At 44.2% G+C, this 287,282-nt stretch overlaps 8 protein-coding genes, 1 long non-coding RNA gene and 2 pseudogenes across 37 annotated transcripts in view; 4 read left to right on the top strand and 7 right to left on the bottom strand.

Moving 5' to 3' along the window:
• The window catches only part of ZFP37 (ZFP37 zinc finger protein), a 15,391-nt gene extending 10,478 nt beyond the window's left edge, over nt 1-4,913 (bottom strand). Inside the window, exons 1-3 of the mRNA XM_012113073.4 lie at nt 4,749-4,913; nt 631-757; nt 187-321 (exon numbers count right to left, since the gene is read on the bottom strand). Coding sequence (XP_011968463.3) covers nt 187-321; nt 631-757; nt 4,749-4,880 — 394 coding nt within the window. The 5' untranslated portion in view covers nt 4,881-4,913. The remainder of the gene's footprint in view (nt 1-186; nt 322-630; nt 758-4,748) is intronic.
• Nucleotides 4,914-38,981: 34,068 nt separating this feature from the next.
• LOC121818587 (uncharacterized) lies at nt 38,982-46,584 on the bottom strand. Its single transcript, XR_006058560.2, has 3 exons — nt 46,315-46,584; nt 45,479-45,500; nt 38,982-40,126 (listed from the first exon to the last, which is right to left on the bottom strand). It is a non-coding gene; the product is annotated as an uncharacterized LOC121818587 (long non-coding RNA).
• A 40,935-nt stretch (nt 46,585-87,519) lies between these two features.
• SLC31A2 (solute carrier family 31 member 2) lies at nt 87,520-95,862 on the top strand. Of its 2 annotated transcripts, none has more exons than XM_004004003.6 (4): nt 87,520-87,578; nt 91,446-91,512; nt 93,579-93,768; nt 94,826-95,862. In XM_004004003.6, the coding sequence occupies exons 1-4, from the start codon at nt 87,573-87,575 to the stop codon at nt 94,992-94,994; spliced, it is 432 nt and encodes a 143-aa protein (XP_004004052.1). In that variant the 5' UTR covers nt 87,520-87,572; the 3' UTR covers nt 94,995-95,862. The 2 variants fall into 2 exon arrangements, with proteins under 2 accessions (XP_004004052.1, XP_011968346.1); XM_012112956.5 differs by having other exon boundaries at nt 87,520-88,722.
• A 1,992-nt stretch (nt 95,863-97,854) lies between these two features.
• On the bottom strand, nt 97,855-159,938 carry FKBP15 (FKBP prolyl isomerase family member 15). Of its 15 annotated transcripts, none has more exons than XM_012112964.5 (28): nt 159,863-159,938; nt 149,857-149,972; nt 142,590-142,674; nt 141,748-141,817; nt 137,405-137,479; nt 136,931-137,029; nt 134,912-135,061; nt 133,606-133,674; nt 131,441-131,587; nt 128,641-128,783; nt 128,024-128,081; nt 124,896-125,003; nt 122,604-122,706; nt 121,993-122,099; nt 120,402-120,516; nt 118,595-118,704; nt 117,795-117,902; nt 117,278-117,372; nt 116,345-116,447; nt 110,396-110,567; nt 108,324-108,460; nt 106,524-106,679; nt 105,287-105,442; nt 104,207-104,329; nt 103,070-103,177; nt 102,136-102,779; nt 100,992-101,088; nt 97,855-98,496 (listed from the first exon to the last, which is right to left on the bottom strand). In XM_012112964.5, the coding sequence occupies exons 1-28, from the start codon at nt 159,913-159,915 to the stop codon at nt 98,419-98,421; spliced, it is 3,585 nt and encodes a 1,194-aa protein (XP_011968354.3). In that variant the 5' UTR covers nt 159,916-159,938; the 3' UTR covers nt 97,855-98,418. The 15 variants fall into 15 exon arrangements, with proteins under 15 accessions (XP_011968354.3, XP_004004050.3, XP_011968370.3 ...); XM_004004001.6 differs by having other exon boundaries at nt 105,287-105,439; XM_012112980.5 differs by having other exon boundaries at nt 105,287-105,424.
• Nucleotides 159,939-160,261: 323 nt separating this feature from the next.
• On the top strand, nt 160,262-195,115 carry SLC31A1 (solute carrier family 31 member 1). 2 transcript variants are annotated; one of them, XM_004004000.4, is made up of 5 exons: nt 160,262-160,351; nt 188,133-188,290; nt 189,305-189,377; nt 190,547-190,715; nt 191,823-195,115. In XM_004004000.4, exons 2-5 carry the CDS (start codon nt 188,183-188,185, stop codon nt 192,022-192,024), a joined length of 552 nt encoding a protein of 183 aa, XP_004004049.1. In that variant the 5' UTR covers nt 160,262-160,351; nt 188,133-188,182; the 3' UTR covers nt 192,025-195,115. The 2 variants fall into 2 exon arrangements, with proteins under 2 accessions (XP_004004049.1, XP_060264889.1); XM_060408906.1 differs by having other exon boundaries at nt 160,262-161,924.
• A 1,396-nt stretch (nt 195,116-196,511) lies between these two features.
• Nucleotides 196,512-210,045, bottom strand: CDC26 (cell division cycle 26). The gene is made up of 4 exons (XM_027964107.2): nt 209,856-210,045; nt 202,475-202,584; nt 201,894-202,015; nt 196,512-196,938 (listed from the first exon to the last, which is right to left on the bottom strand). The coding sequence occupies exons 3-4, from the start codon at nt 201,972-201,974 to the stop codon at nt 196,762-196,764; spliced, it is 258 nt and encodes an 85-aa protein (XP_027819908.1). The 5' UTR covers nt 201,975-202,015; nt 202,475-202,584; nt 209,856-210,045; the 3' UTR covers nt 196,512-196,761.
• Nucleotides 210,046-210,114: 69 nt separating this feature from the next.
• Nucleotides 210,115-231,114, top strand: PRPF4 (pre-mRNA processing factor 4). 3 transcript variants are annotated; one of them, XM_004003997.6, is made up of 14 exons: nt 210,115-210,225; nt 210,971-211,148; nt 213,010-213,196; nt 219,441-219,528; nt 219,953-220,032; nt 220,203-220,296; nt 220,805-220,899; nt 222,302-222,360; nt 222,801-222,924; nt 225,260-225,349; nt 227,806-227,928; nt 228,039-228,146; nt 228,236-228,354; nt 229,218-231,114. In XM_004003997.6, exons 1-14 carry the CDS (start codon nt 210,199-210,201, stop codon nt 229,409-229,411), a joined length of 1,566 nt encoding a protein of 521 aa, XP_004004046.1. In that variant the 5' UTR covers nt 210,115-210,198; the 3' UTR covers nt 229,412-231,114. The 3 variants fall into 3 exon arrangements, with proteins under 3 accessions (XP_004004046.1, XP_011968319.1, XP_011968310.1); XM_012112929.5 differs by having other exon boundaries at nt 210,968-211,148; XM_012112920.5 differs by having other exon boundaries at nt 210,115-210,231.
• A 1,136-nt stretch (nt 231,115-232,250) lies between these two features.
• Nucleotides 232,251-232,989, top strand: LOC106990923 (small ribosomal subunit protein eS19-like; annotated as a pseudogene).
• A 1,834-nt stretch (nt 232,990-234,823) lies between these two features.
• On the bottom strand, nt 234,824-242,637 carry RNF183 (ring finger protein 183). Of its 3 annotated transcripts, XM_027964105.2 has the most exons (3): nt 242,575-242,637; nt 240,836-241,005; nt 234,824-235,863 (listed from the first exon to the last, which is right to left on the bottom strand). In XM_027964105.2, the coding sequence occupies exons 2-3, from the start codon at nt 240,881-240,883 to the stop codon at nt 235,261-235,263; spliced, it is 651 nt and encodes a 216-aa protein (XP_027819906.1). In that variant the 5' UTR covers nt 240,884-241,005; nt 242,575-242,637; the 3' UTR covers nt 234,824-235,260. The 3 variants fall into 3 exon arrangements, with proteins under 3 accessions (XP_027819906.1, XP_011968278.3, XP_027819907.1); XM_012112888.4 differs by lacking the exon at nt 240,836-241,005; XM_027964106.3 differs by lacking the exons at nt 240,836-241,005; nt 242,575-242,637 and adding an exon at nt 237,551-237,736.
• A 4,756-nt stretch (nt 242,638-247,393) lies between these two features.
• Nucleotides 247,394-251,493, bottom strand: LOC101120145 (cyclin-dependent kinase 4-like; annotated as a pseudogene).
• A 5,372-nt stretch (nt 251,494-256,865) lies between these two features.
• Nucleotides 256,866-286,988, bottom strand: WDR31 (WD repeat domain 31). Of its 9 annotated transcripts, XM_060408891.1 has the most exons (12): nt 286,876-286,988; nt 281,425-281,539; nt 278,685-278,739; nt 276,322-276,465; nt 275,836-275,968; nt 272,506-272,580; nt 271,419-271,563; nt 271,215-271,315; nt 270,004-270,071; nt 268,912-269,053; nt 267,390-267,552; nt 256,866-262,892 (listed from the first exon to the last, which is right to left on the bottom strand). In XM_060408891.1, exons 4-12 carry the CDS (start codon nt 276,435-276,437, stop codon nt 262,732-262,734), a joined length of 1,104 nt encoding a protein of 367 aa, XP_060264874.1. In that variant the 5' UTR covers nt 276,438-276,465; nt 278,685-278,739; nt 281,425-281,539; nt 286,876-286,988; the 3' UTR covers nt 256,866-262,731. The 9 variants fall into 9 exon arrangements, with proteins under 9 accessions (XP_060264874.1, XP_060264872.1, XP_060264873.1 ...); XM_060408889.1 differs by lacking the exon at nt 278,685-278,739; XM_060408890.1 differs by lacking the exon at nt 278,685-278,739 and having other exon boundaries at nt 275,836-275,965.
• Nucleotides 286,989-287,282: the final 294 nt, after the last annotated feature.

Raw genomic sequence — 287,282 nt, 5'->3', positions numbered from 1 at the left:
AAGATATATATATATATATATATATGATAACTGAATCGCTTTGCTGTACACCTGAAACTAACACAGCATGGTAAATCAACTACCCTTCAGTAGAAAGAAAAGATATATAAATATTTAACAGTAAACAATAAAAGTGTGGGAGAAAGCAAGAATTCCAAAGTTATCATCAAGGAACTAGGAACTTACTTCCATTGGCTCCTATTTCCTTGGTTCTTGCTATTTCACTTGAGCCAGCTTGTTTGGGTCTTTTCCCCTTCCCTAGCCATGGCTCTTCTCCTTTTTCCAACTTGGATATCATGTCTGGTTTGAGAGCCTGATACCCTACTCATGAGAAGAGACAGAAATTGAGCGTTAGAACAACAAATATCCCAGAAATCAATCCCTAACATCTGAGTTTCAGAGCTTGTAAAGCATAAAAGAATATGTGGCTTCAGAAATTTCACAGTGCAATGCCCACATACCCCATCTGAGAAGATCCTCCATTTTCAAGGCAGGAGCACACGTATTCTGCCTAGTACCCAAAGGGATTACAACTTTTTGATTCATAAAAATTGAGGATAAACTTTCAAGGGCATCGGAGAGAAGGCATCACAGTAAGTATATTTTGAATTACAAAGAAACTGTCCTTACCCATTGAGGCTAGGTTGCTGTAATTCTCCAGCATCACATCCTTGTACAGGCTTTTCTGAGCAGGATCTAGTTGCTCCCATTCCTTCCTGGTAAAGGCCATAGTCACATCATTGAATGTTACCGATCCCTGTAAAATAGCACATTACTAGTTCAGTCTAATGTTATCCACAGCAGTGAGAGATTTGGACAAGATAATAATTACTTTTTCTTACCTTGTCCATTCACTGTTTGTCATAAAGTTATTTTTTTACTCACTTTTGTTTTTGAGAGGCAAAAATCACATTAAGAAATGGCCCTATAATGGAATGAATGTTTGTGTCCCTCCAATTCATGATTGAAACCTTGCCCTCCAATGTGATGATATTAGGAGACAGGGCCTTTGGGAGAAAATTAGAATTAGATGAGGTTATCAGAGTGGGGTTTTCATGAGTGGGAATAGTGCCCTTATAAGAGTTATGAAAGAGCGTGCTTCCTCTCTCTGCTCTTTCTGCCAAGTAAGGATCTAATGAGAAGTCTGAAACCTGAAGGAGGGCTGTCACCAGATTCCAAAGTGCTCTCAGACATGTAGCCTCCAGAACTGTCAGAAATCAACTTCCGCTGTTTATAAGCCATTCAGTCTAAGGTACTTTGAAAAATACCATATGACTATCAATGAGAAAGACAATTACAACAAGCAAACATGTTAGAATCAGTCTTCATCTTTATAACTAAACACTACAGATATAGAGTTCTGAGGTAGAAGAACTGAGACCCTCAGTTTTTATGAGCAGTCAAAAAATCAATTCTGTTTGGAAGCAAAAGTAAGATATTTAGGTAATGTAAGGATTTGGAAAGTATATTACCGATGCACTTTAAAAATAAAGAGAAGAAGGGAGGGAGAAATCGGGAATGTGGTAGGAAGAGGAGAGAGAGGAGAAGAGGAATAATTTTTAAAAGAAGGAAAATTGGATCAGAATAATTTTGAGATTGGGAAAGACTTAATAATATCCAAGAGAGAACTGTGAATAATAAAACCAGTAAAATGTCTCGTTACATCCAAGTCACTTGATAAACTTTCTTGTGCAATTGTTATAAAAATATCCTTGGACTTCCCTGGTGGTCCCGTGGTAAAGAATCTGCCTGCCAATGCAGGGGACACAGGATTGATCCCTGATCCAGTAAGATTCATGCCACAGGACAACTAAGCCCATGTGCTCCAACTACCAAGCCCACACTCTGGAGTCAGAGAGCCACAACTGCTGAAACTCACATGCCCTAGAGCCCACGTTGCTCAAAAAGAAAAGCCACCTCAGTGAGAAGCCCATGCACTGAAACGAGAGAGTAGCCCCTGATCACTGCAACTAGAGAAAGCCTTCAAGCAGCCATGAAGACCCAGTGCAGCCAAAATAAATTAATTTTAAAAATTTTAATCCCTAAAATCAAGAGGTATGATGTAAGAAAAAGAAGCAGGCATACGATTGGTTGTGGGTGGGGAGAAGCAATTAAATAAAGCATGTTAAAGTTCTCCTCTTGTTAGGTAGCTACTGTAGAATTTTGAAGCTAATAAATATGTATTCAAACATGTCTGTTTGACATTTAAAGATCATCCCCACTGCCCTAAACCGCCAATCAATTATCTGCGTATGTCACCAATCTCTGAGCTCACAAACTTGCAGTCACTGATTCCCATAACTCCTGTCACTAATTCTTACTGGTTTCCCAATCACTGAGCCAGCATGGTGCTTCCTAATTCCAAAAGGACTGATCCCAGCAAGCCTTCCAATTACTAACAGCAACAGATCTCTGCAGTAACTTGCCCTCATAAACACTCTGTTCACATACTGCCACGGGTTCCTCAACTATTGATGCCAGTGGAACATATTAATCTCCACCTAAGATATGACAGCCAAATGCTATCAATCCCCATCATTGACACCAACAGAACCGTCACACAGCCTTTACAGAAACCCTAACCACTGCCAATAAACTCCACTACACACACCCTTTTCAGCTATTTCTTCACCTGCTTGCTTTGTAAAATTTAATGTTTATTTATTTGTCTGCATCAGGTCTTAGCTGCAGCATGCGGGATCTAGTTCCCTGACCAGGATTGAACCCGGGCCCCTCTGCATTGGAAGCATGGAGTTATAGCCAGTGGACGACCAGGGAAGTCCCATCGCCTGCTTGTTTCAACCAAAACCTACTTGTCACCTGAGGATTCTGCTCCCTTACAGTATTCCCCAATAGAAGTTGTTTCCCCACCTCCACCCCAATCTTAGAGCCTTAAGATGAAGCAAATTACACTTTCAACTGCTTTTCATTCATCCTTCTAAACCCTATCTTGTTTAGAGTATCACCAGGCTTTAACCCATTAACATTCTGGTTCAGTGATTCACTAGAAGGACTCACAGGACTCAGTATATAGCTGTACTCATAGCTATGATTTAGAACAACAAAGAATTCAAAGCAAAATAAGCTAAGGAAAAAGGGGTATGATGTAAAGCACAGAGGAAGACAGAAACAAATTTCTAAGAGTCCTCTCCCAGTAGGGGGCTTCCCTGGTGACCCAGACAGGAAAGAATTTGCCTGCAACGCAGGAGACCTGGGTTCGATCCCTGGGTCAGGAAGATCCCCTGGAGGAGGAAATGGCAAGCCACTCCAGTATTCTTGCCTGGAGAATCCCCATGGACAGAGGAGCCTGGCAGGCTAAAGTGCATAGTGTCACAAAGAGTTGGACAGGACTGAAGTGACTTAGTATGCCTTTCTACTGTGTCATTCTCACTGACACACAGAGTTGTCTCAATATCATTCATCTGAGGAAAATCCTCTCTCAATCCCATGCCCCATCCAATATCCATTTCTTTGCTCCCCTTATCAGCAAAACTCTTAAAGCTTTTTGTCTATACTTGCTGTCTCTACTTCATTACCTCCCATTCTTTAACTCTCCCACCAGATTTTACCCCTGTCATTCCACTCTAAGAGCTCTAATCAATCAAAATAACCATGGAACTACAACTTGCCAAAGTCAAATTCTCTGTAGTCATACTCTGGGGACCGAGCACTCCCACTGATGCTTCTTTGACAACACATTTACAGAGTTTTCCTCCTACCTCAGTGGTTACCTCCTACCGCCTACCTCATTCTTCTTCTCCTCCTCCCCTCTCCCTCTCCTCCGCCTTCTTCTCCTCCACCAGAACTCAAAGCATCAGACTGACCCAGAACTCTTTGAGTTTTTGCCCTCTTTTCTCCCCTGTCATCTCTTCCTAGATGATTTCATTCAATCTTGTGACTTTAAATACCATCTTTATGTTGATCCCTTTCAAATAAGGATTCTTCAGTCTAAGTCTCTCCTGAGTTCTAGATTTATATATCTAACAATTACTCAACATCTCTACTTGAATATGTATGTAATGGGCTTCTTGCCACTGTTCAAACAGAACTATGGCTTATCTACCCTGGCTCTCCTTTAAGTCATCAAATCAGGTCTTCTCCAACACAACCCTTTCTCAGGAAATGCAATCTACCAGTTCCAAAAAGCCTAGGTGTAAATTTTGATTCTTCTTTTCCCTCTTGCTCCATATCATCAGTAAGTCCTGCTGGCTCATCTCCAGGCATATTCTAATTCTGACTTTTCATTTCACCTGTAAACCCCAATCATCACCTCTTACCTTTAACTCCTGCAATAACTACTAACTCACCTGCCTGCACCTCTGCGCACAGAGGGGAACAATTCCATCTCTAACAACCACAGACACTGTAATTGCTGACTCCCGTAGACATTCCCATTTGCGACCCCCACAGTCCTCCCCCATCTCTGATACACCCCGAAGCCCTTATTTCTTATCCCCGCGGCCTTCCAAACTCTGACTTTCCGGTGACTGCCGCAGGCCCCTCCCCGCCACCACTGTCACCGCAGATCCCTCAAACGATTCCCTTAAACTGCATAGACAGCCCTCTAGCACTATCCCTTAGCTCCCTGAGGATGCTAAAATCATCCTCCCGCCCGTGCAAAAGGCCCTTCAACATCGACTCCAATTCCCAAATCACCTATTTCACAGACTACAGTAACCCTCCAGCCACTGATGCCCGATTAAACCACAGCTGACCACCAGACCACCCCGCCCCATCATCGCGCTCACCGCAGCGCTGCCCCCGGGCCCCGACACAGCCATCTCCGGAAAGCACCCGGCCTCTTCGGCTGTCCCTGCACTCCTCCTCCGGTCCACGGTCGCTGGCTTTGTCGGGAACTGGGCGCAGGCGGTGGCCGACATGGCGACCACCCGGAGCGCGGCCTCGGCCGGTCCGGCAGCTGCGATGGCGGCGCCCTTGGGTATGGGCCATGGGCGCGGCCATGTTGGCTGAGGCGCTGCCGTACAGCGGAGACAACGCTGTCGGGGAGGGGTCGGAGGTCGGAGGTCCGCTGCCGGGCTTGCTTAGCTCCTCTGGCGGTGGTGAGATGCGAGCGGGCAGAAACCGGGCTCGCAGAGTGCTACTTGCAAAGTGCTTCACTGTGCGTGACACCCTACTCCTGGTACTTAGAGGTTTCAGTTCTTGAGGACAGAATTTGGAGTTGCCTTTCCCAGTCAGTGCAGCCAGCTGCGGGGAAACAAGGAATTGCCGACTATCGCGGACTCCAGAGAGCTGGGATAATGAGAGAAACTGGAGGGAGAAAAAGGAAATGCCCAATCGGGCAGATGCCATAGATGTTTTATAGAGAGAGAACGCTAATCTTGGAAATAGATTTCATTTATGATATGAGAGCAATGGGAAAAACTGACGCACCAAATTAAGTGAACACATCGCTGCTCAGTGAGAGCCAGAGTTCGATGGTGATGCTTCAGTCCTATATTGTAATGAAGCAATTGGAGTAGAAATATTCTCTCATTGTGCCATTTCATGTACAAACGTCACTCATTTAACAATTATGTGCTGAGCTTTTATAATGTATGCAGATTGGATTGCTTGGGTTTGCTAGATAATGAGAAAACAGTGGAGATTCAGACACAGCCTTTATTCACCCTCTTATGGAATTTACAATGGGGCAGGGGGCTGGTAAAATTATCCAAATATTTTATTCTTTTTTCCAGAGTCAAACATAGCCTGTTTTGCACCTTCCAGTTATATGTGCTTTAAAAAAAAAGAAAATCCAACCAAGTAAATTAGAATATCTAATTGACTTTATTAAGAGATTCATTATTGGGACAGCATTTCATTTAGCAAACAGAAACACCATCTGAGGAGCTGTGAAGAATGGAGTATTTTTAAAGGTATAAAAGTGCTGGGACAGGGGAGTTAGGATTATTTCAAACGAAGTCACTCTCCTTTGAGGCAAAGAAGGGGATGTCTCCAGTCCCAGCAATGCCTTCCTAGCCTTCTGACATCAACTTAAGAGCAAATTATGTTATAAATATTGTGATGCCTAGAATTCTAGCATGGGTCCCATATCTCTGCTCCTTAGTGTTATACCTTTGTGAGAACCCCTAACTTTCAGTGCAGGAGGAACCTATGGTTGCATAGAATATTACTCCCGTGATTAGATCCCAAATCAGTTAACTTTAAGTTGATATAAATGGAGATAATCGGAGGGAATAATACTCGATGATTAGATCCCAAATCAGTTGACTTTTCAATTCAGTTGTTCAGTTGTGTCCAACTCTTTGTGACTCCATGGACTGCGGCACACCAGGCTTCTCTGTCTATCATCAACTTCCAGATCTTGCTCAAACTCGTGTTCATTGAGTTGGTGATACCATCCAACATTTTAGCCTCTGTCTTCTACTCCTGCCTTCAATCTTTCCCAGCATCAAGGTCTTTTCCAATGAGTCAGTTCTTCACATCAGGTGGCCAAAGTATTGGAGTTTCAGCTTCAGCATCAGTCCTTTCAACGAATATTGAAAGAGAACCCCATGAACAGTTGACAAAAAATGGAGATAATTGTGGTAGGCCTAATTTAATCATCTGAAACTTTAAAAGTGGCTGGACCTTTCTAGCAGTCAGAAATTTCAAATATGAGAAGGTCTGTGGATGGAGCTACATAGTAAAGACCTGAAAGCCACATCTGAGAACTGAGAGTGGTTTTTGGTCTACCACTAGCACAACACTAGGAAAAGGCAACCCACTCCAGTATTCTTACCTGGAAAACTCCATGGACAGAGGAGCCTGGTGGGCTACAGTCCATAAGTTCACAAAGAGTCAGACATGACTGAGCACAACAATAACTAGCAAGGAGTTGTTACTCCTACGACTGCAGAGTAAATGGTTTCTACCAGAAACCTGAGGGAGCCTGGAAGCATGTATCTCTCTAGTGGACCCTGAGATCAGGACACAATCACCCAACACCTGAATTTCAACTTTGTGTGCCCTTGATGGGAACCCAGCCATACCATGCTCAGACTTCTGACTTGCTGAAACTCAGATAGTAAATTTGTGTTGTTTTAATCCAGTACAGTTAGTGATAATTTGGTCTGCAGCAGTAGAAAACTAAAGATTCAGCAAAAATTGAAGGATAAATAGTAATTGAAATTCCTCTTCATCTACTGGAAACACAGCCCCTCCCTCTGTGTCCCAGATAGAGCATCTTTGAGCCTCACCATCTGAGTATGGCAATTGCTGCCCCTCAGCTGGTAAAGAATCCACCTGCAATGCAGGAGACCTGGGTTCGATCCCTTGGTTGGGAAGATCCCCTGGAGAAAGAAAAGGCTACCCACTCCAGTATTCTGGCCTGGAGAATTCCATAGACTGTATAGTTGGTGGGGTTACAAAGAGTCGGACATGATTGAGCGACTTTCACTCCTCAGATAAAGTCCTGACTTTGTCCCTAGAGCACAATCCTAAGAAGTCCACTAATTATGTTTAAAAAAAAAAAGCTTTCTGCTTTCTATCTCCTCCCAGCTAGTTTTAAAAGGAGTCAGGCAGGCCAGTTTCTCCAGGCTTTGCTTGAACATTAGTGTTTCCTCACAAATCCAAACAAATTCCAACATATCTCTAAACAAAAGGCTGTTCTCAACTGTAGCAACTCTCCAAGCCCTTGATTCTGAATAATTGTCTAATTATCCTCATAGAGCCCTTGCAAGGAGGCAATATTCAGAGACAGAACTGGGTGGAAAAGTATAGGCAAGGCAGAGTATGGATATTCTCTGCACTGAAGAGAAGGAAGGGAAGCAAAGAAGAAAGGAGAGAAATGAAGAATGAAGGAGTTTGGTAAGAATAGATCATGGAATGGGGACCAGGAACATTTCAATTTACTCAAGAAGTTCCATCCTTTCTCTACATGGAAGAGTCAGTCAGTTTCCTAGTTCAGGATAAACAGTAAAAGAGTGAATTGGCGGGGGGTTGGGGGGTGGGGGGTGGGTGCGTGGGGAGGGGGCTATGTTAGTGGCATGCTGGATTTTAGTTCCCCAACCAGGGATTGAGTGCATGTGCCCCACAGTAGAAGCAGAGTCTTATCCACTGGACCACCAGGGAAGTCCAAAAGAGTTAATGTTAAATGTAAATCAACTTTGTAAATATTATAAGTATGTGGATTAAATACTTACACATGAGTTTTGGTACATGTTTAGACACTTTCAACTGAGTATGGTAATTGCCAAATCAAAGAAACCCCAGGAAATTGTCTCTGAATGCATTCTCTTTAAAGTGAATAAAGGGAATATGAAAAGGAAGGCAAATGAAAGATTCCAGACCCTACAAGAACACCTGCAAGGACACTCATAAATACACAGACAAAGGATTGTAATATTAAATTATTTATTGCAGTACATGTAGAACATTGTAATCCATAAGTAAAAATGTAAGTTTAATATCCACATCAAAAATCTACAAACTGCATCATATAACCCAGATAGCTCATTTGATACAGAGTTGTTCAAGGTAGATTTCTAAGCATAACCTTGAAGAAACCCAACCTCTGGTAAAACCCAAAAAAGACAATTGTTCTTTGGAGTGGAACCTACCCCTAGGAATCTACCTATTTCTACATCTATACATCATCTTCACATCTATCTCTACATCCGTCTCCACTTCAATCTCGACATCTAGCTGCCTATAAGTCTTCCTCCTCCTCTGCGTCCTCCTTCCCCTCTCTGTGTCCCTCTCTCTTTCTCATTTCATTTTTTCAAATAACACAGGAAAATATGGAGGGATGAAAAGTCACAAATCACATCACTAGGGGATGCATTCAGAACCACGGGATTAAGGAAGCGTTGTCCTCTGAAGGCACATCCTGAGACTGACTTCTAGACACTGTGACACAGCTCCCTGAGCTGGGGCGCAGAAGGAGCTGAAATTGTTCGCTGAACACCTTTCCCGAGACAGGAGGATTTCTGTCCTCTGTGGGGGAAATTTTTCGCCTCGGGGTACAAAATGCCTCCCCAGGGCCTTGCATTGCTTGAGGAATGGCGGGGAGAGCCCCTAAGGTCCAGGCAGCCAGGGCGGGGAGACCTGCGGGCCCGGAGGTCGGTGGTGCCCGGCGAGCAGGGAATCGAGCGCCGTCAGCGCCCAGTGCAGGGCGGCGCCCGCGTGCGTCAGCTGCCACGTGAGCCAGGCGCGCTGCGAGGCCGTGGGCTCCGTGCGGTCGGTGGCCACCGGGAGGAAGGCGCCCCCCGGGGCCCGCAACTCATCCAGGACCACTTCAAGGGCTCCCATCTGGTTGGAGAGCTTGGACGTGAGCGCCTCCAGGGGCGTAGCAGCTTCAGGAGAGTGGGTTCTGCGCGGGCGCTTGGGCGAGGCGGGCCTGGACTCCGGGTTGTACTGGCAGCGTCTCTGGCCCCGGGCCCACATTGGCGATCGGAACCGGGCCCCCCTGTCCTGGAGACGCCCAGAAGTATGGGCAGAACCTAGGAGGGGGACAGAACAGGAGAGGTTCCTGTGATGTGCGCTGCCCCTGAAACTTCTCATCAAATGCACCACCGCCCCTTGCCTGTCCCAACACCTCCACCTCAGGCCTAACACCGCACCATACCTGACTCTGTTGGCCTCTTCCAACATCTGCTGGCAACCCGGGCCAAGTCCTGGGCACCTTCCTCTCAGCCTGTTCCCACTTCATGGGCCTCGCACCAGGGTCAGAGGCTTTCTCTGCCCTCTGGGGGTTCAGTTTGCCCCTCAGGGCCTTTGCCCACATCCCCACCTCTACCAAGCCCAGCCCAGAAACTTACCTGCTCTGTGGTAAAGTCCTGGTCTGCAGGAGTTTGGATGCTCCTTAGATCTCCACTGGGCTGGGGGTGGTCGTCCCCTCACCTTCTCTTCTCCATGGCCGTTTCCCTTGTGACTCTCAGGGGAGCCATCCCGGCTTCTGCATCGCTTGTGCCTGGTGACCTCTGTGGGTGAAGAGGAGGACAGGAGTGAGAGTGTTCCCTGACCTACCTCTGGAATCTGGGGAGAGTGGATTAGAGAAGGTTCCAAGTCCCACTGCTCCTCCACCTCCATGCCATCCCCTCCCCCAAACTCTGGTTTCCTCCAGCCCCCCTCTCCCTCCATGAACATCTCACCTGGACAGAGTAGTTTTTGAGCTGCCTAGCAGACTTGCCCCAGGAAGCCCTCTCTCAAGTTCAGACCTCAAGTATGGCATAGCTGGTAGAGGCCTGCATCACGGAGGATCGGGACTTCACCCTGGGTTTCTCTCCCCCCTTTCAAAAGTGTCAGGGTCACATCTGGGACCTGTTCCTCTGTCCCACAGCCCAATCTCTACTGTCTCCCAAATTCTCTCCAGGATCACTCCAAACAGATGCCTGCAGAAAAGAATCTGGCATCTTACCTGCTTTGCCCTGAGAGCCCTCTTGTGTCTCCATGCTTCGTTTTTCTCTTTGCCTTTCTGAGGGATGTCGATCTCCTCCCTTCTCTTTTACAGACAGGTTTTCCTTGGAGGAAATCCCTCCATTTCCCCTGTGGGAGACACCTTGTTTCTGCTGGCCAGGCCTTCTGCCACTTGCAGCCCCTTCCATTGTGTCCATGTCTGCCATCTCAGCACACGTCTGGATGCCTCAGAAGTGGACCAGGGAATGACCAGGTGAGCAGAGGGTGTGGCCTTGTCTAGCTTCCGGACAGCCCCCTGGGGAGTCACAGATTGGTCCTCAGGAGGATCACACCCCCAAGGGCATTTGCATGATGAGGTTAGCACTCTTTGCTATATCCCACTGACTTTCTTGGTCTGAGAACATTGTAACTGTTAATTTCAGAGCATTTCAATTCTCCACTATATATTAACATCCGAGAAGGACAATTTTTTTTCCGAGGACAATTTTTTAAAAATTTAAGTTTTTTTGATGAGGACAAGTTTTAGTCTGTATTGAATTTGTTAAAATGTTGCTTCTTTTCTGTTTTTGTTTTTGTTTTTGTTTTGGCTGTAAGGCAAATGGGAACTTAGCTCCCCATCAGGGATCCAATGTGCACTCCCTTCATTGGAAGGTGAAGTCTTAACCACTGGACTGCAGGGAGACCCATGAAAGGGCAATTTTGTCTTATTTGTTTCATGCTGTTTTTTATCTATTTGTTTTCAACAGTTTTTTGTATCTGTATGTCTGTGAGCATGGGTCACTCTATGCCAGGGGTCAGCAAGGTGTTGATATAAAAGACTGCTGCTGCTAAGTCACTTCAGTCGTGTCTGACCCTGTGCGACCCCATAAATGGCAGCCCACCAGGCTCCCCCGTCCCTGGGATTCTCCAGGCAAGAACGCTGGAGTGGGTTGCCATTTCCTTCTCCAATGCATGAAAGTGAAAAGTGAAAGGGAAGTTGCTCAGTCATGTCTGACTCTTCTCGACCCCATGGACTGCAGCCTACCAGCCTACCTCCGTTCATGGGACTTTCCAGGCAAGAGTACTGGAATGGGGTGCCATTGCCTCCTCTGATATATAAAGGACTAGAAAACCTTTATGGTTTGTTTTACTTGCATTCCCTTTGGCCCCTACTCAGGTATGCTGTCCTGACACAAATGCCACCAGAGACTACAGCTGAAAAAGCATATTTAAGCTCCAAATTATTAAAACAACCACAACAACATAGGTAGGACCTCTGCTCTCAGCATCATATCAAGTTTTGAATTTAAATTTTTCTTCTTTTTCTCACTCTTGTTTCTTCTTTTGTCTGGATATGGACATATTTTTCAACTGGGATCAGAAGGTACAAAAAGACATAATAGGTGAGTGACAAAAATAACCTAGGACACACCTTTGAGAGCACTGGTTCATGAATAATTTGAAGCATGTGATGGATATATTCACTGTCTCTAATTGCAAACAGTGTTCTTGTAGGTGGAATAATTTCTGTGAATGAGCAGGAGGCAGCATATGGAGGGGACCGCACTGTCTTTTGCACATAGCTACTCTTCTATAAAAACAGCCTCCGCCAGGTCTATGGGACCTCTAGGTCAGATTGTTGTTGCTGATGGCTGATAAAACCAGCAGAAGCCAATCAGAATCTATTCTTAATAGACTCAAGGTACCCAGACCTCAGAGTGAAGAGCTGAGTCATGTTAATGAGAATGTTCACTCTGCTATACAGCTGAAACTAACAACATTATTCATCAACTATACTCCAGTGTAAAATAAAAAGTTTAAAAAAAGAAAAGAATCTTCCGTGGCTTCTGGGGCTTACAGAGTCCTTACCTGTTCTCAGGCTTCATTAATTGAGATGTAGTACACCATTTTAACACTAGTTTTTTGGGCACAAATAATATAGAGTGTCACATATGCCTGGAAAGTGTACATGTTATGAGGGTGGGAATTAATTCCAAGTGCTCAAGTGCATGGAAGGCCCTGATCTCCAATCATTCTGGGGTCACTGTGAGGTTGTTTAGATTTCATCTTTGAAAATAAATCCTTCATCTGTAATCATGCTGATTGACCTGGTGCATGTAGACTTCCTGAAGTTTTCAAATCCAGTGTATCTCCCCAAATAGGTTCACACGGGGGAGTCTGTATTCTTTATAATTTTGCTCAAAATATAAAATTTCCTGTACACCAAAGCCTTGCCATCAGTGGGCAGGGGATTTCGATCTCTAGAGACCTTAGATAAAGCTAGTATAATGCTTAAGGGCTGATCTACACTCAGGAAAGGTGCTATCCTGTGGCCTGAATGTTGTGATTTATGGTAAGAAAGATGTATTTGGTATTTCTCCTGGTTGCTGGCACAGCTACTGAAGCCACTGGAATTTCTTAAGCGTGAAAGTGATAAATGGGCTTTGTTATGTTAATGAGGTGACCTTTGGAGAGCATCCCAGGGACAAAGAGTCAGGGCTGCTGATCTTATTAAAACTCCAGGTTAGAGGGAGGAGAGAGGAGCTGGAGGTTGGACCCATCACCAGTGTCTAATGAGTTAATCTCATCTCTGTAATGAAGCCTCTGTAAAAACCCAAAAGGACTGGTTTGAAAAGCTTCCAGGTTGGTGAAGAGGTGGGGATTCGCGGAGGACAGGGAAGCTCATGCCCTTTCCCTTCACCTTGCTTGAGGCACATCTTCCATCTAGCTGTCCCTGAGTTACAGCCTCTTATTATAAAATGATAATCTAATCAATAAAAGGTTTCTCTGAGTTCTGTAAGCAAATTCATTGAACCCAAGAAGGGTCCTCAGAACCTCTGCACTCTAGTGGGTCCACCAGAAGCACAGCTGAGAACCTGGAGCTGTGACTGCATCTAAAGTGGGGGAGGGGCTGTCTTGTAACACGGAGCTCTGAACCTGTGGAATCTGAAGTTTTCTCTGAGGACAATGCGTCAGGATTGTGAGACACCAAACTGGTGTCAGAAATAGGTTGGTGGTGTGGGGATAACACACTCTCACACTGGAACTTTTACTACAATCTTACCACCCTTACGTGGCTACTGTCTCTGCCAACTGCGCATGGGGCACTTGCATTCATAGGACCCCTCTGGGTTCAGACCTGGCAAGAGGTCAGGTAGTGTAAGCTTCAGGGAATCCAGAACAATAGCAAGTATAGCCAATATGGATGACTTCTCTTTATTTACCATGAATTTATGCTTCTCAAAGGAAGATAATTGGATTATTTTCCCATCACTCATTCTGGAATCTCCTGTCCTCCAATGTTTGATTTACTTGGTATCCACAGCTTTGGGCCTCTTTGCCGTTACTAGCAGCCCCTTTCCTTCAGCTCAACCACCCGTCACGAGCAGCAGAAGCTCTTTCCGAAGAAAATAGTTTTGATCACTTTCTCTAAGGCAGTTATGTTGGAACATCAGCCTTTTTTTTTTTTTTAAATTGTCCCTACTCAGAGCATTTCTAAGTAGAAAAAAGACCATCTAGTGTGTGCTAATGTGAAGATAGCAAAGTTTTATCCTGGCCACTACATTTCCTGTTGAGAGGCTCCCTGACCAGATATCTTGGACCATGTGAGATGAGTAACCTCAAGGAGAATACACCTTTGCCTTTCTTGTGAGATGAGTAACCTCAAGGAGAATACAACTTTGCCTTTCTTAAGTTTTTTGGGGGGTGCCACGCTGCTTGCATATGAGATCTCATTTCCTAGATCAGGACCCCATGCAGTGTAAGCCTAGAGTCCTAACTACTGGAATGCCAGAGAATTCCCACATTTCTCTTTCAAATTCTACCAAGTATTGGGTTGACCAAAAAGTTCCTTTGGCTTTGAAAAAAAAAAAAAAAGACACTTTTTTCATTTTTGTCAAGAACTTTATTGAACATGATATTTGCTGTTTTGTTCCGCTACCTTCTGTCATTTTTCAGGTAACTTCATAATTTCATTTTCCCAAAGCATTTTATCTTTCTGAGCAAAGAACTATTCTGGGTGCCCTTTACAGTCTTCCAGGGAATTGAAGTTTTTTCCAATAAGAGAATTTTGTAATGACCTAAATAAATGTAAATCCAAATGTGCAATGTCTGGTGAATATGGCCAATGAATCAGAACTTCCAAGCCAAGGTATAACAGTTTTTGCCCAGTCATCAAAGCAACATGCAATCTTGCATTATCCTAATGGATGATTGGCCTTCCCAGCTGGCTCAGTAGTAAACAATCCACCTGCCAATATAGGAGATGGGAGTTGGATCACTGGATTGGGAAGATCCCATTGGAGAAGGAAATGACAACCCACTACAGTATTCTTATTTGGGAAATCCCATGGACAGAGGAGCCTGGCAGCTTCAGTCCCTGGGGCTCAAAGAGTTGGGCATGATTGAGCGACTAAAACAATAATGGAAGATTATGCATTTTCTGTTGACTAATTCCAGCCAGTTTTCACTGAGGTACTGTTTTCAGTTGGGCTAATTGGAAGCAGTGTTTGTTGGAATTAATGGTTTGCTTTTCTGAAAGGAACATATAATAGAGGACTTCTTCCAATGCCACCGTACACATAACATCTCCTTCTTTGGATGAGACCAACTTTCGTATTGTTGTCAGTGTCTCATTTCACTGGCCCCACAGTCTCGTCCATTCCACATTATTGTACAATAACCACTTTTCTTTCTCCATCACAATTTTGTTTAAAATCAGAATATTTTCATTACGTCTCAGTAGAGAATCACATGTGGGAATGATTAAGAAGGCTTTTTTCACCTAACTTATGTGGAACCCCAAAATCAAAGCAATTAATATAACCCAGCTGGTGCAAATTATTTTCAACACTTGATTGGATATTTTGAGAAGATATTAAGAGGTGGCAAGAATGCACAGAAGAACTGCACAAAAAAGATCTTCATGACCCAGTTAATCACGATGGTCTGATCATTCACCTAGAGCCAGACATCCTGGAATGTGAAGTCGTCACTACAAACAAAGCTAGTGGAGGTGAATTCCAGTTGCGCTATTTCAAATCCTAAAAGATGATGCTGTGAAAGTGCTGCACTCAATATGTCAGTGGCCACAGGACTGGAAAAGGTCAGTTTTCATTCCAATCCCAAAGAAAGGCAATGCCAAAGAATGCTCAAACTACTGCACAATTGCACTCATCTCACATGAGTCCGAAATGCAGTACTTCGATGCAATCTCAAAAACGACAGAATGATCTCTGTTCGTCTCCAAGGCAAACCATTCATTATCACAGTTATCCAAGTCTATGCCCCAACCAGTAATGCTTAAGAAGCTGAAGTTGAACGGTTTTATGAAGACCTACAAGACCTTTTAGAACTAACACCCCCAAAAGATGTCCTTTTCATTATAGGGGACTGGAATGCAAAAGTAGAAAGTCAAGAAACACCTGGAGTAACAGGCAAATTTGGCTTTAGAATGTGGAATGAAGCAGGGCAAAGACTAATAGGGTTTGCCAAGAAAATGCACTAGTCATAGCAAACACCCTCTTCCAACAACACAAAAGAAGACTCTACACATGGACATCACCAGATGGTCAACACCGAAATCAGACTGATTATAGTCTATGCAGCCAAAGATGGAGAAGCTCTATACAGCCAACAAAAACAAGACCGGGAGCTGACTGTGACTCAGATCATGAACTCCTTATTGCCAAATTCAGACTCAAATTGAAGAAAGTAGGGAAAACCACTAGACCATTTAGGTATGACCTAAATCAAATCCCTTATGATTCTACAGTGGAAGTGAGAAATAGATTTAAGGGCCTAGTTCTGATAGATAGAGTGCCTGATGAACTATGGAATGAGGTTCGTGACATTGTACAGGAGACAGGGATCAAGACCATCCCCATGGAAAAGAACTGCAAAAAAGCAAAATGGCTGTCTGGGAGGCCTTACAAATAGCTGTGAAAAGAAGAGAGGTGAAAATCAAAGGAAAAAAGAAAAGATATAAGCATCTGAATGCAGAGTTCCAGAGAATAGCAAGAAGAGATAAGAAAGCCTTCTTCAGCGATCAATGCAAAGAAATAGAAGAAAACAACAGAATGGGAAAGACTAGAGATCTCTTCAAGAAAATTAGAGATACCAAGGGAACATTTCATGCAAAGATGGGCTCGATGAAGGACAGAAATGGTCTGGACCTAACAGAAGCAGAAGATATTAAGAAGAGGTGGCAAGAATACACGGAAGAACAGTGCAAAAAAGATCTTCACGACCCAGATAATCATGATGATGTGATCACTAATCTAGAGCCAGACATCTTGGAATGTGAAGTCAAGTGGGCCTTAGAAAGCATCACTATGAACAAAGCTAGTGGAGGTGATGGAATTCCAGTGGAGCTCTTTCAAATCCTGAAAGATGATGCTGTGAAAGTGCTGCACTCAATATGCCAGCAAGTTTGGAAAACTCAGCAGTGGCCACAGGACTGGAAAAGGTCAGTTTTCATTCCAATCCCAAAGAAAGGCAATGCCAAAGAATGCTCAAACTACCGCACAATTGCACTCATCTCACATGCTAGTAAAGTAATGCTCAAAATTCTCCAAGCCAGACTTCAGCAATACATGAACCGTGAACTCCCTGGTGTTCAAGCTGGTTTTCGAAAAGGCAGAGGAACCAGAGATCAAATTGCCAACATCCACTGGATCATGGAAAAGCAAGAGAGTTCCAGAAAACATCTATTTCTGCTTTACTGACTATGCCAAAGGCTTTGACTGTGTGGATCACAATAAACTGTGGAAAATTCTGAAAGAGATGGGAGTACCAGACCACCTAACCTGCCTCTTGAGAAATCTGTATGCAGGTCAGGAAGCAACAGTTTGAACTGCACATGAAACAATGGACTGGTTCCAAATAGGAAAAGGAGTGCATCAAGGCTGTATATTGTCACCCTGCTTATTTAACTTCTATGCAGAGTACATCATGAGAAACGCTGGACTGGAAAAAGCACAAGCTGGAAGGAATCAAGATTGCCAGGAGAAATATCAATAACCTCAGATATACGGATGACACCACCCTTATGGCAGAAAGTGAAGAGGAGCTAAAAAGCCTCTTGATGAAAGTGAAAGAGGAGAGCGAAAAAGTTGGCCTAAAGCTCAACATTCAGAAAACAAAGATCATGGCATCCAGTCCCATCACTTCATGGGAAATAGATGGGGAAACAGTGGAAACAGTGTCAGACTTTATCTTTTTGGGCTCCAGAATCACTGCAGATGGTGACTGCAGCCAGGAAATTAAAAGACCCTTACTCCTTGGAAGAAAATTTATGACCAACCTAGATAGTATATTCAAAAGCAAAGACATTACTTTGCCAACAAAGGTCCGTCTAGTCAAGGCTATGGTTTTTCCTGTGGTCATGTATGGAAGTGAGAGTTGGACTGTGAAGAAGGCTGAGCGCCAAAGAATTGATGCTTTTGAACAGTGATGTTGGAGAAGACTCTTGGGAGTCCCTTGGACTGCAAGAAAATCCAACTAGTCCATCCTAAAGGAGATCAGTCCTAGGTGTTCATTGTAAGCACTGATGTTGAAGCTGAAACTCCAATACTATGGCCACTTGATGAGAAAAGCTGACTCATTGGAAAAGACTCATGCTGGGAAAAATTGAGGGCCGGAGAAGAAGAAGACAACAGAGGATGAGATGGTTGGATGGCATCACTGACTCAATGGACATGAGTTTGGGTGGGCTCCAGGAGTTGGTATTGGACAGGGAGGGCTGGCGTGCTACAGCTCATGGGGTCAAAAGTGTCGGACACAACTGGCGACTAACTGAACTGAACTGTGTCTGCTCTCTCCCGAATGGCATAACTTGATTGTCCTCAGTTAATGTCTCCATTTGATTGCTATCAACTTCAACAGGTCTACTGGATCATGGACCATCGTCCAGTGAGAAAACCCCAGCAGTAAAGTTTTAAAACCCCTATTGACACTTTTGATCAGTCACAGAACCTTCTCCATAAACTGCACAAATCTTTTTTATGCATTTCAGTTGCTTTTTTATCTCTTGAAATAATAAAGCATACTATACCAAAAACTCTCTTTTCTTGCATCTTTGATATTAAAATGCCTACACAAATATTCACCAATTTTGATGTTTTGTTTAATGCACAGTGATATAAGCGCTGTAATATACAACAAAATTGTTTTGAATAAAGTTAAAAACAGCTAGGTCCTGCAAGAGCCATCTTACAGGAAAAAAAAAGAAAAAATGAAAGAAGCTTTTGGCCAACTCAATATGTGAGTGGTTTACAAATTGTGGCCCCAGGACAAGGGCTATCACCCACTTCAGAACTTGTTAAAAATGCAAGTATTAGGCTTCAGTCCAAACTTACGGGGTCAGAACACTGAAGGTAGGGCAGTGCAATCTGTGTTCCACATGCCCCAACCCCACCCCACCATGTGATTCTGATTCAGGTTCCAATGTGAGAAGCACTGAAAGAGAATATTCAGATCAAGAGGGGAGAAAGATTTCATTCATTTAAAACTAGTAATCAGCATCGTAAGGGAGCAGTCTGGGTCAGGTACTTTTACCATATCTCCCTCTCAGTTCAATTCAGTCATTCAGTCGTGTCTGACTCTTTGCGACCCCATGGACTGCAGCATGCCAGGCTTCCCTGTTAATTTCAACATGAAATAATTTGGGGATGTTCATGCAAATAATGGTTTTAGGGGGAAAAAAACAATTTTCTTGCTTGTACACATTTTATCCTGTTATCTTATTTAAGGTGTGAATTCAGAAATTAAGCACAAAGGAGGGAACTGCAGAATGCTCCATCATCGATGTCCTTGAAATATTATGACAGTCAGTTCCGGGGGGTGCTCCTCACAAAGAGAGAGGCAGTGGAACTTCCCTCAGCAGAGCCGGGGGGTCCCGAGGAGAGGTGAGCCTGCTGTCCACCAACCCAGCCCCTCCGCAAGAGAAATAATCAGATGCGACAGGGATTCGTCTAAGCAGTTCCGCTTTATTGCCACCAACTCTTGGTTTATATAGGCAAGCAAGGGGGTTTTGCAAGGGACTTTCTATAGTTGCACCAATCACGTTAAAGGTCAAATCGTAATATGCCATAGTTGCACCAATCATGTTAAAGGTCAAATCGTCTTGTGCCTTCATTATGACAGGAGTCTATGGTGATCACGTGCTGTCCACGTGCACGGAAATCAAGAGAGCCAATCAAAAACTTTAACATAGACCACGCCCCTGTCTCTTCCGGCAGGCGCCATCTTAGTTTCCCACCACAAAGCTAACCCATCTTTCTTAAGGTTTCCCATTTAGGGCCCCATAGTCAGTATTTTCTAATTCCTTCAGATTTTTAAGTAATAGTAATTTGAAATTTTTAAAATTAAGACTTTCCTTAGTACAGCTTAAGGTTCAGAGAAAAAATCAGGGAAAGCACAGAGATCTCCCAGATGCCTCCTCTCCCCCTCATGCGGGCACCCCTCCCTCTCTAGTGTCTATAGTCCGCACCAGAGCGGTACCTGTGTTACAGCTGAGCAGACTGCACTGACACGTCACGATCAGGAGTTCATTCTTGGTGTTGGACTTTTTGCAGATTTGGAAATTTTAATTTTTTGAAAACATTAATATTCGTAAAATATCTTTTTTTTTTCAGTTGAAGTGTTGATTTAAAATCTGTTAATTACTGCTGTACAGCAAAGTGATTCTGTTATACATGTATTTATATTTTTTCACTTTCTTTTCCATTATGGTTTATCAAAGGATATTGAATATAGTCCCCTTGCTTACAATAGGACCTTGTTTATCCATTCTCTACATAATAGTTTGTATCTGCAGATCCCAAACTCACAGTCAACCCCACCCCCACACACAACAGCCCCCTTTGGCAACTGCCAGTCTTCCCTACGTCCATGCTTCTGTTTTATATGCTCATTTGTGTCAGATTTTACATTGCATACGTGAGTGACATTGTATGGTGTTTGTCTTCCTACCTACTTCACTTAGTGTGATGATCTGTAGTTACGCCAACATTGCTGCAAATGGCATTATTGCTCTATTTTATGGCGGAGTAATATTCCACTCTGTGCCTTTGCCCCATCCTCCTTATCCACTCATCGGCTGATGGATATTTGTTCCCGTGTCTTGTGCACTGTGAGAAGTGCTGCTGTGAACGTTAATGGTGCATGTGTGTTTCTGAATTATAGTTTTGTCTGGATACATCCCCAGAAATGGGAATGCTGGATCATACGGTAATTCCATTTTTAGTTTTCCGAGAAAATCCATACAGTTGGCTACAGTGGCTATGCCGATGTAAACACCCCCTAACAGTGTAGGCGCATTCTCTTTTCTCCACACCTGGGCCTGTGTTTCTTGCTTGTGACCTTTTGACTGATGGCCACTCTGAGCAGCATGAGTTGGAATGTCACTGTACTTTGGATTTGCATCTCTTTAATGGAGATGTTGAGCACCTTTTCATGGACCTATTAGCCATCCATATTTCTTCTTTGGAGAAATGTCTCTTCAGGTTGTCTGCCCATTTTTCCATTGTTTGTTGTTGTGTCTAGACCTTAATATTATATACTACTTTGTGACGGTAAATGACATATCTTTATAATAATTTAAAGACAAATATAGTTTTTAAAATGTTTTATTCCAAATTACCTTTTAAACATTTTAATTAGTATATAACTTTTACTGTGTATAGTATTTTACAACCATAGTACATGTGTGTATGATAACTGAATATCATAGGTAGCTTTTCCAATTTTTCCAAAGGGGTAACAGCAAAGGAGGATTCCAGGTTCACGTAGCATCTGGTATGCAGTACAGACACTGCCCTCTAGGACTTCACTCAAGTTCAGCCCCAACCATATGTAGATGCAAGGCTTCTGGAAAGAGGACATGTAACCCCAGATGGCCACACTGCCTGCTCTCTTTCATCAAACGGAGAAAAAACAATGGTCCCTCACTGGCCCAAGCTCAAAACTGCCACTGCCACTCAGTAGCAGTGGCCTTAAGACAGTCCCTTCCCTGCTCACAGCCTCATACCTGCCAAGGATCCAAACCACCCAAAGAGGAGAGAGCTCAAAAGTGCGTGTGAACCACCCCCAGGACTGCTGCAGGTCGCTGCCGGATTTCAGCGCCTCTCCTGCACTGAACAGGCCTGGTGTCCAGGCTGCCAGGCTACGTTCCCCAGCAGAGTTAGTAGGTGAAGAAATTGGCACTGCGGTGGGGTCCCTGTTGGACCCTCACCCGCCTTGTCCCAAGTCATCGCCCTGAGTTCTCTCCATTCCTCCTCTGTAGTGTGGGAACCACCATCACATTGGTCTCAGAGGGTTAATGTGAGGGGAAAATGACAGTACAAGAAAGGCATAAAACTGTGCCTCTGGGGATAACCAGTGCTGCTAGAGGTCAAGAGAGGTCACCTGCGGAGGCTCAGAGAGCTGGGCCTAGTGACAAGTGGCTGCAGGGAACACCAAGGAGGCAACCAGGGTTGGGGAAAACCAGTCTGTGACACGGCTGGTGGCTTCCAAGTGTGTTCAGTGTGAACATCTGTCACCCTGTGCTCTGAAGACAGTGGCACTGGGTCCCTGGATTGCATTTTCCAAAGGTGTGTTTTGTTACTATCGTCATGGGAATAGGAAAATTCTGAAAGTTATTCAACCTCCACAGAGGAAAGGGGAACCACCTAATATTGGACTTCCAGTGGGCTCAGGAGAAACTGCACGAGGTGTGTGTGGGGCGCATACTTATACTGAAAGATGGCAGGTGGGAAAGAGGAAACCACAGAGAAGGCAGATGAGCCAAGAGGCCAGGAGGGGTGGGGGCTGACAGGCGAGATGGCGGCAGAGTGGCCTTCCCGTCAGGGTCCCTCTGCCCCCTCCGCTCAGTCAATAACCGCCTGTGCCTGTGCCACAGCTCTGAGAGGAGGTCCTGGGCCCGCTCAGGGACACACATTCTCTAAGCCTCACGCCTGAGCAGAGGTGAGCCTCAGACAAGGTGGGGCTGTGTGCAGTCCTCTGCCTTCAACCACACTGGGGTACAGGGTTCTTCTCTTCATTTTTCTGTGGGGTGGGGCTCTTCCTGTCTCATTACTCAATTCAACAACAGCTACGTTTTCTGACACGTGGGAAATATCCACAGCCTGAGTGAGTGATGGGATCTGGGCAGGACCCAAAATTCAGCGGCGCTTGTTTTCCTTCTCTTGTTGCCTCTATTTCAAACCAACACTGGAGTCAGCGGGAATTCTCAGGAAGCATTAGATCCTGACTCCAGGGGAACAGGCTGGGTCCCCGGGCACAACAGTGGCGATGGGGGCTACCTTCCAAATGCCCCGCGTCCCGAAGCCTCCTGACAGAGCCCCTGCTCCTGCCTTCAGCACTGGACCTAGGCCAGAGCTTCCCTACCTGGAGAGACCCCGAGAGACCCCAGGGCAGCACAGGATCAGCCTTCTCTGAGCAAAGCTGATCCTTCTCCGTGACTCAGGCGTCCCCCTTCCCATCTAGACACGGTGTTCTGGAGCAGGCTGGCCTTGACACCAATGGGAGAAACACTGGGAAGGGGCTGGGAAGCCAGGCTTGGGGGAGGGATGAAGGGGGTCATGGAGACAGAGATGGGGGACCTGGGTCTCTGCTGGGTGAGCTGTCCGTGCCATTAGCAAGGACGCACCTGGCAGCTCCCGTCTCCTGCAGGCAACTGCACCAGCCTTCTCTCGAGGGTCGCTATCTGGTGACTTACAGCAGATCTCTGCTCTGAGAGTGTCAGAGCAACCGCGGAAGCAGACATTCCACTCTGGGGAGGCAGGGGGAGTGGGCTCCGTGTGTGTCCCCTTGCACCCACAGCATCCTCACTTGCTCTACCATCCAGCTCCCTGCCCACCCGCCCCCTCACTGAGTCATCACCTCCACCAGGGGAGCAGCTCTGCCCAGATCCAGCCTTCCCACTGAGGCCACGCTGATCGAGGACCACCTGTCACCCCACACCTGCCTGTTCCCTTCCACCCCAGACCACAGCCAGATTCTGAAATGGAGACTGCGTTAACATCCACTTGATCTCTGGGGCCTCTCTCCTCACCTGACCCCACACTCTCTGTGGGTCCACGTTCTCGCAAACATGTCCCCATCTCAGTTATTCCAACACTTAAATGGGTCACATGGACAGGACAGGGACCCTCATATTGCTCCAGGCTCCCAGAGGTACCTATGTGTGGGGAGGACAGCAAACAGGACAAGAATCTGTCACAAATTCGAGAGAGAGAGACACCTCAGGAGACCCTCAGCAGGAGTGGATCAAAGAAGAGAAGCAGGACTCGGCACTCCCGCCTCAGGAGGAAGAGAGCCTGGTGAAGGACAGGGGATGAGAAGAGGGTCCTGGGAACAACACCCCCCTGCCTGACTGCAGACTGACTGAAGGGCACCTTCCAAATACCTGAGCTCTTGTCCAGGGGCTTCTCAGCTGGAGTTTGGGGGGTGGGGTGGGATCCAGAAGATGCACATCATGGAGCCAAGAATGTGTCTGACTCTGTGCAGAGCCAGACCCACCAGAATCAGAGGTGTTTCCAAGACAAGGTGGGTGTTAAAACCTGAGGAACAAGTTAATCATGGATCGGATGCTAAAGTACAAAACTGGGGTAGCTTGTGGAGCTAATGCAATGAGAAAAGTCTTCTCAAGGATGTACTCACAGCCCAGGGCAGAACCAATAAACAAAGATCTTGTGATTACGGGGCTCCCTCCTTCCCTAAACAGGGCAGGACCTCAAATCCACATCTGCAGACTAGAGCAGCCTCAAGGTCACGATCCCCAAGTCTGCACAAGGAAGGTTAAGACAAGGACATGAATGGTGAGAACCGTGAGGCTCCGGGGTCAACACCTGTGTTGGAGGGAACCGCCTTCTGCTCCCCATGGCCTCCTGCCTCCCAGAGAAGAGGCTCTGGGACCAGACTCAGAGTCAGCAGAGACCCCTGGGCCCAGCCCTGGTTCTACTATAGGTTCTGTCCAAGGGTAAAGTAAATACAAACTGAAATTCTTTTTTAGGCTCTTCATCCACTGAGAAGAGGGAAAGATCAAAAAGAGCCATGGTCCAAACCAAGACAGGTCAGGCTGTGTGCAAAAATCACACTCTTAGGAATCAGAGCTGCCTCCATGAGCAAAGGGCCGTGGCCACCAAGCCCCTGGCCACTCCAGCTTTGCCTCCTGGATCTGGGGGAGGTTTCAATCACCAGCACAGAATCTTCCTTACCCACCCCTCATTCCTCCAGAGGCCGAGTCTCCAGAATACCATCTGCTCCATTTAGAGGGCTGGGCCAGGTATCCTTTGAAGAGGAGTGTCCCCATGACCATGAGCAGGGAGGTGAAGAAGTATTTGTTTCTCCAAATATGCCTGTGCTGTGCCCTGCCTGGGCTCAGGTTGGGGCTAGAGGTTTAGGGTATCGGGCTGGGGGCTCAGAGCCTGGAAGGGGCCTCTTCAGCCTTCCTGAGAATCTACTTTGGGTCCTCACACTGGATCGTGGGGGTGGTGACAGGGGCCCTTCACACCGCCCGTTTCTAGGCCTCCTCACTGCACCTGCTCGGAGGTCCAGTGACTGTAAATTTCACTGGTTCTTATTAAATGTATGGAAGGATTCATGAAAATGTTACATAACATATTGGAAGCTTCTACTGGTGAGAAGTATCAGACTCCACCCAAGACATAGATAAACCAGACTTTGTCCTGTTCCCTCAGCACCTGCAATTCACACGGCTAGGGGTCAAGGTCCTGTGAGGACGTCACAGCAGGCCCTCCTCCACCCTCGGGCCACAAGCACAGAAGGGACGAGACCCCCAGCTCTGGTCTGGGCAGTGGGACCACACAGGGAAGCGGCTGAGGGGACAGGCAGCCCGTTTAAGGTTCCCAAACCTCCCTTCCTCTCAGAGCTCCAGAGAGGCGTCTGGGAAGCCTGGGGTGTCTGGCACAGGTGCTGACTACTGTGAAGTGAGTGTGGGCTGACTGCCTGAGCTCCACACCCTAGGGTGTCGGGGTCCAGTCTCCGCAGGATCCAGGGTACCTGAAGGGAAAACGGCGTCAGCGGATGGTTTAGAGATAAGGAAAGAATATTGTAGATAAGAAAATAGAGGAGAGAAAGAGGCTGATATTTTTTGGTTTACACAGAAAACCAATAAAACTCTGAGACAAGAAGATTGTTCTATTTACGGAGGCCACAGGTGTCCTCCTGATCTCCTGAGGGAGTGAAGACGCAGAACGTCTTCCCATTCAGGTCTTAGAAACCCAGGCAGAAAAGTGAACGCTGGGAGCCTCCATGTTCCAAGGGATTAGCCTGAAAAGAAGAGGGAGGGAGAGGGAGAGGGAGAGAGAGAGAGAGAATGATTAACGTGGGGTGACCAAGCTTCTTCGAGCGAGGCCCATTGTTTTTATTTTCAAAAGGGTCTTTTATACCTTTACTTTTACATAGAGGGAAATGAAAGATGTAAAGTCATACAGAGTCAGCCCAAACATTACATCTGTTTTGTCTTTATCAAAACCAGGATTTTTTCTGCAAACCTTTCCCATAGACAATGTTGTGTACATTATCTTCTGGCCTTGGAGGCCTGTGGACATTTTATGACCCTCTTTTGATAAAGGCTGCTCAACCAGAAAACTTATTTTCCCTTGAAATGTTTTTTCTCTGTATTTTTAATCTATGTCAGCCTCAGAAAATGTTAAACAGAGTTACATTTCTCACCGAGCAAAGGTGCAGTGAGTTATTAAAAAAAAAAAAAAAACCGATTAGCTCAAAAGTCTGATGTGGTTAATTTTAAGACTACACTTGTTTTTCTTACATTCCAACTATGTTAACTAATACACTCCCAGGTACACAGTGGATAAGAGATATGGGAACTTAACAACAAACAGTGGCCCAATAATAAAATCCTACACCAACACGACTCTAATAACTTTTAACTCTTTAAAAGGCTCTATGTTTTAGGCTTTCCGTGCCTCTCACAGTTGAGAGGCTACAAATAATCACATGCGTAGCTACAAGAGTCTAGATAGACCTGCCAAACAAGCTAAAATGCTAACAAAAGGGGTTTGATTTAAAATCTTCCTCTCATGTCCAAGAGACTTGTTAGCTATAGCCCTAGGTTGATTTTCTCCAGAAAAAGGTGGTCAGGGATAGCCCCCTGATAATGTCAGAAAAGTTGGTAAAAGTCATAAAATAATGAAACAGACAGATTCTGGTTTTGGGGTAGATATTTTAAAAAGCCTAGAGAGCCCGTTAAGTCCTGAAGCCTTGCTTAACAGTTCTCTTCCACATGACCTTGTCATGAGTGGGATCTCCCGTGGTGGTTCCCGACACTAGGGTGCAGCTGGAGGGGGCCAGCAGAAAGCCCTGCTCCTCTTCCTCTCCCTACAAGGGGGCATAGCCTCTTTTTAGCAAAACGGAGAGGGGAGATAAGCAGTACACTAACAGTTTCACAAAGATCTCAACCTGACCCCAAGCAGGTCAAGTGACCTTCCAGCCACAAGTGGGGACTTCCCTCAGAGCTGGGGACACAACACTAGACCTGTGCTCGGGGCTCGTCTCCCAGCCATCCCCGCCCCACAAGGCTGTCTGCAACAGGAACAAGATCCAGAGAAGCTTAGATGCATCGCTGGATCCTGGGCTAACGGCTCAGGTCCTAGAATCAAGCCAGGGTCTGAGGAAGTTATCTGCCTCATCTGTGGCTTATCTTGACCTTGACGATGAAGTCTCCCCACTGAGAGCCTACCTTCAGGGAGGGACTCCTGCCCCACATCATCTTCACACTGGCTGGATGGCCTGATCACAGGTCCAAAGGACCCCAAGCTGTCAGTGGTGAAGACGTTCCCCTTGTAGTCCCACCGCACTTGGGAAAATGAGGTGGAGAGAGAGCAAGGTTTTAGGTGGCCAAGTCCCCTGCTGATGAGAGACAAGGACACGGAGGACAGGGCTCCATCCTGGCCAGGTGCCCCTGGTTCCTTCCTCGGAGCATCAAGTCAGTGCTTGCAGGGAGGTCTTCAGGCTGGAGGATCCCATGCCCTCCCTAACACTGCTCTTCGTGACATCCTGCGGGAGCCTGTCCTTGCTGCCAACGACTGGCCTTCAGGGTGGGGGCGCCCCTGTGGTTTTCCATCTGGACACAGCCTGGAGAGAACTTCAGGGACAGGCACAGCTCACGTTCCAGGTGGGCCTGCCCTCTGTAACAAGGGCAGCTCCTCTGGCCTCGGTCTGGACCACTGCTCAGCCCAGATGAGGGACTCACCACCATCCCAGCGAAGCTTCTGACACCAGCACATCCTTGTTGTCTGCTAAGCGCCATGGAAGGGCCATGTAAGCTTCGCTGAGAGACAAGAGTCACGAGAGTGAGTCACTAAGAGGAGGGGCAAACGTCCTGGGAGTCCCCAAGAAATCAGCAGAGAAATGGACCTCGGGGTGGCCAGAGAGCTCTTTATGCCCCAAGCTGGGTGCAGTGTTATGTTGACCTAAGTAGTTGGGATAATACAGCATTATCCTAGTAATTACATATGATAACTGCGAGCAGTAATTACATCATTTTGCACATTTTGAAGAAATTTTGAGGGATTGAAGAAGTTTGCAAATTACTGGTGAAATCTGAATTTGCTAATTAACCAAAGTGGTCCTCATCTCTACAACCCAGGTGTAAGGACAGAGAAGCTGTGTGTGTGTGGAGGAGGGGGAGCAGGCCTTCAGGGTCAGGCACGTGGACATCTCCCAAAAGACGTCTCTTGGAGACGGGACCATCTGGAGGACTGAAGGAGCAGCAGCAGGGCCCTGGTTCATGTGGGAAAGTCAGTGCCTGGCCCAGAATGAGGAATTTCCAGCACCTGGGGATGTTTCGGGGACCAGCTGGAAGGCCCCGTATTTGGGTATATTGCTCCCATTGTGGATAGGTGCTCCCTTTCTCTGGGTTTTTGTTGGCATTTCTCTCAAGAAACAATACTGAACATGGAAATACCGCACGGTGTGTGATGATTTCCAGCCTCCAAAGGTCTCAGTCAATCCATACTTTTTAAAAACGCTTTGCGCTATCTTGCGCTATACTGTTGTGTGAGGAAGTTCGGGAGTGAGAATGGGAGGGTCTACGCTCCGGATTTGAAGACTGAAGAGATCTCCGCCATGGCGGAGTTCCCCCTGGGCGGTCGGGGACCCAGGGAAAGGTCACCTTTTAACTATTTCCTCAGCCCCCGGGGTGTCACACAGTGGGAACAGCGAAAAACTAAGCTGGCTTTTCACACTGGGAATCTCAGAATGTCGGAGAACCTGAGCTTGAGTTTCCCTCAACTGTTGAGGCGCCGGTTGATCCCAAGGAGAGTCGGGCGCCGTCTGCTGGCCGTTGGTGAAACGGCAAATGAAGCCGTGCCTCGCGGTTAAGGGATTGGCCGCGCTCTCCTCTGTGCATTCCTGAAATGAAGGATATTTGCAAGGATTGGTTCTCTGCTGATGGCCAGGGGGATGCTTTGACCCAGCCAGGCTTATTCTCCATCATCACGAGAAGAGTAAAGCAAAATGGAGAGGGTATCTTGAAAAAAATATGCTTGTCATCAAATGGCTGTTTTGTTTTTAAGACTCATGGGCTTCATTTATAATTTTCTTGTAGAGACATGGAAAACTATAATGTATCTTTACATGAACTACCTTTCTTTCAAATCACCTATATCTGCTATATATGTTGGCATTATTCTTTTATTATTATTGACATGGTTATTTAAGTATATTGACAGTCACCCAAATGGCATTTATGCGCTGGATGCCAAGAAAACACCGACAGATGAGGTATTCTCTCTCCTCACAGGTGTCTGTGGAGTCGAGGGGAGCTGTTCTAAGGATTCATCAGATCAGGTCATCGAAGGTAATGATATCCCTGGCAGTGAAGAGAGAGAATATAGCCATACTTAATGGATCAGTAAGAGTGAATGGGTTAGTAGGCAAACAGGGTAGACCCAGCAACACTCATGATGCAGCTTCTTTAGCTTCCGGTACCTGGATTATTATATATCATTTTGGCAGTTCATATGGAAACGCAGCCCAAAGGCCACACCTTGAATGAATTCATAAAAACAAGAAGCAGTCCCATCACCTATTAGCTTTAAAAATAGTAATAGATTTGTTTAGATACACTTCACAAAGCATACAAGTAATAGTTTTAAAGTGTACAACTCAATGATTGGCATATCCACAAGCTGTACAATCTTCACAGCTATCTGATTTCAAGCCATACTCATCACCCCCCTCCCCAAAAAACTGACACTTCTCATTCTTCCGTTTAGCAACTAACAACCACTACTATAAATTCTATTTCAGGATTTGCTTACCACATACATTTACTATGCCGCTGCTGCTGCTGGTTGCCTCAGTCGTGTCCGACTCTGTGCGACCCCATAGACGGCAGCCCACCAGGCTCCCCTGTCCCTGGGATTCTCCAGGCAAGAACACTGGAGTGGGTTGCCATTTCCTTCTCCAATGCATGAAAGTGAAAAGTGAAAGTGAAGTCGCTCAGTCGTGTTCGACTGTTAGCGACCCCATGGACTGCAGCCCACCAGGCTCCTCCGTCCATGGGATTTTCCAGGCAAGAGTACTGGAGTGGGGTGCCATTGCCTTCTCCGACATTTACTATAGATGTGATCTCCGACATTTACTATAGATGTGATCAAAGGCTGGTCGCAGAAACGAGCCGGAACAGTCGGAGGCGAGCTTCCCTTTGCCACCAGCAAAGAAGCAGGTCTCAACAATCTACTTGATTCCACTAGACCACCCCGAGAGGATGCGCGCACAGCTTCGTCCACCACTCAGTAACGGCCAGCAGAGGGCGTCTCAACTGACGCAGTAAACACCCGCAGCCAGGGTCCCTGCGCCGAGGCACCGCTTCCGGGGTGAGAAAACCATCCCTAGTATGTCGCTGCACCAGTTGTGCGACGCTCTGTGGGCTGCAGAAATAGTGAGTAAAAAGTGTCCTTTCCTTGGTCCTGACCATCAGGGGAACTTAACTGAGTGTGTTCAGTAGCTAACTTGTTTCGGACTCTTTGCAGCCTCATGGGGCTGTAGCCTGCTAGGCTCCTCTGTCCATGGGGTTTCCTAAGCAAGAATACTGGAGTGAGTTGCTGCTAACTACTCCAGGGGATCTTCCCCACCCAGGGATCGAACCCGAGTCTCTTGCATCTCCTGCATTGGCAGGCAGGTTCTTTACCTCTAGCATCACCTGGGAAGCTGTGGCTACCATCTCCTCAATTTTCTGCACAGAAGCTCCCGTTACAACTTACTCTCAATTTCCTCATACAACATTTAGGGAGATTTATTTTTATAAAATAAAATTTATTTATTGAGACCTTTGGAGGCTGGAAACCATCACACTGTGCGGTACTTCCATGTTCAGTATTATTTCTTGAGAAAAATGACAACAAAAAACCCATGGAAAGAGAAAACTTATCTATAATGAGGGAAAATACACAAATATGGGGCCTTCCAGCTGGTCCCTGAAACATTCCCAGTGCTATAAATTCCTCATTCTGGGCCAGGCACTGATTTCCCTACATGAACCAGGGCCCTCCTCCTTCAGTCAGCAGACGCACCTCACTCCCAGAGGTGTCATTTGGGAGGTGACCATGTGTCAGACCCTGAGGGCCTCCTCCTCCCCATCCGCACAGCCCCTCTGTCCTTGAACCTGGGTTGCAGAGATGAGGATCACTTGGGTAAATTAGTACTAAGGCCAGCTGTTGTTAAACAGACTCAGATACTCCAAAGTAGTTGCAAACATCTTCAATCCCTCAAAATTTCTTCAAAATATGCAAAATGATGTAATTACTGCTCGCAGTTATCAATGTAATTACTAGGATATTGCTGTATTATCCCAGTAACTAACTTAGGTCAACATACACTGCACCCAGTTTGGGGCATAAAGGGCTCTCTGGCTACCCCGAGGTTCATTTCTCTGCTGATTTCTTGGGAACTCTCAGGATGTTTGCCCCTCCTCTTAGTGACTCACTCTCGTGACTCTTGTCTCTCAGCAATGCTTACATGGCCCTTCCATGGCGGTTAGCAGACAACAAGGATGTGCTGGTGTCAGAAGCTTCGCTGGGATGGTGGTGAGTCCCTCATCTGGGCTGAGCAGTGGTCCAGACCGAGGCCAGAGGAGCTGCCCTTGTTACAGAGGGCGGGCCCACCTGGAACGCGAGCTGTGCCTGTCCCTGAAGGTCTCTCCAGGCTGTGTCCAGATGGAAAACCACAGGGGCGCCCCCACCCTGAAGGCCAGTCGTTGGCAGCAAGGACAGGCTCCCGCAGGATGTCACGAAGAGCAGTGTTAGGGAGGGCACGGGATCCTCCAGCCTGAAGACCTCCCTGCAAGCACTGACTTGATGCTCCGAGGAAGGAACCAGGGGCACCTGGTCAGGATGGAGCCCTGTCCTCCGTGTCCTTGTCTCTCACCAGCGGGGGATTTGGCCACCTAAAACTCTGCTCTCTCTCCACCTCATTTTCCCAAGTGCGGTGGGACTACAAGGGGAACGTCTTCACCACTGACAGCTTGGGGTCCTTTGGACCTATGATCAGGCCATCCAGCCAGTGTGAAGATGGTGTGGGGCAGGAGTCCCTCCCTGAAGATACACTCTCAGTGGGGAGACCTCATTGTCAAGGTCAAGATAAGCCACAGATGAGGCAGATACTTCCTCAGACCCTGGCTTGATTCTAGGACCTGAGCCGTTAGCCCAGGATCCAGCGACGCATCTAAGCTTCTCTGGATCTTGTTCCTGTTGCAGACAGCCTTGTGGGGCGGGGATGGCTGGGAGACGAGCCCCGAGCACAGGTCTAGTGTTGTGTCCCCAGCTCTGAGGGAAGTCCCCACTTGTGGCTGGAAGGTCACCTGATCTGCTTGGGGGCAGGTTGAGATCTTTGTGAAGCTGTCAGTGTACCGCTTATCTCCCCTCTCCGTTTTGCTAAAAAGAGGCTCCTGCCCCCTTGTAGGGAGAGGAAGAGGAGCAGGGCTTTCTGCTGGCCCCCTCCAGCTGCACCCTAGGGTGTGGAGCTCACGCAGGCAGCCCATGATCACTTCAAAGTAGTCAGCCCCTGTGCCAGGCACCCCAGGCTTCCCAGATGCCCCTCTGGAGCTCTGAGAGGAAGGGAGGTTTGGGAACCTTAAACGGGCTGCCTGTCCCCTCAGCCGCTTCCCTGTGTGCTCACACTGCCCAGACCGGAGCTGGGGGTCTCGTCCCTTCTGTGCTGGTGGCCCGAGGGTGGAGGAGGGCCCGCTGTGACGTCCTCACAGGACCTTGACCCCTAGCCGTGTGAATTGCAGGTGCTGAGGGAACAGGACAAAGTCTGGTTTATCTATGTCTTTGGGTAGAGTCTGATACTTCTCACCAGTAGAAGCTTCCAATGTTATGTAACATTTTCATGAATCCTTCCATACATTTAATAAGAACCAGTGAAATTTACAGTCACTGGACCTCCGAGCAGGTGCAGTGAGGAGGCCTAGAAACGGGCGGTGTGAAGGGCCCCTGTCACTACCCCCACGATCCAGTGTGAGGACCCAAAGTAGATTCTCAGGAAGGCTGAAGAGGCCCCTTCCAGGCTCTGAGCCCCCAGCCCCAATACCCTAAACCTCTAGCCCCAACCTGAGCCCAGGCAGGGCACAGCACAGGCATATTCGGAGAAACAAATACTTCCTCACCTCCCTGTTCATGGTCATGGGGACACTCCTCTTCAAAGGATAACTGGCCCAGCCCTCTAAATGGAGCAGATGGTATTCTGGAGGCTCGGCCTCTGGAGGAATGAGGGGTGGGGGGAGGAAGATTCCATGCTGGTGATTGAAACCTCCCCCAGATCCAGGAGGCAAAGCTGGAGTGGCCAGGGGCTTGGTGGCCGCGGCCCTTTGCTCATGGAGGCAGCTGATTCCTAAGAGTGTGATTTTTGCACACAGCCTGACCTGTCTTGGTTTGGACCATGGCTCTTTTTGATCTTTCCCTCTTCTCAGTGGATGAAGAGCCTAAAAAAGAATTTCAGTTTGTATTTACTTTACCCTTGGACAGAACCTGTAGTAGAACCAGGGCTGGGCCCAGGGGTCTCTGCTGACTCTGAGTCTGGTCCCAGAACCTCTTCTCTGGGAGGCAGGAGGCCATGGGGAGCAGAAGGCGGTTCCCTCCAACACAGGTGTTGACCCCGGAGCCTCACGGTTCTCACCATTCATGTCCTTGTCTTAACCTTCCTTGTGCAGATTTGGGGATCGTGACCTTGAGGCTGCTCTAGTCTGCAGATGTGGATTTGAGGTCCTGTCCTGTTTAGGGAAGGAGGGAGCCTCGTAATCACAAGATCTTTGTTTATTGGTTCTGCCCTGGGCTTGAGTACATCCTTGAGAAGACTTTTCTCATTGCATTAGCTCCACAAGCTACCCCAGTTTTGTACTTTAGCATCCGATCCATGATTAACTTGTTCCTCAGGTTTTAACACCCACCTTGTCTTGGAAACACCTCTGATTCTGGTGGGCCTGGCTCTGCACAGAGTCAGACACATTCTTGGCTCCATGATGTGCATCTTCTGGATCCCACCCCACCCCCCAAATTCCAGCTGAGAAGCCCCTGGACAAGAGCTCAAGTATTTGGAAGGTGCCCTTCAGTCAGTCCGGAGTCAGGCAGGGGCGTGTTGTTCCCAGGACCCTCTTCTCATCCCCTGTCCTGCACCAGGCTCTCTTCCTCCTGAGGCGGGAGTGCTGAGTCCTGCTTCTCTTCTTTGATCCACTCCTGCTGAGGGTCTCCTGGGGTCTCTCTCTCTCAAATTTGTGATAGATTCTTGTCCTGTTTGCTGTCCTCCCCACACATAGGCACCTCTGGGAGCCTGGAGCAATATGAGGGTCCCTGTCCTGTCCATGTGACCCATTTAAGTGTTGGAATAACTGAGATGGGGACATGTTTGTGAGAACGTGGACCCACAGAGAGTGTGGGGTCAGGTGAGGAGAGAGGCCCCAGAGATCAAGTGGATGTTAACGCAGTCTCCATTTCAGAATCTGGCTGTGGTCTGGGGTGGAAGGGAACAGGCAGGTGTGGGGTGACAGGTGGTCCTCGATCAGCGTGGCCTCAGTGGGAAGGCTGGATCTGGGCAGAGCTGCTCCCCTGGTGGAGGTGATGACTCAGTGAGGGGGCGGGTGGGCAGGGAGCTGGATGGTAGAGCAAGTGAGGATGCTGTGGGTGCAAGGGGACACACACGGAGCCCACTCCCCCTGCCTCCCCAGAGTGGAATGTCTGCTTCCGCGGTTGCTCTGACACTCTCAGAGCAGAGATCTGCTGTAAGTCACCAGACAGCGACCCTCGAGAGAAGGCTGGTGCAGTTGCCTGCAGGAGACGGGAGCTGCCAGGTGCGTCCTTGCTAATGGCATGGACAGCTCACCCAGCAGGGACCCAGGTCCCCCATCTCTGTCTCCATGACCCCCTTCATCCCTCCCCCAAGCCTGGCTTCCCAGCCCCTTCCCAGTGTTTCTCCCATTGGTGTCAAGGCCAGCCTGCTCCAGAACACCGTGGTCTAGACGGGAAGGGGGACGCCTGAGTCACGGAGAAGGATCAGCTTTGCTCAGAGAAGGCTGATCCTGTGCTGCCCTGGGGTCTCTCGGGGTCTCTCCAGGTAGGGAAGCTCTGGCCTAGGTCCAGTGCTGAAGGCAGGAGCAGGGGCTCTGTCAGGAGGCTTCGGGACGCGGGGCATTTGGAAGGTAGCCCCCATCCCCACTGTTGTGCCCAGGGACCCAGCCTGTTCCCCTGGAGTCAGGATCTAATGCTTCCTGAGAATTCCCACTGACTCCAGTGTTGGTTTGAAATAGAGGCAACAAGAGAAGGAAAACAAGCGCCGCTGAATTTTGGGTCCTGCCCAGATCCCACCACTCACTCAGGCTGTGGATATTTCCCACGTGTCAGAAAAGGTAGCTGTTGTTGAATTGAGTAATGAGACAGGAAGAGCCCCACCCCACAGAAAAATGAAGAGAAGAACCCTGCACCCCAGTGTGGTTGAAGGCAGAGGACTGCACACAGCCCCGCCTTGTCTGAGGCTCACCTCTGCTCAGGCGTGAGGCTTAGAGAATGTGTCCCTGAGCGGGCCCAGGACCTCCTCTCAGAGCTGTGGGACGGGCACAGGCGGTTATTGACTTGAGCGGAGGGGGCAGAGGGACCCTGATGGGAAGGCTACTCTGCCGCCATCTCGCCTGTCAGCCCCCACCCCTCCTGGCCTCTTGGCTCATCTGCCTGCTCTGTGGTTTCCTCTTTCCCACCTGCCATCTTTCACTATAAGTATGCGCCCCACACACACCTCGTGCAGTTTCTCCTGAGCCCACTGGAAGTCCAATATTAGGTGGTTCCCCTTTCCTCTATGGAGGTTGAATAACTTTCAGAATTTTTCCTATTCCCATGACGATAGTAACAAAACACACCTTTGGAAAATGCAATCCAGGGACCCAGTGCCACTGTCTTCAGAGCACAGGGTGACAGATGTTCACACTGAACACACTTGGAAGCCACCAGCCGTGTCACAGACTGGTTTTCCCCAACCCTGGTTGCCTCCTTGGTGTTCCCTGCAGCCACTTGTCACTAGGCCCAGCTCTCTGAGCCTCCGCAGGTGACCTCTCTTGACCTCTAGCAGCACTGGTTATCCCCAGAGGCACAGTTTTATGCCTTTCTTGTGTTGTCATTTTCCCTTCACATTAACCCTCTAAGACCAATGTGATGGTGGTTCCCACACTACAGAGGAGGATAGGAGAGAACTCAGGGCGATGACTTGGGACAAGGTGGGTGAGGGTCCAACAGGGACCCCACCACAGTGCCAATTTCTTCACCTACTAACTCTGCTGGGGAACGTAGCCTGGCAGCCTGGACACCAGGCCTGTTCAGTGCAGGAGAGGCGCTGAAATCCGGCAGCGACCTGCAGCAGTCCTGGGGGTGGTTCACACACACTTTTGAGCTCTCTCCTCTCTGGGTGGTTTGGATTCTTGGCAGGTATGAGGCTCTGAGCAAGGAAGGGAGTTGCCTAAGCCCACTGCGGCCAGGTGGCACAGTCAGATTTGAGTCCAGGCCAGGTCAGCGACCATTGTTTTCTTTTCCATTTGATGAAGGAAAGCAGGAAATGTGGCCAGGTTGGGTTACATGAGTCTCATCACCTCCTTCCGGAAGTGTTGCATCTGTACGTGGTTGGGATGAATTTGAATGAAGTCACAGAGGAAGCTGTGTCTCTCTGCATATTAGATGCTCTCTGAACCCTGTAATCCTTCACCTTTGCTTATCCCTTTTGGAGGAAATGGAAAGGTTACCTGTGATATGTTTATTATTATTTGAATTACTATATACATATGCACTACAGTTGTAAAATACTATGTATATTAGTTATATGCTAATAAAAATGTTAAGGTGATCTGCAATAAAACACTTAAATTTTTGTTTTGTCTTTAAATTTTTATAAACATATGTCATTTACCCTCAAAATATTTTGATTAAAGATTAAGGTCCACATACAACCCAACAACCACAAAAAATAAACAACCCAGTGGATAAACGGGCCAAAGATGTAAAGAGGCATTTCTCCAAAGAAGAAATACGGATGGCCAATAGGCACCTGAAAAGACGCTCAACATTGCTGATTATTAGAGAAATGCAAATCCAAAGTAAAATGATGTACCACCTCATGTTAGTCAGAATGGCTATCAGTAAAAAGTCTACAAATAAGAAATGCTGGAGAAGGTATGGAGAAAAGAGGAGCTTCCTGTACCGTTGGTGGGAATGTAAGTTGGTGCAGCCACTATGGAGAACGGTACAGAGTTTCCTCAGAAAAACAAAAAGAGAATTACCAGCTGACTCAGCATTCCCACTTCTGGGTATATGTCTAGAAAAAATGATAATTCAAAAAGATACACGCACCCCTATGTTCATGGCGACACTACTCACAGTAGCCGAGACATGAGGACAATCTACATTCCATCAACAGATTAATGGATGAAGAAGAAGTGGTACACATAAACAATGGAATATTACTCAGGCATAAAAAGAACAAAATGCCATTTGCAGCAACATGTATTCAACTAGAGACTATGTTACTAAGTGAAGTAAGTCAGAAAGACAAACACCATATGCTATGACTTATATGTGGAATCTAAAATATGGCACAAACGAATCGATATATGAATCAGAAGCAGAATCATGGACATAGACAAGGCTAGAGGCTGCCCAGGAAGAGAGAGTGTGGGGAGGGGATGGAATGGGAGCTTGGGATCAGCAGAAGCTAAATACTACACAGAGAATGAATAAACCGCAAGGTCCTACTGTATGGTACAGGGAACTATATTTAATATCCTGTGATAAACCAAAATGGAGAACATGATAAAGATTGTATATGTATGTATAACCTGAAACACACACTTTGGAACTCTCTCCTTTCTGGTTCTCTGGAACCTTGTCAGGTATGAGGCTCTGAGCAGGGAAGGGGGTTGCCTGAGCCCACTGTGGCCAGGTGGCACAGTCAGATTTGAGTCCAGGCCAGGTCAGCGACTGTACAGCAGTAATTAATACAACATGGTATATCAACTACGCTTCAATTGAAATCAATTGAAAAATGTACTTCATTAAAAAAAAAAAATAGATCCAAACACACAGGATGTACAGCACAAGTGTGAACTCACGATCATGATGTGTGAGTTCAGGTCCTTCACTTGTAACACCGGTACCTCTTTGGTGGGGACACAGGGGAGGCTGTGCCCGTGTGGGGAGGAGGCATCTGGGAAATCTCTGTGCTTTTCCTCATTTTTGCTCTGAATATTAAACTGCACTAAGCAAAGTCTTAATTTTAAAAATATCGAATTACTATTACTTAAAAACCTGGAAGGACTAGAAAATATTGACTGGCATATTTCAGTGACACTGATGATGGAGTGCTCTTCAGTTCCCTTCCTTATGTTTAATTTCTGAAATCACACCTGAAATGAGATAGTTATGATAAAATGTGTACAGACAAGAAAATATTTTTTTCCACCTAAAACCATTATGGGCACAAATATACAAAATTATTTTATGTTGAAATTAAAAGGAAAAATAATAAATAACCTGATCCAGACCACTCTCTTAGGATGTGTTGGACAAAGAAAAGTGATGCTGATTACTGGTTTTAAATGAGTGACATCTTTCTCACCCCTCTATCTGCATATTCTCTTTCAGTGCTTCTCATATGGAAACCTGCATCAGAATCACATGGTGGGTTGGGGGGGGGGCGGGCATGTGGAATACAGACTGCACTGCCTCACCTCCAGTGTTCTGACCCAGTAAGCCTGGATTGAACCCTAATACTTATATTTTAAACAAGCTCTGAAATGAGTGATGCTCCTTGTCCTGGGACCACAATTTGTGAACCACTCACCTACTGAGTAGGCCAAAAGCTTTCTTCTTTTTTTTTTTTTTTCCCTGTAAGATGGATCTTGCAGGGCCTAGTTCTCTTTCACTTTATTCAAAGCAATTTTGTTAGATTGTATTGTGACAGTGCTCATATCACCATGCATTAAAAAAAATATATATATATATATATATATATCAAAATTGGTGACTTTTTGTGTAACCATTTTAATATTGAAGATGCAAGAAAAAACAGCAGTTTTCAGCATAGTATGCTTTATTATCTTAAGAAAGGTAAAGCAACTGAAATGCAAAAAAAAAAAAAAAAGATTTGTGCAGTATATGGAGAAGGTGCAGTGACTGATCACATGTATCAAAAGTAGTTTTCAAATTTTGTGCTGGGATTTCTCACTGACAATGATCCATGGTCTGGTAGACCTGTTGAAGTTGACAGCAATCAGATGGAGACATTAATTGAAGACAATCAACTTATGTCTTCAGGAACAGCAGACACACTCAAAATGTCCAAATCAAGTGTTGAAAATAATTTGTCACCTTGGTTATTTTAATCAATTTGATGTTTGGGTTTCACATAAGTTAGATAAAGTCTTCTTGACCATTTCCACAAGGGATTCTCTATTGAGATGTAAAAAAGAATGCTCTGCTTTTAAATAAAATTGTGTTGGACAAAGAAAAGTCAATATTGTACAATAATGTGGAACGGAAGAGATTGTGGGGCCAGCAAAACAAAACACCACCAACCACACAAAATGTCGGTCTCCATCCAGAGAAGGAGATGTTAGGTATGTGGTGGGATTCAAAGGACATCCTCTATTCTAAGTTTCTTTCAGAAAACCAAACCATTAATTCCAGCAACTACCGCTTCCAATTAGTTGAACTGAAAACATCACTCAATGAAAATCGGCTAGAATTAGTCAACAAAACACATAATCTTCCATCAGGATAACTCAAGACTGCATGTTTCTTTGATGACTAGGCAAAAACTGTTACAGCTTGGCTTGGAAGTTCTGATTCATCAGCCGTATCATCAGACATTGCACATTTGGGTTTACATTTATTTCAGTCATTACAAAATTCTCTTATTGGAAAAAACTTCAATTCCCTGGAATACTGTAAAGAGCGCTGGGAATAGTTCTTTGCTCAGAAAGATAAAAAGGTTTTGGAAAATGAAATTATGAAATTATCTGGAAAATGACAGAAGGTAATGGAACAAAACAGCAAATGCCTTATTCAATAAGTTTAGTTCAGTCCCTCAGTCATGTCCGACACTTTGCAACCCCATGGACTACAGCATGCCAGGCCTCCCTGTACATTACCAAATCCTGGAGTTTATTCAGACTCATGTCCATTGAGTCGGTGAGGCCATCCAGCCATCTCATCCTCTGTCGACCCCTTCTCCTCCTGCATTCAATCTTTCCCAGCTTCAGGGTCTAAAACTAAAAAAGGAGAAGAAAAGGTGCATTCCCGGTGAGGTTACTCATCTCACGTGGTCCTAAGATATCTGGTCATAAGGGAGCCTCCCAACAGGAATTGTCGTGGCCAGGATACAACTTTCCCATCTTCACATTAGCATAGATTAAATGGTCTGTTTTCTACCTAGAAATGCTCTGAGTGGGGATGATTTTTTTAAAAAATAAATAAATAATATTCAATGTTCCAACATAACTGCCTTAGAGAAAGTGATCAAAACATTTTCTTCTGAAAGGTTTGTGCTGCTTATGATGGGTGGCTGAGCTGAAGGAAAGGGGCTATGAGTAACGGCAAAGGGGCCCAAAGCTGCGGATACCAAGTAAATCAAATGTCGGAAGACAGGCGATTCCAGAATGAGTGATGGGAAAATAATCCAATTATCTTCCTTTGAGAAGCATAAATTCATGGTAAATAAAGAGAAGTCATCCATATTGGCTATACTTGCTATTGTTCTGGATTCCCTGAAGCTTACACTACCTGACCTCTTGCCAGGTCTGAACCCAGAGGGGTCCTATGAATGCAAGTGCCCCATGCGCAGTTGGCAGAGACAGTAGCCACGTAAGGGTGGTAAGATTCCAGTACAAGTTCCAATGTTACAGTGTGTTATCCCCACACCACCAACCTATTTCTGACACCAGTTTGGTGTCTCACAATCCTGACACTTTGTCCTCAGAGAAAACTTCAGATTCCACAGGTTCAGGGCTCCGTGTTATAAGACAGCCCCTCCCCCACTTCAGATGCAGTCAGAGGCCAGGTTCTCAGCTGTGCTTCTGGTGGACCCACTAGAGTGCAGAGGTTCCGAGGACCCTTCTTGGGTTCAATGAATTTGCTTACAGAACTCAGAGAAACCTTTTATTGATTAGGTTATCATTTTATAATAAGAGGCTGGAACTCAGGGACAGCTAGATGGAAGATGTGCCTCAAGCAAGGTAAGGGGAAAGGGCATGAGCTTTCCTGTCCTCCGCGAATCCCCACCTCTTCACCAACCTGGAAGCTTTCCAAACCAGCCTTTTGGATGTTTACAGAGGCTTCATTACAGAGACGAGATTAACTCATTGGACACTGGTGATGGGTTCAACCTCCAGCTCCTCTCTCCTCTCTCTCCTGGGGTTCTGATAAGGTCAGGAGGCCCCTACTAGCCCCTGGTCACTGGGATGCTCTCCAAAGGTCACCTCATTAACATAACAAAGCCCATTTATCACTTTCAGGCTTAAGAAATTCCAGTGGCTTTAGTAGCTGTGCCAGCAACCAGGAGAAATATCAAATACATCTTTCTTACTATAAATCACAACATTCAGGTCACAGGATAGCACCTTTCCTGAATGCAGATTAGATCTCAACCATTGTACTGGTTTATCTACAGTCTCTAGAGATCTAAATCCCCTGGCCACTGAAGGCAAGGCTTTGGGGTACAGGAAATGTATATATTTTGAGCAAAATTATAAAGAATGCAGGCTCCTCCATGTGAACTCGTTTGGGGAGATACACTGGATTTGAAACCTTCAGGAAGTCTACATGCACCAGGCCAATCAGCACAATGACACTTGAAGGATTTGTTTTCAGAGACGAGACCTAAACAATCCCAATAGTGACTCCAGGAAGATGGAAGATCAGGGCCTTCCATGCACTTGAGCACTTGGAATTAATTCCCACCCTCATACCATGTACACTTTCCAGGAATATGTGACACTCTATATCAATTCGTGCCCAGAGATCACTAGTGTGAAAATGGTGTGCTACATCTCAGAAACCAAGGATCAGTCAATGAAGCCTGAGAACGGGTAAGGACTCTGTAAGGCCCAGAAGCCACAGAATATTCTTTTCTTTTTTTAACTTTTTGTTTTATATTGGAGTCAAGGCTATGGTTTTTCCAGTAGTCACGTATGGATGTGAGAGTTGGACTGTGAAGGCTGAGTGCCGAAGAATTGATGCTTTTGAACTGTGGTGTTGGAGAAGACTCTTGAGAGTCCCTTGGACTGCAAGGAGATCCAACCAGTCCATTCTGAAGGAGATCAGCCCTGGAATTTCTTTGGAAGGAATGATGCTAAAGCTGAAACTCCAGTACTTTGGCCACCTCATGTGAAGAGTTGACTCATTGGAAAAGACTTTGATGCTGGGAGGGATTGGGGTCAGGAGAAGAAGGGGACGACCCAGGATGAGATGGCTGGATGGCATCACAGACTCGATGGACGTGAGTCTGAGTGACCTCCAGGAGTTGGTGATGGACAGGCAGGCCTGGCATGCTGCGATTCATGGGGGTTGCAAAGAGTCAGACACGAATGAGCAACTGAACTGAACTGAATAGCTGATGAATAATGTTATTAGGTTCAGGTATAGAGCAGAGTGAACATTCTCATGAATGTGACTCAGCTCTTCACTCTGAGGTCTGGGTACCTAGAGTCTAATAAGAATAGATTCGGATTGGCTTGTGCTGGTTTTCTCTGCCATCAGAAGTAACAACCTGAACTAGAGGTCCCATAGACCTGGCAGAGGCTGTTTTTATAGGAGTTCAGTTCAGTTCAGTCGCTCAGTAGTGTCTGACTCTTTGCGACCCCATGAATCGCAGCATGCCAGGCCTCCCTGTCCATCACCAACTCCCAGAGTTCACTCAGACTTACGTCCATCGAGTCCGTGATGCCATCCAGCCATCTCATCCTGGGTCGTCCCCTTCTCCTCCTGCCCCCAATCCCTCCCAGCATCAGAGTCTTTTCCAATGAGTCAACTCTTCGCATGAGGTTCCCAAAGTACTGGAGTTTCAGCTTTAGCATCATTCCTTCCAAAGAAAGCTCAGGGCTGATCTCCTTCAGAATGGACTGGTTGGATCTCCTTGCAGTCCAAGGGACTCTCAAGAGTCTTCTCCAACACCACAGTTCAAAGCATCAATTCTTTCACTCTCAGCTTTCTTCACAGTCCAACTCTCACATCCATACATGACCACTGGAAAAACCAAAGCCTTGACTAAATGAACTTTTGTTGGCAAAGTAATGTCTCTGCTTTTCAATATGCAATCTAGGTTGGTCATCACTTTTCTTCCAAGGAGTAAGCGTCTTTTAATTTCCTGGCTGCAGTCGCCATCTGCAGGGATTTTGAAGCCCCCCAAAATAAAGTCTGACACTGTTTGCACTGTTTACCCGTCTACTTCCCATGGAGTGATGGGACCAGATGCCATGATCTTCGTTTTCTGAATGTTGAGCTTTAAGCCAACATTTTCACTCTCCTCTTTCACTTTCATCAAGAGGCTTTTAGTTCCTCTTCACTTTCTGCCATAAGGGTGGTGTCATCTGCATATTTGAGGTTATTGATACTATCCCAGCAATCTTGATTCCAGCTTATGCTTCTTCCAGTCCAGCGTTTCTCATGATGTACTCTGCATAGAAGTTAAATAAGCAGGGTGACAGTATACAGCCTTGATGTACTCATTTTCCTATTTGGAACCAGCTTGTTGTTCCATGTCCAGTTCTAACTGTTGCTTCCTGACCTGCATACAGATTTCTCAAGAGGCAGGATAGGTGGTCTAGTATTCCCATCTCTTTCAGAATTTTCCACAGTTGTTTATTGTGATCCACACAGTCAAAGGCTTTGGCATAGTCAATAAAGCAGAAATAGATGTGTTTCTGGAACTCTCTTGCTTTTTCCATGATCCAGCGGATGTTGGCAATTTGATCTCTGGTGCCTCTGCCTTTTCTAAAACCACCTTGAACATCAGGAAGTTCACGGTTCACTTATTGCTGAAGTCTGGCTTTGAGAATTTTGAGCATTACTTTACTAGCATGTGAGATGAGTGCAATTGTGCGGTAGTTTGAGCATTCTTTGGCATTGCCTTTCTTTGGGATAGGAATGAAACCTGACCTTTTCCAGTCCTGTGGCCACTGCTGAGTTTTCCAAATTTACTGACATATTGAGTGCAGCACTTTCACAGCATCATCTTCCAGGATTTGAAATAGCTCAACTGGAATTCCATCACCTCCACTAGCTATGTGCAAAAGATAATGCGGTCCCCTCCATATACTCCCTCCTGCTCATTCACAGAAATTATTCCACCTACAAGTACACTGTTTCCAATTAGAGACAGTGAATATATCCATTCACTTCAGTCACTCAATCGTATCCGACTCTTTGCAACCCCCTGGACTATGGAGCACGCCTGGGTTCCCTGTCCACCGCCAACTCCAGGAACTTACTCAAACTCATTTCCATCGAGTCGGTGAGGCCATCCAACCGTCTTATCCTCTGTCATACCCCTTTTCTCCTGCCTTCAATTTTCCCAGCATCAGGATCTTTTCAAATGAGTCAGATTTTCCCATCGGGAGGCCAAAGTATTGGAGTTTCAGCTTCAGCTTCAGTCCTTCCAATGAATATTCAGGACTGATTACCTTTAGGACTGACTGGTTGGATCTCCTTGCTGTCCAAGGGACTCTCAACAATCTTCTCCAACGCCACAGTTCAAAACCATTGATTCGTTGACACTCTGCTTTCCTTACAGTCCAACTCTCACATCCATACATGACAATGCAAAAACCATAGCTTTGAGTATATGGACTCTGTTAGCAAAGTAATGCCTCTGCTTTTTAATTAGCTGTCTAGGCGTGTCGTTGCTTTTCTTCCAAGGAGCAAGTTTCTTTTAATTTCAAGGCTGCAGTCATCAACTGCAGTGGTTTTGGAGCCCAAGAAAATAAAGTCTGTAACTGTTTCCCTTGTTTCCCCATCTATTTGCCATGAAGTGATGGGGCAAATGCCATGATCTTAGTTTTTCGAATGCTGAGTTTTAAGCCAGCTTTTGCATTCTCCTCTTTCAGTTTCATCAAGAGGCTCTTCAGTTCTTCACTTTCTGCCATAAGGGGGATGTCACATGCATATATGAGGTTACTGATATTTCTACCAGCAATCTAGGTCCTAGATTGTGCTTCATCCAGCCTGGAATTTCTCACGATGTACTCTGCACAGAAGTTAAATAAGGGTGACAATATACATCCCTGATGTGTTTCTTTCCCATTTGGAACTAGTCCGTGATCCATGTTCAGTTCTAACTGCTGCTTTTTGACCTGCATACAGATTTCTCAGGAGGCAGGTAAGGTGGTCCGGTATTCCCATCTTTTGAAGAATTTCCCACAGTTTGTTGGGTAGGGCCACCCAAGATGGTTGTGGCATGCTGGAGAGTTCTGACAGAACATGGTCTGCTGCAGAAGGGAGTGGCAAACCACCTCAGAATTTTTGCCTTGAGAACCTTATGAGCAGTGTGAATATATCCATCCCTTGCTTCAAATTATTCATGGACCAGTGCCCTCAAAGTTGTGTCCCAGGTTATTTTTGTCACTCACCTATTCTGTCTTTTTGTACCTTCTGATCCCAGTTGAACAATAGGTCCATATCCAGACAAAAGAAGAAACAGGAGTGAGAAAAAGAAGAAAAATTAAATAAACTCAGTATGATGTGGACAGCAGAGGTCATGCCTTAAAAAAAAGAAACAAAAAACGGTAATTTGGAGCTTAAATATGATCTTTCAGCCATAGAGTCTCTGGTGGCCTTCGTGTCAGGACAGTCTACCTGAGTAGCAGCCAAAGAGAGAACAAGGAAAACAAACTGCAAAGGTTTTCTAGTCCTTTAGACCAACACCTTGCTGACCCCTGGCATAGAGTGACCCATGCTGACAGACATACAGACACACAACTAGGAAAACAAATAGAGAAAAAGCAGCATGAAACAAACAAAGGGGAAAACCTGACCTTTTACTGGACCTCCCTGGCAGTCCAGAGGTTAAGCCTTTTCCTTCCAGTGCAGGGAGTGCAGGTTCGATCCCTGGTGGGGACCTAACATACCACTTGTGGTGGCTAAACAACCAAATTATTAAAATTTAAAAAAAAAAAACAGTAGTTATATTTTAGCAAATTCAAAAAGCCTTTAAAACTTTTCCTCATCAAAAACTTTAAAATTTTTTTTAAATTGTCCTCCTCTGATATTAACACTTAGCAGAGAATCAAAATGCTCTGAAATTAACAGTTACAATGTCCTGAGGACCTAGAAAGTCAGTGGGATGTAGCAAAGAGTGCTAACCTCATCATGCAAATGCCCTTGGGGGTGTGATCCTCCTGAGGACCAATCTGTGACTCCCCAGGGGGCTGTCCGGAAGCTAGACAAGGCCACACCCTCTGCTCACCTGATCATTCCCTGGTCCACTTCTGAGGCATCCAGACGTGTGCTGCAGATGCAGACATGGCCACAGTGGAAGGGGCTGCAAGTGGCAGAAGGCCTGGCCAGCAGAAACAAGGTGTCTCCCACAGGGGAAATGGAGGGATTTCCTCCAAGGAAAACCTGTCTGTAAAAGAGAAGGGAGGAGATCGACATCCCTCAGAAAGGCAAAGAGAAAAACGAAGCATGGAGACACAAGAGGGCTCTCAGAGCAAAGCAGGTAAGATGCCAGATTCTTTTTTGCAGACTCTGTTTCAAGTGATCCTGGAAAGAATTTGGGAGACAAAGGAGATTGGGCTGTGGGACAGAAAGAGGGGAGAGAAACCTAGGGTGAAGTCCCGATCCTCAGTGAGGCAGGCCTCTACCAGCTATGCCATCCTTGAGGTCTGAACTTGAGAGAGGGCTTCCTGGGGCAAGCCTGCCAGGCAGCCTAGAAACTACTCTGAGATGTTCATGGAGGGAGAGGGGGGCTGGAGGAAACCAGAGTTTGGGGGAGGGGATGGCACGGAGGTGGAGGAGCTGTGGGACTTGGAACCTTCTCTAATCCACTCTCCCCAGATTCCAGAGGTAGGTCAGGGAACACTCACTCCTGTCCTCCTGTCCACCCACAGAGGTCACCAGGCACAAGCGATGCAGAAGCCGGGATGGCTCCCCTGAGAGTCACAAGGGAAACAGCCACGGAGAAGAGAAGATGAGGGGACAACCACCCCCAGCCCAGTGGAGATCTAAGGAGCATCCAAACTCCTGCAGACCAGGACTTTACCACAGAGCAGGTAGGTTTCTGGGCTGGGCTTGGTAGAGGTGGGGATGTGGGCAAAGGCCCTGAGGGGCAAACTGAACCCCCAGAGGGCAGAGAAAGCCTCTGACCCTGGTGCGAGGCCCATGAAGTGGGAACAGGCTGAGAGGAAGGTGCCCAGGACTTGGCCTGGGTTGCCAGCAGATGTTGAAAGAGCCCAGCAGAGTCAGGTATGGTGCGGTGTCAGGCCTGGGGTGGAGGTGTTGGGACAGGCAAGGGGCGGTGGTGCATTTGATGAGAAGTTTCAGGGGCAGCGCACATCACAGGAACCTCTCCTGTTCTGTCTCCCTCCTAGGTTCTGCCCATACTTCCGGGCGTCTCCAGGACAGGGGGACCCGGTTCCGATCGCCAATGTGGGCCCGGGGCCAGAGACGCTGCCAGTACAACCCGGAGTCTAGGCCCGCCTCGCCCAAGCGCCCTCGAAGAACCCACTCTCCTGAAGCCGCCACGGCCCTGGAGGCGCTCACGTCCAAGCTCTCCAACCAGATGGGAGCCCTTGAAGTGGTCCTGGATGAGTTGCGGGCCCCGGGGGGCGCCTTCCTCCCGGTGGCCACCGACCGCACGGAGCCCACGGCCTCGCAGCGCGCCTGGCTCACGTGGCAGCTGACGCACGCGGGCGCCGCCCTGCACTGGGCGCTGACGGCGCTCGATTCCCTGCTCGCCGGGCACCACCGACCTCCGGGCCAGCAGGTCTCCCCGCCTTGGCCGCCTGGGCCTTAGGGGAGCACCTCACCTTTCTCCACCACTTGTCTGGTCTTCCAAGGCTCCGAGACAGCATCTCAGTATCCGGAGGCGGAGAACTTCCTCCACAAAAGACAGAAACCCACCTGTATGGGGGACGGTGTTCCTCAGGAACTAGACCTCATCCCCTGCTGCACCCCAGCTCAGGGAGATGTGTTCCTGTGTCCAGAAGTCAGCCTGCTAGGATGTGCATTCAGAGGACAACGCTTCTTTAATCCTAAGGCTCAGACTGCAAACCTTAGTGATGTGATTTGAGCCCTTTCATCCCTCCGTATTTCCTCTTTTACTTGAAAAATGAAATGAGAGACAGGTGGATGGGTGGTGGTGGAGAAAGGAAGATAGATGAGATGTAGAGATAGAGATGGATTCCTAGGGGTGGGTTCCACTCTACCGAACAATTGTCTTTTGGGGGTTTTTCTAGAGATTGGGTTTTTTGAGGTTATGGTTAGAAACCTACCTTGAGCAAATCTTTATATCAAATGAGAAATCGGGATTGTATGATGAACTTTGTAGATTTCTGGTGTTGAAATTAAAACTACATTTTTATTTATTATAAAACATTGTGTTGTCCGTGGACTGCAATAAATTTTTAAATATTGCAATCTTTTGTCAGTGTGATTTGTGAGTGTGCTCACAAGTGTATGTATTGAATGGATAGACAAAATGTCTACTGTATACCACACTAAAGTATATTCAATACTGTGATAGACCACAATGGAAGAGAACATTTAAAAAATATACATATATATATAAAGCGTAAATCAGTTACACTTCAATTGAAAACAGATATTTTAATAAAAACATGAAAGTTCAAACACAGAGGATGTACAACAGAAGCGTGAACTCGGGATCCTGATACATCAGTACAAGTCTTCCAGCTGTGACACAGGACCTCTTTGGCGTGAACAAGGGAGGCTGTGCCCGTGTGGGGAGGAAGCATCTGGGAAATCTCTGTGCTTTCCCTCCTTTTTGCTCTGAACCTTAAACTGAACTAAGGAAAGTCTTAATTGTAAAAATATCCAATTACTATTTTAAAAATTGAAAAAATCAGAAAATATTGACTGTAATAATATTTCAGTGACAGGATGATGGAGCATTCTCCAGTTCCCTTCTTTGGGTTTAGTTCCTGAATCACACCTGAAATAAGATATAGTTAGGATTAAATGTGTAAATATAAGAAAACTGCTTCCCCTCTAAGCCCAGTATTGGCATAAACTCAAAAAAAATTATCTAATGTTGAAATTAAAAGAGAAAAAAATAGTCAAATGACCTCATCCAGAATGCTCTTAGGATGCTGATATTTTGGTTGTAACCGTTTATCAACTCTCACCTTACCCTGGTTTATTCCTTTTCTTTTGATATTTTATGCATTTCTGGATATTTTATATATCCAGAATGTTGGTTCCTATCGGTGTATTCAGCAAGTATTTATGCAGACATGTTGAGTTTGAACTTGAAGGGGCTTTAAGCCTGTCTAGTCTAAGAACCTAAACATTCATATGTAGTAAATGAGGCTCAGAGCTGTTCAATGATTTATCTAAGGTAATAGGTGGTAAATAAAGATTATTGAGCTAGAGCTTGATGCCAGTAAAGCTCTGGTCACCATACCAAATTGCCTCAAACCCTGGAGCAGGATTTCTCAACATCAGCACTAGGTTGGGGGCTAAATTGGCCAGATAATTCCGAGGCTGTATGGGGACACTGTACTGTGCACTATAGAATGTTTAGCAGCATTTCTGGCCTCTGTCCTCTAGAAGCCAGTAATTGATGCCCCCACCCCTTAGTTGTGACAACTAAAAAATATCTCTAGACATTGCCAAGTGTCCCCTGGGGGACAAAGTTGCACCTAGTTGCTCTTAGCAGGAGCTAACACACTTCCTAGGCTTTTGAGAGGAGGGCTGAGTTTCCTCTGCAGAAGTTTAGAGTTGGATCCTGGCACTCCTCTCAGACAGGTGGAGGATGTGAATAAACATCCACTCCCCCATTCTACCTCTACAGGGCCAGGAGTGTGGATACTGAGAACCTCAATCCCATCATATGGTTCTGAGTCAGCCCTTCTTCCACAAGGCTCACAGAAAGGCTGAACTGGCAGGCTGGAAATGGGCAGGGAGGAGGTGGTGTCTGCACACTTGTTGCAGCCCAGGCTTCTGCTGAGACGGAGGCAGCAGTTCAGACGCCAGAAGGATGATGTAGGCAGAGTGTGCAGCGGGTGTTCCCAAGATTGTGAAGCGCTGGTAAAATCAGCACCACAGACAGCTCTCAGCGCAGACAGCTTTCCGGCACTAGATTGACCCAAAGAAGGTCGTGGTATTTTGGATCTGAATATCCTTTCCCTGCTGATCAATATACATTTTACTAAAGTAACCCTCATCATTACACTATGAGATTGCTACTATGATCCTAATGAGCAACTGAGCCTGCGAGCAGCAATTACTGAGCGTGTGTGCTGCAGCTACTGAGCCCACACATCTAGAGCCTGTGCTCTCCAACAAGAGAAGCCACCACAATGAAAAATTTGTGCACCAAAATGAAGAGCAGCCCCCACTCACTGCAACTAGAGGAAGCCTGCACAAAGCAATGAAAACCCAGAGCAACCGGAAAGTTAAAAAAATTAAAAATTTTTAAATCCATTTTAAGCAGAACAGCAAGAAGAGAATTCTCTAATTCCTGATTCTGAACTCTTTTCTATAGTCTTCAAGAATGAAACCAGAGTGATGACTCTGGCAAATGTGGAAAACAAAGGTTAATGACTCATTATTTACCAAGTTGTTCACACCACTGTTAGGACAACAAATGAAAAAGGAATAAAGAAAGTCACTACACAATGTTAACAGATGAAAAGTATTGAAGTTTCAATGTTTTAAAGATTGGAGAAGAAAACCCTTAAGGAGGAAAGAAATAGCAGAATTTATCCTCAAGCATCTTAATAACAAGGTAGGAATTTCAAACTCTGGAAAGGATCTGATCAGTCTCTGGGATTGGACACTGCTCTCCTAAACCTGTCAAGCATCACTTCAGTCTAATGGGAGCCACAAAGGGTATTGAGATCCCAGAAGGAAAGAACTGTAAGTGCACTATTTAGAAGAGGAAGATGTAAAACTGTCTGTGGATCTCTTTCCACACAGATGTCCTGTGTCTGAGGCAGTCAGTCAATGTGGATCTTCCTTGTTTGTTCCTATACAAGAAGCTCTTTTATAAGAAAGACCAGGAAGATGTCCCTTCCAGAAACGGCACTTTCAAGTTAATATAATTTGGAGATTACCACAATAGTTTTTGTAATTTGACAAGGATTGGCCACCCTAGCTGTGCCGAGAGGGAAAGATTCAGCACACAGCACAGGAACATTTTTAATTCTCTCTCTTAAAAACCATCTTTTCATGATACTCCTTTGCATCACCATGAGTGAGGAAACATTTCACTCTGTTGAGAGTCAAGGAGACAGAAGTAGCCAACATCTCCCAGGAAAAGGTACTACCAGAGGAATGAGCCTAGTAAGTACTAAGTTGCACATATCTGGGCCTTAGAGCGACACTGTTGCTCACTGGGCAGTCCTTATGTGGTACCTAGGACACTGTGTGACTTGGGAAGTATCACCTGGGAAGGTACAGGAAAGTCTAACCAGGCGGCAAGGTGATGTCTCCCCATGAGCTCACCAAGGCTTAGGGCTTCACTCTTTGCCAGGCTGTGAACTCATGTAGGTAGGGAGGCATGAATGACTTGTTTGCTGCTGACTCTTATGCACAGCTCTGTGCTTGGCACATAGGTACACTCCATAGATGCTTTTTTAATAGGTTAAATATTTAATGGAATCTTTTAGGTAGGCATTCACATGATACTACACTGCATCAACAGGAAGAGGAAATTCTGTTTCTGGAATAGCTAATATGCTATGATAACGGAATCTGGCCTTTTTTAAATCAACAAATGAGTCTTAAAACTGAGTGAAACTCTAACTAGGAAATTCAACTAATTTCTGCAGGAGCACAATTATTGCACTTCTCATCAAAGTGCTTTCTTTGGTCCCTTATTTTAGTTTGGTTTTTTTTTTTTTTAATGATGTAACAGTTTGAAGGTCTACCCGCCCCCACCCCGGGAAAATAGACTGATTGAAACTTGGGACCTGAATACAATGTTATAACTAAACTGCGAAGTAAAACGTAGTAAAAGAATATACTTTTATAACTTCACCTAATACTCCAAAGAATAGCTCTTAAGAGTAAGGGAACACCACTTAAACCACAAATGGTCTAGCTCAGTTCACCAACCACCACCAAACAACATAGTGAGTGAAGTTGCTCAGTCATGTCCGACTCTCTGTGACCCCATGGACTGTAGCCCACCAGGCTCCTCTGTCCATGGAATTTTCTAGGCAAGAGTACTGGAGTGGGGTGCAATTTCCTTCTACAGGAGATCAAGGAACATAGGTAAGTACTATAAAGGACTCACTCAACTCAACAAATCCACCCGCCACCTTCTATAATTCACTTAGTTTTTATACCTCTTAAACGCAAATGTTTCTGGAAGATGAAATAATAAAATGCAATAATTAAAATAATGTCCCATGAGGTTCCCTCACCTCTTTTTAGCTCCTTGTTATGGTCCCCACTAGGAGCCTGTGATTTACTAGTAACTGCAACATTCTGGACAACCATTAGATGATAAACACTGTATCAGATTCATAAGTTATCATAGGGCCATCTCAGAATGAAGTTCACAAATATAAATTCCTAAAATGCAACAGGGTTTAGAGAACTGCAGCTCAGGAGTAAAACTGACAGTGCACCGATGACCCCAGATGGCTTCAGGCACTGACCTTCCCCCAAAACGACCTTCCTCTGGCTGGATGGCATCCCCGACTGAGTTTGAGCAAACTCGGGGAGAACTGAAGGACAGGGAAGCCTGGCGAGCTGCAGTCCATGGGGTCGCAAGGAGTCAGACACGTCTGAGCGACTGAACAACAAACGGTTCTAAGATCAGTACAGTATCTTAACTCACACTGTAGACAAAAAAACACAACCGTGGCTTTATCTACCCTTCTTCTGAGAATCTGGAGAAAAGTTTCTCTTCAAAAGCAATAATAAACCAAAAAAATTCAGTTTTTTGAATTTCCAAATTCAATCAACCGGCTAACTTGCAACAAGCCCAGGTTAATTGCAGAGCTTGGAAACAACCCCCTGTCACTTGCCTGTCAACTTCACGGGGCAAAGGCAATAGGCAATCCCCGACTCTCCTGAGAGGTCGGGGGCCCCATCCAGGCAGGCTAAGCGCAGAGTCAGCTTCGCCCCAACCTGTCGGTGATGGTAGACTGTGTGCCATTCACTAGATCCCCCAGCGAGAGGTCTTCCTTTTATCTAACTTGCATTTACAGAAACCCTTCCAGCCCCAGTGCTCCAGGATTAGGCTCGATTCCGTAAGGGACACAAGAGTCCAACTCAAAACTCCATTCAGTGATCTGGAACGTCCGACTGGAAGGAGTCAAGGAAAGGAGATGTGGGTGGGAGCGAAGCAAGTTATCTCCCAAAGCAAACTGCGTGTGTCCGCCAGAATGCGCGTCCTAGACGTGGAGAACAGTCCTCGGGAAAACACAAGAGAAAACTTCATCACGGAGCGAAGTCCGCGAGCCGCGGGAAAGGGCGCCGGCGAGTCCCTCCGGGACCGGGGCGTCGGCTGGAGGCGGTGTGCCACCTCCTCCTCCGGGGTCTCAGGGGTCTGCAGGTCCCCGCCGCCAGACCCGGCCCGCTGGGCCCCGCTCTCCATCTAGCGCTGCCGGCCTCTCGTCGCCGCAGCTTCGGCCGAGTCTCCACGGCCTCGCGCCAAGCGCGCGCGGCTCCATGGCCTGGGGCGGGGGCGTCCCTTCCCGTCCTCCTGGCCGCCGTGGCCGGGCTTCGGGCACCGGGACGAGCGCGAGTGCCCGGGCCGGAGGTCCCGCAGCCGGAGGCGACAGGAGGCTGTTTTCTCAGCGCCGCGCGCGGCCCTCATCTCTCGGCGGCGCGGACTCCTCCGCGGTCTGCCAGGCGGTGGCGGTGGCGGCGGCTTCTCCAGACTCGCCGGTAGGCGGCGGTCCCCGCGAGACCGCAGGGAGACGCTGGCAGTGTGCGGGGTCCTGGCGCCAGCGCGCGCAGCAGACGGAGGAAGCCGCCGCGGTGCGGGCCTGGGGACCGTCTCCTAGATAGATGCTTTTTAAAATATATGAACAGATCATGCGAATCTAAAGTCGTGTTTTAGAAATGAGAGACATTTTTATTCATAAAACGGAAAGAAGGTTCAACTTAAATCCTGATCTTACTTTGTCTTATTTTCGTAGGGGATATTCTTGTACCTCAGAGGTGGCTCACACACTCCTCAAATTAAATTCCCTCAAGGTATCGGGGTTAGACAAGATGAGCACCGTGGTTATCCTGATCACTGGGCTTGCTTAACTGGTTTCCGGCGAATGCACCTGTGAAAGTGTTAGTCCCTCAGTCGTGTCTGACTGCGACCCCATGGACTGTAGCTCGCCACGTTCCTCTGTCCATGGAATTCTCCAGGCAAGAATACTGCAGTGGGTAGCCATTCCCTTCTTCAGGTGATCTTCCCAACCCAGGGATAGAACCCAGGTCTTCCGTATTGCAGGCAGATTGTTCACCGTTTGAGCTACCGATAATGCACCAGAGGGATGCTTGTGTGTGTGTGTGTGTTTTGTTTTTAAGTTTATTTATTTATGGCTGTGCACAGGCTTAGAAGTTCAGAGGCATATGGAATCATTCTAGATCAGGGCTTGCACCCTTGTCTCCTGCATTGGCAGGCAGATTCTTAACCACTGAGCCGCCAGGGAAGCCCCATCTTATTTTTTATTTGTCGGGGAAGGTTCTTAGTTGCGGTATGCAGGATCTTCCTTCAGTGGCAGCATGTGCATATTTAGTTGTGGCAGGTGGGATCTTAAGTTTCCTTACCCATCCTGGGCCCCCCAAATTAGGAGCATGGAGTCTTAGCCACTGGACCACCCAGGAAATCCCCAGAGGAGTGGTCTGATGGGAGGGAAAGTTCCTGGCCTGGGAGTCAGGAAACCCGTTTGCCAGGTGGCAGGCCCAGCTCCAGGATATAGGATCTGCCAGCCTTTCCCAAAAAAGATGTCCTTTTCATTACAGGGAACTGGAGTGCAAAAGTAGGAAGTCAAGAAACACCTGGAGTAACCAGCAAATTTGGCCTTGGAGTACAGAATGAAGCAGGGCAAAGGCTAATAGAGTTTTTCCAAGAGAACGCACTGGTCATAGCAAACACCCTCTTCCAACAACACAAGAGAAACTACACAAGGACATCAGCAGATGGTCAACACCGAAATCAGACTGATTAGATTCTTTGCAGACAAAGATGGAGAAGCTCTATAGAGCCAGCAAAAACAAGACCAGGAGCTGACTGTGGCTCAGATCATGAACTCCTTATTGCCAAATTCAGACTGAAATTGAAGAAAGTAGAGAAAACCACTAGGCCATTCAAGTTGACCTAAATCAAATCCCTTAAGATTATACAGTGGAAGTGAAAAATAGATTCAAGGGATTAGAACTGATATACTGAATACCTGAATACCTATGGACGGAGGTTCGTGACATTGTATAGGAGCCAGGGATCAAGACCATCTCCAAGAAAAATAAATACAAAAAGGCAAAATGGCTGTCTGAGGAAGACTTACAAATAGCTGTGTATAGAAGAGAAGCAAAAAGAAAGGGAGAAAAGGAAAATTTTACCCTCTGAATGCAGAGTTCCAAAGAATAATGAGAGCTAAGAAAGCCTTCCTCAGTGATCAGTGCAAAGAAATAGAGGAAAACAATAGAATGGGAAAGACTAGAGATCTCTTCAAGAAAATTAGAGACACCAAAGGAACATTTCATGTAAAGGTGGGTACAATATAGCACAGAAACGGTATGGACCTAACAGAAGCAGAAGATATTAAGAAGAGGTGGCAAGAATACACAGAAGAACTATACAAAAAAGATCTTCACGACCCAGATAATCACAATGGTGTGATCACTCACCTAGAGCCAGATATCCTGGAATGTGAAGTCAAGTGGGCCTTAGGAAGCATCACTATGAACAAAGCTAGTGGAGGTGATGGAATTCCAGTGGAGTTATTTCAAATCATAAAAGGTGATGCTGTGAAAGTGCTGCACTCAATATGCCAGCAAATTTGGAAAACTCAGCAGTGCCCACAGGACTGGAAAAGGTCAGTTTTCGCTCCAGTCCCAAAGAAAGGCAATGCCAAAGAATGCTCAAACTACCACACAATTGGATCCATCTCACATGTAGCAAAGTAATGCTCAAAATCCTCCAAGCCAGGTTTCAACAGTACATGAACCGTGAACTTCCAGATGTTCAAGCTGGATTTAGAAAAGGCAGAGGAGCCAGAGATCAAATTGCCAACATCCGACAGGCCCATCAAAAAAGCAAGAGAGTTCCAGAAAAACATCTATTTCTGCTTTATTGACTATGCCAAAGCCTTTGACTATGTGGATCACAATAAACTGTGGAAAATTCTGAAAGAGATGGGAATACTAGACCACCTGACCTGCCTCTTGAGAAATCTGTATGCAGGTCAGGAAGCAACAGTTAGAACTGGACATGGAACAACAGACTGGTTCCAAATAGGAAAAGGAGTACATCAAGGCTGTATACTGTCACCCTGATTATTCAACTTATATGCAGAGTACATCATGAGAAATGCTGGGCTGGATGAAGCACAAGCTGGAATCAAGATTGCTGGGAGAAATACCAATAACCTCAGATATGCAGATGACACGACCCTTATGGCAGAAAGTGAAGAAGAACTAAAGAGCCTCTTGATGAAAGTGAGAGAGGAGAGTGAAAAAGCTGTCTTAAAACTCAACATTCAGAAAACAAAGATCATAGCATCTGGTCCCATCACTTCACGGCAAATAGATGAGGAAACAGTAGAAACTGTGGCAGGCTTTATTTTGAGGGGCTCACAAATCACTGCAGATGGTGACTGCAGCCATGAAATTAAAAGACACTTGCTCCTTGGAAGAAAAGTCATGACCAACCTAGACAGCAAGATTAAAAAGCAGAGACATTACTTTGCCAACAAAGGTCCATCTAATTAAAGCTATGGTTTTTCCAGTAGTTATGTATGGATGTGACAGTTGGACTATAAAGAAAGCTGAGCACTGAAATTGATGCTTTTGAACTGTGGTGTTGAAGACGACTCTTGAGAGTCCCTCGGACTGCAACGAGATCCAACCAGTCCATCCTAAAGGAAATCAGTCCTGAATATTCATTGGAAGGACTGATGCTAAAGCTGAAACTCCAATACTTTGGCCACCTGATGCGAAGAACATTTGAAAAGACCCTGATGCTGGGAAAGATTGAAGGCGGGAGGAGAAGGGGATGACAGAGGATAAGATGGTTGGATGGCATCACCATCTCAATGGACATGAGTTTGAGTAGACTCTGGGAGTTGGTGATGGACAGGGAGGCCTGATGTGCTGCAGTCCATGGGGTCGCAAAGAGTCAGACACGACTGAGCGACTGAACTGAACTGAACTGAGCCCTTTCCAGCTCTCACTCCCCAGAATACCCATCCCCCTTCAGGAGTTCACAGGAAGTAACATCTGGGTATTAGGGCCACTCACAACCCCTTTTCCATGTACTTGGGAGACAATTGCTGGAAGAGGAAGCTGCCAAATTGGGCACTTTCAGGATCTGCCTCAGTGTCTTTTTGAACTCGAATGTTCCAGATTCAGCAGCAGCAAGATTCTGACTGAGACAAGTCACTTCTTGGTATGTCTCGACGGAAGGAAGAACTGACTCAGCTTCAGAGTCAGACAGGGAAGGCCAGCTGCAGCACCGGTAGAAAGGAGAGCTGGCCTCTCAGATTTGCAGTTGAAATAGCACTGAGCAGATGTTAGAAGACCTGGAGACTGGTCAGTAAGCACTGAGACCTGGACAAGCTGTTTAATATTTCCAGACTGTCAGCTTTGGGAGGGTCTGTGAGATAACCTATATATAAAAAAATATGTTCCTACATAGCAAGGAAACCATCACTGAAGTGAAAAGGCAGGCTATTCTAAAGGAAAAGGAGCCAATATCTGCCAATCCTATATCTTATAAAGGATTAATATCCAAAATATATAAGGAACTCCTATAACTCAATAGCAAAAATCCAAATAACCTGATTTTTTTTAATGGGCAAAAGATATGAATACACATTTCTACAAAGAAGACATAAATCACCAACAAATGAAAAGTGCTCAACTAATCATCAGGGAAGTGCAAATCAAAACCACAATGAGCTGTCATCTCACACTTGTTAAGATGGTTATAAAATTTTTTTAAAAGAGTAAGTGTTGGTGAAGTTCTGAGAAAAGGGAATTCTTATATACTGTTAATGAGAATGTAAATCAGTACAGCCATTATGGAAAGGAATATGGAAATTCCTCAGAAAATTAAAGCTAGAGCTATCGTATGATCCAGGGGCTTCCCTGTGGTCCAGTGGTTAAGCATCTGCACTTCCGCAGTCCCACTCCTGGACATGTATCCAAAGAAATTGAAATCAGGATCTTGAAGAGATAACCGCATTCTTATGTTTATTGTGGCAATATTCATAATAGCCAAGAAAAAAAGAACTTGTGTACATCAATAGGTGAATCAATAAAGAAAGTGTGGTATTTACATACAATGGAATATTATTTACCTTTAAAAGAAAAGGAAATACTGCCATTTGTAATGTCATGGGTGAACCTGGAGGACATTATGCTAAGTGATATAAATCAGACACAGAAGGACAAATACCACATGATATCATTTATATGAGGAATCTAAAATAATCAAATACACTAAAGCAGGGAGTAGAATGGTGGTTGCCAGGGGTTATGGGCAGAGAGAAACAGGAAGGTGTTGGTCAGAGAATACAAACTGCAGCTATACGCAATGAATAAGTCTTAGAGATCTGCTGTACAGTTAGTTAGCAGCACTGTATTGTGCCCTTAAATTCTTGCTAGAAGGGTAGATCTTAAGTTATCTTATGCCTATACCACAGAAAGTAATAATGAAGAGGACAGGAGGAAACTTCTGGAGATGATGGATATGTTTGTGGCATCAATTGTGACAATGGTTTTACAGCTGTATCAGTTCAGTTCAGTTCAGTTCAGTCGCTCAGTCGTGTCCGACTCTTTGCGACTCCATGAATCGCAGCATGCCAGGCCTCCCTGTCCATCACCAACTCCCGGAGTTCACTCAGACTCACGTCCATCGAGTCAGTGATGCCATCCAGCCATCTCATCCTTGTCGTCCCCTTCTCCTCCTGCCCCCAATCCTTCCCAGCATCAGAGTCTTTTCCAATGAGTCAGCTCTTCACATGAGGTGCCCAAAGTACTGGAGTTTCAGCTTTAGCATCATTCCCTCCAAAGAAATCCCAGGGCTGATCTCCTTCAGAATGGACTGGTTGGATCTCCTTGCAGTCCAAGGGACTCTCAAGAGTCTTCTCCAACACCACAGTTCAAAAGCATCAATTCTTTGACGCTCAGCCTTCTTCATAGTCCAACTCTCACATCCATACATGACCACTGGAAAAACCATAGCCTTGACTAGATGGACCTTAGTCGGCAAAGTAATGTCTCTGCTTTTGAATATACTATCTAGGTTGGTCATAACTTTTCTTCCAAGGAGTAAGCATCTTTTAATTTCATGGCTGCAGTCACCATCTGCAGTGATTCTGGAGCCCAAAAAAATCAAGTCTGACACTGTTTCCACTGTTTCCCATCTATTTCCCATGAAGTGATGGGAACGGATGCCATGATCTTCATTTTCTGAATGTTGAGCTTTAAGCCAACTTTTTCGCTCTCCTCTTTCACTTTCATCAAGAGGCTTTTAGTTCCTCTTCACTTTCTGCCATAAGGGTGGTGTCATTATCCCCAAATTCATCAAGTTGTATACATTAAATATGATCAGCTTTGTGTATGTCAGTCTTACCTCCATTGGTGGTCTTTTTAAGCATGTCTCTTTACTAAACAGTTGTCAAATGTTAAATACTTATATATTATCTTGCCATGAAGCCTATTTTCCCAGTAAGTTCTACCAAGAACTTCATCCGTCCAAAGTGATTCTTTCCACAACCCCCTGAGATAATTTATCCCCTTTACTCAGAATACTTTAATGCAAGAATTGTTACCATTTTCTTTCTTGTGAGTCTGATGAACTATGGATTCTCTCTCTAGAGAAATTCCTATATATACGTACATACACACACACACACACACACCCTTTTGCATATAATTTCTGTGGCTTTTGGAAATTCAGAGGTCCATGGATTGGGGTTTTAAAAATCCAGAAAAGGGATGTTTGAGTCCTAAAGCATCTCAGAAGCCAGGATTATGATCCCTTTTTATAGTAACCAAGCCAATCTAGATAGTGTCAGTATCTTACTGTTTCTCAAGTGCTGCTCTATCTCCAGGGAATCTTTAGATCGGATCCACCAAAGTTGACTGACCTGGCAGAGGGCGTGCCTTCAAATATCTTTCCTTCACCCTCCTTCTCCTCCAACCTGCCTGGCTGGCCTTGGCTCACTGCACTCTAGGGGGCAGTGGAAACCTTCTGGTGGTAAATCAGGACTGGGTTCCAGCGCAGTTCTGCCTCCACTGCTCCTGGGTCCTTGCCAGGTCTGCTTCCTAGATCCCTAGCCAGCACTTCCCGCTTCCTCTGCTGTACCCCTGCCCTGGGCCCACCTGCAAGCCCACACCTAGAGAATCACCTTTGGGACTTCCCTGCCAGTGCAGTGTTTTAGAGTTTGCTTGCCAATGCAAGGGACATGGGTTGGATCCCTGGTCTGAGAAGATTCCACATGTCTCAGGTCACCTGGGCCCGCCCGCCACAGCTACTGCATCTGTGCTCTAGAGCCAGTGCCCTGCAACAGGGGAAGCCAGCTCAATGAAAAGCTCAGGCACCACAGCTAGAGAGTAGCCCCGCTCTGCGCAACTAGAGAAAGCCTGAGCAAAGCACCAAAGCTTCAGTTCAGTTCCGTTCAGTCGCTAAGTCATGTCCGACTCTTTGTGACCCCATGAACTGCAGCACACCAGGCCTCCCTGTCCATCACCAACTCCCGGAGTCCACCCAAACCCATGTCCATCGAGTCGGTGATGCCATCCAACCATCTCATCCTCTGTCGTCCCCTTCTCCTCCTGCCCTCAATCTTCCCCAACATCAGGGTCTTTTCCAATGAGTCAGCTCTTCGCATCAGATGGCCAAAGTATTGGAGTTTCAGAGCAGCCAAAAATAAATTCTAAAAAACAGTTAATTAAACGAGAGTGTCACACTTGAGAGAATTGACTGCCTTCTAACAGTGAACCCAACTTGATCAGGGGCTTCCAGCAAACCCAAGAAACTCAGAGAAGGGTCACAGTGCAGGCGGTAGGAACTCACATTGAACTTTCTTTCACAGAAGGTGGCAGCTGTTCTACATGATCCCTAAGTGGGAGAGGAATGGAAGTGCCCCCACACCCGGCCTTCTAAAAGTTGGGAGCCAGAGTATCGCCCACACTGTGGTATCTTTTTGGAGATTCAGATCTCATGCTAGATCAGTATCTGAAAGGTAAGAGTCTTATAAGAAGCTTAGAAAGAGAGTGTTCCCAGTAGATCAGAGTGAAGACACAGTAAGAGATTATGTATATGTCAACCCTTCTATTCAATGCACAGTGTTGGTGCTGCCTCTAAAATGGGTAGGAATTCCCAGATTCATGACCTGAACTGTTTCAGCATGAAAATAATGAAATTCCCACAGACTGCTCTGTCTTAGGGTGTAACTATGTAAACTCCATTTGTAGGCACACTCTTCTTAGTTGCCAAATACATTTGTAATGAGCTTCTGTACTCCTCTCTCAGAGAGCAAAGAAAATATTAAAGCTTGTTTGCAAAGCTTGCACAAGAAAGAGCCTAGCAGCTAACATTCCAGAGATGTCATGGTTAGCTAGAATTTCCTATCAGATTATTTAGCTTCAGGCTTTGTTCCAAATGATTTTTCTTAAGAAATGAATCACAGGTGTATATTTTCCCTTTTCCTAAGAAAGTTCTGATAACATTGGCGTGGATATCTGAACTCCTTTGTAAAATTCTGCACAAGCTTCCCCCAGGACCTTGTGTGACGTGGAAGCCTGATATGACTGGAGGGCATCTGGCTTCAGCTAGCATCTCTACCCACCACCTGGCACTGCTGAACGGCCTGGATGGCCCAGGCCCTGTGAGAGCTCACCTACTGTGTTCAGAGAATTCTGTGCCTGAGCTAAGCTGAATTTCTTTGAAATGGGTCTTCTGAAGGTCAGGGACAGGGATGGGAAGGCGAAAAATGAAAGTGAAGTCACTCAGTTGTGTCCAACTCTTTGGGACCCCATGCACTGTAGCCTACCACTCTCCTCCATCCATGGGATTTTCCAGACAAGAGTACTGGAGTGGGGTGCCATTTCCCTCTCCAGAGAATCTTCCCAACCCAGGGATCAATCCAGGGTCTCCCGCGTTGTAGGCAGGTGCCTTACAGTCTGAGCCACCAGGGAAGGCAAGGATAAGGGCAATAAGTCACCTTGCTTTCCCCTTACCTCTGTGTCTGAGACTTTTTTCAGTTCAGTTCAGCTGCTCAGTCATGTCCAACTCTTTGCAACCCCATGGACTGCAACACACCAGGCCTCCCTGTCCATCACCAGCTCTCAGAGTTTACTCAGACTCATGTCCATTGAGACGGTGATGCCATTCAACCATCTCATCCTCTGTCATCCCCTTCTCCTGCCTTCAATCTTTCCCAGCATCAGAGTCTTTTCAAATGAGTCAGGTCTTTGCATCAGGTGGCCAAAGTATTGGAGTTTCAGCTTCAGCATCAGTCCTCCCAATGAATATTCAGGACTGATTTCCTTTAGGATGGACTGGTTGGATCTCCTTGTAGTCCAAGGGACTCTCAAGAGTCTTCTCCAACACCACAGTTCAAAAGCATCAATTCTTCAGCGCTCAGCTTTCTTTATAGTCCAACTCTCACATCCATACCTGACTACTGGAAAAACCATAGCTTTGACTAGATGGACCTTTGTTGGCAAAGTAATGTCTCTGCTTTTTAATTTTGCTGTCTAGGTTGGTCATGACTTTTCTTCCAAGGAGCAAGTGTCTTTTAATTTCATGGCTGAAGTCACCATCTGCAGTGATTTGTGAGCCCCTCAAAATAAAGCCTGTCACGGTTTCCACTGTTTCCCCATCTATTTGCCATGAAGTGATGGGACCAGATGCCATGATCTTCGCTTTCTGAATGTTGAGTTTTAAGACAGCTTTTTCACTCTCTTCTTTCACTTTCATCAAGAGGCTCTTTAGGTCTTCTTTGCTTTCTGCCATAAGGATGGTGTCATCTGCATATCTGAGGTTAATGATACTATCCCGGCAATCTTGATTCCAGCTTGTGCTTCATCCAGCCCAGCATTTCTCATGATGTACTCTGCATATAAGTTGAATAATCAGGGTGACAGTATACAGCCTTGATGTACTCCTTTTCCTATTTGGAACCAGTCTGTCGTTCCCTGTCCAGTTCTAACTGTTGCTTCCTGGCCTGCATACAGATTTCTCAAGAGGCAGGTCAGGTGCTCTCGTATTCCCACCTCTTGAAGAATTTTCCACAGTTTATTGTGATCCACACAGTCAAAGGCTTTGGCACAGTCAATAGAGCAGAAATAGATGTTTTTCTGGAACTCTCTTACTTTTATGATGATCCGACGGATGTTGGCAATTTGATCTCTGGTTCCTCTGCTTTTTCTAAAACCAGCTTGAACGTCTTGAAGTTCACAGTTCATGTACTGTTGAAACCTGGCTTGGAGGATTTTGAGCATTACTTTGCTACATGTGAGATGAGTGCAATTGCGCGGTAGTTTGACCATTTTTTGGCGTTGCCTTTCTTTGGGACTGGAGTGAAAACTGACCTTTTCCAGTCCTGTGGGCACTGCTGAGTTTTCCAAATTTGCTAGCATATTGGAAAAGACTCTGATGCTGGAAGGGATTGGGGGCAGGAGGAGAAGGGAATAACAGAGGATGAGATGGCCGGATGGCATCACCAACTCAATGGACGTCAGTTTGAGTGAACCCCGGGAGTTGGTGATGGACAGGGAGGCCTGGCGTGCTGCAATTCATGGGGTGGCAAAGAGTCGGACACGACTGAGTGACTGAACTGAACTGACTGAGTGCAGCACTTTCACAGCATCACCTTTTATGATTTGAAATAGCTCCATTGGAATTCCATCACTTCCACTAGCTTTGTTCGTCGTGATGCTTCCTAAGGCCCACTTGACTTCACATTCCAGGTTGTCTGGCTCTAGGTGAGTGATCACAGCATCATGATTATCTGGGTCATGAAGATCTTTTTTGTATAGTTCTGTGTATTCTTGCCACCTCTTCTTTAATATCTTCTGCTTCTGTTAGGTCCATACCATTTCTGTCCTTTACTGTATACATCTTTACATGAAATGTTCCTTCGGTATCTCTAATTTCCTTGAAGAGATCTCTAGTCTTTCCCGTTCTATTGTTTTCCTCTGTTTCTTTTCTCAAGTGCTGAGCAAAATGGATAACAGCGCCACCCAGTGGCGCATCCTCATTAAAGCAGCATCGCTTCTCTCAAGAGGCAGTTATCTAGCATGGCAGCCACTGGCCACACGTGACTATGAATTACCTGAAATGTGGCTAGACAGGAAGCACACCCAGGCATAGAGTGGGGCTCAGGGAGTGATGCGACTTTCTTTTCTGCTTTTGAGCACCCTGATGCTTCAGGAAGAACTGACCCAGCGTCAGTGAGCCAGGGCTGCAATTCCAGCTCTTCCCTTGCTCTGTAAGGAAAAACACTACCCTTGCTGGCATCAGTTTTCTTGTCTGTGGAATGGAAAGTATTTAATAAGCTGATCTCAAGGTCCTTTTGGTGCAAGGGACTTTCCTGAGATGCAGTGGTTAAGACTACACGCTTCCACTGCAGGGATCACGGGTTCAATCCCTGGTCAGGGAACTAAAATCCTGTGTGCCCTGCAGTGCTGCCATAAATAAATCAATAGCCCTATCAGGGCAAAATATCACATAACCCCTATTGTCTCTTCTGAGTTCTCCTGACCAAGTGAATGGGGAACCTGCAAAGAAGCAGCTGGCTTCCTGCTCATCGTGGGTTCCCACCGCTTCCTAGGGGCTCAGGGGCCCCGAGGAGATAGCAGAGACAGACGCTCAGCATCTCAGCACAGTTCTCTCTTCACAGCATGCAGTCACAGCAGCCCTGCTGGGAAGACTAGCCAGGCGGTTTCGGTTCTCCCCCTTCTACAGATGAGAAAATATTTGAAGGGCTACTTGACTCATCCAGAATCAGACACAGGCTCACAGGATATTGATGCTGGAAAAGACATCCAAGATTAAAGGAAAGTAGTCCACAGTCTCATTTTACTGATAAGGAAACTGAGGCCCAGGATCATGTGACCTGGCAGTAGCCTTGATTAGTGACCACAATGGAAGCCTCAGGTTCCAAGGCTCCTAGTCCTTCCTCATCTGTAAAGTAATACTAGTGCCCAGCCCATAAGATGGTTATGAACATGTAGCTCTCAGAGGTAAGTTCCCAGTAAATATAGCTGGCATGTGACATTGCTTGCGTTCATCTTTCATCTCCACTTGGGATATCTTGTCTTCTTGGGGTCTTTGGCTAGAACTATCTCAAAGAGACTTTCTATAAAATAGTCACCCTTAGGTTATATTTTCAGTGGTGGACCGAGAATGAGTCGCGTGATAAGATCAGTGAAGGACAAAATTGTTGAAGACATATTGTGTGGAGGGTGGGGTGGTGGCTGTGATTTGGGGAACAATTCTCCTGCAGGTGTAAAGGAATAAAGAGACTGGCAGTCCTCTACTGGAGAGATGAACACAGCGGAGAGAGATATCCGGGTCCAGTTGGAAGCTCACAAAGAGTTATTGTCACTGTATATCTGACTTTGCCCAAAGTCCCCAGAAAGCAAAGCAGCCAAGTCCTCGCGGCAATGGATGTGAGTCATCAGAGCACAAAACGAGCTCTGTGTGTGTTCCTGCTTCTCTCCACATGGTATTATCTCACACTGCATGGCACTTTACAGTTTATCAAGGTGAGACTTGGGTACATTTTATCTTTGCTCCTGCTCACAGCATCCCTAAGCAGGGGGCAGAGAATGTCTGTCTTTGTTTCACAAGGCTTACCTCTCATTTGACAAGGTGACACTGAGATGCAGAGATGGTTGTGCAGCTTTGTGTGAGGTCACACAGCTAGGACACGGCTTAACCAACACCCAGCTAAACAGGGTCTGCGTATATCTTTAGTTCTATCCAAGTATTTACTCCAAAGTTCTGCACTGACTGAGTGATTTTAGTGTTTTCCATTGCTCTGTTCAAACCATAAATGCTCTCAGAAACTTCATACAGTTCTGTGAGGTCATACTCTTTCTTTGTTCTTTTTTCTGAGCCCTGAATACACTGCCTAGAGTACCAATTAAAGGAACACAAAGCATTCATGCTCCAGGAAATTCCCAGGCCCTAAGATGACGATATGACATTTTAAGTGGTCACATTTCTGAAAAATATTTTTTTCTAACCCTTACAGAGGACTCTGGGTACCAAAGAAAATAGCCTGCCACGGCAATTCCACTTGTAGGTATTTACCCAAGACAAATCATTAGCCTACAAAATCCCTTGTACATGAAGAATTCATGTTCACCTCAAATATATATTGATATTTGATATATATATTTCCTAGAGGTAATATATCCACACAGTGAATACTACCTCGGCTATGAAAAGCATGAACTACAAACAACATCATGGATGGACTCAGAGACATTAGGCTTACCCAAAGGAGCCGCATACAAAAGAGTATATACTGTATGATTCTATTTAGCTGACATTCTAGAACAGACCAACTAAACTACAGTGATAAAAATCAGAGCAATTTTTGTAAAGGGCAAGGAGTGGGAAGAATTAACTAGAAAGGGTACAGAGTAACTTTTTAGAATGTTGAGAAAGTTTATATCTTCTTTGTAGGGATGGTTTTATAGGTATATGTATTTGTCAAAACTCATTCAGGTGTACATTATACCTCATTGAGTAAATTAATAACACCTTATTAAATTATGTGTTATTTCTGAAAGTCAAAATTGAGGAAAGACTGAGAGTTGTTTTAGGAAAATATGTTTTCCCCATAACTCTACTTACACATTTTGTTTTGTATATATGATTCTGTGGGTCAATGGTTTTATATCTGTTGATTACATGGTCACTTCGGGGAAATTTTCAGAAATGATCCTTGGCTTTTTACTAGTCAGTCAACCCAGCATTAATTGAGCACTGCAGTTCAGTTCAGTTCAGTCGCTCAGTTGTGTCCAACTCTTTGCGACCCCATGGACTGCAGCATGCCACGCTTCCCTGTCCATCACCAAGTCCCAGAGCTTGCTCAGACTTCATGTCCATCAAGTCAGTGATGCCATCCAACCATCTCATCCTCTGTCATCCCTTTCTCCTCCTGCCCTCAATCTTTCCCAGCATCAGGGTCTTTGCCAATGAGTCATCTCTTTGCATCAGGTGGCCAAAGTATTGGAGTTTCAGCTTCAGCATCAGTCCTTCCAGTGAATGTTCAGGATTGATTTCCTTTAGGATGGACTGGCTGGATCTCCTTGTAGTCCAAGGGACTCTCAAGAGTCTTCTCCAACACCACAGTTCAAAAGCATCAATTCTTTGGTGCTCAGCACTCTTTATTGTCCAAGTCTCACATCCATACATGACTACTGGAAAAACCATAGCTTTGACTAGATGGAACTTTGTTGGCAAAGTAATGTCTCTGCTTTTTCATATGCTGTCTAGGTTGGTCATGACTTTTCTTCCAAGGAGCAGCGTCTTTTAATTTCATTGCTGCAGCCACCATCTGCAGTGATTTGGAAGCCCCCCAAAATAAAGCCTGTCACGGTTTCCATTGTTTCCCCCACTTATTTGCCATGAAGTGATGGACTGGATGTCAACTGAGCACTTATCATACGCCTAAAAACTTCTAAGTAGTGGATTGGAAATACAGAAGTAGGTAAGATGCAAGCCCATCCTGAAGGAGTCCACAAAGGCCTGTAGGAAGTAAGTTAGAGATCTCTAAGGTAAGAATAAGGAAAAAGCATCAAAAAATGTTCAGAAAAAAAGGGTATCCACAAGACAGTATCATGTCCTTATTATGAGGCAGGAAAACTGAGCCCTGAAAAGGGATTTGACAGACTGGGAGGGGGAAAGCATTCAACTGGAGGGAACAGCTTCTTTTACTCAACCAGTGTTTAATCCTCATTTATTGAGCACCTTAATATGCCTCCTAAGGAAGGCAAGTTTGATTTTGCCCAAGAGGGAACTTCAGAAATCAGACTGCTTGGGGTCTTCCCTTTAACAGCTGTGCGCCCAGAGCAAGCTGCTTGGCCTCTCTGAAAAGACAGAGGCCGTCACGGATCCACATCATGGGTTATTGTGCTGGTTAGAAAAGGTAACCCATGGGACGTGATCAGCGTAGAATCGGGCACAGGAAGTGTACTGTAACTGTTCGTTTCCATTATTGCTATTGCCATCCTTAATATGGGGCTTCCCAGGTGGCTCAGTGGTAAAGAATCCGCCTGTAATGAAGGAGACATGGGTTTGATCCCTGGGTCAGGATGATCCCCTAGAAAAGGAAATGGCAGCCCACTCCAGTATTTCCTGGGAAATCCCATGGACAGAGGAGACTGGCGGGCTGTAGTCAGTGGGGTGGCAAAAGAGTCCGACATGACTTAGCGACTTAATAACAACAACAACATGCTCAATATATGCCGGAAACTTGGGTAGGTCCTGGAAATACTGAAGAAAACTCCACATATGCATCAGTCAGCTCGGGCCGTTGTAACAGAATACACCAGGCTGGGTTTTTTACACAACAGATTTTTTTTATTTCTCAAAATTCTGGAAGCTGAGAAGTCCGAGATCAAGCCAGCAGATCTGGTTCCTGGTGAGAATCTGCTTCCAAGTTTGTGGACAGCTGCCTTCTAGCTGTGTCCTCACATGGCACAGACAGAGAAAGAGCACTGTAAGTCTCTGTCTTCGTATCATTACATTAACCCCATCGTAGGGATCGTACCCCTCAAAATTTCATCTAAACCTGATTATCTCCCAAGGGCCCCACCTCCAAAAGCCATCATGTTGAGGGCTAAGGCTTCAACATATGAATGGAGATCGGGGGACAGAAGCAGTCCATTGGGTTCTAGTGGGGGGAGCCAGAACAAGTTTACTGATCATTAAAATACTGTGTGCTAACCACTTGGAAGAAAAGAAAAGTTAGAGATTCTGTGTTATAGATTATCTTTATCCCTTCAGAGGCCCAAGGAGGGAAACGATTTCCTAGTTCCTAACACAATAGCATGGTTTGGACTCAGGCTTCCTGAGTCTCAGTTCAGAGGGGACATCCCCTGCTGTTGATCTCTCTGAAAGAAAAAAAAACATATCCTTGCTCCTTCAAATTCCCTAGAGCTCTGATTATAGTTGTCTGGAAACAGAAATCTCTCTGGGACTGCAGAGACAGGCCAGGTGACCTCATTACCTGGTTCTTGCGCTCCATCCATTTATACAGAAGCAACTCTAGGCTGCTTTCTGGAAGGTAAAAACCCCGTCTCCCCCTTTGCAAAGCAGGCCAGGGCCTGCAGATGGAGACTGTCTATCGAGGAGGGGTTTCAGGGCATGAAGAAATAAGAGGAAGCTTTCAGATGCTGCTCTGAGAGTAGGAACCCAGACAGACTGACCTTGGGTCTAGAAAGGCACATTGCAATCAACCCTGGCTCTGGCTGGAAGCAGTGCCAGCCCTGGGGCTTGCCACATCAGGGACCAAGGACGTGGTTTGCCCATCAACCCTGCAGCATTCATGTCCCAGACTTACTTCCTGGGGGCTTTTTCATGACCAACACTGGGAATTCACCCCCTTCATTTCTCCCCCATCCTTTTAAGTTGCCTATATATTCACAAACACACACACCATTTCAACATTTACCCACATTCTCAACTCAGACAAACTCAGACTCACCGATCACTCTCAGAAATACAGCATCATACATCTACCCAATACATATGCACACTTACACAAGTGCTTAACCACATGTACTCTGACAGATATACACACACTCTCCATACACACATCACATCCTCATCCACATACACATGGCCCCTCACCCACAGTGCTCTGCTGACCTCTCCCTGCCAATCACTCATGACTTCTCAGAGGGGACATTCAGATGTGTTTGGGAAAACTGCCTGGACATCTGGGTACTCACAGCAGAAAATCTTCCTGAACTGTAAACTTCCATGTGATTGGTTCTTTGTTTTGCAATACCAAACAGTACTAGGTGTCTACTGAGTCAACCAGGACCAGCTGCTTATCATATGGTTCTTCCAATTGCATCTGAGTCACTGTTGTGGTATGACATCACGGCTAACTTCAACCTGATGGAAACACTTTGGGGCCCTTCAGTCTTCCTGTAGGAGGCAAGCGTGCAAGGCCTGGGAGCCCTTGGCAGCTAGAATGGTGTCACAGAGGTGTCAAAGAGTCTGTTAAGACAAGCCCAGGGTCCCTGTGAAGTCAGGCAGAAAGCCTGTACCCAAGAAGTCTTACAGGCAACCCTGGCTTCAAGAAAGAACATGTCTATGTAGAAAACCCACTCCCATTGAGGCCAAAGCCAACCATTCTTTTCTTTCTCATCTGTTTATAGTCCTGTGGCTCACTCGAGTTTGGCTAAAGGCCCTTCTAAACAAGCAGAAAAGTCATAAATATTGATGCTCCCTTTGATAGGCTGAATAATGGCCCTAAAAATTATCCAGGTCATACTGGTGAAACCTGTAAATGTTACCTTATATAGAAAAAGATAATTTTGCACATATGATTAAGGATCTTGAGATGGGGAGGTTATCCTGGATTATCTGCATAGATCCTAATTGTAGTCAAGAGGAGGGAGGCAGAAGGAGACAGAGGAGAGAGAAGGCAGTGTGAGATTTGATGATGCTACGCTGAGGGCTATGGAGATGGAGGAAGGTGACTTCAAGCCCAGGAATGCAAGGAATACAGTTATAGGAGCAGGAAAGACAAGGAAGTGAGTCTGACCTAGAGCCTCTGGGAAGAGCAACACCTTGATTTCATCTCAGGGAAATTGATTTCAGTCTTCTGACTTCCAGAACCGAAAGAGAATAAAGGTGTTATTTTAAGATACTCACTTGGTGGTCTTTTGTTCCTACAGCCATAGAAAATGAAAGTACCCACCATGGAAGACTGGCTGGTCCATGCCCTCCTTCATCCTGCAGGCTTCAGAAGTAGAGATGATGGATGGGAAGGCCAGAGGCACTGAAGTGCACGCTGTATTCCATGGGGCTTTCTACTGGAACATGGGGGCACAGAGGCCTGGGGGATGTAGCATGGGAAGTGCTCCAGCAAAGAGAAAGAACACCAGTGCAGCCTGAACACCAGTTTCCTGAGAACTAGGAAACAGGTCACAGGGACCCCAGGGAGCTGCCCTCTGGGTGCTCACTAACCCAAGATGAGTAGGGTCATGTTTAGGAGTGAAGAAAACCTTAAGGTCCCGGCAGTGACAGAGCCAGTGTCGAGAGATGTCTCAGACAGGGAAGAACTTGGGCTCTGACCATCATTCTGAGGAAGAATGGGGCCCAGAACCACAGCTCTAAGCCTCCAGAATGGGCCATCGCCAGCACTGACAGTCATGCACAGCTGCCCACATGTGACTCCTCCCAGAATATTCCCTACTGCTGGCCTGCGAGTCCCTGCTGAGGCAGGCTTCTGCAGGGCCTGGGAGCCCACATCACAACCTCATTACAGCTGCTGGCTGGTGACACCTCATGTGTGCTCAGAGCCAATGTCACTCGCCCTGTGGGCTCTTCTGAACAACTCTGTTGCTTTTCCTCCCAGATCATCGTGAATCTTTCCCTCATTTATTTCATTTTTAAAATCTTTTATTAACTCTATGAACTGCCTCAAAGCCCCTGTGTGGAGGAAGGACATGTTAGTAAATAAACAAATGGTCAATTAAAAAACAAAACCAGGGACTTCCCTGGGGGTTCAGTGGTTAAGACTTTGCTCCCAATGCAGGGGGCACAGGTTCGATCCCTGGTCAGGGAACTAAGATCCTGCATGCCATGCGGGGAGGCCAAAAAAAAAAAAAAAAACAGACAAAAACCAAAACAACCAACAAAGACCTTCAGGAAATATTAAGGACATTCTACATCCCTGGCCTTACCTCACCTCCATAAAATGAACCCAAGGGATGAAGCAGAAATCAACAGTGTTATAAGTGTTCCAGTTTTTATTAATGCTTAACAGATTACCCCTCAACTTAAAGTAGAACAATTGTATCATTCTGGGTAAGATCTTGTGTGACAGGAATTTAGAAAGGGCTTGGATGGACAGTTCTTGCTTGGAATCTCTCCCAAGCTTTCACTGAGATGTCCACTGAGGCTGATGTCATCTGAAAGCTCAACCCAGCTGGACCTCAAATCTGGCTTCTTTCACCTGATGCTGTTTGACAGTCGGGAGGTGAAGTAGGCTGTCAAATGGAGCACTTATCCATAGCTTCTCCATATGGCTTGGAGTTCCTTATAAAATGGTGGCCTCAGGCAACTCAGATTTTTTTTAATGCTTGGCAGTTCAGAGTCCTGAAAGACACCTAGCGTACAAAGTGGAAACTTCATAGTATTTTTTTTTAATGACTCTATTGAGATATAATTTAATACCATAGAATTCATCCTTTTAAAGTATGCAATTTTAGAATAGTCATCAGTTCAGTTCAGTTCATTCGTTCAGTCGTGTCCGACTCTTTGTGACCCCATGAATCGCAGCACGCCAGGCCTCCCTGTCCATCACCAACTCCCGGAGTTCACTCAGACTCACGTCCATTGAGTCTGTGATGCCATCCAGCCATCTCATCCTCGGTCGTCCTCTTCTCCTCCTACCCCCAATCCCTCCCAGCATCAGAGTCTTTTCCAATGAGTCAGCTCTTTGCATGAGGTGGCCCAAGTACTGGAGTTTCAGCTTTAGCATCAGCCCTTCCAAAGTGCAGGCGGCGGCGGCGCTGGCACACTAAGAGCCAGCGCGGTCGGAGCTACCCCACATCCGAGGTCAGGGGCAGCAGCCTACAGTGCCAGGCTGCGACAGTGCAGGAATGGCCGAGAGGAGAAACCCCCGCGTCCGAGGCCAGGGGCAGCGCCCGAGGCCAAGGGTGGCGGCAGGAATGAGCAACCCCAAGCCGGAGGCCAGGGCGGCGACCGGGAGGAGCAACCCCACGTCCAAGGAGTGGTGGCTGTGCGGGCGCAGGAGGGCCTAAAGGAGCCATCCCACGTTGGTCAGTAAGGGCGGCGGGAGGAGATACCCCTCATCCAAGGTAAGGAGCAGCCACTGTGCTTTGGTGGAGCAGCCGTGAAGAGATACCCCACGCCAAGGTAAGAGAAACCCAAGTAAGATGGTAGGTGTTGCAAGAGGGCATCAGAGGGCAGACACACTGAAACCATACTCACAGAAATCTAGTCAATCTAATCACACTAGGACCACAGCCTTATCTAACTCAGTGAAACTAAGCCATACCCGCGGGGCAACCCAAGACAGGCGGGTCATGGTGGAGAGGTCTGACAGAATGTGGTCCACTGGAGAAGGGAATTTTCCATGGGGATGGTCTTGATCCCTGTCTCGTGTACAGTGACATGAACCTCATTCCATAGTTCATCAGGCACTCTATCTATCAGATCTAGACCCTTAAATCTATTTCTCACTTCCACTGTATAATCATAGGGATTTGATTTAGGTCATACCTAAATGGTCTAATGGTTTTCCCTACTTTTTTTAATTTGAGTCTGAATTTGGCAATAAGGAGTTCATGAACTGAGCCACAGTCAGCTCCTAGTCTTGTTTTTGTTGACTGTATAGAGCTTCTCCATCTTTGGCTGCAAAGAATATAATCAGTCTGATTTCAGTGTTGACCATCTGGTGATGTCCATGTGTAGAGTCTTCTCTTGTGTTGTTGGAAGAGGGTGTTTGCTATGACCAGTGCATTTTCTTGGCAAAACTCTATTAGTCTTTGCCCTGCTTCATTCCGCATTCGGAGGCCAAATTTGCCTGTTCCTCCAGGTGTTTCTTGACTTCCATTTCTTGACTTATGCATTCCAGGCTCCTATAATGAAAAGGACATCTTTTTGGGGTGTTAGTTCTAAAAGGTTCTATAGGTCTTCATAAAGCCGTTCAACTTCAGCTTCTTCAGCGTTACTGGTTGGGGCATAGACTTGGATAACTGTGATATGGAATGGTTTGCCTTGGAGACGAACAGAGATCATTCTGTAGTTTTTGAGATTGCATCCAAGTACTGCATTTCGGATTCTTTTGTTGACCGTGATGGCTACTCCATTTCTTCTGAGGGATTCCTGCCCGCAGTAGTAGATATAATGGTCATCTGAGTTAAATTCACCCATTCCAGTCCATTTTAGTTCACTAATTCCTAGAATGTCGATGTTCACTCTTGCCATCTCTTGTTTGACCACTTCCAATTTGTCTTGATTCGTGGACCTGACATTCCAGGTTCCTATGCAATATTGCTCTTTACAACATCGGATCTTGCTTCTATCACCAGTCACATCCAAAACTGGGTATTGTTTTTGCTTTGGCTATATCCCTTCATTCTTTCTGGAGTTATTTCTCCGCTGATCTCCAGTAGCGTACTGGGCACCTAATGACCTAGGGAGTTCCTCTTTTGGTATCCTATCATTTTGCCTTTTCATACTGTTCATGGGGTTCTCAAGGCAAGAATACTGAAGTGGCTTGCCATTCCCTTCTCCAGTGGACCACATTCTGTCAGACCTCTCCACCATGACCTGCCTGTCTTGGGTTGCCCCGCAGGCATGGCTTTGTTTCATTGAGTTAGACAAGGCTGTGGTCCTAGTGTGATTAGATTGACTAGATTTCTGTGAGTATGGTTTCAGTGTGTCTGCCCTCTGATGCCCTCTTGCAACACCTACCATCTTACTTGGGTTTCTCTTACCTTGGCGTGGGGTATCTCTTCACGGCTGCTCCACCAAAGCACAGTGGCTGCTCCTTACCTTGGATGAGGGGTATCTCCTTACTGCCACCGTTCCTGACCTTCAACGTGGGATAGCTCCTCTAGGCCCTCCTGTGCCTGCACAGCCACTGCTGCTCCTCGGGTTGCTCCTTCCGGCCAGCGGCCCTGGCCTCGGGCTCGGGGTGGATCCTCAGGGTCACTGCCCCTGGCCTCGGGCGCCTGGTGGCTTCTCCCGGCTGCCCCTGACCTCGGACAAGGGGTGTCTCCTCCCGGCCGCTGCTGGCCTCCGACGGGGGTAGCTCCTCCTGGCCACTGCCCTGACCTCGGACGCGGGGTAGCTCCTCTTGGCCGCTGTCTGGCTGTCTGGGGAGGCCTTACAAATAGCTGTGAAAAGAAGAGAGGCGAAAAGCAAAGGAAAAAAGGAAAGATATAAGCATCTGAATGCAGAGTTCCAAAGAATAGCAGGAAGAGATAAGAAAGCCTTCTCCAGCGATCAGTGCAAAGAAATAGAGGAAAAGAACAGAATGGGAAAGACTAGAGATCTCTTCAAGAAAATTAGAGATACCAAGGGAACATTTCATGCAAAGATGGGCTCGATAAAGAACAGAAATGGTCTGGACCTAACAGAAGCAGAAGATATTAAGAAGAGGTGGCAAGAATACATGGAAGAACTGTGCAAAAAAGATCTTCATGACCCAGATAATCATGATGATGTGATCACTCATCTAGAGCCAGACATCTTGGAATGTGAAGTCAAGTGGGCCTTAGAAAGCATCACTGCGAACAAAGCTGGTGGAGGTGATGGAATTCCAGTGGAGCTGTTCCAAATACTGAACGATGATGCTGTGAAAGTGCTGCACTCAATATGCCAGCAAATTTGGAAAACTTAGCAGTGGCCACAGGACTGGAAAAGGTCAGTTTTGATTCCAATCCCAAAGAAAGGCAATGCCAAAGAATGCTCAAACTACCACACAATTGCACTCATCTCACAGGCTAGTAAAGTAATGCTCAAAATTCTCCAAGCCAGGCTTCAGCAGTACATGAACCGTGAACTCCCTGATGCTCAAGTTGGTTTTAGAAAAGGGAGAGGAACCAGAGATCAAATTGCCAACATCCACTGGATCATGGAAAAAGCAAGAGAGTTCCAAAAAAACATCTATTTCTGCTTTATTGACTATGCCAAAGCCTTTGACTGTGTGGATCACAATAAACTATGGAAAATTCTGAAAGAGATGGGAATACCAGACCACCTAACCTGCCTCTTGAGAAATCTGTATGCTGGTCAGGAAGCAACAGTTAGAACTGAACATGGAACAACAGACTGGTTCCAAATAGGAAAATGAGTACATCAAGGCTGTATATTGTCACCCTGCTTATTTAACTTCTATGCAGAGTACATCATGAGAAATACTGGACTGGAAGAAACACAAGCTGGAATCAAGATTGCCAGGAGAAATATCAATAACCTCAGATATGCAGATGACACCATCCTTATGGCAGAAAGTGAAGAGGAGCTAAAAAGCCTCTTGATGAAAGTGAAAGAGGAGAGTGAAAAAGTTGGCTTAAAGCTCAACATTCAGAAAATGAAGATCATGGCATCTGGTCCCATCACTTCATGGGAAATAGATGGGGAAACAGTGGAAACAGTGTCAGACTTGATTTTTTTTGGGCTCCAAAATCACTGCAGATGGTGACTGCAGCCATGAAATTAAAAGATGCTTACTCCTTGGAAGAAAAGTTATGACCAACCTAGATAGTATATTCAAAAGCAGAGACATTACTTTGTCAACTAAGGTCCGTCTAGTCAAGGCTATGGTTTTTCCAGTGGTCATGTATGGATGTGAGAGTTGGACTGTGAAGAAGGCTGAGCGCCGAAGATTTGATGCGTTTGAACTGTGGTGTTGGAGAAGACTCTTGAGAGTCCCTTGGACTGCAAGGAGATCCAACCAGTCCATTCTGAAGGAGATCAGCCCTGGGATTTCTTTGGAAGCTCAGTTCAGTTCAGTTCAGTTGCTCAGTCATGTCCGACTCTTTGCGACCCCATGAATCGCAGCACGCCAGGCCTCCCTGTTCATCACCATCTCCCGGAGTTCACTCAGACTCACGTCCATCGAGTCTGTGATGCCATCCAGCCATCTCATCCTGGGTCGTCCCCTTCTCCTCCTGCCCCCAATCCCTCCCAGCATCAGAGTCTTTTCCAATGAGTTAACTCTTCACATGAGGTGGCCAAAGTACTGGAGTTTCAGCTTTAGCATCATTCCTTCCAAAGTTTGAGAGGATGAAGGCACAGTGCACCTCTCGCAAGGGTCTTGGAAGCCTGGGCAGGCGAGTGAGCACGACGGGTTTCTACGCTCCAGAGAATTAGCTGGAGAGAGAGAGAAAGAAAAAGAAGAAAGACACAGGGACCCAAGCTCTGATGGCGCAAAGGTGTTTTATTCAACATAGTGTGGGTATATATACTGTCTTACAAGGTAGCTTTGTTCAGCAAAGATAAAGATCGAAAGTCCAGACTTACAAATTATCAAGGAAACATAAGGCAATCCATATCAAAGAGAGAGGGTTGTAAATAATCATTGTTACTCTATGGTTCATAAAAAGGAAGATGGTCATAAATAGTTACTTCTCACCGTATGGAAAAACCAACGATGGAAGTGCATGCATTCCTCTGCCCTGGGAGCGGTTTGTCACTCCTTTTAATTCCTGAATATTCAAGAATTAATAAGGAACAGAGGATTCACGACAGATCCAAAACAGCACACAGGAAGCCTCCTGTTAAATGCTTTCTGACAATTCCCCCTATTTTATTATATTTGTGAAAAAGGTCCTGACCAATTGAGTTTGTTTAGTATTGACCAACCTTATAGAAAGGCAACGATAAACAACAAATATAATTACCAAGACAATCACCAAAGTTACAGTTCCGGACCCGAAGCTGTGGGTAATACTTTGAAACCACCCTTGTGGGTCTAGCCCAGATAATTCATCAGCTAGTTGTTCAGCTAAAGTTTCCAAATTAGTGGAAGAGGGCAGACCTTTAGAAAATGTTTCAAAGATTTCCTTTTGCAGTAATTGTACCTTCAGAGAGGCATTATCATGTATGTTTTGTAAATGAAATTTCATTTGTCCCCAGTTGTAGGCACTATGATTGAGATGAACAGGAGTAACACAAAATTGAGTAGAATTCCAATCACATTTTAGTATCACTTGTTTTTGCAAATCTATTAATTGATCTCCGACCCATGTGACGGCTGTTTTTAGTTCCTTTATTTCCTCTTGAATATCCTCATCTACCTGAGCCTGAGTAGCTCATATATTATGAGCATCTTCAGTCCAATTTTGGATAAAATTATGTGTTTGAACCAAGGTATGTAGAGCAGCACTGGCGACAACAGCAGTGATGCAAATAGCTATTAACCCCAAAATGCCAAGGATCAGCCATCCAACGAATCGTTTAGATCATTGGAGCAGTTTAGTAAGTAGTCTGGAAGCAAGTCCAGCCATGAGACCTTCTTCCCAGGGTCGTTGGAGATTTACTGGAAACCACAAATTACGGTGAGATCGAAGAATCAAAAGGGAATCATTTCTTAAAGAAATAGAGGAGTTACAACAAGTATATAGTTTGCAATTAATACAAGTTACAGAATGTAAAGTCTTATTAAATTGTAAACTTCCTATGGCTATAACAAAAGGGAGTGAGACACAGGCCTGTATATATGATTGATTATAGTGAAAAAATAGTTACTGTAACTATGACTGGTCCCTGTGAAATGTCCGGTCCAAGTCCCAAGTTCTTCGGTGCTCGCAGCAAGCTTCCAAATGTCCCATTGTTCAGGCCCACTCTGTTTATAGAGGACAATCCTAGGACGAGGTGGGGCTGATCAACCGTCAAGCCGCCCAGGAAGTCCTTTATCATGGTAATGCTCCATCATAGTGTCTTTAATTTTCCATGACACTTGAATAGCATAGTCACACACAGTGCTGTTAACATCATCTGAGCAGTTAGATAACCACTTACCATGGGGTCCCCAATCGACAATCGTATGATTAGCCACAAACATTAATTTTCCTGATTTGGCTTGACATTTGTCCCAACGAACAGGAGTATATGTAAAGTTCTTATGAGTAAACCCTTTGCATGATGTTCTTTGTTCTTTCCCTAACTCTTTCCCTACAGTCTCAGTAGTATAAATATGGTTCATAGACAAAGAAAGGGCAGTACATAATCCAAGCAACGTCCAAAAATCCTTTTGGGGAGGCAGGGTGAAAGCCCAAGTTTGTCGGCTAACGTTTATGCATAATTCTGCTGGGCCCAGGCACAAAGGAAGGACTTCACAACCTAGAGAAATGTTAATTAGTTTTCCTTCTTCTTCAGGGTGTGAGGGCCCTTTAATGCTCCAGGGAGAAGGCATATGTATAGAGTCATTAGTTGAAACGATTGGTCCTCTCTCCGTCCATTCGACCACCTGTAGTAGATGGGGGTTGGTATGTAAGCCCAGGAAGCATGATTAGTTAGAATGGGGACAGGCCAGGAGACTGAGCATTGCCAGGAGAATGTATTCAGGGCTCCGAGGCATTCCCTGTTGAGGGACCAAATTTTCAGCTCGATTAGTAAGAGTTTTTATTTGTCCCCAAGTGGGGAGACCATAGGGGTGATGCCGCTGACAGCAGTGCTTCCTGGAGATCTTCAGAGCCACCATGGCCCACACTGGAATCTCTTCCTTCTGGGGTCCTTGTTGTCCCGTCTCCATTTTGAAGGCCAAGGCCTGCCTTGGGTCGAGTCTTCCGAGGAGGAAGCCATGTGAGTTTGCTGGATCCATCTGGGGAAATACAAGCATCCCCCTTTCCCTGCAAGATTAGTTTCCCAGATTTCCATTGTTTCGTTAACCCGTCTTGGTACCAAATGGGCAGAGGAAGAGAAGTGCCCTTCAATTCCTTGAAATGCTTTTCTGCTCTTGTTAAGATATCTCCCTGTGGTAAGTTTAAAAATTTTAAAACAAATAAAGCTGTATTAACAATAGTTATAGGTTTAGAAAATATCTTTTGTTGGAATCTAGTAAAGTTTGCTTTCGATAAGGAAGACAGCAGTGTACCTTGTGTATTCCCCCTTTTTAAATTTTTTTATTTGCAACTTTAGTGTGTGATGTGCTTGTTTGACTATGCCTTGTGCCTGTGGATTATAAGGAGTACCTGCAATATGTTTAATAGAAAAAAACTAAAATATGTTTAGTGTCTAGAAATATAGGCAGGGCCATTGTCTGTTTTTATAGAACTAGGAGTTCCAGTTACAGCAAAACAGGCTAATAAATGAGTTATAACATGTTGTGTAGCTTCACCGTGAAGAGGTGTGGCCCAAATAAAAGAAGAATTAGTGTTCATACAGACACCCAAGAAAGAAAATGGAGAAAGTTCAGGGCAATGAGTTACATCCATTTGTCATAGTTCATTAGGTTGCAAACTGCGAGGATTAATACCTTGGGCGATGGGTCAAAGATGTAGGGTCTACAAGTAGATCAATTACTAATAATTTCTTTAGCCTGGCAGTGTGGGATTTTCCATAGCTGGTGTAGGGAGCCGGCATTGTTATGGAACAGAGCATGCTGTTCCTCCGGAATAGCAAAGGAAACCAGTTTATCAGCTTACTCATTACCACGAGTAAAAGCTATTTGGAAATCGGTAGAAGTTTGTAATGCGTTCTCAATTTGAGATTTATTGATAGGTATTACAATTTTATGAGGATCAGAGCCAATTAGAGTTTTAGTCCTATTTCTTCCATTGATAATGATTAGAGCAATTAAATCAAGGTAGGGTGTAAGTGACTTTATTCCCCTAAAACGGGTATAGATCCATTCTACTGGGTGTTCTTGTCGGGCAAGAGGTCCTGTGGGAGAATGAAGAGAGGGGAGTATAAATAATTCTAGAGGTAAATCTAGTTTGATGGGAGTAAGAAATTGTTTTTGTAATTTATTTTCACTAAATAGAGTTCTCATGCCTCTTGAGATAGTGAACGAGGGCTATTTAAATCAGGATCTCCTTTTAAAGTATTAAATAGGTTGTTCAGTTGATAATTAGTAATGCCTAAAGAAAGTCTAATCCAGTTTATATCACCTAAGAGCTTTTTTGACTATGCCAAAGCCTTTGACTGTGTGGATCACAATCAACTGTGGAAAATTCTGAAAGAGATGGGAATACCAGACCACCTGACCTGCCTCTTGAGAAATCTATATGCAGGTCAGGAAGCAACAGTTAGAACTGGACATGGAACAATGGACTGGTTCCAAATTGGGAAAGGAGTATGTCAAGGCCGTATATTGTCACCCTGCTTATTTAACTTCTATGCAGAGTACATCGTGAGGAACGCTGGGCTGGAAGAAGCACAAGCTGGAATCACGATTGCCGGGAGAAATATCATTAACCTCAAATATGCAGATGACACCACCCTTATGGCAGAAAGTGAAGAGGAACTGAAAAGCCTCTTGATGAAAGTGAAAGAGGAGACTGAAAAAGTTGGCTTAAAGCTCAACATTCAGAAAACTAAGATCATGGCATCTGGTCCCATCACTTCATGGGAAATAGATGGGAAACAGTCAAAACAGTGTCAGACTTTATTTTGGGGGCTCCAAAATCACTGCAGATGGTGATTGCAGCCATGAAATTAAAAGATGCTTACTCCTTGGAAGGAAAGTTATCACCAACCTAGATAGCATATTCAAAAGCAGAGACATTACTTTGTCAACAAAGGTCGGTCTAGTCAAGGCTATGATTTTTCAGTGGTCATGTATGGATGTGAGAGTTGGACTGTGAAGAAAGCTGAGCACAAAGAACTGATGCTTTTGAACTGTGATATTAGAGAAGACTCTTGAGAGTCCCTTGGACTGCGAGGAGATCCAACTAGTCCCTTCTAAAGATCAGTCCTGGGTGTTCAGTGGAAGAACTGATGCTAAAGCTGAAACTCCAGTACTTTGGCCACCTCATGCGAAGAGTTGACTCATTGGAAAAGACTCTGATGCTGGGAGGGATTGGGGGCAGGGAGAAGGGGACAACAGAGGATGAGATGGCTGGGTGGCATCATTGACTATAGGGACATGGGTTTGGGTGAACTCCGGGAGTTGGTGATGGACAAGGAGGCCTGGTGTGCTGTATTAACAATAGTTAATCCATGGGGTCACAAAGAGTCAGACACAACTGAGCAAGTGAACTGAACTGAACTGAACTGAAACAGACTGGTTCCAAATTGGGAAAGGAGTACATCAAGGCTGTATATTGTCACCTTGCTTATTTAATTTATATGCAGAGTACATCATGCGATATGCCAGGCTGGATGAAGCACAAGCTGGAATCAAGATGGCCAGGAGAAATAGTGATAACCTCAGATATGCAGATGACACCACTCTTATGGCAGAAAGCGAAGAAGAACTAAAAAAACCTCTTTATGAAAGTGAAAAAGGAGAGTTAAAAAGCTGGCTTAAAACTCAACATTCAAAAAACGAAGATCATGGCATCCAGTCCCATCACTTCATGGGAAATAGATGGGAAACAGTGGAAACAGTGATAGACTTTATTTTCTTGGGCTCCCAAATCACTGCAGATGGTGACTGCAGCCATGAAATTAAAAGACGCTTACTCCTTGGAAGAAAAGTCATGACCAACCTTGACAGAAAATTAAAAAACAGAGACATTACTTTGCCAACAAAGGTCCATCTAGTCAAAGCTATGGTTTTACCAGTAATCACGTATGGATGTGAGAGTTGGACTATAAAGAAAGCTGAATGCCGAAGAATTGATACTTTTGAACTGTGGTGTTGGAGAAGACTCTTGAGAGTCCCTTGGATTGCAAACCAGTCCATCCTAAAGGAGATCAGTCCTGAGTGCTCATTGGAAGGACTGATGCTGAAGGTGAAACTCCAATACTTTGGCCATCTGATGCGAAGAACTGACCCATTGGAAAGGACCCTGATGCTGGGAAAGCTTGAAGGCAGGAGGAGAAGAGGATGACAGAGGATGAGATGGTTGGATTGCATCACTGACTTGTTGGCCATGAAGTCTGAGCAAGCTCTGGGAGTTGGTGATGGACAGGGAAACCTGGCGTGCTGCAGTCCATGGGGTTGCAAAGAGTTGGACACGACTGAACGACTGAACTGAACTGAAACAGGTTGTGTGTTTTTTGGTATGATTGGTAGGTACTCTCTCCACCCCTGCTCTGTGAGTTTGGGAGGAAGGGCCATGCTTGGGTTGGCTACCATTATTATGGGCTGCAAGGCCTCATGACTTCGCAGCTGCGCTTTTCCAGAGCTGGGGCATGGCCCTCTGTCTTGTCTGTCACTGTTCCTCCCCTGGTGACCCAGAGGCCCCTCGCTCCAAGCTCCCTCTTCTGGGCTGGGGTATTCTGTGGGTTGGGGGAGGGTATCCCTGATTTTTCCTGTGCTTCTTCACAAATTATTTCCTAACTGCTCCCACAAACCTCCCCAAACCTGCCACAGTCTCATGGGAAATAAAACCATCACATCCAGAGGCTGCCTTGGTTTCTACCACTTCCTTCTTCTGAAGCAATGAAGCACATGCCTGCTGGGGTGTGCTGATTCATTCAACGAATGCTAGCAGACAGTGCATGTTGTAACATGAGCTCTTGTAGGGACTGGGAGTGCCTTCTTGAATAAAAACACAGAAATCCCTGTTCTTGAGGTTCCATTTGAGTGCAGAGAAAGGAACACTAGATAACCAAATTAAACAGGATACTTACTACCCAGTGACCCGTGCCATGGAAAAACAGTAAAGCAGAGTAAGTTGGGGGGTGGGTGGCAATGGTTGGTGAGGGATACAAAAGATTGCAGTTTTAAATCAGTGGTCAGAGCAGACCTCACTAAGAGAGCGACATTTGGGAAAGAAAAGGGAAACTGCAGGGAGAAAAGCATACATTAAAAACCACCTTGGGGAACTTTCCTGGTGGTCCAGTAGTTAAGAATCCATGTTACAAATGCAGGGTCATGGGTTTGATCCCTCTTTGGGGAACCTTGTCCAGTGGGGCAAAAACATTTTAGTGGTTCTTTGTCATAGAATAAATTCCTGACTTTATTATTATTATTTACTTAGTCAGCTGTGCCAGGTCTTAATCATGGCATGCTGGCTCTAGTTCCCTGACCAAGGATGGAACCTGAGCCCCCTGAACTAGGAACTCAGCATCTTAACATTGGACCACCAGGGAAGTCCCAAAGTCCTGGCTTTAAACATGGACTTCAGGTTGTTGGTGGCCTGGCTCCTGCTTCCCCCAACCTCATCAACCTCCAGTGTGCATACTCCCCCTACGCTGCACAGCCCAGATGCATAATGTTGTGTTATGTATTATGTATGTATTATACATTATGCTACTCATAGCATATATATATATATATATATATATATATATATATATGTATGTATGTATGTATATAATAGCAGAGGTTTGTGGAAGAACAAGGAAAGTTAGCTGAATGGAGCTACATGGCAAAAATCCTAGCCATAAAGTATTCAACCCCAACCTCAAGCTCCCTTATAACTGTAGATCATTAGTATACAAAGGAGCGGTTAGAGGTCCTCCATTTCAGAAAGGCCCAGAGAGGGATAGCAGTGCCCATGGGGTCACACAGACTTATCTGCACATCAAAGCCAGATATTCTGCAGAAGTAATATTTTGTAGACTTTCCATGAGATATCAAGTTCCTCCACCGAACCTCAACAGGAGAAACGACTGGCTGAATTTTCCCTCCACCAACTGAGCAGGCATGAGCTGAGCACCCAGTTTAAAGGGGCCCTGGCTGATCTCTGTGATAACTGAGGCAGCATCGTCTTTTCTGACTGGGGATTCTGTCCTGTCCTGGGGCTGTAGGTGTGCGCTGGAAAGACAAGGGCAGATTCTCTGCTGTTTCTCAGGAGAAGGGGAGCCTACTAGTACAGAATCCGGAAAGAATCTCTTGCCATGGACTGAGGCTTGGCTATCTACGGTGTTACCATTATGAACTGGGATTCTGTTCTCTGTCTGGGCGCCGGAGGAGGGACGTCTTTGGGAGATCAGGAAGTAAAAGGGCACTTTAGAACTTGAGGACTGTTATACTCATAACACAAATGAGGAAGTGAGAACTAAGTGTGAAGTTCATCAGATTGTAACAAAGCCAACAAAAATAGTCAAATGAATAAAGCTGTGTTGAAAATCCTTTGATGGAAGGTGGGGGAGTGCATGGGAGCCTGCTAGTGTGAAGGTTAAGTCCTCTTATTTCTGTTGCCCAGGTGAGACCCAGAGAGGTGAGAAATTACACCCAAATCACCAAGCTCCAGAGGCCCGGATGCTTCAAGAACATCTCTTCTCCCCATTGCTTCCTCCATGGGGCCTGGCACATCCCTGACAGCCGAGGCCATCCCCCTGCGACCTTCACAGTGCTGGCCCCATGCTTTTCCCTGAGGCTGCCCAACCCAGTTTCCCTTAACACTTACTGTCTTTCAGACTGAGGCCCTTAGAAGCTGTGTGGCCCTGCGCAAGTGGCTTGGCCTCTGAAGTGGCTTCCTCTCATAGTGTTGTCGAACCCAAGTTCATGCACCCGGTGCACAGTAAAACCAAACAAACCAAAACGTCAGAGTTTGGAGCAGAGAAAGGTTTATTGCAGGGCTGAGCATGAAGAACAGGGCGGGTAATGCTCAAAATGGCTCAAATTCTCTAACGAGTTTCAGGGAAGCATTAAAAAAAAATTATTTGTCTGCACTGCATCTTAGTTACGGCATGCAGGGTCTTCCACATGTCATGTGGGATCTTTCCTCTCTAGTTGTGAAACACGGGTTGTAGAACACAGGCTTAGTAGCTACGGCGTTCTGCTTTAGTTGCTCCATAGCATGTGGGATCTTAGTTCCCCAACCAGGTGAACCCATGTCCCCTGCATTGCAAGGCAGATTCTTAACCACTGGACCACCAGTGAAGTCCCTCTGGGGAAGCATTCTTAAAGACAAGGTGAGGGAGAGGAGTTGCAGGGTGTGTGATCAGCTTGTGCACAATTCTCTGACTGGTTGATGGTGAGGTAACAGGGGGGTGTCACAGGGGTCAACAATATTAACCCTCAGGCTCCAGCAGGTCCGGGGGTTACACACTCACGGTCATCTAATGTTAACTTCTTCTATTTGGTGGGTTTTAGCATCTGTAAAACAACTCAGGAAATTTGCATCAGATACTGTTATCTAGATACTTCAGGAAGGAACGTAAGATTCTGTGACTGCCATACGGCCAATTTTTTTTTAAGTTCTTACCAGTTTCTCCTGGTTCAGTACCCAATTTTTGTCACTACATGCTCACCCTTTCAGTCACTAATTCTTGAGTCAGGTTTTTGTGGCTCAGGAGAGACTTAGGAGATGAAGTTTTCTATAAAGATGAAGCAGGCAGAGGAGGTAGGGAGGGTCTGTCCCAGGAAGGAACCACAGGATCCTGTTCAGTTACAACAGAACGGAAATATTTGCTGCTAAGGATGACAATGGCTACCATTTTTTGAGCAAGCTCTGACTGCCAGGTTCTCTGATGAGGATTTAACATGCAAGACTTCACTTGACACGCTTCTATTATTCTTTCCATTTTACCCACCAGGAAACGAAGGCTCAGAAATGTAAAGCCATTTCCTGGAGGTCCTGCAGCCAGTTCTTGTTGGCTCAGGATTTGAAATGAAGTCATATTCCAGGTTCAAGGTCTGCTAGTGCTGCCTCTGGTAAGGTTTCTCTAAGAAGCCACTTGCCTCCTAGAAGGACTGGCAAAGGGTTGCTGCTGCGGCTGCTAAGTTGCTTCAGTCGTGTCCGACTCTGCAACCCCATAGACGGCAGCCCACCAGGCTCCCCCGTCCCTGGGATTCTCCAGGCAAGAACACTGGAGTGGGTTGCCATTTCCTTCTCCAATGCATGAAAGTGAAAAGTGAAAGTGAAGTCGCTACTAAATATATTTTAAATTAAATACTGTTAAAAATCCCTCATCTCCTATAAAACTCTCCCCACCCCAAGCAGGATGGATGAAATGGACAGAGAATACAGAAAAACAGCTACACCAATAAAAAGAAAGTTTACCATCCTAGTTATTAAAGAAATACAAATTAAAATTACAACCGTGTATTGCTTTTCATTTCAGATTGAGGGGAAAAAACAAAACAAAAACAAGAAAAAGAAGAAGGATGGTTACATGAAAAGCTTGGGGCATAATTTCATTAATTTACTTCTAACTTCTTATCACGTCCAGAAGATGGACTTAACAGGTGCTAAGCTGTTTATTATAACAAGCAATAAATCCTTTTATGATAATGGAAAGACAAATCAAGTGCAAAACAGGAAGGGGCCCAAAGGGAAGGCAGAAGGGACCCCGCTGTGCTGTGCTGGTGGCTCTGGCCCAGAGGCCTGCTCCGCTCCCTTCTTGGAGCTCGGCAGGTCTGGCCGGTGGGTGCGCCCGAGGATGCGGGGAGCACTGTGGGGACCACAAGTCCCAGGCGCCCGCGCGCGCGCCTCGCCCGGGCCACGTGACCGCGCAGCCCCGGTCGCGATCGCGGCGGCTGTTCGAGCTCCGAGCCCCAGTCCCGAGCGAGCAGACGCGGCCCCGGCGCCCGGCCGCCCAGCACGCTCACCATGGCGGTGAGTCCGGGCGCCTCCTGGAGGAGCGGCTGCGGGGTGGGCGCTGGGACCTTGGAGCAGGCGACCCCGGGCATCCCGCGGTGCCCCTGGCAGGGGGCCGGTGAGGGGCTGTGCTGGCAGCGGTGTCACCATCGGGAGCGGGAGAGCTGGCCGGGGCTTTGGGGTTTTTATTTGTTCCTCCTGCTGGGAGTCAGTCCGGCTTGACTAGCAGTCAGCGGATGAGGGTCGGGGTACGCTGGGTGAAGACAGCCGGGCGGGGGTTCCCCCTGCTCTGGGCGCGGTGACTTGGGGGAGATTGCGGGGCGGCGCCCATGAGGAGTGAATTCTCGGAGCACTTCAGCCGGCTGCGGGGCTCGCCTACACACACCCCCGGGCGGTTCCCTGCCTTCGCAAGTTCGTGATCAGATTTTTTCGGAGAAAAAAACAGAGCTTGCCACTTCCCATCCTCTTACACTTGGGTTGGAAATAGCGTTTCAGATAAACTAGTTTTCTTGGTAGAGTTCACCTGGGCTGGAGAGAATCGACAGCTTGCAAACTCTTCGGTCTATGAATAAATCGTTTACACAGTTTTCTTCCTCCAGGAAGAATGTCATAGAGTTGAAGAGTCAGGAAGCCAGCGCAGGTCATTTAGTGAAAAGCACACACCCAACTCCCGACGGCCCTCTGAAAGGGGAAACAGATGGAAAGGGTTTATATGCAAAGTTCCCCAGCCAGGCAGTGCTAGGACTGGGACCTTAATCTGCCCCTAAACTCTTTGGCTTATCAATGAGGGCGCTTTTCTGGAAGTGCTTGTTGTTGTTGTTGTTTAGTTGCTATGTAGACTCTTTTGCGAGGCAATGGACGGCAGTTTTCCAGGTTCCTCTGTCCCTGGGATTCTCAAAGTGTGAGTAACTCCAAATGAGAAAATAAAGAAGAAACAAGTCCCGTGATTGCTTTTTCCCCGTAGCCCCTCCCCACAGGGTGGGGCCCTGAACCAGACACACATAATTTAGCTACTGGAGGCCCTGGTTTATCCAAAGCTGTGAAACTGGATGAGAGGCCCGCCCCTTGAGTGTCTGACCACAGGGCCCTTTGACTGGAAACTGCAGCTCCAAGTCAGGGTGTGCTGATTTGAATCTTTTTCACGGGTGAAAAGGCAATAGAGGTGAGTCTTTGTCCCTCCTTCGGGCCCCTCACTCCCCAGTGGGGTGGACGCTCTGTGTGGACACTTGCAGCTTGGAAAACCTGCACTGTCCATCTGTCCTGACTGCTTCCTGCTTCAGAAGATGTCCTAGCCACCTGCCTCCCTGGCTGGGTTAGGTGTCTTCCAGGGATCTTCCGTCCCCAGTACCCCCAGATGCCCCACTCCCCAGGCCTCCCCCTTGCTGAACACATAAACCTCTTTGGACTATTTGTTCACTCCCTCTCCCCTAACAAACAGTTGCTCCTTGGGGGCCAAGGACTTGTCTCATTTGTCTCCAGCACCTGCACCCCTAGCACAGCCTTTGGGGGTGTTCCGATCTACTGCGAAAATTGTTTGGGGTCCCTGAGATAGCTGACCCAAGCCTAAGGATGACAGAAAGAACCCAGTTTTGGAACCTCTCTGATTAATTAGCCACAGGGGACATTCCAGTCATGCCAGCTGCTTTATCAAATGAAGTTGGAGTAGGGGTCAAGGCTTCATACCTCACTCTAGCTGCAGAGACGGTGCTGCAGGCTTCTGAAATTCCCTAAGTGCAATTCCAGTATAAATGCAGTTTCACAGGATTACTTGTACCTGTTTGTTTTTGCCTATCAATTTTTTGTGAACATTTTGCCACCTCAATGGATACTCTTTTTGAAATCGTGACATAGGGTATCTCTGGGTAGTAGGACTCAAAATAATTTTTTACTTTCTTTTTGGTACTGTTTCAGCTTTTTCCATTAAGCAAGTATCACTTTCATATTAGGGAGATAAAAAGCTATCTTTATTTTTAAATTATCTAACATGATTTTTTAAAGACTTTCTAGGTTTCAGTTTTCATCTTACGAGGTTTTGGACAAATCCTTTCCCCTTTTGGAACTCCTTTTACCCATCTGCAAATGAGAAGTGGTTAGAAAGGGACTAGAATTGGACCAGATCAGTGTTTTTCACATTGAATTTCAGCAGAGCTCAGATCTCTCTCCCCTCTTCACCAAAAGCCCTGTGTTTTATATTGTGGAGTTACAAGGAACATTTTGTCAGTGTTCTGTGGGGGGGAAAAAGGTGAAAACCAGGGGACTAAAAATTCTCTGGGAAAATGTTCTGGAGATATAATAGCATGGTGACTAGTTAATAATACTGTACTGTAGATTTGAAGGTTGCTAAGAGTAGACCTTTAAAGTTCTTATCACAAGAAAGAAACATTGTAATTGTCATGATGGATGTTAACTAGACTTCTTGTGGTGACCATTTTGCAATATACACATATATGGAATCGTGTTGTACACCTGAAATGAATACATTATTTGTCAATTATGTCTCAATTTTAAAAACTTTCTGGACACTTGTCACTCTGGCATTTGGAGATTCTAATATTTGGCCATTGTCTTTGAAAGTGAAGTCTTCCACCAGCTGATCCCAACTCAGCCAGGATCTACTTGGCTATAGCTGGGCACTGATAGTGCTTCTGCTGGTTGAGGTCTCACCGGGTGACAGGAGGGAAACATCCCTTCTTTGAGAGTGTGAGCTGACTGATTTCTCTGGCTTTAATCTTGCCAATCATTAAGCCTGATGCAGGCATTTAGAATCCCATTCAGTTCCCATCTTGTCCTCTTCTCTTGGTCACTGAGAGGCAGCATAGACAGATGGGGCTTTGGCATCTAACTCGACTCGGGTTTGAATCCCAGTTCTGCCAGCTTATTAATACTAGCTTTGTGACCTTCAGCAAATTACTTTTCAGAGCCCAGTTCCCTGTTTTCTTTCTTATACGATGGACCTAATTGGCCCTGCCACACAGAAGATTGTGGTGAAGTGAGATATTATATGCAAAGCTCTTGATGCCACCCAGAACACAGGGTGGACCAGCTGCTCTTCGAGAAGAGCCTTCAGACAGGTGCTGCGTGCTCTTTGCTTCTACCTTCATTCTTTCCATAAGACTGTCAGCTCATCAAGGGCAGACATTAACCTCTCTCCATAATGCTGGGCGTGGGATTAGGCTCAGCAACTGTTTAGTGAATTTTGGGTGAACAGGTGTGCAGTACACACTGAAGACAGCTGACCCTGGGCTCATCCATGATAAACACTGCTGGAACAGAATGGCTGGGGCCCTGGGGGTAAGAAGAGGCAGTCAGTCCTCAGCTTAGCACGTCCTCATTGCCTTTCAAGGGCACAAAGGAGTCATCTCTGCATGACTGAAAGCACTGTGACTGGTTGGTCCAGTGAGGATGGGCACCCTCAAGCACCTTACATGTACCGGGTACTGTGCTGTGCTCAGTAGCTCAGTCATGTCTGACTCTTTGCATCCCTATGGACTGTAGCCCACCAGGCTCTTCTATTCGTGGGGATTCTCCAAGCAGGAATACTGGAGTGGGTTGCAATGCCCTCCTCCAGGGGATCTTCCCAACCCAGGGATCGAACCCAGGCCTCCCGCGTTGCAGGCAGATTCTTTACCATCTGAGTCACCAGGGAAGCCCCTACCTGGAACAGGCCAGCTCAATTCTAGCTCTACTGCTCACCCACTGTGGGACCCTGGGCAGTTCCCTGCCCTGTCTGGCTTCAGTTGGCTCTGATGGCTTCTAATTGCCTTTCCAGCACTTAAATCCAGTGACCTTGTTTTCCTGGGTCTTTAGAAGAGGTTGCTGGAGAGCAATCGGGAACATGATTTCCGCTGCCCTAAGCCCCCTCTGATGCAGTTCCTTCTCTTTCAGATGCATTTCATCTTCTCAGATGAGGTAGTGCTTCTCTTTGATTTCTGGAGCGTCCACAGTCCTACAGGTAAGAATTGGGAAGCCCAGACTTGTAGACTGAGTAACCTGGGCAGTGGGAACCCAGGTTCTCATTATTGTTATGCTCTGTGGACATTTTCGGGAGCCTGACTCTTCTTCCATAAATATTGAGCGGTAACTTTGCATTTGTCATTCCATTTGGAATCTCTGCCCTTCAGACTGCAAAGAGCTCTTTGTGAGGCCCAGAGAGAGGCACGAGGGTGCAGCTTCCCCCTCCATTACAGGGGAAGGAACTGACACCCAGAGAGGGTGACACCCAGAGAAGGGGAAAGACTTGTCCAGGGACACATAGATCAGGCCCTCTTGTTGCCTCCTAGCACCTCCTTCATACAGGGTTCACTGTCTAGCGTCAGCTCAGAAGCCCGGAGTAGCTGCTGCAGCCTTTGACCTCAAATGAGACATAAATTTGAAAGAGACGAGTATTCCTTTGACTTGAAAAGGCGGAGTTGGGCACTAATTCATGATGGAGTTGTGTTTCCACTTAAGCACTTACATGTTAAAAATAGACTGCCGAGACCAGAGCTTTCACTGCAGGGATCCAGTTGTCTCTGTGAAGAGTCCACGTCTCCCATCTGCCCATTTTCTCTGATCTTCTCTCTCTCTCCAGCTCTTTATACTTTCTCCCCCTATACCTGTTAGACCTGACTCATATTTGTTTTCTTCAGTCTTTCACCATTTTTAATTTCTGGGCTTATAATCTCTGCTGGCAACCTATGGATGGAAATTGCTGTGATCACAATATATCTGCCTACAACCTGGGGATAGACTATGAAAGGCATTGTAACATAATAGAAGGAACAAAGAAACAGAGCAGGATGCATTGTTTCCTAGTTGAGTAGCTTTCTTTAGTTACCAAGTCTGTTATTACCTCTGTTAAGAGAAATAATACATGTTTCTCAAAAAGTTACTTTGAAATAGGACATGTGATTTTGTTAACTCTAGCTTGGTAGGCAGATTATAAAATAAAAGTGATAAGAGGACTGTTCTTAGATCAGCAATGATAGTGGCAAAGGCAAAGATTATGAATAATCCAATTCTATAGAGCTCAGCTCCATTTAAAACAATGTCATTTAATGGCAGAAGACAACAAAATTCTGTAAAGCAACTATCCTTCAATTAAAAAATAAATTAATTTAAATAAATAAATAAAAATAAAACAATTTAAAAATCACTGTGTTTTGGAAGTGTCAATTCTTAGTTCTTAATTTATTCATTCAATAAATTGTGTTGAGTACCATCAAAAAATAAAATAAAAGGAATAAAAATAGACTGGAAGAAGCCCAAACGCCCATCACTACAGGTATTGATCAAAATTGATGCTGGTTGATAGCTAGGACCTCAGCAGGGGTTGTTGGCTGAGGTCTTTGTGGCAAGGTGGCTGGGTTCCCAGAGTGAGTGTCCCAAGAGAAAAAGGTAGGGGAAAAAAGGGAGACAGCAAGAACAAGGTAAAAAAAAAAAAGCCTAGTTTTTAAGACCTAGCTTTGGAAGTCAGAGAGCATCATTTCCACCTTTATTGGCTGAGGCAGTCCCAGAGGTCTTCTGGGACAAGGGGAGGGAACACAGATGCCACCCCTTGATGGCAGGAATGCTGCCACTGTAACAGGAGCATATGGGGTGGGATAGAGCGAGGCAGCCATCTCTGCAGAATCTAATCTTTGACAGACATTATGAAGCCACAGAAATAAGGTGGCCCTCCATGAACTAAAGGGAACCCATGCACCGTGTTCAGAGGACGCAGTGCTGCCTGCTGGGGTGCAGGTGGGGCGGTGTGCCGGGGGGCATGCTCCCCGCCACTCCCCCACCGGCTTTGCCAGGTGGCTTTTCCTGCTGAGCCCAAAACTACACTCCAGCAGGCCACTCCCATCAACAATGGGCTGGAAGGGGAAAGAGACAGGAGTTATGAGCCCAGCAAGAGTGGGGAAGAAGATGGGAGGGGAAGGGGGGAGGAATGGATTCAGAGGGAGGGTTGGGGGAGGTGCCAAGTCCCCAGAGAAGCTGCCAGAAGGGGAGCAGTGTTTGCCCGGCTGGGGTCTGTAACTCAGTCTCCTTCAACAGGCATGGCCCTTTCCGTGTTGGTCATCCTGCTTCTGGCTGTGTTGTATGAAAGCATCAAGGTTGGCAAAGCCAGGCTGCTCTACCAGGCCCTGATGAACCTGTCCATCCCCACAAGCCAGCAGCTTATCGAAGAGACAGACCAGGATTCTTCAAGTTCAGACTCCCTGCCTGTCAGCAGAAGCCCTCTCAGGTAACAGACGTGGGGTCGGGGGCAACGGGCAGAGTGCTCACACTCACCTTGAGAGGTAGGCTGGACCTGCAGGACACTTAGCCCCACTTCATCCAAGGGAAACTGAGGCTCAGGGACAGACCGGAACTTGCCCAAGCGCTTCCAGTTAGTTGGCAGTGACGTGGACTACAGCCAGGTCTCCTGATACCCAGGCTGGGGCTCTCTGAACAGCCACGTGGGAGGCTCCAATCTTTCTGACTCCGGTGCAAGCCTCAGTCCAGCAACAAGGGTGTCTATTCAGCCCACCCCCAAACCACAGCAGGTTTTCTTAGATCACTAAGGCTTCCAAACCCAAGATGGTACCTGCAGCTCTTCTATACAAATGATAAAAATTTGTTGTCAGCAGCATACCAGCTTGGTAGAGGGCAACCTCTTGCTCCTTCCTTCCCTCCCCATTCTGATAGCCTCTGGGGATTCCCATTCTGTCCTCTCTACAGCACTGGCTGTGCTAACTGTGTCTGTCTGCTCCTTAGGTGGGGGCCTTGAACAGTCACAAACCCGCTGCAAGGGAGGTGTTTTCGTACTGGTCTTACTAATATATGTTTTACTGATGAGGACATTTCAGTTCAGAGAGGTTAAGACGCTTATGCTGAGCCACAGTTAGCACGTGGCAGAGCTAGAAATTAGTCTGTTACCAGGGTCCATGCTTCTTCCATTGTAATACTTCCATTCACAGCTCACAGTTGATTCAGGGGGGAAAATGTCTGCCTTACTGATGATTTTGTATTATCCTTTGTCAGATGTGATTGATCACATATCTCATTTTCCCTTTTTGCCCTGGATACCAGGAAGCTCAGAGCTCAGTGTGGTAGAGAAAGGATTATCCCAAACTCCTTGCACAAGTCCCGCTCTGTCACTGGTTTCTGACATGTCTCTTTAAAAATAAATCTCTCCTGGGTTAAGCGTATGGATTATAAAGAAGCTAGTCTTGTACCGCGGTTGCTCTTTCCACTCCCTGACACCAACTCCTAGCTTCCAGCTCTCTGCCGGCATTAACTGGGCGTTCCTGTTCATCTAGGTGGTTTTTGTGTCACTTCGGCCAGTCTCTGCTCCATGTCGCTCAGGTGGTCGTGGGCTACTTCATGATGCTGGCGGTTATGTCCTACAACACCTGGATTTTCTTCGGCGTGGTCCTGGGCTCCGGTGTGGGCTACTACCTGGCCTACCCACTTCTCAACATGACTTAGCTGGTTGAGGGTGAGGGCTCTGGGGGCTGGAAGGACCTGGGGCACCTCGTTCCAGACCTTGAACCCCATGTCTCCTGTTTCTTCTGCTGGCTGTTCTCAAGGCATTGCCGGCTCCTGGAAACTTTCAGCTGAAGCCAGCACTTGCTCCCTGGAGTTCTGAGGCCATTGCCGCTCCTCAGCCAGGCTGCAGAGGGCCCTGGCGAAGTCTTTCTGTGCCTTTAAGAAGGCTGCTGTGACAGGAGGTGGGGTGGAGACCAGAACCTGGGGGCAGATTTCATAACCATGGCAGCATTTGCTGGGATCCCTTTCTCTCTCCTGGGGCGAGAGTAAGTGACAGCTGACTAAAGGCAAAGAAGCAGGATCTTACCAGGGCTGTGACCTACCCTCCAAATACAGTGAGCTCCTCCCATGGGATGGCACTGCCATGGGAAGATGATAGTTAAATGGATTAGGAGTCGGGGAGGGGAGCTCTTTGTGGCCCTAATTTTATCCTGATCCTCCTCCTAATGCAAAACCAAGAATTCACTGAGTAATATTCAATCATGATGTTTTCTATTTATTACTTACTGCTCACCCATAGTGATCTGGTGGGGAAACATGATTCATTCAAATACTGAGTAAGCCACAGGGCGTATTGACTGAAGATGAAATAAGCCATCAAGCCAATGAGTAGAGTTAGGTGGGGGCTCTTCAGATATTGAACCTTTTCGCTTGGAAGAAAAGGAAAGAATAGACCTAGGGAGAGAAAATCACTGCTGTCTACTGTAATGTCTATACTCAAGTACCTCATGGGCTAGAGGAAAGATGCTCTGAAGCTTTGAGAATTAAAAAAGAAATTATTTTAATAAATATATATTTTTAAATAGTCTGTGGGTGTCTTCTGTTTCTCCTCATTCAAATAGCAAGCTCCCGGAACCCTGAGAGAGAACTGCAGGAGCTGAGTAGGGCTGCCCAGGGCCTGAGTCTGTCTGTCTCCCATGAAGACAACTCTGTGCTCTGCAAACCCAGCACCGAAACGCTGTTCCCTCAGCAGACACCCTCAGTGCCAGCCTAGTCAATAAGCCATTCTTCTGTTCATGTAACAAATAATGATTAGAAAAAGAACTGTCACATGGACTACAAACGCCTGTCGGCACTGTTATTAGCACCTTCTCTCCCTGAGGGCAGAAGCAAAAATATATCAAAGCCCCTTTTAAAAGTTACGATAAGAAAAGAGCTGAAACAAAGTATAGTATGTGAAGCCTTCAGTACTGATCCGTGTATTCTCCCCACATAAGCAGGGAGATGGAAAGCTGCTCAGCGTCACAACTGGTATTAAGATTTGTAGTCTTGTAGTTGGACGGTCAGGCATCCACTTCCACGTCCAGCTAAGACCCCTCCCCTGCCCTGAGGCACTGCTGAGATCATCTCTGTAGGTGATCAGCAGCCTCTTTTGATAGTCTCTTTAAATACAGTTGAGGCTTTCACAGCATGGAGGGCTTTTTAAAAAATCTACTGTCTAGAGAAATGGATTATATGGCCAGGTTAAAGTAGGCATTTCAACGGTCTTCAAAGTCAAGTCACAAAAGGTGGTATTTTCTCTACTCAAATTTTTGTTTTTAACAAACACCTATATAATACTTACTATCTACCAGACAGGCAGTGTTCTAAGCACTTTAGAGTATTAACTCATTTAATTCCCACAATAAAGTAGAAAGTATTTCTGCCCTTGTCTCAGAGATGAGGAAGCTAGGCAGCTACAAACAGTCACCCAGCTAATAAGTGGTCAGGCTCCCTGGCCTAGAGTCTGCTCATCAGCTCAGATGAGGGCTATGGCTGAGGCAGTAACTGGCTTTGGCCACACGGCATCCAGTGGAACAAGGGTGTGAATGCAGACAGTGGAGGCTGAGAAGTCTGTGCTGTGTGGATTTCACCCTAACAGGACGGAAATTGTTTCAGGGGACCTGGGGTGGGGCTCAGGAACCTGTATTTCTGACATACAACACTGCCGTCCTCCCTCAACCCAGGACAAATGCTGCTCAGCTGGCCGAGAGCCCCAGCTTCAGAATCCTACGGCCAGGATTTGCATCCCTGTTCTGTCGCTTACTAGCTATGTAAGGTTGGACGGGTGACTTTACCTCTCTAAGCCTCAGTCTCCTCTATTAAAGGATAAATATCTTCTGTGAGGGCCGCTGGAGATGAGACAGTCTGGGTAAAGTGCCCCACAACAGCGCATAGTTGTTAAACAGTAGAGTTTAGTAAATGGTAGTTCTTATGCCTCCCAGGCCCACAGATGGAAGACAGGCTCAAAGCTATCATCAGAAAGGATACGTCTGATTGGCAGGTGAGATGGAGTGGAATCTGGGTTCTTATAAACATTTAAAATCAGGGAACATTTTTATTAAAGTCATTCTACTTTTTAAAGACTGCTTACATGGTCTTTGGAAAATGCTGAAATAAGTAAAATGACCATGAATATTTTCTCACTACTGTTTCCTGCATTAGCCCTGGGCCTGAAATCAGAGGAAATGGAAGCTGCTCTTCAACTGAAGACTCAGGCTCTCAGGTGCCATCCATGATGGACAACAACACAGGGACCCGCCCCATCTTCTCTGCCTGGCTTCCTAGGGTGTAGGACCCACAGGAGTCAGTGGATGACAGGACTGGTCCTAACCCTGCTGCCCTGAGCCCAAGAGTGGCTGGGATGCTGGGATAGTGCTTGGAAAGCCTAACAGTTCCAGGGTTAAGTACCAAAGGAAGCATGTCACAGTGCTTTCACACATGTTAACCAACCCAGATCTGTTACAACCCCTACCCTCACATTCCCAGAGGGTACAGACTGCTCTCGGAACCAGATTTGATTTCACCCCAAAAGCTTGAGTCAGGTTTCATTGCAGACATTTATTTCTGTTTTGTTAATTTCAAATATTCATTGACCTCTTATATCAGATTTAAGGCAGAGAAAAGATACACGTCCCAGGACTGCAGGCAAGGCTGGTAACTGGGCTTAGATGGGGTACTTTACCCTCTACCAGTTCTGCCAGGGAGACCTCACCACAGAAAGTATAGTATGTGATGCCTTGGGACACAGGGAGCACTGAGAGGCAGGTCAGTCTGGGAGTTCAGAGAACAGAAGGCGTGGGAGAGGGCAGGACTCACAGGGCCTTGCTGGAGGGGAGCCCCCCAGCCCTTTCTTCATGGAGTACTCTAAGGCAGGACCAGGGTGGGCTGCTGCCAACCCCAGGGTTCCGAAGACAGGGTCCCACGCTGCTTCACCTGGTCAGGCAGGGGCTCGGAGGTGGGTCAGCTCAGGCATCGGAACTACTGTCCTCAGCGTGCTCACCTTCACCTCACCCCGTGGCTCATCTAAAGCCAGCGCTGGCTGTGCAAAATTGTGCCTAGGGAAGGGTTGGTAGAGAAACCTTTGCACCGGTTTCCTGGGTCTTCATCCCAGCCAGTCAATGTCATCATCATCGTCATCATCTCCAAAAAGGGGTGTTGGGGGCGGGCGTCCCTTCATGCTCTGACAAGACAGGAAAGAGTAGTCAGTCCTCCCTTGTCCCTGCATCAGATGGACTTCCCGCCTGTGCAAGATGAAGCTACCAGCATCTTTCCCGGCTCCAGGTGGGAAAGGAGACTGCTGGTGAGGGTTTAACTGAAGGGACGAACCCTGAGGCCAACAAACCCCAGGCTTCCAGAAAAGCTGAGACAAGCAGTCAGAGAAGGGCGGCAATCTTTCAACACGGAGACAAGAAGACCAACTTTGTTTGGCTCGTTTCGTCATTTATTTGAGAAACACATGTATTGATTGGACAGGTTTTCTCGCATGTGGTAACTTACACATTTCATGTGGGAAAAGGAAGGGGGAGCAGGATAAGGAAACAGAGAAGCAGAACCGCCCTCAGGGCAGAGGACACAGGAAGAAGGAAGCTGGGAAGAGTACAGTCACATCTGAAAAAACGCCTTTGTGGCCTGCAGTAGCCTGCCTGGCTCTGGACGTGGGCCCACCATTCGAGAGAGAGTAGAATTTAAAGTCTTGGCCACCCTACCAAGTAGAGAATCCCAAGATGAAGAAAACCCAGGAACATAGGTTCATATCCCTGGTCTCACTGGCCCTCCGTCCCTCCCATCAGGCAGGAGAATAAGGGGGATTAACGAGCCAGAAGAAATTCTACCCCCTTTTCGTGACTTGAGCCTCTGGCCTTTTCCCTCTAGACTGGCAGGGAAAATCCTATGGGTTGCTGGGACTGACGCTGAAGATAGGTACTCCTGAGTGTTCTCTACTAAGTAAGGTACCTTCTGCTCTGGTGAACTACTCTGGCCCAGGATCGGACTTCCCAGGGCCAGCCAAAGGAAGGCGGTGTGATATGATTGGAAGTCCCTGGGCTAATGCCATCTCCACCCCCAACCAACAGACCTCGAACCTCTCCCTGGGCATCCGTGAAGTGATCTCTAAACTCTGACGGTATGGGACCTTAAAATGTGGCTCACTGCCTCTGTTTTGTTCCAGCTGAGGTTCTGGTGTGCATCTGCCAGCTATGTGACCCTGGACCACCTATTTAATGTTCCAGAGCCGTGGCCTTCTTTCTACAAAATGGAATAAAAGTGCCTACACTTCACTGAACTGGCAGAAGATTAAATGTCTATAGTTTTCAGAGTACCCAAAAAATAGACATTAACTTGATGATATTAGTATTAACACCAATAATGTTCTGCTAAAGTAAAAAAACTCCATCCATATATAGGACAGTCACTTGAGATATTCAATTGGCTTTTTGTTCATATTCAGAACTCTCAAATGAAAATGTAATTCTTGGGAAGAAAGGCCAGTGGGAGGAACCAGTGCGCTTTCCCGGGAAACACAAGCAAGAGAGAAAGAGTTTTTGTACATAGGAGCCAGATCCCAGCTCTGCCACAGCTGTTTTCCCAAGGTCTTGGCAAAAAGCAGAATCCATTTTGGTGGATACAAAAGGGGAGAAAATCTGCCCACATTCACCTCATATTTCTGTTCCTGGGATGGACAGCCTGACTCTGATCTGTGTTCGCCACCCACATTTTACCCTAGTGAAATTATCACAACAGTCAAACGTCCTAGAGAGCCAAGAATGCTTGTAACTTAGCACAACGGGGACCACGAATGCAAGAAACGGGGTTCTGATCCAGGCTTAGTCAGCAGATCACCTTTCTGGCCTAACTTTGGAGTTCTGTAAAGTGAGGCTACCCTATCAGTTGTTGCTGCTGTTGGTTTACTTACTAAGTTGTGTCTGACTCTTTGGGGCCCCATTGACTGTGGCCTGCCGGGGATTTCCCAGGCAAAATTACTGGAGTGGGTTGCCATTTCCTACTCCAGAGGAATCTTCCCAACCCCCGGATCGAACCTGTGTACCCTGTGTCTCCTGGACTGGCAGGTGGATTCTTTGTCACTGAGCCACCAGGGAAGCCCTACACTCTCAGCACTTAACCCATTCTCTGCCCAGGGATATTGTGATAACAAAACAAGGCAGCAGGTGGAGAGCAGGCTGATGAAGCAGAAAATGCTTAGAAATAGGTGGTCTGAGTAGGAGTCTGGGGTTTGAGTCCTAGCTGTACCATTAACTCACTCGGTGGCTTTAGGTAAATCATCCTTCTGAACCTCAGTCTGTCTATGAATACAGACGACAGACAAGAAGACCTTCAAAGTCCTTTCCAGTTCTAAAATAAAACACCTTAGCCGCATTGAGGTCTGGAAACCTGAGGCTTTAGCATTCTAATACGGGACTAAGCAGCCCAACTTTCTTCAAGTAGAAATTACTGCTGCATGAATGGAGACCATGGTCCTTTTTCAAGAATAGAGTGGTATGTGCCCATCCCCACCAGGCTTACAGAGCCGCTCCCTCCCAGCCCCAAGCCTGCTCGCACAGGGCCCTGAACACAGAGCCCGGGGGTGGGCCACCAGCAGACCCCCTTCCTCTTCTCACAGCCAGCGGGGAGGGGCCCCCAGGCGGCGTGGGGACTTGGCAGGGCCTGGGAGTTCCTTACCACTTCGTCTTCATCCTCCTCCTCAGCCTGTGCATTGGGCTTTGGAACTTTCAGAGCTGCCCCTTTAAACAGTTCATCCTCTTCATCCTCAGAGAGGCTGAAAGCAAAATCAGGAAAATCAAGTCATAGGAAAATGTTCCTGCCCCAGGCCACAGTGCCCACAGGGCACTGGGCTAAATATCCAACAGCTGCGGTGACTGCCCAGGAATCCCCCGCTTTTCCACACTCACCCCCAACACTCTTGACTCCCTCCATAACCCACAGCCAGAGCAATCTTTTAAAGCCAGTAAATCAGTCACATCACTCCTGTGCTTAAATCCCCTTAAAAGCTGCTCACTGCACTTAAAGTCCAAACTGCTAACAGTGACAACAAAATCTCACATCCCTTGGCTCCTACTGAGTTCTCCAACCTCGGCATACACCACTGTTCTCCCACCCACTGTGCCTTCTTCCTGGACTGCGTCGCGCCCCTCCTACCGCAGGGCCTTGCGTGTGCTGGCCTTGCTTTCTGCAAACGCTCCTGCCCACTCTTGGCAGAGAAGGCTCCTATCCATCCTTCAGGTCTCAGTTTACATGTCACCTTCTCGGAATCCTTCCCTAGTCACCCGACTGAAAGTAGAATAAGTCCCCCTTTATTCTCTATTATAACCCTGATTCTTTTTTTTTTTTAGAAAGCATTTATCATGCATTTATAACATACAGTTGACTCCTGAAGAATACAGGTTTGACCCATGCAGGCCCAGTGATATGTAGACTTTTCTCAATAAACACAATTTGCACTTGGGTGAGTATGGGGGTGTTCAGTCGCTAAGTCGTGTCCGACTTCTTGAGTCTGGAGATGAGCCAATTGTAAAGTTACACACACAGGGTCAGCACCCTTAACTCCTGTGTTGTTCAAGATCAACTGTATAAGCATTTGTTTGTCTTCCCTAATAGACTGTAAGCTCTTCAAGTCAAAAACCAACTCCACCTTGCCTCCCACACTCCCACAGAGCCTACTGCACGGCCGGCACCGAGTAAATACGTGAATGAATGAGTGATTCAGCCAGCCAGCCAGTCTCTGAGGATGAATCACTCATCCTGGAAAAACTGGAGACAACCTCCACAGGCAGCCGCCTGCTCCTGAAGCTGCTCAGGGACACACCTGGGATGCTGAGAACAGTGTTCAGATGCAGGTGCTGCTCCTGAGGCTGCCGGGGCTGCCTCTGGGCTGCACGGTTCCTGGGAGGGAGCAGCCGAGCTTGTGGCATCCCTGTCTTCCTGGAGCTCTGGAGGCTGAGGCTCTCCTCCTAGACGTTCAGGTCCCACAGCCAGTGGGTCCACCTTCTCAGGGTCTGAGGTCGGGGACAGTCTCATGGAGCTTTCTTCCTCCCTGACACGGGCATCTCCCAATGCTTCCTCGCCCTCAGAGTCCACAGCTACGGGGCCTGGAGGCCTGGGGGGAACTGAAGTTGGGGGTCCCAGAGCTCTTCGTGAGGGGAGGCAAGCCAGTTCGGGAGGGACCGAATGTTCTTTTATCTCTAAGCTCGCCTCTGTTTCTGAGGGCTCCCCTTCCCTTCTCTGTGCGTCATCCTGGGGGGTGGGACGGCCCTGAGGAGACGGCGGGGCATCTTCCTGGACCACCCGCTCTGACAGCACTGCAGGGGGCTCCCGCCTCTCCCCGTCCAGGGGTGCCTGAGACTGTCCTGAAGGGCTCCGAGGTTGCGCCTCGACCTCTTCCTCTTCCTCTTCATTGCTGCTCTCTCCTTTCTCTTGCTCGTGTTGGTTTAACAGCTGAAGGGTCACCATCTGTTCAAAAGCCAAGAAGGAGGAGAGGATCACTGACCAGAAACGGAGGCACTCCCAGTTCTTCAGTCTCTATTAACACAATTAGTCGTTGAATTCAAGTAACTCTGCTGTTCTGTTCTTTTTCAGTACAAATGCCTTTGTTTCTTCCTCTCAAAAGAGGCTGCCCATATCTGTACAGACATCCTAGTTACTGATCAACAATCTTGAATAATTTTTCACTCAGGATCCTTTGGACGGCACTTAAGCAATGAGATACCCATCTCAATAACACAAATGACAGCCGGCTGTACCTTGATGGTGTTCATGATGGTCCCCAGAATAGCCCTGCCTTTGTAAGACTCCTCCAGCTCAAACTCTCCCCGCAAGGAGTGAAACACCTGGTTCATAATCTTCTTGACCTGCACGACCACGTGAGGAGAGAGAAACAAGATCAAAATGTATGCTGCCAAAGTCAAGCGACTAAGGGATGCATGTAAATTCCAGAGAGGGGCTTCTCTCCGGCGGTTCAGTAGCTAAGACTGGGCTCCCCCCAACACAGAGGGCTCAAGTTCCCTTCCCAGTCAGGGAACGAGATACCACATGCCACAAAAAAGACTCAGCACGGCCAAATAAATTGGATGTTAAATAAATAAATTCCAGAGAGAGGTCTGGAAGGCTTAAATGAAGCCCTCTTAGGACTCTGCAGTGGGACATAGCTGGTCAGGAACTGAGACACCGAAGGCTGACACTGTGGAGGGGACAATGTTGAATAATCAGCAGCACTTGGCAGAAGGGCTATAGGGAGGACGGGTAAGCGGTGGCTTGTGTGCTTAAGACTCTCAAAGACGGCTCACCGACGCCACCCTCCCACTGAGGCCACCCCTGGAGCTGCCACAGGCTACGAGGATTAGTGGCCAGAAGACTCTGGCACGCTCCCCACTCCTCTCCTGTGACTTAGAAACATTTCCCTTATCTGTCAAGACCTCAGCATGGGGCTCTTTGGGTTTGCCACCAAAGAGACAGGTTCCAATGGGTTAACTCTGATTTAAGTCAGATGGTCGGAGAAGGCGATGGCACCCCACTCCAGTACTCTTGCCTGGAAAATCCCATGGATGGAGGAGCGTGGTAGGCTGTGGTCCATGGGGTCACTAAGAGTCGGACACGACCAATTCACTTTCATGCACTGGAGAAGGAAATGGCAACCCACTCCAGTGTTCTTGCCTGGAGAATCCCAGGGACGGCGGAGCCTGGTGGGCTGCCGTCTGTGGGGTCGCACAGAGTCAGACACGACTGCAGCGACTTAGCAGCAGCAGCAAGTCAGATGGTGGTGGATCGGAAAACAAGCTAACGACACAACACACTGATGACAAAAATCCTTTCTGAAGGCCTGCTATGCATACGCGACCGCCCTATAGGACACAGTTCACTTCTCTGAAACGCTAGCTCACCTTTTCTGAGGGGTCAGCAGCAGTGGCTTCGACCCCAGACGTCTGGGCCTTGCTCTCTAGGTCTTTGATGTGCTGTGCATTTTGCTCTCTCAGGGATGCGACTTGGGCCTGGAGGGCTGAACACTGCAAAAACAAACAGGCTGTGGCTGTGGCCTGGGAACCTGGACTTCCAGGTGAAGGTCAGGAAGCCCAGGAGGAGGAGAAGCATCCAAAGCTTTAAGTGTCAACCTCACGTCGGCCTGCTGACATCCACACTCCTCCACCCACACCCCAGGCCTGCTGACCCAGAGCACTCTACTTCCTCATCGCTCAGTCCCAACTCACCGCTCCATCTCCTCTTTCCCAACAAGGTCACTTGCCTTGTTCCTAATTAGGTCAAGAATATGATGAAAAACGGGAGGAAGGGTCTGATGACCCTAGTCACACAGACATATGAACGGTCGCCACCAAGACTGCCTTCCTCATCTCTGAGTGGAAGATTTTCAACTGGATACTTTAACTGACCTCCAGATATGAGGACTTCCATACGTGGTGCTGAGCCATCCCTCCTTCTCTCTCTCGTTTTATGCCAGATGATCCCACCACACCTGTGCTCCAGCCCATCTCAGGGCCTTTGTCCAGCACACCTGTGGCCTTCCCCACCTCATCAAAGCTCCTTGTCCCTCTTGCCTCTGCTCCCCTGGGCATTTCCTCTTCTGGGCCTCACAGCATTTAATGCTTCTCTTTGTTTCTCGGTTCTCCCTTTCTTGATTGTGAGACTCCTGAGGAGTGTTCTTTGTAAGCCTTTTCCCTAACAGAGTGCCTGGAACACAACTGGCACTCAATAAGTATTTGCTTAATAAATGAAGGATCAAATTATAATGGAAAACACAGTCCAGAACATGAATGCTGCTTTTTCTTTTTCTAGGTCACTGACCTGTCATCCCAAATGAGTACGTGAAATATGACTGATCAACCAAAGAGCTGAACCAGTATGATTCTGTTTTCAAAAGTGATTAACATCTTTCAGGTACAAAAGGAGCTACAAGACTTGAACAACCTGTTTGCCCAGGCTGCTTAAGTCCAAGGGAAAACACTCACCTTCTCCTCCAGCTGGAGCAGCTGCTGCTGACTGGCGTCTCTCTGTGTACACACCTCCTGGTACTGCTGCAGGTGTTCATTCTTGGCAGACGCCAACAGCTGCTCACACTTGGCTTCCCACTGGGTCTGCAGCTCAGCCTGTACTAGAGACAGCTGCTAAGAGAAAGTAATCACTGTATCCTGGGGGGTCTAACTACATCTTGGGAAACCCCATCTTTAACAAGGCAAAAAAGTTAAGAGCCCAGATTTAGCAGAGAAACAACCATCTGGAAGACTTTGGTTGTCAGGACTCCAAAAGGTACTACAACCAGATCAAGGGAGACTGTCTACAGACAGGTCCCCAAGGCCATAATATGATCACACTTTTCAGGAGCTGGACCCTTAGACCTTTTTAAACAGAAGAAATTTATTTCCCTCCAAAATTCCACAGATGATCAAATGGAGGACACCAATTCACTCTAACTAAAGAACATACAACATATAAACATGAATGCAGAAAATTACAAAAAGAAAAGTGGAAAGTGGAAAGTGGAGTCGCTCAGTCGTGTCCGACTCTTTGCGACCCATGGACTGTAGCCCACCAAGCTCCTCTGTCCATGGGATTCTCCAGGCAAGAATACTGGAGTGGGTTGCCATTTCCTTCTCCAGGGGATCTGCCCGACCCAGAGATCGAACCGAGGTCTCCCACATTGTAGGCAGACGCTTTAACCTCTGCACCACCAGGGAAAGGCTGCTGTCAAATGACTAGAGATTAGCTGTGTCCTGCCATTGCCCTGGAGAAGGCCATGGCACCCCACTCCAGTCCTCTTGCCTGGAAAATCCCATGGACGGAGGAGCCTGGTGGGCTGCAGTCCATGGGGTCACACAGAGTTGGACACGACTGAAGCGACTTAGCAGCAGCAGCAGCCACTGCCCTTGATTTCCCTGCCTCATTACCTAAATAAGTCCCTTCTTTTCTCGGACGATGCCTGGAGGATGGTGTCTGGTGGGTGAGGACTTTGGCCTTGTCATGTTTGGAAAACTTTTTGCCTTCATGTTTTACTTATAATAAGATTTCCACTAAGCTTTAAAACAGACAGAAGATTCTCCATTTGATTCCTGGCTCTTCTTCCACCTTTGTCCAAAGTTAGAGAGCATCAACTATGAGAAATGTCATCTGAAAGGATCAAGAAACTAGAAGCTTTTCTGAGTCCTTCGTGCCTCCCTTTTTTTCCGAAGTGCTTCAGTTTCCCATTACCTGCTCTGCAGCTGCTTGGTCGGTGGACACCCGAGCCTTCTTCAAGAGCTGTCGAAGTTTGTCCAATTCTTCCTGGTGTGATTTGCGAATTTCGTCTATCTCCTCCTCAGCCTGGCAGCGCTCTTGAGCTGACTTCTTTTTCCTTTCTGAGAGGTTCTTAGGAACAAGAGAACCGTCATCAGTTCTAGTTGTTTGAGGAAAATAAATGGAGATGGTGATAGTGGTGGCAGTTACTAACATCACTGGGTCCTTACTTCGTTAATGGTAACAATTCATGTTTTCATTTAGTTTCCCCAATATATTTAACATTCTCGACTACTGGCAGGAAAAAAAAACCAAAACTGCAACAAGAAGAAGGTAAACTAGAAGAGCTTTATCTACCACTGTATTAAGAGATGAGGAACATCTTAACAGTGGTAGGTGTACAGAGAAATAAGATACTTTCATAATCTGCTGGTAAGAAAGTCACAGTTCTGTGACAGGACCTTCAAAATACATACACACCCAGAAACTGCACAAATTAGACTTTATTTTAAGGAAGCAGTAGATCATAAAGATTATGTGTTACAAGGATGGTCACTGTAGGAGTATCGAGAACAATGGGAAATGGAAACAGCCCTCACAATCAGAAAGAACTTTTTTTAAAAAACCTGATAAAATTATGGAAGAAACAAAGTGCAGACCAAGATTGATCCTCTAAAAGGGCACTAGGCAAAAGGGCTTTACTAGAGAGTTTTATTAAAAGCACAGAAACAGGACACTCTTTTCAAATCTAAACTGTACCAAAATATAGAAAAAGATAGAAATGTTCCCAATTTGTTCAATGGGGCTAGTATTATCCTAGTGTTAAAATTTATAAAAGAACAAAAGATACCATTAAATAAGGTTAAAAAACATCAAACTAGAAAAATATTTGTAACATCTATGACTGACAAAGGATTAGCACTTTAATAGTGTTTATAACAGAGGGAATACAAATAGGTGTTAAATATATGAAATCTTTACTACTAACAAAAATACTCCTAAAGACAAGCTAAGCATATTTCACCTATCATGAAAGACTGTAAAAATTTATACAGGCAGAGTTGGAAGAATAATGGAGAAATAGGCTTACCTACACAGTGCTGGAAATGTAAGCTAACATACTTTTCAGGATAATCTGGCGATTTTTATTTTAAAAATTTAACTGTTGAGAATTTTCTCTGATGCAGCAATTCAAATTCAAGCAATCCATTTTATCGAAATGCGCAAATGAATTTGCAAAAAAAGTTATATAGTACAAAGATATCCATGAAAGCAATGTTTGAAACAGTGAAAAGTCAGAAACAGAAATATCCATCAACAGGTGAATAGTTAAATATAATTACGGTATAGCCTTGCAGCAGCCTACTATGTAGTAGTTACAAAGAATGAGAAAGCACTCATTCTTATTAGTATAATGGCCACAATACAATCTTTAAGGTATTAAACATGATCACATTATTATTAAAAATGTTATCAGTGTACACATGTATATACATATACTTTATACATACACATATGCATGCTACGTGCATGTATATATTATACACACAGAGAACAATCTGGAAGAATAATCATACATTTTTTTATAGTTCTTGCCTCTAGTGCAGAGAAGAGGAAAACATAAATTTCATTTTTTATTTTATATTTTTCTGTATTATTTGTATGTTACAGTGAGCACATGCTACAGTACTTTTCAAAAGGAAAATAATAATGTTTGTGAAACAGCCCACTCTGGCCACCTGGGTACAAAAGAGAAACTTCAGATGGAGAGCATACCTTTTCCAGAGACTCCTTCTCAGTTCGCAAGTCAGTCAGCTCCTCCTCCAGGGAGGCCACCCTAAGTTCCAGCTGTCTCCGGCTTTGCTTTTCACTCTTGAATTTGGACTGCACTTGCTGGGAGGTTTCTTGGAGCTCTGAGATATGACAGCACAAAGGCTTGGCTGTAGAACCAGAGCTGCCGTGGGCCGTATGGCATCCTGACAGCTCCTTCAAAACTGCGTTCTCTCATCTTCCAGCCCTCCCACACGAGCCTCTTCCACTCACTTCTTCCAACATCACCTCATTGACCAGCAACAGGCTTATCAAGCCATGAACTGACTCACTGACTTCCACACCCATCCATATTTATCTCTGTACCTACAGGTCACCTCCGACACACACAAAATGGAAGAGAAGTGTACCAAGCAGTCAGAGACCACCCCCGGCATGTATCAGTCCTTCAATTCCATGTCAGTCATCATCTCAACACACTGGACTCAACACATTGACATCTTTGTTTAGTAGTGGCCCAGGCCCTTTCTCAGTGCCTGGTAAGATATTCTCAACTTTCGTGGTAGCTGGGACATTCTATCAATAGTCTGTTTTCTAAACATTCCTTCTCAAATAAAGCTATTTGGAATATTTCTTTAAAATGTAATCTATCAAACAACAAGGTCCTACTGTATGGCACAGAGGGATACCTGTGCCATAGGGGTAATATCCCTATGATAAACCATAATGGAAAAGATTTAAAAGAGAGAATATATACATATATGTATAACTGAATCCCTCTGCTGTATAGTAGTAATTAACACAATACTGTAAATCATTGTAGATCAACTATACTTCAATAAGAAGATAGTAACAATTTTTAAAATGTAATGCATCAAAATTCATTTTCTTGGAAAACTTTTGAGACCTTTATGGTACCGTTAAGGTAACTGTCACAGGGCACCGTGAAAACAGGAAAGAAGGTATCAGTATGACATTCGAATCTAAGATTTTCCTTCACGTTTGCTCAAGTGATGCTCTAAGAAGGAAAGGACTTATCTTCAAGGTATCACTTCACCAACTGACATCAGCGTTTTTTAGCTCTCTTTCGGGGCAACTGAATTTTGTTTCTTCCTAAAACTGTTGCTGTTCTTGCCATACCCAGCCTACTGGTCCCATCTGTGCCTTCTACATGTATTTTTACACAAGGTGGTGGATGAATCAACATGCCAGTCTTCACAAATCTGCTATTCACCATGTCTCGAGCAGCACCTTTGTGCCAGGCACTGAACTAGTACTAAGGGAAGGACTTCACAAGGATGAGCAAAGCATCATATTTGCCCTTCAGAGGCTTGCATTATAGAAGGGAAAACAGACACACAAGTAGTGCTGATCAAAGGCTAACTCTGAAAATGGTCATAATAATGCACTCAGAGATGCAAGATTTTAAAGGAGATCAAACATTCTAGGGGCAAAAAAAAGGGTGAAGTTTCTGAAAGAGGCAGTTTTTGGAGAGAACTGGAGGTAAATCTTGGTGATGGTGGGCACACCACAAGTCCGGAGAACAGTATTGATAAAAAGCAAGACAAATACAGGATGTGCTGAAGCAGCAGGCTGGCTAGTGTGCCCAGAGCTACGATGAATTAAGCAACATAACAGGAAATAAGCCAAGGTGGAGGGGCCTTGAGTGCCAGGCTGAAAGACTGCAATCCATCCTCTAGGAAAGAGGCAACCAATGCAGGAAGCACCTTCTTCTCAAGCCTCTACCGAGTCTCAAGTCAGAGGAACCCCTCAGCTAGATTAGTCACAAGTTAGATTCTCTTTTCAGGGCCTATGAGGCCAATCCTAAGTACCAAAGATACTGAACACTTGACCAAACAAAGCAGAACTGTGGCCACTTAGTGGCCACTAAATGGAAGGTCAGTTCTCTTGTCATTTATGTCAAACAATCATGTAGGTTTATACTGTTTCACCTTAATTTTTGGCTTCATCCTTCATAACCTTCATGAGCCTTCTGGCCAATGGACCGAGAGGAAGGAAATAGTGTAATTCCTTACGCTTACTTGGTCACAGTCCCAGCCCCCTCCACAAGGGCATACCCGAGAGCTCTGCCTGCAGCTGGGCGAGCTGACCCCTGAGGAGGTCTGTCTCCTTCACGCTCTCTGTGAGCTGGACCTGCAGCTCTGTTTCTTTCTTTTGGTGGGCCGTCATTTTCAGGTGCAGATGAGAGACCTGTGCGGTGGCAGCAGCTAGCTCCTCCGTCACCTTGGCCTGAAAAGCGACAAAGTACGACATCACTTTAAACATGCCGATGCCCAACCTCACATACGCTGTGCTGGCTGAACTGGTAGGAAGAGAGCTAAGGCCACCTTCAACCTGCACTGAATCAAAATCAAGCCCTCAAATGTGCAAGGTTTCTGACCCGGGAATTACCTTGTAAAAATAGTATTCTTGCCATTTTCTAGTTTTCCTATAAAGGACAATCTTTTTTAAAAAAAAAGAAGAAGAAGAAAAGAGTATTTTAAATTTTAAATTGAATGCTTTCAATGGCAATGCACTTCTCAGTCTATAACTTCTCCTGAGCACTGCGGTACTAATGGTACTATAAAGATCAGTCATGTCAGAGTAACTGTGTTGGGGGTTTTTGGAAGAAGAGTGGTAATAAAAGAAAGGAACACTCCAACTTCTTTGGCTGCTCAATGCATTTTAAACAGTGCTCCTCCTGGCCAAACAGGAGCTAAATATTCTCAAGTTACATTCGATGAAACCAAAATGACACCCTGGAAAAATCGTCTACTATGTTTTGTGTATTAAGGGTGATGATGGAAACGAAAGGATGGTCAGTGAAAATGAATGGTAAACAAACGACAAATACCACATTCATTTCACCTGAGCTGACGAGCTCCTGTAAAAACAGGACAGGAAAGGCAGTGCGTGACGGCTCCGAAGGTCGTGACTTCCGGACAGCAGGGTGTATCTGGGCTTGGACCATCTTTCCATACTGTATCACTACCACCATTCCTCCTCCCTAGACCACTGTACTTCACATGCATTTCTACGGCTGTCTATTTTCTTGGTATCACTTGTCCCTTCTTAGGGCTGTCACTGTGCCCACCTCACTTTTAAACTTTATTCCAAAGCCTTAATCAGTTTTCTAGCTTACATTTAAAATCCGAAATTTTGGCTCTCTTAAAGGTAGAGGAAATAAAAAAAATTGTACACAAAATAACAAGAAATAGGTTATGAATGAGCATCTGAGTGTCCACGGGCAAAGGCTCTCTCTCTGGCCAAACTTCAAGTCAGGGCCTCAGAGTGCTCAGCCTTGGTCTCCCCACCCAGTCTTTGGCCTGACCAGCCCAGTTTTAGCAAGAATCCTGCTATGTAAGGTTAGAGAGAATCTCTACCCCTGATATCTGATCACAGCTCTTTATCCCAATCTTTACTATTTAAGTCCTTGGCCTGTTGTTAGCAAGAATCCCCCTTCCTATGATTCTCCTCTTAGTAATTTTCCATCCACTGACCCTCTCACTCTGCTCCTTGACTGTAAATTCCCTACTTGCTCTCTTGCCCTTCTTGTGTTTAGAGTTGAGCTCAATCTTTCGTACCTATTGCAACAGTCTTGATTTCTGGCTGCGCCTTGTGACTTGTGGGATTTCAGTTTCCCAACCAGAGACTGAACCCAGGCCACAGCAGTAAAAGCCCAGAATCCTAACCCCGAGGCCACCACAGAACTCTCATCTATACCGACAGTCTTGAACAAAAGTCTCCCTTACGGCTTTAGTAAGCATCAGAATAAATTTTTTAACAACATCCTTCAGAGTGAGCTCTAAGATACTTATTTTTGCTGTTCAGCAGCCTTACGTTTTCATCTGTTAAACACAGAGGACAAGGGCAGCTTGAATTTCCAGACAGAAGAGGGTTTTCATCTGCCACAAGTAGAATAGAAGTTTTACTCACTGTCCTATCCCAAGTGGCCTGGTAGAAACTGAACTAACACAATGCTCAGAGAGCTCCGTATTCACTATAGCTCCAGAGTTCACTAATATCAGCGTGAAGACCATTCACATAGCACCTCGGAGCAGCTAAGACCACGGGAGGGGACAAATTCCAGAGGAGAGGCAGTGCTCACGCTCACCAAGAACAAGCAGAATCGAAGATCACTCAAAAGCTCTTACCAAAGGCCCTAACAGAGAAAGGCCTCTTACAAGCAAGAAAAGTAATACTCTCTCCCAAACACACACATAGCGAAAACCGTGAAGGGATGAATGATATGTACAAAAATTATCTTTGAGTGTGGGGCTTCCCAGATGGCTCAGTGGTAAAGAATCCACCTGCCAATGCAGGAGATGCAGGAGACGTGGGTTTGATCCCTGGGTCAGGAAGACCCCTTGGGAATAGGAGATGGCAACAGATTCCTGTCTTCTTGCCTGGAAAATCCCATGGACTGTGGAGCCTGGCAGGCTATAGTCCATGGGGTTGTGAAGAGTCTTAGCACAAGGGCATCTTTGAGTGGGAGGACCATTAATGAAGTTATGTTTTATGCTCGCTTATCTGTATTTCCTGGAAGAAACAGATGCAATGTTTGTAATCAGAAAGAAATGCGTGAATCTATATAAATTTATATATGTATGTGCATCTGTGTGCACATGTGTGTGGGTATGTAAATTATGATTGTTTTAAGTAAGGGTCTGCAATATCAAGTGAGAAAGGAAAATATCAAAAACCTACACAGTGGATAGGACAGCTCCCTGGTTCGCACCTGGGATCAAATTCCACTGTTGACATGGAGAGCTGGGAAAAGAAAGCCATGACAAGAAAGAACCAAGAATTCAGAAAAACAAGGGAAAAAGCATTCAGGTTGGAGGAGGAACATGGTACTGAAGAAAGATGGCCATCTGGCAAAAGGAAAAGGACACAGCTGGCTGCGGGTGAGGCCCCAGGCAAGACTTTTACTCTACCTGGGCCTCAGCTTACTCTTCTGGAAAAGAATAGCAAACCAGATGAATGTAACTTCTCTCCAGTTTTAACCATTATTCCATGGTTTTTTTGGTGGAAATATTAATACTGCCGTAGAGAAAAATAATTTCATTTACCAAATATTCATTGAGTATATAACCATAGGTTTCTGAACTGTGCCTGCAGGCACAGAAGTACCTCCAAGCATGAAAGGACCTTGATTATTTCCATTTAAGAGGAGAGATATCACAGGGAAGACAAGTAAGAAATGGATCAAAAGAAAAATGGGAGCGTCAAGGCTTGGTAAGTTTCACTGGAATAAAGGAGACCAAGTGAAGCATGTATATGGCACCTGACTCATCAAGAATATCAAGGCTATCTCCTGCCATTCGGCCCAGGAGATGTCTTCAAACAGATCTGTGTAAAGCCTGGTGCCTAGGACCGAGGAGGTGATTGACAGGTGAAGAGGGTGGCAGAGGATGAGATGGTTAGATAGCATCACTGACTCAGTGGACAGGCATTTGAGCAAATTCCAGGAGATAGTAAAGGACAGGGAAGCCTGGTATTCCAGTCCACAGGGCCACAAAGAGTCAGACATGACTTAGCGACCGAACAACAACAACAGGTAGTACTGTTTTTGTTATTATCACTACCATTTTGGCTATTATAAGTAGAGCACTGACCAGGTTCATGCATTGTACCAGACAGTTTTGGAGTTTATCAATAAACATTTGGGTGGATTAGTTCGCTAATTTGGGGGATTGGCAAGTTATCACCTGCAGGTCAAACTGGCTTGCTGTCTATGTTTGTGAATAAAGTTTGACTGGAATACATACACACACTCACACATACCACTGATACTCAGCATGGGAGCCACATAGTAAGCTTGCTAAAAACCAAGGCGTGGCAGCTGCCACCTCCACAGTGGCAAAAGAAATCACTGATAAGAGCAGGGCCTCCTACCTGGCTCTGTCTCAGAATCAAGGGGAGCTTTTAAAAAGTTCAGATTCAGAGCTCAACTGGAAATGTTGGATTAGAATCTCAAGGTGAAGCTTACACATGTATAGTTTTGGTCAAGCTCCCTAAGTGAATCTGAGGCAGCCAAACCAGTATTTGGGAACCACTGATCTAGAACAAGTTATGTAATCAACTGTAGACCTGAATAATAGTTAACAGCCACAACAAATAAGATATGTGGCTGCCTTGTTAGGAAAGAGAAAGCAAACAAACGTAGATGAAAGAGAAATAGTAAAAAAGTAGACTTCATGGGGAGTGGGGATCCAGGCTTTGGTACTCAGCCACGACAAACAAAGGGCGGTGTCAAGGAGCAGTGGGAAAGATTCAGGGTCAAGACTGGACTCAGCAAAACACGGCTTATCTGAGGATAAGGTGTCCACTTTTAAATTATTATTATTACTACTTGACTGGATACTAGCTAAGAAAACATAAAGAATAACAGCAATGAGACCCAAGAAAGGTCTTGTCATTATCAGAATGTGAAAAAGTGTGTAAAGTTATAAAGTACATCCTACTTAACTTTTTGTGTTTTTAAAAAATATTCAAATACAAAATATAAGCTACCACCCTGCTTATTTAACTTCTATGCAGAGTACATCATGAGAAACCCTGGACTGGAAGAAACACAAGCTGGAATCAAGATTGCTGGGAGAAATATCAATAACCTCAGATATGCAGATGACACCACCCTTATGGCAGAAAGTGAAGAGGAACTGAAAAGCCTCTTGATGGAAGTGAAAGAGGAGAGTGAAAAAGTTGGCTTAAAGCTCAACATTCAGAAAACGAAGATCATGGCATCCGGTCCCATCACTTCATGGGAAATAGATGGGGAAACAGTGGAAACAGTGTCAGACTTTATTTTTGTGGGCTCCAAAATCACTGCAGATGGTGACTGCAGCCATGAAATTAAAAGACGCTTACTCCTTGGAAGGAAAGTTATGACCAACCTAGATAGCATATTCAAAAGCAGAGACATTACTTTGCCGACTAAGGTCCATCTAGTCAAGGCTATGGTTTTTCCTGTAGTCATGTATGGATGTGAGAGTTGGACTATGAAGAAGGCTGAGCGCCAAAGAATTGATGCTTTTGAACTGTGGTGTTGGAGAAGACTCTTGAGAGTCCCTTGGACTGCAAGGAGATCCAACCAGTCCATTCTGAAGGAGATCAACCCTGGGATTTCTTTGGAGGGAATGATGCTAAAGCTGAAGCTCCAGTACTTTGGCCACCTCATGTGAAGAGCTGACTCACTGGAAAAGACTCTGATGCTGGGAGGGATTGGGGGCAGGAGGAGAAGGGGACGACAGAGGATGAGATGGCTGGATGGCATCACGGACTCGATGGACGTTGAGTCTGAGTGAACTCTGGGAGATGGTGATGGACAGGGAGGCCTGGCGTGCTGCAATTCATGGGGTCGCAAAGAGTCGGACGTGACTGAGCGACTGAACTGAACTGAACTGAAACCTCTGAAAAAAACAGCAGATGAAGGGTTGCAATCTCCCAGCTGATGAGGGAGAGGCCAAACAGAAAGGAATTCATTCCAGATAAACAGTGTCACTGAAGCAAAGATAGGAGGAATGGGGCTTCCAAACCAGTCCTCCTCAACGCAAGACCCTCAGCAGTCTTCCTTACAGCTACTTCAGAAACAGGTCAAAATACATAATTCTGAGCTGACTGAAGTTAAACAGCAGTACTTTAAGATGCTCTGGCAGACACAGATGAAGAATTGCTTACTTAAACCATCTCAAACTTCACAATAAATATGTGTTACGTGGCGTAACAGAAACTGTTGCTGAGTTTTTCAGCATAATAGGATTCCTTTCTAATAAACTGTGTGAATCCTCATCTTAACCAAATTACTAAGATCAGTGATTGCTTCTAAGTCAACTAACTGTAACATATTTAAAAAACAGAAATCTGGATGGTGGATATATTAAAAATCTGCTGGGAGATTTCTAGTTCTCTTCCCAACAATGGCAAAAATTCTGCTCAAAAGCAGACTGGTAAGTACGTATAGAGGACACACTCCTTGCCTCTACACATCCTGACTTGGGCTTCTCTCTCCCCAGTTTCTTTACCTTCTCTTGCTCAGCATGCAAAACTCTTGCCTGTGTGTTTTCTGTGGCAGTCTGAAGAGAGTTGTTCCTCTTCTCCATCATCAGGTTACTCTGCTCAACATACCTGTGAAATAAGGAGGGAAAAGAAAACATGGATCGGGCGCTCCACGCAGAGCAGGCACAACCCAGTGTGCAGCTGAGCGCTGCTCTGCTCCTGCATCAGCAGCAATCCCAAAGCAGTTTCTTTTCCTAAGATCTGCAGTAATCAAGTTTGGAGGCAGGAACCTGGGCCCAGGGCTGAACTGCTTTGAATGTGTAGAATAAAGAGGAGAGGAATTCGATCTGGTGTAGTGAGGGGAAATGAGAGAAGAGATAGGAATATGAAGGCTGCAAGGAAGGAGGAGAAGAAAACCAATTCCCTTTCCTCCTCCATGTGGGAGATAAGGGACACTGAACAAGAGAAATATGGGAAAACGGTATTTCTAAAATGAAATGCTACATGCTGTGACATGTTCCCCTGACCACTCCTCCAAAATTCTTTTTCAGAAGGATCTAGAAAAATTACACAGTGTTTGGGTTTATGTGGAAATCTGTGAAGTTCTGGTTGATAAAACAGTCAGTCCACACAGAAGACAGAAGAGCTGACAATGAGTTTTCTAGGCATTAACACTGCTTTTACAGATGAGGAAACTAGAGCCAGAAGGAATAAACAGAATGCCCAAAGCCACAGAACAAATGAGGAGCAGAGCGTGGACTCAAACCCAGATCTGTGTTCTGTCGCAAGCTCCTGAAATCCCTCTCCATCACCAAGAAGTCATCCATGCGACGGGCAGGAAGCACAAAAGAGTGGAAACATACATAACCCCCCTGAACAAACATGTTCACTGAACTCAGGCATTTACAAGCTAAACGCTTTTCTCTTCATCCTAGCCAGTGCCCCATACCTGTCATTACCTCTGATTTCGTTCAATTAGTTCACTAATCTTGTCATTCTGTTCTTCTATCCGACTGCTCTTTTCAAGGATCTCTTGCTTCAACTTTTCATTTTCCTAAATTCAAAAATATGTGATGTGTAAAACTGAAGTTTTTAAGAGAAAAGCATCAGATAAAAGGGAATCAACTTGAACTGGTGGGTGATACTGTTAAAAAAATCTAGAACTTCTGTCCAGATAAATATAAATACTTACAACAACATATCAAATTCTACTTGATGGATACAAATCACTAAACATATAAATGGCTATAAAGTGAAGTGAATTTTTGGTATATGGTCAAAAAAGAAATGCTTCCTTCTGATTACAGAGTGATAAGTCACTTGGACTAGATTAAGCCACAACGGATTTTCCCAGAATTTCCCAATTCCATGGGCGTCAGTATTTATTACACGCTCTTATTCCTGGAGTGGAGGTTTTAAAGGAAGTACATCTCCGGACAGAGCACAGGAAGATCTCCAGGCTGAGACCACTCTCACCTGAATAATCCGTTGTATGTTGCTCATAATCATGCTTGTTTCCATGGTCACTGACATGCTGGGAATGAGCAGGGAATTGCCAGCACTATGCTTCTGTAACTCTTCAACCTATAAAATGAGTACCAGAAAAGTCTTTAAAATTTCATTAAAATTAATGAATTAAATGAATTAATTTCATTAAAATTAATTTTCATTTTAATGAAATTTTTGCAAGGAGAAATACAATGTATCCAAGATCTGACCACTGAGAGGGTTAATAAGTTTCTGAGACAATCTCTAATGGAAGCAGGAGTTTTCTTCTGCTAACTGCATCCCTAAATAAAACAACTCTTTTGGGAAATAACTACTAACCACTATCAATATGGGGCTTCACAGGTGGCTCAGTGGTAAACAATTTGCCTGTGATGAAGGAGACGCAGGTTCAGTCCCTGGGTGGAGAAGATCTCTTGGAGAAGGGAATGGCAACCCACGCCAGTATTCTTGCCCGGAGAATCCCAAGGACAGAAGAGCCTGGCAGGTTACAGTTCATAGGGTCACAAAGAGTTGGACACAACTGAGTGACTGAGCACGCACTATGAATACAGAAACCAAGAAAGAGTGTGCCTATCGTGCTGGTGGCTCCCTTTTCGCACTCCCTCTTTACACCCCCACTTTATTTTCTTTGGATGCACCATGCACGGCTTTCCAGATCTTAGTTCCCCAACAAGGGACTGAATCAGTGAAAGCAACGATTCCTAACCGCTGGACCACCAGGGAATTCACTTTATGCCCCCACTTTCAAAATGAGATGGCTCCATTACCTTAGTCATTAGATGGTCCATTTTATCGGCCACTTTGCTGACTGCCATCCGAATTTCAGTGTTATGTTGCCGGGCTTCAGTCATGAGAAATGAAGCCATGTCACCTGATCCTAAATAGACAAAAGCCAAGAAGAAACTTATGAAACTGTAACAGAGGATACTGAATGAGGAAAAGCCAACAGCTCTATCAGCAGAGGAAAGAAAGAAATGAACATTTCCAAAGACTAGGAAAGGCTGGCGGTGAGTCACACTGTCAGGAAAAGATGGAGCAGCAGTAAAGGTCAAAGGGCTCCAAAGCTAACAATAACCACGATGCGCTTCTGCGGCATGCAACCAGCGGTACAGTCTGCTTCCAGGGCACACGTGGGGGCATGAGCAGCTCAGGTTGCTTCTCCATTCACCCAACTGCATGCAGGGCATCGGACCAGGTACCAGGGATACAGCAATGAGTGAAACATGGTTCCTGCCCTTGATAAGCTCAGTCTGGTGAGGAGACTCACAAGTGAACAGATCACTATAACAGACTGTTGTAAGTGCAAACAATGAACCATGTACCAGGTTACAAGGTACAAAAAGGAGCACAGAGAACAGCAACATTAACTTTTTAGTGACACATATACATTTACATCTCTGGAAGGAGAGGAGGGAGGGATGGTAACAGGGAAGGCTTCTCAGAAGAGATTACAGATTTAGTAGTTTCCCAGATGGAGAAGAGCAGGGCTTCCAGACCAAGGATGCACACAGGAAACTCTTAACCACTCCCAGACCTTACATTTCGTTGGGGATATACTTGCTTCTTTCTACCCCTGTCCTAACACTCATAGTGATCACTGTGCAAAACACAAGCTGTAGAACAAGAAGGCAGGGTACCATCCCAGCTGCATACACTTATTTTGCTTCGTATTTATACAAGGCAACCATACTGTACATGTATACAAGATACCTGAAGAGTTACTCCAGTGACTGCTTCCTAAGGTCAAGGGGGTTTAAAGATGGAAGACAGTAAAGTTTCATTTCATACTCTTTTGTGTTGACTTTTTATAAAAGTATATTCTTTTCACAACTTTAAAACTGTAACAAAGTAGCTTTCATATGAGATATTAAACAGTCATGCTTTCTCCCAATTTCCTCTGATATTTTCCTCTCTACTAAGAACTCTACAAAGCAACTCTGAGAGAGGAATTTAAAGGGCTGGCAGGAAAAAAATGCAAGAAACAAAACACCAGTCAGAAGGGCTTTGAGGAGGATACTGGAAATGTTCTAAAGTTGGATCATGGTGATGTCTGCACAACTGTGTAAACAAAGTCATTGAATTGTACACTTATAACCAGTGAACTGGGGAGATGGATGACAAGACACGGAGGAGTCGGTGGATGCGGGGTACTTTTCTCTCCATCGATTCATTAGGGATACATCTTCAGATATAGAGGGTCTCACAGAGCACCAGCTGACGGCAGACAGGAGTCCCTGGCCACCACCAAAGGAACATATGGATCCACATAAAACTCGCAAAGGTCAAGGTTTCAGAGAGTGCCTGCTCCAGGAACCTCCTTCCAGAGTGATGGCCAGGCATGACCCAACTTCCAGTCTACCCATAATGGACATGTAGCATGCACAAGAAATCAATCTTTATTACATTTTTAAAAAGAAAGGAAAAAAACTAGTGAACTCCATGGTATGTAAGTCATATCTCAACTAAGCTGCTTAAAAAAGAAAAGACAAAAAGGGCAGAGATCTACTGGAGTCAAAATGACAAAGGATGGGAGACGGGGAAGCCCAGCAAGAGCAGAAGATGAGAAATGCCTACCTTGAAAATGAGGAGGCTGCGAGAGTGGTGCAGGGTACAAGGGCCGAACGGGCTGCAGCTGGGAAGCAACAGCTGGTGCCTGGGGGTAAGCGTAGGCCTGCACACCTGCATAGGGCTGAGAAGAGGCCAAATTACAGCCGGTTTACAAAACATTCACCTCTCTTTTCTGCTTAGTTTGCCTTTGATGGAATAAGGTAGGTAAACTGGATGGAGACTCAAACATATTGAAGCTGGCGATGGATAGACCAGGGTTTGGTATTGGACAGTAACTGCAGTAGGAGAGGAATGATGTAGTTCAGTGATGCCAGTCACTAATGCCCTACGGGCATCTCAGGTTACTCCCCAGTCCTCTTGTGATGATTTAATTCAGTAGGAATTCATCCCTCAGCCATTGGGCCAATAGATGGTTTGAGACATTGTCAAACTAAGCAAACTCTACTTGGTTTCATTAAAGTAAAAAAAGAGGCGTTCTGATTCTAAACTAAATCCACTAGTTTTCAAAGGATGCCTCTGCCTAGCTAGATTCTGATGTTTATCTGTATGACCAAGTGCTCTCATTTTCCTCTGAGCCTCTGTTACCTCAATAATTAAATGAAAATAACAATACCACTTCTTATGGTTGTTGTATGGGCTAAATGAAGTGATAGATAGCTAAAGTTCCTAACTCCCTGGTAAGTAAGTGCCAGAAGACAATTAATGTTCAATAAATAGCAGCTGTCATTTTAATAATGATGGTTATTCTTCCTTGAATTAAGGAAATCCAGCTCATTTCCAGGGACAGGTATAACTACCCATCCATTACTAAAAAAGAATCTTAGTATATAAGATGTAACTCTCCATTAGGTCCATTCATGAGTGAGAGAGGGCAAGCTAGGACTTTCCTCATTTCTGATGCACCCTTACTAATGAGGCATTGCCTGACCACCATTGCTCTGACCCCCTCCCCCTCACCCCCCTGCATCCAACATGAAGAATCTCCAAAGAAGTGAGAGTCTTTTATCATGGGGAGTTAAGTCTTATCCATCAAATGTGTTGGGCAAAAGAAAGAGTCTACTGTCCTGGCAAACTGTCAGCAGAAGCACACAGGCTGTTGCCACTGCTTCCTATGAAAACAGAAAAAAAAACCCACCCTACTTTTAAGAGCTCACCTCTGGAGGATAACTGAACAATTTGAGTTCAGCTGTATTTGTATACAGCCTCCCCCACTGCCCCTCCACCACAACCATTCTACTGAGTGTAGAGCAGAATCTTAGCCTATCAGCTCTTTGATAGAGAAGAACACAAAGACTTGAATATATGTCTCTAAATTAGACATGTGTGAAAAGGAAGGGAAACAAACATCAGTTGGGCTTTCACTATGTGTCAGGCCTTGTACCAGGTGTTTTGCTGGTTCTCACATCTAATCTTGACAACCTGTAAGGCAGGTAATCCTTTGCTTGTTTACACATGAAAAAGTGGTGGTTCAGGAAGGGGAACAATTTAAAGCTCTGAGGGGAACTGCTGCTGTACAAATTGAGCAAAAAGAGAAAAAGAGACTGAACAGAACAATAATAAATGAGAGCATATAACTGACATGGTCAAAAAATGTTACCTGAAAGGACTGGGCATTTCCAGATACAGCTGAGTGGGAATCAAGAGATGCAACTTGCATCAAAGCAGCAGATGGTGTTTGGAGACCAGAAACAGATGGCTGAGGTGCTAAGATAGAGCAAAAAGTTTTCACTGTTAAACCTACTACCCACTTCTTGGTACAAGTCCAGACTATCACCTTACATACCATCACCCTTCACACTTGACCACTTGTCTCACCTAATTCTCCTAAAACCAGACCTCCTGGATCTCAGCAAGTAGGATCTAAACCTACTGAGCTAGTGAAAGGAAACTGGGTGTTTTCGGGCGCACGAGATTCAGACCTATGACCCCATCAGCTGACAGGAAGTGCAGAATTACACACAGGGAGATGGCTCATCAGCTGAGTGCCAGTCTCCAAAACTGAGAATGCGACACAGCAGAAGACACAGCAGGCAGACCAAACACATCTCAGGTCTGACCATGCCCTTAGCCAGGGACAGTCTGGGAAGTTTTATACTCTAGTCCAGTTCTCAGTACTAAAACAATACAGCCTAACATTTTAGAGTACAGTGATGATAATTTTGGTACCAACTCAATTTAAGGCCACAGAGCCTCAGTGGGATTCCTTACCTTGTGAGGTCATCTGTGGGAGCACCGGATGGGCTGGCTGAAGAGAGGGCTGGACGGATGGGGTCACCAAAGGCTGCCCAGCTCCTCGAGGACCATTCACATCCTACAACAGGCACGAGCATTTTGGTTATTACATCTATGGGTCCTTAGCTGAAGACTGAGACCGACTGTCCACCCTAAACCTGCTTACAACCAGTGTTTTAGACCAAAAAAAAAAAACAAAAGAGGCAGGAAAGGTAAGCAGAAAGGCATGAATTTAAGGCATGGGCTCTGGGAGGAAGGCACTCTATTATGTACCAGAGCAGGATCTCTCTCCCTGTAAGTTATCTCAAATACTTATAGTTAAATTTCCAGTGTACATTGATGATGTTATTTTATCTGAAGCAGCTAGAGAGACTGCTCTCCATAATGACTCATTTTCCAAACCAGCAGCTACCTTAAGACTGACCTAGTCTGCTTCCACAGAATTAGGGCCTCTCACAAGGAACCCCAGGGAGTAATGCAGCCTTTCTCTTCTGCCAAATAACCTCTACAGACCTCAAGGTACTCACAGAAAATCACACACAGTAGGATTCACTGTGTCTCATTACCAGGCTATTTTTGACAATATAGTTTTAGAGTATTTTCCCATCATTCTTTTTCTTCATAAAAGCAAAGCGATGCTGGTCCTATTGTAATTCTAAATAAAGTTAACATTGCACGGAGCATGGCTTCAATCACCAGTCAAGGAACTAAGATCCTGTATGGCACACAAAGTGGCCGAAAAAAAAAAAGAATGTCTAAACAAACTTAATGTATAGACATCTTCCTGATTCACATGAGGAAACAAGAAACTTGAGGCACAATATACAGTGACTGTGAGTGACTGTGACCTGCTAAGCTACAGTAGTTCAAGGGCTGAAATCTCTTCGACATTCTTTTACTTTAGAACTTCCTCTTAATCTCCTGAAATTCTCAGAAATGTATTATGTGTTTCTGGAAAAGCACCCCAGGTTTACATGATTACACAAATCAACCTAAACGTCTAACAACAGAATGAAAGGAATTATGATAAATCAATATAACAGAGCACTGGGTTATCTTTAAAGGTGATAAAGCTTTGCTTTATTTCTTTTTCTTATATTATTGATACTAACATAAATGTTCACGATATAATATTAAGTTCAAAAATCTGATTATAAAATGACACAAAAAGAATGCCCTTTTTGTTAAATATGTCTTCTTTTTAATTTAAATTACCCTATAATAAGTAAGTAGCACTTACAAATTTTAATGAGAATATTATCTTACCCAAATTTCATTTCTAGAACCCAGATAAAAATCAATTCTATAACAGGTCCCAGAAATCTTATCTTTGTTAAAACGTTAAATCTGCACACAGCTTTTCCATGAAGAAATAAAATAAAAATATGAAAAAATAAAACTGTTCATGAATTTTTTTCTTAAGATCATCACCTTTGCTTTGCTGTACATCAATGTCAAAGAATCCTAAAAATTAATCACTGTTAAGTGTTTCAATTCAGTTGAGAAAGCATTATTTTATTCAATAAGGAATTAACCAGTGGTTAAAGAACTTAATTGGAATTGTTACTTCTTGTCATTCACCAAATTCCAGATGGACTAAATATGAAATAACAGATCTAAATATATAATAATAAATACTTTAAAGACACATGTAATGTTTACAATATCTGAAAGTGAGAAAGCTTTCTAAGCATATTGTCAAAAGTAAAAAACAAAGGGAAAAATTTGATAGATAAAATTTTTAAACTTGAAAAATTAACATTTCCCAAGAGAATCTAAGCAATTCAATCAACAAATATGACTTGAACATTCTTTATGGGTTGAGCATCATGAGGTCTAAAAGGTTTGATTTTTACTAACAATAGAGATTTCAGTAGAAAACTAAAGTAACCGCTTAAAACCGCCCAGTTCTTGTGACAGATTTACAGAATTGCTTCCATTTCTCAGGGGAAGTGCTAATTATAGGAGAAACACATGTACCAATACCAACCTATATCATTTTGACTATAAGCTCTCTCAATAACAATTCTGGTTAGAGGCAGGAAAAGCAATAATTTCAATTAAAAGAACAGAGAGGGACCTCCCTGATGGTCCAGTGGCTAAGACTCTGCACTCCCAGTGCAAGGGGCCAGGGTTCAATCCCTGGTCAGGGTACGTCCCACATGCTGCAGACCCAGGGTAGTCAAATAAATAAGTATTTAAAAGAAAAAAAAAAAGGAAGACACCAACATCTGCACTATTCATTCTAAGACAGCCAGTGGGACATACTTCAATTTCTGAATCATTAGAATCCAGCTGTGGTGGAAGAATGGGCAGCATGGGCTGGCCCATTTTAGCCATCCGAGAGATCAACTTGGCCTTGACTGTATCAGGATTCTAAAAGGAAAGGAAAGACAAAAATCACTGTAATCAAGGTTCATTACCTTTAGTCAACTCTATGTCTTTGACTCTTATGTCAAATCTTTCAGTAAGTCCCCCTGTCACATCTATTGAAAGCACTTTTTCTATAAAATGAAAATTAAAGATTTCTTTCCTAGAAGCATACATGGGTCACAATTAATGATAGTAGAAAAAATAATTCCCTACATGTTGGAATGGACAAAGTGGTTCCATCTGTATTCCTTCATTTCAATCAAGTCTCCTTACCAGGCCTAAGTATTCTCACTTTACAGATGAAAAACTCAAGTACAGATTAAGGGAGGGAGGCATTTTAGATAATACCTTCTCAAAAGCCCAAGAGCAACTCAGTAGGTAAACATTCAGAAGAGATTTAGGGAGAGAGGTAAACAGGAACTCTGTGTTCTAAATTCAGGTTCATTTAACACTGACTTGGCACTGATGACATACTAGTCCCTGAGCTGGATGCCTCTGTATTCATTAACTGGTTCAAAGTGCAGTTTTCAGAGCAGTTTCTCTTGAGACCCCATGGACTGCAGCAAGTCAGGCTCCCCTGTCCTTCACCATCTCCCAGAGCTTGCTCAAGCTACTGTATACATAAGACATTAAACTTGCTTACAGGGATGGACAACACTTCATATAATTTGTAAACAAATATATACTGAGAGTGTGTGCTCATCTTTTTTTAACAGTGGAGGCATATCAGCTAAAAACGTTAGATCCCTCAAAAGAGGACTAATTATATAAACCAATATCCACACAATGGAACACTGGGATCTAGAGATAAAAGAGAATGAGGAAGTTTTCCACGCACTAACATGGAAAGACACTGTTAGTATAAAAAGGTAGATAATACATATGCTATTTTTTGTGAAAGGGAGGAAATAAAATATACATTCCTACTTGCTTGCATTTGCATAAAGAAACACTGAAGGAAAACATAAGAAACTAATAAAAGCATTTACCCAAGGTGCAGGGCAGGGGTGGGTGGGCCGTGAAATGAAACAAGGGTACATGAGGGAAGGGTTAGGAATGAAGTCTTCTCAATGTATATCCTGTTATATTGTTTTGCTAACTGTGCCCTATGAATGTAATTATATATTCAAAGCAAAAGAAAAAAACTTGGGAAATTCCCTGGCAGTCTAGGTTGGGTTTTGTCTTCCAAAGAAGGGGGTACAAGTTTGATCCCTGGTAGAGGAGCTAACACCCCACATGCCTCGCAGGTAAAAAACCAAAACATGAAAAACAGAAATATTGTAACATATTCAATAAAGACTTTAAAAATGGTCCATATAAAAAAATTTTTTAATAAAAACTTCAATGTAAAAAGATGGTTTAAGTTTTATGTCATATGAACCTTGTCTCAATTAAAAAAACAAAATTGCAAAAAAAGAAAGGAAAAAAAAAACCATTGTAGACCACTAACTTACCAAAAGTTACCGAAGTTTAGAAATAATTGATAAAAGTAGCTGTGTCTAGAGAGTACAAAAGAACTAATACTGAACAATTTTGTCGGCATTCAAAGATCTGAGATTTTACACTGTTTTCCCATTTTCTTGATTCCTTGGCCTAACCTTCTGGGTTTAGATCACTTTTTATACATATCAGATCAATTATTTGCTTAATTAATTCCTACTTTGGATTGGATATAAACAAGTAACCTAGAGTTGGAGGGAAATTAATCATCCATTTCAGTCCACACAGTTATCCTAATGTGGCAGGTGAAAGCTATAAAGCTTTAGAACTTGAAGCACCTCAGCTATCATCCCATCCACATGCAGCAAACAGATGCCTTCATGGAGCAGGCAGGGCAGCCTCCAACACAGTATACATCCTCCCAAAGGTCTTCAAATCCAAAGTTTATTATAACAACATGCTAGTCTCCTTATCTCAAAGTTTGGGAAACACAGAAGCCCAGCAACCTGCTCAAAGCCAACTGCTACTGCTGCTAAGTCGCTTCAGTTGTGTCTGACTCTGTGTGACCCCACAGACAGCAGCCCACCAGGCTCCCCCGCCCCTGGGATTCTCCAGGCAAGAACACTGGAGTGGGTTGCCATTTCCTTCTCCAATGCATGAAAGTGAAAAGTAAAAGTGAAGTTGCTCAGTCATGTCCGACTCTTCGCAACCCCATGGACTGCAGCCCACCAAGCTCCTCCGTCCATGGGATTTTCCAGGCAAGAGTACTAGAGTGGGGTGCCACTGCCTTCTCCGCAAAGCCAACTAGCTGGGGAATTAGTGTAGAATTCCTCTGAGAAAATGAAAGTATAAAGACATGTAGTGTTAGCAGTAATTATGATAACAAGAAGCAATGGTAACTGAGCTCTTACAATATTCCAGACACAATACTAGAAACTCCACAGGCATTACTCCATTTAAACCTCATGGGCTTCCGCACTGGCTCAGCAGATAAAGAACCCAGCTGCAATGCAGGAGCTGCAGGTTCAATCCCTGCACTGAAGATCCCCTGGAGAAGGAAATGGCAACCTGCTCCATTATTCTTTCCTGAAAAATCTCATAGACAGAGGAGCCTAGTCCAAAGGGTCGCAAAGAGTCAGATATAACTGAGCACACGCACGCACACACACATACACACGTACACACATAATTAAACCTCATAAAAATCTTGAGAGATTACTAAAGACATGTTTTATGTAGGCTCTGAGCTTAGGGCTTTATAAACATATCACAAAAACATATCACAAAGAGGGGCTGTGAGAATTATTTCCATTTTAATAAGGAAGAAACTGAAGATCAGGGAAGTTAGATAATTTTCTCAAGGTCACATGTTTATAAGAATAAAGATTTGAATCCAGGTCTATGCAGAAGCCCAAGCTAATTTAAACTGACTCCCAAGTAAAGGACAGTGAATCAAGTAACCACTGATTTCTACCCTAAATCAACGTTTCTCTCTCTTTTTTTTTTCTCTAACCTACCACACCCAAGGCACATGAAACCTTGCTAGCAAACTGAGGTTAAGGAGATAATACATATATACTCACTGTATTTACTGTAAGCTGTTCACTAAGGGAGTTAGATTTGGAACGAAGAGCTGACTCCCTGAAAGCAAATAAGACATATCCTGAGATAAAAACAAAATCTATAATCACAAGTCCAGATTATACTGGATAAACACTGTTTTTTAAGATGTTTGATAATTTAACAGCTGTAAAATAGAATTTCAACTGTTCTGTAGTTCACATAATTTCTGAAAGCTACTGAAGATAAACAATTTTCCATTCAAACAGAGAAATTTACATTTTTTCCTTAGAGATAAGTGTTTATGGCTTTTGCCCAATCTTTCTCCAAAGTTTAGCAGATATCCTTTTATATCTGAATTAGTGCTTTTATAGACTATGAATATTAATCCTTTGTTAGAAAATCTGAAGCAATTATGTTTCCCATTTCCTTTATCCCATTATCCCCCCTCAATTATTTAAAATTATTTCAGTTTTCAACTAGTGCGTTGGTCCAGAAGTTCATTCAGGTTCTTCTAGACGATGCAATGGACAAACCTGAACAAACTTTTTGGCCAACTTAATATATCCCTATTTCTGAACTACCCTAAGAATCATGTTTATGGACAATAAAAGAGCTTGATGCAACTGCAGTGTCTCACCCTAATTTGAAAGGCACCGATGCGGAGGGTGACACAACAGGGTCCGCAGAGATGCTGTCAGCAGCAGGGATGGGAGAAGGGGCTGCAGAGCCCCGGGAGCCAACACTGTGCCCATCAGAGCCAGGATCTCGAGCGAATTTGACCTAGGGAAAGACCAACCACAGGGTGAGTAGGCCAACAGGCCACAAAAACAGCCCTCTTCCCCCTCCATTCTCCTTCCATCTTACTTATTCTTCATCATACAAAGTCATTACCTGCTCATGGTAGGCAAAAGAGAAAATGGAGACAAGCCAAAAGAAAAAAAAAAAAAGATAATTATTGGCAATTCAACTATTAAGGATTTCAGATGTAATATTTCACATTTATATTATGTGTATGTGTTTTACAAAAATGGGGCCATATTGCTTCACTCACTCACTGATTAACGTATTAATATTTCAATGTTAACTAAATTATTAATCAACAACATTCTTTTTAACTTCTAACTTGAAAGGTCATACCCTTAACTGCTATCAACTACAGGAAAAAGTTTCCAAAGGACTTTGGGGACAGAAGTCATAAATATCTATGTTATCACAAAATATATTTCATCATTTCCTACTTGGTGGACATTCAGTTTATTTCTAATTTCTTCCATACAAACAATACTTCTATGAATAGTTTTATCTCTGTATCTTTGCACATAATCTTTTCCAAAATACAAATTCCCAACAGTTAAATTGCTGGGTAAAAGTTATACTTACTTTTAAAACTTTTGATATATACCATTAAATTTCACACCATAAAGGGTGAACTGCTTTTATACTCCATATGTATGCTCAGTTGCTCAGACATGTCTGACTCTTTGGACTGTAACCCACCAGACTCCTCCATCCATGGAATCTTCCAGGCAGGAATACTGGAGCGGGTGGCTATTTCCTACTCCGGAGGATCTTCCTGACCCCCGGGGATCAAACCCAAGTCTCCTGCCCCTCCTACATTGGCAGGCTGATTCTTTACTACTGCACCCCTGGGAAGCCCTTCTACTCCAAAGTGAAGTGAAGTGAAGTCACTCAGTTATGTCCGACTCTCTGCGACCCCATGGACTGTAGCCTACCAGGCTCCTCTGTCCATGGGATTTTCCAGGCAATAGTACTGGAGTGGGGTGACATTTCCTTCTCCAGCGGATCTTCCCGACCCAGGGATGGAACCCAGGTCTCCCGCATTGTAGACAGACGCTTTACCGTCTGAGCCACCAGGGAAGTCCATTTCTCAAAACTCTTGTCCCACTGGGTAGTGCCATTCTCTATCACCCTCGTCAGCTTTGTTGTTGTTGTTCCGCCATGTCTCACGGCTTGCAGGATCTCAGTTCTCCAATCAGAGGCTGAACCCAGGCCATGGCAGTGAAAGCCCAGAATCCTAACCACTAGGCCACCAGAGAACTCCCCCAGCCTTGTCAGTTTAGCAAACGATTTGTAATTCTTTGATTATTGGTAAAATAGGGTATTTCTTTCTTATGTTTACAAAAAAGTCTTAATGGATTCAAATTGATTTGTTATCTATCACAGCCATGATGTCCTCAAAGGAAATGGAGACAGAACATAAAAGCTGTGAAAAAGGCAGCTGGAAGCATGTCAGTCAAAGAGGGCTGAAATGCCCGCCAGAGATAAGGGTAGGAAGCGTCACTGAGAAACAATGCAGGAATACGCCACGATGAAGATGGCCATACCACCTACTTGCATTGTATTCTGTAGTTTACAGTCCCAAACACTATCACATTTGGACCTAATAATCACCGTGTAAAGCAAACAGAGTCTTTTTGGGGGTGAGGGGGCAAGGGGTTGGAGGGGGAACATTAATGAACCACAGTTGCTATAAACTTTATTTGGGCTTCCCTGATATCTCAGACAGTAAAGAATTTGCCTACAATGCAAGAGACTTGGGTTTGATCCCTGGGTTGGGAAGATCCCCTGGAGAAGGGAATGGTTACCCACTCCAATATTCTTGCTTGGAGAATTCCATGGTCAGAGGAGCCTGGCAAGCTATAGTCCAGGGGTAGCAAAGAGTTGGGACACGACTGAGTGACTAACATAGAAATTATTTGTAATAAAATCTTTAAATAGTACAAAAGGGTAGAATGTAAAAGTTTCTGAACTCCATTTCCATTCTCCAGAGGAAAAATCACTACATTTCTTTAAATGCCTCCAGAAATTTCATATGAATATGTGGGCATATATATATATATATTTATTTGTATATGATACATACACACACAAGATCATTCTACCCATACTGTTCTGCAACTTGTATCTTTCACTTAAAAACAGATTTTCGATATTCTTTAAGAAATACACAGATGTCCACCCCCTGAAAAACCATAATTCAATCAGTCTCATAACGACGCACACTTAAGCTGTTTCTAGTTCTCCACTATCACAACCAATGTGGCAAAAACCTACGCCTCTGTCTCTAGCTATCTATCTACACACAGGTATACATGCACACTTATGTAAACATACTGACAGGGTAAACTTGTAGCCACAGGATTACTAAATCAAAAAGTATGAACACTGGGTAAGAATCACTATTTTACAGAAAAAATAAAAAGAGAAGTGACTATAAATACAGAGCCAAGAAGGACATAAACTTTGGCCTTTAGATTCCAAAGCTGTTGTTCCTTCCAACTATACCATTTCTACTTAAAAGAAAAAAAAAGGGAGCGAGCGAGATCTTCAGAATCTTTTCCAACACATTTATTTATTCATTTTACCTAACTAGCAAAGAGGACTCATCAAACACAGTACAGCACAATTTCACTCACCCGCCTAATCTCCACCTCGAACACCAGGATCGAGTCTGTTGAGGGAGTCCATCCTATTACCCCTTCAGAGCCAGAAGCGCAGGCTGGGGGGATGATAAGCAACCGCTTCCCTCCTTTCCTCATGCCCACCATTCCATCCTCCCAGCTCTTTAGGAATCAGAGAAGAGGAAAAGTTCATCAGATACAAACCTTCTCATAAGACAAAGCATAGTAGAGGATCATCAGTTTATGCTCCCCGCTCCCACACACCAGTTATAAGAACATCTAGAATACTTCTTCTCAGCTGACTTGTCAAAGCCAGTACATCCAGGGCTAAATGAAATATCTCAGATGATGAGAGAAACTGGGAGGAACAGAACGGCATTAAAAGAAAAAGAAAAGCTATCATTTATTAAACACACTTTTTTCTAAGTACTTTGGTAAGTGCTTTACTTCCACTATGTTGTTTAATTCCTAAAATAACTTCATAAGGTTAGTAGCAATAGCCCCATTTTACAGAAGAGAAAACTGAGGCTTAAGGAGGTAAGGTAACTAGCCCAAGATCAGTTAGTACATTGTTAAGTCAAGATTCAACACTAGATCAGCCTAGCGTTAAGTGTCATGCCCCAACTACTATCATCTCCAGGAAAAAGTTTCCAAAGGATTCTGGGAAAAGGAGTCATTAACAAAGCTATGGAGAAAAACACTCTGCCACACGGATGAATGAGTACTTAACAATGCATCAGTATGTCCTGACACAAGGATACCTCGCATGTGTAAAACATTCTCTTTTTAAAAAAAACTTCTAAAAAAAGAAAAACAAAAAGAACTTCTCATTTTATATTGGAGTATAGGCGATTAACAGTGCTGTGAGGGACTTCCCTGGTGATCCAGTGGTTGAGACTCCACGTTCCCAACGCAGATTCAATCCCTCATCAGGGAGCTAGATCCTGCATGTGGCAATTAAGATCTGGCACAGCCACATTAATTTTTTTTTAAAAGAAAAAGAAACAAAAAACAGTGTTGTGATAGGTTCGGGCAGACAGCAAAGGGACTCAGCCATACAAATACAGGCACCCATTCTCCCTCACTCCCCTCCCATCCAGGTTGCCAGGTAACACTGAGCGGCCGAGCAGGGCCCGGCCTGCATGACCTCTGAGTTCTCCGGACTTGACCTGAACTGACTGAAACAAAGGAGAAGCAGCAAGGAAACCACCTGAGGCAAGGTTAAAGAGCCCAGAGAGGCTCATCAAGACTGGGACATGAGACCTAAGACCCTGCACACACCCGAATCAGGTCAGCAACCCCACCCTTTTGAAACAGTGCAGAAGAAGGAATGAAGATTGTTACTGCCTTGATCCTTATTTTATACCCTGACTATATAACCTCTCCCTACTCACCAGGGAGGGGGGCACAGGTTCTTGAGGAGCTAGCCTACTGTACTCCCCCTTTCCCTGGCAAAGTAACAAAGCCACTCTTTTTTTCTTCTCTATAACTCTGTCTCCATATTTCTGTTTGGCACTAGTGCACAGCCAGCCAAGATCCTGGCAACAGTGCCCTGTGCTATATAGGACTTTGTTGGTTATCCATTTTAAACATGAGAGTGTACATGTTGATCCCAAATTCCCTGTCTCTTTTCCTCCCATTCATCACCCCTGGCAACTATAAATTTGTTCTCTAAGTCTGTGAGTCTGTTTCTGTTTTGTAAAATAATCTTTACTTTATAAAATACATCCACAGTTGCTAGAGAAGAAATTCACAATGTGAACCCAGGTCCTTGGACTCCAATCCCAAAGTCTCTCCTGCTATGTTGCAGTTGCTTCCCAGCATGATTCGAAGCATCCCAGACAGATCAGAATCACTCATTAATGATACACCTCTAGAAGAAACAATTTAATTTCTTTCCCAAGGAGGCAAAAGGAAGAATTTAATAGTTCCCTCAGAACTACAGAATGAAAAATGAAAGGCAGGAACCACAAAAAAAGAAATGTACCCTTCTCCAATATATTGTCTCACAGGGAAAAGGCTCTCAAATCCAGATAACGTAGCACATTTTTCTGTATTTTATAATGAAGCCTTTCAAGAGTCTCAGAAAATAAACCTAGCTTAGAAATTTCATAAAATTCAGTCTAAATTAAGCACACTGCAACTGATAAACTCTTACAAGAACACAGTTAAGCCTTTACCTTGATGACTTTTCCTGACCCCAATTTCAGACGAAGAAGCTTATCTTTGTTAGCAGTGGAATCAAAAACCTGAAAGTTGATCAAAATAAATGTCAGCCAACTTCACAAATAATAATAATCATTATGATGTTCAACTTAACACAGAATAGCACAGTACTTCTGAAACAGGTAATGTCAAATATACTGGAAAAATATTCTGACCTGAAAAAAAGGGACCACATCATGGCTAAAAGTGTTATCACACTGAGTATCTCCAAGGCAAGGAATTTCCAGGTTTAGAAAAAAATAAACTTCTACCACCACATATTTAAAATGATCTTAATCCAGAAAGAATTTTCAAATAAATTATCTCATTTGATGCGAACAATCATCTGGCCAAGAAAGTAGATAGAGCCCTACTAACTAAGCTCAACTCATGGGGGAAAAAAAAAATTAAGAGCTTAAATGATTTGACAAAGTCAAGTCAGGATAAAATTGGGACTTGAATCCACATTTTGGACTCATAATCTAAAACTCCTTTTATCAAACCATACTACTTTTGAGGGCTTAATAATATAAAAACACAACAAAGCCCAATCTATTCACACTAGTATAAGAAAAACAGAGAAACAACTGTGAAGAAAGTCTAAAAAGTTTAAGGCCTAATCCCATAAGAATCTATTCAAATTTAAAATTGGTACAGGAGGACAAGATGTACACATGAACAATTACCAAAAATAACACTGGTGCAAACTAGTTTCCACTTGCTCTAAGGAAGAGACACAGTGGCACCGAGCAGATTTTATACACTAGCATTTCATGGCTATGCCTCAAAAGCGGGGGTAGAAGTCAAACCAAGGCTCCTAAAAGATTTCTATTTGCTAACAGCAGCAAATAGACTCTTGAGAGTCCCTTGGACTGCAAGGAGATCCAACCAGTCCATTCTGAAGGAGATCAACCCTGGGATTTCTTTGGAGGGAATGATGCTGAAGCTGAAACTCCAGTACTTTGGCCACCTCATGAGAAGAGTTGACTCATTGGAAAAGACTCTGATGCTGAGAGGGATTGGGGGCAGGAGGAGAAGGGGACGACCAAGGATGAGATGGCTGGATGGCATCATGGACTCGATGGACGTGAGTCTGAGTGAACTCCGGGAGATGGTGATGAACAGGGAGGCCTGGCGTGCTGCGATTCATGGGGTCACAAAGAGTCGGACACGACTGAGCGACTGAACTGAACAGCAGCAATTCACAGTAATATACTGTACATCTGAATAGCTCTCATGCTATTTAAATTACAAAAGAACTTGCAAGGTACTTTTTCTTACCTGGCCCAGAACGTGATTCTGAAAGAGCCAGCTGGTATAGGCCACTTCTAAAGAATCTCCAACTTCTACAGCAGGGCCTTCCACTACAATAAGGTCCTGTGACAGCACTGAATCCAGGGAAGAGGTGCTGTTGCACTTGGCAATGCAAACCTGCGAGGTGAAATCGAAGCAGCATGAACCTAGTTTAAGCTCAGTTAAGGACTCACTCAGTTACTACTAATTGCTCTTTTCCAAACAGTGGCACCCACTTACAAAACAAATTACATGTTTAGAAGCAAACCATCCAGAAGTCAGTAATCTTGCCAGCAATCAAAGTGCTTAAGAGTATGGCTTTGGAGTCTGACTGTCTGAGTACAGATCTGGGCACTGCCACTTATTAACCTGTGACCTCAGCCAAATAACATAACTCCTATGAACCTTATTTCAGAGTTTTTTTTTTTTTTGTAGGGTGGGATAAAGGCTTTGCATATTTCCTAGGGTTAGACTGAACCTAACTGAACCCTAGGTTAGACTGAACAAGGAGAGTACTTGGCACAATGCCTGGCAAATAACAGAAAGTACACAATAAACATTTGCTATCATTACTATACTAATTTACTGCTTCAGTGTTTGGGAGCCTATGAAAGATAAGGGAGCATCTAAAAAAATGTCAAAGACTATTTGAAGAAACAAAATAAAGGCCCTTTACAAAACTATGATGTATTCCTAGAATTCATCTCTACCACCTACAGATGTACCCATATTATGTTAGCTCAGATACTAGATAAAGAAGTCAAACATATTTTTATGAATAATTTTTCTATAGTCAATGTTTGAACATATATACGTTAGAAACTTGCTACTCATTTTCTTTAAAAAAAAGTTTCATTATTGCAATCAAACAAATGCTAGCTAAAACAATGAGAAGTCATTTTTTTATCAAGTAAATAAGAGTAAGAAGGAAAAAAAAACTATAATAATTCTAAATGTTGGCTAAGGGGCTTCCATGGTGGTCCAGTAGCTAAGAATCCGCCGTGCAGCGTAGGGGACACTGGTTTGATCCCTGCTCCAGGAAGATCCCACATGCCCAGGGGCAACTGAGCCTGTGTGCCACAACTACTGAGACCAAGCTGTGGAGCCTGTGAGTTGCAAACACTGAGCCTTCGCACCAGAACTTCTGAAGCCTCAGCACCCCAGAACCTGTGCTCTCCAACTAGAGAGCAGCCCCTTCTTGTTGCAACTGGAGAAAGTCCAAGCATAGTAACGACGACTCAGCACAGTCAAAAATAAATAAATGTTGGCAAAGGTATAGTGAGAGAACTGATATGGATGTAAAATAGTACAATTTATACAGAATCTAAAAATATATGAACTCTTTGATTCCATCTTTCACTTCTTCCAGCCTAAGGAAATAATCAGAGACCAATGCAAGAGACATGGGTTCAGCCCCTGGGTTGGGAACATTTCCTGGAGCAGGAAGTGGCAACACACTCCAGTGTTCTTTCCTGGAAAATTCCATAGACAGAGAAGCCTGATGGGCTACAGTCCACAGGATCGCAGAGTCGGACATGACTGAGCTACTGAATACACATGCACGCTGAAAGGACTGTAACTACATATGCACCTTATACATAAGGAAAAAAAAGAAATGTCACATGATAACAGTGATTACTTTGGGTAGTAAGATTATGAATGCTTTAAAATACTTTTCTAAATTTTCTATAATGACAATGAAATAACTTTTAAAAAATTCTTTTAAAATAATGTCTTAAAAAAGATAGTTGTATTTATTCCTTAAGATAATTTATGAGACGTGTTTAAAGGTATGTTTATATTTAGCCTTTTCTTTCTCCTTTCAAGCAATAAGTATTCTTATTATTTCCCTAAAATACAATAAGTTCAAGGGATGAATTTAGTGGGGTTTTTAAATGCTTGTAACTAACGATATAGCAAGTCATGAGTTTTCCATATATTTTCTTAAAATCAAGGGAAATCCAGACTAGTGCTTGGCTCTTCACAGAAAGAATACAATAATCTTGCCTGTTTATTGAATTCCACGGCAGCCTTCTCTGACTCAAACATGATGGACCAGTTTTGCCTCTGGTCATCATAAAAGGTACTGTAGTTATTGGGCCGAACCTGGAGAAAGGAGAAATGTTGAGATAACCCAACAGCAGACAGCACAGTGGATACATGTGACTGCCTAAGCTCACGGAGAAGGGCCTTGCCTCAGGTGGACCCAAGGAGAGTTACCAGGGAACTTACTTCTTCCCTCCTATCCTCTACCAATCACCCCTTAGTCCACAGAAGGAAGTCAAGAGACCTTCCCGAGAGGTTCTGTTAAGACATTCACTCTGGGGAATTTCCTGACAAGCACAGCCAAAAAAAAAAAGATACCTACCCTAGAGTCCAGAGTGAAGACAGTAGATCTAATTCCCACCAGGTATGCACAGACCCATCTTTCCTATAAACCAGTCCCAAAGGAGCTACTGGTTCCAATAGGGAAAGCCTTACCATCAGCTCAAAGTTCAGATGAATCCTGGCAACAGTTACTGGCTGTTGCTGACTGATGTAAAGAAGAATCTTATACTGCACTCAAGCATAGACGGGCAGAAAAAAAAGAGAGAGAAGTTAAAGAACAATACAAAGATGTCAGGGGTCATGCTTCATGCAGGTATAAAACTCAAACCTCAGTTAACCCATTAAAGTTTAGAGTTTATCTTCTCACCATCTACTTTAATCTCTCCTCATTTCGACCCTACTCTTTTAACTGTAATTAGCAATGTCTTTATTTTGTTGGTGTTTTTATTTGAATGAGGGGTGACTAAAGAGATAGGCAAATGGCCCACAAGTACATAAAAAAGGTGTTCAACATCATTAGGCATTAAGGAAATACAAATTAAAACCACAATAAGGTACCAGCTCACACCTATTAGAATTGCTATTATAGAAAAAGGGAAAAAACAAAGTGTTAGCAGGGTAGTGGAGAAACTTGGAACCCTCATATATCACTTATGGAAATGTAAAATGGTATACATGCTGTAGAGAGAGTTCAGCAGTTCCTCGAAAAGCTAAACAAGGAATTACCATTCAGTTCAGTTCAGTTCAGTTCCTCAGTTGTATCCGACTCTTTGCGATCCCATGAACCACAGCATGCCAGACCTCCCTGTGCATCACCAACTCCCGGGGTCTACCCAAACCCATGTCCATCGAGTCGGTGATACCATCTATCTCATCCTCTGTGGTCCCTTTCTCCTCCTGCCCTCAATCTTTCCCAGCATCAGGGTCTTTTCAAATGAGTCAGCTCTTCACATCAGGTGGCCAAAGTATTAGAGTTTCAGCTTCAACATCAGTCCTTCCAAGGAACACCCAGGACTGATCTCCTTTAGGATGGACTGGTTGGATCTCCTTGTAGTCCAAGGGACTCTCAAGAGTCTTCTCCGAAACCACAGTTCAAAAGCATCAATTCTTTGGCATGCAGCTTTCTTTATAGTCCAACTCTCACATCCATACATGACTACTGGAAAAACCATAGCCTTGACTAGATGGAACTCTGTTGACAAAGTAATGTCTCCGCTTTTTAATATGGATCTAGGTTGGTCATAACTTTCCTTCCAAGAAGTAAGTGTCTTTTAATTTCATGGCCATATGACACAGCAATTTCCCTCCTAGTATAAATGCAAAAGAACTGAAAAGAGGGACTCAAACATACACTTGTACATCAATGTTCACTGCACTGTTATTTACAGTAGTCAAAAGGTGGAAACAACTAAGTGTCCAGCAGATAATGAATGGATAAACATTAAAAATGTGCCATATATATATATATATATATATATATACACACACATACAATAAGATATTATTCAGCCATAAAAATAACCAATTTCTGATACATGCTACAACATGGATGAATCTTGAAAACATTTTGCTAAGTGAAATAAGCCAGACAAATATTTTATCATTCCACTTATATGAAATACCTAGAGTAGGCAAACTCATGATAGTGTGGGACAGGGAAGCCTGGCATGCTGCAGTCCATGGGGTCAAAAAGAGTCAGATACGACTTAGGGACTGAACAACACAGAAAGTAGATTAGGGGTTACCAGGGAATAAGGGAAAGGGGATGGGGAGTTATTGCTTAAAGATTACAGGTTTTGTTTGGGGCGATGAAAAAAGTGGAAAGAGTGATGATGGTTGCTCAATACTGTGAACGCAATATATGCAACTGAATTATATAGCTAAAAATGATTAAAATGGTAAATTTTATGTCTCATACATATTTACAACACACATACACAGAAATTAAAATTCAATCCTAGAAGGGAGGGAGAGACTGACTACAGAAGCTCATATATAATCATGTAGTAGAAAGGACTTCCCTTATACTATGTGAGGCAGATATAGCAGGGACTGATCACCTCATGCCAATCCAATTATAGACTGAGCTGCTCAGGGAAGGATCACAGGTATATGAAGAGCTGGCTCACTTCCGGGCTGTCCCTATTCCTGAGCACTAACTACGGAGGCTTTTGATTGAGAGCCTGGATGGCCTCTGACTCTTTGGTCCTGAAGTTTTCTGCCCATCAGAGATTCTGAGCTGAGATTCTTTAGTCTCTTCCCCATGAAGTTCAAAATCTAGGACATGTATTGAGAGGAAGGTTGTTGCTTCCCAACCGTAAGTTGGACTTTATCTCCTATGAGCCAAAGGTAATCTTTCCCTCTGCTTTTCTGGCATAGTCCATGGACTTCCACACCACACCCCAGTTCATCAAATGTCCCGTGGGGAAAAACCATCTTGTGTTTGGAGCGCCTTCAGTTTTTGCCAATGTCTTTTTTCCCCGGTGGTCTCTGCTTGGGACACACTTGATGGTTAGTCTACTCCTAAGTATCAGCAAAGATCTCAAGGCAAGGAAACGCTCAGCTCATTGGCTCTTTCCTCTCAGAATTTTAATTCATCTACTCCTCATCATTTCCATAGCTCCCTAATACAATTTTTTCACTTTGTCTTTTTATACTGTTGCCTGCTACAACATAAGACATTCTATCTGGAAGTGAAGGGTGGTGAGGTCCCCGTGTGCCTGTGCTAAGTCACTTTAGTCATGTCCAACTCTGTGCGACCCTATGGACTGGGCAGCCCATCAGGCTCCTCTGTCCATGGTATTCTCTAGGCAAGGACACTGGAGTGAGTTGCCATGCTCTCCTCCAGGGGATCTTCCCAAGCCAGGGATGGGACTCACATCTTTTAAGTCTCCTGTGTCAGCAGGTAGGTTCTCTACTACTAGTGTCACCTGGGAAGCTCACAGTCCCAATACCAGATTTTTAAAATCCAAATGGCAATCTCTAATGAATTAACAAAGTTAGATAATAATCAACAATGGCTGGTAACAGGGACTTCTCTGGTGGTCCAGTGGTTAAGGCTGTACGCTCCCACTGCGGTCGGTGCAGGTTTGATCCCTGGTCAGGGGGCCAAGATCCCACACGCCTCCTAGTGGGTCCAAAAAAAAACCAACAACAATGGCTGCTAACATGACAAAATGAGAGACAATCAGACATTATATATCTCCCAATGGGAGAATGAGAGATTTAAGGAACACAGTAACAAACTGCAATGCATGGACCCTATTAGGTTGAAAGTAACTGTTAAAAAGAAAAAAACAGATAATCAGGGAAATCTGAATACTAACTGGTAGTGTGCATGAGATCAAAGAATTATTGTGGATTTTGTTTAGGAGCAATAATGGTTATGTTTTTAAAATCTTTATCTTGCAGACATATGTACTAAAATATTTCCAGCTAAAACTGTATGCTGGAGATTTATCCAAAATGATCTGAGCAGGAGAACAGGAAGACAGGTTGGAGTTGAGATGAAAAAGATTAATAACTGTCAGACTTCAGTAATGGACATGTGGGTGTCTGATATTCTAGTCCCACTGTTTTCACACGTGTTTTGTATATTTCCAAAATTAAGCTTTTTGTTTTTCATATACATGAGTGTTGTCTATTACTTCAGCTACCCTGAACAGGTAATCTTCTCTCTCAGCGACTCAGAATTTCTGAGGTATGTGGACTGCATGTTATCTGGACCTCTGAAATTCTATTGTTTGCTATGTGTATTTTAACAATCTTCAAAACCTTCTGGAGAAGAATTTGAAGCTAGATACAATCTACCCTGGCCACCTGATGCAAAGAACTGACTCCTCGGAAAAGACCCTGATGCTGGGAAAGATTGAAGTCGGGAGGAGAAGGGGACGACAGAGGATGAGATGGTTGGATCACCGACTCAATGGACATGAGTTTGGGTACGCTCTGGGAGTTCGTGATAGAGAGGTAGGCCTGGCGTGCTACAGTCCATGGGGTCACAAACTGACAAGACTGAGCGACTGAACTGAATTGAATTGAACATAATCTACACAAGGAAATCAGTCTCTGGGCTTCTAATCACATCTTTTTGACTCAAATCAGTATTTTGCTGTGTGATAAACTGTCCAACTCACCAAAAAGATATACACACACACACACAAAAAAAAGATAAACAGTGGTCATACTCTAAGCGTTGCTCATTACCTAACAAAAGAATGTCCTTGGTAAATGAATGACTCTAAGATTCTACAAATTCTTAAGCTAGATCCATATCACAAAGGTCAAACTTAAGGAATTTGAGTGGTTGAATTTGTTTTAATGCACAACAGTAAGCAAAACGTGACTATAAATATCATTATACACCTAACATTAAAAATTCATATTAAGTACAATCATTCTAATCCTCTGATATATAAGCCAAGTCCCCATAAAAACCAGTTCATTGGTATGATTTGGGACACCTGAATATACATGAGACAAGGGGGCATGCTCACCTCTCTGGTTGTGTGATTTCCCAGGACTGCAGCACCAAATTTGCCCTGCTTTACATATTGACCATTTGTGCTACAGAAGAAAGAAAAACAGGTATTAACATTTCCTTCAAATCAGTAGATCCAGCTTTCAGACATTATATATCTCCCAAAGGGAGAATGAAAGAGATTTAAGAAACATAGTAACCAACTGTAATGCGTGGACTTTATTAGATGAAAGGTAAAGGTAAGGTAAAGGTAAGGTAAAGGTAAGGTAAAGGTAAAGTCGCTCAGTCGTGTCCGACTCTTTGCAACCCCATGGGCTGTAGCCTACCAGGCTCCTCTGTCCATGGGATTTTCCAGGCAACAGTCCTGGAGTGGATTGCCATTTCCTTCTCCAGGGGATCTTCCCGACCCAGGGATCGAACCCGGGTCTCCCACATTGTAGACAGACGCTTTACCGTCTAAGCCACCAGGGAAGTCAAGTAACTGTTAAAAAGAACTATAGAAGTGGGGAATCTAGTCATTCAGCCTCTAGAAAGGGCAGACAACAGTTTATAATTTAAACCTCTGACACAACTTCTTTACTCTTTAAACATCTACTGTTCATGATCTTTCTCTGAACTTTTAAAAAGGCTGCTGCTGAGGGTATAAGCACTTCCTAGAGAGAGTACACAAGGTAATGGCTCTTCAAAATTTTGTGTACAGAACTGCCCAACTGAAACATTAAAAGCATTACTAATACTTTGTCTACGGCAGGACTGAGTAGCCATTTTGCAATGAAGAGAGAGGCCTATTGTGAAAAGACAGGAGCTTATCCCGCAGCCCCAAGCAACTTCAGAAAGCGGTCCTTCTCAGCTACTTACTAACGATAGGCATGGACTGCTGTGGCAACCAACACTGTGGAAGTGCCTGTCGTGGTGGGCGCTGTTTTTGGTGTCCCCTGATTCCCTGATGAAGAGATGAAGGAGAAAACAACAGTTGTCATTCATTTCTTGCTTGAAACTGATTTTTAACCATTAAAGCAGCTTCAAAATTCTTCTTTAACCTTATAGTTGATGTCACAATGCTTTTACAACCTTTGTCCTCATCTGATCCACAAAAGGGCCCCTGTGGTTATGGCTGGGGATGAAGAGATTGAGCCTCTAGGCCCCAAGTACCTTACATGGTGACAGTAGCAAGCCTAGGACTAGCGCTCAGGATTCTGGCTCCATTCCAAACAAACCCTTGGGCTGGACAAGCAGCACTGTCTAGAAAGCAAGATTATGTTCCATTACTTTCTTTTCTCCTTTCAATATGTTGACAGTGATAATTAGTAAAAATGAAGTTGTTTCCCCTTCCTTTACCTTCAGAGTTGAAAATTTTTGATACTGAGATTATATTCATAACTTTACTTTCGCAGTAGTAAAGCAACACTAACATTTAACTTAGTACATTTAGAGTAAATCATATATGCACACCCACCAAAGGAACGCACTGATGGAACAGTGAGAACACAGGCATGGACATAGCAGCTAAGAACTTATTTTCAAAAGACTCCTCATTTGATTCTTTTCGTTGTTGTTTAAAAAAAAGACAACAGGCCCAAAATGGAATCACTGAGCTTAAGCTCCAATCCACTAAACAGAGATTCAACGTAATCACAGTTTTGGCGCTTCAAGAAATGGAATCTTAAACCAATCAGGAATGATCTGATCAGTTCAGTACAGTTCAGTTGCTCAGTCGTGTCCGACTCTCTGCGACCCCATGAATTGCAGCACGCCAGGCCTCCATGTCCATCACCATCTCCCGGAGTTCACTCAGACTCACATCCATCAAGTCCGTGATGCCATTCAGCTATCTCATTCTCGGTCGTCCCTTTCTCCTCCTGCCCCCAATCTCTTCTAGCATCAGAGTCTTTTCCAATGAGTCAACTCTTCTCATGAGGTGTCCAGAGTACTGGAGCTTCAGCTTTAGCATCATTCCTTCCAAAGAAATTCCAGGGTTGATCTCCTTCAGAATGGACTGGCTGGATCTCCTTGCAGTCCAAGGGACTCTCAAGAGTCTTCTCCAACACCACAGTTCAAAAGCATCAATTCTTCGGCACTCAGCCTTCTTCACAGTCCAACTCTCACATCCATACATGACCACAGGAAAAACCATAGCCTTGACTAGGCGGACCTTAGTCAGCAAAGTAATGTCTCTGCTTTTGAATATACTATCTAGGTTGGTCATAACTTTCCTTCCAAGGAGTAAGCATCTTTTAATTTCATGGCTGCAGTCACCATCTGCAGTGATTTTGGAGCCCCCCACCAAAATAAAGTCTGACACTGTTTCTACTGTGTCCCCATCTATTTCCCATGAAGTGATGGGACCAGATGCCATGATCTCCATTTTCTGAATGTTGAGCTTCAAGCCAACTTTTTCAGTCTCCTCTTTCACCTTCATCAAGAGGCTTTTTAGCTCCTCTTCACTTTCTGCCATAAGGGTGGTGTCATCTGCATATCTGAGGTTATTGATATTTCTCCCAGCAATCTTGATTCCAGCTTGTGTTTCTTCCAGTCCAGCGTTTCTCATGATGTATTCTGCATAGAAGTTAAATAAGCAGGGTGACAATATACAGCCTTGACGGACTCCTTTTCCTATGTGGAACCAGTCTGTTGTTCCATGTCCAGTTCTAACTGTTGCTTCCTGACCTGCATACAGATTTCTCAAGAGGCAGGTCAGGTGGTCTGTATTCCCATTTCTTTCAGAATTTTCCATAGTTTATTGTGATCTACACAGTCAAAGGCTTTGGCATAGTCAATAAAGCAGAAATAGAGGTTTTTCCATGATCCAGCGGATGTTGGCAATTTGATCTCTGGTTCCTCTGCCTTTTCTAAAACCAGCTTGAACATCAGGGAGTTCACGGTTCACGTATTGCTGAAGTCTGTCTTGGAGAATTTTGAGCATTACTTTACTAGCTCAAGTGAGATGAGTGCAATTGTGCGGTAGTTTGAGCATTCTTTGGCATTGCCTTTCTTTGGGATTGGAATGAAAACTGACCTTTTCCAGTCCTGTGGCCACTGCTGAGTTTTCCAAACTTGCTGGCATATTGAGTGCAGCACTTTCACAGCATCATCTTTCAGGATTTGAAACAGCTCTACTGGAATGCCATCACCTCCACTAGCTTTGTTCATAGTGATGCTTTCTAAGGCCCACTTGACTTCACATTCCAAGATGTCTGGCTCTAGATTAGTGATCACACCATCATGCTTATCTGGGTTGTGAAGATCTTTTTTGTACAGTTCTTCCGTGTATTCTTGCCACCTCTTCTTAATATTTTCTGCTTCTGTTAGGTCCAGACCATTTCTGTCCTTTATCGAGCCCATCTTTGCATGAAATGTTCCCTTTTTGTCTCTGATTTTCTTGAAGAGATCTCTAGTCTTTCCCATTCTGTTGTTTTCCTCTATTTCTTTGCATTGATCACTGAAGAAGGCTTTCGTATCTCTTCTTGCTATTCTTTGGAACTCTGCGTTCAGATGCTTATATCTTTCCTTTTCTCCTTTGCTTTTCACTTCTCTTCTTTTCACAGCTATTTGTAAGGCCTCCTCAGACAGCCATTTTGCTTTTTTGCATTTCTTTTCCATGGGGATGGTCTTGATCCCTGACTCCTATACAATGTCACGAACCTCATTCCATAGTTCATCAGGCCCTCTATCTATCAGATCTAGACCCTTAAATCTATTTCTCACTTCTACTGTATAATCATAAGAGATTTTATTTAGGTCATACCTGAATGGTCTAGTGGTTTTCCGTACTTTCTTCAATTTGAGTCTGAATTTGGCAATAAGGAGTTCATGATCTGAGCCACAGTCAGCTCCTGGTCTTGTTTTTGCTGACTGTATAGAGCTTCTCCATCTTTGGCTGCAAAGAATATAATCAATCTGATTTTGGTGTTGACCATCTGGTGATGTCCATGTGTAGAGTCTTCTCTTGTGTTGTTGGAAGAGGGTGTTTGCTATGACCAGTGCATTTTCTTGGCAAAACTCTATTAGTCTTTGTCCTGCTTCATTCGGCATTCCAAGGCCAAATTTGCCTGTTACTCCAGGTGTTTCTTGACTTCCTACTTTTGCATTCCAGTCCCCTATAATGAAAAGGACATCTCTTTTTGGTGTTAGTTCTAAAAGATCTTGTAGGTCTTCATAAAACCGTTCAACTTCAGTTTCTTCAGCGTTACCCAGGGATCGAACCCGGGCCTCCTGCATTGCAGGCAGACGCTTTACCATCTCATGCCACTCAATTCATGAACTGCTGAATATAGCCAATAAGATCTTTAAAATTTAATCAGCTGAATTTTATTAACAGTATTGACATATTTTTATATGTTTATAAAAGTTTATATAGAGTACATGTATACTGTAGAAAACCTGGTAAATTCAGAAACACAGAAAGAAAATAAAAACAATCTATAATCTCACCATTGAAAAATAAACATCAATAGTATGATGTATTTATTCCTAGCCCTGTTTCTATATACATAAACTTGTCAGCTTTTTCATCTTTTCTAAAAAACATTAATGATATGACTTGGCAATTTCCTTTTCTCACTTAGTATACACATTTCCTTATACTCTTCAAAAGAATCTCCAAAACAAATACCACTAGCAGTATGAATATGCCAGCTTTGCATCCTTGCCAACAAGAGGAGATGAGCTTTCTCAATCTTTATCAATGGGATGGGGGGCATTTAGGGAAAGGGGAATGCCATCTCACGGTTGTTTTCATTACCATTTATTGATTACAGGGAAGCAGAAATTCAACATTTTATATAGATTTGTATTGGCCGTTTATTTTGTTTGATTTTGATGTATTGCCTATTTTAGATTGTTGGCTTATTTTCCTAGTCTGTGGTGTTCTTATTCTCCTTATTATTTTGTAAAAACTGACAACAGTACTTTCCAGTTGTATGTATGTGACGCTATAGAATATAAAACTTCTCTCCGGAGAAGTAGTAAATGACCAAGAAAAAGAGAAACTCAGGTCGCAGTTAACACTGAGAAAAAAAATTACTGTCTCCTCAAGGCTCTCATCTCCCTACCTATCATCCTGAAAATGCAAGGCTGTTCATGGAGTTGCTAGAGGGATAAGCAAGTCAGATGTCACAATCATGGGATCTTCTCATTGGCTAAGCATTTCTTCATCTCTGAAATCAGGATTGTACAGATTGTTTAATTCCCTGCTCATAAGGACTGCTTTTAATATGTGATTTGAAATCTTTTTCTCCAGCAAAGTTTTTCACTTTCCTTTGAAAATATTTTATCTCTTAAATTTTTTAGTTTAAAAATGTCCTCTTACCAGCCTCCTATTTCCCTTAAGGCGTAACCTGTTGTGTGTACTCAAACTGTGTTCCTTCTAGTTTAGCCTTCATTTCCGAAATAATTTTTCTGATATCTCTAATTCTTGCCTGAGTCCTGTCACCTACTTCCGGGATTTTAAAATTCTCATTTATGTTCCCATTTCATGTCTTTATGTTATTTTCTTAATGGTAATAGGTGGCTGCAGTTGAAACATTCTCACAGAATAGAGCTCATGTTATAGAGATATTATTCTGCTCCTTGCTCTTGTAATAACTGCATGGAGCTTGATACTTTTCTATTGTTTATTTTTATGTGAAATTTGCTTTTCCGAACTTTTAGACAAAAGAGTGGTTCAAGGTGGCTTTCCTAACTTCATGGAACTCACTCCTCTGCTGTGAGGATTCAAAAAAGCAGGGGGGCTTCTGCCTGCTTCCTGATTCTGTTCTAGCCCTACTTTTATCTGAATCTTCTCTCCTTTGCTTGCTCTTTTTTTTAAATGTATTTATTTGGCTGTACTGGGTCCTAGCTGCTGCACTTGGACTCTTCAGTTGCGGCTTGTGGGATCTAGTTCCCTGCCCAAGGATCTAACCCAGGCCCTCGGCATGAGAGCACCAGGTCTTAGCCACTGGACCACCAGGGAAGTCCCTAACCTTCACTTCTAAAACCCTTAACCTCCTCAATTTTAATTCCACTCCCAGCAGGTTCCTCTTGGGGTGGGGACCTCTCTGAGAAGGTCATCATAGAGGGTGAGTCTCAAAAGTTCATAGAAGCAAGAATGCTCCAGTTCTTCTAGTCCCCATCATCAACCCCTTTACTCAGCCAATTAAAACAGGCAAAATGCCTTGCAGTTCCAGCTTGACCTGCCGTATTTCTCATGAACATCTGTTGGCTACTTTGGGGTTCTCTCACTCTCAGAGGCAGATATTATTCCATTGCTTCCTGGTTTTCTCCCATGCAAATGTTGACACCATGCAAACTGGGTCCACACCTGCTTATACTTGGGAGGTTCATGAAGATCTCTTTTCAATTGGTTTTATTGTAAGCATTATCTATAAGTTTGTCTATTTTATCTAGTTTCTCTGTTTCTATAGGTCTCTGAAGAGACTGAAGAGCTATGCTGCAGCCACCTCCTTCTCTACAATGACTTGCTACATAAATGCTCCTTGAACAGAGAGCATCTCCTGCATTACTAGTTTTTATTTGTGAATGCCTACATAAGACAATATAGTTAATTTTTCATTTTAAATACCTCTATAATTTCCCCTTTAAAAGCATAACAAATTCATAGTTGTTGTTTTCTAATTTAAAAAAACCAAGTTACTTCACTGGGTAGGGACTGAGGGTATTTGTTTTTATCCACATCCATTAACTCAATCACCATAAACTGAGTCACAAGCACACTGCTAATGAAAAGATGTGCCAGAGGAAATGTAAAAAGCACAGCCTACTAGAAATCTGGCCAGATTATGGCTTGGAGAATAGGACCCATAATTCACGACAAAGCTGTCAAAAGTGACAGGTAAGACTTGGAGCAGGGGTCTGCAAACACTGTATGTAAAGGGCCAAACAGTGAATATTTTGGACTACAAGCCACACAGTATTTGCTGCAAGGATTCAACTCTAAATATCCTAACAGCACCCTCAGTGTCAGCACTGTGCCTAGCACATAAAAGACACTCAATACTTCCCTCTTTCATCCAACAAAAATTTAATATAACGTCTCTTACCACTTGTTCTGCTCTGGGCTATTCCTTTCATTTACTCATTCACTTGTCTGTTTTGGCCACACTGGGCCTTCATTGCTATACCTGGGCTTTTTCTAGTTGCGGTGAGTGGGGACTGCTCTCTAGCTGCGGCGTGCGGGCTCCTCACAGGCACCTTGCGGTGGCTTCTCTTGTTGCGGAGCACGGGCTGCAGGCACGCAGGCTTCAGCGGCTGCAGCACACAGGCTCAGTAGCTGCGGTGCGGGGGCTTAGTTGCTCTGCCACATGTGGGATCTTCCCAGACCTGGGATCGAACTTGTGTTCCTCACATTGGCAAGCGCACTCTTATTCATCACTGGACCACCAGGGACGTTCCTGGGCTGTGTCTATCAGTCCCTCACTCCTCTTCAGACTCTTACACAAATACAGCAAAGTGCAGAGGAGGGCAGAAAAGTTTTGGAGTAAGTCAGATCAGAGTTCAAATTTCAATTCTGTCACTTACTGGTTTTGACCTTAACTATGCCCCCAAACCTCTCTGAGCCTCTAAAATGGTGGCAGTCTCACCTATTTCACAGAATTGTTAAATCAGACAATCCAGGTAAAGCACCTGAGACCAGACATGTGGCAGGCATTTAAAAAATATTAGACTCTTCTTCTCTCTTTTTATTCAACAAATGTTCATTCCTTATTTCTTGTGTTCATCATGATGAAAGGTACAGGTGATACAGCATTGAGCATCACTGTCTAGTTGGGAAAAATTCACTGTTAGCATATATCTAACCTATCCAGGTGAAGGATGTGAAAGGCAGCTAGCTCTTCCTTCTTGTCAAAACACTGGACAGTGCCTACTTAGAGTGCCTTGGGCAGAGTTTTGGAGAGTGGTTTCCACCTGGAGCAGAAGGGCTTACCTGTGACCTTCCTCCATCAGATTCCAAACATGAGCATACTACCTAGCCACCAAAAAGAATCTGAGAGCTCAGAGCAGTCTGTGCCTCACTGGTGGTGAGCCTGGCCAAGCTGATCAAGGATGGGTGACCTGGCATGACACTTTTGGAAGGCTGTTTAATGTTCCAACTAGCCTGTCGGAGGTCAATCCTAACCTCTTAACTTACCGGTTGGTGCTGTTCCCTGGCCTTTCTTGGGTTGCTTTGGAGCTGTGTACTGGAAGAACTCATTTCCATGGCCAGCAGCTGCCTGATCCAGTCCAAAAAGAGAGGCCAATCTGGTACTGTTGCAGAAAATGAAAACGACCTTTCATTTGACACATTTCAAACCTGGGATTATTACAAATGCTGCTCATGCTCCACCCTTGAACAAATCCCTCCTCGACTATATATCCCACCACTCGATATCAGAAGCAGCAGCTAAGTATCTTTGAAATCAAGATTGTATTTCTGATCTGGGCAGCACCAAACGGCCTTGCCCCTCCACAGGACTCTGGTCAAGGCGTCTCTCTTTTCTGGGCCTCCGTTTCTTCATCTGTAAATTAAGGGGATTAGCCCAGGTGTCCTCTTCAAACTGTACATTCTTACCTTTAGCAAGTCATAGTTTCCTAGTTTTTACTAGTTTATTACACTGAAGTAAAGTTATATTACAGGGAATTCCTGGTGGTACAGTGGTTAGGGCTCTGAGCTTTCAAAATAAAAAAAGAAAGAAAAATAATATTGTCACCTTTAAAAAAAAACTGTATTATAAGCTTACTCCATCAAACATAATCCCATCTAGGATTCCATCCTTCATGGCAGAATGATTCTTTTATGATGAATCTTATGCCCCAGCTATTCCACTGAAACTGCTCTTACTAAAGTCACCAACAATCTCTTTGTTAATGAACAGTTTGTTTATCTTTATCTTATTTGGCTTTCATCCTGCCTTTTTACACTGTCAACTAATTTGTTCTTCTTTAAACAAACTCTTCTTTTGACTTCTGTGGGGATATCTGCAAGGGTGGGAAGAGGGGCTGACCCAAATAAGAGGTCAACAAATGTTAATGGGATCCCTCTCTTATTGTCTTTCCATCTCTCTGGCTCATTTAACTCCTTGTTCTCTTCTACCACTGTCCAACCTTTAAGCATCCATGCTCCAAGATTCATTCTCTCCTTTGGCAATCTAATTTATTTACCTTGATATCAGTGCTATCCAAATGCTGATGATGCTCAAATCAGTATTTCTAGCACAAAATTTCTTCTGAATGCCAGACAACACAGATATTCCACAGGGAAGACAAATGCAACATGTCCAAACCAAAGCTTGTATTTTCCAATGTCCACTGCCCCATAAAACCTGTATTTACTCTTGTGCTTCTTCTCCCTGAATGACATTTTGTGTCAGGGTCCTTAAGACCACCTTCAGGCTCAGTGATTTGCTAGAAGGACTTGCTGGGCTTAACACATAGTTATAGCATAATATATATAATATTATACTCAGGGCTAGGATCTATTAAAACAAAAGGATACACAGCAAAATGAGCAAAGGGAAAAGGTGCACTGGAGCAAAGTCCAAAGGAAACCAGGAACAAACTTCCAAGAGTCCTCTCCCAGTGGAGTGATACAGGACATGTTAAATTCCTCCACCAATAAGTTGTAATAACGTCTGAGTGTGGCCTGTCAGGAAAGGTCACTAGACACTCAGTGCCCAAGGTTTTTTATTGTGGGCCAGTCACACACAAGGTGCTTCCTTGTGGCTCAGCGAAAAAGAATCTGCCTGCTAACACAAGAGACAGAGGTTTGATCCCTAGGTTGGGAAGATGCCCTGGAGAAGGAAATGGCAACCCATTCCAGTATTCTTGTCTGGGAAATTCCAAGGCCAGAGGAGCCTGGTGGGCTACAGTCCATGGGGTTGTAAAGGCTGGACACAACTTAGCGACTAGAGAGCAACAGTCACATAGAAACCTTCTAACATGTACCAAAATTCTTGACTCTCAGTGTTGGCAATTATGGATAAAGCTGCTAGAAACATTAAAAAAAAAAAAAATCTAGACTCCCAGAAGACAGTTCAGTTCAGTTCAGTTCAGTAGCTCAGTCATGTCTGACTCTTTGCGACCCCATGAATCACAGCACGACAGGCCTCCCTGTCCATCACCAACTCTCAGAGTCTACCCAAACCCATATCCATCAAGTCGGTGATGCCATCCAGCCATCTCATCCTCTGTCGTCCCCTTCTCCTCCTGCCCCCAATCCTTCCCAGCATTAGGGTCTTTTCCAATGAGTCAACTCTTCGCATGAGGTGGCCAAAGTACTGGAGTTTCAGCTTCAACATCAGTCCTTCCAATGAACACCCAGGACTGATTGCCTTTAGGATGAACTGGTTGGATCTTCTTGCAGTCCAAGGGACGCTCAAGAAGAAAAACAAGGTTCAGTATAATCCATATCATTTGCACAAACAGTTGAGGCAGAGTAAGCTGCTCTTATCATTTGTGGAAAGCTTTATATCACTGTGGCAAACTGTGGCTGTCAATCAAGTTCCCATCTGCCAGCAAAGGGTCAACCTTGTAAGCAGGACTTTCTAAGGATAACAGTCTCAGGTTCAAATGTAGGCTACTGTTATACAGTGGAACTTTTAATTTCTCATATAAGGCACAATCTTTCTAATCTCCAGTCTTTGGATATGCTATTCTCTCTGTCTGAAACATTCTTCCCCTAGAAGCTGCTCCTTAATCTCAAAGACAAGGTTAGCTGATCTTCCTACAGGCTCCCAGAGAACTCTGTACTTCATTCATTCAAGAAATACGCACCATACCCTATGTTAAGTGCTACATATACACCAGTGAGCAAAACTGGGTTCTGTTTTCAAGCAACTTGTATACTGTAACAAGGGAATTAGATACACACTATATAACTGTAACCTATAACATGAGATATATAGCAAGTGGCTGTTATATGGAGTATAACATACAGATCATGTTAACACACTATGGAGTAAACATAGAGATTAATAAAAGTTATTCAGCTGTTTATCATCTAACATGGTAATCGATTATTGATTATGATCACTACTTGACTGTATGGGTTTCCTAGGTGGCTCAGTGGTAAAGAATCCTCCTGCATTGCAGGAGAAGGAAATGGCTACCCACTCCAGTATTCTTGCCTGGGAAATTCCAGGGACAGAGAAGCCTGGTGGGCTATAGTCCTTGGGGTTGCAAAAGAGTCCAACATAACTTAGTGACTAAACTATATTTTCCCTATGGTCTGGTATGTAACAGGCTCAATAAGTGACTCAAAGTCTTATTTAGCTGAGCTCCACTTCTCCAAAGCCATCTTTAGTTTAGATAAAGTAAATATTGACGCTTCCCAACAACTTTTTTTGGCTATTTCCCATAGATAATTTTAATGTATAATACATACTAGATTTTACAAAATAAATTTAATATGATATTAATACCTTGTTTTCTCAAGGTAGTGAGTATACTGTGAGTTTCCTGTAAATAGGGCCAGCAATGCCTACTTTAATGGACTAAGAGGTTTCAATGAGATTACAAACATAGACAGCAGTGCTGGCCTACTCCACATTAAGATCTCAACAAATGCTAATGAAATTTCAAGAAGACCAAGAGATCTCCTTTTACCTAGGGCAATCAGAGCAGGTTCCCTAAAAGAATTTTAAGATCCTAGGAGAGTTGAGCAATGCCTTTAACTCTGCGAAAAATTTGCAAAGCTTAAAACCTTGTTAAGATTAACAGATTATGCACAAATCGTGAATGTCCTTGTTAGCTTCAGTAAACTATGAGTACTGACTTTACTGTTTTAATTTTGCAGATTTTTTTTTCAACAGAAAGACAAGAGTATTATAGGTAAACTATGCTCCATAGATGCCCTAAAGGCCAGCCAACTGATGACTGCAGGTCAATCCAAAAGTCAGGTTAACCCAATTATCTTTCAGATTAAAGCCATTTTCTATTAATTTTTAAAATGAACTCTACACAGACAAGGGGCACAGGTTTTTTTTCTAAATTATTACATTTTCTACTTCTAAAGTGTTCTCAAATGTACATTGACATCGACATTGAAGTTGCTCAGTCGTATCCGACTCTTTGCTACCCCATGGACTGTAGCCCAGGCTCCTCCGTCCATGGAATTTTCCAGGCAAGAGTACTGGAGTGGGTTGCCATTTCCTTCTCCAGGAGATCTTCCCAACCCAGGGATTGAACCCGGGTCTCCCGCATTGTAGGCAGACGCTGTACCGTCTGAGCCACCAGGGAAGTCCCAAATGTACATATCCCCCTAATTACTTCAGCAAGAGTGAGTTTGCTAACTCTGGACTTCAGTCTCTAAGTTTATAATTCATAGGAAAAGTCATTACAGCATTAGTCACATTTAAAAAGTAAATGCCAATGCATTTAGGTATCAAAGTCCTTATCTAACCTTAGTTTTATATTCCTTTTCTTTTCTCATTCAAAAACAGAAATATACACATTTAGGATATATCAATATATTTTAACAAATGGGGATTCTTTTTATTGTTAAAGTACTTCTTTTCCAAACTGTTGTATCAAACATTTACTTCTATTATAATAAGAAGGCATATGGGTAGTCAGGCATATGAAACCTGCTTGCCTGATTTCAAATGCAGGTTCTTCTACTTTTTAGCTGTTTGACCATGAACAAGCTACCTCTCTGAGCATTATTTGCAAAATGAGATTAATAGTAAAAACTGCCTCAGAGAGTAGTAGAGAGAAATTAAATATGATATTGCATATGTCGTACTTAGTATAGTACCTGGCACAGAGTAAGTACACAATATGTTTTATACACAGGTGTACACATCCTATTACCTTAAAAATGTCAGTTCAACTCAGAGACCCCTAGAAGGAAGAAAACATGCTTGATCAATGAACAAGCTGATCAGGAACTATGAACTGATATCAGCATAAATACAAAGCTACAAGACGGGGAGAAGTCTCAAAGATCACTGAGAACAACCCCATTATTTAATAGACTGGGGTGTGGAGAGCCAAGGATGGGAAGTGAGTGACTTCAAAGTCACATTCCTAACTGGGGGCAGAAACAACTTCAGAATCGAGGCATTTCCGTATCTTTTATAGAACTTAAAAATGCTTTCTGATGATCAGTTCTAAATTTCCTTTTTCTACTTCTACAATGGGGATTTATAATTACTATGCTAATCAGACTTGTCTACATATAACTTTTACGTAATCTAAAACACAAGTATATATTACTGGCTCCCTAAAAATGCTTTTCGATTATTATTACTGGACTGTTGCATTCCATTACTAAACTGGAAGTTTTCCAGTGGCAGCAACTGTGCCTTATTCCTATCTTTGTCAGCTGAAGCCAAGTACCATACACCTGGTAGACATTCACATATTTCTTCATTTCAGTCTCAAAGTGGAGAAAGGGCCAAGACCCCCCAAAAAAGCATCCTGATTATTACTTTATTACTTCTAGCTTAACCATGGACCAAGAGGACTGAAAAACTGGAACACAAATTATTAATCATCTAGACAGCCATCCTAGGCACCAATACTCCCACTTCTTTTAGGCTTGACTATCTTAAATAGAATCAAGGAAGTCACGCATTTAAGTCATGCATGCATGCGCTAGTTGCTCAGTCATGTCTGACTCTTTGCAACCTCACGGACTGCAGCCCGCCAGGCTTCTCTGCCCATGGGATTCTCCAAACAAGAATACTGGAGTGGATTGCCATTCCCTTCTCCAGAGGGTCTTCCCTACCCAGGGACCGAACCCTGATCTCCTTCATTGCAGGTAGATTCTTTACCCTTTGAACTATAGGGAAGTCAAGATACTATCAACTACAACCTGGCTCTAGCAAAGAGTATTCTGCCAGAAACAACAAGGGCATTTGCCGCTGCCTCTGCGGAGATTGAACCCTGTGCTGCTGCAGCTATTGACCTTTAACAGCTCCTGAGGGAGTTCAGGGTGGACTGAGGCACTCTGTGCCCCAGGATATCTGGTGGGACAGGTCTTCAGAGAGTAGGGTATTTTCAGGAACTGATTTCATGATCCCATGAAATGGGATTGTGCGGATCACAATAAACTGTGGAAAATTCTGAAAGAGATGGGAATACAGACCACCTGACCTGCCTCTTGAGAAACCTATATGCAGGTCAGGAAGCAACAGTTAGAACTGGACATGGAACAATGGACAGGTTCCAAATAGGAAAAGGAGTACGTCAAGGCTGTATATTGTCACCCTGCTTATTTAACTTCTATGCAGAGTACATCATGAGAAACGCTGGACTGGAAGAAGCACAAGCTGGAATCAAGATTGCCAGGAGAAATATCAATAACCTCAGATATGCAGATGACACCACCCTTATGGCAGAAAGTGAAGAGGAACTGAAAAGCCTCTTGATGAAAGTGAAAGTGGAGAGTGAAAAAGTTGGCTTAAAGCTCAACATTCAGAAAACAAAGATCATGGCATCTGGTCCCATCACATCATGGGAAATAGATGGGGAAACAATGGAAACAGTGTCAGATTTTATTTTGGGGGGCTCCAAAATCACTGTAGATGGTGACTGCAGCCATGAAATTAAAAGACCCTTACTCCTTAGAAGAAAAGTTATGACCAGCCTAGACAGCATATTGAAAAGCGGAGATATTACTTTGCCAACAAAGGTCCATCTAGTCAAGGCTATGGTTTTTTCAGTAGTCATGTATGGATGTGAGTTGGGACTGTGAAGAAAGCTGAGCCCAGAAGAACTGATGCTTTTGAACTGTGGTGTTGGAGAAGACTCTTGAGAGTCCCTTGAACTGCAAGGAGATCCAACCAGTCCATTCTGAAGGAGATCAGCCCTGGGATTTCTTTGGAGGGAATGATTCTGAAGCTAAAACTCCAGTACGTTGGCCACCTCATGCAAAGAGTTGACTCACTGGAAAAAACTTTGATGCTGGGAGGTATTGGGGGCAGGAAGAGAAGGGGACGACCGAGGATGAGATGGCTGGATGGCATCACGGACTCGATGGACGTGAGTCTGAGTGAACTCCGGGAGTTGGTGATGGACAGGGAGGCCTGGCGTGCTGCGATTCATGGGGTCGCAAAGAGCCGGACACGACTGAGCGACTGAACTGAACTGAAGGGCATACTAGTTGACTATCAACCTGTGCTTTCCAACTGATGTAGATCCTACTTCAGAGCCATCCCCTGGCCCAAACTAGAAACTTTCCAAGGACACTGCAATTGCGAATACATCCTGCCCCACTTGGAGTAATGCTTTGGGGTAATACAGAACCTTAGGAAGAAAGTCATTTGGCTTTCTAAGGTAGACACTGATAGTTGAGCTTTGTTCAGCTGGAACCCTGGGGGGGCATAGCTGAGGTCAGCATTGTAGGGTGACCAACAGGTCTAATTCTGCACAGAATACAAATTAAATGGATCTGGTCTTAGTTCCTGGTGGTTTAATTAATCATAATGGCTGACTCAATGATATATTCACAGGAAAATTTGCCAGAAGTCAGACAGTGTAGAAATGAGGGGTGGATATTCTTGGGAAGGTAGTCTTCAATAGCATACCTATATATCTTGTAACAGTTTATATCCTGGACCATCTTTTCACACATGTTCATGTGGCAAGACTGAGCAACTGAACTGAACTGAACTGATTTCATGATCCCAATCTTATCATCTCTTCATATCTAGAAAAGCACTAAATCCCTTCATGATGACATCAGATCCTTTCAACTATCAGAAAACCTCTTGTAAAGTAAGCTTGATTGCATTGAACTCCCCCTTCACCAAAATCTTATATGTTGACCTTCCCTGAGTGCCTCTTTTGAGCAGTCTCTCAGAGCTATCTGAGGTGCTGCCTCTCAGGCTGCAGTCCTCATTTTGCCCCAAACAAAACTTAACTCGCAGCTCTCATGTTGTGCATCTTTTTCAGTGGAGAATACTTACAAATTATAAGTAATATACAAGAGGGACTGAAAAGCAGCTGCAGTGCTCACTGTCATGTGTTCTACTTCCTTACAGGGAACCAGAATAGGAACAGCTGAATCAGGAAATGCTGGTGAAACCTTCTGTATTCTCAACCTTAAACTCAAAAGTTCTCTGTATATCCTTGTTTCGAAGCCTTTTCTCATTCAATTAGCTGTTGCCTGTGTTTAGGGGTGGAGTCTCATGCCTACAACTAGCTTCTCAAGACCTTGAAAAGCCTGGACAGGAAAGCAGCATCGCTGAGCCACCAAGAACTTATCTCAGGCCAGGAATGTGGGGAAGAGCACATGACTGTTATTATCTATTCAGGAATTTTCAGTCAGCAGCGTTTGTTGCACCAAAGTTGGAAGCCCAAAACTCTACTTAATATTCTAATTTAATAACCTATATGGGAAAAGAATCTGGACAACACTGCCAATCAACTATACTCCAATATAAAATAAAAATTAAACTTCCCTCCAACACTTCCACCTAGTGAAGAATGTGAATCTAAAGCACACTTCGTAAACTTTCAAAAGGTACAGCCATTTGAAAAACAGGTTGTTAAGAAAAAAACATTCACCCAAATGGCTGACTACACAGTCAACAGCAACAGGCTGGATGTGTGGAAATATTAGTGAATGCTTTGGGTGCAGTAGGAAAAAAAGGAACCAAAGATTGCTTAACTCTAAAATAACTGAGCAACCAAAAGAACTCAAGATGAAACTAAGTGGATGCAGGCCATCCAAAGTGAGGGCAGGGGTGGAACAGGGCAGTGAGGATGAAAAGAGAACTTAGAATGGCTAATATAGAACTAGTCTCTGTGTAAGTCAAAAGATCCTATTTAAGAGCAAAACAGAGCCAGCGCCATTTTAAGTCAATTGAACTCTCCACCAGGACTAGAAGCAATCTGAGAGCACACAGAGCAGCTTAATCATCTCTGTAACCTCTAAGCATTTAGTAGAATAAGGATCGTAGGATTGTATACTGGTGTTTTCCTCATTCCTGGGTACCTTCTTAAATGGTTAAACAGATATTCAAAGAATGTGAAAGTCTCTCAGTCCCTGCGCCAACTCAATATATCCATTGGCTCAGACGGTAAAGCGTCTGTCTACAATGTGAGAGACCTGGGTTCGATCCCTGGGTTGGGAAGATTCCTTCGAGAAGGAAATGGCAACCCACTCCAGTACTCTTGCCTTGAAAATCCCATGGATGGAGGAGCTTGGTGCAGACTACTATCCATGGGGTCGCAAAGAGTCGGGCACGACTGAGCGATTTCACTTTCTTTCTATACAGTCCATGGAATCCTCTAGGCCAGAAGTAGTTAAACAGATGTTCAAAGAAAGGCTCTGCAAACATCAGAATTTGGCAGTTCACAAGTCTGAAGGCAGTCAAGCTGTCTACTGACACATTACAAGAGAAAAGGTCAAAATGATTACTGGAAGAGACAAGGCCCTGACTCTTGAAAACCTGTGTGTGTCTGTGTGTGTGTGTGTGTACATATATACATAGACTGGGAACAGGGGACAGCAATTGCAGTTTCTTACATGGGCTCTAAGCTTTCGAGAGCAATTTCACAGTTATCATTCACTCAGCAGGCACCTTCTAGAGCAGTCACTATGTGCCAGGTACTGTGCTGAGGACTGGACAGCAGGAACAGCCTGAACAGTCCGTGTCCTATTAGGGCTTATAATCTAGTAGGTTCGGTGTGCAAAGATAAACGTAAACACACCTAGTTGTGGGGATAAGAAAGAGAAAGCAGTTTATTCTGCCTGGGGCTGTGGGAGAAGGGAAAGCACCGAAAAGGTGACATCCGAGCTAGGCCTTGAAGGATGGTGAAGCTGACCCACCAGGGCCAATTCTGATGGGTCAACGTCTTGTCCACGGAGCAGAGAAAGCCTCATCTCGGCACTGGTGGACTCATAAAAATTCTTAGGTATTTTTATCAACAATCATACCCATTTCACAGCAGGAGAAACTGTGACCCAGAAAACAAAAGTTCCAATCCTGTGGTCATACTGCGCTTCAGGGGAGATGTCAGGTCCAGAATCCGGGTGGACAGACTCAGCACAGTTTCAGTTCTGTCCAGATTCCGGGACCTGAACAGCACCGGAATGTGGCAAGGGTCTCGGGACCCGGAAGTTGGGAAGAGGTCTGAAAAGAGAGACCCCTCCGACCGATCTGCCAGGCTCTCAGCCACGCCCTCTTGCCCTACGCTTCTGCACTCACCCGCCGCTAGGCGAGAGGAAGTCGGTATCGTCTTCGTCTCCAGCACCGAACATCGCGCCGCCTTTCGCCCCGCTTCGGGGAGGAAGTCGGAGCGTTTCCAGAGACTTTCAACGCCGACGCCGTAAAATGCCGCGGCGGCGTGCTGCTTTCCGGCAAGGCGAACTCTCTCATGGTTATTGGGCCAGGAGGAGACTAGGCTGTGGAGAAGGTGGAGCAAAGGCAAATGAGAGGGCCTGGCGGGCGAGGCCTGATGAGTGACGTAAGCTTCTTCTGCCCTCAGAGGCGGTGAGAACGGCAGGCGCTCAGAAACTCTGGGCGGCGATTGGCCAGCGAGTCAGGGGGCGGGGTAGGGGCGGGAATCGACGCTTCGGTGGCGGTCTCGGACACGTCGCGAGGGTCAGAAGTGGAGGGGCTTCTGAAGAGTCTTGGAGGTGTGACGGATTAAGGATCTGAGAGAGAGGCACCGGTGGCGGGACTCGATCTGGAAAGGTAAGGCCTCTTCTGCTCCTCTCGCAACCCGGGCACGAGCACAGTCCTTTCTTCTCCGGGACAGGGACCTCCACGCCACTCTGCTCCGCGAAAGGAGAAAGGGCCCGGGACCGGAGGTCTGGAGACCCGAGCTTTCGGCCCAGCCCCCACTGGGACATAACTGGAGTGACCTTGGGTCAGGGTGTTGCGTGCCTCCGTTTCCCTGCCTATACAACGAGTCTGATCCCCCTGCTGCCTGTTCCCTGTGGCCGCCCTCGCTATTTGTTCAACGAGCTGTTTGTCCAGTGCTTCAGTGTGCTGGCTGGTCAAGAAGCTTTAAGACCTCAGAGGTCATCCAATTCAATCCCAGTCTCCTCGTAATCCCAGACTTCACAAATATGGAAAGACAGGAACTCAGCACTTGGATGACTAGTCCGAGGTCACACAGAGTAAAGGGCTGACTGAGGCTGGATCCCTGGTTTCTTGATTAGGGACTTAGCAAGCTGCCTTGGTCAACAAGAATGTTATCAACCCTTAAGTACTGTGTACTCTCACAGAGTGGGCACACCTCTGGAGAGAAGTTCCTTCCCTAGTGTCCACCTACGCAGGAGAGCTGGGAGCGGGTGATGGAGAGGAGGAAATTTCAGAAGCTGAAGATCCCTGGCCCCAACCTTGGCCTGGATTTGCTTAATCTTGTCACAAATCTAAGTCAACATCATTTGTTGTCGACTTCTCTCCAGTTTGCACCCTCTCTAACTGATACAAGCATTTCTTTGGTTAACCTGGTGGGTTTTTTTTTTTTGGAACAATTTCTGGGTAGGCCTAACTTAGCCGAAGGAGGTGTGGATAAGCAGAATATGTCCCACCTTAGCTTCTTTACACAGATCTCAATCATATTAGGACAACACGTGTCCCTTACCTGAAAGTTTTAATCTGTTAACATGAATACGGAGTGAAGTGGTTGGTAACTCCTTCCCAGAGTTTTAATGCCTCTTAGCACTTAGCTTGTTCTGCTTTTATTCTAGTTTGTGTGCCTCTATTAAATGGTAAACTCAAGGACGGTGACAGTTTTATTCCTCCTGGTGTCTCCTGTGTCACGGAGCACTGTGCCCTCTTGCCTGTAATGGGTTCTCGTTTACTCGTTTGTTAGACTGAGTAGTGCAATTCAGCCTTGTTTCCTTATTCCTTAATTTACCCTCTTAGCATGTTTTTTCCCCATGTGACCCAGAGAGCCCAGCAATGGCTCTTGCCTTGTCTAAGTAGCTTCCAGAAAGATAAAAGTGCTGTACTAGCTGTGAACTGTCTGGGTAGCTTAGTCTCTTTTTTTCAGTCGAAGATGACTTTAATGTTGTTTAAAGCTCTAGGGGAGGGGGAAAAGGAGGAACGGGATAGCTAGAAATATTATATGTAGGTCTAATTTTTGTTCGTAAAGTATTCCTCTGTTAAACGGAGGGATAGGACTGTTGTCTGCTTCCTGTGTTTATTTTACAGATTAAGATGGTTAAAGCCTCGAAGGCTGACAGTGTTAAAGCAATGATGCAACTGGAGGCTAAGCACTGGAACTGGAATCCTTTGTGGTAGCTGTCTTTTGAATGTGAGCTTGGCTACTCTGGGTGCAGGGGAAGAATAATCTATATAAGTAACAGCTCTTTCCACTCCCTCTGCCTAGGACTGGTTATTGTCATTCCATCACTGCAGCATCTGAATAGTGCTTTTTACAAATGTTAAAGGGGACCAATGAGCACTTATCTTGTGTTCTTGAGTTGGGAGTGTTTTCTCAGTAAAGCATTTTTTTTTAAACCTTTTAATTTTGTATTGGGATATGGCTGATTAACAATGTCGTGATAGTTTTAGGTGAACATCAGATATCCAGGGTGTTTAAGTTACCTTTCTAGATAGGCAGGAATCCTAACTAAAATCTGGATCACGGATCAGCCTTCTTAGTGACGAGACACCCCAAATACGCATGCCCAGTTTGCCCTTGTAGGACACAGCTGCTGGTTCTGATTGGCACTGGGAGAAAGGAGAAGACAGTGGTGAGCCTTCCTCAGTCTTCCAGGCTTTTTTTTTTTTTTTTTAGATTTATTTACTTTTTAAAAATATTTGGTTGTCCTGTGTCTTCATTGCTGCACATGGGCTTTCTCTAGTTGCAGAGAGCAGGGGCTTCTCGTGTTTTGAGCATGGACTCTAGGTGTGTGGGCTTCAGTAGCTGGGGCTCATGGGCTCTACGGTGCAGGCTCAGTAGGCACATGGGCTTAGTTTCTCCGTGGCATGTGGGATCCTCCCAGACTAGGGATCGAACCCATGTCCCCTGCATTGGCAGGCAGATTCTTAACCACTAGACCACCAGGGAAGCCCAGTCTTCCAGGCTTTGGACTGCAGGATTGAGTGCACCTAAAAAAGCCACTGTCTTCCTGAAGTAGAGTAGTGGACTAGGAATCAGTAAACTTGAATTCCTGTCCCGGCCCTCCTAACTCTCTCTGAGCTTGGGCCAGGCTCCCTAAAATCTACCAGACATCTATTAAATAGTACTGCTGGGGATACGAAGGTAAATAGGCACTACCTTGTCTCAAGTTTGAATAAAGCATTTTTGTTTGTTTTGCTTAAGTATATAGCTTTTAGACATATTTGTGAAATGTATTGACCCCCCTGAAGATTAATCAGAAAGCATGAATTTTAACAGTTCCTTTAGGATTATCAACAATTTTGCTACAGAGATGACAGTGTTTATATGCAGGTACTATATAATTCTATATAGTATATTAATCTGTTCTGGTGAATGATTTTAAAACTAATAGTTTAAAATTATAAGCAAGTTAGATCTTAAGTGTGGTGTTTGGATTATGAACTGAATGTAGGTTTGGGATTGGAATTCCAGGTGGAAGTGAGGAGGCCAAGGTTTTCCAAGTTTAAGATGAGTTGCACTCTTCAGTTCGGTTCAGTGGCTCAGTCGTGTTCGACTCTTTGTGACCCCATGAATCGCAGCACGCCAGGCCTCCCTATCCATCACCAACTCCCGGAGTTCACTCAGACTCACGTCCATCAAGTCAGTGATGCCATCCAGCCATCTCATCCTCTGTTGTCCCCTTTTCCTCCTGCCCCCAATCCCTCCCAGCATCAGAGTCTTTTCCAATGAGTCGACTCTTCACATGAGGTGGCCAAAGTACTGGAGTTTCAGCCTCAGAATCATTCCCTCCAAAGAACACCCAGGGCTGATCTCCTTCAGAATGGACTGGTTGGATCTCCTTGCAGTCCAAGGGACTCTCAAGAGTCTTCTCCAACACCACAGTTCAAAAGCATCAATTCTTCTGGGCTCAGCTTTCTTCACAGTCCAACTCTCACATCCATACATGACCACTCTTAACTGATACAATTAGGGCTAGTAATTGGCTAGCTGAAAAACAAGTAAATTAAAGCAGAGAATGATACAGATATTAGTTACCCGTAGACCTTAAGCATATTATATTTTAACTTAAAACATAAACATCTTTTGCCACTTTTTTAATAGAAGTCTTTTCTTGGAATGTGGGTCTCGGGGATCTGCAAACTACAGTGTAAGGGCAAAATCTCGTCTTGGCCTGCTGCTTGTTTCTGTAATAAAGTTTTATTGGAACCCAGCCATGCTCACTTGTTTGAAAGTGAAAGTGAAGTCACTCAGTTGTGTGCGACTCTTTGTGACCCCATGGACTGTAGCCTATCAGGCTCCTCAGTCAGTGGAATTTTCCAGGCAAGAGTACTAGAGTGGGTTGCCATTTCCCCTGCTCATCTTTACCTAATCTTGCCTTAGCATTCAGCTCGGTTTTCATAGACAACTTCTTGAGAGTCTGTATAGCATAGGAGTTAACTTCTTAAGCTCTGGAGCCAAATTGTTTTGCCACTTATGAGTTGCGTAGGCCTTGGGTACATTGTTCAATGTACCTCCTTTGTAAAATAGAGATAATTAATAGTATCTAGTCCTAGGGTTCTTGTGACATTATCTGAGGTCATTCACCTAAAGCACTTAGAGCAATGTCTGGCAGGTAGTAAGTACTCAGTAATAGCTGCTGCTGTTGTTTTCCTCTTCTCCTTTTTACTTCATTGCTTTACCTAATATTTTATTAAATTATATATTTAGAATAATAAACACAATTTCGGTACATGGGCTTGTGGATAAACACAACTGATACCCTCAATCAACACATAGTTTCTCTTAGACAGCTAGTGTTGCTCCCTTGATACTGGAGACTGGCCTAGCTAATGTGTCATTAGTTAAACTGATTAAGAGAGTTCTGTGCAATAGTTTGCTGAGAGTTTAGGACGATAGTATATATAGGGAAGTAGTGGATTAAAATAGAAAATGAGACCAGGACCATATTTGTCGAATAGAGTGAAAGCCAAGCTTGTACTTAGCCCAGTAGGAAATGGAATTTTTTATTCTAAATGACATGGGTCATATTTTTAAAAATGCAAATGGTTTAAGATGTGGAGTTGATGTGAGAACTGAGTGCAATATGGTATGGTAAACATTACTTAGGGCACTAGTATTCATCTGTTAAAAATCTCAATCCAGTTCTTTGGATTATAATCTCAATTTTGAATTGAGAAAAATAAATGTTCTAGACTGAATGTGAATAAAATTAAATGACTTCTCTAAAGGTAACAATGTGTACCGTGCCCCTAAGAATCTGTTTCTTAAGCCCTGTTCCTCTCCTTGTTCCCGTTTGCCTCTGCTGTTGATTCTTTTTGCCCTCCTCACCAGACATGCTGCAAAAGAGAAAAAGATGACTTGGTTGTCACTGAAAAAGCAAGTGTTTATAGCGACAAGATGACTTCAACTAGTGGAATGTCAGATAAGTCAGTAACCAGGCAGCACCCAGATAACTCTGCCATTTAAAGTTGGCAAGCCAGGCATGGTTGGAAAGGGAGGGAAGAGAAGGCAGGTTGCTGACTGATGCCTTCACTTCCACATGCAGATTTTAGCATAATAAAGCCATCGAAAAAAATCTTTTCTGTAGTTTGTAACTAAGTATGAGAAGTCAGCAAGGGTCTGACTCTTAATCCTATTAAAACAACCAGTTTGTGCCAAGAGAAATCTTAGAGAAGGCACTGGGAAGGAAGTGCTTTTGAAGTTTCCATTGCTTTGAGTAATATCATTTCATGATTTAGGTAACATCCCCAAGCAGAGGAGGGGCCCATCCTTAGGAATACAAAGCCCTGCAGAGAAGGAAAGGGTTGAGAAGGGTCCACCCTACCTCTTTTCCTTTGCACAAAGGACCTGGGTTTTTGTATACAACCTGCTTTTGTAGGCTGAGGACATTGTGCAGTGCAGCATAATGAGATGGAAACCTGCATGACAAAAGTAAATAAGAGAAATGATTTGGGGGGCAACACGCGAAGAGAGCAAAACTGTAGCAACCAGTAAAATGTTAGCAGAGCCTTTTTTTTTTTCAGCCAGATTGAGTCTTTCCTTAAATAGGTAGTAGAGTTATTATAGAACGATACAGAGTTTTTAATGTAATTTTGAGCAGTTTAGAGCATCTAGAATGTATTTGTTCAGTTCATGAAATGAAAGAAGAGGAATGCTGCTATGTCCCCACAGGTGCCCATTCCTCTCTCCTACCTTTTCCAATGGCTTTTTATCAGATCCCATCACCTTGTGCATCACCTATATCTTAGTACATCTCCTACTGTATTTTAATTATTTGTATGTATCCCTTGTATGAAGGCTGAGCACCGAAGAATTGATGCTTTTGAACTGTGGTGTTGGAGAAGACTCTTAGCATCAGAGTCTTTTCCATTGAGTCAACTCTTCGCATGAGGTGGCCAAAGTACAGCCAGTTCATCACACTATCTTCACTCAATAGGTGCACAATAAATTTGAATGAATGAAGACACTGAGTTTCTCTGGTCAGACAGGTAATAAGCCCCAAGAGTCAGATATTGAACCCAGGTCTTCTGATTCCTAGAACCCCTGTCCTCTGCATTAGCAGGCAAATTCTTAACCACCAGGGAAGTCCCAAGTCTGTATGTTTTCAGTGACATGAAAGTGAGCCCCGTGTGTGACTTGGATATCTCCTTTCAGAGATAAATTTTGTCCTCTAATGAGAAAGCAGGCTATCAGTAATAAAATCTCATATTTACGATACCTTAGAATTAGGAGGTATTCTGACTTATTGATCCTTACAAACCTGTGAGATGGGTAGGGTGGGTATTTGTATATCCATTTTGCAATAGAGGATCTAGTGCATGTTGAGTTCAGGTGATTTGCTTAATATACTGATACATGGCAAACTAGTGTCTACAGCTGAGAGCCTCTGCTGCCTAATCCAGGGCTGTCCCCACTGTTCTCACACTTCTCATAAAACACTGAGATCTTAACATAAATCATACTTAAGCATTCACCGTTAGCATGGTGTAAATGCATCAAGACTACAAATGGGTCCTATAAGAGGAGTTTGAAAGGGTGCATCTCCTGAGTGCTTTATTTCAGGATGTAGCTTAAAGTGAAAGTGAAGTCGCTCAGTCGTATCCAACTCTTTGCGACCCCGTGGACTGTAGCCCACCAGGCTCCTTCTCCATGGGATTCTCCAGGCAAGAATACTGGAGTGGGTTGCCATTTCCTTCTCCAAGGATGTAACTTAGCCAACAACAAAAGGTATCAGAGAAGTGGAGTATAGTAACTGGGAGATCCACTCCCCATTGGACTTAGGCCCTTCTACCATTGCATAACTAAAAGACCTTTTCAGTTTGTTTGTTTGACATATCAAATTTGAGCTGTCCTATTCGGACCAGGCAAATAAAAGCTTTTCTAAAGGCTTTTGTGAAGAATGTAGTTGTATACTTGATCTTCTTTGTAGAGAAAGGTGAGAGTGGGCAAGAGAAATAAGAGCTTCTGTATTATTTGTCACTAAAACAGGATATGTAAAGCTCAGAAACCCCTCCTCCTGCTGCTGCTTCCCGGCAGACTGTCTGGAGAAATCACGGGGGTTGGGGAAAGTAGCTAGCCCAGTGTTACAGAAGCTGGATCCAGAAGCAGGTGACTAAAGAGTATATTAGCATCATTGGGCCTTTCTTGACTGTCCAGTGGTAAAGACTCCAGGCTTCCATACTTCTACACTTCCACTGCAGGGGGTACAGGTTCAATCCCTGGTTGGGGAATAAGATCCTGCATGCCCTGTGGCCCCCAGAGTTAGTTCAGTTCAGTTCAGTTGTCCAGTTATGTCTGACTCTTTGCGACCCCATGGACTGCAGCATGGCAGGCTTTCCTGTCCATCACCAACTCCCAGAGCTTGCTCAAACTCATGTCCACTGAATCGGTGATGCCATCCAACCATCTCATCCTCTGTCATCCCCTTCTCCTCCTGCCTTAAGTCTTTCCAGAGTTAGTATAGGTGTTTACAAACAATATGCATATACTCTTCCCTTTAAAAAATTTTTACAAATGATAGTATACAGCATCCCATCTTTTTTCATCTCATAATATACCCTGGAGGTCATTCTCTATCAATATGTAAGAGCTTCTTCATTGTTTATGGCTACAGAGCAGTCCATTCTATGGAAATAATTTACTTCATCAGTGCCCTGTCAATGAATGTTTAGCTTGTTTTTTCAATATTTTTTGCTGTGAAGAACAGCCCTGCAACAAATAATTTTGTTCATATAACATTTCACGTATGTGTCAGATTATCTGTAGAATAGATATTTAGAAGTGAAATTGTAAATAATCAGTGAGAGAGATGAGAAAGTATCATTTCCTTAAAAATATCTTGATTTAAGTAAAGGGCCAAGTATAAGCAGTCTCATCAAAATGATGTTGAACTGAGAACTTGCCAAAAGTCACATCACAATACTTTTTCTAGTGTTATTCAGTGAAGTATTACTCAGGGTATTATTACATTGTAAAGGGAATGTTATAAACTAAGGACAAAAGGGGACTGTCTCCTAGCTACTTTTACAAGTATTTGCCATGTAGAAGACTAGCTGTTTTTTACAGTCCATGTATGGACTGAAAGTGAAAAAAAAGATAAGGGAACCTAATATTTGTCTGTTTATATGTGCTTTTTTTAATGGCTTCCCAGGTGTTTTTTCTCTTTTTTTGCTGATTGTGGGATGAGTTATAACTTTGTAAAATGGGTGATACCATAAGAATCTCTAGCCTTTTAGAGGAGCTGCTACTGCTACTGCTGCTAAGTCGCTTCAGTTGTGTCCAACTCTGTGCGACCCCGTAGACGGCAGCCCATCAGGCTCCGCTGTCCCTGGGATTTTCCAGACAAGAATAGTGGAGTGGGTTGCCATTTCCTTCTCCAATGCATGAAAGTGAAAAGTGAAAGTGAAGTTGCTCAGTCATGCCCGACTCTTAGCGACCCCATGGACTGCAGCCTACCAGGCTCCTCCGTCCATGGGATTTTCCAGGGAAGAGTACTGGAGTGGGGTGCCATTGCCTTCCCCGTTAGAGGAGCTAGAGACCTCAAAGCAGACCAAAATTAAATCATCCCCTCCTACCTTCTTGACCAAACCCACTCACCTTCTTCCCTCCCTTCCACACTTCCATCCTTCTTTCTCTAGGTGTCTTAAGCCGTTTGCAAAATCTGCTCTGTAAATAGCAGGTTTCAGCTAGAGCCTCCAGCCTCTTGTTAAATTTCCTATAACCCCTGGGGCAGGAGGAGAAGGGGACAACGGAGGATCAGATGGTTGGATGGCATCACTGACTCGATGGACATGAGTTTGAGCAAGCTCCAGGAGTTGGTGATGGACAGGGAAGCCTGGCGTCCTGCAGTCCATGGGGTCAGGAAGAGTCAGACAGCTGAACCACTGAACTGAACTGAGACGGTACTTAGTAAATACTTCCTGACTGAAGTTTGGGTAGATGTCAATTTGGCTTCAACTTTGCTGCCCTCTCAAGGTGACATCTTCATTTTACCTGCACAGTGTGACACACCCTCCAGCCCACTGGTATGCATGCTTGATATGATTCAGCAAGAGACAAAAGACGAAGTAAATTATCTTGGAGAGGAGTTTGTGTTTGTGTCTGTGTATGTTTAAGGAAAGGTACACACACACATCAGGCTTCCCTGCTGGCTCAGACAGTACAGAATCTGCCTGCAATGCAGGAGACCTGGGTTTGATTCCTGGGTGGGGAAGATCCCCTAGAGAAGGGAATGGCAACCCACTCCGGTGTTCTTGCCTGGGAAATCCCATGGATAGAGCCCGGCAGGCTACAGTCCATGGGGTCACAAAGAGTCCGGCAACTAACTTAGACTTAGCAACTAACACACACACACAGTCCTTCTGGCCGCGGGTGCCATTGTTTGTGCTGCAGTTAAAAAATTGGAGCCTTATTTATTAAGCTACACACAAGTGGTAATTATGGATTTAGACTTGAGAAAGTGAAAGTGTTAGTCGCTTAGTCATGTCCGACTCTTTGTAACCTCATGGACTGTAGCCTGCCAGGTTCCTCTTGTCCATGGAATTCTCCAGGCAAGAATACTGGAGTAGTTAGCCATTCCCTTCTCTAGGGGATCTTTCCCACCCACAGATGGAACCTGAGTTTCCTGCATCGCAGGCAGATTCTTTCCCATCTAAGCCACCAGGAAAGCCTGATTTAGACATACTCAGTAGGAATAACCTACTTATTTTGAGTCTTCAACTCAAAATAAACATGTATTTTTTGATTCCCACAGATCTCATCTTATGTGTATATAATCATAAACATGAATATTAGATGAACACAAACTCTGTCAACTTCTGATTTTAGAATAAAGAGACTTGTCTATGGGCCATGGTTTAAGTACTCATAAATTCTCTGTGGCATAGCTCTGATAATCTCTGTGGAATAGAAGATGACTAGGCTTACTTTTGGACTCCTGTAGTAAGGTGAGAGGAGTATAGGGCCCAACATGTAAGTACCAGATAGGTCCCATCTTTTCAAATATAAGCTTTTTTTAATGCCAGATTCCCAGGGGAAATTACTGCTAGGGAGTGCCAATGAGATGCCTCACTAGATTTCTTTCTGCCTGTTATTTGGACAACTTGTAAAACGCCCACAAACTTTCTAGAAACTAACCATGAAAAGAGTTTCGTTTATTATGGCTTCAAAAATACACGAGGTGTATGGTGCTGTGTTATAGCTTAGAATTAAGGGGTAGAGTTAACTTACCTCTTACATATTCTTAAGAAACTTAGAATGTAGAAAATATAAGATGGGCCAAAACATCTTACATTTCAAGGTTGCACTTTGAACAATTTTTTTCCCTTCTCGAAATGCTAATGAAATGTCTTTAGAAATATAAAAACAGGAGAAGGTAATTGTTGTCATGATTTACAATAAATATTTGATCTTCATCCCATTTCTGGCTCAGAGCTAAAACCCTTGGAATTTCCTAAATGACTAGAGTTGGGTTTCCCTGGTAGTGCTAGTGGTAAAGAACCTATCTGCCAGTTCAGGAGATAAGAGACGGATTCGATCCCAGAATCGGGAAGATCCCCTGGAGAAGGAAATGGCAAGCCACTCCAGTATTCTTGCCTAGAGAATTCCATGGACAGAGGATCCTGGCGGGCTACAGTCCTTGGGGTTTCAGAGTCAGACACAGGAGAAGCGACTTAAGCACCCATAAGCCACTCAAGCAAATTTTATAGAACTCAAGGAGAAGAGATTGTGGGAGCCTCTGACTTATATCCAGTGGATCATAAACACAGGCTTGCAGTTGACATCTGAAGTGAAGGGCAGTCTTGTGGGACTTTCTAATCTGCATAATCTGATGCTATCTCTGAAAAGACAGAATTGAGTTGAATTGTAGGACACCCCACTAGAGTTAAAGAATTGCTTGGCAGCAGGGAAACCACCCATTAAAATATCTTTTATCATTAGAAAATAGAGATTAAAGAAATCTGAAACTTAGAGACATTTCAAAGACTATAAATGCAGATTGGAATCAAATTGAAGCAAATTACTGACCACCTGATTCAACATGGGTGAAGAACATCCTTCCCTGTGAAGTGCAGTGGATAGGGTTCACTGGCACACACTAAACACTCCCAAAATGAGAACAACAAAGATTAGAAAGAAAAATTAGCTATGGAGTAGCTATGCATGTGTGCTCAGTCGCGTCTGACTCTTGTGACCCAGTGGACCATAGCCCACCAGGCTTCTCTGTCCAGGGGATTTCTCAGGCAAGAATACTTGAGTGGGAAATGGACAAAGGACAAATCAAAAGATTGGAGGGGATTATACCTATGCTAAGTTTAGAAAGAACAGTAGATTGAGAAGTAACAGTAATGACTGTTGATCGAGGGCTTACACGGAAACTGAGTATCCTGCTGCCTCAGTGAGCTCTTCATAACAATCCCTATGAGGTAGGCTACTCCTATTATTTGATTTTAGAGCGGAGGCCAGAGGTATTGAGTAATTCACCCAAGGGCCCACAACCAGCAGGTACAGTTTTACCAGTTAGAGATTGAGTATCACTTCCTTGCATACTTGGAGAGCCGCCATAAAACAGAAAAAGAAAATATCTCTTCTGCCCACAACTTCCTCCTCATGTTTTTTGTTGTTTATTTTTAGTGGTCTATTCAGGATCTCAAGCTGAACTCCCATTTTCAGATAAGCAGGAGCTGATGGTTAGGGACAGGCCCTGGAGTGCTCAGCTGGGAGCCAATCTTAATTTCATTAATCACGTTGGGAACTATTCCCACAGTGTGTGAAAGAAACTGCTGTCAAATTCCAAAAATGAGCCATTTTGTATTAAATTTAGTGTTAGCCCAGAAAGTTCTTTGATTATTAGGTGGTTCAGTTCAGTTCAGTTGCTCAGTCGTGTCTGAGTCTTTGTGACCCCAGGTACTACAGCACGCCAGGCTTCCCTGTCCATCGCCAACTACCAGAGCTTGCTCAAACTCCGGTCCATTGAGTCGGTGATGCCATCCAACCATCTCATCCTCTGTCGTCCCCTTCTCCTCCTGCCTTCAATCTTTCCCAGCAATCAGGGTCTTTTCCAGTAAGTCAGTTCTTCTTACCAAGTTGCCAAAGTATTGGAGCTTCAGCTTCAGCATCAGTCCTTCCAATGAATATTCAGGATTGATTTCCTTTAGGATGGACTGATTGGATCTCCTTGCAGTCCAAGGGACTCTCAAGACTCTTCTCCAACACCACAGTTCAAAAGCATCAGTTCTTCAGTGCTCAGCCTTCTTTATGGTCCAACTCTCACATCCATATATGACTACTGGAAAAACCATAGCTTTGACTAGACGGACCATTGTCGGCAAAGTAATGTCTCTGCTTTTTAATGTACTATCTAGGTTAGTCATAACTTTTCTTCCAAGGAGCAAGCGACTCTTAATTTCATGGCTGCAGTCACCATCTGCAGTGATTTTGGAGCCCGAGAAAATAAAGTCTGTCATTGTTTCCCTTGTTTTCTCATCTATTTGCCATGAAGTAATGAGATTGGATGCCATGGATTGGAATGAAAACTGACCTTTTCCAGTCCTGTGACCACTGCTGAGTTTTTAAAATTTGCTGGCATATTGCGTGCAGCACTTTATCAGCACCATATTAGGTGATCCTATGTGTAAATTTTAAGTGATGCTGGACTACCTTTGTGCCCTTTTGGGATATCACAGTAAAGAAATGCTTTATTTTAGTTCCTGGTTGAGGCTTAACTTTCTTTCTTTTTAGCTCCCTCGTTTAAATATATTGGGTTGGCAAAAAAGTTCGTTCAGGTTTTTGTAACATGTTATGGAAAAACCCAAACAGACTTTCTGGCCAATCCAGTACAGTCCTTAGGTTCTGTGCACTGTATCTATGTCGTCTTGTGCTTGTGCTTATTCCCTTAGTTGTGTTTATAACCCCATGGACTGCAGCCCACCAGACTTCTCTGCCCGTGGAATTTTCCAGGCAAGCATACTGGAGTGGGTTGTCATTTTCTTCTTCAGGGGATCTTCCCGACCCAGGGCTGGAACCCGCGTCTCTTGCGTCTCCTGCATTGGCACCTGGGAAGCCCTTATCTATGTTGTTTGTCTTTATAATTCAGAATTTTGGTTCTCAAATTTCAGAATACATAAGAATTGCTATATACTTGGATATATACCTAAATTCTGAGGCCCCATTCCCTGAGAGGAGATTTGGGAGTCTAGAGTGGAGTCTGTAATTTTCATTTTTAGCCAAACTTCTTGAATAATTCTGATTCAGGCCGTCCTTAGACCACACTTTGAGAAACTCGTGAGTTAGGAGGGTAGTAATTAACATTTATTATTTTCTATGTATGTTATTAGTGTGTCAGTCACTTTCATATGTATCTTTATATTTGGTGTTCAAAAAACAGTGAGATTTTATTATCCCAGACTTATGTATATTATTTCCACAAAACTTTAGTAAACCTGTTCTTAGCTCCAAAGATGGCATGGCTTTGTGATAGTCAGTGTCTGACTCCAAGAACCAGGAGGGCTCTTGCTCTTGGTACTTTTGCTTCAGCAAGTTATCTCAGAATTTCTGCTCTTTTCTTTCAAGCTATAATAATTATAAAGGCACAGGTGGGCTATAATCCATACATTGCCTGAGAATACCTCAGATTGTTGAATCAGTGGTTGGGAGTGATGACTCTGTGACAACATTCACCATTTGAAAGTTCACACAGCGGCATAATAATCAGAAGTGTTCTGGTATTTTAAAGGAGTAGAATAAATGGTGACTTTTTATTGGTGACATTGTTATGAGTTAGCTATTTCAAAGTTCTGTTTTTGACACTGAAAATATATAGGAGAACGGCATTTGGGACTTTTGTTAATTTCAGTGGGATGCTGAAATATGGCCTGGAGCTCAGGCTATATGGAAATCCATTTACTTAGAGCCACACAGAGACAAAGCAACCTAGAATACTGCAGTTAAGCGTTTTAACACAAGGCACAACTACTCTGGAGGTGGATAACAAGTAGATTTAGCTCCTCCTCAACAGCTTAATGGACTTGCCTGGTGACTCAGGCGGTAAACAATCTGTCTACAATGCAGGAGAACAGTGAAGTTGCTCAGTCGTGTCCGACTCATTGTGATCCCATGGACTGTAGCCTACCAGGCTCCTCTGTCCATGGAATTTTCCAGGCAAGAGTACTGGAGTGGGTTGCCATTTCCTTCTCCAGAGGGTCTTCCCAACCCAGGGATCGAACCCAGGTCTCCCACATTGCAGGCAGACATTTTACCGTCTGAGCTACTAGGGAAGCCTAGTAGCAGGAGACCCAGGTTCAGTTCCTGAGTCAGGAAGATTTCCTGGAGAAGGGCATGGCTACCCACTCCTGTAATCTCACCTGAAGAATTCCTTTAATGCGCTTTACAGACTTGCCCAGGCCCTTGGATAATTTCATGTTGGTTTACCCTGAGTATAGGGAGTATTCATCTCTTTCTCCTGATAAAAATAGGTCTGTGTTTCTTTCCAAGCTCCCTAAAAACTACAACTTTGTTTCCTATCTCAATCTGCCAGGATTGCCTCCAGAAAGTAAATAGCTACCTTTGTTTTTTGTTTGTTTTGTTTCCTTTTGACTAGGGGGGGCGGGGTTCCTCCTTTACTAGCCAGGGATTGAACTCATGCCCCCTGCAGTGAAAGCATAAAGTCTTAAGCATTGGACAACCAGGGAGGTCCATAACACCTCTATGTTGAGAGACAAGGACAGAAGAGTTGGGTGAAAGTCCAGTGATATGAGTAATAAAATGATCACTGGACTTGAGGTCAGAATCTGGATTCTAATTGCTGACTGCCACCTGACCTTGACTAGTCAGTTAACCTCTTGTACCTCTATTTTCCAGCTATAAAAGTAAGTAGCCGTTCTTGTTTAATCCAGTCCTATCTTTCGCATGCAGTTAGGTCTAGCAACATACTACATTGTGCTTGCTCAGCAGGAAAACCTGAGAACGTGCTGGAAAGAAAGTTTACTATTGATTGGACCCAGACTCAGAAGCATTCAGTCAACAAGTATTTATTGAATACCAAGGTAAATGGTATATTAGACTCCACCTAGTCTAAAGTAGGCCTTACTATGCATGCCATGAACAGGATGTGAGTAGCTTTCTTCAGCCTCGTTATTGAGCACTCATAGAACATAACCCACAAAGTAATAATCATGCTTTTATGTATGTTACACGGTCTTTTCCTCTCAGTATTTCTTACCATTCATTATCTTATTTTAATGATACAAAAGCCCTGAAAAGGAACAAGACAGATTTTATCTCATTCCCCTGACTTTCAGATGAGATGCCTAAACTCAGAGATCAAAAATGGTTCTCAGAGACTACCCAAGTGGTGCAATGGTTACGACTCTGTGTTTCCAAAGCAAGGGCTGTAAGTTCTATCCCTGGCTGGGGAACTAAGATTCCGACATGTCATGAAGTATGACCAAAAAAAAAAAGTGGTTCTCGAAGAAGTAGGATGATTCTGCCCCAAGGGGATATTTGGCAAAATCTGGAGATATTTTTGGGTTGTCACAGCTGGGATAGTGCTTCTGTCACTTAGTAAAGGCTTGGAATACTTAAACTTCCTACTGTGCACAGGACAGCTCAAAAAGAATTGTTCAGCCCCAAATGTCGCTGAGATCAAAATTGAGAAACTGACATTGGCGTTTTACTTCCAAAGAATACAGAGTGATGGAGTTGGATGAAGCAGAAATCCAGGTCTTGAACTCAGTCTAGTATATTCTCCACTGCCCTTAGCATTAAAAACTGGAGTCACATAAATTCTGGATTTATTGCTAGTGTCTTGTGGAGTGAAAAGTGGGATTTGTCAAATATCATGGCTGAAGATTTCCATGTTTAGTATAGATTGTATAACCCAATAACAGTCCACTAGGCACGTGCTGTCCAGGGAGCTTAGTCTACCTTCGTCATATTTTTCACCTTACTGAGAACCTACCAAATCTGAGTAAGTTACCCAAATGCTATTGAAATCTGAATGCAGCCCCTTTAACAGGCTCTGCATAGTACCGACTGCCTATCGAAAGACTCATGAGACTTTTATAGGAAATGTCACCAAGCTACTCAGAGAGAAAGTAGCAGAGCCAAGATTTGAATCTTACCTGACTCATGCTGTTAACAATATTCTGTAAGCTTAACTCCCTCCTACAGAAGTGGACCTGCTCTTACAACCCAAGGTCGTCCTTGTAGAGTATTCTTCAGTTTTTGCCCCTCAAACCATTAAATAAGCCAGAAATTAGAAGGTTCGTCTAATCCTTTGGAAGTTTTAACAGATGTCTTTTTGGATTTGGGGAAATTAAAGGATTATGGCCCATGGCTCTGTAAGGAATTTGTTATTTTCCATCTGTGAACGCCTCACAGGAAGCTAGAGCAGAAAATATTATTAGGTAAGAACAAATAAAGGCCAGTTATTCTACACAGCAAAGTATTCTATTAAAATATAAATCTGGTCACATCCCTCCCCTGCTTATTACCCTAAATAGCTTCCAGCTGCCCCTGGAGTAAAGTTTAGTCTGCTCTAAATGACCTGTAAGGCCTTCTTCACTGTACCCCTTTTTCCTGTCTTCAGCCTCACAGGCTTCTCTTCCTTGTACTCACTATGTTCTATTCATACGGACCTTGAATGACCTTGATTCTTTTCTTGCCTCAGGGGTGCTATTCTCTGCCCATCTACCCATCTCCAGTAATTTTCAGTCTGCCTGAATGTTACCTTAAGAGGGCTTCTCTGTTCTCGCTTCTGCCTACCCCTGCTTCGTCTAAGTTAGCTTACTGTTCCTACCACAGTACCATGTGTATTTCCAACTATATACTTAAACACATTTACTTATTTACATACTTGAGTTTCCTCCTCTAGGGTAAGTTTTGCAAAAGGAAGAATCTTGTCTTTTGCACCTGGATCCTTGTAAGTAGATATAAAACCTACATGGGTTTTATAAGAATTAAATACATTTTGAGTGAATGAATATTTTGTCCAGTGTTCTTCCAGGTGCAGTAAGGAGGTATGAATTAGTAACTTGCCCTCTAAGAACTTTGCTGTGTGTATATGGTGTTTTTTATCTTGTATTTTAAGAACTGTAAGTCAAATGTTCCATAAGAGAAGACTGCTAGCGATATCCAATAAAAAGCAATTTCTTCTGTCAGGAATTCAAGGAAAACCTCATAGATATTTTAACTTTATCCTACCTCTGGCTTCGCTTGTGGTCCCCATGGACTGTATCTGTAAAGAATCCACCTGCAATGCGGGAGGCCAGAGTTTGATCCCTGGGTTGGGAAGATCCCTTGGAGAAGGGAAAGGATACCCACTCCAGTATTCTGGCCTGGAGAATTCCATGGGCTGTATAGTCCATAGGGTACAAAGAGTCAGACACGACTAAGCGATTTTTACTTCACTTCACTTACTTCTGACACATTTTAAGTGTACTGTAAATGTTGAATAATTAACGATAGGATTTTCACATATTCAGAAGATGGGACGGGGACTGCTGAGCCAAAAAAGCGTACAGCTATCAAAGTACTAAATTTATTTAGGAAGAGTGAATGGATGACTTTCACTGGAATATCTGAATGTGAAGAGGATTAGATTGGTAACAGAGACATAAGTAAATGCCAGTGAAAGTGAAAGCCACTCAGTTGTGTCTGACTCTTTGGGTCCCCATGGACTGTATCGTCTATGGGATTCTCCAGGCCAGAATACTGGAGTGGGTAGCCTTTCCCTTCTCCAAGGGATCTTCCCAACCCAGAGACTGAACCCAGGTCTCCGCATTGCAGGTGGATTCTTTACCAGCTGAACCACAAGGGAAGCCCAGGAATACTGGAGTGGGTAGCCTATCCCTTCTCTAGCGTTTCTTTCCAACCCAGGAATCGAACCGGGGTCTCCTGCGTTGCAGGTGGATTCTTTACCAACTGAGTTATCTGGGAAGCCCCAAATGCCAGGTAGTGGACATAAAATAAATGATGAGCAGGGTGAGGTGAAGAAAGATACTTCTGTGTTTCTTTGCAGACAGGTTAGTTCATGGGAGTAAAACCTAAAATGCAAATCACGGTTTGAGAAATACATGCAAATAGTATCTGGATACTGGTTTCACTGGAACTACTGGTTCTATTATCAACACCATCACCAAAAAACAGCAAAATGCAGCTCCTCTGAAACATCTCCTGTGCTTGGTTTGACTGGAAAGAGTGTTTGCATCCTTATATTTCTGGAATGGAAACATCCTGAGGGGTGCTAAAACAGTTGTTACAGAATTTGGTTGTTACTGAATAGCTGTATCTGATGACTTCTAAAAGCCTTCCAGGCTTTTTTTTTGTGGGGAGGGGCATGCTGTGTGGCACAAGGATCTTAGTTCTCCAACCGGGGGTTGAACCCATGTCCCCTACAGTGGAGCAGGGGAAGCATGGAGTCTTAACTGCTGGACCACCGTGGAAGTCCTAAAGCCCTTCCAATTCTTAGTGAGGTTTCTGTGACCCACAAATTGAGAGGCAGGGCACTAGGTTTTATTTTGAGGTGGTCTGCCGATAGATGGAGAGATGGCTCGTTCATCTCTTTCTAGGTCTGCTTGTTGAAGCCAGACTTCTCTCCTTAGCTGAGTCAGGAGGCTAAGCATCCACGGGGAGTTTGTTAAATGTCTGCAGTTGATGAAGATGAGGACTTGGAGAAACACTCCATTCAACTGTTTCTCTTACATCTTCTCAACAGTGTTCTATCAGGTGATGACTAAAACAGACAGATTGAAAGAGCATTAAAACAAACAAAAAAATGGGGATATTTGAGACCTAGTCTCAGTTGGAGTCATGAGGAAAGGCACATTGTGCTATGAATGGTCTGAGGTTTTAGAACTAGACCTTGCAAGAGGTGGCAGATGTGTTGCATTTAGAGATGATAAGGATGGGCCTTGCAGACTAGAGAAACAATGTCAGAGAAGACACCAGACAGCAAAGTGTGGTAAGAGTAGAAACTGGGCTGATTAGACTTGTTCGGCTGAAACACAAAGTACCTGTAGGCCGAAAGGTAGGTTGAGGCCTTTATTTTAAAGATCTATGATCTTAGAACAAGGAGGTTACCAGACAGTGGAGAGGTTGGTAGGCAGTGGAATGCTGGGGACAGATAAGTAGAGCCATGCTTTAGGTAGATTGATTTGTCATTGATGTATCACATAGGATGAACAGAGAGTAGAAGTACCATGAGAAAAAACCCATGTTTGTAAGAGAGTGATTGTGAAAACCAGAGGCAGCCTGAGTGAATCTTCTTACTTATTTGGATTAGGAAAAATGATCCAAATTTGACACTGAATAAATAGTAAGGCAGATTTAACAGAGAATAATCCCTGGCCTAGGAGTGAGGATACATAAGTTCTTGCCAGGGTACTTCCACAACTTTCTAGAATAACGTTGAACAGGTTGCTTAAACTTTCCATGTCTTGGGCTTCCCTGGTGGCTGAGCAGTAAAGAGTCTGTCTGCCAATACAGGAGAAGCAGGAGGAGAAGCAGGTTTGATCCCTGGGTCAGGAAGATTCCATTCCCCTGGAGAAGGAAATGGCAGCTCACTCCAGTATTCTTGCCTGGGAAATCCCATGAACAGAGGAGCCTGGCAGGCTACAGTCCGTAGGGGTTGCAAAGAGTTAGACACGACTAAGTGACTAATACTTCCACTTTTCACTTTCTGTGCCTTGGTTCCTCTGAAACAAGAAGAGATACTGTGAGGATTTGTTGTTGTTCAGTCAGTCAGTAAGTTGTGTCCGAATCTTTGTGACCCTGTGGACTGCAGCATGCCAGGCTTCCCTGTCCCTCACTATCTCCTGGGGTTTGCTTCAGCATCAGTCTTTCCAGTGAATATTCAGGGTTGATTTCCTATAGGATTGACTGGTTTGATCTCCTTGCTGTCCAAGAGTCTCTCAAGAGTCTTCTCTAATACCACAGTTCGAAAGCATCAATTCTTTGGCACTCAGCCTTCTTTAGGGTCCAACTCTCACACCTGTCCACGACCACTGGAAAAACCATAGCTTTGGCTATATGGACCTTTGTTGGCAAAGTAATGTCTCTGCTTTTTAATGTGCTGTCTAGTTTTGTCATAGCTTTCCCTCCAAGGAACAAGCATCTTTTAATTTTGTGCCTGCAGTCATCATCTGCAGTGATTTTGGAGCCCGGGAAAATAAAATCTGCCACAGTTCGCATTTTTTCCCCATATATTTGCCATGAAGTGATGGGACTGGATGCCATGATCTTAGCTCTTTGAATGTTGAGTTTTAAGCCAGCTTTTTCACTCTCCCCTTTCATTTATCAAGCGGTTCTAGTTCCTCTTTACTTTCTGCCATTAAGGTGGTATCATCTGCATTGGGTATTTTAAAAATTAAGTTTGTCCTTAGCATGCTTTCTCTTCAAAATGATAAGCCTCTGTTATTATATAGCTGTATAATTTGTCTTGTAATCAGTTCCTCCAGGACAAACAGGCTTCTCATCTCCTTTGCTCAGCCTGAGCAGATTAACCATTGTTGAGTGGAGATGTAGAAAGATAAAGTTTATGATAGAAGGGGGTGACCTTGAATCCCCTGGAAGCAAAGCCTTTCTTGTCTTATTCTGATTAGAATCAAATCATGGGTTTGCTTTCTGTCTTTTCCATAGATAGTTAGAATGAGATTCACAGGGCAGCTCCTGAGTGGTCATTCTTAGCCAAGAATTTCAGTATAAAAATCCACTGCCACTAATTCATAGCTCTTTTGTTCTTCTAAAAACTTTCAGTCCATGTAGCCTTTCTTGTTTGCCTAGATCACTGTGTGTGTGCTTAGTCGCTCCGTTGTGTCTGACTATTTGCAACCCCAAGGACTGTAGCCTGCCTCTGTTCATGGGGATTCTCCAGGTGAGAACACTAGAGTGGGTTGCCATGCCCTCCTCCAGGGGATCTTTCCAACCCAGGGATTGAACCCAGGTCTCCCGTATTGCAGGACAATTCTTTACCACCTGAACCACCAGGGAACTGGCCACTCATAAATGGAGGCCCGTTAAGTTTTAAGCGTAACCATTTGAAGTAGTTTTTGCCTTTGTCTCTGGCCACTGGTTACTATTGATGCATCCGATTAGTCTGATGCATGAGTGGTACAGCCACATAGACTCTGCTATCGCTTAAGTGTGTAGAGTGTAGTTTGGTTTCTTTCCACAAAAAGTGCTTTCAAGGAATCCTGCAACAGACTTATCTTTGCTATTGTTACTTCTTATGTTCCCTTAAGATCGTTATTACTGAGACCTTGTTCAAGGGTGTGCATGGTAGCCAGACTTAGATCGCAAAATGGCTTAGGCCTAAAATGGCTTCTCTTATATCTAAAGGCTAAACCTGCTTCTTGTCCTCAGGGGCCTCCTATGCTGCAGCGAAGAGCCAGTTTTGTCTCTACGATGGATCTGTTTCCTTGACTTTAACTTTTGTTTTGTGTTGCTTTTGTTATTATGTTGTTAGTTACTCGGTTGTGTCCGACTCTTTGCAACCCCAAGGACTGTAGCTGTCAGTGGGATTCTCCAGGCAAGAATATTGGGATGGGTTGCCATGCCCTTCTCCAGGGGATCTTCCTGACCCAGGGATCGAACCCTGGTCTCCTACACTACAGGTGGATTCTCTGAGCCACCAGGGAAGCCCCTGTATTATGATAGTACATAATGACCTGCCTTGGGGAAGACTGCACCTCTGCTAGAAAAGACTGATACATCACCTCTGGAGGATGGCCATTCCAGGAGATATTTGCAAGATAATGGTCTTTACTTCCTCAACTCCTACCTGTCTCTGTCCTATAAGGAACCTGGCATCCAGACCCAGACAAGATGGTTATTTTGAGACATTAGTCTACTATCTTTGTCAGCCAGCTTTCCCAATAGAATTGTATTCCTTGCCTCAATCTTCTGGTTAATTGGCCTGTCCAGCAGTGAGCAGACCGAGCTTGGACTCAGTAACACCTACACTATCTGTTTACAGTAGAGCTCACTTTGGAATTACCAACAAAGGCACAAACTTAGAAGAGAAAATGGTAGCTTTAGGTTTTGCTTGTTTTTGGTACTCTGCCTCACAGCATATGGGATCTTAGTTTCCTGGCCAGGGATCACATCTGTGTCCCCTCCATTGGAAGCTAAAGTCTTAACCACTGAACTGCCAGGGAAGTCCTGGTAGCCTTAGTTTTATTGAAATTTTTTTAAAGGATAAAATCTAGGTTTTCTTTCCTTTTCACTTTTTTTTTTTTTTTTTTTCAGTGGTAAGGACTTCCCTGGTGGCTTAAATTGTAAAGACTCTGCTTACAATTCAGGAGACCCAGGTTCAATCCCTGGGTGGGAAAGTTGCCCTGGAGAAGGAAATGGCAACCCACTCCACTATTCTTGGGTTTTCCTGGCGGCTCAGATGGTAAAGAATCCGCCTGCAATGCAGGAAACCTGGGTTCAGTCCCTGAGTTGGGAAGATCCCTGGAGGAGGGCATGGCAACCCACTCCACTATTCTTGCCTAGAGAATCCCATAGACAGAGGAGCCTGGCGGGCTTTAGTCCATAGGGTTTGCAAAGAGTCAGACATGACTGAGCGACTAACACAGTGTTGGTGGTGGGGTTTTAGAAATTATTCTCTGGCGTTCTGTCTTTATGTGAAGTTGCTCAGTCATGCCTGACTCTTTGTGACCCCATGGACAGTGAGTGGCCTGCACCAAGCTCCTCCATCCATGGGATTTTCCAGGCAAGAGTATTGGAGTGGGTTGCCATTTCCTTCTCCAGGGAATCTTCCCGACCCAGGGATCGAACCCAGGTCTCCTGCATTGTAGACAGACGCTTTACCATCTGAGCCACCAGGGAAGCTACAATTATAGCACGTGCCCTATCCCCTCCCATCACCTGCCAAATTTAAGCTGGGCAGAACTCTGTGATTTTAAGGTCTTTACCATTTCCTTTTTCTTATTGGCCTGACTTATTTTCTAACTGCCTCTACTGTCTCATTTTCCTAAACTGTTATTTAATACACTGATATGGCAGAACTCTGGGAGTCAAAAATTTTTGCCAGTTCTGGCTAGAACCTGTATATAAACTTAAGATTTACTCACGCCTAATACTCTTTGTAAATGAAATTAGTTTAAGTATCCTTATGATTAACTGCACTCCAAGAAGGATACAGGCCAAGGAAAGAGAGTTAAAATATCCAAAGCATGGTGTGGTTATATTCAAACAGTTATGACCACATTTCTGTCAATCAAGTTGGAGTAAAAATGTGAGGCCAGGGCCTAGAGTATGAGTGAAACATCATAGCCACCAAGGGAAAGGGCCTTCCCCATTTATATTCATCAAATTGTATTTCCCTTCCCTAGAAACCACTACATTTTTTTTCTAAACAACTTCAGTATATTGGCCTGAAATGTCAGGCTATAGAGAGGCACCAAGGCCTGTTTTGTTACTGCATTATATCAAGGTCTCTCCTTTATTGCTACATTCCTTTGCCACTTCCTGCAAACAGCATAAGTGCAGCAGGATCCATAAAAGATCGTGTTAGTTACTCAGTCGTGTCCAACCCTTTGCGACTCCACGGACTATAGCCCACCAGGCTCCTTTGTCCATGGAATTCTCCAAGCAAGAATACTGGAGTGGGGAGCCTTTTCCTTCTCCAGGGGATCTTCCCAACCCAGGGTTCCAACCCAGATCTCCTGTATTACAGGCAGATTGTTTATCATCTGAGCCATGTATAGGAAAATTTCAAAGTTCACCTATAGAGGCACTTGAAACAAACCCAGAGTCATTCCTCAGAATATCTGCTGACTCCATACAGGTCATGAAAAGGCAGGATTAGTCCAATTAAACTTGTTGCTTAATCACATGAACGTAGTCCATATGCAGGAACCCTTGTTTACGGTAGTACATTGTCTTTGATGTTGAATTTCCCCTGTCTATGCTTGCCAAAAGCTTGTATCATCAATCATAACTATTGACTCCAGAAAGCAGAAGAGTGACTAGATAGAGTTCCCTTTGTTAAATGTTTTTACAAATCTAAAAAAGAACATGACCCTAATCATTTTAAGAATAAAAGCTTTCTTCCTTATCATGAAAGTCAGGAAAGACTGGTAGCAGTCTCCAAAAGAATTATCTGAGGCTCCAGATTACATCCGACTGAGCTGGAGGAGAGGGACCATATGGCAGATATGTGACCACTTCTGTGTAGTCTTTTGTGGGATCTAATCGTAGTCCCTATGGGCTATTGTTTCTCATTCACCATTGTGAAACACCAGGAAAATAAAAGAGGATTTAAAGTTTAAGGTCAGTGCTAAGACTCAGAATGGGCATCAGAATTTAACCTGCTCGCTAGTTCCCTATCTTTTGTCTATAAATTGATATATATTTTGCTAGAGATGCTAGATTTTGCAAAAAATATTCTGGCCCTCTAAGCTGTACAATGCATGTGTTTGGGAGAAGTGTTGGCAGGAACAGAGGAAGCTTCTTTTTGATGATTCTCAAAAGTAGACTGAGAAGGAATTAGATCCTTGAATCCAAGGAAGTTTTGAAACCTATTTTTATAAAGACGGCACCATACATATTAAATGGGGAAAAGGGGAAGGTAGGAAATGCAAAGCTATGTGGGATTCAGTGGTGGTGTTGTTCCGTCATGTCTGACTCTTTGTGATGCCATGGACTGCAGCACACCAGGCTTCCCTGTCCTTCACCATCTCCCAGAGCTTACTCATATTCATGTCCATCGTCGGTGATGCCGTCCAACCATTTGTCCTCTGTCATCCCCATCTCCTCCTGCCTTCAGTCTTTCCCAGCATCAGGTTATTCAGTTTAGGATGTGTCATTCATTCTAATAGTATTCCAACCAATACAAGCAAGTTAGCATATAGCCAACCTCAAGTACGCAGCTGAGCATGAATGTTCCCTGGAAACTGAATAGTGTAAAGCCTTCCAAAGAAATAAGCTTCTCACCTATTTTTATATGAACTAAGTTTCATAGAAATTCATACTTGATTTTTTTCTCTTGCCAAATCCTAGACCGCTTCTGTTCTATTTTCTTAAAGAGCAAAGAAGTTCTCTATGCTAGACAAGAGAGCTTTTATGAACCATCCACATGTGTTGATAGTCATTTTGTGGCCTCGGGAGAGAGGATAGGCAGAAAGGGTTTGAAAGTGGTCTTAGCTAGAATACTCTGCAAGAGAGAAGCTAACAGAAAGCTGACTTTTACCTAGGATTCTACTATAAGAAATCCACTGTGGGCTTTCCTGGTAGCTCAGCGGTGAAGAGTCCACTTGCTAATGCAGGAGACGGGGATTCGGGGAAGATCTCACAGGCCATGGAGCATCGAAGCCCTTGAGCTGCAACTCCTGAAGCCCATGTGCCCTGGAGCCTGTGCTCCACAATGAGATGCCTGAGCAGCAGCGCTGGAGAACAGCCCCTTCTCTCCACAGCTAGAGAAAAGCCTGCACAGGGACAAACCCCCAGCGCAGCCAAAAATAAATAAATAAATTAAATTATTTAAAAAACAAAACAAAACAAGAAATCCATTGTGAGAGTTTGCTGGTTGTTCAGTAGTTAGGATTCAGTGCTTCCACCGTTGGAGGCCTGGGTTCAATCCCTGGTCGGGGAATTAAGATCCTGTGAGTCACATGATGAGGTCAAAAAAATAAAGTTAAAAGAAAAGAAAAGAAATTAATTGTCTATTGACAGTGGAAGGAAATAGATTCGGTTCCTGCTCTGTTCTCTAGTATATTTCAGTGTGAAATATATCCTACAAGGTGATACTTCAAAACAGGTGCATAACTTGAAAGATGTTCTTAAGATTTGGACATATAGAATACTGATACATCTGAAGAGATTTGATTAAGTACTTTCATTAAATAGATGTCTCTGATTGGCAATGAGATGCCTGGACAATTAGGGACCCATGGGTCTTCAAAAGAAACATAGTGAAAGGAAGAATATGTAAAAGTTCGTGAGGAAAATCAAGGGCACAAATCTTAATTAGTTTCTGATGCTATCGTGTTCTTACTTTTTAAATTGTCCTTCACATTTCATCTTATGCCCCAAACTCAGTTATGACTGTTCCGTTTCCCCTTCTAACTTTAGCCTTGAAGTGCCACGAGGAAGGAGTCTGTCTGCTTGATCTCTGTATGTCCCTCAGTCGCTGACGCCAGAAGGCGCACCACAAGCATTCGCGTATTCTCTCTTGTTGATTATTTTTGTGTGTATTCTTTTTTTTTTTAACCATTCACTATAAATAAACCTTTGTGGACAAAAATCTTACTATGTGTCTCTTTGTACCTCTGATCTGGTCCCCTTATGGCAATGGTATTACCACCACCAGCTTGTCGAGTTCTCTCATGATGAAGCAATACAGTATCTGGCATGAAAGTTATTTAAATTCATAGTTGAATTTTGATTATCTGTAACGGATGCTTTGCCATTTCCTTTGCTGGAACCTATTTTTTCAGCTTGCTATCATAGAGTCATGGGATAGAAGTTGAAGAGGGGGAAATAAATGGTGGAGTATTTGTGCTTCTGTATCTCAAGTGCGCCTCTCTTCAGCCTCTTGGTAGTCCTGCCATATTCCATCTCTTTCGTTCACAGCGCTAATCACCACCTGAAACTGTTCTGTTTACTGTTTCTCCATCCTGCGCTTTGTTTGTCTTATTCACTGTTGAATTATTAGCACTTAGCTCAGAGTTTGGCAAAAGCTGGATAAATATTTATTGATTGGATTAATAAAAGAGGCACACAGGCTGATGAACATGAACACCTACTTGGGATTTCTAAAGAACTCTTTCCTCTACAAATTGGCATTGAGGGACACATAAAGAGAATCCCACCACCTCCCCCTCTACTCTCTTCACCTTCCCATTCCCCACCCCAGCTACCAGAATTTTTGCTCTTTGAATAACATCTTGGATGGACTTCTGCAATAAAACCATTAAGGGGTAGTAAACATAGACACAAGACTGAACGTGCAGTTGTCTAGACCTAATTTAATAGAGAATATCTAATTTATACCTTTTTTCCCCCCCATGTTCCCCAGTCTAATGTCCTGCTGATATTGATAGTATATCAAATTCTGAACACAGTGCTTGCCTAGGGCAGCAGTAGACCTTTCCTTCTAATTTAAATTAGCTGAAGCCTGGTAGTCCCTATGTGAGAGTGTATTCGTAATATCCTGACTGAACACAGGCCATCCAATTAGGTGAATTATCTTAAAACTCTTGCTTTTTATCTACTGACATTTGTGATCAGAAAGGCTGTTAAATTTCATCCATGGCATCACTTTTATGCAAATTATTACAAATTATTTCCTGCCACCCAAAGAAGCTACTTTTCTTCTCCTTATCTCATATTTAAGTTTGAACATACACTGAATGTATCTAGAAGAGCATTGATTCTTCAGAATAAGAGTTTGGTTTCTGATATTGTATAGCTGATTCACTTTGTATTGTATTGTATGGTAGAAACTAACATGACATTGTAAATCAACTATACTTCAATAAAAATGATTTTTTTTAAAAAGAGAGGTTTCTGAAACCCTATGTACAAATCCCTTCTGCCAGAGGACATCCCCTGTTGGTGCACTTACTCCTCTCTGTGTCTGTAGATAATTAAAAAATAATTCTGAGTAAAATGTTAGGGGAGCATATATTTATTGGCTGAAATCCCACGTAGACTAAGTATTTATCAAGAAACAAGATTTGGGGAATTCCCTGTCAGTCCAGAGACTGGGACTCTGTGCTCCCAGGGCAGGGGACACAGGTTCCATCCCTGGTCAGGGAACTAAGATTCCACGTGCCACACAGTGTGGCCAAAGGAGAAAAACAGACAAGCTGAAACATTGTGAAGATTTTTTTTTTTTTAAATCAAGATTTTGTGTTTTTAATTATTGTATATAATTCTTTTTCTTTAAAGAATCTTCTGCTGACTCAACTTTTCCTGGGAAAATAGGCCGTTCCCACCACATGGGGATGAACATGGATATGAGTGGTGGAGACAACAGCACCATGCCACCTCACCATCACCCGACCACGTCATCGGACCACTCCCACGACCACATGATGATGATGATGGTCAGTGCCAACGCGAAGGCAGCCCGGGCCCTCCCCCACCCCTGGGTCATAGAAATGATCAGATCTTAGGACTGCAAGAGGACCGTGTTTGTCGTTGTTGTTCAGTCACTAGGTTGTGTCCAACTCTTTGCAGCCCCATGGACTGTAGCACGCCAGGCTTCCCTGTCCTTCGTTATCTCCCAGAGCTTGCTCAAACTCACATCCATTGAGTTGGTGATGCCATCCAACCCTCTCACCCTGTGTGTCCCCTTCTCCTGCCCTCAATCTTTCCCAACATCAGGGTCATTTTCAATGAGTCAGCTGTTCGCATCAGATAGCCAAAGTATTGGAGCTTCAGTTTTAGCATCAGTCCTTCCAATGAATATTCAGGGTTGATTTCCTTTAGGACTGACTGGCTTGACCTCCATGCGGTCCAAGGGACTCTCAAGAGTCTTCTCCAATACTACAGTTCAAAAGCATCAATTGCCTGGTGCTCAGCCTTCTTTATGGTCCAGCTCTTACATCCATACATGACTACTGGAAAGACCATAGCTTTGACTGTATGGACCTTTGTCGGCAAAGTGATGTCTCTGCTTTTTAATACACTGTCTTGGTTTGTGATAGCATTTTTTTTCAAGGTTAAAGATCAATTTACTGATGAGGAAAAACTAAGGCAGACCTAGAGAAGTCAAGTGATTTGCCCAAGATTATGTGGCAGGTTAATTTCATGGCTATACCAGAATCAATATGGTTCTTTCTTCAGTATATCTTCCTTTCAAAATTGACCCTGGATTAATTTCTTTATGCTTTGTGTAGACGAGAAAAAAGACAGAAGTTGACAGTGAGGGCAAAGGAGAGTACATGCAGAGAAGTGCCTATATTAGTGATACGAAAATGAGGAGAAAGCTTTCCACTTCAATGAATGCCTCTTATTACCCAGAACTGCTGCTTACAAGTGTTCTAAGCTTCTTGACCTGAGATTCTCATGTAGAAACTTCGATTGTTTCTAACTAACATGTTTTGGTTTCCTGGCAGCCTATGACCTTCTACTTTGGCTTTAAGAACGTGGAACTATTGTTTTCCAGTTTGGTGATCAATACGGCTGGAGGTGAGTAAGCCATCAGGTGGTGTTTGAAGGTGACACTCAAATGAGAGTCAGTGACAAAGAATCTGGAAACCCAGCACCTCTTCCTGCCAGAGTTACTGAGTCGTGAGGGTTGCGATTATAACCATCTGGTTCCCTATTTCCTACCTGGAAGATAAGGATACACAGTGACTATTAGGTCCTACTGTAAACCTCTCTTAAATAACATGTGTATGTTTTAGAGTTTCTGAAACATAATTTAGATACAGGTCAAGAGTCTTTTGCAGACCATTGTCTTTCACCCTTTTCCAGAGTGTTTCCTTGTTTGATTGGTCTCAGACGTAAGACTACAGTCAAGTTCGAATGGCATAAGAAGCATTTTATATATACATACCACCAAATAACCCTAGCTTCAAAACTATTAATCGAGTACAGTCTCTTTGGACCCACAAAATCGATTGTTTTGGGAAGAAGGGAAGCATTTAATTCAGGTAGTATGTTAAATCAGTTTTGAAAACATGCATATTATTATCAACAATTCACAGTGTGAAAGACAGAATTGAAATGCCCATTCAAAAAATAGAGTCACATGCTTTAGAAGGGCAGGCAGGGCACAGTACAGCATGTGGGATCCCAGTCAAGGCTGGAGCCTATGCCCCTACACTGAGAGGTCAGAGTCTTAACAATAAGCGTTTTATTTCTCTTTCACGTATTTTACATTGTGTGTCTCTGTGTGTGAAACTAATTTAATCACATCAAGCAGCCAGACCAAAAGGTTATTGTTGTTCCAATTATTTTTTTGTTATATTAATCAGAAAAGGAGTATATTCTTTAGTAGAGACTGTAGTTTTCACTAACACCATCTTAGTCCGTCTCTTCCACCCATGGGAGTGAAGAGGTAACAATATAACATATTCTGGAATTAACAGTAGAGAGTAGCAGTTTTTTGGAATTCCCTGGCAGTCCAGTGATTAGGAAATGGCACTTTGACTGCCCAGGGCCTGGGTTCAGTCCCTGGTCAGAGAACTAAGATTCTGCAAGCTGAGCAGCAAGGCCCATTCCCATCCACCTCCACCCCGTCAAAAAAAAAAAAAAAGAGCAGTTTTTCTACGTTTTCTTTCATGCTTGGAGAGCACACCAGCTAAGCATTTTGCATGTTTGACATTACTGCCATCTTTTCCTTTCCTACTTAGAAATGGCTGGAGCCTTCGTGGCAGTGTTTTTACTAGCCATGTTCTATGAAGGACTCAAGATAGCCCGAGAGGGCCTCCTGCGCAAGTCCCAAGTCAGCATTCGGTACAATTCCATGCCCGTCCCAGGACCAAATGGAACCATCCTTATGGAGACACACAAAACTGTCGGGTAAGGAGATTGAACAGATCCAAGTGGAAGTTCTGTAGAGCTGAACTAGCCAAATAGCAAAGTGGCTATTTTATGAGCAACAGCCCTTTTCTTGAGTTAATGATTCCATATCACCTTGATCAGCACTCTGTGGAGGCTTGGGGTTGTGAGTCATTAGGTCGAAAGAGGAATGATATTAACTCTTCTTAGAGTTCATTCTGAATTCTAAGTGCTGGTCACTTTGGAAAAAGGAAAGGAATCATTTTAACATATTAGTCAAATAATAATAAACAAGTTAAAGAAAGAAGTTTCAGGTAAGGGTACACAAGAATGGCAGAACCCTGTTGATTCCTTTCTATAGAAAGTGGTACCTGCCCACCTCTGGTCTCATTTTGTTATAACACTATGCAAAGGTCTGTATTTCACTTAAAGTATTTGGATGACTTGGTTTTCCCCACAGACTGGCAAGTGCTTTTTAAAATTCCGTTATAATAGAAACGTAGATCTTAAAGCTAAATTGGAATTCAAGGAATCCTATAGACCAATGTCTTACTCTCAAGTAAGCACAATATTATTTATTCCAGTAGTACCCATGATTGAGGGCCAACCAGATTGCGACTCATCTAAGCTGACAGAACTAGTGAGTGACAGAGGAGATAAACCGCCAGGTCTCCTGATCCCTAATTAAGAACTGTCTACTATACCACCCCACCGTCAATTCTGTTTCCAAGTCTTTAAGAGTATGAGCTTTGCGAAGGTGGAAGGCCTGAAAATGTTCGCAGCAATAAGTGTGGGAGGGTGTGGGTCACCCCTTTCAGGCTCCGCCGTGGGGGTGAGTCACACTGCAGCCGCCCTCTGCCCTCCTCCTGAAGAGCTTGACTCCCGCTGCCATAGAACCATATCTGGCTGATGTCTATTAACCTCATAGCCCTATCATTTTTCATTCCAAGGACCAATAAACAAAACTTGCGTAGACACAAGTACCCTGGAGTTGCCAAGGTGACTGAGAGAGGGCAGCTCAAGCTGAGCTCATGACTACAACTGTTCCCTTTCTTGCCCCTGAAGCGCGTGCCGAGCTGCCTGAGCACTCCTGGGGCCCTAACTCTTGTGTCCCTGTTTACTCTCCAGGCAGCAGATGCTGAGCTTCCCGCACCTCCTGCAAACAGTGCTGCACATCATCCAAGTGGTCATCAGCTACTTCCTCATGCTCATCTTCATGACCTACAACGGGTACCTCTGCATCGCTGTAGCAGCTGGGGCTGGCACAGGGTACTTCCTCTTCAGCTGGAAGAAGGCGGTGGTAGTGGACATCACAGAGCATTGCCATTAACGTCTCAGTCCATGGTGTGGCCTTATCGATTGCAGTGGAAAGCAGTTCAAGACTGGAAGACAGGATGCCACCTTCTCTTCTTGCTCCTTATCTCCTTACAACACACATACACCTGCTCAACAGAGGTTTAGCTTACAGTCTCTGAGCTAAAGTGGTAACTTCCTTCCCCCCACACTTCTTTCCCTAATGAGCTGAGTTTCCCGTTTCTCTTGAGGTGAAGCCACTCAGGAGAAGTCCTCTCCTCCCTCATTATCTTAGATCCGAGTTATATGTTCTTATCTAATCCGGGTAGCTTTCTGTTCAATGGCTCGATCGCCTGCTTCCTTTTTTTCAGTCTTGTGTTCTTTTTTTTCTTTTAAACAGACAGTTTGTGAATTTGATGGGTTTTTCCTGGGTCAGTGATGGAAATGGGTTAACTTTAGCCAGGATTGATGGCAGGCAAGGGAAAGTCTTGCCCAGCTAAACCCAGAACCCAAACATGTTTTAGTCTTTGGACTCAATGAGTGGAAGATAGGTTATGCCTTCCCTAGATGAGACGTGTTGCACTGAAATCTTTGTAGGGTCAGAGATGGTTTGAGACTGTATAAATACAGGCCCAGAACTTGCAGGACAGTGCATTCCTGGGTGGCTGACTAATCAACTTATGTTCCCACTCAACATTTTAATTAGAATGAACTTGTTAATCAAGAAAAAAAGGTGACAATCAGTTTGAGAAAATAGATATTTTAAAATGAAACCATTGACATTTTTACTTTGACTTGGTACCTTAGTATGTCACAGCTGAATGAAGCAAGCGTTTAAACATTTTCTTCTGTTACTGTTTTCATGTGTCTGCCTCTAAACCAGTGATTTTCAAACTTTAGCATGCATCAGAAAATCACCTAGCGAGCTTGTTAAAAACCCAGTTGTTGGGCCTCGACCCAGAGCTCCTAAATCAGTATTTTTAACAAATTCCCAAGTGATGCTCCTGCTGATGATCAGGGGACCATACTTTGAGCATCTCTGCTTTAAACTAAGGGAGTATCACCTAGTGGGTGAGTTACCTGGCACCGGGCACGGGAATTTGATTTGCTATCAGTAGGTGGTGTGTCTGGGCTTAACTCATGTACTAAATGCTGCTGGTCAATACTTAATCATTCCACAAACATTTATTCAGCCCTGGCTGTGTCTGTGTGCCCAGGCCCACATGCACAGAAGGGCTGGAGCCAAAGTAAACTTTTCTTAGCATGTATGAAATCACTAGTCCTTATTTTTAAAGATCTGTAGTTTCTTGGAAGTAGCCTGAAGGTTGAGAAAGACCTTTGATCTGCAATGTAAATCAGCCAGTCTTGGGTTAGAAGGGCAAAAGCCCAGCCATCTCTCTGAGAGGCTTAGGTTGTGGTTGGCTGATGGGCAGATTTTCCTCAGCCCTGACATCCAAAGGCATACCAGGCAGATCCTCATTCTCTGCATGACCATCTTTGTTACTCGGGGTGCGGAGAGCTTAATTAGATCACAAGTGGCCAAAAATTGCTTTCCTCAGTAAAGAATCGTATTGGATTTTTATTCTCGTTAGTCTACGCTGCAGTCTTGTTCCCAGTCCAGCCTACCTCTGTATAGTGACTCTTGTGCTGGTCTGTTAAATCCTGCCCTCCTTGGTGCTAGACTCCTTTTGTGCCTCAGGGCAGGAGAGAGAAAACACAGCTATCCTGTTGGCCTCTGTTGTGGTTTTGAAGTTTGTACTTACTCTGTTGATGCCAGTTAAATATTGGAGGGCGACAAATGCGTACTTGCATGGCTTTGAACCAAGAGAGGCTTATGAGCTTACCGGATCGAGGTTAAAACCTAAGAACCAACACTTAGAATTTTATGTTTTTCTCTCATTCCAACCCCTTGTAGTGCTGATACTTAGTATAAGCAAAGGGAATGACAGGTACTGATAAAAATCCAACATTAAGGTACAAATAGCCTGTATTGTCTCAGAAGCCAATGAATAATAAAACCCTGAGAAATAAAATAAGAATCAATGTTTAGTAGTAACCCTGGTACTCTCTAGACATCGTCATGATCTGCTATGAAGTAACCTTATCAGGTTATTTTCAAGATGTGAAAAATCAAAGCCAGTTAAGACAAAATGCTGCGAATTTCCAACTCTCAGAGAGAAGCAATTTGGGATGTGTCTTTGGGTATTCAAGATAGAGTCTCATGAGAAACCTGAATTCTGTGATCTTGAGCTAGGTTGCCAAAGGAAGAAACTAGTGAAGGGGGAGGGGGGGAAGTAAACCTTAAATTCTGTCTTTCTTGAGTTCTTGGACTGTGTTAATGTTGATAATCTTATTGATTTTCATATCTGTACCCCTGTTCATTTAGAATTTTAGTGCCTGACTTTGTTCCTTTTGGATGCAAATTGCTCGTTTCCTCCTGTTCACAACAAGTGGAAGCTGTATCGCCCTGTCTTTGGCCCCTTACTGTCTTTCAGTCTTTTATCCTATACATCTAGTCTATTAATCTCCCTAGCCCTCCCAATGCACTGGACAATGCTGTGCAGTGGGTTTAGATATTGATACCAACTGGAAGCTGTAAAACTCATTCGAGACCCTAAGCACACTTTGAGGAGCAATTGTCCTGTTGGAATTTCTATGAGGCTGGGTAAAGGGCTACCTGGTACTATCCACTAAGTTACAAAATCTTAGGTACCGTCTCCAACCTATGCCAGAGGAACATTCAGCCCCTAACTGCCCACAGACAGAGGCCTCTGTCCACCAGGGAGTCAGTAGTTTCTTCACTGCTTCTATGGTAGGGTTGTCTGAAATTCCCTTTTAGGCTGTGGGGCACTGGTTTCGGGTTCCCTGTAGAAGCTGGAAGGGGAGGTGGTAGGGAGTATACTTTCATGTCATTTACTGTTGGTCCTGCCCTCTCCAGCTGCTTCCTTGAGAAGATACATCTAAAGATACAAAGTCTGCATTTGATATAATGCCTTAATCACTGGGTCTACAATTAATGTTGACTGTTTTAGATTGTAAGCTCCTGGAGGGCAGTATTGCTGTCGTAGGAATATTTTAACAGTGTCATGTGCAAAAGAACAAATAAATATTTTGATTTTGTGATTCTATGTGTGTCTTCCACCCAGAGTGATGTCAGAATCAGTGGTCTCTTCATTGTCCACATGGACTCCAGCCATTATCATCAGTTTTTAAGATGTCCGTCTTTCAGGTGGCGTGACCCAGTTATAGTTTCATCTCACTGTCCTCCTCCTACTTTAAACAACAGGCTTTGTACACGCCAGAAGAGTTCACATGACCTTTTGCACAGGAGACAGTCTTAATGAAGATGCAATATCTCAGTACGCTGAAGATTTTATCATATCATAATCGTTTCCCTTTTTGCTGACAGAACATCCTCTTGAGTGTGGCTATTAGGAGGGAAGAAGAAACTCAGAAGCCTCAATGTTTTTGTGCTTCTGTGCCCACTCATGCTGGGAAGCCACAGTGACTGGTTGAGGCAGTCTTGTATGATTTTTTTTCTCTCACTCTTTGATCCTGGCCTTTGTAGCATTCAAAATAATTGAACTCAGTTTTCCCTATCTGGAGCCACTATTGCTGTGTTTTCAAGATAAAAGAATGGAAAATCCCAGCTGAAAGTGGAAGAATAAAACTATTGTAAGAATGGTAGGGAAGACGTGAAACTATATATCCTCTTCTCTTCCTGCCCCCCACATTGTGATTACCCAGACTTAAACTACCCCAGAAAGGCTGGGTAAAATCCTGCTAGTGGGTCTCTACAGAACTGCTGATTCCAGAGGTTCTTTTCTACTATAGTTGGCAGTTCCCAGTAGTTGAATTAAACAGTGAAAACAACAGGACATAATTCTAGTCTCTGAGCTTCCTCTCAGATTGACTCGTTAGGAAAGCTCTCAGGCAGTTTGGGAAAGAAGGAAAACTGGGATGGTTGGAATGCTAACACTCCACTGCCTATCCTCTCAAACTAGTTACAAAGCCATTCTATAAAGATTCTGGAAATCCATAGCTGAATCAGGTTTATACAAAATCGTGAGATTCTAATCTCCACAAGGGCAGGGATCTCGATTTGTTCACTGCTGTTACTAAGTGCCTAGAATGGTACCTGGCACATAGGAGGCACTCAAAAAATACTTGTCGAGTAAATGAATTAAGTGAAAATCAGTTACAGGGATCAACTGGATGTGTCCTGTGTTAGTTGTGTAGTTGCTAAGTTGTGTCCAACTCTTTGCGATCCCATGGACTGTATCCCACCAGGCACCTCTGTCCATGGTATTGCCCAGGCAAGAATACTGGAGTAGGTTGCCATTCTTCAGGGGATCTTCCTGACCCAGGCATCAGACTCTCGTCTCCTGCGATGGCAGGGGGATTCCTTTTACCTCTGAGCCACCTGGGAAAGCCCATTCTGTGCATAGGGTCTTTTAATTAAGATGAGAAGAATGATGTAGCAATTTAATGGTGCTATTATATTTCATTAAGGATGTCACACACTTTCCCAAAAATATATTTATTTTTAAAAACAAAAATCAGACAAGTTTTATCGAGTCAAATTTTCCAGAGACAAACCAGAGTTTGAATTTCAGAGTGAAAGTTAAGCATCCATAATCTCATGCAGAAGTATTTCTCTGCAGGAGGTAAAATATTCTGCCTGACTTCGAGCACTCCATTCTCTAAATCTTGTTTGTGTTTCTACCATCATTGTACTCCATTCCAGGGCTCTGGCACACAAGAAAATCCACCTCTAAAACTCAAAATTTCCAAATTGAGATGAACGATTGTTGGGCTTTGGTTGGGGTTTATAACCAATTCGATCATTAATCATTTGTTCCCGGCTCTTGGGATCACCGCTGAGTCCAATGGCACCTTCTCCATCACTGCCTCCTACAATGTCCACATCTTCCTTTTGTTTCTTACGTGTCTGAAAGTTTAAATGTTTTCATGTTAAGGCAATATTCTATTCATTAACAAACATTTATTTAGCACCTACAAAGTTTTAGGCATTAGGGAAAAGGATAGGGTTTGGGATTACACAACAATAAGCTGAAATCCTAGGTTTAGATGGTTAGGGGTCCGAGAGGATATAAGAGGATGCAGTGATAAAAGATGTAAGCCCTACCTTCCAGGATATCACAGTCTAAAAGGGAAATAGACAATTAAAATAGAAGATGAATCAGGGCTATGACAGAGCAAAGTCCACACAATAGATGGAAATCAACGTGACTGGTAAAACAATAACCACCAGAAATTAACAGATGACACCATGAGATTAAATGTAACACGAGAATAGAAAGTTTGTGCTATCTTATCATGAGGTCTGTCTGACTTGGGGAATTCATTTTTGTTTTCAGATAAAAGGTTTGGCTCCAGCCACAAGTTACTACAGAATTCACAGTCAATGTTTGATCACTTTCAAAGAGAGAAACTAACATCCTACAACTACCCTACCTGAGAGTTCCTTATTAGAAGAACAGCTCCCCTACACCAATCCCAATCCCTGGAATCACTGCTATTCTTCAGCACTTACTGCTATTCTTCACCACTGCTGAACTGGGAGCCTTTAAATGCCAGCATCAAAGTATATAGTGCATCAGTGAGGTATTACTTTATATATATATAAATACATAATGACCTTCCTGAGTTACTCTCTAGGTTATACTACCTACATAACATTAGAAAAGCTCTCCCTAAACACCTTTGTCAAGACAAGTTCTAAAAGACACAGGATGATATCATTTTATAAGCTGTGAGAAATTCAGAATATCCAACTAAAATGAAATCATTGAAAAGGCTTCCAACTGTGAACAACTGCTGACTATTTCAAAATCCAGAGTCAGCAAAATGTAATTAAACTAATTTTAGTAACAAGTAAAATACCAGGTTTTCTGTCCATTTTAGCACAGAACAAAAACTATTCCTCCCTCCAAAGTTGCTCTAAAACAAGTGAAACCCACTAAATAACTGTCTGTAGTAAAAAGATTAAAAACAAGAACAAAAATATCAGGGCATAAATTTACATCTAGGAATAAATCTGACCAAGGAGGTAAAAAGACCTGTACACTTAAAAATGAGACATTGTTGAAAGAAACTGAAGACACAAAGAAATGAAAAGGTATTCTATGCTCATGGATAGGACAGTTAAAATGTCTATACTCCCTAAAGCAATCTACAGATTCAATGCAATCCCCATCAAAATCCCAACAACATTTTTCACAGAAATAGAACAAAAATTCCTAAAATTTGTATAGGACCACAGAAGACCCCAAGGAGCCAAAGCAATCTTGAAAAAAAAGAACAAGGCTGGAGGTATCACATTCCCTGATTTCAAATTACACTACAAAGCCACAGTAATCAAAACAGCATGCTATTGGCAGAAAACAAGACACAGATCAATGGAACAGAACTAAGAGCCTAGAAATAAACCTTCACATATGCAGATAACTGATTTACAACAAAGTAGCAAAGAACATCAGAGAAGGCATGGCACCCCACTCCAGTACTCTTGCCTGGAAAATCCCATGGACGGAGAAGCCTGGTGGGCTGCAGTCCATGGGGTCTCAAAGAGTCGGACACAACTGAGCAACTTCACTTTCACTTTTCACTCTCATGCATTGGAGAAGGAAATGGCACCCCACTCCAGTGTTCTTGCCTGGAGAATCCCAGGGACAGAAGAGCCTGGTGAGCTGCCATCTCTGGGGTCGCACAGAGTCGGACATGACTGAAGTGACTTAGCAACAAACATACAATGGAGAAAGGACCGTCTCTTAAATAAATGCTGCTGAGAAAATTGAACAGCCAATGCAAAAGAATGAAGCTAAACCACTATTTTGCACCATGCTGCTGCTGCTGCTAAGTCGCTTCAGTCATGTCCAACTCTGTGCGACCCCATAGACGGCAGCCAACCAGGCTCCTCCGTCCATGGGATTCTCCAGGCAAGAGTACTGGAGTGGGGTGCCACTGCCTTCTACACAAAAATTAACTCAAAATGGATTAAAGACTTTATTATAAGACATCCTCAAACAATAAAACTCCTAGAAGAAAACATAGGTGGTATGCCTTCCTCAGGCAAGGGAAACAAAAGAAAAATAAATGGGACTCTATCAAACTATAAGTCTTTGGCACAGAAAAAGAAACCATCAACAAAATCAGAAGACAGGGTGCTAAACGGGAGAAAACAGCTGCAAATAATTTATCTGATAAGGGATTAATACCCCAGATATATAAAACTCTCATACAACTCAACAACAAAAAAACAGATGACCCAAGAATCTGAATAGACATTTTTCCAAAGACAGACAGATGACTAACAGGTATAAGAAAAGATGTTCAACATCACTAATTACTGCTGCTGCTGCTAAGTCACTTCAGTTGTGTCTGACTCTGTGTAACCCCATAGACGGAAGCCCACCAGGCTCCCCCATCCCCAGGATTCTCCAGGCAAGAACACTGGAGTGGGTTGCCATTTCCTTCTCCAATGCATGAAAGGGAAGTTGCTCAGTCGTGTCCGATTCTTAGCGACCCCATGGACTGCAGCCTACCACGCTCCTCCATCCATGGGATTTTCCAGGCAAGAGTACTGGAGTGGGGTGCCATCACTAATTACTAGAGAAATGCAAATCAAAACGACAATGCGATATCATCTCATGCTCATTAGAATGGCCATTATCAAAAAGAGAAGAAATAACAGGTGTTAGAGAGGACGTGGAGAAAAGGAAACCACACACTGTGAGAATGTAAACTGGTACAGCCAGTAAGCAAAACAGAATGGAGACTTCTCACAAAGTTAAGAGTAGAACTCCCATATGATCCAGCAATTCCACTCCTGGGTATATATCCAAAGAAAATGAAAACACTATTTCAAAAAGATGAGTTCACCACCATGCTCATCACAGCGTCATTCACAATAGCCAACATATGGAAACAACCTCAGTGCCTCATGACAGATGAATGGATAACGCAGATGTGGTGTATCTGTATCTACATCTATCTAGATACACCATGAAACACTACTCAGTCATAAGAATTAACTCAATTAAAAAAAAAGTAACTCAATGGGGAGCTGACTCTGCAAGCTCAAATTTCAGTATGAGACTAACACTGAAGTTTACAACTGAAGTTTAAACCATAAGGGACTTTCAGGGAAAGAGTGCACAGTGTTTATTGACACTGAAATTAAAGATAACTCGTCAGGAGAAGATAAGGTGGAGAGATGACCAAGGACCAGATCAAAAGGGCCTTTTATGTCATCCTAAGGAATTTGTACTTTATTCCAAAAGCCAGTAAGGAATTTAAGTCTTACTGATTGACATCTAATACCGTGTGGTAAGGCTATGCTTAAAAAATACACATTGAACTCCTACTAGATGCTAGGAACTCAACAGTGGAGAAGACAGGCATGATTTTTACAATCAACGTTCCTAATGTAAGTGATTTTACAATAAACAAATCATTGTAAATTATAATAAGTGCTATGAAATAAAAGAATAAAGTGTTCTGAGAGATCCTAATGAGATGGAGAGAGCATGGGTAGGAATGAAACACCGAAGCTGGACAGGGTCAGAAGAGGCCTCTCAGACTGAGGAGGTCACATTCAAACTGAGACATGAGGAAAGAGGAAAGACTCCAGGCAGGGGAAAATAACAAGTGCAAAGGCCATGAGTTATAAACAGTTTGGCATGTTCAAGGACATAAAGGAAACCAATGTGCCTAGGGTGCAGAGGGCAAGGCAAGAGTGGCAGATGAGACCTGAGAGGGGCCAGAACATACAAACACTTGGAGGCATGACAAGGAACTGAGGCTTTATTCCAGGTTCAGGAAACCACTGAGGACTTTCAAGCATGAGAATAACATGAGCTGAAATTTTTTAAAGATCACTTTATATAGATACCTAATGGAGAAAGGATTGAAAATACAATAATGAATGCAGAGAGACAACTTGGATGCTACTCGAATTGTGCAGTGAGATAATGGTTATTGGAACAGGGTTCTAACAGTGGAGATAAAAAAGGTATGGGTAGATACTAGAAATATTCTGGAGGTAGAACCAAAGGATTTATGGAAAAATTGAATATAAAAGGTGAGGGAAAGGGAGAACTTAAGACTGACTCTCAGGATTATGGCAAGAGCAACTATATAGATACTGACATAGAGTATACTGAGGTGAAAATGGTTCGAGGAAGATATCAAGAGTTTTTTGTTTTAACATATTAAGTGTAGTACACTGAATAATGACCTCCAAAGCTGCTGCTGCTGCTGCTGCTGCTCTGCTGCTAAGTCACTTCAGTCGTGTCCCACTCTGTGCAACCCCATAGGCGGCAGGATCCTGTAATCGTTGCCTTGTATGTGAAAACGGTCTTTGTAGATGTGATTCAGTTAAGGGTGCTGCAATGGGGACATTTCCCTGGAATATGTGGGTGGGCCCTTAATGCCAATGCATGTATCTTGTAAGAGAGGGCACAGGGAGACGTGACAGGCAGAGAAGACAACGTGATTACAGACAGAGACACCGGACTGATGTGGCCACAAGTCAAGGAATGCCAGCAGCCACCAGAAGCTGCAACAGTCAAGGAACAGAACCATCGCCCACGGTCTCTGGAGGGAGCATAGTCCTGGTGACATCTTGATTTTGGATCAGTGATAATGGTTTCAGATTGCTTGCCTGCAGAACTGTGAAAGCCTAAATTTCTGTTGTTTGAAACCACCAAGTTTGTGGAAATTCATTACGGCAGACACAGGAAGCTAAAACATTATGTTTAAGATGCCTGTAAAGCATCCAAATAGAGATTTCAAACAAGCTGTTGGTGTGAGAATCTGGAGTTCAAAAGTTAAGGGTTACTGTTTTAAATATTCCTAAGGGTTTGAAAGTTGTACTCTTACCTCCAGGTCCTTTCGAATGCTCTCAAACTCCTCAATATCATCAAGTTTCAGCTCCAGGCGGGTTGGTTTTCGTCGCAGCATAATGAAATCAACACTAAAGGGCAGATCCAGTAAACTCTTAGCTGTTAAAAATGGTAGAGAGGAGAAAAAATTGTAAGGCATAAATCCCAGCTACAAACGTAAGATCAGTCTGTAAGCATGCACACAAAAACAAATGGTGATACAAAAGACTCATCTGGAATCACACACTGGCTTCTAAGTCCTGAGGGATATAATTATCACGTTTTTATTACATGACGCAGATCCACAACTCTGTAATTACAAAAATCTCTTTCTTCCAGAATTTAAAATAGCCAGCTGCCTATAAAAGGATTCTAGGCATCAATCACTTTAATCTCATGGCCATTCCCAGAGAAATATTCCAGCTAAGAGAATAAAGCTAACATATCACAATTTTAATTCAGTATAGTTAGTAGGAAATAGATTTGACCAACACTATCTGGGAATTGTGAGAGACTTATGATCACTCCTGAATGCTAAAATCAGTTTGCGAAATCATATGAAAACTCCTTCTAACTCACCAGTTCACAGGGTTATCCTCAAGGTCTAAATAGGTCTTCAATGGATGGGTTATTCATTCAACCAACAATTCCTGTGCTCCAGCTACTGAGTTAAAAGGCATAGTCACAGTCTGTGGGGAAAACAAACATAAATAGAAAACCGCAATATACTGTAGTAAGAACTTTGATGAGGGTAATGTAATGGCATCACATAGGCACCCAACCCAGTGGGGTGAACAGGGATGTGGAGGAGATGATGTCTAAGTTGATTTTTGAAGGACAGGCAGAAAAGGGGGATTAAAGGCATCCCAGGCAGAGAGAATAAATATACACAGAGGCTCAAGAGAACACTCTGGAATCTGAAAACCCAAGGTAATGTTTATGCTACAAAAAAAAAAAAAAAAGCTTTTTTTTTCCTTTTAGAAGAAAATAAAACTCCTCAATTGAGTTTAAAACCTGTTGATGGCATCATCTTTATATCCTCATGGTATTCAGTAGAGATCATCTATAATAACCATTAGTAAATGCTTTGTTGAATAAACTGAGAGATCCAAACCAAAAAGAAAGTGGAATGAACTTTTCTTGAGCACTGTGCCACACTCTTCTTTTTACATTCTCAGGTTTACTTTAGCACAGACATTCCATGATGCTGGCAAAATTACGCCTATTTTGCAATGGCACCCCACTCCAGTACTCTTGCCTGGAAAATCCCAAGGGCAGAGGAGCCTGGTAGGCTGCAGTCCATGGAGTCACTAAGATTCGGACAGGACTGAGCAACGTCACTTTCACTTTTTACTTTCATGCACTGGAGAAGGAAATGGCAACCCACTCCAGTGTTTTTGCCTGGAGAATCCCAGGGACGGGGGAGCCTGGTGGGCTGCCGCCTATGGGGTCGCACAGAGTCGGACACGACTGAAGTGACTTAGCAGCAGCAGCAGCTCAGATAAAGTCTTAGCTGCTCAGTTTGATTAATAAAAGTCAGCTTCCTGGGAAATTCCCTGACAGTCCAGTGGTTAGGACTCTGGGTGTCCACTGCAGTGGGCACCAGTTTGATCCCTGGTTGGGGAACTAAGATCCACACGCCTCAAGAAGGAACAAAAAAAAAGTCACCCTCCTATAAAAACTGTACATAGGCCACAGGGAGAGGATTACATGAGAATCATGTAAGTGAAAGCTCCTTTAAAATATGCATAGGCCCCTCTCGCCTTCTGAGATGGCCCACACTCTGTAGAGTGTGTTTCTCTCTAAATAAATTCACTTCTTACCAAGCAAAAAACACACAAACAAAAACCAAAAATATATGTACAGATATAAATTATTAATACATGTATCTAGGATATAGACAGGACTTTGAAATACACCAAGGAAGAAACGTCTCCTCCTCCCACGAAGGTTGGGACAGACACAAGTAATATCCCTTATCAATATAAAACACTGGCATATCACATTTCAAATTGCTTTGTACTAAATCAGATATTATCTTGATTCCAATGTAGAAAAAAAGTACAGGAGGCCAAAGTTCCAAGGGTGGAGAACGCTTAAAAGAAAAAAAGAACTGAGACACATTCTAACCTTTCTGCAAACTGTAAAAAGCTCACCACTAGGGAGCAGTATAGAGTAACATATAAAAGTGCCTGCTCTGGAGATGAGCATGGCCTTGCCCACCAGAACAAGACCCAGTTTGCCCCACAGCCAGTTCTTCGCATCAGGAAGCTTGCACAAACCTTTTATCCTCATCCATCAGAGGACAGAAAGAATGAAAACCACAATCACAGGGAACTAACCAAACTGACCGCATGGACCACAACCTTGCCTAACTCAATGACTCTACGAGCCATGTGCTGTAGGGCCACCCAAGACAGACGGGCCATGGTGGAGAGTTCTGACAACACGTGGTCCACTGCAGAAGGGAATGGCAAGCCACTTCAGCACTATTGCCTTGAGAACCCCATGAACACTATGAAAAGGCAAAAAGATACGACACTGAAAGATGAACTGCCCAGGTTGGTAGGTGTCCAGTTCTCCAGAAGGAATGAAGAGGCTGACCCAAAGCAGAAATAACATGCAGTTGTGAATGTGTCTGGTGATGAAAGTAAAGTTTGATGCTGTAAAGAAGAATACTGCATAGGAACCTGGAATGTTAGGTCCATCAGTCAGCTCAGTTCAGTTGCTCAGTCATGTCTGACTCTGTGACCCCATGGACGCCAGCACACCAGCCTTCCATCCATCACCAACTCCCACAGCTTGCTCAAACTCATGTTCATTGAGTCAGCAATGCCATCCAACCATCTTATCCTCTGTCATCCCCTTCTCCTGCTGCATTCAATCCTTCCCAGCATCAGAGTCTTTTCTAAGGAGTCAGTTCTTCGCATCAGTGGTCAAAGTACTGGAGCATCAGCCCTTTCAATGAATATTCAAGACTGATTTCCTTGAGGATTGACTGGTTTGATCTTGAAGTCCAGGGTCCATGAATCAAGGTAAATTGGAAGTGGTCTAACAGGGCATGGCAAGAGTGAGCACTGACATTTTAGGAATCAGTGAACTGAAATGGACTGGAATGGGCGAATTTAACTCAGATGACCACTATATTACTATGGGGAAAAATCCCTTAGAAGAAGAAAATGGAGTAGCCCTCACAGTCAACAAGAGTCCAAAATGCAGTACTTGGGTGCAATCGCAAAAATGACAGAATGATCTCTGTTCATTTCTAAGGCAAACCATTCAATATCACAGTAATCCAAATCCATGTCCCAACCACTAATGCTGAAGAAGCTGAAGCTTAATGGTTCTGTGAAGACCTACATGACCTTCTAGAACTAACACCAAAAAAAGATGTCCTTTATATCACAGGGGACTGGGATGCAAAAGTAGGAAGTCAAGAGATAACTGGAGTAACAGGCAAGTTTGGTCTGGGAGCACAAAATGAAACAGGACAAAGCCTAACAGAGTTTTGCCAAGAGAACACCCTGGTCATAGCAAACACCCTCTTCCAACAACACAAGAGAAGATTCTACACATGGACATCACCAGATGGTCAATACCGAAATCAGATTAATTATATTCTTTGTAGCTGAAGATGGAGAAGCTCTATGCTGCTGCTGCTGCTAAGTCGCTTCAGTTGCGTCTGACTCTGTGCGACCCCATAGACAGCAGCCCACCAGGCTCCCCTGTCCCTGGGATTCTCCAGGCAAGAACCCTGGAGTGGGTTGCCATTTCCTTCTCCAATTCATGAAAGTAAAAAGTGAAAGTGACTGCAGCCTACCAGGCTCCTCCATCCATGGGGTTTTCCAGGCAAGAGTACTGGAGTGGGGTGCCATTGGCTTCTCTGGAGAAGCTCTACAGAGTCAGTAAAAACAAGGCTGGGAGTTGACTACGGCTTAGATCATGAACTCCTTATTGCCAAATTCAAATTTAAATTGAAGAACAAAGAGAAAACCACTAGGCCATTCAGGTATCACCTAAATCAAATCCCTTACAATTATAGAGTGGAATGACAAATAGATTCAAGGGATTAGATCTAATAGACAGAGTGCCTAAAGAACAATGGATAGAGGTTTGTAACATTGTATAGGAGGCAGTGATCAAAAGAAAAATAATTGCAAAAAGGCAAAATGGTTATCTGAGGAGGCCTTACAAATAGTTAAGAAAAAAAGCGGCTGTGAAAACTGTGGAAATGAAAGGCAAAAGAGAAAAGGAAAGATACACCCATTTGAATGCAGAGTTCCAGAGAACAGCAAGGAGAGATAAGAAAGCCTTTTTAAGTCAACAAGGTAAAGAAATAGAGGAAAACAATAGAATGGGAAAGACTAGAGATCTCTTCAAGAAAATTAGAGATACCAAGGGAACATTTCATGCAAAAATAGGCACAATAAAGGACAGAAACAGTATGGACCTAACAGAAGCAGAAGATATTAAGAAGAGGTGGCGAGAATACATAGAAAAACTATACAAAAAAGATCTCAATGACCCAGATAACCACAGTGGTGTGATCACTCACCTAGAGCCAGACATCCCGGAATGTGAAGTCAAGTGGGCCTTAGGAAGCATCACTACGAACAAAGCTAGTGGAAGTGATGGAATTCTAGCTGAGCTATTTCAAATCCTAAAAGATGATGCTGTAAAGTGCTGCACTCAATATGCGAGCAAATTTGGAAACTCAGCAGTGGCCACAGGACTGGAAAAGGTCAGTTTTCATTCCAATACCAAAGAAGAGCAATGCCAAAGAATGTTCAAACTACCACACAATTGTATTCATTTCACATGCTAGCCAGAGTAATGCTCAAAATCCTTTAAGCTAGGATTCAACAGTATGTAAACTGAGAACTTTCAGATGCACAAGCTGAATTTATATACAAGCAGAGGAACCAGGGATCAAACTGCCAACATGCCTTGCATCATAGAAAAAGTTAGAGAATTCCAGAAAAATATCTACTTCTGCTTCATTGACTACACTAAAGCCTTTGACAACAAACTGTGGAAAATTCTGAAAGAGATGGGAATACCACACCACCTTACCTCCTCCTGAAAAACCCATATGCGGGTCAAGAAGCAACAGTTAGAATTGGACATGGAACAACAGACTGGTTCAAAACTGGGAAAGGAGTACGTCAAGGCTGTATATTATCACCCTGATTATTTAACTTCTATGCAGAGTACGTCATGCGAAATGCCGGGCTGGATGAAGCACAAGCTGGAATCAATGCAGGGAGAAATATCAATAACCTAAGATATGCAGATGACACTTACAGCAGAAAGTGAAGAGGAATTAAAGAGTCTTAATGAAGGTGACAGAGGAGAGTGAAAAGTTTGGCTTAAAACGCAACATTCAAAAAATTAAGATCATGGTATCTGGTCCCATCACTTCATGGCAAATAGATGGGGAAACAACGGAAACAATGACAGACTATTTTGGGCTCCAAAATCACTGTGGATGGTGACTGCAGCCAGAAATTAAAAGACACTTGCTTCTTAGAAGAAAAGCAATGACAAACTTAGATAGCATATTAAAAACCACACACATTACTTTGCCTATAAAAGTTCATATAGTCAAAGTTATAGTTTTTCCAGTAGTCATATACAATGTGGGAGCTGGACAATAAAAAAAGGCTGATCACTAAAGAATTGATGCCTTCAAACTGTGGTGCTGGAGAAGACTCTTGAGAGCCCCTTGGACAGCAAGGAGATCAAACCAGTCAATCCTAGAGGAAATCAACCCTGAATATTCATTGTAAGGACTGATGCTGAAGCTGAAGTTTCAATACTTTGGGCACCTGATGCAAAGAGCCGACTCATTAGAAAAGGCCCTGATGCTGGGAAAGATTGAAGGCAGGAGAGGGGGATGACAGAGGATGACATGATTGGACAGCATCATCAATTCAATGTACAGGAGTTTGACCAAACTCCAGGAGATGGTGAAGGACAGGGAAGCCTGGCATGCTGCTGTCCATAGGCTCGCAAAGAGTCCAACATGACTGAGCAACTGAACAACAATTGGAGGCAGAGATTCTAATTCCATCCCCACTCATCTTGGACAACTGGCTTCACCTTTCACTAGATCTTGGTTTCCTTTGGTCTGTGTCTATTGTTATATGGATTGAATGTCACATTGCAGCGTAAATTCCTGTAATGAAACCTGGCGTTTAGCAAACACTCAGTCAGTTCAGTTCAGTTGCTCAGTTGTGTCTGACTCTTTGTGACCCCATGGACTGCAACATGCCAGGCTTCCCTGTCCATCACCAACTCCTGGAGCTTACTCAAACTCATGTCCATTGAGTCAGTGATGCCATCCAACCATCTCATCCTCTGTTGTCCCCTTTTCCTCCTGCCTTCAATCTTTCCCTGCATCGAGGTCTTTTCAAGTGAGTCAGTTCTTTGCATCAGGTGGCTAAAGTATTGGAGTTTCAGCTGTGGCATCAGTCCTTCAATGAATATTCAGGACTGATTTCCTTTAGGATGGACTGGCTGGATCTCCTTGCTGTCCAAGGGACTCTCAAGAGTCTTCTCCAACACTGCAGTTCAAAAGCATCAATTCTTCAGCGCTCAGCTTTCTTTATAGTCCAACTCTCACATCCATACATGACTACTGGAAAAACCAAAGCTCTGACTAGATGGACCTTTGTTGGCAAAGTAATGTCTCTGCTTTTTGATATGCTGTCTAGGTTTGTCATTGCTTTTCTTCTAAGGAGCAAGCGTCTTTTAATTTCATGGCTGTAGTCATCATCTGCAGTGATTTCGGAGCCCCTCAAAATAAAGTCTGTTACTGTTTCCATTGTTTCCCCATCTATTTGCCATGAAGTGATGGGGCCAGATGCTATGATCTTAGTTTTCTGAATGTGGAGTTTTAAGCCAAGTTTTTCACTCTCCTTTTTCACTTTCATCAAGAGGCTCTTTAAGTCTTCTTCACTTTCTGCCATAAGGGTGGTGTCATCTGCATATCTGAGGTGATTGATATTTCTCCCGGCAATCTTGATTCCAACTTGTGCTTCATCCAGCCTGGCATTTTGCATGATGTACTCTGCATCTAATAAGTTAAATAAGCAGAGTGACAATATATTGCCTTTACTATGCCTTTCCTGATTTGGAACCAGTCTGTTGTTCCATGTCCAGTTCTAACTATTGCTTCTTGACTTGCATACAGATTTCTCAGGAGGCAGGTCAGGTGGTCTAGTATTCCCATCTCTTTCAGAATTTTTCACAGTAAATAGGCATTATTATCGGAAAGAGGCCTAGGGGAGAGGAGGGGGCTCTTTCCAGCTCTGGAAACATCAATATTTTGAGCATCTCCACCCCCTACAAGGAGAAGGAAATGGCAATCCACTCCGGTACCCTTGCCTGGAAAATCCCATGGATGGAGAACCCATGGGGTTGCAAAGAGTTGGACACGACTGAGCGACTTCACTTTCACTTTCACGCCCTACAAGGGGGCAAGAATCTTGTCTTGTCCGCCTCTGATGCCCCAGCACCCAGGGCAGCAGAGTCGTGCAAGTTGCTTGCTTGCAGTTTACCTGACGCCTCACATTCATCATCTCTCTCGGAATAAGACAGAAAGACCTGCTGAAGACAGCAAAAGCGGGGCGTGGCTCCTCCGCCTGGTCTTTATTTCACTTCGGCGCTAGAGGGCTCTTTGAACTTATTGTTTCACCACTGCCCAAATTCACCGAAAACCTACCCAGCCCAGAAGAAACTGCCAAGAGAACTTCCTGACAGTGGAGGAGAACAGCACTCCCGCCGCAGCTCCTGGGCTGCACTCAAGGGTCCAGGGCGAGAGTTTCCATGGCAACATAGGCCTTGGCGCCAGGAGGACTTAGAGCCCCTGGCCGGGCCGGGAGCCGATAGTAGGCCCCGGAATCCCTCGATTCGCTCCCTGAGTTCAGTTCGCAGCCGCGCGATTCCCCGCACCTACCTCTTTTCAGGCCTGTTCAGTCCCTTTCCGGAACCTCGGCGCCCACCCCGAATCATCCGCTAAGCCAACTGGACTACACTTCCCACACTGCCTCTGAGTTTCTCTCTTCGCAGAACCTTGGCCTCCGCGTGCTTCTCTCTGAGGCTCTACAGATCACATCTCTCAACTCGCCCAGACTCCCTCCTACTACGATTCCCATAATGCTCCACGCCTCCCAGGATGCTGCGTCGGACCTAGGACCACTTCCGGTTGGTGACGTAGTTCCGCTTTGCTGGGCGCGCGGTGGACGGTCTGAAACGTAGAGCGCGGCTTTCGCTGAGGCTTCGCGTCCCCGGAGCCCAGCATGGCTTCCTCACGACCCTCCTCCACGGTACAGGTCTCATTCTGGCAGGGAGCGCTGAGGGGGTGGGGGGGTCCCTGCGAAACAGGGCCATTAGGGAACGGGCTACGGCGGTGGAGGGCCGAGGAGGAAGGCTTCGGTGTTTTCCTAATTCTTGGGTGCTTCCATCTGTTTTAGCTCGTTTTCACCTCTCACTCCAGCCCCGAAATGTAAATATCTCTTCCGTCTGGTTCAGAAACGGAGCTCTGAAAGGGAGTAGAGTCTTGGCCAAGATTTATGACACTTTCAGAACTCTTAATTGTAACGAGGCCTCCTAACTTATCTACTGCTTCATATCCGAAACGTTTGAAATGTATGAACAGTAGCTTTCTAACTTGGCCCCCGTACCATCGCGTTGGTTATTTCAGTTATCCTTGATACCCCTGTGATGAGCAGTAATTGTGGAAATTTCATAAAAGCCAAGAAGAGATTTCACCTGCTGCAGCCGTATGAAATACACATATTCAAGAGAAAACCTTTGACAGAAAAATCAGCACGAGAAATTGACTAGTTTTATCCATCTCTTCCTATCTACAAAACTTAAGTGATTAAGAGACTGGAACCACTCTTTCCCTCCACCCCCAGATTAAGGAAGACACATTTTAACTGGTGTCTGGTTTGTCCTTTGTGTGGGGAAGAAATAGGTTTGAAGCTCTAAATAAGCTTCATTCTGCTGCGAAACCTATTAGGCTGCTAAGATTAAGCTTTAGGTTAACCTAGGTCTTTGTTTTAGCAGGCAACCAAAACTAAGGCACCAGATGACTTAGTGGCTCCTGTTGTGAAGAAACCACACATCTATTATGGAAGTTTGGAAGAGAAGGAGAGGGAGCGTCTGGCCAAAGGAGAATCTGGGCTTTTGGGAAAAGAAGGACTCAAAGCAGGAATTGAAGCAGGAAACATTAACATAACCTCTGGTAAGATTCAAATTGTGAGTTCATCTTTACCTTTGGTGCTCAAATTTTCTGTAATGATTACCTTCTTCATCTTAAATATCACTAGTTTATGTCAAGAAACTACAACTAATAAGCTTGCACCTATCAAAGTCCATATTCTCCACCTACCTGACTTGGTCTTATCATCCAAAGAACCTTTTTCTTAAAACCTTTTATACAGTTTTCCTTCAGTAAACTGTTAGTAATTTTACTAGGAATTTATTTATTCAGTGTGTATTTGAATTCAGAGTGATTTCCTTTGTCTTCTGGAGATCTAGTGTAGTTCTGGCGTTAGCTTGGAGCTACTGTGTTTCCTAATATTCTCCTCTTTTTAGTTTTTCAACTGTTTTTCACCCAAAATGAAATTATCTCTTCTAAATTTTAAAGTGATAGCCATCTTTATTTTGAAAGCAATTAAACAATAAAGAAACATATGAAGTAGAAAAACCTGTAATCTGTATTAATTGGAGCTATGTCATTTCAAGAACTTAATAAAGCTATAAAAATACACTTTTTTTTCCCATAAATGAAATCACGATAAACCAATTGTTTTGTAAGCTGCGTTTGTCATTGTGATACTGTTAAATGGGCTTTCCTGATGGCTCAGTGGGTAAAGAATTCACCTGCAGTGCAAGACACAGGAGACAAGGTGGCTTTGATCACTGGGTGGGGAAGATCCCCTGGAAGAGGAAATGGCAACCTACTGCAGTATTTCTTGCATGGAAAACCCCATGGACAGAGGGGTCTGGTGGGCTACAGTCTACCAGCTCTCAAAGAGTTGGAAACAAGTAAGCCAGTAAGTATGCACACACTGTTGAGGGTATTTTTTCATGCCAGTAACTAGTAGTCTACTATATTTTAAAAATAAAATCATTCATGTTTGTCATAAGAAATTCAGAAAGTATGGAAGGGTATAAAAAGACTTCTGTGCAGATAGGACTTCTGTTGTTTCTCATCGACCCTCCCACACATTTTCTTTTCTATACGTGTGCACTTTTCATGAGTTTTAAACCTTTTATGTTATTTTAAACATGACTGCATCACCCTTGTACTTCTCACTTCTCATCCAAATGCTTGTTTTTTATGTGAGTTTTAAAACTAGCTACTAGATTATCCAAAAAGCCTTGTAGTTAAGGCTTTATCATTTTCATGGTAATTATTTCCAGTTCACTGTTAGATTTGTTAGTGTTCCTATACTGAGACTATTTCAGAGAGTAGCTTTGGCAACTGTTGAAATAATGTTTCTATTTTGCCATGGATAGAAAGCCTAGATAACTTGTTAAAAGTGCTCCATATTCTCATTGTCTCATGAAGGCTGTGTGTTTATGTAAGTGTAAGTTGCCAAATGAAACAAGATGACTTGAACCAGTTTCTGGCCTTTAAAACCTCATTTAGTTTTCTGTGTTTGGCATACTTTAATAAACTGAGAAACTAAAGTTTCTAACAGATTAGTTAACTGTCCCTAGAGGCATGCAGCGGAGAAGGCAATGGCACCCCTCTCCAGTACTCTTGCCTGGAAAATCCCACGGACGGAGGAGCGTGGTAGGCTGCAGTCCATGGGGTCACTAAGAGTCGGACACAACTGAGCGACTTCACTTTCACTTTTCACTGTCATGCATTGGAGAAGGAAATGGCAATCCACTCCAGTGTTCTTGCCTGGAGAATCCCAGGGATGGGGTAGCCTGGCGGGCTGCCGTCTATGGGGTTGCACAGAGTTGGACACGACTGAAGCAACTTAGCAGCAGCAGCAGAGGCGTGCAAACTCCAGTTGTAAGAACTTATTTCTCTCTCCTTAATTAAAGAAGATTGGTGATTATGCTGATATTGCCTGTTCTGTTTATAGGAGAAGTGTTTGAAATTGAAGAGCACATCAGTGAGAGACAGGCTGAAGTGTTAGCAGAGTTTGAGAGAAGGAAGCGAGCCCGGCAAATCAACGTTTCCACAGATGACTCAGAGGTCAAAGCTTGCCTTAGAGCTTTGGGGGAACCCATCACACTTTTTGGAGAAGGTCCTGCTGAAAGAAGAGAAAGGTACCCTTTCTAAGTACTTACTCTTTTTTAATCACAGGATTATAGTTCCAGATTTTAGTTGTTGTTGTTCAGTCACTAAGTCATGTCCGACTCTTTGTGACCCCATGAACTTCCCTGTCCTTCACTGTCTCCCGGAGCTTGCTCAGGCTCATGTCCATTGAGTCAGTGACGCCATCCAACTGTCTCATCCTGTCGTCCTCTTCTCCTCCTGCCCTCAGTCTTTTCTAGCATCAGGGTCTTTTCCAGTGAGTTGGCTCTTCGCATCAGGTGGCCAAAGTATTGGAGCTTCAGTTTCAGCATCAGTCCTTCCAATGAATTTTGGAGGATTGATTTCCTTTAGGATGGACTGGTTTGATCTTGCTGTCCAAGGGACTCAAGAGTCTTCTCCGACCCCACAGTTCAAAAGCATTGATTTTTCGGTACTCTGCCTTCTTTACGGTCCACATCCATACATGACTGCTGGAGAAACCATAACCTTGACTATTTGGAACTTTTTCAGCCAAGTGATGTCTCTGCTTTTTAATGCACTGTCTAGGTTTGTCATAGCTGTTCTTCCAAGGAGCAAGTGTCTTTTAATTTCATGACTGCAGTCACCATCCACATTGATTTTGAAGCCCAAGAAAATGAAATCTGACACTTTGCACTTTTTCCCTATCTATTTGCTATGAAGTGATTCAACCAGATGCCATGATGTTCATTTTTTGAATGCTGAATTTAAGCCAGCTTTTTTCACTCTCCTCTTTTCACTTTCATCAAGAGGCTCTTTAGTTCCTCTTCACTTTCTGCCATTATTTAGTTGATACTTGTAGCTAATTCTTTAATAGAATGTCTCACATAATGTTAACAGAATATCTTATTAAGTTGTGTGAATATGGTTTAGTCCATAATCTAAGTCTTAGGCCAGTTTATTCTCCAGTACTAATTTTTCTTTATAAACTGTGAAGGTGTTAACATGTTCCTTCCCCTTCCTCTCCTTAATGTGTCGTTTTCAGTTGGGTAAAATTTGTCACTGGACTCTGAAAATTTAAACAGCAAACGCGTTTTTTGTCATTAACATAAAACATGATGGTAAGTGTTTTTTGGACATTATTGAAAAGAGGTATTTTCCTCAGATAATGCTACTCTTGTGATTCTGAAGTTCCAAAACTGTCAGTGACAGGCTAGTCGTGTGCAGTTATGAGGATGTGACCTGCCTGCCTCTTCAGGACTTGGGGCTCAACTATTCCTCACTTACTACATTTACCCTCTTAAGGCCCTTGCCACTCTTCAGCCCAGTGCAAACTGATGGACCACTACCACGTTGAAATGGCTATTCATTAAGGTCATCAGCTCATTACTAAGAATAGCCCCAGTACACTGCCACCTATTCCATCCTTCACAAGCTCCCTTTCCTTGGCTCCCATAAAACCCAGTCCTCCTGGTTTTCCTCCTGTTTCTTTAGCTAATTCTTCTAAGCCTCATTTTCCCCCTGCGTAACCTTTATAAACCGCTGTTGTTTGTCCTTGTCCTACACCAGCCGTGAGGGATCAGGTCCATTCCCAGGGCATGGTGTATGTGGAGTTTATATGGACTCCCATGACATGGAGTCTGATGACTCCCAGGTCTCTGTAGCCTGGCTATTCGATAGTCTCAAATTTGACATCTCTAAGTTCTTGTTGTTCAGTCACCAAGTCGTGTCCTACTCTTTGCAACCCCAGGGACTACAGCATGCCAGGCCTCCCTGTACCTCACCATCTCCTGGAGTTTGCCCAAGTTCATGTCCGTTGAATTGATGATGTCATCCAACCGTCTCATCCTCTGTTGCCCTCTTCTCCTGCTATCTTCAGTCTTTGCCAGCATCAGGGCCTCTTCCAGTTAGTTGGCTGTTTTCATCAGGTGGCCAGAGTATGGAGCTTCAGCTTCAACATCAGTCCTTCCAGTGAAAATATTCAGGGTTAATTTCCTTTGGGATTGACTGGTTTGATCTCCTTGCTGTCCAAGGGACTCTCAAGAGCCTTCTCCAGCAGTTCGAAAGCATCAGTTCTTCAGAACTCTGTCTTCTTGATGGTCCAGTTCTGACATGCGTACATGACTACTGGAAACACCATAGCTGTGACTGTACAGACCTTTTTCAGCTAAGTGGTGTCTCTGCTTTTTAATATACTGTCTGGGTTTATCATTGCTTTCCTTCCAGAAAGCAGTCATCTTTAATTTCATGGCTGCAGTCACCATCCGCAGTGATTTTCTTCATCCCAGGAAGAGGAAATTTGTCTCTGCTTCCACCTTTTCCTCTTCTGTTTGCCATGACGTGTTAAGACCAGAGGCCATCTAATTAGATTTTTTAATATTGAGTTTCAAGCTGACTTTTTCACTCTCTCTTTCACCCTCATCAAGGAGCTCTTTAGTTCCTCCTTGCTTTCTGCCGTTAGAGTGGTATCATCTGTCTATCTGAGGCTGTTGATATTTCTCCCAGCTTGTGAGTCATCCAGCCTGGCATTTCCATGATGTACTCTACGTATAAGTTAAATAAGCAGAGTGACGGTATACAGCCTTGTCATACTGCTTTCTTAATTTTGAACCAGCCGTTTATTCCATATAAGATTCTAACTTGTTTTCTTGACTCGCATTTAGGTTTCTCAGGTGACAGGTAAGATGGTCTGGTATTCACATCTCTTATTTAAGAGTTTTTCACAGTTATGATCCACACAGTCAAAGGCTTTTGCATAGTCAGTGCAACAGAGGTAGATGTTTTTCTGGAATTCCTTTGCTTTCTCTATGATCAGTGAATGTTGGCGATTTGGTCTCTGGTTCCTCTGCCTTTTCTAAACCCAGCTTGTACATCTGGAAGTTTGCATTCAAGTATTGCTGAAGCCTAGCTTAAAGGATTTTGAGCATAACCTTACTAGCATGGGAAGTGAGCGCAGTTGTCTGGTAGTTTAAATGTTCTTTAGTACTGTCCTTCTTAGGAATTAGGATGAAGATTGACCTTTTTCAGTTCTGTGGCCACTGCTGAGTTTTCCCAAATTTGCTGAGATACTGAATGCAGCACTTTAATAGCATCGTCTTTTAGGCTTTGAAATAGCTCAGCTGGAATTCCATCACCTCCACTAGCTTTATTGGTAGCAGTGCTTCTGAAGGCCCTCACGATGTTTGGCTCTAGGTGAGTGACCACACCATCATGGCTATCCAGATCATTAAGATCTTTGCTGTACAGTTCTTCTGTGTATTCTTGCCATCTCTTCCTGATCTCTTCTGCTTCTATTAGGTCTTTACTGTTTCTGTCCATTATTGTGCCCGTCTTTGCATGAAATGTTCTTTTGCTATCTCCAGTTTTCTTGAAGAGATCTCTAGTCTTTCCTGTTCTGTTTTCCTCTGTTTCTTCGCATTGTTCTTTGACGAAGGCCTTCTCTCTCCTTGCTAGTCTCTGGAACTCTGCATTCAGTTGGGTATACCGTTCCCCTTCTCCCTTGCTTTTCTCTTCTCTTCTTTCCTCAGCTATTTGTAAGACTTTGTCAGACAACCACTTTGCCTTATTGTGTTTCTTTTCCTTTGGCATGGTTTTAGTCAGTGCCTCCTCATGTCCGGTATTACGAACCTCTGTCCATAGTTCTTCAGACAGTCTGTTCACCAGATAGAATCCCTTGAATCTCTTTCTTACCTCCACTGTATGATCGTGGAGGATTTGATTTAGGTCGTATCTGAATGGCCTAGTGGTTTTCCGTGCTTTCTTTAGTTTAAGCCTGAATTTTGCTATAAGGAGCTGATGATGTGAGCCACAGTTAGCTTCAGGTCTTGTTTTTGCTGAGTGGATAGAGCTTCTCCATTTACGACTGCAAAGAATAAAATCAATCTGGCATTTGGTGATGTCCACATGTAAAGTTGTCTCTTGTGTTGTTGGAAAAAGGTGTTTACTATGACCAGTGTGTTCTCTTGGTAGAATTCTGTTAGCCTTTGTCCTGCTTCATTTTGTACTCCAAGGCCAAACTTGCCTGTTACTCCAAGTATCTTTTGACTTGCTCCTTTTTGCATTCCAATCCCCTGAGCGTAACAGAACATCTTTTTTTGGTGTTAGTTCTAGAAGATCTTATAGGTCTTCATAGAACCAGTTAGCTTCAACTTCTTCAGCATCAGTGGTTGGGGCTTAAACTTGGATTATTGTGATGTTGAATGGTTTGCCTTGGAAACGAACTGAGATCATTCTGTCATTTTTCAGATTGCACTCAAGTGCTGCATTTCAGACTCTTATTGACTATGATGGCTACTCCATTTCTTCTAAGGGATTCTTGCCCACTGTAGTAGATTTAATGGTCATCTGAATTAAATTTGCCCATTCCTGTCCATTTTAGTTCACTGATTCCTTAAAGATGTCGATGTTTATTCTTGCCATCTCCTGCTTGACCACTTCCAATTTACCTTTACTCATGGACCTACGTTGAATGAAATTAAAAGACACTCCTTGGAAGAAAAGTTACGACCAACCTAAACAGCATATTAAAAAGCAGAGATATTACTTTGCCAACAAAGGTCCATCTAGTCAAAGCTATGGTTTTCCCAGTAGTCATGTATGGATGTGAGAGTTGGTCTTTAAAGAAAGCTGAGTGCCAAAGAGTTGATGCTTTTGAACTGTGGTGTTGGAGAAGAGTCTTGAGAATCCATTGGACTGCAAGGAGATCCAACCAGTCCATCCTAAAGGAAATCAGTCCTGAATATTCATTGTAAAGACTGATGCTGAAGCTGAAACTCCAGTCCTTTGGCCACCTGATGCGAAGAGCTGACTCATTTGAAAAGACCCTGATGCTGGGAAAGATTGAAGGCAGAAGAAGGGGTTGACAGAGGATGAGATGGCTGGATGGCATCACTGACTTGACGGATGTGAGTCAGAGTAAACTCTGGGAGTTGGTGATGGACAGGGAGGCCTGGTGTGCTGCAGTCTCTGCAGTCACGACTGAGCAACTGAACTGAAGTGAGCTGACATTGAACTCATCTATTTTCCATTCTTTTCCTATTCTTGCAAATAACACAACCATTCACACAGTTTTCAGTTAAAAACCTGCGTCACCTTCTCTGTAACCCATCAGCAAAATCTTGTTTATTCTGCTTCTGAAATATACCTCCAGCATGTCCTCTTTTCTCTCCCTCCACTAGTTTCACATTTAGACTATTGTAGTAACCCCAGATTTGCTGTATTAATTGTTTGCTTAAAATCCTACAGTGTCTCTTACTAAACTTAGAGTAGAAAACTCCTAATACGCTCTTCATCCTTACCTTGTACCCTTCTTCCCGTTTACTAGACTTAGCCATAATGATCCTCCTAGGATACTCAAGCTTTATTTTCTGTCTTTTGACTTAATTTTCCTTTTTTTGTTCCCCTCTCTTGCCTTTTGTGTTGTGATTTAGTCGCTAAGTTGTGTCTGACTCTTGCGACCCTATGGAATGTAGCTTGCCAGGCTCCTGTGTCCACGGATTTTCTAGGCAAGAATACTGAAACTCTTGCCTTTTAGAGCTTTTTTAATTCTTTGGGTTTTAGCATAAATACCACCTCCTTAAAGAAGCTCTTCCTAACCTCTGGTCCCTGGTAAAGTGAGCCCCGACATCATGCCCTGTCACGGTGTGTTACTTTGTTAATAGCCTCGCAAAGGATATACTTTGTTTGTTGTCTGTGTCCCTTAGGTGCCTGTCTGGAGTCTCTGCTGCCACCGTCTTATTGAGTCCATTAGGACTCAAGTGGGAGGATACCACAGTATACTGAGTTCCCTCCTTTGTTCTTCCCTCTTTTTCCTCCATGCTTTTCCAGGAGTCTTTCTCAAATGTGAACCCTGCTCTCCCTGGCATTAGGAGCACATTGTGGCCTGGCCCCTACTGAGATTCGCAGCCATTTTTCTCACTCAGCCTTTCCCAGTACCCCATGCTCCAGCCATACTGAACTGTTGGTTCCAGGCTCAACATGCTTGCCTCTAGACCTTCACATTCGTGGAACCCTCTGCCTTAGCTGTCCTTTCCGAACATTCTTGACCTATTGACCTGATTGATTGAGGGCTCAGTTTAGAGACCATCTTCTCCACAAGGCCTTCCCTGATTCCCTCCAAGTCTAGGTGGTTTACTCATGATTCCCCTTAGCACCCTGTGAAGTCAAGGGTGTTTCTTAGTCATTTTCTATACTTAGCGCGTCGAGTATCCAACACACTGTGGCGCTGAGTGAAGTAAGGTGAAAGTCCTACTTTACCTTATCTCAACTCTATTTAAATTCTGTTTTACTTTGTTACAGGTTAAGAAATATCCTTTCAGTGGTCGGTACTGATGCCTTAAAAAAGACCAAAAAAGATGATGAGAAATCAAAGAAGTCCAAAGAAGAGGTAAAATACGTCCTTGGCTTCATAGTGTCAACACGCGGGAGGCAAGGGGCTAGTTCTCTCGTCTTCTGTTTTCAGAGCTGAGCTTTGCCTCGGATGAGGCGCAGAGCAGGGGTTGGAGACTGCTGTTCAGGAATAGTTGTTGGCAGTTGTTTGTGGTTCCTTTGTAGATACAGACGGAGGTAAGCGAGTTTCCCATTTTGGGAAAGAAGCACAGCATTCCTGGTTTCCCTTTTAAAAAGGAACCAGAAATCATCCAATAAGAACTCATAGAAAGAAACATAGCAGTAAGCGCATATACCTGATTTCATCATATTATTCTGAACTAATTCACCTTTTTCCTGGGCAGTTACAATAGGGAATTGATAGCTATGAAAGAGGCAGGGATGCCTCAGACTTGACATTTCTGCTCTTATTTAACTTTCAGTATCAGCAGACTTGGTACCATGAAGGACCAAACAGCCTGAAGGTTGCTAGACTGTGGATTGCTAATTACTCACTGCCCAGGTAAGGAGAAATTTGAGAAGGAGGAAGAAGCATGCTTCTTGTTTCCTCTCAGGGACTGAGGATCTGCTTTATAATGACTGTGGTTGTTAGTTGAAATTGAGTGGTACAGAGACTTCTGTGGACCCTTGTTTCCAGCCAGTTTGCCCAGGGTAATGTTTTCTGTGTTACAGGGCAATGAAACGCTTAGAAGAGGCCCGTCTTCATAAAGAGATTCCTGAGACAACTAGAACCTCCCAGATGCAAGAGCTGCACAAATCTCTCCGGGTAAGACGCTCCCCATGATTGCCTGATGTTTTAAAGATTTCTTGCAGTGTTTATTAAATGTTCTACCTTGGCCCACCTCTAACAAATAAAAGGCAGCCGTACATCTTTGCTTGCACTGTTGCTGCTTGAGAGGATTGGTCCGTTAAGGTGCCAGGGAACCTGCTGTACTTTGTACGAGGCAGGCGCCTGTGGTTCTGTGCTGTACTTCTCCCTTTTAATATGTTAGACTGTGCTTTAAGGCTTGCCATGGCTTTCTGGTTTATATTTAGTGGACAGAGACGCTGTCGACACAGTCTGTAGATGACAGCATGAGGGAGTTCCAGATAAGCCTTGACTCGGTTCGTTCATTCATTTGTAGAAGTGTCTTCTGACAAAAGAGGAGGGGTGGGGAATCTTAGGGTGGGTTAAAACTGAAAAGGTTTTTGTTGTTGTTGTTGTTGTGGTGGTGGAAAAGCCAAGAAAGTCTTGGGTTAGCATTTAATGATTGCTTGTTTGTCTTTTCTTTAAGTCTTTGAATAATTTCTGCAGTCAGATTGGGGATGACCGGCCTATCTCCTACTGTCACTTTAGTCCCAATTCCAAAATGCTGGCCACAGCTTGTTGGTAAGTCCCCATCTTACAGTGGTTTGTTTTCTTTTCCCTGAATGGGGTTCTGGGGGGAAAGTCAACATTTGTTTTCGAAGGCCATTGCTTGGCTTCCCTGGTGGCTCGGCTGGTAAAGAATCCGCCTGCATTGTGGGAAACCTGTGTTCAATCCCTGGGTTGGGAAGATCTCCTGGAGAAGGGAAAGGCTACCCACTCCGGTATTGTGGCCTTGAGAATTCATGGACTGTATAGTCCATGGGGTCGCAAAGAGTCAGATGTGACTGAGCTACTTTCAAAAAAAAGGTGAAAAATAAATAGAAGGCCATTGCCATCCCATTTTCCTCTGCTGCTCATGATCACATCAAACTAGAGGTGGTAATGTGTACCCATTGTAGTTTATAATAGAGCTTTCAGTTCTCATGTGTCAGTCATATTCTTGGCATTAGCATCATTTTGGAGCAGATATATTAATACAAGGAGTTTATAGACTAATTATACACACCTTGATATAGCTTTTCTTTATTAGTTATGTGACCTAAGCAAGATACTTCTGTGTAAGCTTCAGTTTCTTTATCTGTAAAGCAAAGCAAATTACCGTTTTTGTGTTTATTCTGTTTTCTGTTTGCCATCGCATATGCAAAAAACTTTTAAGATGTGAAAACTTTGGTGTTTTGTTCTGTTCAGTCACTTAGTGTTCTTGTGGGACATTGTCATCTAGTGAGGGGCTATCTTCCTTACATTGTACACACAGAAGCTACCTGACTAGGCAAAAATCAAGACCAGTTCAGGAGAAAACCAAGGACATATGTAGATCGTCCACCTCTTCAAAGCCTTAGCCGTCTTTATTATGAAGCAGAAATGACTCACTGCTGTGCAGCAGAAACTGACACAACATTGTAAATCATCTATACTCCAATTTAAAAAGTTAATTACAGAAAATAAAACGAACGCACAAGTAGAATAGAAATGATCATTCCTGTCTTATGTACCTCACAAATCTGTTACAATGGTCATCTGAGATGATATAAAAGTAATTTGTTGGAATTTTTCAAAATAAAGCAGTTTTTAAAATTTAATTACTTTGTAAGTAATATGCTATTCATATTTAAGGAGATAGTATCATTATTAATATTATAGTTAGATAATTTAATTTCTCCTACTTTGCCTAGAAATTGGTCTAAAAGTTAAGGAGAAGAGCAACTTGTGCTATAATATTTATAGTCCAGTAGAGGCCTTTGTTTGCTTCAGACCTGGTTATAGCTTTCTTATATAACCCTTCAAATGATAAGTCTTTTCTTTTTTGACTGCCGCTATAACTATTTTTGGGGGTAAGAAGATACTGTCCTTTAGTAATGTTACCAAGATACCTTTTCCTTCCCAGACCAACCCTGGCTGAGGTGCTTTCCTTTGTGTTTGATAGGAGTGGGCTCTGCAAGCTCTGGTCTGTTCCGGATTGCAACCTCCTTCACACTCTGCGAGGTGAGTTAGACTCTTACCCAAAGCTTGGTCTTTTTCCCAGTTCAAACTCTTATCAAGCAGTATAGCTCTTAAAGCTCTACCGGACACTCAAACCCAGTACACACACAATTAATTCTTGATATGATCTGACTTGGTTTGGTTTTCTTTGACTGCAAGGCTGAATGATAATGATATCATACGCATATTTCTCTCTCATGTCCAGCCCTACTCTGGCATTTGCAGTCTCTAAAGCAAGAAACTTTTTTGTATGTGTTTAGCTTTTTTTTTAATGTAATTTATACGTTTAAATTTTAAAAGTTCAGTTTTTTAGTAGTTGAATAATACTTTATAGGTTCACGTTTTCTGAAATGTGTATATATAATATTCCTCATTGTGTATATTTACACTTAAGTTATAACGGAACAGCAGCCCTTTAATTTCCATCTCTTACACTCCTTCAGGCCATAACACAAACGTGGGAGCGATCGTATTCCATCCCAAATCCACGGTCTCCTTGGACCAAAAAGACGTCAATCTGGCCTCTTGTGCTGCTGATGGTTCTGTGAAACTGTGGAGCCTTGACAGGTGAATATTACTGCTCTGTCCGCACGGCAGTCACCACAGTAAACAGTTGATTGGTTGGCCCTAGGGACCTAGAACTCTGTACCTTGGTTTTTGCCTCTAAACAGTGACCACTGTTTCCTGGCTCGTTATTCTGGAACGATCTATTATACCTGCCATTGCAGTAGATTGACGTTGGAGAAATGCGCTATTTGGTAGATTGACTGAAAATAATACTCCAGACAACACATTGGTTCTTAGCAAACAGCCGCAGGGGAGAGAAAGAAGGCTATGTCCAGCAGTATTGCCAAGGAAGTGGTATGCTCACAATTTCATCATACTTTACCTAAACCATATTTTCCAAGTACAACAGGCTTGTCTGTTTTAATGTGTTTGTGATTATTTATTGTTTTCCAAGAAATAGTTAGAAGCACCTTGTTGCCTAAAAGACTTCTGAATTCAGTTGCTTAGTTTTCCTTCTTTGGGAAAGCACATGAGGCTTTTGTTCTAGGATTTTGTGAGGAGCTAATTAGTGTCTCCACTCTGCTAGATAGGATATTACCTGTGAGCACAGCAAGTTTTAATTGGCTTTGGTAATAAGTAGCAATGTTTGTTCCTCTAGGGCTTTGATTAGTTATGTGTATCCACATTAATAGTGTTCTCTTTTTAATTGCCCTCTTTAGGGTTTGTGTTTATTTCCTTTCACTGGTGTTTCAGATCTTTCTGCTGTTGCTGGTAGTAGAATTTAAGGGCCACTGAAAGGAAACTAAGCCTCTGTTTAGGAGTTCTTCTTTCATGAAGATCCTTGGACAAGCTGAAGTTTGAGATAAAATTATCTATAATCCACTTGCACCAGAAATGTTTGATATTGCCCTGCATCTCTATCAAAGTATGTTTCTTTCTAGACTCTCAGCAGTCCTTTGATTCAGAGAAATTATTTTGCTTGTTAGGTTTTCTCTTGATCGTAAGTGGTGTAGAGCTGAGCGTTTGTCGACAGTGAGCTGAAGTAGAAGGGCAGTGCTTACTGAAGTGCTGCGGCATCTGCTTCTGCTTCACTGACTACACTGAAGCCTTTGACTGTGTGGGTCGCAGCAAACTGTGGAAGATTCTGAGAGAGATGGAAACAGCAGGCCACTCGACCTGCCTCTTGTGAAAGCTGTATGCAGGTCAAGAAGCAACAGTTAGAACTGGACATGGAACGACACACTGGTCAAAATTTGGAAAGGAGTACGTCAAGGCTGTATATTGTCACCCTGCTTATTTGACGTACAAGCAGAGTAAATCATGAGAAATGCCGGGCTGGATGAAGCACAAGCTAAAATCAAGATTGCCTGGAGAAATATCAGTAACCTCAGATATACAGATGACACCCCCCTTATGGGAGAAAGTGAAGAGAAACTAAAGAGCCTCTTGATGAAAGGTGAAAGAAGAGAGTGAAAAAGCTGGCTTAAAATTCACATTGAAAAAACTAAGATCATGGCATCTGGTCCCATCACTTCATGGCAAATAGATGGGGAAACAATGGAAACAGTGACAGACTTTATTTTCTTGGACTCCAAAACCACTGTAGATGTCAGCTGCAACCATGAAATTAAAAGACACTTGCCTCTTGGAAGAAAAGCAATAACAAACCTAGATAGCATATTAAAAAGCAGAGGCATTACTTTACTAACAGGTGCATATACACAAAGCTATGGCTTTTCCAGTAGTCATTTATGGATGCGAGAGTTGGAGTGTAAAGAAGGCTGAGCTCCAAAGAACTGATGTTTTTGAACTGTGGTGCTGGAGAAGACTCTTGAGAGTCCCTTGAACTGCAAGGAGATCAAATCAGTCCATCCTAAAGGATATCAACCCTGAATATTCAGTGGAAGGACTGATACTGAAGCTGAAGCTCCAATACTTTGGCCACGTGATGTGAAGAACTGACTCATTGGAAAATACCCTGATGCTACAAAAGATTGAAAGCAGGAGGAGAAGGAGACGACAGAGGAGGAGATGTTTGGATGGTATCACTGACTCAGTGGACATGAGTTTGAGCAAGCTCCAGGAGATGGTGAAGGACAGGGAGGCCTGGCCTGCTGTAGTCCTTGGAGTCACAAAGAGTAGCACGCACCTGAGCTACTGAGCAACAGAAGATGGGCAGTGTTCCCCTGTGGACATACGTAATAGTCCCAAAGCTTTTATAACCTTGGGAGGTGATTAAATTATCATTGGCCCTAAAATTTTAAGATTACAAATTACAATTTGGCCTGCGCACCCATGCAGAATGAGTGCCTGTGTGCTCAACCATTGAAAAAAATTCAGTGAATATTTGCATGACTGTAAAATAGTTTGCTTACGATATTTGGTTCTTTTTCAGTGATGAACCGGTGGCAGATATTGAAGGCCACACAGTGCGTGTGGCCCGTGTAATGTGGCATCCATCAGGACGTTTCTTAGGTACCACCTGGTAAGCCATCCTCTTATTCTGTCTTCAAGTAATATTTTCTTGGACTGCAATGAATCAGAATCAAAAAAGACTATATGGTACAGTTAAGGCTAAGTGTATTTGGCTTTAAATTGCAGTTAATCTGAAATTTCAGTCACTAAATGCCAGAGAGCTAGAGTTTCCCTCTTCTCTTTCTTGGCCAGTACTAGAAGTGCATTTTTTGGTGGAGGGGGGGTGGCGGGGTGGGCTATACATTGTATTATAACCTCACTGCTTACAGATTAGTCTCTTTTCTTGCTTCTATAAATTCAGTGAGGCCAGAATCTATTAAAGAAGTTTTTGAGATACAATTTACATGCAGTGAAATGGATTTAAGTGTATAATTTAGTCGGTCTTGACAAATGCATACATTCACATGACCCACATCCCTGTTGTTGGATGTCCAAGGGAACAAAAAGTGCCCACCAAACTGAGAAGTCATTTTTTTTTTGGTTGCACTGAGTCTTCGTTGCTGCCTGTGGGCTCTCTAGTTGTGGTGAACGGGCACTGCTTTTGTTGCAGTGCACATGCGTCTCATTGCAGCGGCTTCCCTTATTGCTGACTAAGCTCAGCCTCTGGGCGCGCAGGCTTCAGCAGTTGTGGCACATGGGTGGCCCACGTCATGTGGAATCATCCCGGACCAGGGATTGCGCCCATGTCCCCTGCATTGGCAGGTGGGTTCTTATCCACTGTACCATGAGGGATGTCCCTGAGAAGCATCTTGAGATGAATAATCAAGGTGGACAACTCCATCCATATAACCAGTGGATCAGTTTATTATAGGGTCACTTATAGGGTGGGATCTGGCAGTCAGCAATCCTGAAGCATTCACAGCTGTACTCTGCACCTTCAAGAAGCCATTGCAGCAGTTTTATAGTGAACGTAGGGTATGGGGGTCTGTGCTTGGAAGCAGGAAGTACATTCCTAAGTCAAGATTTATGAATGGGTAACCAGTAGGTGCTGGGAATACATCAGCAAAGGTCTTCATTGTTTGACGACTAACAGAGCATGGAGGTCTCCTGGTCCTAATGGTTGTTAAACAATATCTATTAACTATTAATAAAAGCCCTTGACAATAGAAAAGTGATTTGCCACACAGTACAGTTCCAGGTGGGGTCAGCAGGAGGACAGGAAGGACTGTATGGGCCCAAGACGGCATCAGTTACGCTCATAGCCATACACTTGTTGATAGAACACTTGCATCACCCCAGAAAGTTCCCCCATGCCTTTCCCAGCCAACTCCCCTTTCCAAAACAACCCCTGCCCTGATTTCTGTCACCATAAATTAATTCTATATGGTCATACCGTATAAACTCATTTGTGTCTGGGTTCTTTTACTCAGCACAACATTTTTAAGATTCATTCTTGTCGTTGCATGTATCAGTAGCTCCTTTTTATTGCTGAGAAGTAGTCAGTTGCATAACTGGCAGTTTATCCATTCTCCCCTTGGTGGACACTTGGGCTGTTTCCAACTCTTGGCTGGTAAGAATAAAGCTACTATACGTACTCTTGTCCAGTACTTTTTGTGGACATATTTTTCTTTCCTTTCTCTTGAATAAATACCTTGGAATGCAATTGCAAGGTTATAGGATAGATGTATTTTTAACTTTTAAATTTTCCATAGTGTTGGTGTCATTCTGCATTCCCAGCATTCTAGTGTTGTTGTTGTTGTTGTTGTTTTAACATCTTTGCAACATTTGGCATTGGCAGTCTCATCATTTTGCCCAGTCTTGGAAGTATGTAGTGAAATCTCATGGTTTCAGTTTTTATTACTCTGATGACTGTTGGTGTTGAGTCATATGCTTATTGACCTTTGGTGTATTTTCTTTTGTTCAGTGTTCAGGTGCTTTACTCATTTTTTAATTGAGGATTTTTTATTTGTTTTATCTTTTTTCCCATATGTATTACAGTTTTCTCATTTATCGAGATTTTCACTATTGAAATTGCTTTGGTGGCTGCATTGAAAATCATTTGACCGTGTATGTGTGGGCCTCTTTATATACTCTCTATTCTATTATATTCTCTTGATTTATTTGTGATTGATTATATCCCCAACATTCAGTTTAGGACCCAGTAAATGCTCAGTGAGTGGAAGGACACAACAGTGAAATTGGGGAAGAAAGTAGGTGACAGAGTCTTTGTTCTGGGCCATTCTAAGGGGATTCTCTTTTTTAAAATAGCCACTGAGGTAGTTTTTTAGGCATAGGCAGTCCATAGTTTCCCATTTAGCACCCAAGAGAGATATGCTTAGTTGTGGAGACATTATTTATGCCAGAAAAGAATTTGTTAATATGGTTGTTTGAGTAGTTTCAGAAATATAACTTGAGCTCCAACTATTTATAGTACTTGGTACATTGAAGCACTTTGTACACTTGTAATTTATAGCACTTTGTACACTTTGAGTATCTGCTGGTTAATTATTAGCTTGGCTTTTTAAGCTATGACCGATCATGGCGCTTATGGGATTTGGAAGCTCAAGAGGAGATCCTGCATCAGGAGGGCCACAGCATGGGTGTGTATGACATTGCCTTCCATCAAGATGGCTCTTTGGCTGGCACTGGGTAAGGCTTCTTCCACATAGCCGGGGCAGCGCAGTCCTCTGACCTCTGACATCTGCCTGCTTCCACAGAGAATTGGGTTCAAAATACTCACTCATGAATTGTTTTGTCAGGGGACTGGATGCATTTGGTCGAGTTTGGGACTTGCGCACTGGACGTTGTATCATGTTCCTAGAAGGTCACCTGAAGGAAATATATGGAATAAGTTTCTCCCCCAATGGGTAAATAAGCTCACTGAAGGAGGGGTGGAGGGGTTATTGGTCAGGAAGTATTCTGTGTGTCTAACTGCCTCGCTGCACCTGATCCACAGCTACCACATTGCCACTGGCAGTGGCGACAACACCTGCAAAGTGTGGGACCTTCGACAGCGACGTTGTGTCTATACCATTCCTGCCCATCAGAACCTAGTGACAGGTGTCAAGTTTGAGCGTAAGTTTTCCTTCTGTTGTAAGCCTAACTTCAAGACAAACAGATTGCATTTGCATGAAATGCAGACCAGGTGTTAGCTTAACTTGGAAGGGGAACATGAGAGAATTTAGACCCTGCTGAAGGAACACATGATAATTTCCTTCCCTCGAACACCCTTTCAGACACAGCTATGACTGCATGCTTCTTGTTGCTAGGAAGGAAAGAAGACTTCTGTGCATGTTTTGCTTTCCATGGAAGGTCCAAGCTCTTAGTTCTTAATATTATTTTGAATAGGTTGTGTATCAGGGAAAGAACCAAAAGACCTTAATAATGTTATTTGTTTCCCTAAGTCTGTCTGTAGTTGTTCTCTTTTTTGTAGAGGCCTAGTAAAAATGCAGATTGGAGGTTGGCATTTTGTGAATGCCAAAATAACATCTTTTTGAAAATAGTATATTCTAGTGGATTTGGGGACATCCCAGGTGGCACAGCGGTAAAGAATCCACCTGCCAGTGCACGAGATGCAAGAGACGTGGGTTTGATCCCTGGGTTGGGAAGATCCCCTGGAGGAGGAAATAGCAAGCCACTCCAGTATTCTTAATTGCTTTAGATTTTTTTTTTCCTCATGTGGCATGTGGGATCTTAATTTCCCAACCGGGGGTCAAACCATGCCCCCTACAGTGGAGGCATGGAATCTTAACCACTGTACCGCCAGGGAAGTAACCCACTCTAGTATTCTTGCCTGGAAAATTCCGTGGACAGAGGAGCCTGGCGGGCCACCAAGAGTCAGCCATGACTAAGCACACAGCCTGCAGATTTGGGTTCTTTTCTTTTCTTACGCTCTCTAATATCTCAATTCCTTAAGTAATTCCTCTTCTCTTTTGTAGCTATCCATGGGAATTTCTTGCTCACTGGTGCCTATGATAACACAGCCAAGATCTGGACTCACCCAGGCTGGTCCCCTCTGAAGACTCTGGCCGGCCACGAAGGCAAAGTGATGGGCCTAGACATTTCTTCCGATGGGCAGCTCATAGCCACTTGCTCCTATGACAGGACCTTCAAGCTCTGGATGGCTGAATAGGCAGGACCATGGAAGAAGGACTCAAGCCTCACTCTCCCTTTAGAGCCATTTTCAAAAGAAAGGAATTGATGTGTTTTGTTCTATCATGTATTTTGCCAATTACCATGTATGTAGATCCTCAAAAGAACTGAATATCTGTCTCAGCTCCCACTGCAGGCAAGCAGCCCAATCCCTGGGTGTTGGTCAACCCCTTCCACGGTTGAAAATTTTTAGTTTTCATCTTCAAGCCCCTCCATGAACTTTGTAGACATTGTTTTTATTAATCTTTTGTTTGAATGCCCTCTTGCTTCCCTCAAACCACTCAGAGTTTTTACTTCTTGAAACCTGGCTTTCCGTTACATGGTACATGTTTCGGGACTCCATGTGACCCAGCGAGCAAGACGGTTGTGCTCTGTGCAGGAAGCCTTCAAGTAGAGAAGCACATCTCACTGTGCACTGGCTGAACAGTACCTGACAGCGAGAACCCTGAGAATGGAAGGCGGGATGTAGACCACAGCTGTGTCCTGGGTTACGCAGTGGAGGTCTTACCTCATCCTGTTGAGTTCACGTGGAATGCGAACTGCATCGGGAAGTTCAGAACTGAGCATCTGCCTCTTCAGAAGATGTCTTCCATTTTGCTTTGAAGTTTAGCATCCTTTGTGTTACCCCAAAACTAGGCCATTGTGTCAAGATTCTATGAAATTTTTAGGAAGCAAACATGATGTCTCTATTGTGCGAGTTCTTTTCTGTTGGTTATTTATATGTACCCTTCATGTGGAGCTAACTCGGGGGGAAAAATAATCCCTAATGAGTATTCCTAAACATAAACTTGTTTTCTTTATTGCACACTTGCTACAGAGTAAAATCCTATTTAAAAAACTGTCCTTTAAAGAATTATTTTGTATAGTTTTGTATAGTGAAGCATTTCCTGAGTCCACAGGGATCCCTTTTTTTAAGTTTGGGGTGTAACAAATGATCTCAAGTATGGCTTATTCCAATTCCGTCTCCTTAGTAAGCATTCTGTCAGTCTTTTTTTTTTTTTTAATAGAGGGCTGTTGCATTATAGGCCAGACTACAGTGAACTGTATCTGGACCCTCTAATTCTTATTCATTGGCCATGCAGCAGTTCCCTTCTCTTTCCACCCCAGATACACAACCACTGAAATCTGAATTCACACAGATTCACACAAAAGTAGAATTGGCAAGGATTGTGTATAGAGAATTGGAGGGCTTATATGATGGCTTCTTAAACATTCAAAACGCTTGTCCTTTGCTCCTCAGGGAGGCTGACAGTTACTCTTGTACAAACTGTGAATGAGTGACATGTAGCTGAATAGACTTCTTAGTCTGATTTCAGTTGCAACCAAGTGGTTGCGCATCCTGTGCGCCTCTGGAGGTTCTGGATTATCAGCTCTGCCTTCTACTGGGGACTTCACTCTTTTCACTGTTTAACGGGCTCTATTTCCTCCATAGTTGTGGTGGTTTACTCACAAAGTTGTGTCCGACTCCTGCGACCCCGTGGACTGTAGCCCAGCAGGCTCTTCTGTCCATGAGATTCTCCTGGCAAGAATACTGGAGTGGGTTACCATTTCCTCCATAGTTAAGCCATGAAAAATTTTTTTTTTCATAACTGCCTTTGTAGTGTGTTGAAACTAATAATGAACCTTAGTGTATTAGCATGCAATTTTTAAATATAGTGTGTGCAAGATTTTCTCAAAGTGAAATTTTACTATCATTCAAATGTGTCTTTTTGGTGGGATGGGGTGTTCAAGTGATTTAGGAGTAGCAACTGAGTGAAAATATTTCATCTAAGCCTTTGGCAAAAGAAATGTGGAATATACATTTCCTCAGTGGAAATGTTAGAAAGCCTTTGGCTGAGGAGCATACGCTAAGTGTGGCATTCCGTGATAATGATGAGATAAACACTACCGTCATCACGTAAGAGGACACTTTGTCTAGATCCTGCCAGGCAACACAGACATCTTGTTTAATTCTCACAGTCTCATGAGTTAATTATTCTTGCCTTTTTTACAAACAAAACTGCAGTTCAAAGAAGTAACTTGCTCCAGATGACCTAATTAGTAAGTGGTAGAGTCTGGTCTCTGTGACCTTATAAGAGGTTTCCTAGGACTTTAGTATGTTAGCAACACTGACCAGACCAAAAAAAAAAAAAAAAAAAACAGTCTAGCCAGCACAGCCTGTTCCCTGTACAAAGCCTGAACTTTTTAACCACTCTACCTTGTATTTATTTTTTACTTGCATTTATTTTTAGGCGGTGTTTATTCCCAGGCCATCACGTGTTTTGTTTCTTCATTTTCTTCTGGGGTATGTTTTTCTTCTGTGCCACCTCCTCTTCCGGTTTAGGAACAGTCTCCTTTTTCAGTGAGAATTTGTCCTTTTTTCAGCGTGGCAGGGACAGTGAGGATCGTCTCAGTGTGGCAGGGAGAGCTCCTGGATCGGGTGAACCACGAACTCCGTAAATCCTGGGCCCCCTCTTGGGGGCTTTGTTCACCTGGATGTGCTTGGTGGCCAGAGCATCTGTATCCAAGCCCTTCAGTTCGGCATTGCTGTCTGCATCTTTGAGCAGCCCTCTGGACCACCAACCCTGCATCCAGCCCCCCATTGGCCTGAGCACACCTACAAACTGCCATTGTGACGACAGAATGGCATGGCACATGTTCTGTAAAGGGACGTCGTTCAGATACTTGGTGGCATTTCAAATATGCACACCCTAGATGGCCTGGGCTGTTTCACAAGTGTTCTTAAAGTGAACATCTGAAGATTTTGAACCTCTCGATTTGCATGATTTTCTGGAGTTTCTGGGTCAGCTGAATAGCAAACCATTTTTAGAAGTCCCCTTCTTTCCCCTGGCTGGCAGCGTGGAGGCTGCATGATGCCTGGAGTTACTGGAAAAGACGTGAACCAGCAGGAGTCTGTCAGAGCACTGGCCGCCTTCCTGAAAAAGTTTGGGAAGCTGAAAGTCCCTGAGTGGGTGGACACTGTCAGGCTAGCCAAGCATAAAGAGCTCACTCCCTACAATGAGAGCTGATCCTACACACGAGCTGCTTCCATTGCACAGAACCTGTACCTCCAGGGGCGCTGGGCTTGGCCCCATGACCACAATCTCGGGGGGATTAGAGGAATGGCGTCATGCCCAGCCACTTCAGCAGAGGTTCCAAGAGTGTGGCCCATCAGGTCCTCCAGGCCCTGTAGGGGCTGAAAATGGTGGAAAAGGACCAAGATTGGGGCTGGAAACTGACATCTCAGGAAAAAGCTCTGGACAGAATCACCAGACAGGTGGCAGCTGGCAACAAACAGCATTAGAGCAAATGATCCTGGGTTAATAAATTGCCTCATTCCTTAAAAAAAAGTCACCTCAGGTCACTTACTGGAAAAGCCTGTTCTACCGTTTATACCACATCACTGCGTCTGTTACTCTGACTTCATGCCAAAGGGAGTTAATTTCATCACTTGTACCTGTGAACTTACAAGGAAACTATTTGTATTTTGGGTCAGATGGTGCTTTGTTCTGTAGAAGTGTCTTCAGCATTGCAGCATGTCTTAGCATCCCTGACTTCTGAGAACCAACAGCCAGAAACAAAACTCACCCCTGCATTGGAGGACCAAAGATTTCTAAATGCACTCTAGAAGGACGGCACTGCCCAATGTTAGAACCATTAATATTAAATGTGAAAACAGAAGGTGCTGCAGTGTTTAGTATAACCTTCCCTATTCCAGAATACTCAAAGCTGAGTCTTGCTTGGTGAATCAGCCACTCCAAGAGTAGAGGTTCTGTTTTGACTGAAAGGCCTCCACCACAGGCTAGCTGGGTGACCTTGAACAAGGTAGCTGAACTTGGGGAGCCTCAGTTTCATCTGTGAAACTGGGGTGAGACCTGAACTCGGGAGCAGTCGGCCCTAGTACAGAGGCAGGTGTTCCTTCCTGAGCCTCCCCCAGCTCCTCTCTCTGTTCCTCATGGCTCTGAGAACGTGAGCTCATTGCCTAATTGACCCACCACAAGGTTAAGAAGCAAGAATGTGTAAAGAAATGAAGTCAGTGGGGAGAAGTGTGGAGTTCCAGCTTTAGGGTAATTACCTGATGGCACAAATGGAGTGGTAGATGTTAGTCCCTTGGCAGGATATGAAGGCAGCTTTCCGATTTCGTAATGGAGAACTTTTCCTTCACAGTGGAGCTTAAGGCTTTGGTGTTGCTAAACATGAAGTCTGCATGTCTTAGCAGTTTGGGACTATCTTATACATCAAGACCCATAAGAATTTATAGAAGCTACCTTCATGAAACTCACAAAATGTTATATAGAACAAAGGAAATCAACTCAGTTTCCGGGCTCTGAAAGCTTATTCTACAAATTCATCCCCCCAGAACAAAATGTTACCGTTTTGTGATGGTGTTCTAATTTGCTTTGAGGTCGTTTCAGAGACCTGAGTCACCAGGTAGCATTAAAAGTGGGGAAACAGAAGTCAGGGTTTTAGATACTGCAGAGGTGGCCACTGGCAGTCAAGCAGCAGCCAAATTCTATCCAGTTTCCCTTGGTCCCTTGATGCTGTGATACAAAATAAAAACCAGGGTCCCCTGGCCGTGCTGTTTGGGATGGGAGCTAAGGCTTTTACTCTATCCAGAGTTTCTGCCTTATCTCTTTTTCTCTTTTTTCCACTTCATGACATGTGGAACCTTAGTTCCCTTGCAGTGGACTCAGAATGTCCTAACCACTGGACTGCCAGAGAATTCCCTGCCTTACTTCTTTTTTTGTAAAACATAATTGTATTTATTTTTGCCTGCACTGGGTCTTCGTTGCTTTGCGAGGCCTTTCTCTATTGCAGTGAACGGGGGCTTCTCACTGCCGTGGCTTCTCTTATTGCCAAGCTCAGGATATAGGCATGCAGCCTCCATAGTTGCAGCTTAGTTGCTCCTCGGCATGTGGTATCTTCCCCGACCAGAGATCAAAAATGTGTCCCCTGCACTGGCAGGCGGCTTCTTATCCACTGTGCCATGATGGATGTACCCTGCCTGGCCTCTTAAGGCCGGAATTACAATGGTTGAAGGAAGGGAATCAGAACTCTACCCTGCACCTACCAGGAGGAATAAAAATCTTTTCCTCCAAATCCCAGATTTCTTTTGATCCACTGACTTTGGTTTCTTTTCCCTTTAAACTTTTATACTCTTAACACTCCATAAACCACATACTAACAAGAGGTCATCATGAACAAGAAGCAACTGAGTGGGCCTGCCCTCCTTACTGATAAGGACTCTGCCACTCCTGGTTAATCCTACCCTTCTCTCCCCCTAGTTCTGACAGAGGACCAGCCAACAGGTTGTTGAATAAGTGAATAAATTAATGAATGCAAGCCCTTTTTACCGGGAATGGTTGCAAGAGAGCCAAAGAGAAAACTGAAAGGAGAAGACAAACACACTTGCTCCCGATTGAAGTTCACTCCCAGATTTTTTTTAGCAACAAATAGTAAAAAGAGCAACTCAAAAAACAAACAAACAAACAAATGTGAACTGAGTTCAAAGCAGCTCCAGTAAGAAGTGCAGCCTGCTATTTGGGCTGGACAGGCTCCTGGGTACCCTCATCCAGCCTTTTGGCACAACTTGCTTCTGGCTCTGTAATCACAGGTCTGTTCTCTGCCCTTCCATGACCCACGGTTCACACCCAGAGGTCTCTTCACATCTTCCCCAGTCCGTTAGCTTTCAGAGGTTCTCATTATAGTAGGACTCTTGCTAGAAGCAGATGCACAGCCTAGCCGACCCCTGGCTTGTAAAAATGAACAATACTATGAAGACCAACCCCAAGTGGTGCTCCGCAGTCCCCATACCCAGCAGCTGCCAGGAAAGGTGTCTGGAACAGACGCTCACCCCACCCCCAAGAAAAATCGTCTGGTGCAAAAGATGGAGAAGATGAACAACACGGTGCCGCAGAGGATGACCGCCATCGTGCAGGCAAAGATCCGGAAGTGCGGGTTGCGGAAACACTCCCGCAGAGAGCAACGGCTGGGGATGGGGACTGGCCTGGTGCCAGGGCCCACGTCCTGGGGGTGCCCAGCCTGACTCCCAGGCTCAGGGCCCAGGTCCAGCGTGTAGACCCGGGGCTGGCGCAGGAAGTAGCGGCTCTTGGGCTGGTTCTTGAGGCAGAGCTGATGGCCTTCCAGGATGACGTGGTGGGGCTCCAGGCGGAGCAGGGTGAGCACCGCAGTATCCGTGGGCAAGTCAGTGACAGGCTGTCCGGAGGCCAGCACGGTGGGGTGGCGGCACAGCGGGCACAGCAGGCGGCGCGTCGGAGTCGCCAGGCTGATGTGCGCCAGGCATTCCACGCAGAAGGAGTGGCAGCAGTCCAGCACTTTGGGGGTGTGGAATGTGTTGTTGAAGGGGTTCCAGCAGACAGGGCACTCAGGCTCCCGGCCCTGCTGCTCTGCCATCCTCAGGCCAGACACTGGGGGGGTCTGACAGGAGACGTCCTGGCAGAAAAGGAGCAAAGGAACACCCATTAGTCTCCGTGCCCGTGCTTGGCCCCAGGCTGTGTCTTGAGGGTTGTTGAAAGGCATTATCATCCATATTTATTTCGCAGATGAAACTGAAACTTACATTCAAAAAGATGAAGTGAAATGAACTTATCTATAAAACTGAAATAGATGTAGAAACAAGCTTGTGGTTCTCAGGGGGCAGGCAGGGGAGGGATAAATTGGGAGATCAGGGCTGACATGTACATAGTACTATATATAAAATAAATAACTAGTAAGGACCTACTGTATAGCACAGGGAACTCTACTCAGTACTCTGTAATGACCTATATAGGAAAAGAATGTAAAAAAGAGTTGATACATGGAAAGTTATGACCAACCTAGACAGCATATTAAAAAGCAGAGACATCACTTTGTCAACAAAGGTCCGTCTAATCAATGCTATGGTTTTTCCAGTGGTCATGTATGGATGTGAGAGTTGGACTGTGAAGAAAGCTGAGCGCTGAAGAATTGATGCTTTTGAACTGTGGTGCTGGAGAAGACTCTTGAGAGTCCCTTGGACTGAAAGGAGACCCAACTAGTCCATCCTAAAGGAGATCAGTCCTGGGTGTTCATTGGAAGGACTGATGTTGAAGCTGAAACTTCAGTACTTTGGCCACCTCATGAGATGAGCTGACTCATTTGAAAAGACCCTGATGCTGGGAGGGATTGAGAGCAGGACGAGAAGGGGATGACAGAGGATGAGATGGCTGGATGGCATCACCAACTCAATGGACATGAGTTTGGGTAACTCCAGGAGCTGGTGATGAACAGGGAGGCCTGGCGTGTTGCAGTCCATGGGGTTGCAAAGAGTCGGACACAACTGAGCGACTGAACTGAACTGAATATATATAACTGACTCACTTTGCGGTACACTTGAAACTAACACAACATTGTAAGTCAACTATATGCCAATAATTTTTTAAAAAAAAAGTGATTGTTCTAGATCACCAGGTTCCTAAGCCTGGTGCTCTGGCAGCATCCCCTGTGCTGGGCGAAGGCCTGAGCCCCCAGCATCATTGAGCTCACGCTGAAGGAGACAGCTCTCTGGCCTTGAAAGCGGATTAAAATGCTTCTTGTGCTGTATGGGATTGCCCTTGGTTTCCTGGACTCCAGGGAGAGGCAGGGGAACCGCAGACAGTGCTTCATGAGCTAGGTGTGCTAAGTCACTCCAGTCCTTTCGGACTCTTTGCAACCCGATGGACAGTGGTCCTCCAGGCTCCTCTATCCATGGGATTCTTCAGGCAAGAATACTGGAGTGGGTTGCCATGCCCTCCCCCAGGGGATCTTCCTGGAGGATGAATATTTCCCTACCTGCTACCTCACATCCCTGGCTAGGGCAGAGATGGGCTTTGCCGATACTTGGTCTACCCCTCCTCTGGGGGCAGATGCCAGGCCCTCCCTTCCTCATTCCTTTGGGCTGCAGGGCCAATCCCCGCAGTCCGTGGGCCCAGTGTTTGTGCAGGGCACCACGCTGGCCTGGCAAAGGGACCTCTGTGAAGGCTTTTCCCTTTGACATGAGATAATGGACAGGCTCTTCCCTCCCCAGCTCCCCAGATCAACCCTTCCAGAGCCTTCTCCCAAGATCTGGTCTCCCCTGGCTCCTCCTCCATCCGTTTGTCCTAGAAACCCCCAAAGCACCCACCTGGGCTCCCTTTGCACTAGGGTAGTAAGGCAGACTGCCCCGGAAGGTCGGAGGCTCCAGTCTTTTCCTCTCCAATATCCACAAAGCCTTGGGAGACTGCCTTCTCGCCACCAACCCCGGGGCCTGTCTCCATGGCAGCGCACACGCAGCACCTGCAGCTGCCAGGTGGCCCAACCTGCAGCCTCTGGAGCGCGCCTGCCTGCAGCGAAGGCCAGAGCGGCAGGTGGGGAGGTGGGGGACCAGGGTTCCACTGGGGCGTGGCAAACAATGCGCCTGGAAGCCAAGCGTCTGCGAGATTGTGGGCAGTCTCCTCAAGGCCTGGGCTCCCTGGCCTGGAAAGGCAGGGGTGGCAATTTCCTTTTTCTAGATTGTGGAGAGGGTAAATGACCCTTCTGGGCTTCCTCTCTCCTGGGCCCTCATTTCTTTTCTAAAATGGCTGAAACCTCCTTCTCACACAAAGGGGCTGCCAGCCCTGCCCTTCAATTGCTATGAAATTCACTTGCTGCCCTGCCTAAAGTCTCTGACTATTCTCTCAATATCAGATTCAGCAAGTGCCCTCCTGATCACTTAATGGGCCCAAGGAGCTACACCCAGAACATGCAGACCTCGCTGCCCCTTTGTTCTTAGAACACAGACGGTCAGCCGGCAGGCACTGACTACTGAGTTGAGTCCAAGACTTGACCCTCCCACCACCCTGGGGACTTCAGAGGGAGTCATGGAGGAGGAGCAGCGCTCCAGCTCCGCTTCTGTATTTCAGCCAGAAACACTTGGCTTTCCTCATATTAATCATTCGAACAAGCTGAAGAGTTGCGCTTCTGAGGAAAAAAAAAAAGTTTAAAAACCTCTTCTCCAACCTAAGCCCTCATTTTGCTGGGGTGTGTGTGTGTGTGTGTGTGTGTGTGTGTGCGTGCGTGCGCGCACGCTCAGTCATGTCCAACCCTATGAACTGTAGCCCGCCAGGTTCCTCTATCCATGATTTTCCCCAGGCAAGAATACTGGGCTGGACTGCCATTTCCTTCTCCAGGGAATCTTCCCAACCCAGGGATCACACCCGTGTATCTTGTGTCTTCTGAATTGGCAGGCAGATTCTTCATCGCTATCGCCACCTGGGGAGCCCTTCAGTCTCCCCCAGCGTCACCCATGGGCTTCCCTCATAGCTAAGTGGGTAGAGACCTGCCTGCAATGCAGGAGACCCAGGTTCAATCCCTGGGCCAGGAAGACCTTCTGGAGAAGGAAATGGCAACCCACTCCAGTGTTCTTGCCTAGAGAATCCCATGGACAGAGGAGCCTGGTGGGCTACAGTCCATGGGGTTGTAAGGAGTCAGACACGACTGAGTGACTAAACCACCGCCAGGGTCACGCACTGGTGACCTCTGGACTTCTAGGCCACCACCATGCTGCAGTCAGAGAGACAAAACCCACCATTCGGTTCACCTGCTGGATATGTGTTACTGACTGGATAGTGGGAGTTTGCATTTCACTAGGAGAGTTCTTGGAGAAGGCGATGGCACCCCACTCCAGCACTCTTGCCTGGAAAATCCCATGGACGAAGGAGCCTGGGGGGCTGCAGTCCATGGGATGGCGAAGAGTCGGACACGACTGAGCAACTTCACTTTCACTTTTCACTTTCATGCATTGACGAAGGAGATGGCAACCCACTCCAGTGTTCTTGCCTGGAGAATCCCAGGGACGGGGGAGCCTGGTGGGCTGCCGTCTATGGGGTCACAGAATCAGACACGACTGAAGCGACTTAGCAGCAGCAGCAGCAGCAGCAGCAGGAGAGTTCTAGCAGCCATAAATATTCCTCTCCTGGTAGGAATCCAGGAAGCGTGCGGGGGCGGCGGGGGGGGAGTGGAATTTGGGGACAATGTGTCTCCCTTGTGCCCCAAACATGACCTCATCTACCCTGACTGAAATGGCACCTGAAGCAAAACCTGCTTACGCTCTCAACCATGGTTTCCTGTTTCCTGGTTTCCTGCTAGACCCTAGACCTCTGCCACTGCCTCGTGTAGGGAAGAGGAAGACATGCCGGGGGAGGATTATCCAGCTCTGGCCAAAGCTGGGATAGTCTGCCAAAGATCCCGACCAATGAATGCCTCCTCCTGTGGATCTTTCGTCCATCCGTCCAGCAGTCATTGAATTAACGAGAGCTCATCACAGCTCTCAACGGACATGAGTCTGAGTGAACTCCGGGAGTTGGTGATGGACAGGAATGCCTGGCGTGCTGTGGTCCATGGGGTCGGAAAGAGCTGGACACGACTGAGTGACTGAACTGAACTGAACTGAACATCACAGGTCAGGCACTGTGCTAGACACTTGGTAAATAACAGGGAACAAAATAGACCTAGTCTCTGACCTCACGACATTTAGGGAAGGAAACATTTAATGAGTGAGTGATGGGCAATAAATAAATGCACAATTTTAACGAATGCTATAAATAAAAAGGAAAGTGAGCTTAGAGGACTGGCTACTTCAGATGAGACTACCAGAGAGGGGATATGAGAAGAATCCAACCCTGTAGAGTGGAGTAGGAGCATTCCAGCTCAAGAGAACAGCCTGTGCCAAAACTCTAAGGAGAAGCAGCTTTGAAGAAATGAAAGGAGGCTGGGTAACTGAGGTGTAGTGGGCAGGTCTAGATTGGAAAGTGGCTTAGAAAGAATCCTGAGGAGAATCCTGAGAAAGACTGCCCTGGAGGCTGGGGAAAGCATCTGGGTTTTTTATTCTAGGACTGAGTCTATGTCTGTGTATGCTTGCCAGTGGCGCTGGGGAATGGGGGCTGACCTGATCCTGTTTCTATTTTTAAAACACCATTTCAGCTGCAGAGCAGAAGACAGACTGAAAGGCATGAATGGAAATGAAAGACCAGATAGGCCCTCTAGTGGTGGTCCACGTTGGGATGGTGGGACTTGATGCAGATGAGGCGATGGTGGAGAAGATCAAAGGGATGGGTAAAAGAGATCTTTGGAGATGGGATCAAATGCACTCTCTGAGAAGCAGTGGACAGCAGAGATTCTAGAACCAGATTGTCAAGGCTATTGATCTCCAAGCCACTGCTTATTAGGGCTGTGATTTCAGCTGAATTGCTTAACCTCTCTGTTCTTCCATTTCTTCTGAAAAGGAAGCTAAAAGTGGTGGTGCCTCAGAGGGTAAAGTTCTTAGACAGAACCTGGCACCCAGGAAAGACTATCTATGAGGTGGTTGAACTATCCCTGCAAAGGGCTTTGAGAGAGAGGAAGGCTCAAGGGAGACTGAGGGCTTCCAGGCGGTGGTAAAGAATCCACCTACCAATGCAGGGGATGCAGGTTTGGTCCCTGGTCCGGGAAGATTCCACATGCCACAGAGTACCTAAGCCAGCATGCCACGACTACGGACCCCGTGCTCGACAGCCTGGGAGCTGAAACTGCTGAGCCCAAGTGCCGCAATTACTGAAGCCCTTGTTATCTGGAGCCTGCGCCCTGCAACAAGAAAAGCCACCACAATGAGAAGCCCAGGCACCGCAACTACAGAGCAGTCCCTGATTGCCACAAGAGGAAAGTCCCCAAGCAATGAAGACCCACTACAACCAAAAATAAAATAAAATTGAAAAAGGCTGACTTTGAAGCCATGAAGCTTTCTGCATTGAGCTTTGAGAAGCCCCTGAATTCCAGAGTGTGTCAGAAGAAGCAGACCTTAAAATGTATATAACCTTGATTCAGCAGTACCCCTCACTGGAAATTTATACTGTGTAAACAATCCAGGTCCTGTGCAAAGATCTGAGCACTGCTTTAATGGTGAAAAATTGAAAACTGCTTAATTATCCAACAGTAGGACACTGATTAAATAAGTTCTCTCCATCTATACAAAGAGACGTTCTGCAGCCTGTCAACAATGTCCTAAAGCATCTATTGATATGGAAATACATTCATGACATGTCATTAGTGAAAAGAACCAGCAGTTAAACCATATTACAGTACAATCTAATTTTCCAGTATATGTGTGCAGTGGGAAAAATGCATGGAAAAGCAAACACTGTCAACAGTGGTTATCTCTGCGGCTAAGAGTGTAAGTTTGTTGGCTTGTTTTTGATTCTATCTGAAAATTCAAACTTTACTGTGCTAAGCTTATATTACTACCCTTAAAGAACTTCCTTCCCCACAAGGTAGACTTCCGTTTTCTGAAGTTCCATGGCTAAATCTGTTAAGGGTTGTGAGGAGGGATGATTATGGTCGAACCAGCACCTGGGCCCTTATCGGCCATGGTCCCCTCAGGCCTTGGCTGTGGTTTCAGAGTCTGTCTCCAGGAAACAGGAGAGACTGGCCACTTATCCAACTTGGACTGACTCTCAAGTTGGGATATCCCAATACCACCCAAGACATCACCTCCATCTGTGACCTGCTCACTCAGCCAAATATCAGTTGTCTGTCTGCTTTCAACTTGGAAAGAGGAAAGAGGTGAAGAGCTAGCATTTTCATAGAACTTCCCAGTTTACAAAGGGCATCAGTTCTGGCCAGGGTCTGAGTGGAGTGACTCCCATTTTGATGGTAAAATTGCCTTTCACAGTTGTTTTTTTTTTTTTTTTTTTTCATTTGCATAGACCATTTGATTGTGTGAAACCACCCTCAGAAGAAAGCAGGATCAAGAGTTGAAAGTGTGTAGTTTTAGAACCAGGCTTCTTTGCTGTGAGGTCTTAGACAAATGGCTTAACCTCTGTGAGCTATATTTTCCTCTATGATAGAGGCTAATGAGCCCACCTCATGAGCTTGTTGTGAGGAATGGATAATGGCTATTATGTGCCCAGCAAAGCACAGCAGATGCTCAATGCGTAGTTAACATGACATTTTTACACTCATTTTATCGATGGGAATATCAAGACTCAGAAAGGTGAATTGACTTGCCCAAGGCTTCACAGCTAAAGAATGGTTGAACTTGAAAGATGATCCCAGCAGCCCTGCCTCCCAAGCCGGTGTTCACCCCAGGGACAAGCTGCCTCTCCAGAGCGCAGGGCTCTGTGGCCCTTCCCTCCACGACCCTCCCTGACTCCTTACCTGTTTCTCAGCGCCTCCTCCACCTCCTCCTCCTCGGCTGAGCGGTCCTGCAGCGTGCTTTCTGGGCTCTGCCTGCTCCTGGCGCGTGGTTTCCAGGCAGCTGTGGGCGGGCCTCATTTGCATGGTCTTCAGGAAGCTCTTGGCCAGCTCATGTTTTCTTCTTTCCCTCTGATGACTTTGGACAGCCTGAAAGCTCTGGTTCCATCCTCCTCCTGTGAGTCACTCTTGCTTTCTCTCTAAAGGGGTTGAAGTCCACTTGTCTTTGCAGACCCGTGTTCTGTAAGACAGAACACAGCTTGGTCTGCTGCCATCATGGCTGACTGCACCGCCTAGGCTGACACACCACCTTAGCGGTAGTTGAAGGCCAGGCAGGGTGCTTCTTTGAAGTCACTTCTGCCCCTTGGCCCAGATAGATCCTCCCCTACTCTGAGCCCTACCACCAAATTACAAAGGGCTCTTGCAAAATATTAGGAAAAGGCAAATAATGGGAAAGGAAAATGATCAGGGGGAGAGTCTTTGAAACCAAAGTCTGAAGAGCCTGGGTTCCCTGTCAAGTCAGATTTCTGGGTCAGAGTCAAGTCTTCAATCAGAATCCGGACTCTCCTTACTAGTGATGGAGACTTGAGCAAATTGACTTCTCTAAATACTGGTTTTCTCAGCTGCAAACGAGCATAATAATTTTACCCATTTGATCTGCAGGTTAAATGAGATAATTTGGATAGAGATCATTACACAGTGCCTGGTTCACAGTAACATGCAGTAAATCTTAACTATTATAAATGATCAGGCACATCATAGAAAAAGAAATACAAATGGAATAGACATGTAATTATTCAACCTCATTTATAATTGTTGCTGTTGTTCAGTTGCTAAATCATGTGTGACTCTTTGCGACCCCATGGACTGCAGCATGCCAGGCTTCCCTGTCCTTCACCATCTCCTGGAGTTTGTTCAAACTCATGTCCATTGAGTTGGTGATGCCATCCAACCATCTTGTCCTCTGTTGAACCCTTCTCCTCCTGTTTTCAATCTTTCCCAGCATCAGGGTCTTTTCTAATGAGTCGGCTCTTTGGATCAGCTGGCCAAAGTATTGGAGCTTCAGCTTCAGCATCAGTCCTTCCAGTGAATATTCAGGACTGATTTGCTTTAGGATTGACTGGTTGATCTTCTTGCAGTCCAACAGACTCTCAAGAGTCTTTTCCAACCCCATAGTTCAAAAGCATCAGTTCTTTAGTGCTCAGCTTTATGGTCCACCTTTCACACCCATACATGACTACTGGAAAAACCACAGCTTTGACTAGACGGACCTTTGTTCGCAAAGTAATGCTTCTGCTTTTTAGTATGCTGTCTAGGTTGGTCATAACTTTTCTTCCAAGAAGCAAGTGTCTTTTAATTTCATGGCTGCAGTCACCATCTGCAGTGATTTTGGAGCCCAGGAAAATAAAGTCTGTCACTGTTTTCATTGTTTCCCTATCTATTTGCCATGAAGTGATGGGACCAGATGCCATGATCTTCATTTTTTGAATGTTGAGTTTCAAACCAGCTTTCGTACTCTCTTCATTTATAGTTCATGGAATTCTCCAGGCCAGAATACCGGGGTGGGTAGCCTTTTCCTTGTTCAGGGGATCTTCCCAACCCAGGGATTGAACCCAGGTCTCCCACAATGCAGGCAGATTCTTTACCAGCTGAGCCACAAGGGAAGCCCCATTTATAATTAGAGAAATTCAAATTTAAATAAGATACTGCTATTTTCCCTATCAGACTGAGATTGAATTAATAATAGCTTAAAATGCTGCTATTATTAAAAGTAATACTAGCAGTCTATGTACTTTATTAAATCCTTCTGATCGTTGACAGTGAATCATCCCAGTATTCCCACAAGGCACAATATAGGAAACAGAACATCAGTGACTCATCCTTACTCTTCCACAGGTAAGGGATCAGAAGCTCTAAGGGATTTGTTTGCCCAAGCGCTCAGGAGAAACAAGTGAAAGAGCTGGGACTGGAAGTGCAGCCTGAAATCTCTGCTGTTGCCTCATTCTCTCCCCAAATCATGTTCATACGACCTCTTTTTGTTCCCTCTCCTATTCTTCTTTTATTCTTTTTTGTTTTTGTTATTCAGTCGCTAAGTCACGTCCAAGTCTTTGAGACCCCATGGACTGTAGGGATCCGTTCCTTTACAGATCCTTTAAATTGGGGTTTGGAGAAAAAAAAAAAAAAAAACAGAAATGAAAGTATTTGGTGATGTAATCAAATGCCCTAGTCCCCTTAATTTGTGTTTTACAATTTTTATTTTAGAATAGGTGACACATTCATGTATTCAGCACAATGAGAGGTCTGATTTGGCAATGGAAATGTTTTTCTCTCAGCTACCTAATTTCCCTAAAAATTAGCATATTATACTATCAGTTTCTTGAGTATCTTTCCCAAGATGCTTTATGAACACACAAGCAAAACTCCTATGTTAGAATGTCCATGTATTTCTTTTCCTCCCTTTTATACAAATGTGCATATGGTACACGTTTTTACATCTTGCTTTTTTCGTTTAATGATGTATCTGAGATATCATTCTGTATTAGTGTATAAAGAGTTTTTTCCTTTTTTTAAAAAAATTTTATTTGTGTGTTGGTTGCTTCGGGTCTTTGCTGCTGCATGGGCTTTCCTCTAGTTGCAGAAAGCAGGGGCCACTCTCCTGTTGTGCTGTGCAGGCTGCTCGTTGCGCTGGCTTCTCTCATTGCAGAGCACAGCCTCTAAGGCACTCGGGCGTCAGTAGTCGAGGCGCTCAGGCTTTGTTGCTCTGTGGTATGTGGGATCTGCCCAGACCAGGGATCAAACCTGTGTCTCCTGCATAGGCAGGAGACATTCCTTACCACTGAGCCGAAGGGAAGCCCCTTCAGTTTTTTAATGGTTGTACTGGATCTCATTGAATGACTGTACCAGAAATTACTTAATCATTCCTTTTTTTTTTTTTCTCTCCTTTGTTTTGTTTTTCCTGTATAAAAAAGGATCCGAGTATCAAGGTATAGTGAAGGAGGGAACAAGAGAGACACCCCTTGGTGTAAGGACACACAGGGGCAGCAGGATAGGCCTCAAAAGGGGAGGTGGTTCTATTTAGCCAGCGTTTATTGTAGTAAAATATTCTTAATAAGTTTCACTCACCATGTAAAAATGTTCTGGTATGATTCTTTATAGTGAAGTGTTACTATATCACATCTTATTTTTTTAGCAAGTCAGTATATCTTCTGTACTTCATTATAAAAAGTTAGCTTTTGAATTTTATTTGCAAATACACTTTTTTTTCCATTTGGCTCTATGGTTTGTTGCCTGTTTAGCTGAATATATAATGTCAAGTTATCCTAAGGCTGTCCATGTACTTAATTTACTTAAGTATTAGTCTTGATGGGGAAACAGTGGAAACAGTGTCAGATTTTATCTTTTTGGGCTCCAAAATCACAGCAGATGGTGACTGCAGCCATGAAATTAAAAGATGCTTACTCCTTGGAAGAAAAGTTATGACCAACCTAGATGGCATATTCCAAAGCAGAGACATTACTTTGCCAACAAAGGTCTGTCTAGTCAAGGCTATGGTTTCTCCAGTGGTCATGTATGGATGTGAGAGTTGGACTGTGAAGAAAGTTGAGCACTGAAGAATTGATGCTTTTGAACTGTGGTGTTGGAGAAGACTCTTGAGAGTCCCTTGGACTGCAAGGAGATCCAACCAGTCCATTCTAAAGGACATGGGATTTTTTTGGAGGGAATGATGCTGAAGCTGAAACTCCAGTACTTTGGCCACCTCATGCGAAGAGTTGACTCATTGGAAAAGACTCTGATGCTGGGAGGGATTGGGGGCAGGAGGAGAAGGGGACGACAGAGGATGAGATGGCTGGATGGCATCACTGACTCGATGGACGCCAGTCTGAGTGAACTCCAGAAGTTGGTGATGGACAGGGAGGCCTGGCGTGCTGTGATTCATGGGGTTGCAAAGAGTTGGACACGACTGAGCAACTGAACTGAACTGAACTGAACTGAAAGCACTCACTGTATATCAGTTCAGTTCAGTCACTCAGTTGTGTCTGACTCTTTGTGACCCCATGGACTGCCGCATGCCAGGCCTCCCTGTCCATCACCAGCTCCCGGAGTTTACTCAAACTCAATGTCCATTGAGTCGGTGATGCCATCCAACCATCTCATCCTCTGTCATCCCCTTCTCCTCCTGCCTTCGTTCTTTCCCAGCATCAGTGTCTTTTCTAGTCAGTTCTTTGCATCAGGTGGCCAAAATACTGGAGTTTCAGCCTCAGCATCAGTCCTTTCAATGAATATTCAGGACCGATTTCCTTTAGGATGGACTGGTTGGATCTCCTTGCTGTCCAAGGGACTCTCAAGTTCCAACATCACAGTTCAAAAGCATCAATTCTTCAGCACGCAGGTTTCTTTATAGTCCAACTCTCACATCCATGCATGACCACTGGAAAAACCATAGCTTTGAGTAGACAGACCTTTGTTGATAAAGTAATGTCTTTGCTTTTTAATATGCTGTCTAGGTTGGTCATAACTTTTCTTCCAAGGAGTAAGTGTCTTTTAATTTCATGGCTGCAGTCACCATCTGCAGTGATTTTGGAGCCCCAAATATAAAGTCTGTCACTGTTTCCACTGTTTCCCCATCTATTTGCCATGAAGTGATGGGACCAGATGCCATCATCTTAGTTTTCTGAATGTTGAGCTTTTAAGTTTCGCTGTGTATAGGAATTTGTATTTTGGAGGTGCTTGATCTATCTGCAAAGAAAAATTAAGAATGATTAGTACTTTATTACACAATGTTCCTAGAAGTCTTAATTGTGTTTATTAAAAAACAAAAACAAAAAAACTGTAATGTTAGACTTGTATGCCTGGAAGTAATTAAGGTACATCATTACTATAGTTTAAAAGTTGTACATGATAAGATATATTTTATTTTTACTATATGTTTTTACTGAAAGATCTATTCTCTGTCCCAAGGCAAGCATGAATAAAATTAGGTTAAATTTTTTTTTTTTTCAAAAGGAGGGGTTAGAGGGGAATGTCATTAAGGCAGCAAAATAGTCTCTATTAAAAACCGGAGGAAGTCTCCAGTCTCCAGTCTTTGCAAGCCTCAGAGACCGAGGTAGAGGTCACACTCCAGGATTCGAAGGAAGGGAAATGTCAGTGTTTCCTCTCTTGGTTCTGATGCAACCATTCCCATCGCTCACCCTGGGTCACCGTGCAGATAAGAGTGCCTCTGGACTCGGAAGTCAGAGATTCGCTGGTATGGGTTAAAAGTCAGCATCTCTGGCATCTCTGGAATAGCTGTGCTCCAGGCTCCTCAGCCTCAGGTACCAGAGACTAGGGGCTCGAGGCCCTCTGAGGGAAAGGGCTCCATGGGGCAGAGACACTTCTCAGGGCTTGTCCTCCTCTGGGGGCAGTCCAGTCAGGTCAAAGATTTTACCTAACTGGTCAGCTTCAGAGGTTCCGCAGAAGAGAGGCCTTTGAGGAAACATCTCTGCAGAGATACGGCCAATGTTCCCCATGTCCACAGGTATTGCATATGTAGACAGTAAAGGAACTTCTGGAGTTCAGGGTACCAGAGTGTAACAAGTACAGAAGTAAGTGCCAGATGGAAGGGGCAGATTCCGGCCAGGCCAGTCAGCCAGCTTGACTGTTCCACCACTTGTCACTTGAATGTTCTCTGCTTCAGGTCTTGGTGAATGAAGAAGTGGGCATGAAGGAAATCTAGGCCTCTTAGAAACTGGTGCCTCACACCCTTGATGGTCTCCACGGGTAAGCCTGGTAGGGGTGCCTGGTCCTGGACCACAGGTCTCGGTCCGCATACTCACACATCAGGATCACTTTGGTCTCCCGATCAGTTCAGGCTGGCACAGGTGTCCAGTAGGCCCCCTCCAGGGTACTCATATGCTCTTGAGGGCCACAAAGTGGCCACGGTGGGGATCGTCGGCCTTGCACTCCATCCCATGGGCACCAACACTGATCTCAGCAACTGGCTCATCTTGAAGGGTAGCCATTCTCAAACCAGAGGAGACCCCTGCCCCATGCTGAGAGATACAGGGACAGCCTGTTATCAGGGCACTGAAGTCAGTTCCTGTGGTGCCATACACTCGAGCTCTGTCCTGGGCAAGAAGTTGGATGCTCAGTTCTGTTCTGCTCAGTCGCTCAGTCATGTCCAACTCTTTGCAACCCCGTGGACTGTAGCTTGCCAGGCTTTTCTGTCCATCATCAGCTCCTGGAGCTTTCTCAAACTCATGTCCATGGAGTCGGTGATGCCATCCAACCGTCTCAGTCCTCTGCCGTCCCCTTCTGCTCCTGCCTTCAATCTTTCCCAGCATCAGGGTGTCTTCCAATGAGTCAGTTCTTCACATCAGGTGGCCAAAGTATTGGAGTTTCAACTTTAGCATTAGTCTTTCAGTGAACATTCAGGACTGATTTCCTTTAGGATTGACTGGTTGGATCTCCTTGCAGTTGGGGATCAACTATCACCCCCATGGGTCTACTATAGACACAGGCCAAAGCTAAAGCCGTCCCCTTTACCACCACCACCACTGAGTGACAAGCTGTCCAGCCATTCCCTTCTTGATCTAACCCCTTGTCTTCATTTTTGGCTGTGCCTCAAGGCATGCAGGATCTTAGTTCCCTTGCCAGGGATAGAACCTGGGCCCCCTGCAGTGGAAGCTTGGAGTCCTAACCACTGGACCCCAGGGAATTCCCCCTAATCCCTTCATTTTAACTATATAAACATTGGATGGAAAAATAAATGCCAAAATGATTGCAGTATTTAGATAATTCTAGAATTGTCTGAAAAATAGTTGTGTTCTTTGGGAAGCATTTTTCCTCTGTCTGATCAGGAAACAGGGATGTCTCACGGCTTAACCTGGTGGCCTGGAATTCCCTTTCAGCCCTGGAATGCCCTACTTTCCATTTCTGGTTAACTAAGTTTAGTGAGAATTCAAAACACTGATTAAGCCCAGAAGAGCTGGTTTGTATTTGAAAGTTTGGAAGCTATGCTTTCCGGTTTGGCAACTCTTGCAAACCATGAAGTTTATACAATTTGACGTAATAATATAATTTCCTGCAAAAGATATGTGTCATATTGTGACTTATAGTAAGAATTGTATATTTGGCTTTCATTCTGTTCCTGGTGCAGATTCCTAAAACCCTTGTAATGTCCTAAGTGATTGAGAACAATAAAGGTGTCTTTGTTATGTTAATGAGGTAACTTTCAAAATACAAGATAACCTAAGAATGGGGGCTGCTTGCCAAGGGAATCAACCTTATGATTTTGTGTCTGAGTTTTCAGTCTGGTCCTTACAATCCTAACTTTAACCCTCCACCTCCTGGGAGGGGAAAGGAGCTAGAGATTAAGTTCCATCAGCAATGGCCAATGATTTAATTAATCTTGGCTGTGTAATGGGGCCTCATAAAAATCCAAAAGGATAGAGTTCAGAGAGCTTCTGGACTGCTGAACACATCAAGCGCTAGGAGAATGGTATGCTTCGAGAGGGCATGTGAGTTCCACAGCCCTTCCCTCTTACCTTGTCCTACACATCTCCTCCATCTGGCTGTCCATCTGTTGTTGTCATTCACTGGCTAAGTTGTATCCAACTTTGTGACTAAATAAATGGACTGTAGAAAGCCAGGTTTCCCTGTCCTTCACTATCTCCCAGAGTTTGCTCGAATTTCTGTTCATTGAGTCGGTGATGCCATCCAACCATCTCATCCTCTGTCACCCTCCTTCTCCTCTTGCCCTCAGTCTTTCCCAGCATGAAGGTCTTTTCCAATGAGTTGGCTCTGCATCAGGTGGCCAAAATATTGGAGCTGCAGCTTTAGCAGTCAGTCCTTTCAATGAATATTCAGGGTTGCTTTCCTTTAGGATTGACTGATTTGATCTCCTTGCTGTCCTAGGGACTCTCAGGGGTCTTCTCCAGCACCAAAGTTTGAAAGGATCAATTCTTTGGCCTCAGCCTTCCTTATGGTCCAACTCTCACATCTGTACATGACTACTAGAAAAACCATAGCTTTGACTAGATGTACATATGCTCATCCATATCCTTCATAATATCCTTTATAATATGCTACCTTATAATTACCTATATAAGGTAAATGGAAGCAAATATTTCTCAGTCCTGTGAGTTGCTCTAGCAAATTAATTAAACCCAAGATGCGGTCATGGGAACCTCTGATCTATCGCCAATTGGTCAGAAGCACAAGGAACTATGTGGGCTTTCAATTGATATCTGAAGTGTGTGTGGAGGGGAGGCAGTCTCGTGACACTGAACCTATAAGCTTTGGGATCTGATGCTTTCTCCAGCCAGGTAGCATCAGAACTGAGTTGAACTGTACACCCAGCTAGTGTGATACAGACACATCCAAATCAGTCACAATTGGAATATACCTATATCTTTTGGTTCAGTGAGGATGTTCATTGCAGTTTTAACTACAAATTAATTTTAAAAAAAAATAGAGCCAAGTATAGGACATCAGTGAAGTGGAAAACTATACAATCATTTAAAATGATATTGTATAGATGTGTATAACGGACTTTTGGACTCAGAGGGAGAGGGAGAGGGAGAGTGTGGGATGATTTGGGAGAATGGCATTGAAACATGTATACTATCATGTAAGAATCGAATTGCCAGTCTATGTCCGACGCAGGATACAGCATGCTTGGGGCTGGTGCACGGTGATGACCCAGAGAGATGGTATGGGGAGGGAGGTGGGAGGGGGGTTCATGTTTGGGAACGCATGTACACCCGTGGTGGATTCATGTCAATGTATGGCAAAACCAATACAGTATTGTAAAGTAAAATAAAGCAAAAATAAAAATAAAAAAAAGAAAATACCAATAAAAAATAAGAATAATTTTAAAGTAAAAAAATAAAATGATATTGTGGAAGAATTTTTATTGACTTGTGAAAATGATCACAATATACTATAAATGGAGGGGGCAAAGCAGTTTACAAAATATTGTATGTGTGAGTCAGACTTTGACAAAACTTGTAAAGGCTGAAGGCCATGAGACAAAATGTCACAATGGTTATCTCTGTGTGCTAGGCTTACTGGTATTGTCATTTTCTTATCTATATTTTTTAAACTTTTATTAATAAATATGTATTACTTTTGATAGGGACAAAGTAGGATAATCAAATAGTTAGCCCAGAAATTTCATTAGGGGAGCACAGATAGAGGGGGAATTTTAGGGGACTTTGGGGGACTATGGTAAGTTAATGATCACTTAAGCAATCAGATTTGATTAATCGTAAAATCAAGTAGGCTTGCGTAGCAACAGAAACCATGAAGCAGGAGCATGGCCAAAACAATTCAACAATGGTGGCATGAGACCGCATCTCGCCCAGTGAGTCAGTGAGTTAATGGCTCCGAGGACATGCTCTTTGCACACATTAAAAACAACGATTTATGAAAGGTGACAATTCAAAGGGAAAGACCTTCATTGTACTGAGACCTGAAGTAATTTTTCTGTAGTGCCAGCTTGACCATGTAGGGACAAGAAAGTTCCCCTACCCAACCTGGAGGAGGAGTTGATGGTGGAAGTGTGACACCTATTGAAGAATGAGAAAGAAAGTGGTCTTTTTCCCCTCCCCACATTTCCTCTGATTATAAAAACATAAGCCATGGAGTTCTTGAGGCAGCAACCTCTCACCAATCAATTGTAAGCCTCATAAGAGTCCTATTCTAATAAATCACTTTATATCTATTATTTTGCCTCTTCCTGAATTCTTTCTGTTCTGAGACAAATGACTGGAGCGGAGTCCCCTAATGGCTTCACTTCTGGAGTAGGGGAATTCACTTGGAAAATAAGTAAGTCTGAGTTTTCTGCAACCAGGGAATCCAGAACTTAAGGAGAAAAGGAAGGCGGGTGTGTAAGAAATCAGGGCATTGCAAGCATTGACACAAAAACACCTCGTCTAAGCACGGCCCTTCCCCGGGTCACTTCTTGTCTAGCGAGTAAATGCACTATCACAGTGTCTCTGGGTGGTCGGGGCTAGGGAGTACTTTGCAAATAGTGGAAAATTTTCCGGGGAGATACCCAGGAGAGATAGTGAGGCATCTCAAGAATTTGAGAGTTGAACAAACTTAGTTCATGCTTGGGAAGTGAGGTCAGTCAGCTGGAAAAGCACCTTGTCTAAGCAGTCCGTTGAAACTGGGTGAGTGAAGAGTCATGAGATGTGGTGGAGCGCAGCCAAGATCTGGAGTGGAGGTGGAAGGTGGCATGAACCACGTGGGGAGGAAGAGGCAGCAGAAGGCAGGAAACGGGCAGCGGAGGAGGCAGTAAAGGCGGTGATGAGGCAGGTTTGGTCCGGTGACCAGGGCTGAGTGAGACCCCACCCCACAAGTGCAGGGGCAGCTCCCCGTGGGGCACCGCATGGGGTCACCTGGCGCCTGGCCTTAGGCCCGCCCAGAGCCTAGAGAAGTCCCAGCCGCAGAGGCCTCATCCGGAGACTGAGAGCAACGCCAAAGCTCAGGCGTACTCCAGACCTACCAAGTCAAAATGTGCATTTTTACTAGCTCCCCAGGGAAATTCAGACACACACTGGAGTATGAGGACTAATTTAGGAAAAAATATCCCCAGTACATGCTCCTTGACTCATCCTGAGTACATTCATCTTCAGATTCCTGAAGACTTCCCATGGACCTGACACCAAGAAGATGTTCTAGGCAGGGCTGGGTAAATCTCAGCGTGGGAATGGACATCTCTGTGTCTCCTTTGTATAGCATCTGAATCTGTTTCACAAGCCACAATCCTTATGCAAAACCCTTGGGGCCAGACGTGTTTTAGAATTCAGAATTTTTCATGTTTTAGGAACATAATATGATGCACTGACCATATACCAGTGAGATCTGAGGCAGCACACTGTAATCAAAGGTACTAGTATTCTGCAATTTATTATAGAGTGAAAGCTGAAAGAATAAGCACCATCAGGTCAGGCCAATTTTGGCACCAAATTTAATAAGAAAACCTTTGGAGAAAGAAATGGCAACCTATTCCAGTATTCTTGCCTGGAGAATTTCATGGACAGAGGAGCCTGGTGGGCTCCATGGGACTGCACAGAGTCAGACACGACTGAGCAACTAATACACTTTGTCTCCAGACTGTGGGAATTTTAGGATTGTGGATAAGGATTATGAACTATTTCATTATTCTATTTTTTAAGGATTTTTTTAATGTGTACCATTTTAAAGTCTTTATTGAATTTATTACAGTATTGCTTCTGTTTTATTTTTGGCTGTCCCATGCAGCTTTCAGGGTTTGTCGTGGTCTGCGTGTGGGTTGGAAAAGAATTTCCAGACACGAGGTGGAATGAGAGGAGAACAGCATTTATTAGAGCGGGACACGTTGTTAGAACAGTGGGTTGGCTGGAGAGAGAGCCGACCAATACTGCATCTGTTTTATGGTTTGGCTTTTTGGCTGTGATGCAAATGGGATGTTAGCTCCCCAACCAGGGATCAAAGCTGCACCCCCTGTATTGGAAGGCAAGGACTTAAAACACTGGACCACCATTTAATTTTTAAAGTGTACCAGTTGAATAAATCTAGAAACGTTGATTTGCACTATTTCCCAACCTTCATTTACTTCAGACTTAGCAGGAACTACACAAGATCTAGATATTCTTTCGCATATAAAGTAGTTCACATAATTACTCTCGCCAAGCAGGTCACACCTGGCATTGTAGTCCCAGATCAACTCGAGGGGTTCTGTAAGGAGTGACTGGATTTTGATGAAATTGAGAATTTTTCCCAGCTAACATCAGTTTTTGAAATGTGCGAGCTGAGGCTGGACCCCCAGTGCCTCCAGCTCCCAGCCCTGGGCTTTCCGCCCCCCCTTCATCTGTTTTCCCCTCCCCGCTCTATCCCCAGGCAGACAGGATGGCAGGCCTCCTGCCCATGCTGCTTGGATTGTATTTGGAAACTCAAAACTGCAATCAGACAGTTCTTCCTCCAGCTGGGCTGTGAAGCATCTCATTCTCCAAACCCCCAGAGCTTCTGCCAGATTGGGCTGGCAGTAATGGTCCCCCGAAGCTCCTTGGTGTAAGTTGGGCCAGGCACAGCCAGATAAGACCTCACACTTACTCTGAAATCTTTCCTCACGTGACCCCTGCCTGGAAGGAAGACAGTGGCAGCCTTGCAAGAGGTTGTTTATGTAAGGAAGGGACAGGGGAGTTTCCAGGAAGGTCTCAAAAGCTTTCTCCAAATGCCCGGAGAGAGATGGCCAAAGTCCGTCTCTGCTCTTGGAGTGCTCAGCGGGCAGCACCGGAGAAAGGGACCCTCTCACGGGGCTGTTAGTCAAAATCAGGAAGCCGGGCCACACCCTCCTTGGTGGGTCCACAAGGCCTCATGGTCTGCACGCTTTTCTGTGGCACTTTCTCATCGGCGCTTGCCTCTACACCTGTTTCCCTTCTCTCATGGGAACTGACTCTTTAACTTTTATTGTAATACATGTCCAATATGGAAAAATTAGGTGACTCAGATGAATAATAATACGATACTCAGGAGCAATGCTAGGCACTATTTGAGGGGCTCTACCTGAATCTGTGACATTTCTGATGATGCTCTGTGAGCAGGTGTTACCATCATATAATCTCCATTTCACAGGTAATGGCACGGAGACACAGGTAGGTCCCTGGCCCCAGGTCTGTGAGGCTAAGAGGAGGCTGACTGGGATCCGAACCAGGCATTGTGGTACTGGAGTCAACACCCTAAACCCAGGCCACATCCCAAAATCCTACACACAGAAGTGACCACCAAGACATTTGGGTATATAGCCTTTTAGTATTTTAAATATACAATTTTTTTCATAAATTATTATAAAATAGGTGCTTACCTTGTAGCTCAGTTGGTAAAGAACCTGTCTGCAATGCAGAAGACCCAGGTTTGATTCCTGGGTCAGGAAGATCCCCTGAAGAAGTGGCAACCCACTCCAGTATTCTTGCCTGGAGAAACCCATGGACAGAGGAGCCTGGCAGGCTACAGTTCATGGGTCACAAGAGTCAGACACGACTTAGCAACTAAACCACCACCATTATAAAATGTCTTACTCTATGCACTGTTTTGTAGTCTTTGTACTTATCTTTCCACATCATGACACCTTCTACAATGTTTTCTTCAAAATGAAAATAGCCTTTTTTTATCATAAAAGTGACAGAAGAATTAAATTTATGTGTTTGCTTGTAGTGTATGCATGAAATGTCTCTGAAAGGGTTCTGCAGATGCTGGAACACTGGTTACCTCTTGAGGGAGCCAGATGGAAGGCAGATGAGGATGAGAAGGAGACTGCTGTGTAACCTCTTGTACTCTTGATTATGACTATATGTTATTGATTTCAAAAATAATTAAACTTTAAAAATGAAACTAATTCATCCTCATTATAAAAAAATACAGGCATAAAGTAGAAAATAAATTCATCTTTAAGCTCAATACTCAGAGATAACACTGTTAACATTTTTGGTCTGTTTCTTCCAGACCTTCACCTATGAATGTATAGACATATATGCAGATATGTTTTTACCACAATAGGATGAGGCTGTATGGAGCTGTTTTGTCACCTGTGTTTTTCACTTAGGGCGAATCATGGACAATGTTCCATGCAGCCTCATTTTAAATGTCAGCAAGGTTATCAGTCATATAAAGGTGGCTGGTTTCCAAAGGAATATTCCTGGATAGACTGAGTTCAGCACCTAGATATGCAATGCTAGTTGATACCAGGGTTATTTTATTAGGAGACTCGGATGAAATTATGGTTGTGAAAGTGGTTTGTAAAGTACAGAGCATATAAGATTCTGTTTTAAATTCTGGCCTCTTAACTGGCCATGTCAGGAAGAATGGTGGAATCAAAACCAGTTGGTCCAGCTTCTAAGGTTGGCTCACAGAGCTGACACCTCCCTAGTGCGGTCTTCATTTACACACTCATTTGCTTATTTATATTTTGAGTCTTAGTTGTGGCATGTGGGATCTAGTTCCCTCATCAGGAATCAAACCTGCATTGGAAGTGCAGTCTTAGCCACTGGACCACCAGGTAAGTCCCTGCACTCATCTTTAAAGCTGAGAGTTTTAAGGAAAGTTTAAAAGCACAAAGTGTTAGCAAGGATATGGAACTGAAACTCTGCTAAATGTCTTACAGCTGGTGGGAATGTGAACTGGGACAAACTTTTTGGAAAAGAGGTGGTTATCTACTAAAGCTGATCATGTAAGATACCCTATGGCTCAGAAAGGCCTCCCCTGCTTATACAGTGAACACAAATGCAGGCAGATTTCATCACATGACTTATTAATAGAATGTTCATAGCAGCACCATTTATAAACATGCCAAACTAGAAACTTCCCATATGCCCATCAGTAGTTAAGTGGATAAATTATAATATTGTCACACAATACAATACTATCCAACAATACGAATCTATCTCACAAACGTTGAAACAAAGAAACCTGGCTCAAGATTAGAGCACAAACTGTTTCTCTTAGCTCTACTGCTACATAACAAACTGTTCCCAAACTTAGCATCTTAAAACAACTGGTTGTTCTTCATGATTGACTGGCTAGTTGTCCAGTTTCTCTTCTGATGTCATCAGTGGCTGCATTCGGCTGAGGGTTTGGCAGGGCTGGAAGGTCCAAGGAGACCTTGTTCACCTGTGTGGTGGCTCTGGGTTCTTTTCCACAGGGCCTCAGTCACCTCTCTGGTGTGGAGGCCTCAGAGCAATGTTCCAAGAGGGTAAAAGTGAAGCTGCAAGCTCTAAGGCTGAACCTCAGACTTGCATAGCATTTGTTCCTCTGCATTCTGTCGGTCAGCCAAGTCAAAGGCCATCACCGATACAAGGGGTTGAAAAAACAGACTCATCAATAGACTACCATTGATAATGATAATAGATTACCATTATTGCCAAATTCAGAATAGTATTGCCAAATTCAGACTTAAATTGAAGAAGGTAGGGAAAACCACTAGATCATTCAAGTATGACCTAAATCAAATCCCTTTTGATTATACAGTAGAAGTGACAAATAGATTCAAGGGATTAGATCAGATGGACAGAGTGCCTGAAGAACTACGGACGGAGGTTTGTGACATTGTACAGGAGGCAGGGAGCAAGACCATCCTCAAGGAAAAGAAATGAAAAAGGTAAAATGGTTGTCTGAGGAGGCCTTACAAATAGCTGTGAAAAGAAGAGAAATGAAAGGCAAAGGAGAAAAGGAAAGATATACCCATTCTAATGAAGAGTTCCAAAGAATATCAAGGAGAGACAAGAAAGCCTTCCTCAACGGTCAGTGCAAAGAAATAGAGGAAAACAATACAACGGGAAAGACTAGAGATCTCTTCAAGAAAATCAGAGATGCCAAGGGAACTCTTCATGCAAAGATGGGCACAATAAAGGATAGAAATAGTATGGACCTAACAGAAGCAGATCTTAAGAAGAGGTGGCATGAATACACAGAACTGTACAAAAAAGATCTTCATGACCCAGATAACCATGATGGTGTGATCACTGGACTAGAGTCAGACATCCTGCAATGCAAAGTCAAGGGGAGGTGATGGAATTCTAGCTATTTCAAATCCTAAAAGATGATGCTGTGAAAGTGCTGCACTCAACATGTCAGCAAATTTGGAAAACTCAGCAGTGGCCACAGGACTGGAAAAGGTCAGTTTTCATTCCAATCCCAAAGAAAGGCAATGCCAAAGAATGCTCAAGATACTGCACAATTGCACTCATCTCACGCGCTAGTAAAGTAATGCTCAAAATTCTCCAACCCAGGCTTCAGCAATACATGAACCGTGAACTTCCAGATGTTCAAGCTGGTTTTAGAAAAGGCAGAGGAACCAGAGATCAAATTGCCAATATCTGCTGGATCGTGGAAAATGCAAGAGAGTTCCAGAAAAAACATCTATTTCTGCTTTATTGACTGTGCCAAAGCCTTTGACTGTGTGGATCACAACAAACTGAAAGATTCTGAAAAGAGATGGGAATTCTGAAAGAGATGGGAATACCACACCACCTGACTTGTCTTTTCAGAAACCTATATGCAGGTCAGGAAGCAACAGTTAGAACTGGACATGGAACAATAGACTAGTTCCAAATAGCGAAAGGAGTATGTCAAGGCTGTATATTGTCATCTTGCTTATTTAACTTATATGCAGAGTACATCATGAGAAACGCTGGGCTGGAAGAAGCACAAGCTGGAATCAAGATTGCCAGGAGAAATATCAATAACCTCAGATATACAGATGACATCACACCTAGGGAAGAAAGCAAAGAAGAATTAAAGAGCCTCTTGATGAAAGTGAAAGAGGAGAGTGAAAAAGTTGGCTTAAAATTCAACATTCAGAAAACTAAGATCATGGCATCTAGTCCCATCACTTCATGGCAAATAGATGGGGAAACAGTAGAAACAGTGACAGACTTTCTATTTTTGGGCTCCAAAATCACTGCAGATGGTGACTGCAGCCATGAAATTAAAAGACGCTTGTTCCTTGGAAGAAGTTATGACCATCTAGACAGCATATTCAAAAGCAGAGACATTACTTTGCCAACAAAGGTCTGTCTAGTCAAAGCTATGGTTTTTCCAGTAGTCATGTATGGATCTGAGAGTTGGACTATAAAGAAAGCTGAGTACAGAAGAATTGATGCTTTTGGACTGTGGTGTTGGAGAAGATTCTTGAGAGTCTCTTGGACAGCAAGGAGATCCAACCAGTCCATCCTAAAGGAAATAATTCCTGAGTATTCATTGGAAGGACTGATGCTGAAGCTGAAACTGCAGTACTTTGGCCACCTGACGTGAAGAACTGACTCATTTGAAAAGGCCCTGATGCTGGGAAAGATTGAAGGCAAGAAGGGGAGGGGAGTTCTATACTCCCCGATTCTTGAGTTCTATACTTGCAATTCCTGTATCAAAACGAAGGTCCTTATAGACTGAAAACAATCTCTCTCAATACCAATGTTGAAAACAGACTTCTGAAGGCACATTTCTGCTGCTGTTCTGAAAGATCAGATATTATTTCTGTTTCGGTGACTGTAAACCCAGAATTCTTCAGGAACCTTCTTTAATAATCATTGTTCAGGAAGTCAGTGATAATCAAGAATTGTCTGATACTGTGAGGATACCAATGATGTTCACTGCATCACAATACTTGCAGGTAGAAATGCTGCTATTTTAAAGAAAACACCCTTTTCCAGGTTATTTTTAACCTGTTAGAAAAAATAAAGGTCCTCATAAGATAGTTTAAGCCACTAAAAAAAAAATTTTTTAAAGAAGGTCATAAATAATCACTATGCAGTTTCCTTAAATATTAATATATAAATATTTTCAACTTATATATGATTTTTTTAAATTGCAATATAATTAGCCAGATTCCAAGGGCTTAAATACTTTTGTAGAAAAAAGCTGGACTTTTCTGGCAGTCCAGTGGTTAAGACTCCACAGTTCAGCTGCAGGGAACATGGGTTTGATCCCTGGTGAGGGAACTAAGATCCTGAATGCCACGTGTGTGGTACGGCCAAAAAAGAAAAAAAAAAGTCAACTGTCTTTGGAAGGTTCCCTTATGTGATTTTAGAGGAACAGCCTCTAAAATGAGATGTTCGATGAACAAATGAACACATTAGGGCATGAAAGACTGAAAAATCCTATAAAAACATGTGCATTTATGAATCTATTTTCTACTTAAAATGCACAGGTAAGGAATTTCTACATCAAGCAGGTGTAGAGTGTAGGGAAACGATTTAATTGGTAATAGAACTGGGCTTGTCAGAGTCCTTTAATTTTCTCACATGCTGCTACTGCTGCTGCTAAGTCACTTCAGTTGTGTCCGACTCTGTGCGACCCCATAGATGGCAGCCCACCAGGCTCCCCCGTCCCTGGGATTCTCCAGGCAAGAACACTGGAGTGGGTTGCCATTTCCTTCTCCAATGCAAGAAAGTGAAAAGTGAAAGTGAAGTCGCTCAGTCGTGTCCGACTCTTAGCGACCCCATGGACTGCAGCCCACCAAGCTCCTCCATCCATGGGATTTTCCAGGCAAGAGTACTGGAGTGGGGTGCCATTGCCTTCTCTGAATTTTCTCACATACATTCCCTCTAATTCGTCTTCCCTGGGATCCCCTCCCAACCCACTCCCTTAGATTCTTTCTTCTTCCTAGAAAAAAGGCTTGGTTGTAGCACTATTAGTTTAAGACTTGCTGGACTTTACCTGAGACACCTGTCTACTACTCCCAGGCCCCTTGTCAGGAGGATCTCCTTGGAGCCCAAAAGTGGATAACTGGTCTAGAAAAGATACAAACAGTGTCACGGTCTAAGAATTTCTAAAGTGGACTTTGTGACATCATGCAGAAGCTAAGGGGTGAGGCAAAGGGCTCCTCCCCTTCCTCCCCATGTGTGTAACCTCGAGCAGAGGACTGCACGTCCCCAGGCCTCAGTTTTCTCATCTGTGATGGGACTAGCAGAACCACAGTGGGAATATGTGTGTTCAGCCACCTGCTGGTGCTCAGTGAGGCCTCTTCCTCTCTCACCATGTCCTTCTAGGGCTCAAAGATCTGTGCCTTAAGGGATCACAGGGAAGCTGGATAATGACTGAAGGGTTAGAAACCACGACCTAAGGAGCATGGGTGGAGTGGTGGATGTGTCCCATGGCAAGGACAGCATCTAGTCTGGGCAGAGAGGGCACTGGGGAGCTGGGGCTGCCAACTGTGAGCATCCAGCAGCTTGCTTGGCATTTAACATGGTCCAATTCTCAGAAAAGCCCTGTGAGGAAGGTAGGGTTATGAGCGCCATCTTCTCAGTGAGGAAACTGAGGTTTTTTAACTTTCTCAAGATCATTCAGCTGAATGGGGACATGGAGAGTCAAACCTGGGTCTGATGCTTTGTATCAGCTTAAGATGCTCCTCTCCGGTGGCTGGAGACAGCATGGGGGAGATGGCCCCAAAGAGGAGCAAGAGGGGGACATGGAAGATGGCTGTCAGCCACCGGTATCAGGGACAGGCAGGGGCCAGAGAGGACTCTTTGGGACTCATCAGAAACGGACGTGCCAGGCCTCAGCTGCCTTATGTGTGGGCCTGCCGGAGGCAGGAGTGAATCTACTTTCCCTGGAGGAAAGCACGCTTGTGAGCACCAGGCTTGGGACCGATCTCCTGGGGACCACCCAGACAGACGGGAGCACCCCGCTTCTCCTCACCACGGGGGCTCAGTGGCTGGCACGGTTGTGTCCGTCTTCCTACTTCTTTCTCCATGTTCCACTGTCACGGCAGGCACTCCCTTTGCCTCGCTCTGGCCATCTCCCAGGAAGGGTTATATAAAACTAAGTAAAGATATTAAAATACACAAACGAAGTTCTTAGCCTTAACCTCTCCATTCCTATGTCCATGGAATGGGTCTGATGATCCGTCCGATTCCGGGAGGGCAGGGCAGCTTTCACCCTCTGCCCGCCATCGCAGGCTTCCTGCTCATGCAGGGCTGGCCTAGGCGGCTTTTGCTTCCTGGCCCTAACTTTGATTCTTTACGCTGGGAAGGGGCTGTGATTAGAGCTTAATTTCATGTCTGCAATCCATTTCTTCCATGGAGCTGCACTAACCTTTCCCATCTAGATAACTGTGAGGCAACCACAACAGTTTCTCTCTCCGCTACACTTTTTTCTTTCGTGGAGACATGGAAAAGGTCAGTTCAGTAGACTCAGACCTGTGTTCTGACTCTCACAGACAGAGGCCTATCACTCTTATACCCACAGGTAATCATTCTGAGCTATAAACCTTTTTTTTTTTTAAGAGAGATACACATTCTATGAACATAATGCAGTCCATCTTGAAAGGTAAGACAGCCTTGGGAGAAACACTCCACAGATAGGAGTGTGGGCCATCGAGAGGCTCATGAACTCACTTTTCTTAAAGAGTAGTCCCCAAAGCTCACTAAAAATTGTACTTGGATTTAATTTCAATTGAGAGCCAGATTTGAGTCCGTATTTCTAATCTCTGCACCTGATTTTGACTTAAATTGACTTCTAACACTGACGTATCTTCCAAGGGAACCTAAGCAAAGAACATCAGCTCCAGATCGCCCTCCCCTCAAGAGAACATGAAAAAACACAAAGTCACACTGAGAAAGAAGGGGCCACAGTTTGCTCTTGTCCAGTGAAGGTCTCTTGGCCTCAGAATGCCGCCACTTCCCGCAGTTCCAGCCCTTGGCTGCGGTCCACCCTGAGTAAGTGAATTCCTCTGCTGAAACTCACACACAATAAGGAGATGGTGTCGGCCACCGCCAGGGAAGTCAAAGGTCCTGATCCATCCAGAGACAAGGTGAAAAGGCAGGCTGGGGAGGAAGGGGGAACCGGCACGTTAGACCAAGGGTGCCATATCATGAAAGGCGGCGTCTTTGTAAGAAACCTACAGAAATAAAGCACGTGCTATGTATACGCATCTAACCCAGGTAAGAGAGGCACCCAGTGCCTCAGAGGAGCGTTCACTGGGGAAGTCAACCTAAGTTGTCAGCACAGGACGTATTCCACCTGGAAGTACACTGGACAACTGGGGCCTCACTGCAAGGCCATGTTAAAATGCTGCCCTCGGGTGCCTGTCCAGAGAACAAAGCGCAGAGCAAAAGGTAAGGACACCAATCTTCAGCTGTGGCACCCCGGGGTCTCGCTTTGTCTTTTCAGGACAAAGGATGATGGGGCACCCGCAGGGCAGTCTGGGGCTGCTGACCCACTCCCCGCCGTCAGCGTCTTGCAGACTGCTCGTCTAAGAGCACACATGGACGCCTGGCCGAGCGGCACTTTCACACCCGGTCCTCCCTGGTCTCGGGTTTCGATCCCTGAATCTGGAACAGCTGCTCCTCCCACACGCCCAGGTCAGGGTACCTGACTGCACTCACTGTGGAAGCCGCTAGACGTGACCCCACACATCTGACGGGGGCAACCCTATCCTCCCCTGCTAGGAGCTGAGTTTCTGGGAGATGACTGTCATCGAAGGGATTTGGCTTGAGGGTCTCTAAATGAACACTAGCCCTGTGTCTGCCAGAAGCCAGTGTCTAGGACAGAATAGTATGGAGGCAGTGGGGTGCTGGTAAACTGGCTTTTTGGAAAGAAAAAAAAAACCTTCATTCATAGCATTTGCCAATTTTTATGAGGTTAAATACTCCTGCCATGACCATATTAAATATTCCTGAATATTTAACCGTCAGCGAGTAGAAGCTGGCTCCGGCACAGCAGCACATCGAGGAAACTGCGGCGAGCTGGCTCCCTAAAGCGTGTCTTTCTCTGGTGCTTTGCGTGACCTTACTACAATCCCAAACCTCAGCTGCAGAGTCAAGAGAGGCCAGAGTCTTTCTGAGGCTATCCTTACCCCACACCTCACCCCCACCAAACTGAGGCTCTCATTTTAGCCCTTGAAAATGAATCTTAAAGTGGCAATTCTTGTTCTCTTTTCCAGACATTTTGACCATCACAACTTAAAACATGATGAGGAACTTCAGGTAGAAAGAATGAAAGAACCAAATATATTTGAGCTTTTAGGGAGGTGTCTGTACAACATGATACCAGGGCTTACGTGGTGACAGCTTCTAGCCAGCTGGACAGGGAGTCTGGTCTCTTGATGCCATCTCTTAACCACTATGGTGGTGGACAGTGGCAGAGCACGGATGACTCTGTACATGCTGAGCAATGGAAGAAACAGTTTTAAAGAAACCTATAGGACTCATGTATCTTTGAGAAGCAGAAGGAAATGGCAAACCACTTCAGTATTCTTGCCTTGAGAACCCCATGAACAGTATGAAAAGGCAAAATGATAGGATACTGAAAGAGGAACTCCCCAGGTCGGTAGGTGCCCAATATGCTACTGGAGATCAGTGGAAAAATAACTCCAGAAAGAATGAAGGGATGGAGCCAAAGCAAAAACAGTACCCAGTTGTGGATGTGACTGGTGATAGAAGCAAGGTCTGATGCTGTAAAGAGCAATATTGCATAGGAACCTGGAATGTTAAGTCCATGAATCAAGGCAAATTGGAAGTGGTCAAACAGGAGATGGCAAGAGTGAACGTCGACATTCTAGGAATCAGTGAACTAAAATGGACTGGAATGGGTGGTTTTAACTCAGATGACCATTATATCTACTACTGTGGGCTGGAATCTCTTAGAAGAAATGGAGTAGTCATCATGGTCAACAAAAAAGTCCAAAATGCAGTACTTGGATGCAATCTCAAAAACAACAGAATGATCTCTCTTCATCTCCAAGGCAAACCATTCAATATCACAGTTATCCAAGTCTATGCCCCAACCAGTAACGCTGAAGAAGCTGAAACTGAACGGTTCTATGAAGACCTACAAGACCTTTTAGAACTAACACCCAAAAAAGATGTCCTTTTCATTATAGGGGACTGGAATGCAAAAGTAAGAAGTCAAGAAACACCTGAGGTAACAGGCAAATTTGGCCTTGGAATACGGAATGAAGCAGGGCAAAGACTAATAGAGTTTTGCCAAGAAAATGCACTGGTCATAGCAAACACCCTCTTCCAACAACACAAGAGAAGACTCTACATATGGACATCACCAGATGGTCAACACCGAAATCAGATTGCTTATATTCTTTGCAGCCAAAGATGGAGAAGCTCTATACAGTCAGCAAAAACAAGACCAGGAGCTGACTGTGGCTCAGATCATGAACTCCTTATTACCAAATTCAGACTTAAATTGAAGAAAGTAGGGAAAACCGCTAGACCATTCAGGTATGACCTCAATCAAATCCCTTATGATTATACAGTGGAAGTGAGAAATAGATTTAAGGGACTAGATCTGATAGACAGAGTGCCTGATGAACTATGGACTGAGGTTCGTGACACTGTACAGGAGATAGGCATCAAGACCATCCCCATGGAAAAGAAATGCAAAAAAGCAAAATAGCTGTCTGAGGAGGCCTTACAAATAGCTGTGAAAAGAAGAGAAGCGAAAAGCAAAGGAGAAAAAGAAAGATATAAGCATCTGAATGCAGAGTTCCAAAGAATAGCAAGGAGAGATAAGAAAGCCTTCCTCAGCAATCAATGCAAAGAAATAGAGGAAAAGAACAGAATGGGAAAGACTAGAGATCTCTTCAAGAAAATTAGAGATACCAAGGGAACATTTCATGCAAAGATGGGTTCAATAAAGGACAGAAATGGTCTGGACCTAACAGAAGCAGAAGATATTAAGAAGAGGTGGCAAGAATACACAGAAGAACTATACAAAAATCTTCATGACCCGGATAATCACGATGGTGTGATCACTCATCTAGAGCCAGACATCCTGGAATGTGAAGTCAAGTGGGCCTTAGGAAGCATCACTACGAACAAAGCTAGCGGAGGTGATGGAATTCCAGTTGAGCTATTTCAAATCCTGAAAGATGATGCCGTGAAAGTGCTGCACTCAATATGCCAGCAAATTTGGAAAACTCAGCAGTGGCCACAGGACTGGAAAAGGTCAGTTTTCATTCCAATCCCAAAGAAAGGCAATGCCAAAGAATGCTCAAGCTACTGCACAACTGCACTCATCTCACGGGCTAGTAAAGTAATGCTCAAAATTCTCCAACCCAGGCTTCAGCAATATGTGAACTGTGAACTTCCAGATGTTCAAGCTGGTTTTAGAAAAGGCAGAAGAACCAGAGATCAAATTGCCAACATCTGCTGGATCGTGGAAAAAGCAAGAGAGTTCCAGAAAAACATCTATTTCTGCTCTAGTGACTGTGCCAAAGCCTTTGACTGTGTGGATCACAACAAACTGGAAAATTCTGAAAGAGATGGGAATACCACACCACCTGACTTGTCTTTTGAGAAACCTATATGCAGGTCAGGAAGCAACAGTTAGAACTGGACATGGAACAACAGACTGGTTCCAAATAGGAAAAGGAGTACGTCAAGACTGTATATTGTCACCCTGCTTCTTTAACTTATATGCAGAGTACATCATGAGAAACGCTGGGCTGGAAGAAGCACAAGCTGGAATCAAGATTGCCAGGAGAAATATCAATAACCTCAGATATGCAGATGACACCACCCTTATGACAGAAAGTGAAGAGGAACTAAAAAGCCTCTTGATGAAAGTGAAAAAGGAGAGTGGAAAAGTTGGCTTAAAGCTCAACATTCAGAAAACGAAGATCATGGCAACCAGTCCCATCACTTCATGGCAAATAGATGGGGAAACAGTAGAAACAGTGTCAGACTTTCTTTTTTTTGGCTCCAAAATCACTGCAGATGGTGACTGCAGCCATGAAATTAAAAGACCCTTACTCCTTGGAAGGAAAGTTATGACCAACCAATATGATAGCATATTCAAAAGCAGAGACATTACTTTGCCAACAAAAGTCCATCTAGTCAAGGCTATGGTTTTTCCTGTGGTCATGTATGGATGTGAGAGTTGGACTGTGAAGAAAGCTGAGCACTGAAGAACTGATGCTTTTGAACTGTGGTGTTGGAGAAGACTTTTGAGAATCCCTTGGACTGCAAGGAGATCCAACCAGCCCATTCTAAAGGAGATCAGTCCTGGGTGTTCATTGGAAGGACTGATGCTAAAGCAGAAACTCCAGTACTTTGGCCACCTCATGTGAAGAGTTGACTCATTGGAAAAGACTCTGATGCTAGGAGGGATTAGGGGCAGGAGGAGAAGGGGACAACAGAGGATGAGATGGCTGGATGGCATCACCGACTCGATGGACATGAATTTGAGTGAACTCCAGGAGTTAGTGATGGACAGGGAGGCCTGGCATGCTGCGATTCATGGGGGTGCAAAGAGTCAGACATGACTGAGTGACTGAACTGAACTGAACTGAGAGGCAGGCTCCTTACCTCCAGTGTCTTGATTCCAGATCTTCACCTTGCAGTCATGTGATGAGGTAGCAATTGCAGGCATCGAGGCTAAAGCTCTGGGTAGAAAGATACAGGACGCAACGGTCTGGAAGTGCCCCCTGTACTCACAGATTCTGCTCCGTGTCTGCCTCAGGTCCCACAGCTGCAAAGTAATGACAGGGGCTGGCTTGCATACATATTTCCGAGCTTCAGACATGCTTCATTCTCTAGTATCCTCTCCCCAGCCTCTCATGATGCACCTACTCCCTCAACCTTCCTCCTCACACAAGACACCCTTATCTTCATCCCTCCCATCCATGCATCCAGTCAATCAGTGACTATGTGTCAAAGAAGCCAGGTTAAAGATGGTTTAACCGGGGGTTGTTGCCTTCTTCATTATCATCATGGCAGCACAGTGGAACAGAAGGGGGTGACCTATTTTCTACGACAGCTCAAGAGTGGCCTTATACCAGCCTCCTGGCATCTGTGGGTCCCATGGAGACCCCACAGTTAGGAACACCTTCTCATAAGTGTATACAGGTGCAGACCTTCTGATTTAATACCAAGACACTGACTCTTGGTATAGGAAGACTAGATTCTATAACAAGGGAGACGACAGTTCTGCCAGCCCACTCCTTCTGATACTAATCAGACTACACTTAAGAGAATAATGTTCACAGACAAGAGCACATGGAATTGTGTCCAAAAAGTAATGAAATCTCTGGACACTGAGTCACTGTCCAAGGAATAATTGTAGGAGCTGGAAATGCAAATGCTTTGCTTGGAGAAGAAATGCTACATCAGAAGCCTGGGATTCAACACTTCAACCACTTATGAGAAGCGTGGTCTCGTACAAGAGATTTCAACTTGCCATGCCTCTATTTCCCCATCTATAAAATGGGAACTATAATAATACTGAACTTGCGAGATTGTTTTAAAGATTTAATGAGATAATGCACATGATGTGCTCAGCCCTGTGCCCTGCACATAATAAATGTCCAATAAAATGGGAGTTATAGTTGTCCTGTTTGGATACTAGATAAATCTTTTAACTAATATTTTACTGTGAGAAATCCAAGGTACTCTGGAGGAGCCAAGGCAATCTATCCTGAAATTAACTGCAAGGAAAGGTATAGGGGTTCAGGATGTGGTGGGCCCTTGACCAACACTAGAGCCCCAAACTTCCCAAAGAACTTGAATTCCTTTACTGTGACCACATGCGCAATGGGAACACACTTGATTCTTCAAACAGTTCATCCCCTTTCTAAATTCTACTGGGATCAGGAATATTAGCAGGTGGTTCTGTGTCTAACGCCTTCCTATCTTGACTCCCATCACATTTCTCTTTTCTATGGAGTTTTCTTGAAAGAAGCATCCAGAATGCCAAGGATCGTGTATAGTATGCACTTGGAATAGGTCTGAGACTTTAGTAGAGCCTGCCTGTATAGCTCAGGATAGGCAGGAGGTGAGAGGAAGTCATTTCTCGTCAGCACCCCGATATCTGGACCCCACAGTTTCTCACCGTGGCTTCACAGCCTTCCCCTTCAAAGCCGCTGCTGCAGGAGACACACTTGTGCCCATCCTCACTGACCTCGCAGTACGTCTGGATGTGCTGCTGGGTGGGAAATGTATGAGCTACCTGCAGCCCCCGACTGTCCCACAGTCTGAAAGAAATTATGGCAGCGAATGAGTTTGCAGTAAATGTGCTGAAATGCACCTGTAACTGCCTGTGAACACCGAAGTCTTGGCTCTTTGCAGGCTTTGGCAAGTCAGAACAGAATGCTGTGATTTACCTAAAAACAGCAACATGAACCAGATCAATCTCAGAGATGGTAAAGCTGTCAGGAAATAACCAAACTGAATGACATCTGAGTTCCTTCTATTTTGAGATCTAATTAATGGGAATTTAGACCAAGCATCTTAACTGTTCAAGTTAATTTGTTAATTTGGTCCTTTGGGGTACTACTTTCAACAGACAAGAGAGAATATTTCTGCGCCTGTGATTTAACAAAAATTTTCAAAGATACATATCATGATGGAGAGAAGCAGGCATCATTCCAGAATCAGACACAGAAGATTTATAGGCCTTGGCCAACTGACCCATGGGGTTAACTGGGGACCGTTTTACCTCTTGTCTCAATTTTACTTCTTTATCTTCTTCCTACCATTTTCTAAGAAGAATCTCTTGAGATCCAATGTTTCTGGTCATGCTTTCTAGTCCAAGAAGGATTTACTTTATTTGACTTCCCTGATGGTGATTCTGAGGGATAGGTGATTGAGAACACCTGGAGCCCAGTAAGGGCCACTTGAAGGGGTGGGACAAGCAAGCGACTGACCCTGAGGTTAATCTGAACATGTTCCCACAGTCAGGGCTGGAAGAATCAGCTGCTTCTACAAACCAGCCAGAACAAGCTGGCCTCCTGCCATTCCACCTCTATCCAGGTGATCCGTGGGGCCAGATCCGAGAGACACCAGCACTGGCAAAGTGCAGAGGAGGGGAAGGCCCTGGGGAAGGCGCAGCGGCGCGGAGGAGCAGAGCAGGAGCAGAGTCAGGTAAGCACGGGAGCCACAGACCTTCACCAGAAACACCTTCACTGCTGCTCAGTAAGCCCACCTGATGCTTTTATCCTCGGAGGTCTGGATTATGTAAGGTTCTCCGGGGACCCAGCACAAGTGAGTGACCTAGAAAAAGCAAAAGTTTCAAAACGTCTCCACACCATGCCAGTCCTCTGCTGTAATTTCTGTAAATGTCACTAAATAGCATCTCTGTCATCACTTCTCAAGGATGCTGAGCCTAGCACATCTGACTTAAGAGGGATTTTATGTGGTGCAGAGGCCCACCGGTCATGCTCAACCTGCAGCTCCCAGGTTAGCAGCAATGGAAGCACCTGGACCGGGCGTGAGCCCCAAAATGCATGCAGCACTCTCAGAGTGTCTGAAACCTAAACACCGCTGGCCAAGCGGCAGCTAAGGAGAGCGGCCTCTGCTTTCAAGTGGGACCAATGAAACCCTAACTTGAGGCCTCCTCGGGTTCAGGAAGCGGGCTCAGTGTCCCTGTTTCCCTTTATCCCTGCAGCCCCCTGCTGGACGGGCGTGAAACAGTTTTCAAAACAACCGGAGGTAACACGGTTTTCACTTCTTCCAGCAACCTGCACAAATACGGAGGGCACGGGGCAAGCACATCCTGCCATCGGCAGCTGTCTTCAAAACTCGAAAAGACCACGTGACTAATGTCTGACAACCACTAAAGGACATCGCCATGTCAGGTGATATAACTCTCCCCATTCTATAAATGAAGACACCAAGACTTCTAGTAACTTTCTTGGGTTAATACAGCTAAAAAGTGATGTATCCATGCTTTAAACCCAGGTACGAGGTTAGTCATAGGCAGTGGGGTTGACATCAGTCTGCTACCGGAAAACACTGGTCTTCATAAGCAAATCAAACTATACAAATAGCAAAAGGTCATGCTTATTTCTCTGCATAATGTTACATATACTGAACACATGATAAGCATAAACTGTGAGCTTCTGGAGGCCAGGAACCAAGCCCTGGGCCACAAACGCTGCTTCTAGCACAGTGCCTGGTCCACAGAAGATATGGAATAACTATGTTTTGAAGGCATAAGTGAGGACACCATTTAAAACTCCAATATAAACTAGTGGAGTTGTTCTCTGGAGCAGAAGACCTTAGTTAGGGGCGAGCAGTAATTAGGACCCAAGACTCTAAGGCCTGGTCATGCGGTCTCCACGTCTCTCTCCTACGCTCTTCCTCACCCCAGGCTCCCTTCTGTTGCCCTGCTCTGGACCAAGTTTGAGTTCGTACCAGGTTCCTGGAGACTGACGCTCTCTCTGCACACTGTCCAGTGCCCACATCCCACAAGAGCAGGGTGTTGTCACGGGAGCCAGTACACAGTTGTGATGAATCTTAGGGAACAATGACAAGATGGTCCATGAGACAGACTTGGGACAGGGCTTTTCAGAAAAGTACCACAGTGCTGGTGTTGGGAAGACGTTGGCTTGACCTCACCTGGACTCACGGTCAGTCCAGTGACCACCATGGTGTGGCCAGAGAACTGCTGTCTTGGCTGTGAGGATCTCTGCAAGTCCCACATCATGACCATCTTATCGCGAGAGGCGCTGAAGAACTGGCTTGATTTGTAAATACACGCTATCTGCTCAAAAAAAAAAAAAAAAAAAAAAAGACAGCTCTAGTGTGCTTGTTTGGACGTTAAAAATGGAACAAGCCTGGAGATGAAGGTGCTAGAGCCTGGTGTTCACTCTCAGTCTGGCTCAAAGTGCACTGTATCTGGCAGGTAAACAGATTCTGTCCTACGTGACTGTCGCTGATACTCAGCCTCATTAGGATGGAGTTTGCTTCTCAAGTTTCGGTTCATGTAGGTGGACTTCAGAGAGGGGAGTTACATAATTTGACATTCTCTATCATTTTTGCTGGAATCTCAGTCTACTCTGTCATGCTCTTTAACAAATTAATTATTTAACTGTTTCTGGCTTTTAAAAAATTTCCCCAACTAGACTAGAAGTATCCTCAGTATGGAGAGTTTGTCATTTTCTTACCTAGAGTAAACACTTAGTGAGGCTTCGATACATGACCCTGGTGAGTTAGGACAGGGCAGGGGGAGTTAATCTCAGCTCTCCTCTATTTACTACCTGTGCTGTGCTACGTGCTAAGTCGATTCAGTCGTGTCCAACTCTTTGCAACGCTACGGACCATAGCCCACCAGGCTCCTCTGTCCATGGGATTCTCCAGGCAAGAATACTGGAGTGGGTTGCCATGCCCTCCTCCAGGGGATCTCCCCAACCAAGGGATCAAACCCATGTCTCTTACATCTCCTGCACTGGCAGGTGGGTCAGCGCTACCTGGGAAGCTATGAAGGGCTTAACGATGAAACAAAAACTGTGTCTACTATACACGTAACTATAGCTGAGTGAATGGTTTGCTCTGGTGTGAGTGGGGCTTCACACGGTGACATCAAGTGAAACCTCTGCATTTTTCCTTAACACTGAAATATTCAACCACTCTTACTACATAGAGCTACAGGCATTCCTTTACTCAATTCCAAATTTCCTCGTGACGCTAATCATATGACAATTACCTTGGTGATTTCACGCTCATGTCCTTTGAACCTTTTCACCACATTTCCAGTTCTCCAGTTATAGGCCACAACTGTCTGCAGAGAGTCATTAGAATATTTTAGTTTAATTGATTTTGTTTAGCTGAAACAATAAGCCTTTATCTTGTTCTCTACCTAATTTCTCCCTTTCTACCAAGGTTTTATTGTAGTCGCTCCTCATGCTTCCCAAGTTTGAGCTCTCTGTCTCTTCCAGACCTACTGGGCCACTCTGCTGAAGCATCTGGGACTTAATGATAGGTTTGGGACAACACTCCCCAGGGGCATCTGGTTGAGGTTTAGGTTGAGGTTCTGGGTGTAGATGCTGAAGGAAAGTCTACATGGGATTAACCATTTTAATCATTTTTAGGTATACAAGTTAGTAGTGTTAAAAGTATATTTAGGGACTTCGCTGGTGGTCCAGGGGTTAAGATTCTGCACTTCCAGTGCAAGGGGCATAGGTTTGATCCCTGGCTATTTCAAATCCTAAAAGATGATGCTGTGAAAGTGCTGCACTCAACGCGCCAGCAAATTTGGAAAACTCGGCAGTGGCCACAGGACTGGAAAAGGTCAGTTTTCATTCCAATCCCAAAGAAAGGCAATGCCAAAGAATGCGCAAATTACCACACAGTTGTACTCATCTCATATGCTAGCAAAGGAATGCTCAAAATTCTCCAAGCCAGGCTTCAACAATATGTGAACTGTGAACTTCCAGATATTCAAGCTGGATTTAGAAAAGGCAGAGGAACCAGAGATCAAATTGCCTACATCTGTTGGATCACTGAAAAATCAAGAGAGTTACAGAAAAACATCTATTTCTGCCTTATTGACTATGCCAAAGCCTTTGACTGTGTGGATCACAACAAACTGTGGAAAATTCTGAAAGAGATAGGAATACCAGACCACCTGACCTGCCTCCTAAGAAATCTGTATGCAGGTCAAGAAGCAATAGTTAGAACTGGACATGGAACAACAGACTGGTTCCAAATAGGGAAAGGAGTATGTCAAGGCTGTATATTGTCACCCTGCTTTTTAAACTTATATGCAGAGTACATCATGAGAAATGCTGGACTGGATGAAGCACAAGCTGGAATCAAGATTGCCGGGAGAAATATCAATAACCTTAGATAGGCAGATGACACCATCCTTATGGCAGAAAGCAAAGAGGAACTGAAGAGCCTCTTGAAGAAAGTGAAAGAGGTGAGTGAAAAAGTTGGCTTAAAATTCAACATTCAGAAAACTAAGATCATGGCATCCGGTCCCATCACTTCATGGGAAATAGATGGGGAAACAGTGACAGACTATTTTGGGGGGCTCCAAAATAGTGACTGCAAAGTCACTATTAGTGGCTCCAAAACGGTGACTGCAGCCATGAAATTCAAAGACACTTGCTCCTTGGAAGGAAAGTTATGACCAACCTAGATAGCATATTAAAAAGCAGAGATATTACTTTGCCAACAAAGGTCCATCTAGTCAAAGCTATGGTTCTTCCAGTAGTCATGTATGGATGTGAGAGTTGGACTATAAAGAAAGCTGAGCACCGAAGAACTGATGCTTTTGAACTGTGGTGTTGGAGAGTCCCTTGGACTGCAAGGAGATCCAACCAGTCCATCCTAAAGGAAATCAGTCCTGGATATTCATTGGAAGTACTGATGCTGAAGCTGAAACTCCGATACTTTGGCCACCTGATGCAAAGAGCTAACTCATTTGAAAAGACCCTGATGCTGGGAAAGATTGAAGGTGGGAGAAGGGGACAACAGAAGATGAGATGGTTGGATGGCATCACAGACCCAAGAGACATGAGTTTGAATAAACTCTGGGAGTTGGTGATGGACAGGGAGGCCTGGAATGCTGCAGTCCATGGGGCTGAAAAGAGTCAGACAGACAGAGTGATTAGATTGAACTGAAATGGGAAACTAAGATCTCACATGCCATGTGGCATGGCCAAAAAAATAAAAGTATATTTATAGTGTTGTGAAACAGATCATATTTTTTTAATATATTTATTTATTTGGCTGTCACAGGTCTTAGTTGAGGCATGTGGGATCTTCTATCTTCACTGCAGCACATAGGATCTTTAGTTGCAGCATGTGGGATCTAGTTCCCGGATCAGGGCTCGAACCCGGGCACCCTGCATTATGAGCATAGAGTCTTAGCCACTGGACCACCAGGGAAGTCCCCATACTTTTTTTTTAATTTCAAAAAATCTCATCCATAATCCCATCTGCCAGAGAGAATCATTATGAGAATTCTCTTCCTGTCCTTTTTCCAGGAATATATTTTAGTATTTTGTTGTATTTCTCCCCCTAAACAGGATTCAGAAGCATTCTCTGGCCCAGTCTCTGTAGTTCAGTACTATGACCTAGTTAAATCCCAGGTTCATAACCTGCAAAACAGAGAGGCTAATCCTTGCACTATCTACCCCTCATAGGCAAGGATCACAGAAATATAATTTCATGTCTAGATGTTAAAACAAAATGCTGCCAATTAAATGATGCATCCTGATTTCAGAGGTGTTAAAATGTAGAAACATACATATCTTAGAATCAGTGAAATACATTATGAAAATGGAATTTGAAGATTCTAAATGGCTATTGAAAATTAGTGGCATTATTTGTTATGAAAGAATCAGCATTTCTGCTAGCAAGAGCCTAGGTCTGAGTGCTACGACAGATCCAAATACGAGGGAGATAAAGCAACCAGATTTACACTGAAAATGGGAGCAGTCTCGAAGTAGTGGTAGATTATTTTGGCAAAAGAGAGGCATAAAAGAGACTAGAACTTTCCTTTTGCTGATAAATAACTCCTATGTGCATGCAGGTGTAAAAATGGATAAGCTGCAGTAATACTTGTCATTTATAAAAAGCACGTGGTTGGTCTTGCAGAGTGCTGAGGGTATTCCCATTTAATCCTCACAACTATCTTGGGTGGTTGGCATTGCTGCTGCTGCTGCTAAGTCGCTTCAGTAGTGTCCAACTCTTAGGGACACCATGGCCTGCAGCCTACCAGGCTCCTCTGTCCATGGGATTTTCCAGGCAAGAGTACTGGAGTGGGGTGCCATTGCCTTTTCTGGTGGTTGGCATTACTACCCGCATTTAATAGATAAGGAGCCTGAAGCTCAAGAAAATGAAAAGACTTGTCCAAAGTAACAGGAAGCGGCAGAGTAGGAATTTAAACCCAGTCTTTTTAACTCTAAAGCGCATATTTCTACACTATTCAACCCTGCTGCCAGAAATGAAAAACCAGCACTTCCTTTCCAAACATCTGCCCTTCTCTGCAATAAGCTGGTTCCCTGGGAAGCACTGGAAACCCCACCTTATCTTTTCCTCCGGAGACACAGAGGTCTGAGTTCAGAGCAGCAACAACAGAGACGGTATCCATGTGAGCTGGGCTATACTCTTGAAAGGCTTTAGTTTGAATCCTCTCTTCGATAAATCCATCAGGCCTGCTAAAGAGAGGATGGAAAATGAGGAGCTCCACGGTGTAGGGTGCACAGTGGAGCAAGGGGAAGAGAATGTGGACCACAAGGCCAAGCTGAGGAGAAAGACAGAAAGGGAGTAGAGAAAGGAGACACACTGAGGTCACCAGATGGCATTATTAACTCTGTAAATGCTCAGAATGAGTGGGGTCTGATAAAGGAAGAAACCCAGTCTTTGCTTGCTCTAGAGATGATTCCCAAAGAAGACCAAACTGACTGTTCAGGGAGGGCATCAACGATGGCTCTGGGCCTTCTCCTTCTATAGGAAAGAATTGTCATGGGGCACAAAACTGGGGATCCCACCCAAGGGCAGACTGCTATACCTGTATTTGTAAGTGCTGTGTTTGAATTTGCTCTGCAGTTTCCCCATCACTGCACAGAGCCTGCACAAGACCTTCTGGGGAAGAGCTCGTTTCAGATGGCACCTGAGCAGCAGCATCCCTTGTGGCTGCCAGAAGCTGTGTTCCCTGTTTGGTAAAAAGAAGAATACACACTGTTAACTCTATGAGGCACAAGAACAGCAGGTAGTATGGTTATGCTAAAACCTTTTTTTTTTTTAAAGACTAACTGTAGGCATTTGGCTTTCCTCCTTACCCTGCCTCACTCTTATGGCCCTGGGAAGGCACCATCCCTCCATACAGCATTTGCAGATAAACAAAAACAAAATTAATTTTAAAAGTATTAAGATGCTCCCCAGTAAGTCAAATATTGAATCACTATGTGATCCAACAATTCTACTCCTGGGTATATAGTCCAAGAATTGAAAACAGGTGTTCAATCCAAAATTTATACATGTATGTTCAGAGCAGCACTGTTCACAATAGCCAAAAGCTAACAACAACCCAAGTGTCCACCAATGGATGAATAAACAAAATGTGGTTTATGCATGCAAAGGAATATGATTCAGCCATTAAAAGGAATGAAGTACTGGGAATTCCGTGGTGGTCCACTGGTTAGGATTCAGAGCTTTCACTGCCATGGCCTGAGTTCAATCACTGGTTGGAAACTGAGATCCCGTAAGTTTTAAGGCAAGGCCAAAGGAAAAAAAAAAAAAATCTATACCAGTAAGCTTCTTAGAAAAGAGCTTTAGTTATTCTAAAGGCTATAACCTTCCTAGCTTGTGGGACTGCTATTAAATACTTTCCAGGGTCATGAGGTTATTCTGTAGTAAGAATGAGATGTGGGAGATAGTGACACAGGTAATGACCTGACCAGCAGGTCTCAAAGTGTGATCTCAGGACTGCTGGGGGTTCCTGAGACCCCGGCAAGGAGTCTGTGAAATCCTCTTCCCAACTATGTCTCTATGTGAGTCCTGACTTTCTTCCTATGCTACAATGCAAACAACATCCTGCAATAGATTGAATGCAGAAGCAGACATGAGAATCCAACAGTCTTCTGTTTAAGCCAAACAGTAAAGAGATTTGCAAAAATGTAAAACAATACCGTTCTCTTCCAATCAAACATTTTTGTATGTTTTCAAAAGTATATTTATTTTTCATAAAATTATTTATATTTACATGCAATAAGGTTTATTATTTTTAAAAGAGTTAATATGTAAATATTTTTAAAAATATCTCAGTTTTAATGTCAAGATCAGAATATGTGGCCATTGCAGACGTCTGATGGGACTGAAGGTACATGACTAGGACGTAATCTCAGCTTCTCTGGGTAATGTTCGTCTGCTACTCAATCAGCTGTCCCCTGAGATGGCAGAGGGCAGAGGTGGGAGTACCCAGTCGCCATCTCTTCCAGGGCTCTGCTTAAAGACATTCTAGGAGATGAGTTTCTTACGGGAACGACGAGTCTACCTAGTTCTAGGAACAATAGTCTATAACAAGAAATAGCAGCTAAAACTCACCAAGTACTCTTCATGCAGGATCTTAGTTCCCGGACCAGGGATCAAACCCAGGCTCCCTGTAACGGAAGCTTGGAGTCTTAACCATTGGACCACCAGGGAAGTCCCATATCATTACCTTTAAAAAAACCCACAGTTTTCCACTCTATGGAGGTCCCTCAAAAAACTAAAAATAGCGTTGCTGTGTGATACTGCAATTCCATTCCTGGGGATATATATGGAGAAAACCTTAATTTGCAAATATAAGTTACCCCAGTGTTCATGGCAGCACTATTTATTTATAACAGCCAAGACATAAAAACAACCTAAATGCCCACTGACATATGAATACATCAGGGTGATGTAGTACATAGATACACAATGGAATATTACTCAGCCATAAAGAAGAATGAAGTAATGCCGCCTGCAGCAGTGTGACTGCAAGCAGAGATGATCACACTTAGGGAAGTGAGTCAGAAAGAGGAAGTGATCCCATATGTTATCATCATACACGGAATCCAGAATATGACAGAAATGAACCTACCTGCAAAACAGAAACAGACTTGCGGCTGCCAAGGGGGCGAGGGGGAGGGAGGGCCTGGGAGTTTGGGACTAGCGGATGCAAACGATAACATACAGAATGGATGAACAACAAGGTCCTGCTGTATCGCACAGCGAACTATAGTCGACATTCTGTGATAAACCAGAATGAAAAAGAACGTGTGTGTATATATATAACAATCACTTTACTGTATAGCAGAAATAAACACAACATTGTAAATCAACTATACTTCAACAAAATAGATGAAAACAAAAAACAAAACACTTAAAAAAAACCAACAAAAAACCCACCACGGTTTTCCAGAAGAATTTCAGCCTATATTTGAAAGCTGCCAGAATTGACCTCCTGAAAAGAACAGGTAACCAGTGAGAAATGAACTACTTCCTGCCATATCAGTAAACAAAGGGTGTCACAGTCATCAGGAGTTGCAGCCACACACTATGGTGAGCTGGTGAGTCCTGAGGAGATTCAGGACATGAAAAGAATCCTGCAGATCAAAAGAATGGTTTCAGTGAGCCCAGACTCTCACATCTTCCCATACATAGAAAAGTGCTGAATTCCCTAACTTGAGGCATCTGGTTTCCTTTTCTGTTGTTGTCTGTGTGTGTGGTTTTCTTTAATTAACAATAATTTTTTGATGTTCAGACTACCTGCCCTTTATTGCAAAACTCCTACATATCCGAGCTCACCCCCTCGCCTCCTTGGAACAGATTTCTTGGGATTACTTGAGATGTCGCCTCCCGAGCATGAAGTCCTAAAAACTCCTACCGAATAAAACGTAACTCTCAACTTTCAGGTGGTGAATATTCTCTAAGTTGACAAGGAACAGACGCAAATGCAGTGGAAAGAACACGATGAGTGGCATCAAGAGCTCTGGGCTCTGGCACCAGGCTTGCCTCATCTCACGTGTGCCATGTGCCATGGAGCTCCTCGATCCTCCACACTGTGCCTCAGCCTCCCCTCTAATGCATAAACACGGACACCAGACTCCAAGATTACTAGCAGACTGTATGCTCCATAAGAAGAGGGACTCTCATATCCTTCTCTGTACTTCAAGCAGCTTGCACGATATGACAAACACATGTGTTGTGAAATAGCAAACCTAAGGCCTCTGGATGTGAGAGCTGGACTATAAAAAAAGCTGAGTGCAGAAGAATTGATGCTTTTGAACTGTGGTGTTGGTGAAGACTCTTGAGAGTCCCTTGGACTGCAAGGAGATCCAACCAGTCCATTCTAAAGGAGATCAGGAAAAAAAAAAAAAGAAAAAAAAAAAAAGGAGATTAGTTCTGGGTGTTCTTTGGAAGGACTGATGCTAAAGCTGAAACTCCAATCCTTTGGTCACCTGATGTGAAGAGCTGACTCATTGGAAAAGACCCTGATGCTGGGAAAGATTGAGGGCAGGAGGAGAAGGGGATGACAGAGGATGAGATGGTTGGATGGCATCACCGACTTGATGGACGTGGGTTTGGGTGAACTCCGGGAGTTGGTGATGGACAGGGAGGCCTGGCGTGCTGAGGCTCATGGGGTCGCAAAGAGTCAGACACGACTGAGCACCTGCACTGAACTGAAGGGCTCCTCTAGTTCAGACACTGTAGGGTTCTCTGTGACAAGCACAAGTGCTGCCAGATAGACCAGAGGGTTCCCAGAGGAAGAGAACCAGATGGAACTTCTTTGACATAAGAGAACCATCACAGGCCTAGACATTTTGTGATCTAAGCCTGGCCAGAAGGCTTGCTCTTGACCACATCAAGTGAAGTCACTCAGTCGTGTTCGACTCTTTGTGACCCCATGGACTGTAGCCTCCCAGACTTCTCCATCCATTGGATTTTCCAGGCAAGAATACTGGAGTGAGTTGCCATTTCCTTCTCCAGGGAGATGATAAATCAATTGTAAACATTCCCAGTTCTGTGGCTTCCCCGGTGGCTCACATGCCATCGAGCAACTAAGCCTGTGCATCGCAACTACTAAGCCTGTGCCTTAGAGCCTGGGAGCCGTGACTACTGAAGCCCAGTAGAGCCTGTACTCTGCAACAAGAGAAGCTACTGCAATGAGAAGCCCACACACCTCAAGCAGAGAAAGCCCGTGCAGCAACAAAGACCCAGCAGAGCTGAAATACTAGATAACGTTTAAAGTTTTTTAAAAAGGACTCCCGGTTCTCTTTTGAAGGCACAGGATAGCAAGAGGCACATTCTTGAGCTACAGTGCAGGATCCAAACACCCTCAAACACTCAATCACAAGACTGCTGCTGCTGCTGCTGCTAAGTCTCTTCAGTTGTGTCCAACTCTGTGCGACCCCATGGACTGTAGCCCATCAGGCTCCTCCATCCATGGGATTTTCCAGGCAAGAGTACTGGAGTGCGGTGCTATTGCCTTCTCTGAACCACAAGACTATCTGGTACTTAAGAAATGATGATACTGACCTCTGCTGACCTAGGTGACTTAATCAACTAAAGCTGTGACTCTGACAACCTGTGTCCCAAATCTATGCTGAACTCTCCTCTACTCAAGCCCCTTATGAATATGCATACACCACCCGAGCCCTTTCATATACATGCATGCACTCTTATCTTAAAACTTCTCCAGTTTTGCTGTTCCGAGAGACACAGTTTGGGCAAATATCCCTGTTCTCCCAACTTGCTGCAAGTTCTAAATCCTTTCTTCTGCTCTTTGGCTTGGTTGTGTCTTTTTGGCTTGACACCCAGCAAGAGGGGAATCTAGTTTTTCAGTTACCACAAATATGCCCCCAGGAAAAATTCCAAGATAGTTTTCAAAAAGCTTGCAGTGTTGTACTGTTATAGTTAGATAAGAGATTGCAGGGCTTCCTATCCGCCAACCTAACCCATTTTTTAACACTGCCATCAAACTAAGGACAGATGCCACCCACAGATCTAGGTCACTGATGCTATAAATGGATTGACTCTGCTTAAAACTGATTGGATCTTTAGCTGGTGTCTTCTGACAGCCATACTTCCTATCTGAAGCATATTCATGGGACAATCTAAGGAAAAGAAAATCTTTAGAATTACTTACGCCCAAACTTGGTGAGCTGCCGTATTTGTAAAGTTGTAAACTTTGTAAACTTGGTGAGCTGCTGCTTTGTAAAGCTATCCTTTGGAAAATAGTTCAGGCAGCCACTTCCTAATCTCTGTAATTAGTGAAAAGACAATCAGATTAATCTCTTCTCTAAGCATGTTTGTACTGAAAGGAGATTTACAAGGTAAATAAGAAACTGTTTATTAAAGAGATTGTTAAGTGTCATTTCCCCTCACAAAGATTTATCTTGCAAAATTCAAAGATTTTATAACTTGCACATTTCCAATACTTGGGGAAACTATATCATACTGTTAACTATACAACTATTTTTAAATGTGCAAAATAGGATATATTTAAACTCATTAAATCTTTTTATTTTACTCATAGTAATATTTTCATTCATCAAAAATCTTCAGGAGTGATTGCTTACTTCCAAGCTTACTGTTTTTATGAGAAAGGCAAATTCTCCTGTTTAAAATAATACTTTAAGTATGAATTTTTAAAATATTACTTTAAGTAGAAACAGTTTCTCAAAATTATCACATATAAACTCTTTATTTAAACATCTGCAGAATATGGGCAGAAATATCATTTGCTCAAAATTCTAACTAGGTAGAGCTCTTGACTTCTAGTCCAGAATTTCCACTATAAACATCTACAAAGAAGAAACGGCTTTACTGCATTTTAACAACTAAATTTTAAGAATTCAAATAAACTCTAATTATTGATTGATCTTATTCTAATTATTAAGAGCAGCACAAAATAGTCAGAATAATATTTCATTAGGCACATTAGCCTTGAAATGAGGCCTAGGTCTGAATTATAGTTCTGCTTTGTTCGGTCTAGAGCAAGTTCCTGAACCTCTCTAAGTCTCAGTTTCCTATGTGTAAAGTAGGATAATAACGCTATCATTCAGCTTCTGTGAAGATTAAAAATAGCACTTAGAGACATCTCTGGTGGTCCAATGACTAAGACTCCGAGCTCCCAATGCAGAGAGCCAGGATTCCATCCCTGGTCAGGGAACCAGATCTCACACACTGCAACTAAAGATCCCATGTGCCAAAACTAAGACCCAGTGCAACCAAATAAATTTGCTGTTGCTCTTGGTTAGTAGCTAGGTTGGGTCTGACTCTTTGTGACCCCATGGACTACAACCTGCTAGGCTCCTCTGTCCATGGGATTTTCCAGGCAAGAATACTGGAGTGGGTTGCCATCCTCCTCCAGGGGATCTTCCTGACCCAGGGACCAAACCCAAGTCTCCTGCATCACAGGGGGATTCTTTTCCACTGAGCCACCTGGGAAACCCAAACAAACAAATAAATAAATATTTTTTAAAACAGCACTTAAAATATGCCGAGGACTTTTTAAAGTGCTTTATATTTAACTCATTTAATCTATTCCACAAGCCTCTGAGATAGACGTTGTTACTATCTTCATTTTGCAGATGAGAAAAGTCAGGCACAGAGATGTTAAATTACTTGTCCAAGTTTACACATAAGTTGCAAGTAAGCGTCCTAGCTGAAACTTGAGTATAGGCATTTGGACTCCAGGGGCTTTGCTCCCTACCAGCTTACTATACTGCATCTCTGCAAAAGCTAGTGCATTTCAAGCTTTTGGTTCGAGCTGCAGATTGTTAGTAACAAATGATGACTACCCGAATGGTTACTGGATTGACAGAGATAGCAATGCTAAAAGCGGCAATTTTCACTATTACTAATTCTACTCTTAATACACACATATTAAACATACATTACAAATATACACAGAGAATATACACATGTGAAAGTGAGTCTGGAGTATATTAAACTGAAGGCAATTATGTCTCCTGACCAGAGTGACTGATCACACTAAGGCTAAGAATTCATTATGTTAGATATTATATGAAAGGAAGGGATGCTCCCACTCGCTCAGTTGTGTCTTGACTCTTTGCATCCCCACTGACTGTAGCCTGCCAGGCTCCTCTGTCCATGGAATTTTCCAGTCGAGAATACTGGAGTGGGTTGCCATCCTTCTCCAGGGGAACCTTTTTGACCCAGGGATTGAATCTGCGTCTCTTGTGCCTTCTGCATTGCAGGAGGATGCTTTACCACTGCACCACCCGGGAAGCCCAGATATGATATAGCAAGGCGATTTAAAATCTTGAGAACAAAGGATATGTACTTGGATAATGTCCATGTTGCTGTAGACTAAGAAATGAAAACATTATTAAAGTTATCTGCCATAGTTTATATAGTGAACCTGCAGTATACTTGTGGAGAAGGCAATGGCACCCCTCTCCAGGACTCTTGCCTGGAAAATCCCATGGACGGAGGAGCCTGGAAGGCTGCAGTCCATGGGGTTGCTGAGGTCGGACACGACTGAGCAACTTCACTTTCACTTTTCACTTTCATGCATTGGAGAAGGAAATGGCAACCCACTCCAGTGTTCTTGCCTGGAGAATCCCAGGGACAGCTGAGCCTGGTAGGCTGCCGTCTATGGGGTCGCACAGAGTTGGACATGACTGAAGTGACTTAGCAGCTTAGCAGCAGCAGTATACTTGAGAAAAAGGAAAATGTCTTATTCATTTTTGTATTTGCACTTTGAGCACGGCCTAGGAAAACAGGTACAAGGCAAATATCTCTTGAATGAATGAATGAATGAAATACTAAGGTGGGAGAGTCTGCTTGGCAAGCTTTTTTCAAGGACCATCTCACATGCTAGTAAAGTAATGCTCAAAATTCTCCAAGCCAGACTTCAGCAATACGTGAACCGTGAACTCCCTGATGTTCAAGCTGGTTTTAGAAAAGGCAGAGGAACCAGAGATCAAATTGCCAACATCCGATGGATCATGGAAAAAGCAAGAGAGTTCCATAAAAACATCTACTTTTGCTTTATTGACTATGCCAAAGCCTTTGACTGTGTGGATCACAATCAACTGTGGACAATTCTGAAAGAGATGGGAATACAGACCACCTGACCTGCCTCTTGAGAAATCTGTATGCAGGTCAGGAAGCAACAGTTAGAACTGGACATGGAACAACAGACTGGTTCCAAATAGGAAAAGGAGTACATCAAGACTGTATATTGTCACCCTGCTTATTTAACTTACATGAGGAGTACATCATGAGAAACGCTGGACTGGAAGAAACACAAGCTGGAATCAAGATTGCCAGGAGAAATATCAATCACCTCAGATATGCAGATGACACCACCCTTATGGCAGAAAGTGAAGAGGAGCTAAAAGCCTCTTGATGAAAGTGAAAGAGGAGAGTGAAAAAGTTGGCTTAAAGCTCAACATTCAGAAAATGAAGATCATGACATCTGGTCCCATCACTTCATGGGAAATAGATGGGAAACAGTAGAAACAGTGTCAGACTTAATTTTGGGGGGCTCCAAAATCACTGCAGATGGTGACTGCAGCCATGAAATTAAAAGACGCTTACTCCTTGGAAGAAAAGTTATGACCAACCTAGATAGTATATTCAAAAGCAGAGACATTACTTTGCCGACTAAGGTCCACCTAGTCAAGGCTATGGTTTTTCCTGTGGTCATGTATGGATGTGAGAGTTGGACTGTGAAGAAGGCTGAGCACCGAAGAATTGATGCGTTTGAACTGTGGTGTTGGAGAAGACTCTTGAAGGTCCCTTGGACTGCAAGGAGATCCAACCAGTCCATTCTGAAGGAGATCAACCCTGGGATTTCTTTGGAAGGAATGATGCTAAAGCTGAAGCTCCAGTACTTTGGACACCTCATGAGAGAGTTGACTCACTGGAAAAGACGCTGATGCTGGGAGGGATTGGGGGCAGGAGGAGAAGGGGACGACCGAGGATGAGATGGCTGGATGGCATCACTGACTCAATGGACATGAGTCTGAGTGAACTCCGGGAGATGGTGATGGACAGGGAGGCCTGGCGTGCTGTGATTCATGGGGTGGCAGAGTCGGACACAACTGAGCGACTGAACTGAATTGAACAATATGTGCATACATGCTAAATTGCTTCAGGTGTGTTTGACTCTTTGCAACCCGGTGGACCATAGACCACAAGGCTCCTCAATCCATGGGATTCTCCAGGCAAGAATACTGGAGTGGGTTGCCGTGTTCCTCTCCAGAAGATCTTTCCAACCCAGGGATCAAAGGCATATCTCTTACGTCTCCTGAATTGGCAGGGGGGTTCTTTACTACTAGTACCACCTGGGAAGCCCCCAACAATATTTGGGTCCTTTAATACTGTCCAATAACAGATTTTCCAGGTAGCAGTTACTCTGACCCATTCCACATATCAGCACTAGAAATGCTAGAGGACTTGGTTCCAGGTTGAATCAGGCCTAAATCTGAATCCTAGGAACCATTTCTGCCCCAAGCTACTCTCCAAAGGCCTTTAAGATCCTCAGTGGTCACTCTATTTTTAAATTTTTATCTTATTTAATTTTTTGGCCTCACCGTGGATCATGTGGGATCTTAGTACCCTCACCAGGGATCCGACCTGTGCCCCCCTGCAGCGGAAGCATGAAACCTTAACCACTGAACTGCCAGAAAAGCCCCTCAATGATCACTCTAAGCATAATTCAGAGAATTCTCTTTTAACCTTCCAGCGCAACATTCCTTGGTACACTCCAGAATATTTCCACCTGTCACTTTCCATGAAGAAACTGGGACTGGAGGCTCAGATGGTAAGGAATCTGCCTGCAATGCACAAGACCCGGGTTTGATCCCAGGGTCAGTTAGATCCCCTGGAGAAGAGAATGGCAACGCACTCCAGTATTCTTGCCTGGAGAATTCCACAGACAGAGGAGCTTGGGCGGCAGTCCACTGGGTCACAGAGTGACTAACACTTTCACTTTTTTCCATTTCCAAAGGTCACAAAGGGGTGAAGCTGGGGCACTGGATCTTATTCAGCTGGACTCCTGGTCCACTGTTCATGTAAATGATGATTTCATAGCCCCCTCCTTCTCCCCAAATCTCCTTCCGCATTCATCTAAACTACACTCTGGAAGACCAAGGAATCTAAAACCAAAGCTCAAACAGAAACAAAACCACAGGTAGAAGCAAGTAGGAAATAGTCCGATATGACCTTCCAATGGTACAGGTAGGGGAAAGAACGTCTCAGAGAATAAGAGGGTCTTGCCCAAGGTCATTTAGGGAATCAGCACTACGTCAGAACTCCCAAGGTTGCCCCAAATTGTGGGGACAAACTGCGCAGTTTTTCCTTTCAGATCACACAAATGCCCTGCGCCTCTTCTAAACGTTTGCCCAGAGCTTATTTTTGATGAGGCTGGGCGGGGGTGGTAGGAATGGATGGAGGGGTGTTCACCCAAGACTGGATGTAAGGCCACCCAACCCAAGGCGGGCCCCGGGAACCCCCTCCCCGCTTTGGCCAGTCAGGCGGGTTCGGCTCAGAGAGCACGAGGGTTCCCACTTCCCCTCCCGCCAGCTGCACCCTTTCCTCCCGCCTCGGGCTCCATACCCACCGGCGGGCCGGGCGAGCCGGGAGCTGAGGCCCAACGAGGACGCCGAACCTGACGGCGTCCACAGCCTCCAGGCTCCGCAGCCTCCGGCGCCTCCGCCCTTAGCAACGAAGTGCGCGTCGCTAGGTCTGGAGTCCTGCGAAAACCCTCCGGGCGCCCTCGCCAGCCACCGAACCCGGGTTCCGCTCGCCTGACGTCTCTCTGGGGTAGAGCTGAGAGAGTCCCGCCGCCTTCTTACTGCGACCGTGCGTGGAGGAGGTTCCAGAAAATAGGACTGATGTGTACAAGACCACCAATGCCAGAGAATCTGTATAATACAAGGAAACCACGTATCACTGTAATAGCCACTGAGAAAGCGCTTAATAAATGTCTTCTTTTTAACTATTCATTCAGATATGGATGTTGCTTTA

Source organism: Ovis aries, chromosome 2 (genome assembly GCF_016772045.2).
Source record: "Ovis aries strain OAR_USU_Benz2616 breed Rambouillet chromosome 2, ARS-UI_Ramb_v3.0, whole genome shotgun sequence".
Lineage (NCBI taxonomy): Eukaryota > Metazoa > Chordata > Mammalia > Artiodactyla > Bovidae > Ovis > Ovis aries.
The sequence above is the reverse complement of the archived record's forward strand: the minus strand, read 5'-3'. Positions and strand labels throughout refer to the sequence as shown.

Coding starts and splice junctions, on each gene's coding strand:
- RNF183 (XM_027964105.2), bottom strand. CDS start 240,883: ATGTGGAATCTTCCCGGACCAGGGACCAAACCTGCATCCCCTGCATTG. Junction 235,864..240,835: donor AACCTGCATCCCCTGCATTG/GTAGGTGGATTC, acceptor CTTTTCTGCCAG/GACGTCTCCTGTCAGACCCC.
- FKBP15 (XM_060408895.1), bottom strand. CDS start 159,915: ATGTTCGGTGCTGGAGACGAAGACGATACCGACTTCCTCTCGCCTAGC. Junction 135,062..136,930: donor CCGTGGAATTCAATAAACAG/GCAAGATTATTG, acceptor TTCACCTCGCAG/GTTTGCATTGCCAAGTGCAA. Junction 101,089..102,135: donor CACTGTTCTCAGCATCCCAG/GTGTGTCCCTGA, acceptor TTTTGCTTTCAG/CCTCTCTGAGGATGAAGAGG.
- PRPF4 (XM_012112920.5), top strand. CDS start 210,199: ATGGCTTCCTCACGACCCTCCTCCACGGTACAG. Junction 213,197..219,440: donor CCTGCTGAAAGAAGAGAAAG/GTACCCTTTCTA, acceptor ACTTTGTTACAG/GTTAAGAAATATCCTTTCAG. Junction 227,929..228,038: donor GGCTCTTTGGCTGGCACTGG/GTAAGGCTTCTT, acceptor TTGTTTTGTCAG/GGGACTGGATGCATTTGGTC.
- SLC31A1 (XM_004004000.4), top strand. CDS start 188,183: ATGGGGATGAACATGGATATGAGTGGTGGAGACAACAGCACCATGCCA. Junction 188,291..189,304: donor ACCACATGATGATGATGATG/GTCAGTGCCAAC, acceptor GTTTCCTGGCAG/CCTATGACCTTCTACTTTGG. Junction 190,716..191,822: donor GAGACACACAAAACTGTCGG/GTAAGGAGATTG, acceptor TTTACTCTCCAG/GCAGCAGATGCTGAGCTTCC.
- SLC31A2 (XM_004004003.6), top strand. Junction 91,513..93,578: donor GAGCGTCCACAGTCCTACAG/GTAAGAATTGGG, acceptor CTCCTTCAACAG/GCATGGCCCTTTCCGTGTTG. Junction 93,769..94,825: donor GTCAGCAGAAGCCCTCTCAG/GTAACAGACGTG, acceptor CTGTTCATCTAG/GTGGTTTTTGTGTCACTTCG.
- CDC26 (XM_027964107.2), bottom strand. CDS start 201,974: ATGCTGCGACGAAAACCAACCCGCCTGGAGCTGAAACTTGATGATATT. Junction 196,939..201,893: donor GCATTCGAAAGGACCTGGAG/GTAAGAGTACAA, acceptor TTAAACTTTCAG/ACACGTAAGAAACAAAAGGA.
- WDR31 (XM_060408891.1), bottom strand. CDS start 276,437: ATGCTGCTGCTCAGGTGCCATCTGAAACGAGCTCTTCCCCAGAAGGTC. Junction 272,581..275,835: donor TCTCCGGAGGAAAAGATAAG/GTGGGGTTTCCA, acceptor GACTCTCTGCAG/ACAGTTGTGGCCTATAACTG. Junction 271,564..272,505: donor ATGAGCGTGAAATCACCAAG/GTAATTGTCATA, acceptor TTTTTTGAGCAG/ATAGCGTGTATTTACAAATC.